General features: G+C 41.5%; 2 protein-coding genes, 1 non-coding gene and 1 pseudogene across 5 annotated transcripts; 3 read left to right on the top strand and 1 right to left on the bottom strand.

The window, feature by feature from the left end:
• Positions 1–16962: 16962 nt before the first annotated feature.
• LOC109561678 (putative adhesion G protein-coupled receptor E4P) lies at positions 16963–54114 on the top strand. 2 transcript variants are annotated; one of them, XM_019964322.2, is made up of 17 exons: positions 16963–17098; positions 18837–18931; positions 22340–22390; positions 23467–23580; positions 26122–26274; positions 28650–28690; positions 29584–29719; positions 31456–31563; positions 36081–36265; positions 36831–36998; positions 39028–39222; positions 41829–42064; positions 43678–43744; positions 44311–44402; positions 45249–45429; positions 48875–48970; positions 53084–54114. In XM_019964322.2, exons 2-17 carry the CDS (start codon positions 18901–18903, stop codon positions 53192–53194), a joined length of 1965 nt encoding a protein of 654 aa, XP_019819881.2. In that variant the 5' UTR covers positions 16963–17098; positions 18837–18900; the 3' UTR covers positions 53195–54114. The 2 variants fall into 2 exon arrangements, with proteins under 2 accessions (XP_019819881.2, XP_070649056.1); XM_070792955.1 differs by lacking the exon at positions 48875–48970.
• Positions 19983–20047, top strand: LOC139184275 (U7 small nuclear RNA). The gene has a single exon (XR_011567865.1). It is a non-coding gene; the product is annotated as a U7 small nuclear RNA (small nuclear RNA).
• A 24590-nt stretch (positions 54115–78704) lies between the features above and the next one.
• LOC109561677 (adhesion G protein-coupled receptor E3-like) lies at positions 78705–206709 on the top strand. 2 transcript variants are annotated; one of them, XM_070792954.1, is made up of 22 exons: positions 78705–78840; positions 81052–81102; positions 84450–84602; positions 88510–88656; positions 89699–89845; positions 90888–91034; positions 92068–92214; positions 94543–94604; positions 96693–96788; positions 98187–98364; positions 102538–102657; positions 103708–103901; positions 106454–106612; positions 108186–108380; positions 111082–111317; positions 113054–113120; positions 116952–117043; positions 118271–118451; positions 191801–191892; positions 193120–193300; positions 195441–195536; positions 205500–206709. In XM_070792954.1, the coding sequence occupies exons 1-22, from the start codon at positions 78807–78809 to the stop codon at positions 205548–205550; spliced, it is 2826 nt and encodes a 941-aa protein (XP_070649055.1). In that variant the 5' UTR covers positions 78705–78806; the 3' UTR covers positions 205551–206709. The 2 variants fall into 2 exon arrangements, with proteins under 2 accessions (XP_070649055.1, XP_019819876.2); XM_019964317.2 differs by lacking the exons at positions 191801–191892; positions 193120–193300; positions 195441–195536; positions 205500–206709 and adding exons at positions 120584–120679; positions 121911–122762.
• LOC139183898 (elongin-B pseudogene) lies at positions 181961–183609 on the bottom strand (annotated as a pseudogene).
• Positions 206710–234052: the final 27343 nt, after the last annotated feature.

Raw genomic sequence — 234052 nt, 5'->3', positions numbered from 1 at the left:
TGTTTCCATGTCTTGGCTATTTTGTAAATAGCGCTGCTATGAACATTAGGGTACATGTACATTTTCAAATTAGACTTTTCATCTTTCCCAGATATATGTCTGGGAGTAGGATTGCTGGATCATACAATCACTCTGTTTCTAGCTTTTTTTTTTTTTTTTTTAAGGAAGCTCCACACTGTTTTCCACTGAACACTACTATTTCTAAAATAACAACAGGTGACTTAAGTCAGGTTCCCTAAAAGCAGAACGTGGGAGGGGTGATTTTGGTGCTCATGATTTATCGACAGAATGCTCTGAAAAGAGAGAAAAAGTGAAGGAAACAGGATGAGGAATAGAAGGAGCCAGGCACGTTTACAGTCTCGACTGGAACTTACTTTTAGCCTGATCCATGAATTATATCTCAGCCTCATCCCATTTTGACACAAGGCAACCAGCCATTAAAAAAAAAAAATCTCTGTCAGTCAATTACTGGCTGTGTGCTGCCCCTATTGTGATGGGAAGATGTTTAGCAGCTCCTGCTTCATGGAGACCAGTTTCCAACAGAGCATTGCAGGGCTGGTGGCTCAGACGGTAACGAATCCTATAGCTAGAACGGGAATGCCTGCAATGCTGAAGACACGGGTTTGATCCCTGGTTGGGAAATCCCCTAGAGAAGGGACTGGCAACCCACTCCAGTATCCTTGCCTGGAGAATCCACGGACAGAGGAGCCTGGCAGGCTACTGTCCATGGGATCTCAAAGAGTCGGACACGACTGACCATTTTCAGAAGGGGGCAGACAACTGACCCAAAAAGGGGGTCAGGGAGACACACCAACAATAATAATGATTCTGCTCATCCTCATGACCAGTAAACAGAAGAACTTGTATGAGCATTTAGATATGTGTTTAGAGCTCATTCTAATGAGATTCTGAATGGCACTAAAAAGATGTTTATTTCAAATGATGTTCCAAACTTCTCAGACATTCTGATAAAACCTTTCCCTTTCTAAAAGATCTTAGAGATTGTTTACCATACCATTTGACTTTTTTAAATGATCTTGTACATTTATTTTTAATTGGAGTATAACTTCTTTACAATGTTGTGTTGATTTCTGCTGTACAACATTGTGAATCAGCTCAATGTATATCGCCTCCCTCTTGAGCCACCCTCCCACCTCCCCCCATCCCACCCTTCTAGATCATCACAGAGCTCTGAGCTGAGCTCCCTGTGCTACAGTAGCTTCTTCCTAGCTATCTATTTTACACATGGCAGTGTATATATGTCAGTGCTCCTCTCTCAATTCATCTCACCCTCTCCTTCCCGCCCTGTGCCCGCAAGCCTGTTCTCTACGAGGGCGTCTTCATTTCTGCCCTGCAAACAGGTTCATCAGTATCATTTTCCATTTGGCTTTATTGAGACTAGAATGCAACTTTTTTTTTTAATTGAAGTATAGTTCATTTAAAATGTGTTACATGAAACTCTGCCCAATGTTATGTGGCCACCTAGGTGGGAGGACAATTTGGGGGAGAATGTATGCTTGTATATGTATGGCTGAGTCCCTTCACTATTCACCTAAAACTATCAGAACGTTGTTAACTGGCTATATCCCAATACAAAATTAAAAGTTTTTAAAATGTGTTAATTTCAGGTATACATCAAATTAATTCATATGTATATATATTCTTTTTCAGATTATCTTCCATTGTAGGTTATTTTGCTGTTGTTCAGTCACTCAGTCATGTCTGCCTCTGTGACCCCGTGGACTGCAGCACTCTAGGCTTCCCTGTCCTCCACCGTTTCCCAGAGTTTGCTCAAACTCTCGTTCATTGAGTCGATGATGCTGTCTGGCCATCTCATCCTCCATCGCCTCCTTCTCCTCCTACCCTCTATTTTCCCCAGCGTCAGGGTCCTTCCCAATGAGATGGCTGGCCAAAGTCTTGGAGCTGTAGCTTCAGCACCAGTCCTTCCAATGAATATTCAATGTTGATTTCCCTTAGGATTGACTGGATTGATTTCCTTGTGTACAAGGGGCTCTCAAGAGTCTTTTCCAGAGCCATAGTTCAAAAGCATCAATTCTTTGGCGCTCAACCTTCTTTATGGTCCAACTCTCACATCCATCCATAGTGAAAGTGAAAGTGAAGTCGCTCAGTCGTGTCCAACTCTTTGAGACCCCATGGACGGTAACCTACCAGGCTCCGCTGTCCATGGGATTTTTCAGGCAAGAATACTGGAGTGGGCTGCCATTTCCTTCTCCAGGGGATCTTTCCAACCCAGGGATCAAACCCGGGTCTCCTGCATTGCAAATAGACGCTTTACAGTCTGAGCCACATCCATCCATGACTACTGGAAAAACCATAGCTTTGATTATACTTGACTCAGACAGTAAAGAATCCACCTGCCAATGCAGGAGACCTAGGTTTGATTCCTGGGTTGGGAAGATCCCCTGGAGAAGGGAATGGATACCCACTCCAGTATTCTTGCCTGGAGAATTCCATGGACAGAGGAGCCTGGCGGGCTATAGTCCACAGGGACTCAAAGAGTTGGACACGCAGATTCAGATACGACTGAGCAACTACCACTTTAAAGGTTGCTGCTGCTGCTACTGCTGCTGCTGCTAAGTCGCTTCAGTCGTGTCCGACTCTGTGCGACCCCATAGATGGCAGCCCTCCCCGTCCCTGGGATTCTCCAGGCAAGAACACTGGAGTGGGTTGCCATTTCCTTCTCCAATGCATGAAAGTGAAAAGTGAAAGTGAAGTCGCTCAGTCGCTCAGTCGTGTCCGACTCTTAGCGATCCCATGGACTGCAGCCTACCAGGCTCCTCCATCCATGGGATTTTCCAGGCAAGAGTACAGGAGTGGGGTGCCATTGCCTTCTCCCTTAAAGGTTGCTACAAGATATTAAATATGTGTTTAGACTGCAGGGCTGTTATACTTCCAAATACATTTTTGATAAAGTGTTTTCATCTTTTTAAAAAAATAGGAAAAGCAGCAGAAGGAGACATTTCTAATGCTTTTCTTGGGAGGGAGCACGTCTTCTCTTTTGCAGTTCTGTAAGGTACGGCATCCACTGCTATTTGTAATTTTTACCCCCAGGTGGCGCTAGTGGTAAAGAAACTACCTGCCAATGCAGGAGACATAAGAGACGTGAGTTCCATCCCTGGGTCGGGAAGATCTCCTGGAGGAGGGAACGGAAACCCACTCCCGTATTCTTGCCTGGAGAATCCCATGGACAGAAGAGCCTGGCGAGCTACAGTCCACAAGGTCACAAAGAGTTGCACACGACTGAAGTGACTTAGCACACATGCATCTCATTTCTTTATAATCAATATTCCATCTTCTGAAACCTTACTTCACGAATCATGCCCAACATGATAAAAAAATAACCCAGTTTTCATGTAATTTGAAACTCTCGAGCTTCACCTGCCTTACTTACAAATATGGGTTGGCTCAGTTTCCATATCTAGGTTTGAACCACAGGATCTCAGATTGTCTTCCTTCCTCTTTCTTAGTTCTCAGAAAAAAAATCCTCCTCAGGAGTTTGTGGGTGTTGCTGAAGTATTATTTGATATCTGCTCAGGGCATGTTTCCAGAGAAGGCAATGGCAACCCACTCCAGTATTCTTGCCTGGAGAATCCCAGGGGCAGAGGAGCATGGTGGGCTGCTGTCTATGGGGTCGCACAGAGACGGACATGACTGACTCAACTTAGCAGCAGGAGCAGGCCGTGTTTCTCTCACTCTTTTCTCTGCTTTGATATTGAAAGTCCTTCATACGCCTCTCCAGGGTATCTTTCCCTGCTCAGCACAGCAATCTCAACCCAAGGCCTGGTCAAGTCTACAGAACGCTGAGATGCAGCTTGACCTGGGCTGTAAGAAGCAGTTCTGTACCCATTGTGGGGGCTGCCATTGTCTCCTGGGCTCCAGAGCTGCTGCACTTAGGCACAGAGTTACTACACTCATGAACACCGCAGCACCATCTCCCAGCCTATCCTTAACTTAAGGGGCCTCCACGTAACCACATAGGTCTTTTCAGTTCCGTTCAGTTGTGTCCGAGGCCTTTTAGGCACACTGATACTCTCCACCCTTCTGACTTCTCTCTTGTCCTTTCAGTGGCAGCTTCTCCAAACCTCCATATCTATCAGCTCACTCGGGTAGGTGTTCTGGAAGCTTTAGAAGGGTGTATCTTAATCATTATACAGGAGTATGGAAATTCCATTTCTGGTTCAGTCCATATGACGGGAAAAAAGGCAAGAAAATCTTTTAGGTATCTGGGAAAACACAGGAGGCTTGGAGATGTTTAAAAATTTCATACTTTGCTGTGTATCTGAAACTAATGTGCATGTGTGCTAAGTCACTTCAGCTGTGTCTGACTCTTTGCAACCCTACGGATTGTAGCCCACCAGGCTCCTCTGTCCATGGGGATTCTCCAGGCAAGAATACTGGAGTGGGCTGGCATGCCCTCCTCCAGGGGATCTTCCCATCCAGGGATCAAATCTGGGTCTCCTGCATTGCAGGCAGATTCTTAACCATCTCAGCCACCAGGCAAGCCCTCTGAAACTAAGCAAACACTGTAAATCAACTATATTTTATTGTTTTAGTTGGAGGATAATTGTTTAACAGTGTTGTGTGGTCTCTGCCTTACATCAATGAAAATCAGTCATAATTTTATATATATATATTCCCTCCCTCTTGAGCGCCCCACCCGCATTTCCGCCCCTCTAGGTCATCACAGAGTGCAAGGCTGGGCTCCCTGTGTTACACAGCAGCTTCCCACTAGTGATCTATGTTACACGTGAGAGTGTATATATGTCAATGCTACTTTCTCAGTTTCTCCTGACATCTCATTCCTCTGCTGTGTCCATAAGTCCGTCCTCTATGTCTGCATTTCCACTTCTTTGTAAATGGGTTCATCAGTACTTTCTTCCAGATTCCATATATATACATTAATATATGCTATTTGTTTTTCATTTCCTGATCTACTTCACTCTGTATAATAGTCTTTAGGTTCATCCACCTCATTAAAACGGACTGAAATGCATTCCTTTTTTATGGTTGAGTGACATTCCGTTGTATATATGTACCACAACTTCTTTATCCACTCTTCTAGGTCAATGGACATATATAGTTAAGTTTTAAAAAAACAAATAGGAAACTTCCCTGGTGTTCTAGTGATTATGACTCCAAGCTTCCATTGCAGGGAATGAGGTTGGATCCCTGGTAGGGGAACTAAGATCTCACCCATGCAGTGCAGTGTGGCCAAAAAAAAATTAAGATTTTAGAAATTTGCAGTGTCATTTATTCATTTTGTAAATATTTACTAAGTATCTATTCTCTAGATATGATAATGAGCAAGAAGTACATTGCCTTTTTTTCCATAGAACATACTTTCTAATGGCGAAGGAGACCCAATAAATATGTGAATGAATATCTAAGTGGGCTGGATGTTGTCTGTTGACCCTCCAAAACCATTGAGTGCTCTGCCTGGAATGACAACACATCTGGAGTATAACTGTGGACTTTCTTGGCCTCTGGTTTTCAGTTGGTTTTGGCCAATGGGAAACACCAACAGAATATCATAAAAATGGAGGAGAGTGAGGTCAGGGTATTTGTTTTCTTAGCTCCTTCCCTACAGATCACCGTGCAAGGGTTTCTGTCCCTTGAATGGACATCAGAGCTCCATGATCTGGTATACCGAGTCTTTTCAATTACAATTTCTTACTCCTTGTCTGTTCTGATATTTTCTCAGTAGCTTGACATGCAATTTCTAAATGTCTTTAAAAAGAAAATGTAGAAAGGAATTGCCTGGTGGTGCAGAAGTTAGGACTCAGCACTTCCACTGCTGTGGGCCTGGGTTTAATCCATGGAGCGGGAATTAAGATCCCGCAAGCCATGAGGTGCAGTCAAAAAGATGTAGAAGGCTTCAGTTATGCAATTTTTGGAATTAATATTCACATTTTTAAGGGCACAAACTACAATAATTTGTTCTCCCCACCAGCATTTTGCATGTTGTAATAACTACACAAAGAAAGTGAAAGTTGCTCAGTCATGTCCGACTCTTTGCAACCACATGGACTATACAGTCCATGGAATTCTCCAGGGCAGAATACCGGAGTGGGTAGCCTTTCCCTTCTCCAGGGGATCTTCCCAACCCAGGGATCAAACCCAGGTCTCCGTATTGCAGGTGGATTCTTTACCAGCTGAGACACCTGGGAAGCCCAAGAATACTGGAGTGGGTTGCCTATTCCTTCTTCAGTGGATCTTCATGACCCAGGAATCAAACTTGGGTCCCCTGCATTGCAGGCGAATTCTTTACCAGCTGAGCTACAAGGGAATCCCAAATAACTACACAAATACCACAGAAAACAAAAGCCAATGTTTTCAGAATTTATGAAAAATAACACCCATCAAAATTCATGGATAAAGGATATAATTTTGCCAAAATCCAAACAGGTCAACCAGATTCCCTGTTTAAATCTGTGTGGGGCCAGAAATTAATTTAGTCTTAATTTTTTAAGAGATCAAAGTCACATAATGTAAAATTTACCATTTAACCCATTTTATAGTGTATATAATTCAGTGTCTCATCAAAGAGTCAAAGTGTGCAACCACATGGTGCCATGATTTTAACCATCTTCTGTTCCAAGCTTAAAATTAAAAGGTGCTGGTTCCTTGAAAGGAAAGCAATGACAAACTTAGAAAGCATATTAAAAAGCAAAGACATCACTTTGCCGACAAAGGACCATATAGTCACAGCTATGGTTTTTCCAGTAGTCATGCATAGATGTGAGAGTTGGACCATCAAGAAGGCTAAGCACTGAAGAATTTGTGCTTTTGAACTGTGGGGTTGGAGAAGACTTTTGACAGTCCCTTGGACAGCAAGGAAAACAAACCAGTCAATCCTAAAGGGATCAACCCTGACTATTCATTGGAAGGGCTGATGCTGAAGCTGAAGCTCTAATACTTTGGCCACCTGATGGGAAGAGCCAACTCATTGGAAAAGACCCTGATGCTGGGAAAGATTGAAGGCGGGAGGAGAAGAGGGTGATGGAGGATGCGATGGTTGGATAGCCAACATGAACTTGTGCAAACTCTGGGAGACAGTGGAAGACAGTGGAGCCTGGTGTGATGCAGTCCATGGGGTCGCAAAGAGTCAGACATGATTTTGTGACTGAAGAACTAAGAGGTTCCAAGCCCACTTGGTACAAAGAGTTTGTTTGAAACAGAAGTGATGGTATACTCTACAATCAAGGTTCAGTTCATGCCCAGTGAGCCAGGCAAAAAAAAAATATGTGTATAAGTCACTAACCAGGACCATTTGGCATCAAATCTAAGCTGCCATTCTAATAGGGCAGAGACACTGGGCTTTACTTTATTCTTGTGTCTTGCAGGATGAGACACCTTCATCATATTTTCAACCAATTCCCACACCAAAACCCACCATTTCAAAGTGTGTGTTGTTCGGTGAGAAACACTTGTTTGTAGATGATGGGCAATAGAGGAAGTAGCATTTATGTTTTGTGCTTTAAGTTCATGTGTTGGTCAAAGGAGAATGTTTCCTTCTTTTCTTGGAATATATCTTCCTCTTCCATGACAGTGGCTAAGAAAGGTTTAGCTTCAGGACTTCCCTGGTAGTCCAGTGGCTAAGAATCTGCCTGCCCATGCAGGGGGACTCAGGTTGGATCCCTGGTCCAGGAACTAAGATCCCACATGGCATGGGACAACTAAGCCCATGTGCCACAACTACTGAGCCCAGGTTCCAGAGCCCATACTCCACAACAAAAGAAGCCCCCACGATGAGAAGCCTAGGTACTGCAACTGGAGAATAGCCCCTACTTTCTCTACAACTAGAGAAAGTCAGCAGCACAGACCCAGCACAGCCCAAAATAAATACATAAGATTTTTAAAAGACTATCTTGAAAAAAAAAAAAGAGAGAGAAGTTTAGCTTCTTGGTAGAATGGTAGATATGCTAGAGTGCCAGGGTGTGTATTAGTTAGTGACTTGGTGAGAAGCAGCTGGACCAATCAAGTGAATTAAACAGAGACTTAATGAAGAGACTTAATAGTGTGGGCAGATAAAAGCAGTTCTGAACCTAGTACCGATGTGTGTGGTTTTCACAAAACCATTCTCTGACACCAGCTGAAAGTCCAACAATTCAACTCAACAGTGATACTCTCTAGCCAGAGGTAGCATTATAAGTTCAGGACTTGGTTCCACAAGACTGCACCCCCTCCCTGCAACTCCCAATTTCAGATGCCAACACAAGTCCAGGTTGTCACCTGTGCTTCTGTCCAACAGATTATAGATCAGAGATTCCCATGACCCCCTCCATGAGTTCCATGAGTTTGCTAGAATGGCTCACAAAATTCAGAAAACATTTTACTTACTAGATTACTGGTTTATTATCAAAGGTATAACTCAAGATTTGTCAAATGGAAGAGATGTATAGGACAAGGTACTAGGAAAGCACACATTATTTCTGTTCCCTCTTCCCAAATCTCTGTGTGTTCTCTAACCCAGAAGCTCTCTGAATCCCAAGCTTTTGAGTTTTTATAGAGCTCATTACACAGGATTCCCTGATGGCTCAGCAGGTAAAGAACCTGCCTGCAATGCAGGAGACACAGGAGACGTGGGTTCAATCCCTGGGTCATGAAGATCTCCTGGAGGAGGAAATGGCAACCCACTCCAGTATTGTTGCCTGGGAAATTCCAAGGACAGAGGAGCCTGTTGAACCACAGCCCAATGGAGTGGCAAAGAGTCAGACACGACTGAGCATGAGCATAGGGCATTACGTAGGAATGACTGATTAGATTATTGCTACTGAGCATGAGCATAGGGCATTACGTAGGAATGACTGATTAGATTATTGCCATTGGTGACTGATTTGACCTCGAGCCCCTTTCCCCTCCCTGGAAATCAGGAGGATGGGACTGAAAGTTCCTACCTTTCATTATGTGGTTGGTTCCACTGGCAACCAGCCCCAACCATTAGGTACTTTCCCAAAGTCACCTCATTAACATAAACACAGTTGTGGTAGAAAGGGGCTTGTTATGAATAATTCATATTCACCTCTAGACAGCATATTAAAAAGCAGAGACATTACTTTGCCAACAAAGTCCATCTAGTCAAAGCTATGGTTTTTCCAGCAGTCATGTATGGTTGTGAGAGTTGGACCATAAAGAAAGCTGAGCCCTGAAGAATTGATGCATTTGACCTGTGGTGTAGAAGAAGACTCTTGAGAGCCCCTTGAACAGCAAGGAGATCAAAGCAGTCAATCCTAAAGTAAACCAACCCTGAATAATCATTGGAAAGACTGATGCTCAAGCTGAAGCTCCAATCCTTTGGCCACCTGATGTGAAGAGTCAACTCATTGGAAAAGACCCTGATGCTGGGAAAGATTGAAGGCAGGAGGAGGAGGGGGTGACAGAGGATGAGATGGTTGTATGGCATCACTGACTCGATGGACATGAGTTTGAGTAAACTCCAGGAGATAGTGAAGGATAAGGAAGCTTGGTGTGCTACAGTCCATGGGGTCACAAAGAGTCAGACACGACTGAGTGACTGAACAACAACAATATATTCACCTCTATGGCTGTAAAGTGGTTTCAGGAATCAAAGACAAGATATTGTAATAAAAGATGTTCCCATTGCTCTCATCACTCAGGAAGTTCCAAGGTTTTTAGAATCTCTATGCCAGAAATAGGATGAAGACCAAATACATATTTCTTATTTTAAAACACAATATCAGACTTCCCTGGTGATCCAGTGGTTAAGAATCCTCCTGCCAATGCAGGGGACACGAGTTTTATCCCTGGTCCGGGAAGATTTCACATGCCATGGGGCAATTAACCCCGTGTACCACAACTACTGAGCCTGTGCTCTAGAGCCTGTGCTCTGCAATAAGAGAAGCCACGTCAATGAGAAGCCTGCACACTGCAACTAGAGAAAGCTTGTGCATAGCAACAAGGATCAAGTGCAGCCAAAAAGAGAAAAGAATTAAATGATTTTTAAAAGCCCACAATACCACAACAGGTTTAAAAGAAACAAAGGAGAGTGGGGCACCCTGGAAGTATAATAGCAGTGAGGGAGGTGGGGTTCTTATAACTTCTTGGCTTAAGGGAGCATCTGGATGGAGCAAGTATAGCAAACTGGAAAGGGTTTTAGCCTGTGACAGAAGAATCCAACCACTGTCCAGATGTGCAGTCCCTGCCAGGAAGAAGGAGTTGGGAAAATAAATATCCTCAACTCTCTTTTTTAAATCCTTCTTCCCTCCTTCAGGTGGCTTTGTTGTTGTTCAGTCGCTCAGTCGTGTCTGACTCTTTGCGACCCCATGGACTGTAGCACACCAAGCTTCCCTATCCTTCACTATCTCATGGAGTTTGCTCAAACTCATGTCCATCGAGTCAGTGATGCCATCTAACCATCTCATCCTCTGTCACCCCCTCCTCCTCCTGCCTTCAATCTTTCCCAACATCAGGGTCTTTTCCAATGAGTTGACTCTTCACATCAGGTGGCCAAAGGATTGGAGCTTCAGCTTCAGCATCAGTCCTTCCAATGAATATTCAGAGTTGATTTCCTTTAGGATTGACTAGTTTGATCTTGCTGTCCCAGGGACTTCAAGAGTCTTTTCCAGCACTGCAATTAGAAAGCATCAATTCTTTGGTACCTAGCCTTCTTTAGGGTCCAACTCTCATATCTGTACATGACTACTGGAAAAACCATAGCTTTGACTATATGACCCTTTGTTGGAGTTTTTCAAGTGGTTTCCACTGACATTTGTCTGTTTCTTTCTCTTCCAAACCCAACTGGAAGAGAGAGCACAAGAAGAGCCTGATTATATGATCCATACAGGACAACTCCAAGTACACAGAGCAGCATCTAAAAGGATGGTAGGATGGAGAGCAGATTCTTCCACAATCATTCAAACTGAACAGTCTCGTGTTTATTAAAGCTTGAGAGGTTGGCCATACCCTACTGAACTGTTCCCTAGATGGAACATTTGCTCCCTTGGTTGGCGAAGGAAAGAACTGGAATCCTGTGATGTGTGACAGGCTACTGCTTGACCAAGGAGGGATGAGGTCATCAGCAGATTCTCCTGTCTGATGATCTCTGCTTTTGTTCTTTTTCAATTTGTTCCTTGATTTATGGGACACTGCATTGTCTGCCTGGATCCCTCTCTAGCGGGCTTTGGATTCAAACTCTCCAAGAGAGACACAACTTGGATAGATTGATCAATCAACATCCAATAGAGAGAACTGCTCTAAGATAGACTTCTCTGCTTGGGATACATCATAGGTTATTGACACCCACAGACCAAACCATGGTCCAATCCTAAAGGATGGGAGGTGGAGTCACATGGTATGATGCCTGGCAACATGTGTGGAAAGAACTCCTTCCAGTCCACTTTGTGAAGTGTATCAGTTAGACTTGGCTGTGCAGCAAACAGTCCCCAAATTTCATTTGCTTAAAATAACAACTGTATTATTCTGTACATGATTTTGTGGGTTGGCAAGTGATTTCTTCTGGTCTAGTCTACCTGGCTGGTCTTGGCTGGTTCTTTCATGCATTTTTGGTCAGTTGGTGGGTCAGCTGTTTGCTGGAAAATCAAACAGCCCACTCCTACATCTGGCAGGTTGGCAATCAGGGTGAAGAATTATTGGCTAGACAACCTTGGTTCTCTTCCACATGGCCTCTCATTCTCTAGCAGGTTAACTTGGGCTCATTTACATGGTGATCTTAGGGTTTCAAGTGCATCAGGGGAGGGAAAGCCCCAATACGTGAGCATTTTCCAAATCTCTGTTTGTATCCTGTTAACTTGCTATTCCACTGGCCAAAGTCAGTTACGTGGCCAAGTGTAGAGCCAGCATGGGTGGACTACACACAAAGATGGGTCATTCTTGCATCTATTCATGCAAATAATCTCTCACTTGCAGACTGATCTTCGAGCACACGGAATGCTCAGAATTTCATGGACTTCTCTTGGATTCAGGCATTTCACTTTAATATTTAGACACTTTTCACTTCACCTCAGCTGACAAAGATAGATCTAAACCTTCTTTAAGTTGCCATGCAAAATAAACTTTTTTCCATATTTTAATAACTGTAATTTTAAAAAATTTTATTGAAGTATGGTTGATTTACAAGGCTGTATTATTTCAAAAGAAACATTTTTTGAGTATCACATGAAGCAAATATTTTGAATACTACCAGAGGGGTTGACTGCCAGCCTACCTATGCAGCCATATCTAGGTATTGTTTGAATATTTTACTGCATTGACTCTAAATAATTTATAACAAGAAACGGGAAACTGAAAGATACTCATTGCAAGGACGTGAAGCTGAATAAAGCAAACGGTATTTAAAATGGAGTTGGGAAAGCCAGAAAGTGGCGCTGTCATGCCTTACCAGTCACTGCCATTTGCAGACCTCAAACAGAAAGAGAGGTACTTTGCATTTTCAACAGGAAGACTACTGCTTTATTAGCCAATGGGAGGGAGGAAGGTTTTCTTCTTACTTGGTGACAGCCCAGCCAATGAGAGATTGTCGCAGGTCAGCCAATGATAAGCCCCTACACTTTCAACTCCCAGATTCCTCCAATGGATCCTTTGTTTACAATAACCCTTCCCAACTGCTTTTCCCCTCTAAAAAGCAGTTTTCTGCTGCTGCTGCTTAGTCGCTTCAGTCGTGTCCAACTCTGTGCGACCCCATAGACGGCAGCCCACCAGGCTCCCCTGTCCCTGGGATTCTCCAGGCAAGAACCCTGGAGTGGGTTGCCATTTCCTTCTCCAATGCATGAAAGTGAAAAGTGAATGTGAAGTCGCTCAGTCGTGTCCGACTCTTAGCGACCCCATGGACTGTGGCCCACCAGGCTCTTCCGTCCATGGGATTTTCCAGGCAAGAGTGCTGGAGTGGGGTGCCATTGTCTTCTCCGAAAAAGCAGTTTTAGTTCCCCTCTAAAAAGCAGTTTTAGTTCCCCTCTAAAAAGCAGTTCCTCTCCTTTGTTTCTCTGGACTTACATATAGTTTTTGCGATAGCATGCTTGTCCTGTATTGCAATTCTCTGCTACTTTCAAAGAAACTCATTTTTCTGGTAAAATAACTAGCTGTTTTATTTTTGTCTTTATTTAAAAAAAATTTTTATTGAAGCATTTACAATGTGACATTAATTGGGCTGTTTTATTTTCAAGGTCAACAGGGATATGTTTCACAACTATAATACAACCAGGGCAAGACATCAATCACTAAATGTATATTTGAACTTGTCAAACTAGGAGATATTTGCAATATTTGTGGTGGATCATACCAAGACTCTTTAAATATGAATGAGAAGACAATTTCAGGACACCGTATTAATGGGACCAGTCATGAATTTTACTAGTCAAGTGGTTGAATTTAATTACATTGGGTGATGGGGCTTCCCCAGTGGCTCAACAGTAGAAGAATCCACCCGTGATGCAGGACATGCAGCAGGAGCCATAGGTTTGATTCCTGGGTCAGGAAGATGCCCCAGAGGAGAAAATGGCAACTTGCTCCAGTATTCATGCCTGGAGAATCCTATGGACAGAGGAGCCTGGTGGGTTACAGTCCATGGTGTCACAAAAAAGTTGGACACAACCTAGTGAGTAAACAGCAACAATAACACACTAGGTGACCCTATCTCTAAGACCAGAGTTACGGGTACTCACTTTGCAGAAGTGGTAAGCTGAGAAATGAAAGGATAACAGGGAACTGGGTAACATAAAGTTTATCACACTCTTCCACACTCTGGACTTCAACCCTCTCATTAAAGAAGGCTTCTCGAAGTTGCATCCATTTTCTTGGCATAGATGGAGATTGGGACCACTCGCCATTACCTGGTTTTCCGCCTTGGCCACCATCATTGTTTCCAAATTCATTTTCTGAAGTATGGTCCATCCTGGTGATGTACTATTTAAATTACTTGGATGAAAAGAGAACTAATGGACCCTTATGCAATGAGAAGTAATGGACCCATCATGCAAGTGCTCCTACTGAAAAGTTGTTATGGAGCCATGAAAAACGCTGGGATTCTTGGCCTCCGGAGGAAAGAAATTCAGTCCAGGGCCAGTGACGAGGCTTGATCACTTGGAGCTTTTGTGTAATAAAGTTTTATTAAAGTATAAAAGAGATAGAGAAAGCTTCTGACATAGACATCAGAATGGGGCAGAATGAGTGCCCCCCTGCTAGTCTCTAGCAGGGAACTATATACCTACTGCTGCTGCTGCTGCTAAGTCGATTCAGTCGTGTCCGACTCTGTGCGACCCCATAGATGGCAGCCCGCCAGGCTCCCCCGTCCCTGGGATTCTCCAGGCAAGAACACTGGAGTGGGTTGCCATTTCCTCCTCCAATGCATGAAAATGAAAAGTGAAAGTGAAGTCGCTCAGTCGTGTCCGACTCTTAGCGACCCCATGGACTGCAGCCTACCAGACTCCTCTGTCCATGGGATTTTCCAGGCAAGGGTACTGGAGTGGGGTGCCATTGCCTTCTCCCTAGCAGGCTGCTAATTAGAGAAAGGAAATGTCTCATAACTCAGAGAGTGGCACCAGGCCCCTCACACACAACATGCATTTTGAGATAACATTGGCACAAGGTGAATCATCTTGGGTGATAAAACGATTGACATGAGTCTTGAAGAAACGCAGATTTCCAAGCAAATACATAGTCTCATTAATACAGCTTAAGAGAACATTTACATGAGTAAAACATACTGGTTTGTTGAGTGAAACATACTGATTTGTCAAGTCGGTTCTGAGTCTTAGACAGAACCAACTTGAAGAAAGAGAGTCTAAGGTAGATACGTAGTTCATTAACATAGCTTAAGGAAAACATTTCCATAAGTAAAATGCATAGGCTAGCTCAAGGTTTGAGAAAAGTTAAGTTTAGGTGTAATCAGGTGTTGTTATGGCAATGCAGAATTTTAAAAGAAACCTCCTTTCAATTTTGTATAGAAAAGGGAAAAAAATCTGATGCTTGTCCTCCTGCTGCTGAGCTCAATTCAGTTCAGTCACTCAGTCGTGTCCGACTCTTTGAGACCCAATAGCCTGCAGCATGCCAGGCCCCCTGTCCATCACCAACTCCTGGAGCTTGCTCAAACTCATGTCCATCAAGTCGGTGATGCCATCCAACTAGCTCACCCTCTGTTGTCCCCTTCTCCTCTGCCTTCAATCTTTCCCAGCATCAGGGTCTTTTCCAAGGAGTCAGTTCTTCACATCAGCTGGCCAAAGTATTGGAGTTTCAGCTTTAGCATCAGTCCTTCCAGTGAATATTCAGGACTGATTACCTTTAGGATGGACTGATTTGATCTCCTTGCAGTCCAAGGAACTCTCAAGAGTTTTGTCCAACACCACAGTTTAAAAACATCCATTCTTCAGCGCTCAGCTTTCTTTATAGTCCAACTCTCACATCCATACATGACTACTGGAAAAGCCATAGCTTTGACTGGATGGACCTTTGTCAGCAAAGTAATGTCTCTACTTTTTAATATGCTGTCTAGGTCTGTCATAGATTTTCTTCCAAGGAGCAAGTGTCTTTTAGTTTCATGGCTGTAGTCACCATCTGCAGTGATTTTGGAGATCAAGAAAATAAAGTCTGTCACTGTTTCCATTGTTTCCCCATCTATATTCCATGAAATGATGGGACCAGATGCCATGATCTTCATTTTTTGAATGTTAATTTTTAAACCAGCTTTTTCACTCTCCTTTTTTACTTTGATCAAGAGGCTCTCTAGTTCTTCTTCACTTTCTGCCATCAGGATAGTGTCATCTGTGTATCTGAGATTATTGATATTTCTCCTGCAATCTTGATTCCAGCTTGTGCTTCATCCAGCCTATCATTTTGCTTGATGTACTCTGCATATAAATTAAATAAGCAGGGTGACAATATACAGCCTTGATGTACTCCTTTCCCAATTTGGAACCAGTTTGTTGTTCCATGTCCAGTATTTCTCAAGAGGCAGGTTAGGTGGTCTGGTATTCCCATCTCTTGAAGAATTTTGTGATCACAGTTTGTTGTGATCTACACAGTCAAGGCGTAATCAATAAAGCAGAAGTAGATGTTTTTCTGGTATTCTCTTGCTTTTTTGATGATCCAACGATGTTGGTAATTTGATCTCTGGTTCCTCAACCTTTTCTAAATCCAGCTTGAACATCTGGAAATTCACAGTTTATGTAGTGTTGGAGCCTGGCTTGGAGAATTTTGGGCATTACTTTACTAGCGTGTGAGATGAGTGCAATTGTGTGGTAGCTGAACATTCTTTGGCATTGCCTTTCTTTGGGATTGAAATGAAAACTGACCTTTTCCAGTCCTGTGGCCACTGCTGAGTTTTCCAGATTTGCTAGCATATTGAGTACAGCACTTTCACAGCATCATCTTTCAGGATTTGAAATAGCTCAACAGGAATTCCATCACCTCCACTAGCTTTGTCCATAGTGATGCTTCCTAAGGCCCACTTGACTTTGCATTCTAGTATGTCTGGCTCTAGGTGAGTGATCACACCATTGTGGTTATCTGGGTCATGAAGATCTTTTTTGTATCTTTCTTTTGTGTATTATTGCCACCTCCTCTTAGTATTTTCTGCTTCTGTTAGGTCCATACCATTTCTGTCCTTTATTGAGCCCATCTTTGCATGAAATGTTCCCTTGCTATCTCTAATTTTCTTGAAGAGATCTCTAGTCTTTCCCATTATATTATTTTCCTCTATTTCTTTGCACTGATCCCTGAGGGAGGTTTTCTTATCTCTCCTTGCTATTCTTTGGAACTCTGCATTCAAATGGGTATATCTTTCCTTTCTCCTTTGCCTTTAGCTTCTCTTCTTTTCTCAGCTATTTGTAAGGCCTCCTCAGACAACCATTTTTGCCTTTTTGCATTTCTGCTACTTAAGAGAAATAAAAAATGTCTGACTCTTGCAGCCTATTTCCTCCATTTGGGGGGCCTTACCCTTCTTGAACGTTACCATCTCGCTACGAATGCCTGCAGTCATCTCACCCAGCCACAAGACTCCTTGAGAAACTAAAGTTCAAGATAAGAAGAGATGAACTTCCTGTTTTGGTTGTTGTTAGCATGAAGAAGCTGCCAGACTGGGTGACCAGTGAGAATTTTCATCTTGTGGGTAAGGAGGAACTGGTTTTGCGTTTTTTCCACTGAAAATACAAAATGCTTTGTTTGTGATCTTGAGTCTTAAAAAAATATACTGGCTCTGGAAAGATTTTAAAGGATAGCTCGTTATATGTCCTGTTGCTTTATTTTTTAATTTAAATTTATTTTAAAATTTATTTTTAATTGGAGAATAATTGCTTTACAACATTGTATTGGTTTCTGCCATGCTTTGTCTCTTGAAAGATGCTCTAGAAACATTATTTCATATTTATTTTCCCATTTCAGTTTAGTATGTATAGGACATACTAAAATGTTTTTCAAATACTCAAAAGAAATCATGAATTGTGTGTTGAGGGGCTTAAGGAGAACTAAAATAAAAGTTTCAATGAACAGAGTCTGAAGCAAATACTCTTTTCTCTCTATCTCTGTGAAATAAAATGTATTTTTTATAATGGGTCTTGTTTAAAAACAAGCAAACAAAATACTCTGTAAATCAATGTTGCTAGATATGTGAAATAAATCAGACCCAAAGAACAAATACAATATGATCTCACTTAGATGTAGAAACTACGGTAGTCAAATGCATAGAAGCATAGACTGATGTTTTCCAGGAATTGGGGAGGGAGGAAGATGGGAGTGGAAGTTCATAGGGTATAAAGTTTTAGTTACACAAGATGAAAAACTCCAGTAATGTATATACAGCTTAGTGTCTATAGCTAATGATACTGTGTTGTATACTTAAAATTTTCTAAGAAGGTAGATCTTATGTTAAGTTTTATTCACATACACACACACACTCAAATCATAAAGAGGGCAGGAGGATATTTTCAGATATGCTGGATATGTTTATGTCCTTAATGGTAGTAACAGTTTCATATGTATATATTTATTCTAAACTTATCAAGTTATATACATAAAATATGTACTTTTGCATGCTTTTTACATGATGACCATCCCTCAGTAAAGTGGTTAAAAAAAAAAAAGAAATCAACATCACTAGAGGTCTCAGCTCTTCTGAAAAATATTATCACCCTTTTCACACAAGATATTCACTTCAGTTAAACTGGTTTCAAAAGAGTCTTTAAAGATAAAGAATAACGACTAACTAGACTGGGTTTCTCTACGTTGAGAGTTTCTATAGTTTATCTTACAGTAGGCTTTTGGAAGGGAAGAGAAATATAAATAAAAAAGGAAATGAATGTTGAGAGAAGGGAAAGGATCAGGAAATAACAAAGGTAAAGTCCATGGTCTCCAGATCTCCAGAGTTCTAATTATTCCCTCCAGATCCCAAGTGGCCTCATTTATTTATATTCCAAGTTTAGACCTAGGAGACAAGGGGGTTTGGGCTTCCCAAGTGGCATTAGTGGTAAAGAACCTCCCTGCTAGTGCAAGAGACTTAAGAAATGCAGGTTTGACCCCTGGGTTGGGAAGACCTCCTGAAGGAAGGCATGGCAACCCGCTCCAGTGTTCTTGCCTGGAGAATCCCATGGACAGAGGAGCCTGGAGGGCTACAGTCCATAGGGTGGCAAAGAGTCGAACAGTACTGAGCGACGACTACTGCTACTACTAACCTTGCTCCTAGGAGCCATTATGCTATAATCATCCTTGCAGAACCTTGCTTATTTCCCGGAATTGGAGTTGTTGAGTCAAAAGACAGGTAGAAATGAAAGGGTTTTGATAAACATCAACCACCTGCCTTCTAAATTTTGTGACCATCCAAAATAAATCCTCATGGGGCTTATTTATCCCAGGAACCCTTGTCACATCCTGCTTGGGAGTGCTTCTAAGGTTGTCATTCCTGGAACCTCGACTGCTATGGGAAGCAGGTGCCTGTTGCTACTCTCTGGTGAGTAGAACAAAGAATTCTCCCCACCCTCCAGTACCCTGGATACCCCAGCTTTGGTTGCTTTCTAGAATTTGGCACTTTCTCCAGAAATTCCTGTGTGTGTGTGCCCTATTCCAAACTCTGATACCGAGTCTCTTAGTTGCTCTCCTCCAAAGCAGAACTGAGACAAAAACTTGGATTTAATTAATTTAGGCTTCCCAGATGGTGCTAGTGGTAAAGAACATGCCTGCCAATGCAGGAGACATAAGAGATCTGGGTTCGATCCCTCGGTGGGGAAGATCCCCTGGAGAAGGGCATGGCAACCACTCCAGTATTTTTGCCTGAAGAACCTCATGGACAGAGGATCCTGGTGGGCTACGGTCCATAGGGTCCCAAAGAGCCGGACACAACTGAAGCAACTGAGCACAAACAGTTTGGGAAGGAATCCCAGGAAGGCTTTAGGATTCTTTGGGAAGGGAAGCCAAAGAGGGAAGAGAGAAGAGTGGTGGTGAGGGGTCAGCACTGTGGGTAACTGGCACTCCAGTCCTGCTGGGTATCCTTTCTAAGGCACAGTATGTAATGTGCCTTAGAAGGGCAAAGAATCTGGACCAGTTCCCCTCCTGTGCTTCTTGATGCCCTTCACGGGTTGCAGAAAAACATCCTTTTACAGAAAGATACGGTAAGTTATCTGCTTACTGTGCAACCCTTCCTGGGTAGGCTTAGGGGACATGGCAAGCATCTAACATGCTGACTGACCACTATGCGGGTCCAAACTTGGAGGATCATTGCTTAGTATATTACTGTAACTGGAACCTACCCACCTGTCTGCTCTGAGCTTTAGGGACTTCAAGATAATAAAAAATACCACTGGGGGAATCAAACACAGTTTAAGGCTAGGCAGTTTGTAAGCAGTTCTTAGAAGCAAGCACGTGATGGCCATTACTTTATGACAGAAATGAACATATTTTTTCTTTTTGTAAAGATCCAGGTAATCATTATTCTCAGCTTTGGGGGCCATTTTGATCCCTGTCTTAATGCCTCAACTCTGCTTGTTGCTTTATAAAAGCAGCCAGAGTGGGACAGATCTTTTGGAATTTGTCTAGTGGGGTTTTCACAAAACTGCACTGGAAAACCTCATCCCCACCCACAAAAAAAGTAAATAAATAAATAAAAGCAGCCACCAACCTTTTGTGAACTGATGGGCACTGCTGTGTTCCAATAAATCTTGATTTATAGACATAGGAATGTGAATTTCAGGTAATTTTCATATTCCATGCATGCACTATATTCTCCTTGATTAAAAAAAAAAAAAAACATTTAAAAACCACTAAAAACTTGGCAACCCACTCTAGTACTCTTGCCTGGAAAATCCCATGGATGGAGGAGCCTGGTGGGCTGCAGTCCATGGGGTCGCTAGGAGTCGGACACGACTGAGCGACGTCACTTTCACTTTCACGCATTGGAGAAGGAAATGGCAACCCACTCCAGTGTTCTTGCCTGGAGAATCCCAGGGACGGGGGTAGCCTGGTGGGCTGCTGTCTATGGAGTTGCACAGAGTTGGACATGACTGAAGCGATTTAGCAGCAGCAGCAAAAACAATTCTTAGCTCATGGGCTGCACAAAACCAGGCGGGGGTCTGCATTTGGCCTAAGGCCATAGTTGGCTGACCTTTGCCCTATGGTCATACTTCTTTATGTGTCAAAAAAGTATTCACAAGGAAAATGCAGAGGCTTGAGGGTATTTTTTAGCTGTGCTGGATCTTCGTTACTGCTTGCAGACTACTTTCTAGTTATGGCGCTCAGGCTTCTCATTGCGGGGGCTTGTCTTGTTGTAGAGTACTGGCTCTAGGGTGCACGGGCTTCAGCACTTGCGACGCACTGGCTTAGTTGCCCCATGGCATGTGGGATGTTCCCAGACCAGAGATCTACCCTATATCCCGCACATTGGCAGGTAGATTCTTGACCACTGAGCCACCTGGGATGCCCAACGAAGTGTCTATAAAAGCCCCCAAATGATGGGATTCCGAGAGCTTCTGGGTTGGTGAACACATGGAGATTTGAGGAAAGTGGTGCCAAGAGGGCGTGGAACCCCCACTCCCTTCCTCATACCTTGCCCAGTGTATGTCTTCCATTTGGCTCTTTCTGAGATATATTCTATGCGTGCATGCCAAATCATGTCAGTCGTGTCCGATTGTGACCCCATGGACATAACCCACTAGACTCTTCTGTCCATGGGATTCTCCAGGCAAGAATACTGGAGTGGGTTTCCTTGCCCTTTCAAGAATCTTTCCAACCCAGGGGAACCCACGTCTCTTATGTCTCCTGCATTGGCAGGCGGGTTCTTTACCACTAGTGCCACCTGGGACGCCCAATATCCTTCTACAATAAACTGGTAATCCAGTAAGTAAATGGTTTCTCTGAGTTCTGTGAGCTGCTCTAGCAAATTAATTGAACCCAAAGGGGGAGTCATTGGAACATCCAATCCATAGCCAGTTGGTCAGAAGCCCAGGGGACAACTTGGAATTGTGATGGGTATCTGAAGTCTTTGGGACTGAGCCCTTAACCTGGGATAGCTGATACTCTTTCTGGGGAGTTAGTGCCAGAACTGAGTTGAGAGGGACACATTCGGAGGTTGGGATTGACATGTACACACTACTCTATATAAAATAGGAATTCCCTATTCCAGTGGTTAGGGCTCTGCACTTCCACTGCAGGAATCACAGGTCTGATCTTTGGTTGGAGAACTTAAGATCCCACATTTCATGCTGCATTACAAAAATAAAAAATAGATAACTAATAAGGACCTATTTTAGGCTTCCCAGGTAGCATTAAAGGTAAAGAATCCACCTTCCAATGCAGGAGACATAAGAGATGTGGGTTTGATTCCTGGGTGGGGAAGATCCTTGGAGGAGGGCAGGGCAACCCACTCCAGTATTCTTGCCTGGAGAATCCCGTGGACAGAGAAGCCATGGTGCAACCATGGTGGATCCATAGGGTTGCAAAGAGTTGGGCACAACTGAAGCAACTTAGCATAGCACAAGGACCTATTTTATAGCACAAGAAACTCTTCTCAATACTCTTGTAATGATCTATATGAGAAAAAAAATCTAAAAAAGAGTTGGGGGGGTGGGGAGAGGAAAAAAGAACTGAGTTTAATTATAGGATACCCAGCTGGTGTCAGAGGATTGCTTATTGTTGTGGGAACTCCCATCGTCCCCCACACACACTGGACTTGGGTGTAGAGTCTCTTAAAGCTGTAATCAGTACTGTGACATTAGTGTTTATAGCCAATCTAGAAGAATCTGCAGTGAAGCTAGCACAAGTATGACTTGACAAGAGGAGACAAAGCCCCCCAGACTGACTCAGGCTTCAGCCAAGCAGAGCCTCAGGGCATCTCCCATCCGCTTTATCTCTGCCCTTATTCTTCTAGGTCTCAGTGTCCTCCTGGCTCTGTCAGGATTGGAAGCAAAGGAGGCTGGAGGTGAGTGTGTTGCTATTGTTCAGTTGCTCAGTCATATCCTACTCTTTGCGATCCTATGGACCTCAGCACACCAGGCTTCTTTGTCCTTCACTATCATTGCAAATACTTCATACTTCAATGAGAAAAAAGACACCTTGGTTTGTTTTTGTAGTTGCATACATGAACCTCACTTTTCTACACTATTCGCTTGTTGGTTATCCTCCTCGTGTTTCCTTTTTTCCAGCCTTCAGTTGTTGTTTTTCAGTCACTAAATCATGTCTGACTCTTTGCAACCCCATGGACTGCAGCACACCAGGTTTTCCTGTCCTTCACCATCTCCCGTAAGTTGCTCAAACTCATGTGCATTGAGTCACTGATGCCATACAGCCATCTCATCCTCTCTCAACACCTTCTCCTCCTGCCCTCAATCTTTCCCAGCATCAGGATCTTTTCTAATGACTCAACTCTTCACATCAGGTGGCCAATGGATTGGAGCTTCCGCTTCAGCATCAGTTCTTCCAGTTAATATTCAGGGTGGATTTCCTTTAGGATTGACTGGTTTGATCTCCTTGCTGTCCCAGGGACTCTCAAGAGTCTTCTCTGGCACCACCAGCCCCCAATACATGTAGCCAAAAAGAGCTTTATTGTTGCAGGGTTTTTTTGTTGTTGTTAATTATTCTGGTTAGCTGATTCATATCTGGAATGAGAAGCTGGTTTATTTTTAATCCACTGACTCAGTCAGTCCATCAGTGTTTGAGGAAACTAGTCCTTGGGGAAGAGGACCTTGAAAACCAGCATGTGCTGTGCAAAAAGGATGCTAGTGGCCAGAGAGAGCCCTCAGTAAGGAAACATAGGTGCTGAAATCTGGAAGTTCTACTGACAAGCAAAATTGGTATTAGTGGCAGAGGTGGGGAATGGGTGGGGCATGGTGAGCATCTATGTTCAGCAGTAGGATGGCTTCCAAAAGGATGCCAATAAGCTATTCCCAAGAGGAGGTTCTTGCGACTGCGGCATCTGGTACATCATAGGTGCTCAATGAATATTTCTTAAATGAAATGAATGAACAAGCGAATGAATGGATTCTATGTTCCTTGCAGTTTCCTGTCCTCCGTGCCCAGAAAATGCTAACTGCCTCAATGGCACCTGCGTTTGCAAAGATGGATTTGAGTCTGTGTCTCTGTGGTACTCGAGGTCCGCTCAGAAATGTGAAGGTAAAGAAGAAGTCCGCATTCATGTTGGCATTTGAAAGGGACCAGGGGCAACCTTCCTAGTCTCAAATACTGTGTCACCTAGTGCTGCTGGTACTGCAATGGTACAATGATATTACAAAGTGGAAAATATTAGGACTGCCTCACTGTCCCCATAGAAGCCCCCAGCCCTTGCCTTCTTTTCACGTGCATCCCAATGCTGGCTTAGTGAGCCCTGATATTGGCTTGGTTTTTCTTCAGAGAAAAGTGGAGTTCTCAGGACCCTGGACTCTTAAAGTCTCAAGCACTGGTGATTGGTTTTTTTTTTGGAGGGGTGTGTTCTAAGGATTCCACAAGGGCGGGGAGAATTTCTTTTGTTTATCACTCAATACATAGGAAAAAGAACAATATCACATGGCAGATGCCCAACAAATAAGTGTTCCCTAAAGGAACAAATGAATAAACTCTCTCATCACTCAGCATCTTTCGTGGTGTGGTCCCAACTTAGCTTTTCAGTTTCACTTTTCACTATTCTCATCAGCTCTGGCCAAATCTCTTTTTCATTTCTACAAATTCTAAAGATCAATCTAAATGCCAAGGGCAATACCACTCCTGAATCCTGATTGCTAGAACTGGTTAACTGTTTGATGGCTTTGTTGTGTCAATTCATTAGGTGAAACAGAAAATAGTAGACTATTTAAGATGTATTTATTCCTTTTTAACTTCATTTTACTGTGGCAAATGTATGAATTACAATTTACCATGTGGCTCAGTTGTGTCCAACTCTTTGAGACCCCATGGACTGTAGCCCACCAGGCTCTTCTGTTCATGGGATTTCCCAGGCAAGAGTATTAGAGTGTGTTGCCATTTCTTCCTCCCGGGGATCTTCCTGATCCAGTGATCAAACCCAGGTCTCCTGTCTCCTGCATACGCAGGCAGATTCTTTACCACTGAGCCACTTGGGAAGCCAGATGTATCTTTCAGTGGTTTTTAATACATTCACATTGTCCTGCAACCTTCTCTACCATCCAACCACAGAACTTTTTCATCATCTCAAATGGAAACTTTGTACCTATTAAATGCTAAATTCCCATTCCTACTCCTCCCCCAGCCCTTGGCAGCCACCATCCTGCTTTCTATCTCTGTTAATTTGACTCCTTTCAGTTCAGTTCAGTTCAGTGGCTCAGTCGCGTCCGACTCTTTGCAACCCCATGAATCGCAGCACGCCAGGCCTCCCTGTCCATCACCATCTCCTGGAGTTCACTCAAACTCACGTCCATCAAGTCGGTGATCCCATCCAGCCATCTCATCCTCTGTCATCCCCTTCTCCTCCTGCCCCCAATCCCTCCCAGCATCAGAGTCTTTTCCAATGAGTCAACTCTTTGCATGAGGTGGCCAAAGTACTGGAGTTTCAGCTTTAGCATCATTCCTTCCAAAGAACACCCAGAGCTGATCTCCTTCAGAATGGACTGGTTGGATCTCCTTGCAGTCCAAGGGACTCTCAAGAGTCTTCTCCAACAGCACAGTTCAAAAGCATCAATTCTTTGGTGCTCAGCTTTCTTGACAGTCCAACTCTCACATCCATACATGACTACTGGAAAAACCATAGCCTTACTAGACCGACCTTTGTTGACTCCTTTAGGGCCCTCCTATAAGTGGAATCATATGATAATGTATTTATTTATTTAAATTGTTTTTTTCAATTATAGTAAAATATGTATAATGCAATTTACCATTTTAATCACTGTTATTCACTGACTACTTTGTTACTGTACTTCACTGTTATTTAGCACATTCATACTGTTGTGCAACCATCGCTGCCTTTTGTCTCCAGAACGTTTTTCATCTTGCAGAACTGAAACTCTTTCCCCGTTAAACACTAACTTCCCTCTTCTCTCCCCCTATCCTCTGGTACCCACCATTCTACATTCTATCTTGGAATCATACAATATTGGATGTATTTTTTTAGATGTTGTATTTTGAAACAGTTTGAGACTTAAAACTGCAAAACAGTGCAATGAATTCTGTAGAGCTTTTACTCAGTTCTCTAAGGTCAGCCAATGATATGACAACCATCATACAGTGAGCAAAATCAGAGGATGAATAATGGGACAATAATATCAACTAGACTAGAGACTTTATACAAGTTTTACCAGTATAAAGTTTTACCCCCTGAAATCCACCCCCTTTTTTTTTTTCTGTTCTAAGAGCCATTTCAGTGTCTCATATTGCATTTAGTCATCTCAGTCCTGCCTCATCTAATCTGTGACAGATTCTTAATCCTTCTTTGTCTTCTGTGATCTTGATCCTTTTGATAGGACATCAGAGAAGGCCTTCTGAACTTTATTTCACTCCACAGTGCATCCTAGAAATTACTTTGGCTTTATAAAGTAACTTCAGGAAAATTGTCATCTCTGTATTGAATCATCTTAACCAAGGAGAGATGTTCTGGGTACATTTATAAGTGATGTTGGGTAGTAGAGATCTCATGGGCAAGGGAAAACAATATGGTTTTATGAGAATAAAAAGTGATATTTTCTAATGATATTTTCTCTTGATTCACAGATATTGATGAGTGTGCGAGAGGGCTGGCAAAGTGCAAGAAGAAAGCATATTGCAGAAATGGAATTGGAAATTACTACTGCAGCTGTGTCCCACATTATCCTCTCTTCAACTGGGTGGCTGGTATATTTACAATTAATCATGCAGAATGTTATGGTAAGAATCTCCAGATACTCCAGTAATCAAATACTCCACTATGAAAAAGGAGGCAGGAGAAGATCCCTTGAGAGTTTCACCAATTTCAGGCTAGGGTAACAAGGTAGAGATCTGTCCTGGTCCTCACCCTTCAATCCATTGTTGTCCTTGGTAACCATTTCCTGGGAGATTTCACTCAAGCCCATGGCAATAGCCACCATCTCCAAGTAGATGCCTTTGTTGTTGTCGTTCAGTCATGTCCAACTCTTTGCGACCCCATGGACTGAAGCACACCAGACTTCCCTGTCCATCACTATATCCCTGAGTTTGCTCAAACTTAGGTCCATCGAGTTGGTGATGCCATCCAACCATCTCCTCCTCTGTCATCTCCTTCTCCTCCTGCATTCAATCTTTCCCAGCATAAGGGTCTTTTCCAATGAGTCAGCATTTCACATCAGGTGGTCAGTGTCACTTAAAATATGATGCTAGGTAGACAACAACTGATCGTTATTATCCCAATTAACACCTGTTTCTTTGGGAAGGGTTTCCCACACCCTAAACATGGTCCTTTTCTGTATACTGCCAAGACGTCTCATCCTATGTATTAATATGCTGGACTCTTATAATCACTCAATTATTTGCTTGGCAACTTTGCCATAGGCTGCAAACTCCACAAGGGAACATATTTTGTCTCTGTTTTTAAAACCCTGAAGTATAGTTGCTTTACAATGGTGTGTTAGTATCTGCTCTACAATGAAGTGACTCAGCTCTGTGTATACACATATCTGCTTCCTCCCATCGCCCTCCATTCCACCCATCCAGGTTATCGTAGAGTGCTGAGCTGAGCTCCCTGCAATACTGCAGGTTCCCACCGGCTATCAGTTTTACACATGGCAGTGTATTTAGGTCAGTCCCAGTCTCCCAGTACATCTTTCCCTCTACCCCTTCAGTGCTCACATGTCTGTTCTCTATTTCTGCCCTGCAAACAGATTCATCCATAAGGTTTTCTAGATTCCACATAAATGTGTTAATATACAGTATTTGTTTTTCTCTTTCTGACTTACTTTACTCTGTATGACAGGCTCTAGGTCTACCCATGTCTCTCCCAATGACCCAGTTTCATTCTTTTTGTTGGTTTGTTTTGTTTCTTCTACTTATTTATTATTATTTAATACTTAAATTTTATATTTCATCTTAAAATGTATTTTATCTTAATTCTTAGTTATTTTTGTTCACTTTAAAGAAATTACTGTTTTCTAGATTCCATTGTTTCTGATGAGAGGTTAGCTATCAGTCTAATTGGTTTTCATTTGAATATAATCTTTTTTTCTCTTTGTCTTTGATTTTCAGCAGGTTTTTTTTTTAGGTTTTTAAAAAATTTATTTTGTTTTAATTGAAGGATAATTGCTTTACAGAATTGTGTTGTTTTCTGTCAAATCTCAGTATGAATCAGCCATAGGTATACATATATCCCCTCCCTTTTGAACCTCCCTCCCGTCTCCCTCCCCACCCTACTCCTCTAGGTTGATACAGAGCCCCTGTTTGAGTTTCCTGAGCCATACAGTAAATTCCTGTTGGCTATCTATTTTATATATGGTAATGTAAGTTTCCATGTTACTCTTCCTATACATCTTCTCCTCTCCTCCTCATTCCCCATATCTGTTCTCTGTGTCTGTTTCTCCATCGTTGCCCTATAAATAAATTCTTTAGTACCATTTTTCTAGATTCCGTATATATGCATTAGAATACGATAATATCTTTCTCTTTCTGACTGACTTCACTCTGTATAATAGGTTCTAGGTTCATCCACCTCATCAGAACTGACTCAAAGGCATTCCTTTTTACGGCCGAGTAATATTCCACTGTGTATATGTACCACAGCTTTTTTATCCATTCATCTGTCAATGGACATCTAGGTTGCTTCCATGTTCTAGCTATTATAAATACAGCTGCAGTGAACATTGGGGTACTTGTGTCTTTTTGAATTATGGTTTTCTTAGGATCTGTGCTCAAGGGCGGGATTGCTGGGTCATATGGTAATTCTATTTTTAGCTTTTTAAAGAACCTCCCATACTGTTCTCCATAGTGGCTATATCAATTCACATTCCCATCAACAGTGAAAGATCATGGCAGCTGTCTCTATTCACCTATAAGATTTAGCCTCCCTCTTAGTAAATGCTCCATGAACACTACTGACTGAATTTTTAAATGAGAAACCCCATCCTAATTCCCTTTGAAAATTCTACCTTAGAAGAGATTTGGGAATTCTTAGAATGAAATTAGGATGGTATTTGAGTGCAGAAGGAAACACTCAACTTGAATGTGATTGGAAGAAAGATCTATGTTAGAGTGTGTTATTTCCCATATTTCATTTGACTGTTACTTTTCTTTCTCAGAGGATGCCAGTGATAAGACACAAGCACCAGGGGACATTTGGGTAAGTAAGGTGTAGCCTAGGTTTGAAAAACAATCAGTCTGACCATACATTTCTCCTGCTCAAATACTACCATGGCTCTCTATGACTTTTGTTGTTGTTATTGTTCAGTCGCCAAGTCGTGTCTGACTCTTTGCAGCTCCATGGACTGCAGCATGCCAGGCTCTCCTGTCCTTCACTAACTCCTGGAGTTTTCTCAAATTCATGTTTGTTGAGTCAGTGATGTTATCTAACCATCTCATCCTCTGTTGCCCCTTCTCCTTTTGCCTTCAATCTTTCCCAGATCAGAGTCTTTTCCAATGAGTTGGCTCTTTGCATCAGGTGGTCTTCCGATGAATATTCAGGGTTGAGTTCCTTTGAGATTGACTGGTTTGATCTCCTTGCTGTCCAAAGGACTCTCAAGCATCTTCTCCAGTATGGAGAAGTTGGAAAGTATCTCACAGTTGGAAAGTTTCTCACAGTTGGAAAGTATCAACTCTTTGGTGCTATGCCTTCTTTATGGTCCAGCTTTCACATCTGTGCATGACTACTGGAAAGCCCATACATAGTCTTGACTATATGGACATTTGTCAGCAAAGTGATATCTTTGCTTTTTAACCTACTGCCTAGGTTTGTCATAGCTTTCCTTCCAAGATGCAATCATCTTCTAATTTCATGGCTGCAGTGACCATAAGCAGTGATTTTAGAACACAAGAAGAGGAAATCTGTTACTTGCCTTTCTGTTTGCCACAAAGTGATGGGACCGGAGGACATGATCTTAGTTTTTTTAATGTTGAGTTTTAAGCCAGCTTTTTCACTCTCATCAAGAGGCTGGCTCACTTAACCACACTTACGTATATTCCTGCTTTTCAAAGTTTCAATAACCATCTACCTAATTAGTTTTATTTCTTTGAAAGGAAATGCTGAGGAACAATGGAAGCAAAAACTACATTGCAAAACAGGCGACCCAACTACTTCAACATGTAGAATTGACCATATGGAATGAGAGTTTTGTTTCTCCAGGAAAGTATGAAAATTCTGACCTTAACATAGGTAAGAAACACTAAGCATTAGTTTTAAGGCCAGAAAATTTTATGAAAGTCATCTTTCATCAGACCTTGTGTTAATATATTCACATATCATGAACAGAGTTCACTTAAGTGATTTTTCCCAAATGCAGAAGACTGCTCCCAGGTGACTATTCCCTTGGAAAATTTTTATTTTTTATTGTTAAATTTTTAAAAATTGAATTATAGTTGATTTATGTTATTGTGTTAGTTTCAGGTATATAGCATAGGAGGGCTTCCCAGGTGGCACTAGTGGTAAAGAATCCACCTGCCAATGCAGGCTTTTTGCCTAGAAAATCCCATGGATGGAGGAGCCTGGTAGGCTGCAGTCCATGGGGTCGTGAAAAGTCGGACACGACTGAACGACTTCACTTTCACTTTTCACTTTCATGCATTGGAGAAGGAAATGGCAACCCACTCCAGTGTTCTTGCCTGGAGAATCCCAGGGACGGGGGAGCCTGGTGGGCTGCTGTCTATGGGGTTGCACAGAGCCGGACACAACTGAAGTGACTTAGCAGCAGCAGCAGCAGCAGCAGTAGCCAATGCAGGAGACATAACAGATGTGGGTTCAATTCCTGAGTTAGGAAGATTCCCTCGAGGAGGGCATGGCTACCCACTCCAGTATTCCTGCCTGGGGAATCCCATGAACAGAGGAGCCTAGCTTCAATCCATGGGGTTGCAAAGTCAGACATGACTGAATTGACTTAGCATGCACACATGCATGTATAGCATAGTGATTCAGTACTTTTGCAGATTACATTCCATTGTAGATTATTATGAGATATTGGGTATAACTTCATGTGCTATTCAGTAAATCTCTGTTGCTTATCCATTTTATACACTGTAGTCTGTACCTGTTAATCCCATAGTCCTAATTTATCCCTCCCCACTGCCTCTCCCCTTTGGAAACCATAAATTTGTTTTTTATGTCTGTGAATCTGTTTCTATTCTGTACATACACTCATTTGTATTATTTTTTAGATTCCACATGTAAGTGTTATCTGTAGCATTCGTCTTTCTATGACATTTTATTAAGTATTATATTCTCTAGATCCATCCGTGTTGCTGCAAATGGCAATATTTCATTCTTTTTAATGGCCAAGTAATATTCCAATATGTACCACATTTTCCTAAGTCAATCATCTGTTGATGGGCACTTAGGTTGCTACCATGTCTTGGCTGTCGTGCACAGTCCTGCTGTGAACACTGGGGCAAGTGTATCTTTTCAAATTAGAGTGTTTGTTTTTTCTGGATCTATGCCCAGGAGTAGAATTCCTGGATCATATGGTAGCTCTGTTTCTAGGTTTTTTTTTTTTTTTTTCATGAAAACTCTATTTCTTGGAAAACTTTTAAATGCTTAGCTTCCCTTGTTTAAAAAAATTAGTTCTCCTTTCCCCAGGCGCCCCATTCATTACACATTGTTTAAAGAAAATTTTTCCCTTTAAAAATTCTATAGTAAAGGTTGAGCTTGCCTGTTTCAGCCAGCTCTGGGAAGCATGACAGTCTTCTCTCTTCCCCTGAGTTGTGTGACCCACATGTGTTGCCTATACTTTCGACATTTCATCTCCACCAGTCAGAAATGTTAGGGGAGGACCACATGGTCTACCTTGCATGCAGTAAGTAAAATGACTAGTAATGGATCTGTCAAAGAAGGGAGTTATTAGCAAGTTTTTTAGGCATGAGAACTGAGCAAAGCAGGACTCACTTTCCTAATGTTTCCAGTTTATGAAACCAAGAAGTGCAATGAGACAAGTGAGAAGACTGTTCTAGAAGCTGGAAACAACACGATGGATATCGACTGCCCAAATGCTTTCAAAGGAACCACAAGAGGTACTGTGTCTAAGATGACCTATACTCTTGACCTATAACTTCTAGGCACTGTTGTCTCATTTCTAGGTGATGAAGCCAAGCTTCCAAAGCATTCAAGGTAAGAAGACTCTTCTGGCAGAATTTAAAGATCTGCCTTGACCACTAACCAGGCAATTTTGAGGACACAGTTTGTATGGACTTTGTGATACACGCGGAGGTTCAAACAGAGATTCCTTGACTTAGTTCCTTAAAAGGGACTGGCTGGTGCCTGCTCAGTTTCATGTGCTGATCCAAAAAGCTTACTCTTTTTAAAAAATTTTATTTTTTAAGTGAAGTCCCTGGTGGCTCAGCTGTTAAGACTCCGCCTGCAATGCGGGAGACCTGGGTTCGATCCCTGGGTTGGGAAGATCCCCTGGAGAAGGGAAAGGCTGCCCACTCCAGTATTCTGGCCTGGAGAATTCCATGGACTCTATAGTCCGTGGGGTCGCAAAGAGTCGGACACAACTGAGTGAGTTTCACTTTCGTAGTTGATTTACAATGTCATGCCAATCTCTGCTATATAGCGAAGTGACTCAGATAATACACTTTCTTTTTTAAATATTCTTTTCCATTATGGTTTATCACAGGATATAGACCATAGCTCCCTGTGTTATAACAATAGAGCCTTGTCGTTTGCCCGTCCTCTATATAACAGTTTGTGCCTCCTCGCTCATCCTACATGCCCAGTCCCTCCCTCCCCCATCCACCTCCCCATGGCAACCTCAAGCCTGTTTGTGTCTGTGAGTCTATTTCCATTTTGTAGGTAGGTTATTTTGTGCCATATTTTAGATCCACATGTAAGTGATATCATATGGCATATTTGTCTCTCTTTCTCACTTACTTCACTTAGTATGATAATCTCTAGGTCCATCTGTGTTACTGCAAATGGCATCATTTCATCCTTTTTTTGGCTGAGTAATATTCCATTGTATATACATACCACATCTTCTTTACCTATTCTTCTGTTGATGGACTTTTAGGTTGTTTCCATGCTTTGATTATTGTGAACACTGCTGCTATGAACGTAGGGGTATATGTACCTGTTTGAATTATAGCTTTAGCAGGAAATATGCCCAAGAGTGGGATTGTTGGATCATGTATTGGTTTTTTGAGGAACCACCACACCATTTTCCATGGTGGCTGCACCAACTTACATTCCCACCAAATGTAGTATAGAAGCATTTCCTCAGAGAAGCTCACTCTTGATGATGGCACATGAGTTGCCTCAAACACTCTTTCCCTTGAGAAGCATTATATAATCTCTCTATTCTGCTAGCCTGCTGCTGCTGCTGCTAAGTTGCTTCAGTCATGTCCGACTCTGTGCGACCCCATAGACGGCAGCCCACCAGGCTCCTCTGTCCATGGAATTCTCCAGGCAAGAACACTGGAGTGGGTTGCCATTTCCTCCTCTAATGCATGAAAGTGAAAAGTCAAAGTGAAGTGCTCAGTCGTGTCCGACTCCTAGCGACCCCATGGACTGCAGCCCACCAGGCTCCTCAGTCCATGGGACTTTTCAGGCAAGAGTTGGCAAACTTTTTCTGTAAGAACACAAGAGGACAAATATTTCTGGTTTTGGGGCCAGATGGTTTTTGTTTTATCTGCTCAACTCTTGACATTGTAGTGTGAAAGCAGCCATTGGTGATATGTAAATGAAGGGACATGGCTGTGTGCCAATAAAACTTTATTTACAAAAACAGGTCGTAGGCTGGATTTGACCCCCAGGCCATAATTTGACACCCTTGCTTTATTCTGTCATTTTATTTAAGTCACTGCATCACATCCACACTATGCGACCCTTTCTAATTTATTTATTTGTTTGTTGTCTATCTCTCCCATGACATCATCTCCCTGATGGCAGGGACTCTGCCCATTTTGTTCCCTGTTGTGTTGTGATGCCTGGAACACTGTCCAGTACACAGTAGATGCTCAGTAAACATGTGACAAATGAATGAATGAATGCATGCATGAAAAGTATTTCAAAGAGAAAGACCCAGTTACCTTGAGAGAGTGAAATACTTGTTCCTATGCTCCTCTGTAAAATTCCTGGCTACTGGTTAATCTTCACTGTTTACTGTGAGCTGTAGAAGAGAGGAGGGAGAGGGGAAAACATCTAAAACTGAGTTGATTTTTATTATTTTTTCAACCATTCACTCCTTTTTAAAATCTATTTTTTAATTGATTTTCGGTTGTGCTGGGTCTCTGTTTCTGCTTGCGGGCTTTCTCTGAGTTGCAGTGCTCAGTATTTCTCATTGTGGCGGCTTTCTCACGCATCCAGCCTCCACAGGATGCATGGGCTTCAGTACTTGTGATTCACAGGCTCTAGAGCACAGGCTCAGTAGCTGTGACTTACTTGCTCTGCGGCATGTGGAATCTTCGAGGACCAGGGATCAAATCCATTTCCTCTGCATTGGCAGTGATTCTTATCCACTGGACCACCAGAGAAGACCAGTTGGTTTTTTTAGATCGAGTGATATAGGTGGTAAGTGGTTTGGGGTAAAACTGGCATGGTGGCACGTGAATGATTGCAGTTTAGGAAACCGTGTCATACTGTGCATTCAACTTCTATGACTTAAATTCTTCTAGCATGAAAAGGGAAAGGGAAGAGGGTGGGAGGGAGACAGAGAGAGAGAAAGAGAAAAAGAGAGAGAGAGAGGCTGAGCGAGAGAGGTAGGAGGAGGGAGTGAGGGAAGGGTGAGAGGATAAATTGAACAGAATGGGCCGTCACGATACTTTTCCATTAAATTAGATACCCAGGAGTCAGCTTGAGGTGGAAGATGGGAATTATTTGGAATACTTTTTAAATTAATTTTTGTTGGAGTATAGTTGCTTTATAATGTTGTGTTAGTTTCTACTATCCAGCAGAGTGACTCAGTCATGTGTATACACATATCCCCTCTTTTTTGGATTTCCTCCCCATGTAGCTCAGCACAGAGCATTGAGCAGAGTTCCCTGGCTATACAGTAGGTTCCCATTAGTTATGCACTTTATACATAGTGTTGATACTGTACAGGGCTTCCCAGGTGCTGCAGTGGTTAAGAATGCACCCGCCAGGGCAGGAGATACAAGAGGTGTGGTTCAGTCCCTGGGTTGGGAAGATACCCTGGAGTAGGAAATGGAAACCCACTCCAGTGTTCTTGCCAGGAAAATTCCATGGACAGAGGGGCCTGGCGGGCTACAGTTCATAGGGCTGCAAAGAGTTGGCCAAGACTGAGCAACTGAGCACACACACATCAGCAGTGATATATGTCAGTCCCAATCTCCCTGTTCATCCAGCGCCCCACTTCCCCACTTGGTGTCCATACATTTGTTATTTAGGTCTGTGTCTCTGTCTCTTTGGCAAATAAGATCATCTGTACCATTTCTCTAGATTCCACATATGCGTGTTAATATATGTTTGTTTTTCTCTTTCTGGCTCAGTTCACTCTGTATGACAGTCTCTAGGTCCGTCTGTGTCCCAACTTTATTTCATTTTATAAATGAGTAGTATTCCATTGTACAGACATACCACATTTTCTCCATCCATTCCTTTGTTGATGGATATCTAGGTTGCCTCCGTCCCTTGGCCACCATAAACAGTGTACAGGAATGAATATGAGGGAGTCATCATCTATTCAGAAATATTTGATTTCTTCATCCCACATGAGTTCCAGGCTTCTCAGGTGGTGCTAGGGGTAAAGAACCTGCCTGCCAATGCAGGAGATGTAAGAGATGGGGGTTTGATCCCTGGGTCGGAAAGATCCCCTGGAGAAGGAAATGGTAACTCACTCCAGTATTCTTGCCTGGAGAATCCCACGGATAGAGGAGCCTGGCGGGTTACAGTCCATGGGGTCGCAGAGAGTTGGACATGACTGAACGGGCACATGCACATGTGCGTGCCCACACAAACACACACACACGCACACCTGAGTTTTACCTTCTGGAGACAAACATCTTGCCTTATGATTCTCCTTTTGATGTCTAATGTTCATATATAAATATTTTACAACACATCGATAGAATATTTTGCACATGCTGCTGCTAAGTCGCTTCAGTCGTGTCCGACTCTGTGCGACCCCAGAGATGGCAGCCCACCAGGCTCCCCCGTCCCTGGGATTCTCCAGGCAAGAACACTGGAGTGGGTTGCCATTTCCTTCTCCAATTCATGAAAGTGAAAAGTGAATGTGAAGTCGCTCAGTCATGTCTGACTCCTAGTGACCCCATGGACTGCAGCCTACCATGCTCCTCCATCCATGGGATTTTCCAGGCAAGAGTACAGGAGTGGGGTGCCATTGCCTTATATCCCTTATAATGTGTGATACATTTGACTATATATTACATATACAGAATAATCCCTAAGCCACATGTAATGTATTGATTGGGCAATGGAAAAGACTTCCAAGTGCAATTATGACTTTATATAACCCTTACAACCCCTTACAACCCTCACACAGAACACTAATGTACCAATTCCCCAACCTCTAGATACCCTAGCAAACGTGACTTTTCTTCCATTTTCTCAGATGCAAGTGCAGTGGCGCTTATCACTTATCGATCTCTTGGGGATATTCTAAATGGATCCTTTTTCAGTGATAGAAGAGGGATAAAGGAAGTCAACCTGAACTCTCAAGTGATAAGTGGCTCCATTGGTGTGAAGGAAAAAGTTGATCTATCTAAACCTGTGTTCCTGACCTTCCAACATACTCAGGTGAGCAAAATCTAGGCTTTACCTTGAACAGGTGAATTATCAGTCCAGGCAGGAAACTGAATTCAACTGTGATCATTCAGAGTTAAGAGAACTAACAAATGTTGAGGCACTCAGAGATGGCAAATGTGAGACAGCTGGTATCACACTTAAGCATAAAAAGGCAATGGGGGAAAAAAAGCACTGGGGGGATGAGCATTGCCCAGTGAAGGCTGCAGGTATACAGGAAGATTGGCAATTGGAGATGGAGACAGTTGGCAGCAGAACAGCAGTACAGAAGAAATACCAGAGCTGCCTCTTCTCCCTCTCATCCATTTCTCTCATTGGTCTTATCAATGACCAACAACCTGGGGAAAGCAGTGCATAACAGTCAGTCCCAGGGAAAACCAGAGATGGGCAGAATAAATGAAGAGCAAATCCCACAGTGAAAGTGGGGTATGCAACACTTCCCCACAAGGGTTTCAGAGTTTTTCCAATCCAGTTTCCAACCCAGTGCACCTCACTTAACCTATAAAGTTGAAATGATAAAAACCAGAAGAAATCCACTTTCATGCTCTTCTCTTTCCAGCCAGGTGGTGGGAGGAGAAAATATTTCTGTGTCTACTGGAAAGGATCAAAGGATGGGGGCAGCTGGTCGACGGAGGGTTGCGCTCATTTGGGCAGCAATGATTCTCACACCCAATGCAAGTGCTCCCACCTTTCCAGCTTTGCTGTCCTCGTGGCTCTTGTTCCCAAGGTACAACAATTTATGGTCCCTTACAGTGAACTTGACTGTGTCCAGGAAGACTCTCCGAGTCTCAGGGAAAATAAAAAAAACAACTCTGAGATAAGGTGTCAAGCAGAATTACTTGAGAGGTAATTCCAGGAAGCATCAGTAAGGGACTGGGAAATGAAATGGGAAAGAGACAGAAGCCAATCAGAGAAGCCAGATGCCAGGTACCACTATGAGTAACTGGGGTTACTTCCCTCTGGGAGATTTTTGGAGTCAGGGTAGAAGACACACCTCAGAGTCATCCTAAATGAATGGCGAGAAAGCTGGGTTATTTATACACCATCTCCCTTCAGTCATTTGTTGAAAGCTACATCATCGACTCAATGGATATGAATTTGAGCAAATTCTGGGAGATAGCAGAGGACAGAAGAGCCTTGCGTGCTGCAGTCTATGGGGCTGCAAAGAGTCAGACGAGACTTAGCGACTGAACAACAACAACATCCAGGGAGTATTCATTCTCTTGACATGTCCATGGGCATGGGCAGAGTGTGCTCAAGCTAGCAGAGAAAGCCCTCAATCATTGAAAAGTCGGTTGTCAGCCCCTACGGTGGAAAGATCCATGGAGACCTGTTACTCTGCGAGAAATAGAGCTAACCCCCATCGCCCAGTCACACCAGAACAAAGGCAACTGACCATCACCCATGTAAAAGCACAGCCCCCTAAACTTCCCAGGTCCCAACCATACCTCAGATAACTCGCATTTAAAGAAATTTACCTAACTTGTTTCCCCACTTATTTTAAACTCCCATTTATTGATCATTGACTGGAAGATAACACCCTATTTCTTACGTAAACGCACAACCTCATTTTGTTCATTTAACAGATTTATATATAAGTAACTTTCTTGTTGTTCAGTCACTAAGTCATGTCTGACTGTTTGAGACCCCATGGACTGCAGCACGTCAGGCTCCTCTGTCCTCCACTGTCTCCTGGAGTTTGCTCAAATTTATGTCCATTTATAACCAGTGATGCTATCTAACCAACTCAATGAACATGAATTTGAGTAAACTACTATATGTCTGATGCCATTCCAGGCATTGTGGATACTACAGAGAACAAAACAGCCTTCATGAGATTATATTTGATTGCCGTCTTGTCCAATAGGATCAGACATATGGTTATTGAACACTTAAAATGTGACTAGTATGACTGAAGAAAAAAATTCTATTCCATTTGAATGTATTGAAATTAAGAAATAGTATAAAATATTTTTCCACTAAATACAACTTTGTTTTTTGGTAGGACGGTGCTTTACTTTCACTCTTTAAAATATAGCATTTGATTGAGATGCTCGGTAAGTGTTAAGTACATACTGGGTTTCAAAGACTGAATATGGAGGGAAAAGAGGACCAACTAGTTCATTAATAACTTTTACACTGAATGTAATTTGAACTGATTATATTTTTGTTATATCATTATATTAATTATATGACATTCAACACATTGAACTGATAGTATTTTGAACATGTGTACATGAGTGCTAAATTGCTTCAGTCGTGTCCGATTCTTTGTGAGTGTAGCCAGTGAACTATAGCCCACCAGGCTCCTCTGACCATGGGATTCTCCAGGCAGGAATACTTGAGTGGGTTGCCATGCCTGTCTCCAGGGGATCTTCCTGACCCAGCGATTGAACCTGCCTGTTACATCTCCTGAATTGGCAGGCAGGTTCTTTACCACTAACACCACCTGGGAAGCCCAGTATTTTGAACATGTACTATTAAATCAATTAGACTTGTTTCTTTTGACATTTTCAAAAATACGGCTACTAGAAAATTTAAAATTATGCACATGGCTCATCTGTTTCTATTTGTCAATGCTGGTCTAGCTCTGTGTGATAAATGCTATAACTACCCATATTTTGAAGAGGGAATCACCAAGTCTTAGAGAGATTAAGTCATTTCTTTGGGAGCTGATCTGGAAAGTCCATCCGATGCTCCATCAGGAACATACCTATAGAGCTGGAATAATATATTCCTCTTTTGGTGTCTTCTAGGAGGATCCTGTGCTGACCATGATCACCTATGTGGGGCTGAGCCTCTCCCTGCTCTGCCTCCTCCTGGCAGCCCTCACCTTCCTCCTGTGTCGATCCATCCAGAACACCAGCACTACTCTCCACCTGCAGCTCTCCATCTGCCTCTTTCTGGCCCACCTCCTCTTCCTCGTGGGGATTGATCAAACTGAACCTGAGGTAGGAGAATTAACATATTATTTATTTCATGGTCCTAATCCAATCTAGCCACTTAGTTTGGAGGAAAGATGGGATGAATGATGATAAACACCAATGATTGTGTAGGGTAAAAAGCAAGAATTCCCATTTTATCTCTCTGTGTAATTTTGAACATGACCCATAATTTCTTTTTTTTAATTTTATTTTTTAAGTATAAATTTATTTATTTTAATTGGAGGGTAATTACAATATTGTATTGGTTTTGCCATACATTGACATGACTCTGCCACGGGTGTACACGTGTTTCCCATCCTGAACCCCCCTCCCACCTCCCTCCCCATCCCATCCCTCTGGGTCATCCCAGTGCACCAGCCCCAAGCATCCTGAATAATGTATCGAACCTGGACTGGTGATCTGTTTCACATATGATAATATACATGTTTCAATGCCATTCTCCCAAATCATCCCACCCTCACCCTCTCCCACAGAGTCTAGAAGACTGTTCTATACATCTGTCTCTTTTGCTGTCTCGCATACAGGGTTATTGTTACCATTTTTCTAAATTCCATATATATGCGTTAGTATACTGAATTGGTGTTTTTCTTTCTGGCTTACTTCACTCTGTATAAAAGGCTCCAGTTTCATCCTCCTCATCAGAACTGATTCAAGTGTATTCTTTTTAATGGCTGAGTAATACTCCATTGTGTATATGTACCACAGCTTTCTTATCCATTCATCTGCTGATGGACATCTAGGTTGCTTCCGTGTCCTGGCTATTATAAATAGTGCTGCAATGAACATTGGAGTACACGAGTCCCTCTCAATTCTGGTTTCTTCAGTGTGCATGCCCAGCAGTGGGATTGCTGGGTCGTATGCCAGTTTTATTTCCAGTTTTTAAAGGAATCTCCACACTGTTCTCCATAGTGGCTGTACTAGTTTGCATTCCCACCAACAGTGTAAGAGGGTTCCCTTTTCTCCACATCCTCTCCAGCATTTATTGCTTGTAGATTTTTGGATAGCTCTACTGACCCACAGGGGAAAATGAACTACTCTTAGGATAAACCACTGATATTTTATAGTTTATTTGTTGCAGTAGCTATTGTAACCCTAACTAACACCATCAGTCTGACACTCAAACATTTTGTTAAATCAGACTGATGGTGTTAGTTAGGGTTACAATAGCTACTACAACAAATAAACTATAAAATATCAGTGGTTTATCCCAAGAGTAGTTCATTTTCCCCTGTGAGTCAGTAGAGGGTGAGTGAACAGGTGTAAAGGGTATCTCTCCTCCAACCTCAGGCCATGGGAGGCTCTCTCATAGCATACACAGCTTCCAAGGTCATCCTGAGATTCTTTCCATTTTGACCAAGTGGAAAGAGAAAGAGGGTGGTGGAGTCCTAGGAGAGGGGTTTATATGGACCTCTCAAATCCCATTGGCTAGAAGCCAGTCACATGGTCAAACTAACTGCAAGGAGTGCTGGGAAATGTAGTCTCTGTTTGGTAAGTTGAGTCCTAGTGACAAACTGAGGGTGGATGGAGGCTTGGCATTTTGGTGGATGTGACTTTGCTGGTTTCTGCCATACATTTCATAAATAAAATTAATTGGAACCATGACCTTTGATGTCTGAGAGCTAGAGAAGATGGATGTCCCAGTTCAAGCAGAGAGAGCAAATTCTCCCTTTCTCCAACTTTCTGTTCTATTTATGCCCTTGACAAATTGGATGATGCCAATCCTCATTGGTGAGGGCCATCTTTGTTACTCAGTTTATTGATTCCAATGCTAATCTCTTCCAGAAACATCCTCACAGGCATGCCCAGAAAAATGTGTTATCAGTTGTCTGGACATGCCCTAGCCCAGTCAAGCTGAAACATAAAATTAACCATCCCATCCCCCCAAATGCCAAAGTCAATGGAGTATTGATTTGCTAACTCTTGTCTATTATGGATTTGAGTGCTGCTCCCACAGTGGCTCAGATTGTAAAGAATCTGCCTGCAATAGAGCAGACCCAGGTTCAATCCTTGGGTTGGAAAGATCTCCTGGAGAAGAACATGGCTACCAATCCAGTATTCTTGCCTGGAGAATTCCATGGACTGAGGAGCTTTGCAGGCTACAGTCAATGAGGTCACAAAGAGCTGGACATGACTGAGTGACTAACACTTTCACTTTTCACCCATGACATTCATTTCTTGGCACTTCTGGCTTGCCCCATGCACAAGATAGGCAGATTTCAATGGTTGGTGAGAGTCCCTAGAAGATGTGTTTCCCCTAAGCAAAATGGCACAGGTGTAAGAATTGAAATTCCAGGCTAGCATGCAGGAAATAATAAGTGTTAAGTATATAATTTGACTTCCCAGGTGGTGCTAGTGATAAAGAACCAATGCAGGAGACATAAGAGATGCAGGTTTGATCCCTGGGCAGGGAAGACCCCCTGGAGGAGGGCATGGCAACCCACTCCAGTATTCTTGCCTGCAGAATCCCATGGACAGGGGAGACTGGTGGGCTACAGTCCATGGGGTTGCAAAGAGTTGGACACGACTGAAGTGACTTGGCATGCACACAGGCAAGGATATAATCGGGTACAGACTACATCAGCTCCATGTTCCTAACTCTACTCTCCCCCCAGGTGCTGTGCAAGGTCATCGCAGGTGTACTGCATTACCTCTACTTGGCCGCCTTCACCTGGATGTTCCTCGAAGGGCTACACCTCTTCCTCACTGTCAGGAACCTCAAGGTGGCCAACTACACCACTGCAGGCAGATTCAAGAAGAGGTTCATGTACCCTGTAGGCTATGGGGTCCCAGCTCTGATTGTGGCTGTATCAGCAACAGTAGGACACAAGAATTATGGAACGTATACTCAGTAAGCATGATGAGTGCATTCATGGTGGAAGTGGTGTCCATTACCAATACAAAATCTGAAACAGTGGGGGTAGGGAGGGGCTGGCAAACTTCCTATAAAAAAAAAAAAAAACAAAAAGAAAAACAACAGATGGTAACTATTATTGTTTTGCAAGCCATATGGTCTTTTTGGAAATTACTCAACGTTGCCCCTGTAGTGTTATAGACAATTTGTAAATTAATGGATGTGATTGTGTTTAAATAAAACTTTATTTACAAAAACAAAGAGAGGACCAGATTTGGCCTATGGGCCATAGTTGTAACCCTTGGAATAGAATCAAGTATGGGAGATTTTCTGCCTACTGAGTATTGGTAATTGCTTACTTTTACCAGTTTCATATTGCCATGTCCTTTTTCAGAATAAATTATATTGATAAATTATACTATTTTTTCAAATATAAGCTATGAAAGAATACAAAGTATTGGACATTAGAGTGCTTGGTACATGAAATATGCTTGATTATTAGTGTTGATAGTTTTTGTAGCTGAAAATTACTACTTTTACTCTCTTATTTTAGCAATCATTATTATTAGAATCCACCTTCAATGTGGGAGACCTGGGTTCAGTCCCTGGGTTGGGAAGATCCGCTGGAGGAGGGCATGGCAACCCACTGCAGTATTCTTGCTTGGAGAATTTCATGGACAGAGGAGCCGGGTGGGCTACAGTCCATGGGGTTGCCAGGAGTCAGTCATGACTGAGCAACTAAGCACAGTACATTATTAGAATACATTTATTGGGATTCCCTGGTAGCTCAGCTGGTAAAGAATCTACCTGCAATGCAGGAGACCTTGGTTCAATTCCTGGGTCAGGAAGATTTGCTGGACAAGGGAATGGCTACCCACTCCAGTATTCTGGCTTGAAGAATTCCATGGACTCTACAGTCCATGGGGTTGCAAAGATGCAGATAAGACTTTCACTTTTCACTTTCACATGGTATTAGAATACATTATTAGCTACAATCATTGGTCTTTAATTCTGTCAGGAAATGTATTAAAAATGCATGAACATTATCTCATTTAATCTTTACTATGAGATCTATATGATGGAAACTTTGATAAAAGAAATCAAAATAAATTCAAATAAATGAAGTGATAGTCCATGTTCATGGACAGGAAGACTCAATATTGTCAAGAAGTCAGTTTTTTCCTACTTGATCTATAGATTGAATGTATTCCCAACCAAAATCCCAGAAAATTATTTTGTGGATATTGACAATCTGGTTCTGATGTTTATAGGGAGTGGCAAATGACCCAGAATAGCTAACACAATATTGAAGGAGAAAAGCAAAGTCAGAGGACTGATAATACTATCTGACTTCAAGACTTGGTATATAGTCACAGTAGTTACTTAAAAGTGTTGAAAACATTTTGGTTGGCCCCACTTTATACTTGGGAAACTGAGGTTCAAAGCATGCAGTTTGCAAGAGATGAGGACCCATGTTTAATTCCACCTAATATTCAGATCTGAACCAAACAGGTATGGACACTGCTCAGATATTGCTACAGTAGCCGGAATTCAAGTCCTTTGCTTTCTCCTAAGAAATCAGCAGCTAATGCTTATCTTTCTCTCAACAGCTGCTGGCTCAAACTTGATAAAGGGTTCATCTGGAGCTTCATGGGGCCAGTAGCACTCATTATCTTGGTAGGTGACCAACCATTGATATTTACTGGTGAAACACCGAGTGTGTTTCTTACCTGTTAAAGTGGAAATGAGATGTGATAAGGAAATACAGCCTAATGTGATCAACCCTTCTTGCTGGAAATATTGTCTTCAGATGTCTTTCTTCAGCTTCCCCCAGCTCCCTGGTTCCTCTGATATAACATAACCCTCTGCTGGGAAGTCTTTTAAAAATCCAGGATTTGTTCATTTGACAAAACTTTAGAAAATATTCACTCTGCATAGAACATTTTCCTGTTTGCCAAGAAATTCCTGGTTACATCCGTCATCCTGGTATAGATGTGAATAGCATTCTTTCACTTTTAAAGTGTCCTGGCTTGAATGATAAATTATATAGTCATGCTAATCAACCATCAGATGCATGGGTTCTATAGTCTGTGTTGTATAAAAGACCAGAGCCTGTGTGCATATCACTACCCTTATAAAGTCTGTATCTTTTGGGAAAAGATTCTTAGGTCTACCTCAAGTTGGGTTGCATTACATAGCTTCAAAAGACAGTTCCAAGTCAATTTTCCATTCTGTTTCCACAGATAAACTTGGTGTTCTACTTCCAAGTTCTGTGGATTTTGAGAAGCAAACTTTCCTCCCTTAATAAAGAAGTTTCCACCATTCAGAACACCAGGTAAGAATGCATACCAGAATTAGTGGTACCCATAGATTTTTTTTTCCTATAGGACCACATTTTCTGGGACCACCCATACAAAAATAGGGTATAAAACTTCCAGGTAAAAGACTTTGCAGAGGAATAATTTTCAAGAGTGAGAAAAAAGCATTATTCTCAGAGGTCATAAACGTTAGGTTTTCCATTGCTCCTGTGCAGAAAGGTTCATCAGTACTATCTTCTTAGACTGCATGTATGCATTAATATGAGATATTTGTTTTTCTCTTTCTGACTTACTTCACTCTGTATAAAAGGGTCTAGGTTCATGGAGACGCAGACACAGAAAATAGACTTGTGGACACAGCAGGGGAAGAAGAGAGTGGGATGAATAGGGAAAGTAGCATTGAAACAGATACATTACCATATGTAAAATAGATAGCCACTGGGAATCTTCTATATGATGGAAGGAGCTCAAATCTGATGCCCTGTGACAACCTAGAGGGGTGGGATGAGGTGGGAGGTCTGAGGGAGGTTGAAGATGGAAGGGGCATACCTATGGCTAAATCACGTTGATGTATGGCAGAAACCAATACAATTATTGTAAAGCAATTATCCTCCTACTAAAAATAAATTTTAAAAACTACTTTTAATTTCAAAAGAAAAAACAAATTGGGTTCTGCCTTCTTCAAGTTGTATGAGTTCGAGGAAGACACTTCGCCACATGAGCTATTCATGAGGTTTAACTAAGGTGATTCATGAGAGGGCTTCCCAGGTGGCACTAGTGGTAAAGAACGTGCTGAAAGCCTTGAGTGCCATGCGCACTATGTAGTGATAAATGAGAGGTATTACTGTTCTTTCCTTTTTCAGAGTCATGACATTTAAAGCCATCTCTCAGCTGTTTATCCTGGGATGTTCTTGGGGTCTTGGTTTTTTCTTGGTTGAAGAAGTTGGGAAGACCACTGGATCGATCATCGCCTACATGTTCACCATCATCAATGTTCTACAGGGGACTTTGCTTTTTGTGGTACACTGTCTTCTTAATCGCCAGGTAAGGCAAATCATTTTGTGTCTCACCAGCTTAATCTGAAAGTCTTGTTGAATTGTTGTTCATATCCTCGCCCTTCTCTGACCGTGTGAAAGTCGCTTAGTCATGACTGACTTTTGGCAACTACTGTCCATGGGATTCTCCAGGCCAGAATACTGGAGCAGGTAGCCATTCCCTTCTCCAGGGGATCTTCCGAACCCAGGGATCAAACTCAGGTTTCCCACATTGCAGGCGGATTCTTTACCATCTGAGCCACCAGGGAAGCCCTGGAGTGGGTAGCCGTTCCCTTCTCCAGGGGATCTTCTCTCTGACCTTGTATATTTATAATTTTGGAGTTGCCTTGATTCTAGGAAGAGGGTTTAGGTGCTTCTTGGGTAAATCATGTGCTCTGAGTCTCATCCATTCATCACTCCAATCTGGACCTGCCATATGGAAAAAAAAAGGATTGTTAGTCTAGTTATTAATAACTTCTTTTTAAGTAAACTTTTTATTTTGGAATAATTTTATAAGTATAAGAAAGTTGCATGTCTTTGTCTGCTGGTGATTGCCATAAAAAATATCACAGACAGAGTGATCTGGTCAATAGAAATTTATCGTCTCACAACTCCGGAGACCAGATGCCTAATATCAGGATGCCACTACGTTTGGGTTCTGAAGAGGACTCTCTTCTTGGTAGATGGCCACTTTCTGAAAGTGTCTTCACATGGGAGTGAGAATGAGAGTTTTCAGGTCTCTTCTTATAAGGATGTTGTTAATCCTATTGAACAGGGACTCGGTGCTTATGACTTCATGCATGCTAAGTTGGTTCAGTCGTATCCAACTCTCTGTGACCTCATGGTCTGTAGCCCGCCAGACTCTTCTGTCCATGGGATTCTCCAGGCAAAAATTGGAGTAGGTTGCCATGCCCTCTTCCAGGGGATCTTCCTGACCCAGGGATTGAACCTGTGTCTCTTGTGTCTCCTGCATTGGCAGGCAGGTTCTATACCGCTAGCACCACCTGGGAGCTTATGACTGCATTTAACCTTAATCACTTCCATCAAGGTCATACCTCCAGATGCAATCACATTGGGAAAGTTAGGGCTTTCATACATGAATTTTCAGGGGACACACTTTAATTCATAGCAGAACACATATCAGTCTGGATAAGGGAGATTCTGCTGTAGTAACAGCTCATCCCCCTCTGATTTCAGTGGCTTACAATGACAAAGGCTTATTTCTTGCTTATGCTACATAGCTGCAGTTTGATATGTATCATCTTCACTCTGTGATGGAGGCTGAAGGGACAGCCCTTATTTATTAGTAGAACATTAGTGTGTTCATGGCAAAGGGAAAGGAGATTATGACAAAGCACAGTTCAACTCTCTTTCATTGGCCAAAGCAGATCCCATGGCCATACCTGAATTTGTCAGAGAGAGGATGAATAATCCTTCTAGTCAGGTGCACTGTATGGAAAAGCACTGGTTTATTGGCATAATTTTATATTACCACAAACCCAGAAAGACCAGCTCTAATCCTGGTATTTCCACTAATTGGGTTGCTGTGTGACTCTGGGAAGGTTTCTTATGCTCTCTGAGCCTTGGTTTTTCTCATCTGCAAATATGGCAATACCAGCCTCACCAGATTGATAATTAAATGAGATAACATAAAACAAATGTCTTAGCAGTTTGTGGCACACATGTTCTCAGTGAGGATCATTATAATTTCACTCTTTATAGGGTAAAAATTGAAAACAACTTTCCTGGCTTTTTCCCCTTTGCTGTTGAGTAGACCTATCAGCAATTAAGATGCTGGCGGTGAAAAGACCATCTTAACAATTTACAAAGTTCTCTTTCATCTTTTAGTGCCTTAATGCTTGGTGCTCCTCACACACAGAAGTAAAATAGAACTTAATGTGAGTTAATGTTGAGTATTAAGAATTTAGATGTCTTTTAAAAAATATGATAATGTGGTTAAAGGAAGGCAATTCATGGAATCACAGTGGGTGGTCTGTGTCAGGGCTCTGAGTAAAAATGACAAGATTTTGCATGCTGGCCATGTGATCTTCAGTTCAGTTCAGTTCAGTTCAGTCGCTCAGTCGTGTCCGACTCTTTTCGACCCCATGAATCGCAGCACACCAGGCCTCCCTGTCCATCACCAACTCCCAGAGTTCACTCAGACTCAAGTCCATCGAGTCAGTGATGCCATCCAGCCATCTCATCCTCTGTCGTCCCCTTCTCCTCCTGCCCCCAATCCCTCCCAGCATCAGAGTCTTTTCCAATGAGTCAACTCTTCACATAAGGTGGCCAAAGTACTGGAGTTTCAGCTTTAGCATCATTCCTTCCAAAGAAATCCCAGAGCTGATCTCCTTCAGAATGGACTGGTTGGATCTCCTTACAGTCCAAGGGACTCTCAAGAGTCTTCTCCAACACCACCCTTCAAAAGCATCAATTCTTCAGCACTTGGCTTTCTTGACAGTCCAACTCTCACATCCATACATGACCACTGGAAAAACCATAGCCTTGACTAGATGAACCTTTGTTGGCAAAGTAATGTCTCTGCTTTTTAATATGCTATCTAGGTTGGTCATAACTTTTCTTCCAAGGAGTAAGTGTCTTTTAATTTCATGGCTGCAGTCACCATCTGCAGTGATTTTGGAGCCCCCCAAAATAAAGTCTGACACTGTTTCCGCTGTTTCCCCATCTATTTCCCATGAAGTGATGGGACCAGATGCCATGATCTTCGTTTTCTGAATGTTGAGTTTTAAGCCAACTTTTTCACTCTCCTCTTTTTAATGTGGTTAAAGGAAGGCAATTCATGGAATCACAGTGGGCGGTCTATGTCAGGGCTCTGAGTAAAAATGACAAGGTTTTGCATGCTGGCCATGTGATCTTAGGCAAGTCAATTTACTTCCAAGAGTCTCAATTTTTTCACATTTAATTGGGGGTAAGAGAAGAATCTTTCTTCTGTTGTTTCTTCTGAATGTTACATTGCATTGGTTAACATATTAACTGATACATTGTCTATAAAGTACATTAAACATTGCTAGTGTTCAATAAATAATGGCCTTCATCTTCGTAATCATCACATCACCATTACCTTCTTTGTCATCATCACCATCACGACCATAATCCTTTTCATCATTATTACTATCATATCATCACCATCACCATCACCACCATCATACCAATATCATCATCATTTTCACCATCACCCTCACCACCAACATCATCATTATTATTATCCTATATAGAATCCTTATGGTGCCTTTAATTTAGTAAATGCCTCTTTAACAACCAAGCAAATCCAGTCTAAATTAAATGAATCAGCATGAACATGGCAATATTATACCAAGAATCAGTATAAGGGTGGCAGAGAATATGTCTTGGCATCCACACCTTTAATTTCCTGTTTTAGGGTCTTTTCTCCCAAACCAAGCTTTGGATGTAACACAAGCCTCTATATTCCTTAGGTGCAGATGGAATTCAAGAAGTGGTTTAGTGGGGTGCGGAAAGGGGTTGAAACTGAAAGCTCTGAGGTATTTCGCTCTGCTACTCAGACCAAAATGGTAAGATGGGCTCTTCTGCAATGCCATGTACTTGTCTGAACTCAGTATCTCCTGCTACTCGGAACTTCCTGGTTGTTTGATCTGAAAAAAAGAGAGAGATTACATTAGATTCCTGCATTAAGCTGTGGAAGTTTCTGGGTTTTGAGACCAAACCCAGAAAATCTCTTTTTTCCCTTTTTATTCCTCTCCCTTACTTCCTTTCTTCCCTTTTCCTATCTTTCTTCCTTCTTTCCTTTCTTTCTTCCTCTTCAGTCCATTAACAAATACCCAATGATATTTAACAGAAATGTTACACGTATTCAACAACATTCTTTTAACAAAAATTAACTGAGTTCCTAGTTTGTGCCAGCCACTGTTTTAGATATTGGGGGGAAATCCTCGCCTTCACAAAGTTGATATTCCAATAGGGAGTAGACAGACAGTAAATACCAAAAGTAGATTATACAGAGTGCTACAAAATGATATATGCTCTAGAAAAAATATAGAGCAAAGGACTCACAGATACAGAGGACAAACTCATGGCTGGACTTGAGGAGAGGCGCTGTAGGGGTGGGGACATGGGGGGGTACGAACAACTGGGTATAAGATGGGCTCAGAGATCTATTGTACAACACAGGGAATATGCCCAATATTTTATAATAACTTCAAATGGAAATTAACCTTTAAAATTATATTAAAATTTTAAAAAGAAAATGAAAAGGGGAAAAATTTAGAAAGCAATCAGGAATGCACCAGGCTGAAAGAGTTTTGTTGTTCTTTAGTGGCTTAGTCGTGTCCAACTCTTTGTGACCCAATGGACTATAGCCTGCCAGGATCCTCCATCCATGGAATTTTTCAGGCAAGAATACTGGAGTGGGTTGCTGTATCCTCCTCCAGGGGATCTTCCCATACAGCGATTAAACCTGCATCTCCTACACTGCGGCTAGATTCTTTACCACTGAATCACCAGGGAAGCTCTGGGGAAGTTTATTTTTAAATAATGTGGCCATAATGAACCTCCCTTCCCAGGTGGCTCTGGTGGTAAAGAACCTGCCTGCCAATACAGGAGACATAAGAGATGCAGGTTTAATCCTTGGGTCGGGAAGATCTCCTGTAGGAGGACCTGGCAACTCACTCCAGTATTCTTGTCTAGAGAACCCCATGGATGGAGGAGCCTGGTGGGTACACTTCATAGAGCCACACAAAGTCAAATACAACTGAAGTGACTTAGCGCACAGCACATTGAACCTCCCTAAGACTCTGGCACTTGAGTCCTCAGTTGTGTCCAGCTATTTGTGACCCCATGGACTGTAGCCCAGCAAGATCCTCTGTCCCTGGAATTCTCTAGGCAAGAATACTGGAGAGGGTTACCATTTCCTTCTCCAGGGGATCTTCCAGACCCAGGGATCAACCTGGGTCTCCTTCATTGCAGGCAGATTCTTTACTGTCTGAGCCACTAGGGAAGCCAAAAAACTTGATGAATATACCTAATTTTTAAAAAATGACCCCTGGGTAATCCTCTGGTGGTCCAGTAATTAGGGCTCTCTGCTTTCACTGCTGAGGGCGTGGAGTCAGTCTCTGATGAGGGAATTAAGATTCCTAATGCTAAGACCCTAATGCTGGGAAAGACTGAAGGCAGGAGGAGAAGGGAGCAGCAGCAGATGAGATGGCTAGATGGTATCACCGACTCAACGGACACGAATTTGAGCAAACTCTGGGAGATAGCGAAGAACAGGGGAGCCTGGCCTGCTGCAATCCACCAGATCGCAGAGTCAGACATGATTTAGCAACTGAACAATAGCAACAAAACAAGAAATTAAGACTCTCAAATCCAGTGAGCAATTTCCACTAGCCAGGCATTGCCCTAGGCAGAAGGAAAACAATAGTGACCAAAGCAATGAAATTTATAGAGAGTAGAGATTGACCAAAACACCTTTAGGGGCAGGACAAATATCATACAGTGAGTATGCAGAGAATTAGAATATAATGATAGGTCATGAGGAAAAGACTATTTTGGAATGAATGATTAGGGAAAAACTGAGGAGGTGACATTTCAACTAACTATATAGAAGAGTCCAGAATAATAATCATAATCCCTTATTTTTTTTAATGTGGATTATTTTTAAAGTCCACATTCTTGCCTGGGAAATCCCATGGATAGAGGAGGCTGACGTGCTACAATCCATGGAGTGTCAAAGAGTCAGTCGCAACTTAGCGACTAAACAACAACAAGATTTTTAGACTTTACTGAATGTGTTACAATATTGCTTGTTTTATATTTTGGTTTTTTGGCCCTGAAGCATATGGGATCTTAACTCCCCAGCCAAGGATTGAACCCACACCCTCTGCATTGAAAGGCAAAGTCTTAACCACTGGACCCCCACAAGAGTCTCATAATCCCTATCTTTGGACAACGTGTTACATTCTAAAAAGCACATAATCAGAGACTTTCCTGGTTGTCCAGTGGTTAGGATTCTGTGCTTCCACTACAGGGGGCATGGATTAGATACCTGGTCCGGAACTAAGATCCCGAATGCTGTGTGGTGGAGCTGCCAATAAATAAATAAGTAGTATATAATCAACCTAACCAAGCTTGCAACCTCCATTAATCCTCTGTAGCGTTTAAGTGATCCATCACTATTGGGTTTCCATAGAGCCCAAGTGTCTGGATTCAGATCCCAGATTCTACCACCTCCAGGCTGTGTGACCTTGCACAAGCCACTTGATATCTCTGAATCTCAGTTTCTTCATCTGTAAAATGGGAATGATAATATCTGTCTCATCATGAGAATTAAATGATATCTTATAGGTTAAGTGCTTCAAACGCTACCTGGCACACAGCGTGTGTTAGTTGCTCAGTCATGTCTGACTACTTGTGACTCCATGGACCGTAGTTCACCAAGCTCCTCTGTCCATGGAATTCTCCCTGCAAGAATACCTGAGTGGTTGCCATTCTTTTCTCCAGTGAAACTTCCTAACCCGGGGGCTAAACCCAGGTTTCCTGCATTGCAGGCAGATTCTTTACCTCTGAGCCCCAAACACGTAATGTTTGTGAAGAAACTAAGTTTTGAAACCCCATCATAGATGGTGTTATGGGGTGTTGAGTAAAAAAAACCCAAAAAACACACAACCTAAAAGTTGAGAATTATGTTTTATTTGTCAGACTTTCCGAAGACTTCAAGAAGAGCTCTGAGGGACTGCTCCAAAGAGGCAAGGTTATATAAGTCAGGTTATATAAGAGGTTTACAACAAAGATCAGGTAGTCAGAACAGCAAAAGATTACTGTTAATTAAGGGAGATTAACTTAAGGGACATCTTAAGGAATTTAGTGCTTTTCTATGTACAGGAAAATGCGAGTCTACATGTTTGCTCTAAGTCCCTTTAGTCGTTCCCACTCTATGCGACCCTATGGACTGAAGCCCTCCAGGCAAGACTACTGGAGTGGGTTGCCATGCCCTCTTGGATCTTGCCCACCCAGGAATAGAGGATCTTCCTGACCCAGGAAGATCTTCCTGACTCAAGTCTCTTAAGTCTCCTGCTTTGCAGATGGGTTCTTTCCCACTAGCACCACCTGGGAAACCCACGAGAGCCTAGGCTCTTTGAAATAATTCCTTTGATAAGCATCTTAGCTATTTACCTCCATATCCCATTCTTTCTCATCCTGAGTCCCCTCAGGGTGCACCTTTGTAGGTGGCTGTACCATCCTTTGTTTACTGATACATCAGGCAACATTAATAGCACCCCACTCCAGTACTCTTGCCTGGAAAATCCCTTGGACTGAGGAGCCTGGTGGGCTGCAGTCCACGGGGTCACTAAGAGTCAGACACGACTGAGTGACTTCACTTTCACTTTTCACTTTCATGCATTGGAGAAGGAAATGCCAACTCACTCCAGTGTTCTTGCCTGGAGAATCCCAGGGACGGGGGAGCCTGGTGGGCTGCCGTCTATGGGGTCGCACAGAGTCGGACATGACTGAAGCGACTTAGCAGCAGCAGCAGCAGCTTCGGATTTACTGAGCTTTGAACCTTAGGGCAATTCTAGCTTGTCACTTCCAAGCACGCTTAGAAGTTTTAGTTAATTTCTGAGGTGTTCATTTCCCTTCAGCTTTTTCTCCACATTGTTTCCCCCAAATAGGAGAAACTGGAGAAGTCATCGGAATTCTTTTGCAAAAAAGACTCTGCGTCTATCCAGCCACCGCCTGGGCCTCAACTTGTTAGTGTTTCTTGGCTCAAAACAGGCAACTGAGCTGCGTGTGGACTGCGCCCCCTCGTGGTCATGTATGGATGGGACCAATGCCACTGTTGACCTTACCTGTGAAAATGAGTCCTAACTGATTTCCTCATCTTGGTTTCTCTCTCCATAGAAGGAAAGGGACACCTGGGGGAGTTCTTAGATTCAGAATCCAGTATTGTGTGTCAGGCGCAATCAAATGGTTAAGAAATCCTTTTTAATGATGAGAGAAATAAGTGGATTTTCCTCTGCTAGACATTACCAACTTGCCTATGACTGACTAACATCTGGATCCAGCTTACAGATTCTCCTCTGGCTTCTCCGCTGCATTTTATGCTCCCCAAGATTTTGCATTTCTGGACACCTGCATAATTCAATAATTCTCATATGAATTAATATGAAAAGAGGGTTGCATGCTTGGCAATGCAAAAATGGGACACCACCAGTCCCACTTAGGAGTGAATTGTCTTCAGGAAGAAGTTTGCAGTCAGAACACCAGCACTTTTCCGTTTTCTTTGCCTGAAGATTTTTTTGAACCTACCCTACTCTCTGATTAAATATAATTTTGTTTTTTTAGTTTCATCTCTGAAGGAAAGTTACAGGGCTCAAAATAGCCTGGCGTTAAAGTTCCCCTCCAGGTCCTCCCCACCATTCTATGCAAAACAAAGAACTCTCTCACCCCAAGAAAAAATGGACATTAAGGTTGATTATGCCCAGCTCCCAGCCGGTCCAGCCTCTGGCCGATCTCCAAAATTCCTTGCCCCAGCCGTTTAAGAGATAACTACTCTGAACAACCTTGAAGAACAGGCCCCCTTAAGACAACAGCTTTCCACATACATGCCTATATGTACTTACTCTTTTCTTGGGTAAGTGCAGCAGCTCGATAATCTGACTGTTGCCCCTTCTCGCCTCATTAAAGGTGATCTGTTCCTATAGAGTGCTGGTCTCGTTATTTTTCTGAACCTCGCCTTCTTTAACTCCCTTACCCTACATTTTTGGTGTCGAAACCCCAGGAGGTTGACGGTTCCTTCTCCTTCTCCACGGCCAGCTCTTCGCAGCGTGGAAGCCTGCCAAGCTCTTTCCCGCTGGGGTTTTCAAGACCTCCTCAAGAGGACGCCCTATGCCTTCGTGAGCGGTACAAGTCCTGTGTAAGGGCTTTATTGGTTTTCTATGTAACCCGAGGAATATTGGCCTCTCTCTCTCTCTTCCTCTTTTCTCTACACTTTTCTTTTCCACGAGACCGACCAACTCCAGGACAGAGGCCTTTTGCCATTCGATCCCTTTACATGCAACACTCCACTCAAGCCGGCCCCTAAATTAAGGTAAGATCCGGACGCTGTTCTAGAGGCTCCCTAGAACCCAGTTCTCTCTGATCCCGGGACCCCCGGCCTAGGACCACTCTGTAGGCGATGGTGGGGGACCCTCCACCTCGACACAGAGCTCTCTTCTCGTAACTCCTATTGCGACTACGGGTGACAACTCGAGCTCCCAATAAGAGCCTTTGCTTGCCTTTCAATTATGGGGTCTGGCCAATCTGTCCCAAAAGATTCCTCTCTAGCTTGTGTTCTCAAAAATCTCAGACCACTCACTCACTGAACTCAAAGCTAACTGCTTAAAACAACTCTGTATACAGATCTGGCCTCAATACCAATTAGACAATCAAAATTAGACAATCAAAATCCTGGCCTGAGATCGGGACTTTCGATTTCAATATTTTATCAGATCTCACTAACTTCCTCAAATGGAATGGCAAATGGTCAAAGGACCCCTATATTCAAGCCTTCTGAGACCTTAGAAGCCATCCTTCTCTCTGCAAAGACTGTTCATCAAATCCTCCTCTGCTGTCTCTCCCTGTCCATTACAAAAGAATCCAAATCTAAAGCCCCTAAAAGGCCCCCTAAACCCTCAGCCCCCGATTTTGACCCAGCAGATGAGCCTCCTTCCTACCGCCCCGGAGAAAAAGCTTCCGGAGACGAGACCCCATCCTCTAGCCCTTCCTCCTCCGAAACAGAAGGCGATGACTCCAGAACCCCCAGAGATTTCCAGCCCCCTCCATCGGCCAGGACCCGAAGCAAACACATTTCCTCTCAGAGAGGCAGTGGGACCAGAGGGCCCCACACGGGTTCATGCACCTTTCTCAATTTCTGATATGAGCCAAACTGAAGAAAAATTGGAATCCTTTTCAGAAAATCCTACTAGATACATAAAAAAATTCCTCCGCCTTACACAAGCATATCATTTAACCTAAAATGATCTTTATTACATCCTAAATGCCACTTTAACCCCTGATGGAAAGAAATGGATATGACAGGCAGCCTGGACTCCTGCTGATCAGCTCCATAACCAAGATAGGACAAATCTGGTGATTGATGATGCAGTCCCTTTAACTGAACCACTGTGGACATATCAAGCAGGCAATGCCAACATCTGGTACCTACATCATATGATCATTTGTTTACTAGAAGCAATGCTAAAAAGCTCTCACATTCACATTAATAATTACAATAAGATTAGGGAAGTGACTCAAGAAAAAGATAAAAATACTGCCCTTTTTCTTTCATGGCTTACTGAGGCAGTCCAAAAATACACTAATCTAGATATTTCCACCCCCGCCGGACTTCTGTACCTACATGTCCAGTTCATAAGCCAGTTAGCCCCCAATATTCGCTGAAAACTATGCCAGTTAGAAAAGGGCCCTAAATCCCCTCAGTGAGATCTCCTAAAATTAGCCTTTAAAGTTTTCAACAATAGGAAGGAAGAAGCAAAAAAAGAAAAAGAAAAAAAAAAAAAGGCCACATATGCTTTATTCGCTGCAGCTATCCAAGGGAAAAATTCAACCCCTTTGGCCCATCAACCTCAGCCCACCCATAGGAGACTACTCTCCAGGTCCCTGCTTCAGATGTAACCAAACAGGACACTGGGCTAAGTCCTGCCAAAACCCCTGCTGCTGCTGCTGCTGCTAAGTTGCTTCAGTCGTGTCTGACTCTTTGCGACCCCATAGACAGCAGCCCACCAGGCTCCCCCGTCCCTGGGGTTCTCCAGGCAAGAACACTGGAGTGGGTTGCCATTTCCTTCACCCACCAAACCCTGCCCCACCTGCAAACAACGGGTCGACTGGAAAATAGATTGTTCTCAGACACTACCCACCAAATCTTGGGGTCCACCCCAGGCCCAACAACAATGGGCCAGGAACCAGACTCAGGGAGGCCCTGGCACCCCAGACCATGGTTCCTCGAATTAGGTGAGACATGATCTAATCATGCCTGGGTTATTCCAGTGATGGAGCTCAAGCTCCAGACCCCAAGTCCGCCCCATACAGATAGACTCAAAGCTTCAGGTAATTGGCATGGTGGCCAGACACAAAGTCTCATTTGTAACACTGGAGTGGCCTTTTCACTTTTAACCTCCTTTAAGGGCCCTCTCCAACCTTCAAAAGTGGCCATCATATGGGTCTCAGACATCCCTTTCTATCCCAAAATAACCCCTCCTCTCCTTTATTCCTTTGGCAAAACAACACTAACACATTCTTTTATAATAGTTCCTCAATACCCAGTGACAGTGATCGGATGTGATCTTCTGGCTAAGCTAAAACTTCCCATTTTTAGATCCCATATCACTTCTTTGCATTCAAATGGCACCTGAACCCCTGGCCAGCCCTCACTCCCAAAACCTGCCCCCTGACCTTTCCCCGATAGATCCTCAGGTCTGGGGCACCGAAGCCCCATCAGTAGCCAGACACCATTCCCTATGCAGGTCTTTCTTAAAAATCCCTCTCAAATAATAACCCAAACTCAATATACCCTGATCACAGAATCCCAACAAGGACTTAAACCAATAATCTCCCGACTGCTCAAAACCAGCCTTTTGCAGCCTATCTGTTCTCCTCATAATACTCCTATACTGGCAGTCAAAAAGGGACCCCACTCATGGTGTCTAGTCCAAGATCTTCACAAGGTCAATGAGGCCATAATACCTGTACACTCCGTGGTCACTAACCCTACACCCTTCTCTCACGTATTCCCCCTGACACACTCTATTTCATGGTTTTAGACCTCAAAGATGATTTCTTTACTATACCCTACACCACTCCTCACAGCCCCTATTTGCCTTCACCTAGACAGCTCCAGGGATGGGGGAGCCTGGTGGGCTGCCATCTATGGGGTTGCACAGAGTTGGACACGACTGAAGCAACTTAGCAGCAGCAGCAGCAGCAGACAGATCCAGATACATATCAATCTCAACAGTTAACTTAGACCGTTTTACAGGAGTTTAGAGATAGCCCTCATTTTTTCGGTCAAGCCCTCCAAAGAGACCTACAAACTTTAGACCTAGGTTCTACTACCTGACTCCAATATGTACATGATTTATTGTTCCTCTCGCCATAACTGCCTGGTCCACACTGCGACAGTATTAAATGCCCTAGGCGACTGGGGCTACAGAGTCTCACTCTCCAAAGCACGAATTACTTCCACCACTGCCGATCACATGGGATTACTTCTCACTCCCACATCCAAAATAATCCCAACTCAGAGATTTTGAGCCTTGGCACAGACCCCCAGGCCCCAAATCAAGAGAAAACTTCTTTCTCTGTTAGGTCTATTAAACTTCTTCCAAATATGGGTCCCAAATTTTGCCCTCCACACAAAACCTCTCTACCAAGCTACTCGAAATGACTTGAATGAACCCTTATTGGCCCCCACCTCTCTCCACACCCCAATACAGACTCTTATCAAACATTTACTACAGGCCCCTTCTCTTTACTTACCTGATTACACCAAGCCTTTCTTCCTTTTTGTACATTTTCGACAAGGACATGCCTTAGAGATTCTGGGCCAAAAAAAGGGGAGACTTACGGGGCCCCTAGCTTATCTAAACAACTTATCTAAACAACTCGATCTCATCACGCTCGGATGGCCACCTTGTCTCCAGGCCTTAGCTGCAACCACCCTCTTAATACCTGAAGCCCAAAAACTAACCCGAAATGCTCCTCTAACTGTATGCTCACCTCATTCCTTCAAAGATTTACTCTCTCATCGGGCTTTCCTTTCTCTGCCCCCTGCTCAATTACAAATCCTCACCCACACCTCCTTGGCCCATCCCTTTCTTTTATGCCTTGTAAACCTCTCAATCCTGCTAGCTTACTCCCTACACCAGATCCAGAAGCAGAACACCTATTTCATGACTGTGTTCAGACTTTAGATGTGACACTTAATCCCTTTGAACATATAACTGATCAGCCCCTTACTGACTCCAAAGTCCCATCGTAGTTCATAGATGGCACTGCCCAAAAACAAGCCCCATTTGGGGCTCGATACACTATAGTTCAGGGACAGCCTGACAAAGTTATCCCCGCTAGCCTCATCAAGTCAGCCACACTCCCAACTCACACGTCCTCACAACAGGCTGAACTGATAGCTCTTACACAAGCTTTGACCCTAGCCAAAGACCAAAAGATAAACATTTACACTGACTCCAAATACGTCTATAACATATTACATTCTAACATTATAATCTGGAGAGAAAAGAGATTCCTCTCTCAGAAAGACACACCCATTCTCAATGCTTCTTTTATTTCTGAACTCCTTCATGCAGCTCAGCTCCCAAAACAAGCTGCTGTAATACACTGCCAGAGACATCAGCGATACAGTCCTATCTCCTTTTATGTGAAGTCGCTCAGTCGTGGCGACTCTTTGCCACCTGTGGAGTCTAGCCCACCAGACTCCTCTGTCCATGGGATTTTTCAGGCAAGAATATTGGAGTGGGTTGCCATTTCAACAACAGGCCGCCTCTGTTAGTCCTGCCTTTACTATCGCCCAAATTGGGGAACCTAACACCCACACATTACTTTCATATTTACATTCCTTTTTCCACCCCTCTGCAAAAGTACTTAAGGCTTTCCTTCAGAACTTTATTAAACTGACTAAGGATGATGTGACTTATTTAAATAATCTGACCCAAACTTGTGCCATTTCTCAGTAGACAAATCCTAACATTTGACTCCCTCCTTTCCCCACCCACCAAATTCGTGGACATCTTCCTGCACAAGACTGACAGATAGATTTCACCCACATGCCACCCGTAAAAAGGGTTAAGTTTCTCCTAGTCCTCGTAGATACATTTTCTGGATGGATTGAAGCTTTCCTGACTACTAACAAATGAGCCCCTACTGTGGCTCAGCTTATTCTTACTGAAATCCTCCCAAGGTTTGGAATACCTTCCTCCTTCCAGTCTGACAACAGGCCCGAGTTCACATCCCAAATCACCCAAAATATTGCATGAGCCCTTCTAGTTCCTTGGAGGCTTCACATTCCTTATCATTCCCGGTCTTCTGATAAGGTTGAGAGAGCCAACCAAGTTCTAAAAGAAACTCTGACCAAATTAACAATCAAACTTCATCAAGACCGATCTAAACTCCTCCCTTTACCCCTCTTAAAGGTCCGGGCCTTACCAAAAAAAACCAAAAAACCCTTAAATATCAGTCCATTTGAGGCCATGTATGGGAGGCCCATAATACCTTTGGGTCTACCCCCTTCCCAGGACAGTCCCAAACTGCCTTCCCACCTTCCTTTTCCTTTAGTTGCCCAGATACGAAATGCCCTTTGGCAACATATGGATAACTTACTCCCTCGACCACACCCCAGTCTTCCATACCCATCCCTTCAAATAGGAGACAAAGTCTATATGACAGTTCAGTCCCACTCAGATGTAACCCCAAAATGACAAGGACCCTACATAGTAATTCTGCTGACCCCTACCACTACAAAATTAAAAAAAAAAAAATCACCCCTTGGGTATACATCACCCTGTTTAAAAAAAAAAAAAAAAGGTTATGCAGCCCAATGATGAAAATGCTTGCCAGACTAATACTTATCTAGTTTCTCACACAGACCCTACAACTCTAAAATTCTCACAGCTTCCACCAGCCCCAACTGGCAACAGATGAGCCTGTCTGTTTCACGGCTACAATTATTCCTGGAACAACTTCTGGCAGATATCTGGGTCATGAGTCCTCAAGGATCCACACTCAAACACACTGAAGATTACATCTCCGCCCTGTGGCTACAGGAAACCTTTTATAACTTGTACCCCTTCTCAGACCATTCATTTTTATCATCCTCCTACTCACCTTTGGGCCTTATTTGTTTAATCTTTTCCAGAAATTCCTCCAAGGCCGAATCTGAGCCATTTCCCAAGACCAAGTCAAGATTGTTCTTTTGTTTGAGACCCTGATGGCTAGAATAAAAATCAACACTACGGGCCTTAGACTTCCTTCCTCCCAGACCACAAACCCCTGATCCTCATTTATCAGCATGAAGAAGCCCTAAACATTAACTGCGTCCATCTCTCTTTCTCTTTTTATATATATTCCTTAGGGCCTGGAATGAAGAAAAGTTACGTGGCTCAAAATAGTCTGGAATTAAAATTCCCCTCCAGGTCCTCCCCACCATTCTACGCAAAACAAAGAACTCTCTCACCCCGAGAAAAAATGGACATTAAGGTTGATTATGCCCAGCTCCCAGCCGGTCCAGCCTCTGGCCGATCTCCAAAATTCCTTGCCCCAGCCGTTTAAGAGATAACTACTCTGAACAACCTTGGAGAAGAACAGGCCCCCTTAAGACAACAGCTTTCCACATACATGCCTATATGTACTTACTCTTTTCTTGGGTAAGTGCAGCAGCTCGATAATCTGACTGCTGCCCCTTCTCGCCTCATTAAAGGTGATCTGTTCCTATAGAGTGCTGGTCTCATTCTTTTTCTGAGCCTCGCCTTCTCTAACTCCTTTACCCTACAATCTCCATGTCCTGGTATAAATGCTCCCAAACTAAAACCGTGAGGCATATCACATCAGTAATTTGATCTGATTTATTCTGTTCTACTGTTTCTAAATTCATTTCCAAACATGTTGGGTTTTAGGTGTGTGTTTCAACATTAGAATTATTAAGTGCATGGATAACTTTGTGACCAGACAATGTTTCCAAAACAATTTTAAATTGTAATGACAGTACAATTATGATTCATTAAAAAAGAAAGTGTAGAACATACTGTAAAGTTAAGCATATAGTCAAATTCAGAATACCCCAATACTGTAATTATGACAGGCTTCCCAGGGGCACTAGTGGTAAAGAACCCGCCTGCCAATGCAAGAGAAATAAGAAACTCAGGTTCGATCCCTGGGTTGGGAAGATCCCCTGGAGAAGGAAATGGCAACCCCCTCCAGTATTCTTGACTGGGAAATCCCATGGACAGAGGAACCTGGTGGGCTACAGTCCATGGGGTCACAGAGTCAGACAAGACTGAGCATACACCATACATAATGCTATAATATGGCGGTGTGTTAACAACTTAGTCTTAGTAAAGGTTAAAGGATGAGATATTAAAAATAACTGTAGCTACCTTAATTTGTTAACAAATAAAAAATATAAAAAGAGATTGTAATTGTCATATCAAAGACAAAAAAGGAGAGAAGAGTGTAGTTTTATGTGTGATTGGGGTTAGTGAAAATAGAAGTCACTCAGTTCCTTTGCAACCCCATGGACTATACAGTCCATGGAATTCTCCAGGCCAGAATACTGGAATGGGCAGCCTTTCCCTTCTCCAGGAAATCTTCCCAACCCAGGGATTCCCCACATTGCAGGTGGATTCTTTACCAGCTGTGCCACAAGAGAAGCCCAAGAATACTGGAATGGGTAGCCTATCCTTTCTCCAGTGGATCTTCCCGACCCAAGAATCAAACCAGGGTCTTCGGCATTGCAGGCGGATTCTTTACCAACTGAGTATCAGGGAAGCCCCGGGGTTAAGTTGCTATCAACTTAAAATGGATGATTTTAGCTGTAAGATGTTTTATGGAAGCCTTGGGGTAACCACAAAAGCAAAAACGTATAGTAGATTCACACACACACAAAAAATGGAATCACTGTATACCACCTTGGAAAATCATCTATTCATAAAGGTAGGCAGAGAGGAAAAAGGGAACAGTGGAGCTACAAAAAAATTGCCAGGTAATAATTAGTGAAATGACATTAGTGTGTCATTAACTAATAAGGACCTACTGTACAGCTCAGGGAACTCTATTCAATACTCTGTAATAGCCCACATGGGGAAAGAATCTTAAAAAATAGCAAATATATGTATACATATAAATGATTCACTTTACTGTACAGTAGAAGCGAACACGACATTGTAAATCAACTGTATTCCAGTTAAAAAAACAAAACCAACATTTATACAATGGAATATTACTCAGCTGTTAAAAAGAATGAAATAATGCCATTTGTAGCAACATGGATGGACCTCTAGATCGCCATACTGAGTGAAGTAAGTCAGGCAGAGAAAGAGAAATATCTTTATTATGACATCTCTTATATGTGGAATCTAAAAAGAACTGATACAAATTAACTTACTTACAAAAAAGAAACAGATTTACAGACTTCAGTTCAGTTCAGTCGCTCAGTCCCGTCCGACTCTTTGTGAACCCATGAATTGCAGCACGCCAGGCCTCCCTGTCCATCACCAACTCCCAGAGTTCACCCAAACTCATGTCCATTGAGTCGGTGATGCCATCCAGCCATCTCATCCTCTGTCGTCCCCTTTTTCTCCTGCCCCCAATCCCTCCCAGCATCAGAGTCTTTTCCAATGAGTCAACTCTTCGCATGAGGTGGCCAAAGTACTGGAGTTTCAGCTTTAGCATCAGTCTTTCCAAAAACACTCAGGACTGATTTCCTTCAGAATGGACTGGTTGGATCTCCTTGCAGTCCAAGGGACTCTCAGGAGTCTTCTCCAACACCACAGTTCAAAAGCATCAATTCTTCGACACTCAGCTTTCTTCACAGTCCAACTCTCACATCCATACATGACCACTGGAAAAACCATAGCCTTGACTAGACGGACCTTTGTTGGCAAAGTAACGTCTCTGCTTTTCAATATGCTATCTAGGTTGGTCATAACTTTCCTTCCAAGGAGTAAGCGTCTTTTAATTTCATGGCTGCAATCACCATCTGCAGTGATTTTGGAGCCCCCCAAAATAAAGTCTGACACTGTTTCCACTGTTTCCCCATCTATTTCCCATGAAGTGATGGGACCAGATGCCATGATCTTCGTTTTCTGAATGTTGAGCTTTAAGCCAATTTTTTCACTCTCCTCTTCCACTTTCATCAAGAGGCTTTTTAGTTCCTCTTCACTTTCTGCCATAAGGGTGGTGTCATCTGCATATCTGAGGTTATTGATATTTCTCCTAGCAATCTTGATTCCAGCATATGCTTCTTCCAGCCCAGCGTTTCTCCTGATGTACTCTGCATATAAGTTAAATAAGCAGGGTGACAATATACAGCCTTGACGTACTCCTTTTCCTATTTGGAACCAGTCTGTTGTTCTATGTCCAGTTCTAACTGTTGCTTCCTGACCTGCATACAGATTTCTCAAGAGGCACGTCAGGTGGTCTAGTATTCCCATCTCTTGAAGAATTTTCCACAGTTTATTGTGATCCACACAGTCAAAGGCTTTGGTATAATCAATAAAGCAGAAATAGATGTTTTTTCTGGAGCTCTCTTGCTTTTTCGATGATCCAGCGGATGTTGGCAATTTGATCTTTGGTTGCTCTGCCTTTTCTAAAACCAGCTTGAACTTATGGTTGCGCATGCATGCTAAGTCTTCTCAGTTGTGTCCGCTCTTTGCTACCCTATGAATTGTAGTCCGCCAAGCTCCTCTGTCCATAGGAATTCTCCAGGCAAGAATACCAGAGTGGTTTGCCATGCCCTCCTCCAAGGGATCTTCCCAACCCAGGGATTGAACTTGTGTCTCCTGTGGTTCCTGCATTGCAGGCAGATTCTTAACTGCTGAGCCACGGGGGAAGACCATGGTTGCCCGTACATACTGCTGTATTTTAAATGGATGACCAATAAGGACCTACTGTATAGCACACAGGACTCTGCTCAATGTTATGTGTCAGCATGGATGGGAAGGAAGTTTGGGAGAGAATGGACACATGTACATGTATGGCTGAGTCCCTTTGCTGTTTGCCTGAAGCTATTGCAATGTTGTTAATTTGTTAAAATCCTATACCAAATAAAAAGTTAAAAAAAATTAAAGCTTTACTGAGAAATAAAATGGACTTTTACATAAATATAATTTTAAAATAATTTTAAAACTAAACAAAAATTGTAACAATAGTAAATGTTAAAATAGCAGCCAAGAGTCACCATAATTCATTTGAAGAGATTTTGTGTGCATTTTTAAGGTCATAGACAAAGGACTGTATCCCTTTTCTACTTAGGGGGCTCAAATATCTCCTCCATGTGGTAGCAATATAACCAGAGTATACAAATCACTTCCTCTCCCAGCTTTGAAATTATGTAATTTCTCTTGAAAAGCTGGCTTCTCCTATGGCTCAGTGGATAAAGAATCTGCCTGCAAAGCAGAAGACATAAGAGATGCGGGTTAGATCCCCGGGTTGGGAAGATCCCCTGGAGAAGGAAATGGCAAGCCACTCCGATATTGTTGCCTGGAGAATCCTATGGATAGAGGAGCCTGGTGGGCTACAGTCCATGGGGTCACAAAGAGTCGGACACAACTGAAAGACTAAACACTTTCACACTTTCTCTTCCTTGAAAAGTTAAAATTTAGGGAAATTCACATGGTTTCAAAATGTGTACACATAGAGTGATTTGTTTATATTATGCAATTTCAAATTTACATAGATGGAACTTGCATAAAACAAAATATTTTTCAGGAGGACAATTTGGCACTAACTCTCCAGATTTAATCATTAAATAATCCTTCCATTTAAAAACTTCCTTGATAGGAAACTATCCAGGGGCTATTGTGATAAGCATAATTTATAACTACAGGGATGTAGGATATATAAATTCAGGTCAATGATGTTGAATTTAAAAAAATGTCCAGCCTAAAATTTGAGAGAGTCGGGCTTCCCTGGTGGCCCAGTGGTTAAGAATCTGCCTGCCAGGGCAGGGGACATGGGTTTGATCCCTGATCCAGGAAGATTTCACATGCCGTAGGGCAACTAAGCTTGTGCACCGCAACTACTGAGCATGGGTGCCTAGAGCCTGTGCTCTGCAACAAAAGAAACCACTGCTTTGAGAAGCCTGTGCACCGCAACTAGAGAGTAGCCCCCGCTTGCCACAACTAGAGAAAACTCAGGAAGCAATGGAGACCCAGTGCAACCAAAAATAAATACACATTTTTTTTTAAATGAAAGTTGAGAGTTAAGTTTTATTTGGTGGATGCAAGGGCAGGATCCAAGATACATAGGAGTTTTTGCAATAAAAACCAGGTAGTTGGAACATCAAAAGTGACTTAAAGTGAAAGTCGCTCAGTCGTGTCCAACTCTTTGCAATCCCATGGAGTTCTCCAGGCCAGAATACTGGAGTGGGTAGCTTTTCTCTTCTCCAGGGCATCTTCCCAACCCAGGGATCAAACCCAGGTCTCCCACACTGCAGGCAGATTTTTACCAGCTGAGCCACAAGGGAAGCCCAAGAATACTGGAGTGAATAGCCTTTCCCTTCTCCAGCGGATTTTCCTGACCCAGGAATCGAATTGGAGTCTCCTACATTGCAGGTGGACTTTTTACCAACTGAGCTATCAGGGAAGCCTTGGAACATCAAAAGGTTACTGTTAATTAAAGAAAACCAGATATCTCAAGTTAAGAAATTTAGCGCTTTTCTAGGTATGGGAAGATGCAAGAGTCTGGGCTCATGGAAATCATTCCTTTGACAGGCACCTCGGCTTACCTGTGCTTTCTCTTCCCGAGTTTCCTCTTAGAGGTTGTCTGCAGTGGCTGAGGGCTTGATGCCGGGCATCCTGTCTTTTTTTACCCTGAGTTCCATCAGGGCTCACCATCTGGATGGCTGCCATATCCTTTGTTTACTGAAGTGGCAGGCAATATTTTTCATTCACAATGTGATTTGTTCTATCACCCTGAATTATTTGCTGTGATGTATCAGATGGAGGAAAAAGGAACACTTTGTACAGAAAATGTTGCCTTAAACTTGTACATACAGTTACAAAATTACTAAGCTACCATGCTCAAAGATAGCCCAGGCTAGCATGGCTTAACTTTTGTTGTTGTTCAGTCGCTAAGTCGTGTTCTCTTGTCAGACTCTTTGGGACCCCTTGGACTGCAGCACACCAGGTTTCCCTGTCCTTCACCATCTCCCAGAGTTTGCCCAAACTCATGTCCATTGAATCAGTGATGCCATCCAACCATCTCATCCTCTGTCGTCCCCTTATCCTCCTGCTTTCAATCTTTCTCAGCATCATGGTCTTTTCCAACGAGTTGGCTCCTTGCATCAGGTGGCCAGAGAGTTGGAGCTTCAGCTTCAGCATCAGTCCTTCCAATGAATATTCAGGGTTGATTTCCTTTAGGATTGACTTGTTTGATCTTCTTGCAGTCCAAGAGACTCTCAAGAGTCTCCTCCAGCATCACAGTTCAAAAGCATTAGTTCTTAAGTGCTCAGTTTTCTTTATGGTCCAACTCTCAGCTTTGCCTATACGGACCTTTGTTGGCAAAGTGATGTCTCTGCTTTTTAATATGCTGTTTAAGGCTTGTCATAGCTTTTCTTCCAAGAAGCATGCATCTTTTAATTTCACAGCCACAGTCACCATCTGCAGTGACTTTGGAACTCAAGAAAAAAGTCTGTCACTGTTTCCACCGTTTGCCCATTTATTTGCCATAAAGTGATGGGACCAGATGCCATGATCTTAGTTTTTTGAATGTTGAGGTTTAAGTCAGATTTTTCACTTTCACCTTCATCAAGACACACATACACATATACATATATCAGATGAATGCATATATATGGTATGTCATTTAAGTTTTGAAATGAACTTTCCCTATTATTCAAAACAATGCAGGTTTAAAAAAATATAATAAAGACTTATCATGGGAACTGGATGACTTACAAATTTTCTCTCATGACAAAAAATGTAGTCCTGACCTGCCCTCATGTTCTTAGCTCAATTTACAATCTAAATATGTGTTCTGTTATCAAAGCCTCACAGAATTGGGGGTGGGGTGGTGTATGATTGTGTGTATGCCAGTGTAAACTTGCCTGTCTTTACAGTGCTAAAAAGTTTAATACCAGTTTTGGAAAATCATCTTGCAAGTCATCATCATAGCCAGGATGATACTACTACTATATATATTAGTATATGATATGTATATGTATATTGGTAAATACCAAAATTGGTACCAAGACTACGTCTCCCACATTGGCAGGTGAATTCTTTACCCTAGAACCACCAGAGAAGCCCCACTTCTATCTATCTATCTATCTATCTATCTATCTATATAATGACAAAGTTTGGCGTGATGTGTGTGAGTATGTGTCTTCAAGCAAAATTGATGAGGTTCGTTGTTTCACTCGCTCATTACGAAAAGAAAGAAAAGAAAAAAGAAAAACCTGAGTTTTTTATGCTCACCTGTTTCCCCACATGCGATGTTTTTACCACATACAATGTTTAGGAGAATGAACAGGATAGGTAATCAAAGTGTACCTAGCTGGAAAAGTCAGTGTATTATTTCTACCATTCTGTAGATATAGGTGACTTCTAAAGAAAATATTGGTTTTTTTAGAGCAGTTCTAGGTTCACAGAAAAACCAAGCGATGGGTATAGAGAATTCCCTGCCACCTGCACACAGGCAGAGGCTCCCTGACTGGCCCACCCACAGCGGTACATTTGTTAAAACTGATGAATCTGCATCAATACATCATGGTCACCCCAAATCCATAGTTCACCAGTTAGGGTTCACTCTGGGTGTTGTGCATTCCAAGGGTTTAGATAATTGTGTAATAATCTGTGTCCATCATTATAGTCTCACACAGAGCATATTCACTCATGAGCCCTAAAACTCATCCACCTATTCATCATCTTACTGCTAATGCCACATTTGGGGGGTTTTTTATAGCTAATATCGCATTGTATGCTTTTAAAGACTTATTTATTTATTGGCTGTGGTAGATCTCTGTGGCTGCACATGGGCTTTCTCTAGTTGCCTCCAGCGGGGGCTTCTCTTTGATGTGGTGCTCGTGCGTCTCATTGTGGCGGCTTCTCTTCTCGCTGAGCACAGGCTCTGAGGTGCACGGGCTTCAGTAGTTAGAGCACACTGGCTTAGTTGCTCTGCAGCATGTGGGATCAAACCCGACCAGGGATCAAACCCGTGTCCCTTGCATTGCAAGGCTTAACCACTGGATTCTTAACCACTGGACCATCAGTGAAGTCCAGCTTATTGTATATTCCATTATGTATATATATATAATATGTAATATATATAAATATATCACATCTTTTTTCAATTTAATTACACTTGATTTACAATGTTATGTTAGTTTCAGGTGTACAGCAAAGTGATTTGGTTATATATATCTATAATCTATATATATATATATATATATATATAATCCCCACCCCCCTTGGGCTTCCCAGATAGTGCTAGTAGTAAAGAACCTACCTGCCAATGCAGGAGACATAAGAGATGCAGGTTAGATCCCTGGGTCAGAAAGATCCCATGCAGAAGGAAAAGGCAACCCACTTCAGTATTCTTGCTGGGAAATCCCATGAACAGGGGAGCCTGGGAGTCTACAGTCCATAGAGTTGCAAAGAGTTGGACACAACTGAAGCGACTTAGCCTGCATGCATGCATATTCTTTTTTCAGGTTTTTTTTCCCATATAGGTTATTACAAAATATTGAATACGGTTCTCTGGGCTGTACAGTAGGTCCTTTTTTTAATCTATTTTATATATAGTAGTCTGTATATGCTGACCCCAAACTCCCAATTTATCCCTCCTTCCTGCCTTTCCTTTTTGGTAACCATAAGTTTAGTAGTCTGTATATGCTGACCCCAAACTCCCAATTTATTCCTCCTTCCTGCCTTTCCCTTTTGGTAACCATAAGTTTGTTTTTGATGTGTGTGAGCCGGTACCCTCTTTTCAGAGAATGCAATGGCACCCCACTCCAGTACTCTTGCCTGGAAAATCCCATGGATGGAGGAGCCTGGTGGGCTGCAGTCCATGGGGTCGCTAAGAGTTGGACAGGACTGAGCGACTTCACTTTCACTTTTCACTTTTCACTTTCATGCATTGGAGAAGGCAATGGCAACCCACTCCAGTTTCTTGCCTGGAGAATCCCAGGGACGGCGGAGCCTGGTGGGCTGCCGTCTATGGGGTCACACAGAGTCGGACACGACTGAAGTGACTTAGCAGCAGCAGCAGTACCCTCTTTTAAGATTCCACATGTAAATGGTATCATATGATATTTGCCTTTCTCTGTCTGGCTTACTTCACTTAGTATGATAGTCTCTGGGTCTATTCACATTGCTACAAATGGCATTATTTTATTCACTTTTATGGCTAATATTCCATTATATAAGTATACTACATCTTCTTTATCCATTTATCTGTTGATGGGCATTTTCATTGCTTCCATATCTTGGTATTGTTAAATGGTGCTGCTACAGACATTGGGGTACATGTATCTTTCCAAATTAGCATTTAAATTTTTTTAGATATATACCCAGGAGTGAAATTGCTGGGTCAGATGGTAGTTCCCAAATTGAAGATTTTTTTTTTTTAATTTCAAAAGTTATTCAGGTGACCTTGACATAATACAATATCACATACAAGCAGTCCTTTTGACCTCTCCTCCACCCCCACACCAAGGTCAGACAAAGACAGTACAGAGCGAGAGGAAGTCATGGAGGAAGTTAGAACATAAGACATTCTCAGGACTCTTGTCCACTCTCTCCCGCCCAGGTGGTGGAGCATTTGTGGAGCAATCTATATAATTTGGCAGGTGCAGAAGCAGAAGGAATCTCTTTCAGAATGAACTGTCAGATACCGTCCCAAACAGGGTCCCCAATAATGCAGATTGACAAAAGAACAAAAAGATGCTTCTGAAATATCCAGAGCAGTGTCAGTGATGTAACATCAGCCAGAAGCCAGAATTAGAAGAGAAAGGGAGTAGAGACCATGAATGACTTTTTTCCAGCTTCATTGCAGTGCAATTGACATATAATATTGTCTAAGCTTAAGTTTACTTACATGTTGTGTAAGTAAATCGTGTGATAATTTGACACATATACAACTGCAAAATGTTTACCATCAGATTATTTAACACATCCTTCACTTCACATAATTAACATAATTTTAAAAGAACTGTTTCAGAAGGTGCTCCTCATTGCTAATTATTAGAGAAGTACAAAGCAAAACTATAATGAGGTATTACCTCATCATTCTAATGATGGTCAGAATGGCCATCATTAAAAAGTCTACAAATAACAAATGCTGGAGAGGGTGTGGAGAAAAAGGAACCTTCTAACACTATTCATAAGAATATCAGTTGGTGTAGTCACTATGGAGAACAATATGGAAGTTCTTTTTAAAAATTAACAACAGACCTACCATACGACCCAACAATCCTACTCTTGTCAGTGTCACCACTGACATTGCTCTGGATGTTTCAGAACCATCTTTTTGTTCTTTTGTCAATCTGCCTTACTGGGGACCCTATTTGGGATGGTATCTGCCAGTTCATTCTGAAAGAGATTCCTTCTGTTTCTGCACCTGACAAATTATATAGATTGCTCGGCACCTGCTCCACCAGCCGGGTGGGAGGGAGTGGACGAGAGTCCTGAGAATGTCTCATGTTCTAACTTCCTCCATGACTTCCTCTCGCTCTGTAGCGAGAGGATCCATGCACTGTAATGTTCATCAGTTGAGCTCAGTTCAGTCGCTCAATCGTGTCCGACTCTTTGCGACCCCATGAATCGCAGCACGCCAGGCCTCCCTGTCCATCACCAACACCCGGAGTTCACTGAGACTCACGTCCATCGAGTCGGTGTTACCATCCAGCCAGCTCATCCTCTGTCGTCCCCTTCTCCTCCTGCCCCCAATCCCTCCCAGCATCAGAGTCTTTTCCAGTGAGTCAACTCTTTGCACGAGGTGGCCAAAGTACTGGAGTTTCAGCTTTAGCATCATTCCTTCCAAAGAAATCCCATAGCAGCACTATTTACAACAGTCAAAATATGGAAGCAACCTAAATATCCATCCACAGGTGAATGGATATCAAAGATGTAATACATGTAGACAGTGGACCATTAGCCATAAAAAAGAATGAAATAATGCCATTTGTAGCAACATGGATGGACCTATAGATTCTCATATTAAGTGAAGTAAGTCAAACAAAGATAAATATCATATGACATTGTCTCTATGTGGAATCTATAAAAAAACGATACAAGTGAATTTATTTACAAAACAGAAACAGATTCACAGACACTGAAAACAAACTTATGGTTACCAAGTGGGAAAGGGGAGGGTGGAGGAATAAATTAAGTGTTTGGGATTAATAGGTACATACTATTATATATAAAATGAACATCAAGAACCTATTGTACAGCACAGGGAGCTATATTCAGTATCTTGTAACAACCTATAATGGAAAAGAATCTGCAAAAGGATAGATATATACACCAGAAACTAACACAACATTGTACATCAACTATACTTCAGTAAAAGAGAACAGTTTCAGATTTATAGAAATGTGATGATAGTACCGATGTAGCCAGCACCCACGTACCCCCAGGAGTAACATCTCCGTAGACACCGAGCGTCTCCTTCACTTCTCTCTCCTGTGTAATGCCTTAGAAACAGGAATAGCATTCGTATTCCCAAGGCAAATTAACAGATTAGTTGGAGCTCAATAAATATTTGAGAAATGAAGGAACAGAGAGCCAAAGGAGGAAAGAAAGAACCACTTAATTCGGATTCATGAAATCTCAATCTTTAGTCTCTTGCTAACCCACAACCAAATTCTCATCTTTTTCTTGAAAAAAAAAAATCGTTTTTTTTTTAAAGAAAAAATTAAAACCAAAGAATTACTATGTATTATATCAAACACTTATATACCCATCACCTAGAAAGGACAATTAGTAACATTTTATTGTGCTTCCCTGGTGGCTTGGTGGTAAGGAATCCACCTGCCAATGCAGGAGACCCAAGTTCAATCCCTTGGTTGAGAAGATCCCCTGGAGGAGGAAATGGCAACCCACTCCAGTATTGTTGCCTAGAGAATCCTATGGACAGAGAAGCCTGGCGGGCTATACAGTTCATGGGGTTGCAAAAGAGTCAAACACTACTTAGCAACTAAGCAGCAACAACAGCAGCATTTTATTATATTCAATTTGGGTCTTAATTAGCAACATTTTATTATATTCATTTTGGGATTTTAAACAAAGAAAATAACTTTTGACAGATCCAATGACTCCCTTTGACTCTCCAACCCTAGGTTCTGTTTTTCTTCCCATTCCCCCAAGGCGGCAAATAGTATTTATTTAGCATATATCCTTCCTTTCTGATTTTCACACATATGTTTATTATATGCATCCAAATACATATGCATCTCAACATATATTCATGCATAAAACACCCATATCAGTGAACAATGTCTAGCATTGCTTTGTGCATTTCCATTTTAATCTATATTTGCCTAAATACATAATAAATACTTACAGTTCATCTTATATTTTTAAGTTCAACTGGTCTATAAAGATGATGTCTGTGAAACTGGAATGTCATACTGCATGTTATATTAGCAAGCAAACACACATTCATCATTCGTTTGCACCCTGAGCTCTGCTAGTTACCACAGGAAGAAAATGGGGGAAGTGGGTTTTTGCAGCAACATGCATCAGGGTGCCACCTTTACAGAGCTAAATAATCTAGTCTGAGAAAAAATACCCATCAGTATCTAGGAAGTGAGTATGGCAACCAGACAGCACATAATTAAAGCACCCCATTTCTCAGTGCATGTTATTTTTTAAATGTGGGGAAAACACTAAATGCTGGTATAAAAACTTTGGAACATTATTTGTCCATATCTACTGCATCTCTGTGATCTTTATTCCTATCTATTGTTATCTGTATATACTTTTTGCTGTGTGTGTGTGATTTCACTCCTAGGCATATTCCCAAAAGAAATGAGTACCCATGTACACCAACAGATATGTATGGATAAGTAGATTGGGACATATTCATGGAATGGAATCCCATATACCAATGAAAAAGGACAAAGCACAGCTACATGCCCCAACATGGATAAATCTAATAGACAATAATTAACAAAAGAAGAGCAATTGAAGAGACAACAGATGGTAAGAGTCTACTTATATAAAGTTCAAGAACAGACAAAAATAATCTGTGGTGGTGGAAATGGGTTAATTCCAGGGTTGGGAGGATGGTACTGACCAGAAGGGGACATTGGAGAATATTCTGAGGGACTAAAAAGGTTTCCATGTCTTGATTACCCTCCCTCTGAAGAGAGGAGAACACTTCCTGAGACACTAGCTTGCTGTACTCCCTCTTTGCCTGACAAAGAATAAATCTGCTCTTTCTTTCTCCTTCGAAACTCTGTCTCCGTATCTCATATCAGCATTGTGTACAGAGAACCAATATTTTGGCGTCAGTAATGGTCGTCTGAGTTTGTACGAATCTACAAACTCGTTGAGTTGCACATATTCATTATGCACAGCTTTTTTTTTGTATGTAAAAAATTACTTAATTAAAAGAAAAGAAAATAGAAATAGCCTTCTATGAATGAAAGGCATCAATCTGGTCTCTGATGGAAGGAAGTAAGATTCAGGTGGAGAATATAGCATGATCAAGTTGTTGTTGGGCATATGTTGGGGCCGAGAGGCGAATGCAGAGAGAAAGGCCATGGTGGGACATTCAGCATCTCACAAACGTGGGCCTCCATCTGGAAGAGATCAGCTCAGTGATTTGATAACTTCATCTTTGTAGGACTTGATCAAAAAGCAGCTTATAAGTAATAGCTAATGTGAAGACATCTATAGCTAAGATATTTCTTTAAAAAGCAGAAGAAAAGAGACTTCCTTCTTCTGATCCCTTCCCCTGCTCCCCGCAAATTTGCAAGTTTATTTTGGTCAGAAATAGCAAATCAGAATGGAAACTAACACCTTGGCCCTCTTGGCCCTGTTCGGACTTTGCACTTCCAGCCTGGCTGGGTTGTTGGTCCATGAACTAAATTCTGAATATTGGCCCTAATGCCCACTTATTCTGGAACTCATCATTCTCCTTCATGTGTCAAGGCTTATTTAATCTCTCCAGCATCATCTGAAATCACATATCCTTCAAGAAACCATTTATTGTGGATTATCAAAAACACTAATTTGAAAGGATACATGCATCCCAAAGTTCATAGAAGCATTATTGACAATTGCTAACATATAGAAGTAACCTGAGTGTCCATCAACAGATGAATGGAAAAAAGATGTGGTATACACACACCCTGGAATACTTCTAAGCCATAAAAAGGGATGAAAATTTGCCATTTGCAGCAACATGTATGAACATGGAGGGCATTATGCTAAGTGAAGTAAGTCAGGCAGAGAAAGATAAAAACTGTATGATATCACTTAGAGGTGGGATCTGAAAAATACAAAAAAAAACTGGTAAACATATAATAAAAGAGAAGCGGACTCACAGATGTAGAGCACAAGTTACCAGTGGGGAGGAGGGGCAATGTGAGGATGGGGAAGTGGGAGGTGCGACAGTGTTTTCATTGTCACATCTGGGGGGTGGTACTGCTAGCCTCTAGTGGGTGGGGCCTACAACAGGCTCCCACAGCAAAGAATAATCCAACTCCAATGTCAATAATCCCAAGATACAGAAAAAATATGTAGAGCATAATTAAAAATTTTCTAACATTAGTAGGAGCTCTGAGCATAGAGCTTAGATGTAAGTTTTATTCTCTTCTATTTCAAATCCATGTTTCTAAGATTTCTATAAGAAAGGTACTTTAAGATTTTTAAACATCATTTTATTATGAAAACTTGCCAAGCTGCAAGAATTGTACAGTGAATGTCCATGTACCTGAGAGAGGCTGGGACCTGGGACCCTTCATTGCAGTGGTTCCACCTGGACAAACATCTCCCTGAACAACAAAAGGCAAAATGGGACTAATAACTTCACATATGCACAGATGGGGGCAAATTATGAACAATAAGATACAAAAATGCCACAAGCCAGTTGCCATTTCTGAGGGGTGGGAGCAAAATCAGGTCCTGCACACGAACCTGGAATCTTCAGTGAACATTTTACTTGTGTTTTTACAATGTATCTCCATGTCTGCATTGCCCTCTCACTTCATTCGTTCATCTTACTTTTAAAAATTAATTCATTTTTTTATTGGAGGATAGTAGCTTTACAGAATTTTTTTGTTTTCTGTCAAACCTCAACATGAATCAGCCACAGGTATACATACATCCTTTCCCTTTTGAACCTCCCTTGCATCTCCCTTACCATCCCACCCCTCTATGTTGATACAGAGCCCCTGTTTGAGTTTCCTGAGCCATACAGCAAATTCCCATTGGCTATCTATTTTGCATATGGTAATGTAAGTTTCCCTGTTACTCTTTCCATACATCTCACTCTCTCCTCCTCTCTCCCCATGTCCATAAATCTATTCTCTATGTCTGTTTCTCCACTGTTGCCCTGTAAATAAATTCTTCAGTGCCGTTTTTCTAGATTACATATATATGCATTGCTGCTGCTGCTGCTAAGTTGCTTCAGTCGTGTCCGACTCTGTGCGACCCCATAGATGGCTCTTCTGTCCCTGGGATTCTCCAGGCAAGAATGCTGGAGTGGGTTGCCATTTCCTTCTCCAATGCATGCATGCATGCTAAGTTGCTTCAGTCATGTCTGACTCTGTGTGACCCCATGGACAGCAGCCCACTAGGCTCCTCTGTCTACAGAGTTCTCTAGGCAAGAAGACTGGAGTGGGTTGCCATTTCCTTCTCTCATATATGCATTAGAATATGATATTTATCTTTCTCTTCCTGACTCACTTCACTCTGTATAATAGGTTCTAGGTTCACCCACCTCATTAGAACTGACTCAAATACGTTCCTTTTTAGGGCTGAATAATATTCCACTGTGTATATGTACCACAGCTTCTTTATCCGTTCATCTGCCGATGGACATCTACATTGCTTCCATGTTCTAGCTATTGTAAATAGTGCTGCAATGAACAATGGGATACATGTGTCTTTTTCAATTTTGGTTTCCTCAGGGTATATGCCTAGGAGTGGGATTGCTGGATCATATGGTGGTTTTATTCCTAGTTTTTAAGGAATCTCCATACCGTCTTTCATAGTGCCTGTATCAATCTACATTCCCACCAACAGTGCAAGAGCATTCCCTTTTCTCCACACCCTCTCCAGCATTTATTGTTTGTAGACTTTTTGGTGATGGCCATTCTGACTGATGTGAGGTGATATCTAATTGTAGTTTTTTTTTTTTTTTTTTTAATTTTATTTTACTTTTAAACTTTACATAATTGTATTAGTTTTGCCAAATATCAAAATGAATCCACCACAGGTATACATGTGTTCCCCATCCTGAACCCTCCTCCCTCCTCCCTCCCCATACCATCCCTCTGGGTCGTCCCAGTGCACTAGCCCCAAGCATCCAGTATCGTGCATCGAACCTGGACTGGCAACTTGTTTCTTACATGATATTTTACATGTTACAATGTCATTCTCCCAAATCTTCCCACCCTCTCCCTCTCCCAAAGACAGAAATATTGATCAATGGAATAAAATAGAAAGCCCAGAGATAAATCCACGCACATATGGACACCTTATCTTCGACAAAGGAGGCAAGAATATACAATGGATTAAAGACAATCTCTTTAACAAGTGGTGCTGGGAAATCTGGTCAACCACTTGTAAAAGAATGAAACTGGACCACTTTCTAACACCATACACAAAAATAAACTCAAAATGGATTAAAGATCTAAACATAAGACCAGAAACTATAAAACTCCTAGAGGAGAACATAGGCAAAACACTCTCCGACATACATCACAGCAGGATCCTCTATGACCCACCTCCCAGAATATTGGAAATAAAAACAAAAATAAACAAATGGGACCTAATTAACCTTAAAAGCTTCTGCACATCAAAGGAAACTATTAGCAAGGTGAAAAGACAGCCTTCAGAATGGGAGAAAATAATAGCAAATGAAGCAACCGACAAACAACTAATCTCAAAAATATACAAGCAACTCCTACAGCTCAACTCCAGAAAAATAAACGACCCAATCAAAAAATGGGCCAAAGAACTAAATAGACATTTCTCCAAAAAAGACATACAGATGGCTAACAAACACATGAAAAGATGCTCAACATCACTAATTGTAGTTTTGATTTGCATTTCTCTAATAATGAGCGATGTTGAGCATCTTTTCATGTGTTTGTTAGCCATCTGTATGTCTTCTTCAGAGAAATGTCTGTTTAAATCTGTTTCCCACTTTTTGATTGGGTTGTTTGTTTTTCTGGTATTGAGTTGTATGAGTCGCTTGTATATTTTGGAAATTAATCCTTTGTCAGTTGTTTCATTTGCTATTATTTTCTCCCATTCTTAGGGTTGTCTTTTCACCTTGCTTATAGTTTCCTTTGCTGTGCAAAAGGTTTTAAGTTTAATCAGGTCCCACTTGTTTACTTTTGTTTCTATTTCCATTACTCTAGAAGGTGGGTCATAGAGGATCTTGCTTTGATTCATGTCATCGAGTGTTCTGCCTATGTTTTCCTCTAAGAGTTTTATAGCTTCTGGTTTTACATTTAGGTCTTTAATCCATTTTGAGTTTATCTTTGTGTATGGTGTTAGGAAGTGTTCTAACTTCATTTTTTTACATGTAGCTGTCCAGTTTTCCCAGCACCATTTATTGAAGAGGCTGTCTTTACACCATTGTATATTCTTGCCTCCTTTGTCAAAAATGAGGTACCCATAGGTGCATGGGTTTATTTCTGGGATTTCTATCTTGTTTCATTGGTCTATATTTCTGTTTCTGTGCCAGTACCATATGATCTTGATGACTGTAGCTTAGTAATATAATCTGAAGTCAGGAAGGTTGATTCCTCCAGCTCCATTCTTCTTTCTCAAGACTGCTTTGGCTATTTGGGGTCTTTTGTGTTTCCATAAGAATTGTGTAATTTTTTATTCTAGTTCTGTGAAAAAAATTCATTTGGAATTTGATAGGAATCACACAAAATCTGTAGATTGCATTTGGTAGTATAGTCATTTTCACAATATTGATTCTTCCTACCCAGGAAAATGGAATATCTCTCCATCTGCTTGTGTCGTCTTTGATTCTTTCATTAGTGTCTTATAACTTTCTGTGTAACAGTTCTTTTGTTTCCTTAGGTAAATTTATTCCTAGATATTTAATTCTTTTTGTTGCAATAGTGAATGGGATTGATTCCTCAATTTCTCTTTCCAATTTTTCATTGTTAGCATATAGAAATGCAAGTGATTTCTGTGTATTGATTTTGTATCCTGCAACTTAAATTCACTGATTAGCTCTAGGAGTTTTGTGACATTCATCTTATTTTTTAAAATGCATTTCAGAGTAAGTTGCAGCCTTAAGTTGACTGTCTCAGTTTCTGTATTTAAAAAAAAAAAAAAGTGCTGTTCTCTTTAGTTTCTCATTAGAATACTAGAAGATGGTCCCACAGTAGCGGTTACAAAATCCCCAATTCTCCTTGAGAAATACCAGAGATAAAGACATATAAGTTCCTATTTCTGTTCTCATTTTGTCATGATGGCTCGAAGTCTCTTTTTGCCTTTGAGTGGTAAGTCGTTAAAATATTTTATTCTCTCTTAACAAAAACTGATATTGTATATTAATGCATATATGTGGAATCTATAAAAAAGGTACTGATGAATCTATTTGCATGGCAGGAATAGACACAGGCACAGAAGATGGATTTGTGGACGCAGGGGAAGGTGGGGGGCAGGGAGGCAAGAAGTAGGTGAGACAAATTGAGAAATAGCATTGAAACATACACTTTATCATGTGTAAAATAGATAGCTAGTGGGGAGATGCTGTATAACACAGAAAGTGCAACTCAGTGCTCTGTGACAACTTTGAGGGGTAGACTGGGGTGGGGGGCAGTGGGGGTGAAGTTCAATAGACAGGTGACATATGTATACTTAGGGCTGACTCACGTTATTGTATGGTAGAAGCCAACACAACATTATAAAGCAATTATCCTCCAATTAAAAATAACTTAAAAAAACAATAAAAAATTAAAAATATATATGTTATTCTCTTTAAATAGAAATAGCAAGGACACTTCAACTCTCATACTCTGTCTTGTTTTCAACACTGTGGCTTGGGCAGGGGGCATCCACCTGGTTTGTTCTTTTAAACCATGGCTGAGGTATGTCTCCTATGGAAATACCTGGAGGAATTAAGATAGGGCACTTCAAAATGATTTCATCAGGCAATGGGGCTCTTCAAAGCTTGCAATCTCTTATACTCCGTCATACAAGGGGTGGTTGTTGTTGTGCTGTGCTCAGTCGTGTCCTACTCTTTGCAACCCCATGGACAGAGGAGCCTGGCAGGCTACAGTCCACTGGATTTTCCAGGCAAGAATTTTGGAGCGAGTTGTCATTTTCTTCTCCAGGAGATCTTTGCCACCTTGTCTCCTGCAACTCCTACATTGGCAGGCAGATTCTTTACTACTGAGCCAGCTGGAAAGCCCTTGCAAAACATGAATCTCATGTAAGAATGGATTATTTCGTGTCAGGGCCAGGTTTTTGGCATGGAAAGCTGTCCCGTGCTCATTGTTCTTCCTGAAACTGAGTTTGATTCTTCCGGATCTATTTGCTTAGTGAGCCAGAATTTCCATACTTGGGTCCTCTAAGTCTCTGAGCTGACGACTCAGAGCATGCAAATTGCTTGTAAATTTACTGAGCGTGCAGATTGCTTGTAAAATTGCAATGTTGCTCTTTCTGTATGAACGTACCTTGATGGGAACTAAAAATTGATGAGTATCTTTCTTGTTTCAGAGAAATCACGTTTGCTTCCTGCTCCTGATTTTGGAAGCCCCAACATGTATTTTATAAAACATATTGAAATTGCTCCTCATTCCATGCTATGTGTTTTTGTTTTTGTTTTACTAAAAATACAAAGAGGACTTCTAGAATTATACTTTTTAATTTACTTGCCCATGATAAACTCGTTCAATTGTCCAAGTCCTGTGACTTTCTCTTTTGGCCACACTGGATCTTACTTCCCGGACCAGGAATCCAATCCAGCCCCTCAGTAACGAAAACACAGAATCCTAACCACTGAACGACCAGGGAATTCCCCAACTCTTTTGACTTTTATGAAACACTTGTCCAGTGAGAAAACCTAACTTCTGCATTATTTTCAAATAAAATAAAGTGCTAATGAATGTTAAATTCAACAATTGACGAAGCCACATTTTGCTACCTATGTAACTATATAGGGGCTTCCTTGGTGGCTCAGACAGTAAAGAATCTGCCTGCAATTCAATTCAGGCAGCCCAGGTTTGATCCCTGTGTCATGACAATCCCCTGGAGAAGGAAATGACAATCCTTTTCAGTATTCTTGCCTGGAAAATCCCATGGACAGAAAAACCTGGTGGGCTATAGTCCATGAGGTCGCAAAGACTGAGCAACTAACACTTTCACTTTGCTTTTTTTCATAGACTTATAAAAGGCATTAAAGTAAATAATTATTTGTCAGTATTATTCAGCTTTCTAAATTTTCCCCTGTTTCATCCATTTTTATCCTTGACATCTCAAAAATATTTTTATCAATCTGTGAATGTTTGTTGATTATGATCAACTGACTTTTAGCTCTCAAGGACCAAACAGTCTCTAGGGGGCCAAAATTGTGTTGAATGTGCTCCATGTGTTTAGAGAAAGTATTCAAGAGCTATTTGGGGGAGGAAAGTAAAGTCAGCCTCAACAGATTCAGGCCACCAGAAAGTATTTAAAAAATTAAACTCCCCTTTTGTTTTCTCCCCCAGGACTTTCCTGCTTAATTTTCTCTCTGAATATTCCTAACACATCACTTCAAGGTATGTGGGTGATGGGCAGAATGAATCTGGAATAGTTTGTGTAGCCTGTGTTTCTACAGATGTTGGGTTTTTTTTTTTTTTGGACCGCAATCAGAGGCATGTGGGACCCTAGTTCCCTGACCAGGGATCAAACCCATAGCCCCTGCACTGGAAGGTGGAATCTTAACCACTGGACTGCTAGGAGAGTCCCTGTAGATGTTTCTTTACAAAGCAGTTTGAGGATAAGCAGAACAACTTTCTCTTTCCCCAAATTCAGAGTTAAAAAGAGAAACATGGAAATGGTAAGCATTTGCTCAAACTCATGTGACTCTTCAAGTAATTCTAGCCTTCACAGTTTTTCCTACCATGCTACATTTATGACACTTAAAAAGAAATAGCTTTATTGGCTCATTCTTACTGTGTAACTGAGGCTATTTACACAAAGAATCCACAAAAGTCAGAAGAACAATTATATAGAAATAATAAAGAGAAAACTATTCTTTTTATTATGTGTGCATGCTAAGTCTCTTCAGTTGTGTCTGACTCTTTGCAAAACCCTATAGATTGTAAGCTGCCAGGCTCCTCTGTCCATGGGATTCTCCTACATATATATACACACCTATTTATGGGCTTCCCTGATGGCTCAGTGGTAAAGAATCTGCCTGCAGTGCAGGAGACACAGGCTTGACCCTTGGGTCAGGAAGACCCCCTGGAGTAGGAAATGGCACCCCACTCCAGTGTTCTTGCCTGGAGAATCCCATGGGCAGGGTAGCCTAGTGGGCTACAGTCCATGGGGTTGCAAAGAGTTAGACATGGCTGAGTGACTGAGAATGTCGTACCTATTGACTTATTTATATAGTTATTTAAAAAGTATATATTAATATAAATATAGACAAATAGGTGTATATTTAAATATATATACATACATAACTATAGACATTTTAAAATATATATTATATATATAATTAAGTAAATATGTGTATATTTAAACACATGAGTCACAGTAAAAAGAGTGATCATCTTTTATTATTTCCATATAATTTTTGTGGGTTCTTTGTACAAATAGCCTATGTATGTTAAATAGTATGTACGTAAATATAAACATGCATTTACATACATAAGTAGGTAAATAGATATAGATACAGACCAAAATTTGATAAATGCAGATATGACTATGTATGTATTATTTACAAATGCAGTCACCGTTTATGCATTTTACAATATCTTTTTATTTCACCTAATACATCCTGAATATCTCTTGTCAATCAGACAGCATTCCATTTTGTTAATATACCACAGTTTATTGATCCATTTTCCTGTTGATGGACTCCTGATTTTCTGATTTTCTGATGGTTGACTATGATGAAGAGGGCTGCTGTGAAGCCTATTGAACAAAGTCTTTCTGTGGACATATGCTCTCATTTTTCTTGAGGAATTTCTCTAAGAAGAATCACTGGATCATAGGATGACCAAATATGTAGAATTATTTTCATCTTGTAAATGATAAAATGAAAGCAAAAAATTAAGAAAATGCAATCTAGCCTGGGAAATTAAAAATCATGAGACTTGCCTGGTGGTCCAATGGTTATAACTCTATGTTTTCACTGCAAGGGGCATGGGTTTGATCCCTATTCTGGGAACTAAGGTCCCTCATGCTGTGCCTCCTGGCCAATAAAAATAAATAGTTAGGAAGTATTATCTTCATGAATATTTACTGGGAGATTGCCTTGGGACATTAACTTTTAAGATTATATTTTTAAAATTTTCTTTTTGGCTATCCTGGGTCTTTGATGTTGCACAGGCTTTTCTCTAGTTTTGGAGAGTAGAGGCAACTCTCTAGCTGTGGTGCAGCTTCTCACTGTGGTGTCCTCTCTTGTCATCGAGCATGGATTCTAGGATACTTAGGCTTCAGTACTTGCAGCGCATGGGCTCTGTAGTTGTGGCAAATGGGCTCAGTTGCTCCAAGACGTGTGGGATCTTCCTGGACCAGGAATCGAATCCACGTCTCCTGAACTGGCAGGTGGATTCTTTACCACTGAGCCACCAGGGAAGCCCCTAAGATTACATTTTGAACTCAGGGATGATCAGTCTGTCTTCCTGTTCACTCTTGTCCACCATTCCACACCAAGATGGTCTCCATCTCATGGCTGTCCCACTGCTCAAGAAAACTTCTGCTAGAGACTTCCCTGGCTGTCCAGTGGTTAAGACTCCACACTTTCAACACAAAAGACCCAGGTTCAATCTCTGGTTGGGGAACTAAGATCCCACATGCCATGTGGCAGGGCCAAAAAAGAAAAAAAAAAAAAAAAACATCTTCTGCTAGATTTTCTCATACTTAGTCATCTCGGCTTGCCCTGATGACACTTGCCCTGGTCATCCTACAGAATTTCTCTTCCTGACCCTCTCTTAGCTTCTGGCTTCTTTTTTTCAAGTTTATTTTTAATTGGAAGGATAATTGCCTTATGGTATTGTGTCGGTTTCTGCCGTACATCAATATGAATCAGCTATCAGTTCAGTTCAGTCGCTCAGTGTCCAATTCTTTGAGACCCCATGGACTGCAACGTGCCAAGCTTCCCTGTTCATCACCAACTCCTGGAGCTTGCTCACACTCATGGCTGTACATATGTCCCCTCCCTCTTGAACCTCCCTCCCACCTCCCACCCCATCCCACCCCTTTAGGTTGTTACAGAGCACTGGGTTTGAGCTTCATGCTTCATACAGTAAAATTTTCACTGGCTATCTAATTTTACATATGGTAATGTATGTTTCAATGTTACTTTCTCAATTCATCCCACCTCGGCCTTCTTCCTGTGGTTATTCAGTCATTAAGTCATGTCTGACTCTTTGTGGCCCCATGGACTGCAGCACACCAGACTTCCCTGTCCTTCACCATCTCCTGGAGTTTGCTCAAACTTATGTCCATTGTGGAGAAGGAAATGGCAACCCACTCCAGTACTCTTGCCTGGAGAATCCCAGGGACAGGGGAGCCTGGTGGGCTGCTGTCTATGGGATCGCACAGAGTCGGATACGACTGAAGTGACTTAGCAGCAGCAGCATGTCCACTGAGTTGGTGATGTCATCCAACCATCTCATTCTCTGTCACCCCCTTCTCTGTCACCTTCTCCTTTTGCCCTCAATGTGGCTTCTTACATCTATTTGCAATCCTTTCCATATGGGATTCCCTTGCCCCCTCATTAAAATATAAGCTCTGTGGAACCAGGACCTGGAGTGCTTTCATTAACTGGTGGGTAAGAGAATGGTAAACCAAGTGCTGAACCTAAGGAACACTCTGTAGTGGACTGAACACCTGCCTGATAGGATAGTGACATGGACTGAACTCACTCGTTTGACGTTTGATGGATCCTTAGTCACAGATGTGAATGAATGCATGGATACCCGGGCCTGCCCTTCGAAAGCCACCTGCACGAACACTGTGGGAAGCTACTTCTGCACCTGTAAATCTGGATATGAATCAAGCAATGGGAAGAGACAGTTTAATGATCCTGGAGTGACGTGCATAGGTGAGTGTTATTCCAGTAAGCACATTCTAGAAAAAAAGTAGGTCTACTCATCCCTCCTATTGAGAGATTGGACCTAAATTTTGATAATAACTGATCAAATCAATGGCTTTGATAGTGGAGACCTACATGCTAGGCATGAAAAACAATCTTTTTTTGTTGAATAGCATTAAAGAGCCCTTAAATTCTTTAGCTCAAGGATCTTTTTGTTTAGACTGCATAGTCTTTGGATCTAAGTGCTAAGTAAGAAGGAATGTTACCAGGGATGTATAAAAGGCGTCTGTCCTCAATTTGGAATATTTTAAAGTCCATATTAATAAGGGGTTGGCAGATATGTATAGCCTAATGAGTTTTTCTCATTTGGAAACGTTGTTGTTCAGTTGCTAAGTCATGTCATACTCTTTGCAACCCCATGGACTGCAGCATGCCAGGCTTCCCTATCCTTCACTACCTCCCAGAGTTTGCTCAAATTCTTGTGCATTGAGTTGGTAATGCTATCTAACTGTCTTATTCCTCTGCTACCCTCTTCTTCCTTTGCCTTCAACCTTTCCCAGCATCAGGGTCTTTCTCAATGAGATAGCTCTTCACTTCAGGTGGCCAAAGTATTGGAGCTTCAGCTTTAGCATCAGTCCTTCCAATGAATATCCAGGACTGATCTCCTTTAGAATTGATTGATTTGATCTCCTTGCTGTCCAAGGGACTCTCAAGAGTCTTCTCCAGCGTCACAATTTGAAGGCATCAATTCTTTGGTGCATGGCCTTCTTCATGGTCCAACTCTCACATCCGCATACGACTACTGGAAAAACCACAGCTTTGACTATACAGACCTTTGTTGGCATTGGCAAAATGATGTCTCTGCTTTTTAATATGCTGTCTAGATTTGTCATAGCTTTCCTTCCAAGGAGCAAGTTTCCTAATATACTAAAAAAAAAAAATAGAGTTCACACAAAATTTTATTACTACTATTTTGGGGTTTCAAAAAACTGTAAGCACTTACATTTGTGTTTATAGCAAAAAATTAATGAAAAGGTTATAAAGATTTGTGCATGGGAATTTGTTTTCATTATATGTTCTAACACGTTATTGCTTTGGTTTAGAAAGTAGTTTTTAGAAAGTGTTTTATAAGAACTTAACTTCTAAAACACATTAGTGGTTTTTCAAATGTTGTTTCTGATTTTTTCAAATGGAGAAATCAACTCATTTTAAAAAGTTGTTTATATATTTATTTTTTAGGTAGAAATTTTCTCAGGAGTAGGATTATGGAATCACATGATAACTCTATTCTTATTTTTTTAAGCACTCCACACTGTTCTCCATAGTGGCTGTATCAATTTACATTCCTACCAACAATGTAGGAGCATTCCCTTCTCTCCACACCCTCTTCAGAGTGTATTGCTTGTAGACTCTGAACATAAGAATACCAACTGTGCCCAAGACACAGAAAACGTGAGCTCGTCGTAAAGTCGTCTTAGTTCTTCCGTTGTTTTCTACACAGATGAGTTCCGTGTATGCTCAGTCACTCAGTCACAGCCTGACCCCAGAGACTATAGCCCGCCAGGCTCCTCTTGTCCATGAAACTTTCCAGGCAAGACTACTGAAGTGGATTACCATTTTCCTGACCTGGGGATCAAACCCACATCTCTTGTGTCTCCTGCCTTGGCAGGTGGATTCTTTACCACTAGCACCACCTGGGAAAGCCCAGTGAATTCCATTCTGTTTTCTAAATCTTACCCCACTGTTTCCTTTGGGGATTTCTTGTATGGTGTTTCCATATTCTCTTACACTTTGTCACTTCCTCTGAGACATATTTTCTAAACTCATACTTTAAAAATGGGACCTAATTAAACTTAAAAGCTTCTGCACAACTAAGGAAACTATTAGCAAGGTGAAAAGGCAGGCTTCAGAATGGGAGAAAATAATAGCAAATGAAGCAACGGACAAACAACTAATCTCAAAAATATACAACCAACTCCTACAGCTCAACTCCAGAAAAATAAATGACCCAATCAAAAAATGGGCCAAAGAACTAAATAGACATTTCTCCAAAGAAGACATACAGATGGCTAACAAACACATGAAAAGATGCTCAACATCACTCATTATCAGAGAAATGCAAATCAAAACCACTATGAGGTACCATTTCATGCCAGTCAGAATGGCTGCAATCCATAAGTCTACAAGCAATAAATGCTGGAGAGGGTGTGGAGAAAAGGGAACTCTCTTACACTGTTGGTGGGAATGCAAACTAGTACAGCCACTATGGAGAACAGTGTGGAGATTCCTTAAAAAACTGGAAATAGAACTGCCATACGACCCAGCAATCCCACTGCTGGGCATACACGCTGAGGAAACCAGAAGGGAAAGAGACACGTGTACCCCAATGTTCATCGCAGCACTGTTTATAATAGCCAGGACATGGAAGCAACCTAGATGTCCATCAGCAGATGAATGGATAAGAAAGCTGTGGTACGTATACACAATGGAGTATTACTCAGCCATTAAAAAGAATACATTTGAATCAGTTCTAATGAGGTGGATGAAACTGGAGCCTTTTATACAGAGTGAAGTAAGCCAGAAGGAAAAACACCAATACAGTATACTAACGCATATATATGGAATTTAGAAAGATGGTAACAATAACCCTGTGTACGAGACAGCAAAAGAGACACTGATGTATAGAGCAGTCTTATGGACTCTGTGGGAGAGGGAGAGGGTGGGAAGATTTGGGAGAATGGCATTGAAACATGTAAAATATCATGTATGAAACGAGATGCCAGTCCAGGTTCGATGCACGGTACTGGATGCTTGGGGCTGGTGCACTGGGACGACCCAGAGGGAGGGTAGGGGAGGGAGGAGGGAGGAGGGTTCAGGATGGGGAACGTGGGTATACCTGTGGCAGATTCATTTCAATATTTGGCAAAACTAATACAATATTGTAAAGTTTAAAAATAAAATAAAATTTAAAAAAAAATCTACTCACCACTCTCTGTTTCTTCTACTGTTTTTTAAACAATAAATAAATATGTATGTTAGTTAGTATTAGTCGTTCATTCATGTCCAACTCTGAAACGCCTAGCCCACCAAGCTCCTCTATCCATGGGACTTCCCAGGCAAGAATACTAGAATGGGTTGACATTTCCTTCTCCAAGGCATATTCCTGACACAGAGATTGAGCCTGGGTCTTCTACATTGCAGGCAGATTCACTATAGTCTGAGTCACCAGGGAAGCCCATATTAAACTATTTTTTTTAAGTAATATGTATTCAACTATTTTTTCATGTAAAAAAAAATGTCTGATGTATTTATTGTTGTTTTTCAGTCGCTAAGTTGTGTCCAACTCTTTGCAACCCCATGGACTGCAGCATGCCAGGCTTTCCTGTCTTTAACTATCTCCCAGAGTTTGCTCAGATTCATGTCCATTGAGTCAGTGAAGCTATCTAACCATGTCATCTAACTGATTATTCTACTCTTATTTTCCTTGCTTGTAGTTACCCTTCATTAACATGGTATTAGGGCTTCCCTGGTGACTCAGACAGTAAAGAATATACCTTCCTGTCATCATCCTCATGGATGGGCTCCAACACTAGGGAAAAAAATGTTTTATATACTCCAATAAAAATTGATTTAAAGAAAGGAAAATAAATATGAGTAATCCTGTTCACTGCTCTGGCACTGGCTGACCATCTCGGTTGGGTTGGCACTTAGTGGTTTTCTAGAGGCAAAACTTTCAGCTTTATATTGAGACAGGCTTGAGCAAACCAAGGTGAGTGCCTTGAAATGCACAGACTGTGACCTGTGTGTGGCGGACATGCCACAGACGTGGCATGAAAAGGTGAACTCATGGAGCCCTGAGTGACCCCATGGAGCCCTGTCACTGACTGATTCACTTTTCATCCTTTTCCTGCCACAGATAAGAATGAATGCCTGAACAGCACAGCGTGCCCACTGACAGCCACGTGTACTAACACCTGGGGAAGCTACTTATGTGTCTGCAATCCTGGGTTTGAGACACCTGCTGGGAGAGCTCACTTTACTGGCTCCAGAGGAACTTGCATAGGTAAGCAGATTCTCTGACGCCTTCCGGTGAAAATTTCCTCAGAGAAAGAGTTGAGGAAAACAAACAATGCATCAGTACAGGTCTTACTTCAATATGCTATAACCTTTCAATTCCTCAGTATCTAAACACTGTCACTTGATACAGCTGTTTATTGTGCATAACATGTATGCATGTGCGTCAGTCGCTTCAGCTGGTTCAGTTCTTTGCGATCCCATGGACCGTAGCCCGCCAGGCTGCTCTGTCCATGGGATTCTCCAGGCAAGAATACTGCAGTGGGTTACCATTTCCTTCTCCAAGGGATATTCCCGACCCAAAGATCAAACCCTGGTCTCCCACATTGCAGGCAGATTCATTACAGTCTGAGCCACCAGGGAAGCCCAAATATGTTTTAAATTAGTTTTTTAATTTTTAATTAAAAAAATTTTACTCAAGTATTTATTGCTGTTGTTCAGTCACTTAGTTGTATCCAACTCTTGCAACCCCATGGACTGCAGCATGCCAGGCTTCCCTGTCTTTAACTGTCTCCCAGAGTTTGCTCAGATTCATGTCCACTGAGTCAGTGAAGCTATCTTACCATGTCATCTGACTGATTAGTCTACTCTTATTTTCCTTGCTTGTAGTTACCCTTCATTAGCATGGTATTAGGGCTTCCCTGGTGACTCAGACAGTAAAGAATATACCTTCCTGTCATCATCCTCATGGATGGGCTCCAACACTAGGGAAAAAAATGTTTTATATACTCCAATAAAAATTGATTTAAAGAAAGGAAAATAAATATGAGTAATCCTGTTCACTGCTCTGGCACTGGCTGACCATCTCGGTTGGGTTGGCACTTAGTGGTTTTCTAGAGGCAAAACTTTCAGCTTTATATTGAGACAGGCTTGAGCAAACCAAGGTGAGTGCCTTGAAATGCACAGACTGTGACCTGTGTGTGGCGGACATGCCACAGACGTGGCATGAAAAGGTGAACTCATGGAGCCCTGAGTGACCCCATGGAGCCCTGTCACTGACTGATTCACTTTTCATCCTTTTCCTGCCACAGATAAGAATGAATGCCTGAACAGCACAGCGTGCCCACTGACAGCCACGTGTAATAACACCCAGGGAAGCTACTTATGTGTCTGCAATCCTGGGTTTGAGACACCTGCTGGGAGAGCTCACTTTACTGGCTCCAGAGGAACTTGCATAGGTAAGCAGATTCTCTGACGCCTTCCGGTGAAAATTTCCTCAGAGAAAGAGTTGAGGAAAACAAACAATGCATCAGTACAGGTCTTACTTCAATATGCTATAACCTTTCAATTCCTCAGTATCTAAACACTGTCACTTGATACAGCTGTTTATTGTGCATAACATGTGTGCGTGTGCGTCAGTCGCTTCAGCTGGTTCAGTTCTTTGCGATCCCATGGACCGTAGCCCGCCAGGCTGCTCTGTCCATGGGATTCTCCAGGCAAGAATACTGCAGTGGGTTACCATTTCCTTCTCCAAGGGATATTCCCGACCCAAAGATCAAACCCTGGTCTCCCACATTGCAGGCAGATTCATTACAGTCTGAGCCACCAGGGAAGCCCAAATATGTTTTAAATTAGTTTTTTAATTTTTAATTAAAAAAATTTTACTCAAGTATTTATTGCTGTTGTTCAGTCACTTAGTTGTATCCAACTCTTGCAACCCCATGGACTGCAGCATGCCAGGCTTCCCTGTCTTTAACTGTCTCCCAGAGTTTGCTCAGATTCATGTCCACTGAGTCAGTGAAGCTATCTTACCATGTCATCTGACTGATTAGTCTACTCTTATTTTCCTTGCTTGTAGTTACCCTTCATTAGCATGGTATTAGGGCTTCCCTGGTGACTCAGACAGTAAAGAATATACCTTCCTGTCATCATCCTCATGGATGGGCTCCAACACTAGGGAAAAAAATGTTTTATATACTCCAATAAAAATTGATTTAAAGAAAGGAAAATAAATATGAGTAATCCTGTTCACTGCTCTGGCACTGGCTGACCATCTCGGTTGGGTTGGCACTTAGTGGTTTTCTAGAGGCAAAACTTTCAGCTTTATATTGAGACAGGCTTGAGCAAACCAAGGTGAGTGCCTTGAAATGCACAGACTGTGACCTGTGTGTGGCGGACATGCCACAGACGTGGCATGAAAAGGTGAACTCATGGAGCCCTGAGTGACCCCATGGAGCCCTGTCACTGACTGATTCACTTTTCATCCTTTTCCTGCCACAGATAAGAATGAATGCCTGAACAGCACAGCGTGCCCACTGACAGCCACGTGTACTAACACCTGGGGAAGCTACTTATGTGTCTGCAATCCTGGGTTTGAGACACCTGCTGGGAGAGCTCACTTTACTGGCTCCAGAGGAACTTGCATAGGTAAGCAGATTCTCTGACGCCTTCCGGTGAAAATTTCCTCAGAGAAAGAGTTGAGGAAAACAAACAATGCATCAGTACAGATCTGACTTCAGTATGCTAATAACCTTTCAATTCCTCAGTATCTAAACACTGTCACTTGATACAGCTGTTTATACATGTGCATAACATGTGTGCGTGTGCGTCAGTCGCTTCAGCTGGTTCAGTTCTTTGCGATCCCATGGACCGTAGCCCGCCAGGCTGCTCTGTCCATGGGATTCTCCAGGCAAGAATACTGCAGTGGGTTACCATTTCCTTCTCCAGGGATATTCCCGACCCAAAGATCAAACCCTGGTCTCTCACATTGCAGGCAGATTCATTATAGTCTGAGCCACCAGGGAAGCCCAAATATGTTTTAAACTATTTTTTATTTTTAATTAAAAAAATTTTTATTGTGGTATTTATTGTTGTTGTTCAGTCGCTTAGTTGTATCCAACTTTTTGCAACCCCATGGACTGCAGCATGCCAGGTTTCCCTATCTTTAACTGTCTCCCAGAGTTTGCTCAGATTCATGTCCACTGAGTCAGTGATGCTATCTAACCATCTCATCTGATGATTCTACTCTTTAGTTTCCCTTGCTGGTAGTTACCCTTCATTAACATGGTATTAGGGCTTCCCTGATGACTCAGACAGTAAAGAATCTACTTTCCTGTCATCATCCTCATGGATGGGCTTCAACATTAGAAAAAAATGTTTTTTATTCTCCCATAAAAGTTAATTTAAAAAATGGAAAGTAAATACAAGTAATCCTGTTCACTGCTCTGACACTGGCTGACCATCTCGGTTGGGTTGGTGCTTAGTGGTTTTCCAGAGGCAAAACTTTCAGTTTTATATTGAGACAGCCTTGAAGACACCAAGGTGAGTACCTTGAAATGCACAGACTGTGACCTGTGTGTGGCGGACATGCCACAGACGTGGCATGAAAAGGTGAACTCATGGAGCCCTGAGTGACCCCATGTCACTGACTGATTCACTTTTCATCCTTTTCCTGCCACAGATAAGAATGAATGCCTGGACCCCGCACTGTGCTCACCGACAGCCAAGTGTAAGAACACCCGGGGAAGCTACTTATGTGTCTGTAATCCTGGGTTTGAGACACCTGATGGGAGAACTCACTTTACTGGCTCCGGAGGAACTTGCATAAGTAAGCAGATTCTCTGATGCCTTCGGGTGAAAATTTTCTGAGAGAAAGAGTTGAGGTAAACAAGTGAAGGAAAACAATGCATCAGTATGGATCTGACTTCAGTATGCTAATAACCTTTCAATTCCTCAGTATCTAAATACTATCCTTTGATATGGCTGTTTATGTGTGCTTAACATGTATGTGTGCACACATGTTTATGAGTGCTCAGTCGCTTCAATCATGTTCTATTCTTTGCGACCCCATGGACTATAGCCCACCAGTCTCCTCTGTCCATGGGATTCTCCAGGCAAGAATACTGGAGAGGATTAGTATGACCTCCTCTAGGGGATCTTCCTGATCCAGGGTTCGAATCCAGGTCTCCTGCGTCTCCTGCTTTGGCAGGCAATTCTTTACTACTGAGCAGAGATGCATTCCAAATGTGCAGCTCCTGTTAAGGTAACACATTAAGACTCCCCCTAGTGGTTGCCAATTTATTCTTATTTTAACTTGTCTTTCTGACTTATATTGAAATATTGAAGCTTAGGGCAACTCAATTAAAAAACGAAAAGACAAATTATTTTATAAAAGAATAGAGACATATATATATATATGTGTGTGTGTGTGTGTAACTAAAGCACTTTGCTGTACTCCTGAAACTAATACAACATTGTTAATCAGCTATACTTTGATATAAAATAAAAAGTTAAAAAAAATGAAAAGATAACCCACATAATAGGAGAAAATATTTACAAATGATAAGATGGACTAGGGATTAGTATTCCTCAGCAAAAGACTTGAATAGACATTTTTTCCAAAGAATAAATACAGATGGCCAACAGGCACATGAAAAGATGTTTAACATTGCTGATCATCAGAGCAATGCAATCAAAACCACAATGAAGTAACACCTCACACCTGTCAGAATGGCTATCATCAGAAAGTCTACAGATAAATGTTGGAGAGGATGTGGAGTACAGGAAACCCTTGTACATTGTTGGTGGCATTTGTATAGTCACTATGGAAAACAGGGATTCCCTGGTGGCTCAGAGGGTAAAGAATCTGCCTGCAGTGTGGGAGACCTGAGTTCGATCCCTGTGTTGGGCATATCCCCTGGAGAAGAAAATGGCAGCTCACTCCAGTATTCTTCCCTGGAAAATCCCATGGACAGAGGAGAAGGCTGGCAGGCTACAGACCACAGGGTCGCAAAGAGGCGGACATCACTGAGTGACTTCACTTTCACTTTATGGAAAACAATATGGAGTTTCCTCAAAATACTAAACATAGGACTGCGATATGATCCAGCAATTCCACTCCTGGGTATATATCTGAAGAAAACAAAAATATTAATTTGAAAAGATACATTCATCCCAATGTTCATAGCAGTAGTATTTACAAGAGCCAAGATGCAGAAGCAATCTGTGTCCATCAACAGATAAATGGATAAAGAAGATGTGAGATATAGAGACAGACATAGATATACACAGAATGGAATACTACTCAGCCATAAAAAAGAATGTAATTCTGACATTTGCAACAATATGGACTAGAGAGTATTATGCTTAGTGAAATAAGTCAGACAAAGACAAATACAAGTAAGTATGATATTACTTACATGTGGACTCTAAGAAATAAAACAAATAGATATATAACAAAACAGAAACAGACTCACAGATATAGAGAACAAACTAGTGGCTACCAGTGGGGAGAAGAAGGGGGAGGGGCAAGATAGGGGTATAGAATTAAGAGGTACAGACAAGTATGTATAAAATAAATAAGCAACAAAGACATATTATATAGCAGAGGGAGATATACCCATTACTTTGTGATCATTTTAAATGGGGTATAATCTATACAAAAATATTGAATCACTATGTTATATACCTGAAACTAATACAGTATTATAAATAAACTATACTTCAATTTTGGGCTTCCCTGATTGCTCAAACAATCCGTTTGCAATGCAGGAGACCCAGGTTTGATCCCTGGGGAAGATACCCTGGAGAAGGGAACGGCAATCCAGTATTCTTCCCTGGAGAATTCTATGGACGGAGGAGTCTGGTGGGCTACAGTCCACGGGGGCACAAAGACTCAGATATGAATGAGTGACTAACACACACACAAACACACACATATACACACAAACACACACATATACACACAAACACTTCAATTGGCTAGCAGGCATGACAACCAGCAGGCATGACTGAGAAGCAGAAATCCCATAATAAAAGAAAGCTGGGAGCAAGTTGGAAAAAGGAAAAGTTGGGGAGGGAAATTTTCCGAATTTCAGACTGGGAAGAAACATTTCTGTTTTTCTTTTCTTTTTTTTAATTATCATTCTATTTCTAGGAATCAACCCTAGGTCCCCTACCCCAACCCAAGTTACATTTTCGGAAGACTATAAACAACAGGTATGTTTCCATCTTTGTAAATCTGTGTTTGGTGCCCACCACCAATATGTGGAAATAAACAGTAATTACAAATAAAATATTCTCTAGAGGGAATATCCTTAAATATAACATATAAAACAAGGGTTCAAATCAACCTCCCCACACCTGCCAGGGCACATATACTTAATGGTCTTTGGGGATAAAAAGGTGTTTCTTGATATTAATATTTTTGCATCTTCTCCTATTTCTTCCATATTTTGTTTTATCGATTGCTTTCTTTCTGAGCAACAATGTATTGTTTGGAGAATACATGGCAGCCATGAAGTGTTCTCAGTCAACACTAGTTCTGTACGGAATTAATTATAAAAAACACACCATCTGGGACTTCCCTGGTGGTCCAGTGGTTAAGATTCTGTGCCTCCAATCCCTGGTCACAGAACTAAGATTTCGCATGCTAAATGGCATGGCCAAATTATTAAAAAAAAAAAACAAACAGTAAGCACCCACACCCCCTCAATTTAATCATCATTATGGTTGATATAATTTCACTGTTGCAAATGTTATGTGTTATTGCAAAGAAATCTTTCAAAAGTGATTTACAAAACAAACGTATGTTACATTGAGACAATATGGAAATCAATATTACACCCAAAAGATGAATTTTCAAAATTCAGTCCTTTGTTTCATTAAAAGTTATTTGCAGCTTGACGGAGAAGGCAATGGCACCCCACTCCAGTACTCTTGCCTGGAGAATCCCAGGGACAGGGGAGCCTGGTGGACTGCCGTCTATGTGGTCGCACAGAGTTGGACATGACTGAAGTGACTTAGCAGCTAAATTGTCCAGTGTCATATAGAACTTACAGGACTTAAAAAACATGCCTTCTAGACCATTTAGGTTAAAGTGCACTTTTGGAAAACAGACTCTCTCTAGTCACAGTCAAGAATAAAGGTAAATGGAATATTACTTAGCTATAAAAAAGAACACATTTGAGTCAATTCAATGAGGTGGATGAAACTGGAGCCTATTATACAGAGTGAAGTAAGTCAAAAAGAGAAACACAAATACAGTATATTAACACATATATATGGAATTTAGAAAGATGGTAATGACGACCCTATATGCAAGACAGCAAAAGAGACACATGTAAGAACAGACTTTTGGACTATGTGGGAGAAGGTGAGGGTGGGATGATTTGAGACAATAGCATTGAAACATGTATATTACCATATGTAAAATAGATGAACAGTGCAAGTTCAATGGATGAAGCAGGGCACTCAAAGCCGGTGCTCTGGGACAATGCAGAAGGATGGGGTGGGGAGGGAAGTGGGAGGGGGGATTCAGGATTGGGGGACACATGTACACCCATGGCTGATTCATGTTGATGTATGGCAAAACCCCCGCAATATTGTGTACTCCAATTAAAATAAATAAATTAATTTTTAAAAAAATAAATTACACACACACAAACCAGAAAAAACAGTAGAGTAGGAGGAGAATAAATAAAGCTGGGAAAAAAAGAATAAAGGTAAATATGTTATACAGATTGTTTTTATTAAAATGGAGAGTGGAAAGACATGTCTACATCATTATCTGTTATACACAAAGGTTATATAGAAATAAAGACTTTATATAAAATATATAAAAATAGAAATACATTTTAATATTTTGACTATTATGAATGGCATTTGGTTGTTTCACTTCCATCCCCCAAAGTTGATATATTTGAATTGCCCCTCCTACAATTTTAATTTTCTCAGTGGGGGAAAAAAGATATTAACTTAATAGTTGGGAATATTTAGGCATTTTTGACAGGTAAGCTCTCTAGAAACTACTTTTGAGAATAATGGGGTGGGTGTTGAACTGATTCATTCTTTTCAAATGGATACCCATTAGTCCCAAAACAATGTATTGAACTTTATTTACATTGTGTGTGTGTGCTACACTCCAACAAGTGTGTTTAATTTTGCAGTCTTGCATTCACAGATATGTCAGAGTATTTCTCTGCCAGAGCCAACTGTTTTAATAAAGCTTCTGAGAACTTGAGAACAACCTCTGGATGCTTCTAACTGAATGAAAGCCAATGATATGTTTCTATTCTCTCCTTTTAGGTCACCACCCAGGACCCAAATAACACAAGTATTAGCTCTGTTACCATGATGACAAAAGGAGTACCAGAAGATAACAATGTCACACTTAAGTTACAGGTTTGAAATCATTCCCTGTTTCTGTGAATGTTTTCTCACAGTAGATAATTCTCCATCTTTTTCTTCCTCCAGTATGCCGGAAGGAATTAATTATAAGTTAGGTGGGACGAGTTCTTTTTCCTTTCTGGGTCTCCACATCACAGGAGAAATTCAAACCGCACGTGTAGATTTTTAACCTTATTTCAAGAGGTCTCTTCCTTCCTACTTTTCTGGAAATAAACATTTTCCCATATTGGATGACAATTGACTGTTTCTTCAGGGGTATACTAAAAAGCCATAAGAGAAAGCACAAAGGCAGGGGAATTCAGCAGAAAAGCAAAGGTGAGACCAGGCAGCATGGGCACGTTCTCAGTCGCTCAGTCGTGTCCGACTCTTGGCAACCCCACGGACTATAGCCCACCAGGCTCCTCTGTCCATGGGATTTTCCAGGCAGGAATACTGGAGTGGGTTGCATTCCTTCCTCCAGGGGATCGTCTCCACCCAGGAAACCAGGTAGAAGGGGATGCAAAATCTAGGATCAGTGAATTAAAAACATTCAATTACTTCACAATGGAATGAAGTAAAAGTGTAAGGTCTGAGTTTCTTCCTGCTTTGTTTAAACATTCGCGTCTTTTCCCTACAAACTGTTCCCTTCTGCTATTGAGCAATGGGAATAATCCCAGAGAAAGCTCATAGTTGTGGAAGCTTCGAGAAAGGTCTGGAAAATAAAATCTGTAGTCTTAGTTTCCTTTTATGATTTCCTCCTAGACAATAGTCATTTTCACATCCACTACTTTTTTGTTTATTCATATTTCATTCTTTTAAAAAAATTTTTATTGTTGAATCACACTCTGTTTTTTGTTTATTCCTAAGTATTCTATTCTTGTTTAAAAATTTTATTGGAGTATAGTTTATTGACAATGTTGTTAGTTTCAGGGGTATAGCAAAGACATTCGGTTATATGTATATATAAATATGATTGAATGAATATATTCATTCTTCTACAGCTTCTTTTCCCATATAGGTATTGTAGAATGTGGAGTATAGGTCCCTGTGCTGTACAGAAGGCCATGTTTTATATCCTGTGTATGTTCATCCCAGTTTCCTAATTTGTCCCTCCCTGCATCCTGTGTTTCCCCTTTGGTAATCATTAGTTTGTTTTAGAAATCTGTGAGTCTGTTTCTATTTTATAAACGCACTCACAATTTTTAAATTTATTTTTTTCCGTTGTGGTTTATCACAGGATAGTGAATGTAGCTCCCTGTGCTCTACAGTGGGACCTTGTTTTTTATCCATCCTTCGTATCATAGTTTGCATCTGTTAATCCCAAACTCCCAGTCCATCCCTCTCCCAACCCTCTCCCTCTCGGCAACTACATATCTGCTCTCTACGTCTGCAAACTCACTGTTTGTATGGCAGGAAATAGCAGATTCTTTTGGCAACTTCAGCAACATCACCACCAAGCCATCTCAGGAACACAAGGAAGAAACTGCCCGTTTAGCAACACAGTATCTTCACAGAGTGCAGTCGGCAGCCTATGAAGCTGCCCTCAATCGACCCACAGGAGGAACGCTGAGGAAAGAGTCACAATTTATGGGTAAGCTGCGGTCATAGATACTCAGGCAGACTCTCAAACTTAATTGGGTTCAGGAAATGCTGGTTGAGCTACAATTTCACTGGCAGAAAACACCCTTCTCTTTCTTTACACTGGAAAAATCTGTGTATGAACTTGACATGAAATATCTTATTTCTCTTCAGAACCCTAAATTTGCATTGAATGAGGCTTGAAAGTTCATTTAACTGGACCATCCATTCATCTTTCAAGTCTAACCTATTTTTTTTGCATTTTATTTATTTTTTAGTATAAATGTATTTATTTTAATCGGAGGCTAATTACTTTACAATATTGTATTGGTTTTGCCATACATCAACATGAATCCGCCACGGGTGTACACATGTTCCCCATCCTGAACTCCCCTCCCACCTCCCTTCCGATACCATCCCTCTGGGTCATCCCAGTGCACTAGCCCTGAGCATCCTGTATCGTGCATCGAACCTGGACTGGCGACTCGTTTCATCTATGATATTATACATGTTTCAATGCCATTCTCCCAAATCATCCCACCCTCACCCTCTCCCACAGAGTCCAAAAGACTGTTCTATACATCTGTGTCTCTTTTGCTGTCTCACGTACAGGGTTATTGTTACCATCTTTCTAAATTCCATATATATGCATTAGTATACTGTATTGGTGTTTTTCTTTCTGGCTTACTTCACTCTGTATAATAGGCTCCAGTTTTATCCACCTCATTAGAACTGATTCAAATGTATTCTTTTTAATGGCTGAGTAATACTCCACTGTGTATATGTACCACAGCTTTCTTATCCATTCATCTGCTGATGGACATCTAGGTTGCTTCCATGTCCTGGCTATTATAAACAGTGCTGCGATGAACACTGGGGCACATGTGTCTCTTTCAATTCTGGTTTCCTCGATGTGTATGTCCAGCAGTGGGATTGCTGGGTCGTATGGCAGTTCTATTTCCAGTTTTTTAAGGAATCTCCACACTGTTCTCCATAGTGGCTGTACTAGTTTGCATTCCCACCAACTAACCTATTTTCATAGTGAATCTTTTGTGGCTGCATATACTGTCACTTTTAATCCAAGAGTCACCCTAGGGTTCTTAGGTACAAATCTTTATCAAGGATACACTGAAGGATAAAGCAGTCTTTACTCTTAGAATTAACAAGGCTTCCATGGGCATAAAGAGCACCTGGTAAAGTGTCTGATACCTAAAAGGATTTGTGCTGTGTACTTAGCCACTCAGTCATGTCAGACTCTTTGTGACTGTATGGACTGTAGCCTGCTAGGCTCCTCTGTCCATGAAATTCCCCAGGCAAGAATACTGGAGTGGGGTGCCATTTCCTCCTCCAGAGGATCTTCCTGACTCATTGAACCCAAATTTCCTGTGTCTCCTGCATTGCAGGTGAGTTCTTTACCTGATGAGCCATCAGAGAAGCACCCTAGAAGGATTTACTAATTGTCAAATAAATGAATGAATATATGAACAGAAAAGCTGTGGTGTTGTCATCAATTAGAGGATAAAATTCCACTTTAAAAAATTATTTTGTTGAAGTATAGTTATCCCCCTCACAACCTCTAAGTTTTCAGGCTCTTCTTTCCTGCTGACATCATGCATAAGCAATGATATCTCACTATAGTTTTATCTGCATGTCACTGATTACTGGTGGATTAGATGTCTCTATTTTATGCTGGCCATTAGGTTTCTTTTTTGTGATTATTCTGATTTATATTTTTTGTCCATTTCCCCTTATCCTTTTGCTCTTTGTCCATTGTGTTTTTGGTTTTTGTCTTATTGATATTTGGGAGCTCTTTACATATGATGGACCTCATTTATGTCTCTAAATATCTTCTGCCAATCTGTAGTTTGTTGAAAGGATATTTGAGTGGAGATGTTTTCACTTTTGATTTAATCAGATTTGTCTGTCTTAAAGAGGAGGTGAGGGACATAGCAAATGTCAGGGAGGCAGTTTGTGATGCTAATTAGAGTGAATAGAGTGGGCTTGGAGAGAAGGCAAGATTTGTGAGAAGACTTGAAGAAGAAGGAGTGAGCTGTGTGCATATCTGGGGGAGAATGATACTGGTCAGAGGGCTTGAGGTGAGCATTCCTGGTGTGTTGGAGGTACTTGCAGAGTGACTGAAGGTGACTGGACAAGGAACTGATACAAGGCAAGATCAAGCAGGGTCTTCCTGGGAATTGTAACAACACTGACTTTTATTCAGGGAGACCCTATCTGATTCACATTTTGAAAGGATCCCACTGGCTGCTCTGGGGGAACAATGAATGCAGTTAGATGACTGGGATGAGCCAGGAGACATCTCCTGGTGGGCCAGATGAAGTCAGTGCCCCAAATCAGACTCACACCAAGGTTGGTGTCTTTTCAGCAAAAGGTCTGGATTTGCTGCCAGGGTGCATGTGGAGTTTGAGAGAAAGAGAGAGTTTGGTGCTGAAGTTGATTAGTTTATTCAAAACAAAAGAGGCTGAAGAGTGAGTATGGAGAGATGAAGGGAAGAAAGATGTCTTATGATTCTTTTTTTAATTAATTTTTTTTGGAGTATGGTTGCTGTACAGTGTTGTATTAGTTTCAGCTATACAGCAAGGTGAATCAGCTACATATCCTCTTTTTTTTTCTATTTGCTTCCCATTTAGGTCACCACAGAGCACTGAGTAGAGTCCCCTGTGCTAGAAAGTAGCTTCTCATTAGTTATCTATTTTATTTGTTGTTAGTTTTTAGTTGCAACATCGCATTCAACCCTTTGAGACCCCATGGACTGTAGCCTGCTAGGTTCCTCTGTCCATGGGATTTCCCAGGCAAGAATACTAGAGTGGGTTGCCATTTCCTCACCAAGGGATCTTCCTGACCCAGGGACGGAATTTGCATCTCTGGCATCTCCTGCATTGGCAGGCAGATTCTTTACCACTGAGCCACCTGGGAAGCCCATAGTATCAATAGTAATTGACATATTGTTGTTGTTCAGTCACTCAGTCATGTCCAACTCTTTGTGACCCCATGGACTGCAGCAGCCAGGCTTCCTTGTCCTTCACTATCTCCTGAAGCTTGCTCAAACTCATGTCCACTGAGTCGGTGATGCCATCCAACCATCTCACCCTCTGTTGCCCCCTTCTCCTGCCACCTTGGATCTTTCCCAGCATCAGGGCCTTTTCTAATGAGTTGGTTCTTCACATCAGGTGGCCAAAGGATTGGAGCTTCAGCTTCAGCATCAGTCCTTCCAATGAATATTCAGGACTGATTTCCTTTAGGATTGACTGATTTGATCTCCTTGCAGTCCAAGGGACTCTCAAGAGTCTTCTCCAACACCACAGTTCAAGAGCATCAGTTCTTCAGTGCTCAGCCTTCTTTATGGTCCAGCTCTCACATCCATACATGACTACTGGAAAAACCATAGCTTTGAGTATATGGAAATTTGTTGCAAAGTAATGTCTCTGCTCAATATGCTGTTTAGCTTTGTCATAGCTTTTCTTCCAAGGAGCAAGCATCTTTTAATTTCATGACAGCAGTCACTGTCCACAGTGATTTTGAAGCCCAAGAGAGTAAAGTCCATCACTGTTTCCACTGTTTCCCCATCTGTCTGCATGAAGTGATGGGACCAGATGCCAGGATCTTAGTTTTTTGAATGTTGAGTTTTAAGCCAATTTTTTCACTCTCCTCTTTCACCTTCTTCAAGAAGCTCTTTCGTTCCTCTTTGCTTTCTGCTGTAAGAATGGTGTGATCTGCATAAGTAAGTAAGTTCAGTCACTCCTTCGTGTCCAGCTCTGCGACCCCATTTACTGCAGCATGCCAGGTTTCCCTGCATATCCGAGGTTATTTATATATTGAATTTTTCCCTCCAATGAGAGACTCGGTACCCAAATAAAGCCAATAGCTTCTATGTGTCCACTCAAACTCCATCACCCAAATTCCAGTTTTCATCTGAAGCTCCTACAGTTGTCATTTTTTAAATTTAATTTTTATTTATTTTTCTGCCACACCATGCAGCATGTGGGATCTTGGTTCCCTGACCAGGGATCAAACCCACGCCCCTCGCATTGGGAGCATGGATTCCTAACCACTGGGCACCAGGGAAGTCCTTGTCATTGTTTTTTAATGAGATGGACAAGGAGATTATGTTTTAAAATAAGTGTTTATAAGGATTTCCAACATTCATGCATATTTTCTGTTTTTTTAGTTATTGAAGCGCTGACCATCAAGAATGGTTGCAAAACAGAAAATGAGATAGTTAAATTACAGATTGAAAAGGAGACAATGGACATCGATTGCAGTGTTGTCACTGGAGGAGGAACTGGAGGTAACAGAAATTACCTAAATTATCTCAACATCTCTAGAATTGGGGGCAGGGGAAATTTACTCTTATTTTTTATTGAGTTATACTAACAATTAATACACAATATTATACTAATTTCATGCATGCATGCATGCTAAGTCGCTTCAGTCGTGTCCAACTTTTTGCCACCCTATGGACTATAGCCCACCAGGCTCCTCTGTCCATGGGGATTTCATGCCCTCCCCCAAGGGATCTTCCCGACCCAGGGATCAAACGCATGTCACCTGTGGCTTCTGCACTGCAGGAAAATTCTTTACCACTGAGCAGTACTTCTTTACCAGGGAAGCTCAATTTCAGGCATACAACAGGCTGATTTGATGCTTTTATACATTATGAATGATCACCTCACTATACAAAATTGTTACAATATCCTTGACTATATTCTCTGTCTGTAATTACATCTTTGTGACATATATTTTGCAGTTGAAGTTGGTACCTCTTAATCCTCATCACCCTTCTTCTCTCCATGTCCCCTGCATATTTTCTCCTATTGAAACCACCACTTTGTTCTCTGTGTCCATGAATCTGTTTCTCTTTTGTCTCGTGTTTTAGATTCCACATAGAAGTGAAAGCATGTGGGATTTGTTTTTCTCTGTCTGACTTATTTTACTAACATAACATTATAGCCTCAAGGTTCACCCATGTTGCTGCAAATGGAAAGATTTCGTTCTTTTTACGGTTGTGTAATATTCCATTGTGTATATATACCACTTCTTTATCCATTCATCTATGGGAGGACACTTAGCTTGCTTCCATATCTTGACTATTGTAAAGTGCTGCTAGGGACAGAGGGGATATCTCTACTAGAATCCAGACATAGCCTTAACATCCTGCAAGTGGAAAGATTTTGGAATCTCCCCCATCTATTTTTCAAGGATGTATGGTCTAATAAATTAGGATTCTGAGTCCTACATTCCATATCTGACTCCTAAGAAACTGGCCAGATAACTCCTTAACTGGCAACACATTCTCCAGTCTCCTCCTCAGGTTCATTGGTTCTTTGCTTCCTTTCAGGTGCTGTGGTCTTTATTTCTTACAAGTCTTTCGGGTCCATCTTAGATGGCTCCTTTGTGTCTAAGGAAAACCTAACTCTTGATGAAAAGCTGGATCACTTTCAACTGAATTCCAAGGTGATAAGTGGCACCACAGGATGCAAGAAGAATTGTTCCCTGGCCAAACCCGTGAACTTCACGTTTCACCATATACAGGTGGGCAAAGTATCCACTTGTTTGAGCACCTAGAGATTTCTACTGATCATACCTATAAACCTAGTAGTGAAAAAGTATGGCTTTTACAGTCAGTTCTTTCTGCCCAGGCTGATTTATCAGGAATTGCTGATGGAGATTTGAAATTCAACCCAGTCCTTGGTTAAGAGTTACTCCAAAAATTACATGATGGGAATTATTCCTTCAACGGACTAAAAAGTGATTTAAAAAAAACTGTAGCCTTATTTACTGTTGGGAAATGAACAAATAAACGTGACTCTTTACAATCCCATGGACCAGATCCAGCCAGGCTCCTCCATCCATGGAATTTTCCAGCAAGAATATTGAAGTGGGTTGGCATTTTCTCCTTCAGGGGATTCCTCCCAACCCAGAGATCGAGCCAGTGTCTCCTGCACTGCCAGGCAGATTCTTTACCACTGAGCCACCAGGGAAGCCCAAGATGTTCACAGTAAGATCTTTAAAGTAAAATCATCAAGTCATGTACTTTAAGTATGTACAGTTATATTTGTCAAGTATTCCTCAATAAAGCTGGAAAAAATAAACGACTCAACTTAAAAAATTAAAATACAGATGAGAGCTTCCCTGGTGGCTCCTTGGCAAATAATTCACCTGCCAATACAGGAGACGTGGGTTTGAACCCTGGTCTGGGAAGATCCCACGTGCCTCAGGGTAACTAAGCTTGTGTGCCACGACTATTCTGCGCTCTAGAGCCCTCGAGCTGCAATGATGAGCCATGTGTCGCAACGGCTGAAGCCCACGTGCCCTGGAGCCCATGCTCAGCAACAAGAGAAGCCAGCCATCACAGTGAGAAGCCTGTGCACCACAGCTAGCCAGCAGGCCCTGCTCTCTGAAACTAGAGAAAACACTGCCCAGCAACGAAGACCCAGCACAGCCAAAAATAAAGAAAAAAACTTTTTTTAAGTCAGATGAAAGTTTTTTTTTTAATATTAGGATTTCATTTCTGACCCCAGAATTGAAACTTGAGCCTCTAATTAATTGAAGAAGGATTTGAAAATACATTCTCTGGTCTTCCAGTTCTAAGTAAAAGATACTTTGTATAACAAAGCCCATAGTACATATGGTATCACGCCCTTCAAATTTTGTTAAGAGGGTAGATCTCATAGTCAGTGTTCTTACCACAAAAAGCAGAAACAAAGGGACGCAGGAAACTTCAGGAAGTGTTGGATTTGTTTTGTTGCTTTGATGGTGGTGATGGTGTCACAGGTGTACATATATCCCAATTCGTCACGTTTCAGGTAGTATGCTGTGTTCAGTCGTGTCTGACTCTTACGGCCCCATGGACTGTAGCCCGCCAGGCTCCTCTGTCCATGGGATTGTCCAGGCAAGAACACTGGATTGGGTTGCCATTTTCTACCCCCAGGGAGTCTTCCCAACCCAGGGATTGAATCCCTGTCTCTTGCATCTCCTGCATTAGCAGGCGGATTTTTTACCTTTGTGTATCAATTATACCTCAGTAAAACCATACAAAAGGAAAAACTGAATTCCATGATTTTTAAAACACATTAAAAATTGTCCTCACAAGATATTTAATATACTTCCCCATGCTATATAGTAGGACCTTGTTGTTTCTACATTGTAAATGTATAGTTTGAATCTACAAATGCCAAACTCCCAGTCCATCCCTCTCCCTCCCCACCCGCTCCACCCCCGGCAACCACAAGTATGTTCTCTATGTCTATGAGTCTGTTTCTGTGTAAACAAAATTTTGCGATTATTGTAAATGGAAAGTAACATTTAAATTATATCAAAAATTAAAAACCAAAAACTTTAACATAACAAACTTTATTGGAGTATAGTTGATTTAGAATGCTGTGTTGGTTTCAAGTATACAATATAGTGGGCTTCCCAGGTGACTCAGTGGTAAAAAATCTGCCTGCGAGTGCAGAAGACAAAGGAGGCTCGGGTTTGATCCCTGGGTCGGGAAGATTCCCTGGGGGAGGAAAAGGTAACTCATTCCAGTATTCTTGCCCAGAAAATTCCATGGACAGAGGATCCTGGTTGGACACAACTAACCATGCACGCATTCATACAATATGGTAATTCAGTATTTTTGCATATTATATTCCATTATAGGTTATTACAAAATAATAGGGATAGTTTCCTCTGCTATATAGTAAATTGTAGGTGCTTATCTCTTTTATTGATACGAGTTTGTATCTGTTAATCCCATAGTCCTAATTTGTCTCTCCCCTCTTCCTTATCCCCTTTGGTCATCATAAGTTTGTTTTTTATGTCTGTGAGTTTGTTTCTGTTTTCTGTATTCCATTCATTTTATTTTTTAGATTCCACATATAGGAAATAATATAAGTATTTGTCTTTATCTACCTGACATTTTGCCAAGCATAATATCCTTTCGGCCTATCTGTGTTGCAAATGGCATCATTTCATTTTTTATGGTTGAATAGTATTTCGTTGTGTGTAAGCATGCATGCATGTGTGTGTGTGTGCATGTATGTGTGGAAAGCTTCAGATTTTAAATGATAGTGTCTCATGAAGAGCAATTTTCTTTCCAGATGGTAGGGGAAAGCAGAAAGTCTCTTTGTGTCTACTGGGACGAGCTGGTCTGGTCTAATGAAGGGTGCCACGTGATCTTGTCCGACGGAACTCGAACTGTATGCAGTTGCAGCCATCTGTCCACCTTTGCCGTCCTCATGGCCTCGGTCGAGCTGAAGGTACGTGTGTAAACACACATGCCGCTGAAAGTCAGCTCTGCTGCAGGGTGGTGCTGGTGGGAGGCAGGGATCTTCAGAAAGAAGATGAAAAAACATTAGCAGAGGAACAGCTATGTATCTTCCTCTTTTTCATTTTTTAGAATTCAAGGATAATGCTTTACAATGCTGTGTTAGTTTCTGCCGTACACCAACATTCCCTTCTCTTTTGAGTCTCCCTCTTACCTAACCCCCATCCCACCCAACCCCCATCCCACCCTGTTAGGTCATCACAGAGTACCAAGCGGAACTCCCTGTGCTATTGAGCATCTTCCAGCTAGCTTTTCTTTCACACATGGTAGTGCACTTGTTTCAGTGCTACCTGAGAAGCCGCAGTGCATATGCTCCAGTGCTGCTCTCTCACCTGCCCTGCCCTCTCCTTTCCCCTCTGTGAACACAAGTCATTTCTCTATATCTGAGTCTCTATTCCCACACTGCAAATAGGTTCATCAGTACTGTTTTTCAGGAAGATTCCTCTGGAGAAGGAAATGGCAACCCACTCCAGTATTCTTGCCTGGAGAAGCCCTTGGACAGAAGAGCCTGGCCAGCTATGGTCCATGGGGTCGCAAAGAGGTGGACATGACTGAGTGACTAACCCTTTCTATACATGCATTAATATAAATTTCTCTTTTTCATGTTAAAAATATACAACCCTTTTAGGAGGTGTATAGTGGTATCTCATTGTGGCTTTAATGTATACAGACCTGATGACTAGTGGCATGGAGCCTTTTTTCATGTTTTCATGGGGTAGAACTTGTGAGTGAAACAACACTTATATCTGGGAAACCTAGTCATCCAAAACCACTGCATTCAGCCTTTAGGAATTTCTGGTGGATTTCTTCACATGCAGTCCTGTAGCAACCATGTGTTCCTTCTGTGCTCTGTCAAAATTGAAATCGTTCTGTCTCATCTCTTTTGGGAAGAACTTGAGTTAATGTTGCCTCTTTGCTGTGCAAACTTGGCTCTCCAATGAGATCAAGAAAAGTTACAATTTTGTCAATTATCATTTTCTTATTGTTGGGGTGAGAGTCATGTTTCATTGTGATTGTCTAATCTTTTTAAAAATTAATTATTTACATTCAGCCGCCTGGGTCTTCATTGCTGCACGTGGGCTTTCTCTATTTGTGGCAAGCCAGGGCTACTCTCTAGTTGCGGTGCCCAGGCTTCTCATTGTGGCGGCTTCTCTTGCAGAGGAGCCCAGCAATGGGCTCTAGGGCACATGGGCTCCACTAGTTGCAGCACACAGGCTCAGGAGTTGCAGCAGGTGGGCTCAGTACTTGTGGCACACGGGCTTAGCTGCCCCACAGCATGTGGGACCTTCTCAGACCAGGCATGGAACACTTGTCCCCTGCACTGGTAGGCCAATTCTTCACCAATGGACTACGAGGGAAGTTCGGCTTGGCCACTATTGATCTGTTCAGTTTCTCACGAGGATTAATTAACACCATGCATTGAGGGTTCTAAGACCCGGGTTATTGGGAACCACAGTGTCCAAAACAAAAACCAATTGGGATCTATTTTCTCCTGCTGCGTCTAGGAGGACCCCGTGCTGACCGTGATCACCTACGTGGGGCTGAGCCTCTCTCTGCTCTGCCTCTTCCTGGCGGCCCTCACCTTCCTCCTGTGTCGATCCATCCAGAACGTCAGCACCTCCCTCCACCTGCAGCTCTCCATCTGCCTCTTCCTGGCCTACCTCCTCTTCCTCACAGGCATCAAACGGACAGAGCCCGAGGTAGGAGAATTAGCCAAAACCCTTTCTTATTTTTTATTTTGGCCAGGCTACATGACTTGTAGGATGTTAGTTCCCCAACAAAAGATTGAACCTAAGCCCACAACAGTGAAAGTGCCAATTCCTAAACTGGACTGCCAGGGAATTCCCTTCTTTTTTTTTAAACAGCTTTTTCTTTAATTTTTATTGGAGTATGGTTGCTTTACAAGGTAGTGCTAGTTCCTGCTGTACAGCAAAATGAGTCAGTCACACACATACACATATCTCCCTCCCCTTTGGGGCTTCCTTCTCATTCAGGTCACCAGAGTGCATTAAGGAGAGTTCCCTGTGATGTACAGTAGGCTCTCATTAGTTACCTATTTTATACATAGTATCAATAGCATAATTCATACATATGTAGTTTGCCCTTTTAAAATGTACATGTCAGTGGCTTTCAGTATATTCATGGAACTGTGTATTCCCTTGGGTAATTTATTACTTATTACACATTCATATCCACAAATTACATCAGCCTTATCATCCCACCCCCTACCTCTGTCTCCTGGCAATCAGGTTTTCACTTTTTTCTTTTTTCATGAGTCTGAGATTTTTCAATTCCATGAATAAAAGATTATACAGTACTTGTCTCTGTCTGACAATCTCCTGAGCATAGCTCAAGGTTCACCCATGTTGTTCCAGAAGGCAGGAATCCTCCTTTCTCATGGATAGATAGTACATTAGATATGTTGTTGGGAAATTCCATAGACAGAGGAACTTGGTATTACTTATGTCTATAATAGATATAGATATGTTGTTGTTTAGTCACTAAGTTGTGTCTGACACTTCTGCAAGCCCATGAACCATAGTCTGCCAGGCTCTTCTGTCCATGGGATTTCCCAGGCAAAAATACTGGAGTAGGTTGCCATTTCCTCCTCCAGGGGATCTTCCCGACACAGGGATCACACCCACATCTCCTGCATTGGCAGGTGGGTTCTTTACCTCTGAGCCACCAAGGAAGCCCAGATATAAAGACAGAGATATAAAACCGTCACCCTGATCAAGATCTAGAACATGCCCAAAACTCAGAGTTTTCTTCATGTCCCTTCCCCCAGTTAACAGTCAATTTAAAAACTTACAGACTGAATGAACGATGCACAGTGGAGCTGGGTCTTGAGGGTCACTGATTTATGATTCCAAGCTAGCAGGTTTGATATCAAACATGTGTTTCATGCAACAGCATCTCCAAGGAGTGAGAGGTAGAAACCAGGAAGTGAATGAAGTTTTGCAAAGATTGAGAGGTTGCTAGAAAGACTCAGGACATGATTCGTAAGAAAAGAGGGTTTTATTCATCATGAAAAGAGAGTCAATGGTCCAGGAGAGATCATAAGCGGTGTCGAGGAAACCCAGTTCCCCTCAGACAATGGACAGCGGTCACTGTTCTCTTCAAATGTGTGGGAAGCAGTGTCCTCAAATAAAAGCCAGGTTATACTTTAATCAAAGACATGGGGTGGGGGCAATCATTTCCCTGGTGGCCCAGTGGTTAAACTCCACACTTCCAATGCAGGGAGCGTGGGTTTGATCCCTGGTCAAGTAACTAAGATTCCACATGCTGCATTGTGCAACCTAAAGAGAGGGAAAAAGTTGACTTTTTCAAGTTCCAGTGGTCCTAAAGACATGGAGGGAACATTCAGTGAATATGAAGAAGGAGGGCGGAGGGTTTACTTACTACGGAAAAGGTCATTCAGAGCAGATGCTTTCATAGTGGAGGAAACCAGGAGCTGTTGGCTCAAAAGAGAAAATTATGGGGCTTTATGCGGATAAGCATATTGGAGGAGTCACTCATTCACTCACTCATTCATGTACCCAACATATATGCCACACAGACCAGAGTGACTTCAGTTCTGGGTAGTAATCAAGATGGAAGAGACAGTGATCACGGCAGGACAAGCTGGCCATAAGCTTTCCACGAGGATTAATTTCATCCTCAGAAGGGGAAAGGGGGCAGGGAGGTGGTTAAGGGTTCTTGGGATGGAGACAGCCCTGGCCAGGACCAGCTTCATCCGACTCAGAGAAGTCTAGCATCCATTAGCCAACAGGCAAAGGGCTATCTGCAGTCCTTAACACACTTTGAATATTGTCTTCCTCCATTTTAAGATGGACAAAGATCTCTTTGAACTTTAATTAGCTAGTTAGCTATTTTTGGCTGCGCTGGGTCTTCACTGCTGCGAGCTTTCACTAGGTGCAGTGAGTGGGGGCTACTCCTTGCAGTACACGGACTTCTCACTGTGATTGCGTCTCTTGTTTCAGAGCATGCGCTTTGACCGCTTTGACTGAGAGCAGGGCTCTCGGTCTTCCGTAGTTGTGGTGTTTGGGCTTAGTTGCCCCATGGCATGTGGAATCTTGCCAGACAAGAGATCAAACCTGTGTCCCCTGCATTGGCAGATGGATTTTAAGCCCTGGACCACAAGGGAAGTCCCCCATTCAACTTTAAACATGATACATTTTCAGTTTTTCTTGGGTGGCCCAAGTGACACCCTGCCAAGGCATGGGAATAGACAAGGGGGACCATCCATCCGTTTGGAGACATGGCTCTAAAGAGAAGAAGGACATGTGAAGAAGGCTAAGGAGCATCTCTCACCAAAGTTACCCGGAGACAACCCTGGTGAAGAGCAGATGGTGAGGTCATTGCACCCAGGACCACTCCAGTGGCCCCCTCTCCCCCCAGGTGCTGTGCAAGGTCGTCGCCGGTGGACTGCATTACCTCTACTTGGCCGCCTTCACCTGGATGTTCCTCGAAGGGCTGCACCTCTTCCTCACTGTCAGGAACCTCAGGGTGGCCAACTACACCAGTGCAGGCAGATTCAAGAAGAGGTTCATGTACCCTGTAGGCTACGGGGTCCCAGCGGTGATTGTGGCTGTGTCTGCAGCGATCAACCCCCAAGGATATGGCACCACTAAGCAGTGAGTCCGGTGCTGAAAATGTGCTGTCGGGGACGTGGGTACACACCTGTCTTGGGAAACTGAGGGTGGAAGGAAGGGTTGAGTAGGTCACGACTCAGGCTGAGAACAAAGATGCTGAACATTTATTTCTCCAGCCCCTGAGGCGAAGTGTTTCATATACACCATTTCTCATGTCTATCAAAACATCCCTAGAGGAAAGTGCTCCAATTGTTCCCATTTTGTATACTAAGCAAACTGAGGTTCAGAGAAAAAGGTGAACGACTAGTGTAAAGTAACACAGACAGTAAACTGGAAAGAGCATGAATTTTTATTTTTTATACAAATGTCTATATTTATAAATGTCACATGTTTATAGATCTTTAATACTTCTATTACTGACAGTAATAACTGGTTTTATAAAAAATAATATTCTAATAAAGAACCTCTGTAATACCACTAAGCCCAGTATGTGTTAGTCATTCAGTCACATCTGACTCTGCAACCGCATGGACTGTGGCCCACTAGGCTCCTCTGTCCATGGAATTTTCCAGGCAAGAATACTGGAGTGGATTGCCATTTGCTACTCCAAAGTATCTTCCCGACCTAGAGTTTGAACCCATGTCTCCAGTGACTCCTACTTTGGCAGGTGGATTCTTTACCAACTGTACCACTTGAGAAGCCCCTTAAATATATATACATATAAATATATACTTTTATAAAAATGGGATCATGATAAAGATACTGCATGTAATTTGTTTATTCCCTTAATACTCTCCAGACCAGAATACTGGAGTGGGTAGCCTTTCCCTTCTCCAGGGGATCTTCCCAACTCAGGGATCAAACCTAGACCTCCCACATTGCAGGCAGATTCTTTACCAGCTGAACCACAAGGGAAGCCCAAGAACACTTGAGTGGGTGGCCTATTCCTTCTCCAGGGGATCGTCCTGGCTCAGGAATCAGGAACCAGGGTCTCTTGCATTGCAGGTAGATTCTTTACCAACTGAGCTATCAGGGAAGCCCAATATATATATAATATACATGTAAATGTATTTTTTTTATAAAAAACGGGATCATGATAAAGGTACTGCATGTAATTTGTTTATTCCCTTAATAATATATAGTGGACTTTTTCCACATTACTACAGATACACATCATCATTCAATGTATTACATTGTATATTCTTACCATCTTTATAAAATTAATCTCTAAGTGATAGACATCTGAAATTCTTTACAAATTTTTGGTGTCATAACCAAATGCTTCCATAAACTTGAAGGAGCATGAATTCTAGACTTGATTACCTGATTCCAGTTTTCAAGTTTCCTCACTTACTAGCCTGGTGACTCTGGAGACAGTTAAATTCTTTCCTAGGTTTTCTCACCTGTAAAATAAAGAGAGTAATACTATCTACTTCCAAGTATTAGAATGGTACCTGACACATGTAAATGCTATATGCATGCTCAGTCGCTTCAGTTGTATCCAACTCTTTGTGACCCTATGGACTGTAGCCCACAGGCTCCTCTGTCCATGGGTTTCTCTAGAATACTGGAGTGGGTTGCCATACCCTTCTCCAGGGCCTCTTCCCCGCCCAGGGATCAAACCGAAGTCTCTTTCATCTCCTGCATTGCATGTGGATTCTTTACCAGTGAGCCACTGGGAAGCCCAAGAAGTCCTATATAAATATTCTCTATTGCAGATCATGTGTTGTATTCCATTACCTTTCAAAATGCTGCCACTGTTGCTTTCTGTTTTTCAGTTGCTGGATCAACATAGAGAAAGGGTTTATCTTGAGTTTCTTAGGACCCATATCAGCCGTCATCTTGGTAGGTTTGTAGTGTGCGTGTGTCTGCCTCAGGTGCCATGTGTGTATAGAGTATGTGTGTGTGGTATGTAGTATTCAACTTAATTTGAAGGTCAAAAGAGGTACTATTTTTTATTTTTTATTGCAATACAGCTGATTTACAATGTTGTGTTAGTTTCAGGAGTACAGTGAAGAGATTCAGCCATATATATAATGGAAAGTAAAAGGAAAAAGTATATTATATATATATATATGTACACACACACACACACACACATATATATATATATATATTTTTCAGATTCTTTTTCATTATAGCTTACTACAAGGTATTCAATATAGTTCCCTATGCTATACAGTAGGTCGGTATTGTTTATCTGTTCATATACAGTAATGTACATATGTTAATTCCGACCAACTAATTTATCCTTCTCTCCACTTCCCCTTTGGTAATGATAGTTTGTTTTCTGTTTGTCGGTCTATTTCTCTTTTCTATTTAAATTCATTTGTGTATTGTTTTTAGATCCCACATATAAGCAAGAACATAATATATTTATCTTTCTCTGACTTAACTTCACTTAGTATGATAATCTCTAGTTGTAACCATGTTGCTGCAAATGGCATTATTTCATTCTTTTTATGACTGAATAATATTACATTGTATTTATGTACCACATCTTCTTTATCCATGCCTCTGCTGATGGACATTTAGGTTGCTTCCATGTCTTGCATACTATAAATAGAGCTGCAGTGAACACTGGGGAACATGTATCTTTTCGAAGTATGGCTTTCTCTGGGTACATGCTCAGGAGTGGGACTGCTGAATCATATAGTAGTTCTAGTTTTACTTTTTTAAAGAATCTCCATACTGATCTCCATCCCGGTTTTACCAGTTTACATTCCTACCAACAGTGTAGGAGGGCAATCTAAGTACTATTTTAACATTCATTTGTTTCCTTTTAATAGTAGATGTTTGAGCATATGTCTTTATTTAAAATTTTTTGAGCATATTTTTGCCATCAAAAAGTCTACAAACAATAAATGCTGGAGAGGGTGTGGAGAAAAGAGAACCCTTTTATACTGTTGGTGGGAATGCAAACTAGCACAGCCACTGTGGAGTATAGTGTGAAGATTCCTCAAAAAAAACTGGAAATAGAACTGCCATACAACTCAGCAATCCCACTGCTGGGCATACACACCAAGGAAACCAGAGTCAAAAGAGACACATGTACCCCAGTGTTCATTGCAGCACTGTTTACAGTAGCTCAGACATGGAAGCAACCTAGATATCCATTGGCAGACAAACGGATAAGGAAGTTGTGGTACATATACACAATGGAATATTACTCAGCTATAAAAAATAATGCATTTGAGTCAGTTCTAACAAGTGGATGAAACTGGAGCCTATCATAGAGTGAAGTAAGTCAGAAAGAAAAGCAGCAATACAGTATATTAACGCATATATATGGAATTTAGAAAACAGTAATGACAACCCTATATGCAAGGGAGCAAAAGAGACACAGTTGTAAAAAACAGATGTTTGGACTATGTGGGAGAAGGCAAGAGGGGGATGATTTGAGAGAATAGCATTGAAACATGTATATTACCACATGTAAAATAGATGACCAGTGCAAGCGTGATGCAAGAAGCAGGGGACTCAAAACCGGTGCTCTGAAACAGTCCAGAAGGGATGGCGTGGGGAGGGAGCTGGGAGGGGGCTTCAGGATGGGGGTACATATGTGCACCCATGGCTGATTCATGTTGATATATGGCAAAAACCACCACAATATTGTACAGTAATTAGCCTCCAATTAAAATAAATTAATAATTTTTAAATAATAAAATTTAAAAAATTTTTAAGGAAAAAATTTTTGAGCACATTTAAATGCTGATGAATAGAGAAGAAATCATCCTTGTATCTCTAATATCTAGCATACCATACATACTTAATATATATTTGTTGAATAAACAAATGAGTGGGTGTATAAAAATATAATTGTGAATATGATAGAATTATGTGATTTGGAAGTGATTTCACCAAGTGTTCTTAAATCTTCTTCAGTTTTTATGTTTGTTCAACTCAGGATATAGTCTGATGATTAGTCAGTTTAGGCTACAGTGTGGTACAGTGACAAAGAAGTCCCAACATCTCAGTGGCTTGGCAGAGCAAATACGTTTTTGTGTGCTATTTTTGCAAAGTCCAGTGTGGATCAAGAGGCTCCTCCCCATGAGAGATTCAGCTTTACTTTTTCTATGACTGTGCTGGGTCTTCGTTGCTTTGTGCAGGCTTTCTCTAGTCGTGGTGAGTGGGGGCTACTCTTTCTTGGGCGCTCACGTTTCTCATGGAGGTGGCTTCTCTTGTCGTGGAGCACAGGCTCTAGGCATGAGGGCTTCAGAAGTCGCAGCACATGGACTCACTAGTTCTGGCACATGAAGTTAGTTGCTCCAAGGCATGTGGGATCTTCCCAGACCAGGGATTGAACTCGTATCTCCTGCATTGGCAGGCAGGTTGTTAGCCCCTGTGGCACCAGGGAAGTCCTCAGCTTCTCTTTTATGATTCAATTATTTTGACATATGACCTTGTTGGTTGTTGCTGGAGGGGAAGAGAGTTGAAGACTGTGTAGGATTCAGGCATATGTCACTGCGACCAACATCTCATCCGCTAGAATTCAGCCACATGCCCCAGACTATCTGAAATGAGCCTGGAAAATACCTGTCCATGGCCCATGTGTGCAAGGAAAGGCGTTGGTGGAGACACCACATTGCACTGCGTGTGTGCCACCTGACCACCCATGCATGTTCTTTTGTGGCCTTTCAGGAGCTCCTTGGTGGTATTGTACAAGTATCCCCAGTCTGCTCCAAAGGAATTTCAACATATATATTTTTTAACTTTTTGGCTGTGCTATGAGGCATGTGGGATCCTAGTTCCTGACCAGGGATGGAACCTGCATCCCCTGTATTGGAAGCATGGAGTCTTAACCACTGGACCGCCAGGGAAGTCCCCAAGTTTCAACATATTCTAACTATAAAATCTCATACCTTTTCCCATGATCTTCAGTGCTTTCTAGTTTGACTCTCTATTTCTTTCTTAGGGAATAGTTGCCTTGCAGTGTTGCACAACAAAGTGCATTAGCTACAGCATGTAGCATGTTAGTCACTCAGCCATGTCCAACTCTTTGCGACTCCATGGGCCATAGCCCACTAGGCTCTTCTGTCCATGGTATTCTCCAGGCAAGGTTACTGGAGTGAGTTGGCATTCCCTTCTCCAAGGGATCTTCCTGACCCAGGGATTGAACCCTGGTTTCCCACACTACAGGCAGATTCTTTACTTTCTGAGCCATCACATATATCCCCTCTCTTCTTCCCACCCTCCTTCCCACCCACCCCCATCTCACCCCTCTAGGTCATCACAGAACACCCAGCTAAGCTCCCTGCCCTCTACAGCAGGTTCTCACTAGCTATCTGTAGCTCTCTACACATGGTATCTTCACACATGGCAGTACACATACATGAGATGAAACGACAGCCATCAGAATGGGAGAAAATATTGGCAAACAAAGCAATTTACAAGGAATGAATCTCTAAAATTTACAAACAGCTCATGAAACTCAATATGAGAAGAAACACACCCAATCAAAAAGTGGGCAGAAGACCTAGGTAGACATTTCTCCAAAGAAGACACACAGATGGCCAAGAGACACATGAAAAGATGCTCAACATCATGAACTATTAGAGAAATGCAGATCAAAACTACAATGAGTAGTTTACCTCACACGGGTCAGAATGGCCATCATAAAAAAAACCTGACTCTGTATATTGGTCCTCAATTAGCATCTTATTTTTTTTCTTTCAGATAAACTTAATCTTTTATTCGATAACCCTGTGGATTTTGAGAGATCGACTTTCTTCCCTCAATAAAGATGTGTCCAAGATACAAAACACAAGGTAAAACGGGTTTAGACAGTTTAATGGGCTTAGCATAGGTTGTAGTCCTAAAGGATTGCTTTTTCAAGCATGCATGTATGCTCAGTTACTAAGTGGTGCCCAACGCTTTGCAACCTCATGGACAGTAGCCCACCAGGCTCCTCTATCCATGGGATTTCCCAGACAAGAATACTGGAGTGGGTTGCTATTTCCTCCTCCAGGGAATCTTCCCAACCCAGGGATCAAATCCACATCTCCTGCATCAGCAGGCAGATTGTTTACCTACTGAGTCTCCTGGGAAGCCCCTAAACAGTCATCTGTAGAGAGTTGCCTACCACATTAGGAACCACTGTCAAATGAGAATCACCCTTAAAATCATATGCATTTGAAACCTTGAAATTAATGAGAAGATTCATAGAAACAGAAAGTAGAATTGATGTTGCCAAGAGATGAGAGTATGAAGAAATGGGTACTTATTGTTTAATGGATACAGTTTCAGTTTTTCAGGGTGAAAAAAAAGCTCAGTAGAAAGATAGTGTTGCTCGTAGTACAACAATGTGAATGTATTTAATGCCTATGAACTGTATGTTTATAGTTGTAGTAAATTTTGTGTTATGTGTATTCTGCTGCATCAAAATAAGTAGTGGTAAAATACCACACTTGCCTGGGAAATCCCATGGACACAGGAGCCTGGCGGGCTACAGTCCATTGGGTCACAAGAGTTGGACACGACTTAGCGACTAACAACCACCACCACCACAAATTATCATTCCAGTTATAAACATTCATATTAGAGGAAAACACCCATGGAATAAACTCATGTTCATCTATTAAAGTTTTTACAATGAAAATGATAGCATTACTTCCAAATATTGCATCACAACCACAGTTTCTCCAAGTCCATCTTGGCTTGAGAAAATTTCACCAGTAACTGGAGAGAATAGGCTTCCCAGGTGGCTCAGTGGTAAAGAATCTTCCTGCCAATACAGGAGATCTAGGCTCAATCCCTGGGTTGGGAAGATTCCCTGGAGAAGGAAATGGCAACCCACTCCAGTATTCTTGCCTGGAAAATCCCATAGACAGAGGAGCCTGGAGGCTACAGTCCATGGGGTTTCAAAGAGTCAGATATGACTTAGCAACTAAATAACAATAACTGGAGAGGAAGGCAGATGGGGCCTGAAGACAGGACAATATACTATTCAAGAGAGAAGGTGGTGAGTTGGTGACTCTCCTTCTTGGTGTTAACAGGATGCTGACGTTTAAGGCCATTGCTCAGCTCTTCCTCTTGGGCTGTTCCTGGTGCCTTGGCTTCTTTCTCACTGAACTGATAAAGGAACCCATCAGATCCATCATCGCCTATGCGTTCACCATCACCAACGTCCTGCAGGGAGTCTACATCTTCCTGGTCCACTGCGTCCTCAACCAGCAGGTAATAGGACCCATCCTGTCTTCTTCCCAGCTCCCAGCTGGGGTCCTCTCATGCGTTTACCTGGCTAGCCCTATTCTCCCACATGATGCCCTCCTGCCTGATGGTGTGTTCCCATTTCCCCCAAGCCTACCATTCTCCACTGAGTCTGGGAGTTCAAGCCCCTGTTTGTAGAAACATTTTTTATGTATCTGTAGGATGAGGTGAGTTCCACATCCTACCACTCTGCCATCTTGATTCTCCTTTGGGCATTCAAGTCTCCGTTTTCCAATTTTCCAGTTCCCCAACTCATGAATCTGTAATGAGTATTGGATGGTAGTGGCCCCATTCTTCTCAGATCATGAATATGGGGTCTAACAGCAGCAAAACTAAAGTTTGGGGGACAGTGGTTTCCATTTCTTACTATTCATATTGTATGTTAATGATTATTACTTGCTTGGCTCTGGGGGATCCAGGGGCTGCTTTCTGAACAGTGAAGAAATCAGAAATGGGAAACAACATAATTAGACATGAATAACCAACTGTGATTTTCACCTTGGGGAAAATTGTTAGGGAGATATTAAACTACCAGGTAGGGCTTCTTTAGACTTGACGGTGAGGGGCTTAAGGTGGGTAGGAGACAACCAGCCAAAGAAGGGCAGTAAAGCTGATGTGGAAACCCTTGCCAGTCCCAGAACCCAAAGATGTGTAGTGAGGGCAGTGCTCTGAGTGTAGGAGAATAGGGTGGTAGTGATGATCCAGGTGCCAGCATTGGCTGGACCACATAAACTTTTTTTTAAATTTAAATTTATTTATTTTAATTGGAGGCTAATTACTTTACAATATTGTATTGGTTTTGCCATACATCAACATGAATCCGCCACGGGTGTACACGTGCTCCCCATCCTGAACCCCCCTCCCGCCTCTCTCCCCGTACCATCCCTCTGGGTCATCCCAGCGCACCAGCCCCGAGCATCCTGTATCCTGCATCAAACCTGGTAACGATAACCTTGTATGTGAGACAGCAAAAGAGACACAGATGTATAGAACAGTCTTTTGGACTCTGTGGGAGAGGGAGAGGGTGGGATGATTTGGGAGAATGGCATTGAAACATGTATAATACCACATAAACTTTTTAAGCAGTGATTTTGCACTGCATTCTGACTTGATAAATAGATGGATATTGCTAGATTTCACTCCAGTGGGGTTGTATGGATCTCAGAGAGACATGTAGTCAGGTATAAATGTAAGAGTTGAACCATAAAGAAGGCTGAGCGCTGAAGAATTGACACTTCAAACTGTGGTGCTGGAGAAGACTCTTCAGAGTCCCTTGGACAGCAAGGAGATCAAAGCAGTTCATTCTAAAGGAAATCAACCCTGAACATACATTGGAACTGATATACATTGGACTGATGCTGAAGCTGAAGCTCCAATACTTTGGCACCTGACGCAAAGAGCGAACTCATTGGAAGACCGTGATACTGGGAAAGACTGAGGACAGGGGGAGAAAGGGACAACAGAGGGTGTGATAGTTGGATGGCATCATCGACTCAGTGGATGTAAGTTTGAGCAAATCCCAGGAGATACTGAAGGACAGGGAAACCTGGTGTGCTGCAGTCCATGGGGTCTCAAAGAGTGGGATAAGACTTAGCAATTGAACATCAACAACAACATTGAGAGGAGGAAGCAGTTCTCAGTGGTTACAGAAAACTGCTCATGCTCTTGGATAATATAAATGTTGTGTTAGCATTAGCATAAAGATGCATAGGCTGATCCACAAATAATATCTCTGTAATCACTCATAGGGGCCTCCCTGGCGGATCAGATGATAAAGAATCTGCCAGCAATGCAGGAGACCTGGGGTTGATCCCTGTGCTGGGAAGACCCCCCCTGGAGAAGGGCATGGCAATCCCTCCGGTATTCTTGCCTGAAGAATTCCATGGGCAGAGGAACCTGGTGGGCTACAGTACATGGGGTCACAAAGAGCTGGACATGACTGAGCGACGAACACACAGTCACTCATAGATCAATCTATCTGATATGGCCTCCGTGGACCATCTGGAAATAAAAATGGGGGAAAGTACTATTTTCGGTAGCATTGTGCATATAGCCAGAAAGCATTAAAACGCAAGATTTTTGTTTACCATCTTTTTCAGGTGAGAGATGAGTACGTAAAGTGGCTTAGGAGGATGAATAAAAAGACAGAGTCTGACAGCTACATCCTTTCCAGCTCTACCAGCCAAACCCACATGGTAAGATGATTTCCTCTCCTAGTCCATGCTGTTTCCTAATTTGAATTATTCTCTTCAAACTGGTCGGCAGTTCGGTCTGCCCCTCCCCCAATAGTGTGACTGGACCACACATTGACTCTTGGCACAGGAACCTGTTAGCATCTCTGTCTCAGCTTACTGTGCAATATCTGACACTGAGCATCTCTAGGGTAGGGTAATAGCATACTTACCCACACATAATCTGCACAGTGAAAGATTTTGTTTTTCTGGGATTATTGGTTTCTAAGTGCAAGGGCTTCCCCGGTGGCTCAGTGGTAAAGAACCTGCCTGTCAATGCAGGAGATGCGGATTAGATCCCTGGCTCAGGAAGATCCCCTGGAGAAGGAAATGGCAAACCACTCCAGTGTCCTCACCTGGGAAATCCCATGGACATAGGAGCCTGGCAGGCTATATAGTCCATGGGGTCCCAAAAGAATTGGACACAATTTAGCCACTAAATAACAACAGCAATCTGAGTCCAAACCTTGGAGTTACAAAAACATGAATAAAACTCTTTCTTATTTATGTTATACTGTAACTAAGATATCCTTGTTCATGAGTTCCACAAGTTGCCAAACAGGTTTCACTGCTGGTAGGCTCTGAGCCTTAACCAGGCCTGTACTTTGTAAACCTTCAGAGAGGCCACAGAATCGGGACTTGCCAAACATCTTTAGCCAGGATTTTTTTTTTCCAGCAGAAAATGTCTTTACATTTTGTAGAACACTGGTGTTTTTTAAAAAAAGAAGACATAATTTAAGGACTGTTGGCATAGGCAAAATAGTACTTGAAGAAAGTGATAGACATCATGAAACACTTTTCTTCTTTTACTTGATAATGATGAAGGAAAATGAACGGAGGGATAAATAAGACGAGTTTAGGTGAGATGTAAGAGCATGAGAGCTTGGTTTTAGACCTACTTCCAAAATTAATTTGGATGTGAATTTGAGGTCAGTCTCCTCATGGGTGAGTTAAGGGGACCAGACTTCATCAACTTATGCTTACTTTCATATCTTCAACTTTCTGAGATACAAAAAACAAAGTTAAGTACATTAAGCCTGGAAGAAAAACACTCAGACTTGCCCTGGGATCCATGCTTCAATATCAATCTCATCTTTTTGTCAGGAAATTCCCATCAAATGATTTCAAAAATTACTTTCAGGAATATTTCAGCATTAATTATATTTCTGTCTCTCCCACAAATTCACACATGGAGGTGGAGAAATCATCCGACTTCCCGGGGAAAAGAAGCAATACTTCAGTCTGAATGTGACAAGTTCTTCCATATCATCCTCCCAATCACCCTGGAGAAAGAATTAGCCATATGACTCAACCATCCATGAGAACTGATTTATCCTACAGGAGAACTGTTGGCAGAATGTATGCTTAGGTTGAATAATATTTTGTGTAGTGTTGCAGTGTTATTTGCAAATAATTAAGAATAGTGTTTTCAACTATTTTACGCAGAGACCTGTAGATCTTAAATCTGGTGAGTTTCCAAATGTATATACGTGTATTTGTTGTTGTCGTCTAGTTTCTAAGTTGTGTCCAACTCTTTGCAACCCTATGGACTGTAGCCCACAGGCTCCTCCATCCATGGAATTTGCCAGGCAAGAATAATAGAGTGGATTGCCATTTCCTTTCCCAGGGAATCTTCCCAACCCAGTTTTGAACCCAAATCTCCTGCTTGTATATCTATCAACTGTATCAATCAAATCAAGATATGGAGTATTTGCATTATTCCTGGAAGTTCCCACGTAATCCTTTCAATCATGTATCCCCAGTCTTCCACCCCAGAAACAATTATTCTGATTTCTATAGCAACAGATTAATTCTGTCAGTTCTTAAAGCCCCTATACATGGAATAATACACTGTGTCTGCCTGGTGTCTGCCATTTAGAATTCATCCACTTCATGCATATGTTGCTAGTCTGTGCCTTTTTATTGCTAAGTACCATTTCACACTATTGTATATCACAATTTGTTTATCCATGTTCCTATTGATGTCTATTTGAATTATTTCCATTTTTCTACCATGAATAAAGATGCTATGATCATTCTAATATAATATTTGTGTTTGTGTGTGTGTGTGGCCGCATGTCTCATTTTTCTTGGGTAAATACCTTGGGTGTAATTGCTAGGTCATATGTTAATGATCCACTTTCAAAGAAACTGACAAAACTCTAAAATGTTTGCAATAGTTTACAATAACCCAGGAATATTGAAGAGTTTCACTTCCTCCACTTCCTGAGCACCACTTGATATTATCAGTACTTTGACTTTTATCCATTTGTATGGGGGAAAGAGGGATTTCATTGTGGTTTTTAAAATGAGCACCTTTCCTTGTGTTTCTTTTTCATTTGCATGTCACCCCTCATTAAACATTCAAGAGTTGTTTGCAGGAATTGAGCATGTATGATGCATATGAGTCTTTGTCAGGTACATGCATTGATCATTTTCATTTTCTTAACTTCAGTAGAGTTGATTTTGTTGTTGTTGTTATAGTCGCTCAGTCCTTTCTGACTCTGTGACCCCATGGACTGTAGTCTGCCAGGCTCCTCTGTCCATGGGGTTTCCCAGGCGAGAAACTGGAGTAGATTGCCATTTCCTTCTCCAGGGGATCTTCCCCACCCAGGGATCAAACCTATGTCTCCTGAATTGGCAGGCAGATTCTTTACCGCTAAGCCACCAGGGAATCCCCACTGTATAGCAAAGTGAGTATTTTTCCTAGACTGTGGATGGTGTCATCCCCTAGGTAGTGTCTGCTCTGTTTTTAGCTCTCTCTGCAACGTGGATCTGGTCCTAACGAGACAGCAGAGCTATTGTCTTTGCAAACGTTATAATGCAGTATCTCCTTGCTGTCCAAGGGACTCTCAAGCATCTTCTCCAGTACCACAATTCAAAAGCATCAGACAGTTAGGATGACGATTTCATGGAGTCTAGGAAAAGCCCCCTGGCTCTGAGTCTAACTCCTCTGAATCTAGCCCAACCTCCCATTGAGGCAGCAGCTGCCAGTGTACCAGGGGGAAGATCCACTCCAAGCTCACTTTAGAACCATTCCCAACTAAAGCAAATGGGCTCACATAGACAGTATACAGACACTCCCAACAAGGACTTGCCTTCAGGACTGGGAAAGGTTACTGTTTCAACCAATTTCATAGGGGCAAAGAGAGAAAGTGAAACACAATGAGAAGGCTGAGGAGTATGTTTCGAATGAAAGAACAAGATGGAACCTCTGGGGCTATCTTAGGATCCTGTAATCCCACTCCTGGACATGATCAGAAAGGATCCTTGAACCCCAGGGTTCATCGAAGGTCTGTTTACAATAGCCAAGACATGTTGTTGTTCAGTTGCTTGGTCATGTCCGACTCTTTGCTACCCCATGAACTGCAGACATGGAAGCCAAGACATGGAAGCAACCTAAATGTCCATCAACAGAAGGGTGAATAAAGAAGATGGGGTACATATATATAATGGAATATTACTCACCCAGTAAAAATAATGAAGTCATGCATTTGCAGCAAACAGGATGGGTCTAGAGATTGTCATACTGAGTGAAGTAAGTCAGACAGAGAAGGAGAAATATCATATGATATCCCTTATTTGTGGAATTGAGAGGGTAACAGGAAGGAAGGCCAGAGGTCCCCAAGCGGCAGGAGGAAATAAACTGCAAGTGGCAGACTTTTTCCCCTTCTCTGTTGACAAAATCAGTTCTGCTTAAGACTAACCTTTTGTTTTCTCAAAACTTGGGCTTCTAATGGCTCAACAAACCAAAGTTCATGTCAATTGTTTTATGGCCGGGGATGACATCATGCCATCCTATCTCAAAAATGCATATTGTGGGAGAAGAACCTGCTGAAAGTCTCTCAGCCTGGAGGTGTTTCTTTTATCTGATTAGAAAGAATCCCAGGGATGGCGGAGCTTGGTGGGCTGCCGTCTATGGGGTCGCACAGAGTCAGACACAACTGAAGCGACTTAGCAGCAGCAGCAGCAGAAACTCGCTAATAGACATAAAATGCCTTGCTTAAAACTAGCAAGGGGACACTCTTTCCATCTCCTTCTGGTGTCTATGTCAGAAGCTTTCTCTATCTATATTATACTTTAATAAAATTTTGCTACACAAAAAGCTCCAAGTAGTCAAGCCTTGTCTCTGACTCGGATTGAAATCCTCTCCTCTGGAGGTCACAAATCCTGGTATAATACACGGCTTGGAGCAGCAACCGTTCATCTTGGGGGCTCCTCTCGGATCTTCAAGACAAGATAAGGATGCTTGGAGTTCTAGTTCTCGATTCTCCTAGTAAACACACTTTCCACAGCACTTTACTAACTCTATGGTGTGCCTGTGTGCGTGAAAGCACCGTGAATAAGATGTGAAATTGGCCACGGAGCCATCACTGAGCCCTGTTCTGCGGTTTTGTGGCGCCTCATGATGACCAAAGGCAGCCCCAAGGGAAGCCTTGTTGGAGGTTTATACCGACCTGCCAAGGCCAAGAGGCACCCAAAGTTCCTGCAAGGGGAGAGGCCAGAAATGGGTGAAGTGTGTGGACCAAACTTTCTTCAGTCACCTTTGCTGGTCTCTTTGACCATTTCACTACTGCCTGAGGAATTAGAAATACTAACCAAACATGTCAGAACATAGACTTTCAAAAGACTTGGAATCCATGCTGTTGGTTGTTTTATCATGCACTACAGACAGATGGTGACTGCAGCCATGAAATTAAAAGACGCTTACTCCTTGGAAGGAAAGTTATGACCAACCTAGATAGCATATTCAAAAGCAGAGACATTACTTTGCCAACAAAGGTCCATCTAGTCAAGGCTCTGGTTTTTCCTGTGGTCATGTATGGATGTGAGAGTTGGACCATCAAGAAAGCTGAGAGCCAAAGAATTGATGCTTTTGAACTGTGGTGTTGGAGAAGAGTCTTGAGAGTCCCTTGGACTGCAAGGAGATCCAACCAGTCCATTCTAAAGGAGATCAGCCCTGGGATTTCTTTGGAAGGAATGATGCTAAAGCTGAAACTCCAGTACTCTGGCCACCTCATGTGAAGAGTTGACTCATTGGAAAAGACTCTGATGTTGGGAGGGATTGGGGGGCAGGAGGAGAAGGGGATGACAGAGGATGAGCTGGCTGGATGGCATCACTGACTCGATGGACGTGAGTCTGAGTGAACTCCGGGAGTTGGTGATGGACAGGGAGGCCTGGCATGCTGAGATTCATGGGGTCGCAAAGTGTCGGACACGACTGAGCAACTGAACTGAACTGAACTGAACTGACAGACAAAAGCACGTTCGGTAGCTAGGTGGAGCTCTAGCTCCTGTCTCCAACCCCCACCTAGAGCAGGGAGGGACATCGCTGGTAGAAAAGGCCGCTGGATGCTGCTTTTTCTCTCTTACAGATGGGAGCTGACAGTTCCAGCCTCGCTCCTTTGAACTGCATCCTGAAAAACTGGGATAGATTCGACCCCCAGGGCTTAAAAAGACTCACCTGATCTTCCTATGTGATACTGCATGGCCATGGTATCCATTGGAGGAAGGGAAACAGTGGCCGGTTGGAGCATCTTTAATTATAATATTGTCTTACAATTAGACCAGATCTGTAGAAAACAAGGGGAATGGGTAGAAGTAGCATATGTGTTGCCTCTTTTTCTCTCTGAGAGACATGCCAAACTTACGTCCTCGGGGTATAGATTTGGGTGTGAAACCTTCAGCTCCCTCCTGTCCTCCTACTTTGCCCCCATATTGGGGGCTTCCAGCTGAGCAAACTGAAAGTCAGGGCACCCCTCAGGGGCAGGTTGCCTCTGTCTTGGTAGAAACTCAAACTGAATTTCAAACTGCTCCAGTCTCAGTAGCAGTTCAAACTGCTGTCTCAATATAACCTCAGACTACTCTGGTTTCAACTGAAACTCAGACAATCAAAGTAAAAGAAGCTCAGATAGCTAAAACTAAGAGTGACATACAGGATGAGATGGAGGACAGGAGACAAAGAGATAAGGAAAAACAGGTTTCTCCAATCTATCCTTGGGATCAAAAGTGAAGGGCAGCCAAAGAGGCTGCTGCTGCTGCTGCTAAGTCGCTTGAGTTGTGTCCAACTCTTTGCAACACCATAGATGGCAGCCCACCAGGCTGAGGAACAGCCAAACAAGATGTTGCCTCTCCATGGAGCACCCACCAGGAAAAATAATCAATCTGTGAGAGTTTCAAATGAGCCCTTTTCTTATCAAGAAATACAAAGAATCAAAGAAGACCTGGGAGACTATTTAGAGGACCCAGAAAAATATATTAGAGACTTTAAGGGTGTTATTCTGCTTTATGACCTTACTTGAAGGATGTGATGTATATCCTGGGGCAGATGCTAACTCCTGACTCAAAAACTTGAGCTTCGGAGAAAGCTATTGAGTTATGGAGTTATGGAGATGAATGGCTTGGTAATGAATTAGCAGAAAAGAGGTAAGACAAGATAGCCACCCTCCCTACTGGAAATCAGGTGGCCCCAACTATAGAACCAGACTGGCTGCCATACGACCCAGCAATCCCACTGCTGGGCATACACACCGAGGAAACCAGAATTGAAAGAGACACATGTACCCTAATGTTCATCGCAACACTGTTTATAATAGCCAGGACATGGAAGCAACCTAGATGTCCATCAGCAGATGAATGGATAAGAAAGCTGTGGTACATATACACAATGGAGTATTACTCAGCCATTAAAAAGAATACATTTGAATCAGTTCTAATGAAGTGGATGAAACTGGAGCCTATTATACAGAGTGAAGTAAGCCAGAAAGAAAAACACCAATACAGTATACTAATGCATATATATGGAATTTAGAATGACAGTAACAATAACCCTGTATGTGAGACAGGAAAAGAGACACAGATGTATAGAACAGTCTTTTGGACTCTGTGGGAGAGGGAGAGGGTGGGATGATTTGGGAGAATGGCATTGAAACATGTATATTACTATATGTTAAACGGATCGCCAGTCCAGGTTCGATGCATGATACAGGATGTTCGGGGCTGGTGCATTGGGATGACCCAGAGGGATGGTATGGAGAGGGAGGTGGGAGGGGGGTTCAGGATGGGGAACACGAATACACCTGTGGCAGATTCATGTCGATGTATTGCAAAACCAATACAATATTGTAAAGTAATTAGCTTCCAATTAAAATAAATAAATTTATATTTAAAAAAAAGAATCACAGTCCAGTACTTTTGCCTGGAAAATCCCATGGACGGAGGAGCCTGGTAGGCTGCAGTCCATGGGGTCGCTAGAGTCGGACACGACTGAGCGACTTCACTTTCACTTTTCACTTTCATGCATTGGAGAAGGAAATGGCAACCCACTCCAGTGTTCTTGCCTGGAGAATCCCAGGGACGGGGAAGCCTGGTGGGCTGCCGTCTATGGGGTCGCACAGAGTTGGACACGACTGAAGCGACTTAAAAAAAAAAAAGAATCAGACTGGGACTATAGCACAGCTAAAGGGCGATGGGGTCAGAGTCATTTTGTCAGGTGTACTCTTGAAGGACTCAGACAAGCATATGCTAAGACTTTAAACTATGCCAAATTGGCAAACATAGAACAGGAAGAGAAGGAAACACCTGGTAAATTCCTAGACAGACTGTGAGAAGGCCTTCACAGCTTCCCTGAGATTGATCCTGAAAGTGAAGAGGGAAGAGTGATCTGAAAGGACAGATTTCTCACTCAGTTGGCTCCAGATATCTGCCATAAGCTACTGAAACAAGTGTATGTATCAAATCAGTCTTTAGATAATTTGTTGCAACTGACTCAGACAGTTTATTATGGAGGGGAATATGAGAAGAGTAAAGAAAGGCAGAGAAAGACCAAGGAACTGACTGAAGCCCTAATAATGACAGTCAGAACCATTCTGAGACAGACTGAAAAAAGTGCCCAGAGGGACCCTGGTGGAAAGGGATGGATTTGTTATTACTGTGGAAAGGAGGGGCACCTCAAGTGGGATTGCCCTCAGGCTTCTAAGCCACCCCGGGGTGCATGTCCTATCTTCAAAGGACCGCACAGAAGAGACTGCCCCCAGAGACATAGGCCCCTGAGAGGTCAGACTCTCAGGACAATCAAGACTGAAGGTACCCACACAAGCTCCCATTCTAAATACACCTGAGGAATCCCAGATATTAATAACTGGTGTGTGTGTGGCGGGGGGGCAATCTGTTTTCTTCCTTTTGGACACCAGGGCAACTTACTCTGTGCTTACTGAAGTCCCTGGCCCACTTTCCCCCAATCCACTACTGTAATGGGACTGTCTGGATGAGCCAAATGTTATTATTTCAGTTGTCCTCTAAGCTGCAATTGGGACTCTGTGCGGTTTTCACACAAGTTTCTGATCGTGCCAGAGTCTCCCTCACCCCTTTTGGGGAGGGATATGCTGAGCAAGGTCCATGCCTCTGTTTTCATGAATATGAAGCCCTCTATTTCTTTCCCATTAACTGAACAAAATGTAAATCCTAGAGTGTGAGATGATGGAAAAACTGTGGGCCAAGCCCAAAATGCTATTCCTGTCACTGTCAAGCTCAAAGACCCTCACATATTTCCACATCAAAAGCAGTATCCTCTAAAGCCCGAGGTTAAAGAAGGGTTAAAACCTGTCATTGAACATTTAAAGGAGCAGAGGCTATTAATTCCCTGCAACAGTCCATGCAACACTCCTATTTTGGGTGTGAAAAAGTCAAATGATAAATAGAGATTAGTTCAAGATTTACAAATAATAAATGAGACTGTGGTTCCTTTACACCCCATGGTGCCTAATTCTTACACTTTATTGTCTGAAATTCCTGAATCAGCCAAATATTGTTCAGTCATTGATTTGAAGGCCTAATCATACCCAAAGGGATGAGAGCCATAGGCCCAAGAGAACTAAGCCTATACTAAATTATCCCCTACCTATTACTTTAAGACAATCGAGAGGATTTGGGGTCATCACAGGTACTGCAGCATTTGGATTCCGGGTTATGGGAAACTTGTCCAGCCTTTATATAAACTTATAACTGAAACTCAACAAGCCCAAAGCAACAAGATGATTTGGTCTCCAGATACTCAAATGACTTTTAAGGCTCTTCAAGCTGATCTCCTGCATTTCCTGCTTTGAGCTTGCCCACGGGATCAGAGTTTAATATGTTTGTCACTGAAAGAAAAGGTATGGCCTAGGGAGTTGTGACACAACCTCGAGGACCTCACCAGCAACCTTTAGGATACCTGAGTAGAGAATTAGATGTAGTGGCATGTCGGTGGCCAAGTGACTAAGAGTAATTGCTACTATTGCTTTAATAGTACCTGAAGCTCTTAAGTTTTAATGGGAGAATTCTTACTGTACTGACTCCCATGATGTCAGTGAAATCTTAAGCTCTAAAGTTAATATCTGGATGACAGACTGTTGGATTCTTACATATCAGTCATTGTTGTTAGAAGGACCAATAATTAAGCTTAAAGTTTGTGAAAACTTAAATCCTGCCACTTTCCTTCCTGAGAAAAAAATGAAACACCCGATCACGATTGTTCCCTATTTCTAACCTTAAACTATACAGCTCGGGAAGATCTAATGGGCACCCTATCAGATCATTCTGACATGAAATTATTTACAGATGACAGTTCTGTTGTTTGGGATGGGAAGCAGAAAACAGATTATGCTGTGGTGGTGGCTGGACAGGTTTTAAAACCAGAGTCTCTCTCCCCAGGAATTCCAGGAAGGGACTCCTGACTCAGCCTCTGAGTCAAGCAAGCCACTGTTTGAGCCAGGAACTGAGGTCCTGATAAAGACATTGGGACCTGGGGGTGGGGGCAATCTCTCAAGCCCCTCTGGGAAGGCCCTTAACAGGTTACTCTTTCTTCTCTCACGGCTGTCAAGGTGCCAAGAACTGATTCATGGGTATACCACACTTGAGTTAAAAAGTGGCATACTGACCCCTCAGACTAAGTGATGTCATTTTAATGTCTTTATTCTCTATGATTTTACTTTTCACTTCTTATATGGGCCCAATAATCTCTGTGGCCCTGCATCTGCTGACTCCAAAAATCCTGACTCTGCTGTTTGACTCTCAAGACACCACCTTCCTGTCCTGGGCTCATTCCTAAGCCACATTCCACAACAGGTCTAATTGCTGGGTCTGCGGAGTGCTCCCCTCCTCATCGGTGGAAGGCTTCCCAGGGTGGGCATCTCCACGTCAGGGAAAGGACTTTCTCCAAGTCTGCAACTACCTTCGACAGCAACAATCATATGTGATCCCTCTTCTTAATCTGATGACATCTAACAATCCTAAAATGGACTAGTGTAACATTTTGTACCTTAACTATGGACATAAGGTGACTTTTAACTTTGCTGATTGTTCTGTTTTTGCTCTTTGTTCCATGCATCTGTAACTGTGTAGTTGGATTTGTTTCTAGCCACATGAAGGCTTTTAAGTTACAAACAGTTGGCCAAACTCCTACGAGTGCCACAGCTTCCTCCAACTACTACCTGGGGCCTCTAGATCAGAGACCCTTAAAACGAGGATTAGGAGAATATGTTGCCTCACGAATGTAGGGACAACACCCCTTATCAGTGGAAGCAGTTATGGGATGAGAATGCCACCCCATTCCCTAGGCAACATAATTCTCCTAAAAGAAAAGGGGGAAATGAGAGGGTAATAGGTAGGAGGCCAGAGGTCCCCAGGCATCAGGAAAAAATAAAGTGCAAGTGACAGATGTATTTTTTCCCCTTTTTTTGTTGACAAAACCAGTTCTGCCTAAGACTAACCATTTTTTTCCTTTCTCAAACCTTGGGCTGATAATGGCTCCACAAACCAGTGTTCGTATAAATTGTTTTAGGCTGGGGCATGACACCTCATGCCATTCTATCTCAAAAATGCATACTGTGAGAGAGGGGCCTGGTGAAACTCCCTCAGCCTTGAGGTGTCTCATTTATCTGATTAGCAGCTCACCAGCAGACATAAAACACCTTGCTAAAAACTAGCAAGCAGGCTCTCTTTCTGTTTCCTTCTGATGTCTGTGTCAGAAGCTTTCTCCATCTCTGTTATATTTTGATAAAACTTTGCTGCACAAAAATCTCCAAGTATTCAAACCTTGTCGCTGACCCTGGATTGAAATTCTCTCCTCCAGAGGTCACAGATCCTAGTGTAACACATGGCTCACAGCTGCAACCCTTCAAGAGCAAGACCCAGATTCCCCCACAGCCAGTCCCTCCCTTCAGGAAGCTTCCACAAGCCTCTTATCCTTATCCATCAAAGGACAGACAGAATGAAAGCCACAATGACTGAAAACTAACCAAACTGATCACATGGATCACAGTCCTGTCGAACTCAATGAACCATGAGCCATGCTGTGTAGGGCCACCCAAGACAGATGGGTCATGGTGGAGAGTTCTGACAAAACGTGGTCCATTGGAGAAGGGAATAGCAAGCCACTTCAGTATTCTTGCCTTGAGAACCCCATGAATTGTATGAACAGTATGAAAAGATATGACACTGAAAGATGAACTCCCCAGATGACTAGGTGCCCAATATGCTACTAGAGAATAGCAGAGAAATAACTCCATAAAGAATGAAGAGGCTGAACCAAAGTGAAAAAATGCCCAGTTGTGGATGTGACTGGTGAGGGAAATAAAGTTCAGTGCTGTAAAGAACACTCCTGGTAGGACCATCAATTGGTGCATCCACTATGTAGAGCAATATGGAAGTTCTTTTAAAAAACTAAAAATATTTTCTGGAATTGAGCTGTAGGAGTTGCTTATATATTTTTGAGATTAGTTGTTTGTCAGTTGCTTCATTTGCTATTATTTTCTCCCATTCTGAAGGCTGTCTTTTCACCTTGCTTATAGTTTCCTTTGTTGTGCAGAAGCTTTTACGTTTAATTAGGTCCCATTTGTTTATTTTTGCTTTTATTTCCAATATTCTGGGAGGTGGGTCATAGAGGATCCTGCTGTGATGTATGTCGGAGAGTGTTTTGCCTATGTTCACCTCTAGGAGTTTTATAGTTTCTGGTCTTACGTTTAGATCTTTAATCCATTTTGAGTTTGTTTTTGTGTATGGTGTTAGAAAGTGTTCTAGTTTCATTCTTTTACAAGTGGTTGACCAGTTTTCCCAGCACCACTTGTTAAAGAGATTGTCTTTAATCCATTGTATATTCTTGCCTCCTTTGTCAAAGATAATGTGTCCATATGTGCGTGAATTTATCTCTGGGCTTTCTATTTTGTTCCATTGATCTATATTTCTGTCTTTGTGCCAGTACCATACTGTCTTGATGTCTGTGGCTTTGTAGTAGAGCCTGAAGTCAGGCAGGTTGATTCCTCCAGTTCCATTCTTCTTTCTCAAGATCGCTTTGGCTATTCGAGGTTTTTTGTATTTCCATACAAATTGTGAAATTATTTGTTCTAGCTCTGTGAAGAATACCGTTGGTAGCTTGATAGGGATTGCATTGAATCTATAAATTGCTTTGGGTAGTATACTCATTTTCACTATATTGATTCTTCCAATCCATGAACATGGTATATTTCTCCATCTATTAGTGTCCTCTTTGATTTCTTTCACCAGTGTTTTATAGTTTTCTATATATAGGTCTTTAGTTTCTTTAGATAGATATATTCCTAAGTATTTTATTCTTTTCATTGCAATGGTGAATGGAATTGTTTCCTTAATTTCTCTTTCTATTTTCTCATTATTAGTGTATAGGAATGCAAGGGATTTCTGTGGGCATACACACTGAGGAAACCAGAATTGAAAGAGACACGTGTAAGCCAATGTTCATCGCAGCACTATTTATAATAGCCAGGACATGGAAGCAACCTAGATGTCCATCAGCAGATGAATGGATAAGAAAGCTGTGGTACATATACACAGTGGAGTATTACTCATCCATTAAAAAGAATACATTTGAATCAGTTCTAATGAGGTGGATGAAACTGGAGCCTATTATACAGAGTGAAGTAAGCCAGAAAGAAAAACACCAATCCAGTATACTAACGCATATATATGGAATTTAGAAAGATGGTAACAATAACCCTGTGTACAAGACAGCAAAAGAGACACTGATGTATAGAACAGTCTTTTGGACTCTGTGGGAGAGGGAGAGGGTGGGATGATTTGGGAGAATGGCATTGAAATATGTATAATATCATATATGAAACGAGTCGCCAGTCCAGGTTCGATGCATGATACTGGATGCTTGGGGCTGGTGTACTGGGACGACCCAGAGGAATGGTATGGGGAGGGAAAAGGGAGGAGGGCTCAGGATGGGGAACACATGTATACCTGTGGCAGATTCATTTTGATATATGACAAAACCAATACAATATTGTAAAGTTAAATAAAATAAAATTAAGAGAAAAAATAAATAAATAAAATAAATAAATGTACTTACGGTTCATCTTATATTTTTAAGTTCAACTTGTCTTTAAAGATGATGTCTGTGAAATGGGAATGTCATACTGCATATTACAATTAATAACCGAACACAAGAGAACAATATGGCGGAGGAGTAGGTGGACGTGGAGTACATCTCTCTCCAGGGATATATCTCCAGGGATATATCAGGAATAGACCTTCAGACACAGAAGTGCATGCAGGACGCCAGCTGAGAGCAGACAGGAGTACCAGACCAGTGGAAAAGAGTATATAGAACCACGCAAAACTCGGTAGGATGAAGGAACTAGGGAAAAAAACAGGAGTGTTGGTAGGACTGGACCTGCCCTCAGTGGGTGGGGAAACTGAAGCGGGGGTCCAATCCCCACATCAGGGCAATTGTCTTGAGTCAGAGGAGAAACATTTAAAGGCTGAGACTGAAACAGCTGATCTGTGGCAGCCTAAATGGAATGAGAATCAGACAGTCCTTGCCACAGCCATACATACCCTGGACAGGAACACTGGCCCCCAGGAAGGTGCAGCGTCTGGGAGCTGGAGCTTATCGATTGTGGAGCAATCCCAGGGCAAGAGCCTCTGTTGACTGCGGAGAGACGGGTTGAGGGGATGTGAGAGAGGAGATCGTGGTGGGAAATGAGGGTGAAGGAAAGCCAGGCAGCCATGGAAGCATGGTGATACTGCTGAGTCACGTGTAGGGGGTGGAACAATCCCCATAGCTTCTCTCCCCCTACATGTCAGCATTTGCAGCTGAACAATAGAGAGGCTGGCTCATCAAACACCTGGCAGGGGGGCGGGGGGGAGCGGGTTGGAGGGGGAAGGTTTAGGGGTGGGAGGGGCGGGGAGGGTGCTATGTGCCTGATACACCACACAACAGAGAAGGACCCCAGGCAAGGAAGCCCTCTAAGTGCCTGAACAGGTGGAGCTAAGGAGAAAGAGTGGCCAAAGAGACTTTCTGATCGCCAGCTACAAGAGACTCGAAAAAAGACTCTGATAGGACCATAACTCCTGTGGCAGAGGCAGTCCATGTCCCTACACACTTGGTGCCGGCAGGGTCCCCGCAAGCCAAGCAGCTGCGCCACCTTCACACTCAACTCTCACTGGGGCAGAGCGGCCACAGGCAAAACAAAAGTCTTGCTTCTATGCATGTAGGGTTGCTTCTGTAGTGTTTGACTCTTTAAGACCCAGTAGACTGTGGCCGGCCAGGCTTCTCTGTCAGAGAGGGGGTTCTCCAGGCAAGAATACTGGAATGTTTTCTTTATGGGTGTATATGTGTATGTATATATTCAGTCACACTTTCTATTGTTGTTATAAACGTCTGCCTCTACATTGGGCTTTTGCACTTCTGTGGAGTTTTCCTTTTTTTTTTCTTTCTTCATCCACTTTTTTCTTCTCTTTTTTTATAGTTTTAATTTTTAACTTTTTAAAACCTATTATATTTTTTCTACATTTATTCCTTTGTTTGTTTTTCCTACTTTTCTTTGCCCCTTGTAGTTAATCTTTAATGTATATAAATCTTTTTCAACTACGTCTATTTAACTTTGCATGTCTATTCTTTCTTTCTTTCTTTCTTTCCTTACCTCGCAACATATTTGTTAGTTTTGTTTTCATTGCTTTATTCCCCACTTGGCACCTTGCTTTAGTTTTGTTTTCTAGTTTGTGCTTTAGTTAGTTTTGTTCTTAACTGATCAATATAATCTTTGATTTCCTTTGTTCACCAGGTCAGTCTACTGTACTTTATTTTTGTTGGACTGTTTTCACTTTGCTCATGGGTATATATGTATAAGTGTATATTCCATTATTTTAATTATTATTTGCCTGATTTTATAACTGTCAGTTGTCTGGGACTCATCTTTGGTTTCTCTTTTCTTGATATTTGTTTTAATCCCACTTAATGCCATAACAAACTATTTGTGGAATGTTTATTCTTGACCAGAGATCAAGCCCTGAGCCTTTGGAGTGGGAGCACTGACTCCAAGACCCTAGACCCTAAGTATCAAATAGTGAGAACTCACACAAAGGAAACCACCTGAATACAAGACCCAGCATCACCCAGCCACCAACAGCACCCTGTGCAGGAACCCTCATCTAAACAACAAACAAAACAAAAATACAAACCCAATCAGCAGCAGACAGGGTTACCACCTCACTCAGCCTTGCCCATTAGAGGAAAAACAAACAAACAAAAAACTCAGCACAAACCTCACCCTATCTTAGTTCCCCAACCAGGGATGGAACCCATATCCCTTGCAGTGGAAGCCTGGAAATCTGACAGCTGGACTGCCAGTTAAGTCCCCTCTCATAGCTCTTTAGTTTTTTAAATCATTTTACTTGAAAAGAGAAAACATAAATAGAGAAAACCAGGGTAATGATCAACCAAATGTATATAGCAAGGAGCCAGAGCATGTGGGCACATCCACAGATATTTGTTGATTGATGAAGAGAGGAAAAACTACTGGTAGACTTCAGGCCAGGGTTCCAAGCTTCCCAGATGTAGAGAGACTGAGGGGTCAGCTAACTCCACATTCTGCAGAAGAGGAAGCAGTGGACCAGAAAGATAAATGAGTGTGCTCAAACTTGTAAGGCTAGTTGCTCATAAGAGCCAGCCAGGGTCCTGGATTTCAGGGTTGGACACATCATACAAACCACTAGACCAACATTAGGAGGGCAGAACCCAAAGGGAAGAAACAGTTCAACCTTCTTCAAGGAAAGAATTCAACTTTCCTTGAAGCCTGGGAAAGGAGACCTCAACAAAATAAGTTAAAAAAATAAAAATAAAATAAAATAAGAGAAATACTGCACAAATGAAGCAACAAACTAGAAACACACAAGTCCAAATAAGTGAAGAGGAAATAGGCAAACTATCTGAAAAAGAATTCAGAATAATGATAGTAAAGATGATTAAAAAAAAACAAAAAAAAAACCTTGAAAACAAAATGGAGGAAATGCAAGAATCAATTAACAAAGACCTAGAAGAATGAAAGAATAAGCATTCAGACACAAACAGCACAATTACTGAAATTAAAAATACTACTGAAGGAATCAATAGCAGAATATCTGAAGCAGAAGAACGAATCAGTGAGCTGGAAGATAAAATGGTGGAAATGACTTCTGAAAGGCAGAATAAAGTAAAAAAAATGAAAAGAACTGAGGACAGTCTCAGAGACCTCTGGGATCATATCAAACACACCAACATTTGAATTAAAGGGGTCCCAGAAGAAGATAAAAAGAAAGGATAAGAGAAAATTTTTCAAGAGATTATAGTTGAAAATTTCCCCAGCGTGGAAAAGGAAATAGTCACTCAAGTCCAAGAGGCACAAAGAGTGCCATACAGGACAACCCAAGGAGAAACACACCAAGACACATACTAATCAAACTAACAAAGACTAAACACAAAGAAAGAATATTAAAAGCAGCAAGGGAAAAGCAACAAGTAACATGCAAGGGAAACCCCATATGCTTAACAGCTGATCTTTCACCAGAAACTCTGTAGGCCAGAAAGGAATGGCAGGATATATTTAAAGTACTAAAAGGGAAAAAGCTACAACCAAGATTACTGTACCTACCAAGGATCGCATTCAAAATTGATGGAGAAATAAAAGGCTTTTCAGACAAGCAAAAGTCAAGAGAATTCAGTACCACCAAACCAGCTTTACAACAAATGTTAAAGGGACTTATATAGTCAAGAAATACAAGAGAAGAAAAAAGATCTACAAAATCAACCCCAAACAATTAAGAAAATGGCAATAGGAACATATATATCAATAATTATTTTAAATGTAAATGGATTAAATGCTCCAACCAAAAGACACAAACTAGCTGAATGGATACAAAAACAAGACCCATATATATGCTGTCTACAAGGAACCCACTTCAGACCTCAAGACACATATAGAATGAAAGTGAGAGGATGGAAAAATACATTCCATGCAAATGGGAAGCAAAAGAAAGCTGGAGTAGCAATCCTCGTATCAGACAAAATAGACATTAAAATAGATTACAAGAGATAAGGAAGCTCACTACGTAATGATCAAGGGATCAATCCAAGAGGAAGACATAACAATTGGAAATATTTATGCACCCAACATAGGAGCACCTCAATACATAAGACAAACACTAACAGACATAAAAGGAGAAATTGACAGTAACACAATAATAGGAGGAGACTTTACTCCACTCATCAATAGACAGATCATCAAAACAAAATTAATATGGAAACACAAGTCTTAAATGATACATTAGATGAGCTGGATCTCATTGATATCTTCAGGACATTCCATCCAAATGCAGAAGAATACACCTTCTTCTCAAGTGCACATGGAATATTCTCCAGGAGAGACCATATCATGGGTCGCCAATCAAGCCTCAGTAAATTTAAGAAAATTGAAATCATATCAAGCATCTTCTCTGACCACAATGCTATGAGACTAGATATCAATTACAAGGAAAAAAAGCTGTAAGAAATACAAACACATGGAGATTAAACAACACGCTTCTAAATAGCCAACAGGTTACTGAAGAAATCAAACGGAAATCAAAAAAATTTCTAGAAACAAATGACAATGAAAACACAACAACTCAAAACCTATGGGATGCTGCAAAAGCAGTCCTAAGAGGCAAGTTTATAGCAATACAATCCTACCTCAAGAAACAAGAAAAACTTCGAATAGACAACCTAACTTTACACCTAAAACAACTGGAAAAACAAGAAGGAGAACAACAACAACAACAACAAAAATACCACCAAAATTAGTAGAAGGAAAGAAATCATAAAGATCCAAGCAGAAATAAATGAAAAAGAGATGAAGGAAACAATGGTAAAGATTAATAAAACTAAAAGATGGTTATTTGAGAAGATAAACAAAATTGACAGACCTTTAGCCAGACTCATCAAGAAAAAAAGAGAGAAGAATCAAGTCAACAAAATTAGAAATGAAACAGGAGAGGTTACAACAGGCAATGCAGAAATACAAAGGATTATAAGAGACAATTATGAACAACTGTATGGCCATAAAATAGATAACCTGGAAGAAATAGACAGATCCTTAGAAAAGTTCAATCTTCCAAGACTGAACCAGGAAGAAATAGAAATTATGAACAACCCAATTACAAGCACTGAAATTGAAGCTGTGATCAAAAATCTCCCCAAAAACAAAGAAGCAGGACCAGATGGCTTCACAGGAGAATTCTATCAAACATTTAGAGAAGAGATAATGCCCATCCTCCTAAAACTCTCAAAAAATTGCAGAGGAAGGAACACTTCCAAACTCATTCCACGAGGCCACCATCACCCTGATACCAAAACCAGACAAAGACAGCACAAAAAAAGAAAACTACAGGCCAATTTCACTGATGAACATGGATGCAAAAATCATCAACAAAATTTTGGCAAACAGAATTCAACAACACATCAAAAAGCTCATACACCATGATCTGCTGGTACTGGTAAGTCGCTTCAGTCGTGTCTGATTCTGTGCGATCCCAGAGACAGCAGCCCACCAGGCTCCCCTGTCCCTGGGATTCTCCAGGCAAGAACACTGGAGTGGGTTGCCATTTCCTTCTCCAATGCACAAAAGTGAAAAGTGAAAGTGAAGTCACTCAGTCGTGTCCGACTCCTAGCGACCCCATGGACTGCAGCCTACCAGGCTCCTCAGTCCATGGGATTTGCCAGGCAAGAGTACTGGAGTGGGGTGCCATTGCCTTCTCCTACACCATGATCAAGTTGGGTTTATTCCAGGAATGCAAGGATTCTTCAATATACACAAATAAATCAATGTCATATGCCATATTAGCAAATTGAAAAATAAAAACCATATGATACTCTCAATAGATGCCAGAAAAGCCTTTGAAACTTATGATTAAAACTCTTCAAAAAATGGGCGTAGAAGGAACCTACCTCAACATAGCAAAGGCCATATATGATAAGCCTTCAGCAAACATTATTCTCATTGGTGAAAAACTGAAAGCATTCCCCCAAGATCAGAAACAAAACGAGGGTGTCCACTTTTACCACTATAACTCAACATAGTTCTGGAAGTCCTAGCTACAACCATCAGAGAAGAAAAAGAAATAAATGAATCCAGATCGGAAAAGATGAAGTAAAGCTCTCACTGTTTGCAGATGAGATGATTGAGTTGTGTCCAACTCTGTGTGACCCCAGAGATGGCAGCCCACCAGGCTCTGCCATCCTGGGATTCTCCAGGCAAGAACACTGGAGTGGGTTGCCATTTCCTTCTCCAAGGCATGAAAGTGAAAAGTGAAAGTGAAAAGTGAAAGTGAAGCCGCTCAGTTGTGTCAGACTCTTCGAGACCCCATGGACTGCAGCCTACCAGGCTCCTCCATCTATGGGATTCTCCAGGCAAGAGCACTGGAGTGGGGTGCCATTGCCTTCTCCGGATACTATACTTAGAAAACCCTAAAGATAGTATCAGAAACTTACTAGAGCTAATCAGTGAATTTAGCAAAGTTGCAGGAGAAAGAAATGGCAACCCACTGCAGTATTCTTGCCTAGAGAATCCTGTGGATGCAGGAGCCTGGTGGGCTGCTGTCCATAGGGTCACACAGAGTCGGACACGACTGAAGTGACTTAGCATCAAGGATATCCAACCAGTCCATTCTGAAGGAGATCAGCCCTGAGATTTCTTTGGAAGGAATGATGCTAAAGCTGGAACTCCAGTACTTTGGCCACTTCATGTGAAGAGTTGACTCCTTGGAAAAGACTCTGATGCTGGGAGGGATTGGGGGCAAGAAGAGAAGGGGACGACAGAGTATGAGATGGCTGGATGGTATCACTGACTCGATGGACGCGAGTCTGAGTGAACTCCGGGAGTTGGTGATGGACAGGGAGGCCTTGCGTGCTGCAATTCATGGGGTCGCAAAGAGTCGGACACAACTGAGCGACTGATCTGATCTGATCTGAAGGAAATAAAAGAACTGTACACAGAAAATTATAAGACACTAATGAAAGAAATCAAAGATGACATAAACAGATGGAGAGATATTCCATGTTCCTGGGTAGGAAGAATCAATGTTGTGAGAATGACTATGCTACCAAATGCAATCTACAGATTCAATGTGATCCCTTTTCAAATTACCAATGGCATTTTTCATAGAACTAGAACAAAAAAATTCACAATTCATATGGAAACACAAAAGACCCTGAATAGCCAAAGCAGTCTTGACAAAGAAGAATGGAGCTGGAGGAATCAACCTTCCTAACTTCAAATTATACTACAAAGCTACAGTCATCAAGACAGTATGGTACTGGCACAAAAATAGACATATAGACCAATGGGACAAGATAGAAAGCCCAGAAATAAACTCATACACCTATAAGTACCTTATTTTTGACAAAGGAGGCAAGAATATACAATGGGGCAAAGACAGCCTCTTCAATAAATTGTACTGGGAAAACTGGACAGCTACGTGTAAAAGAATAAAATTAGAATACTTCCTAACACCATATGCAAAGATAAACTCAAAATGGGTTAAAGACCTAAATGTAAGACCAGAAACTATAAAATTCTTAGAGGAAAACATAGGCAGAACACTCAATGACATAAATCAAAGCAAGATCCTCCTAGAGTAACAGAAATAAAAAAAGTAAACAAGTGGGACCTGATTCAAAATAAAGTTTTTGAACAGCAGAGGAAACTATAAGCAAGGTGAAAAGACAACCCTCAGAATGGAAGAAAGTAACAGCAAATGAAACAACAAAGGATTAATTTCCAAAATATACAAGCAGCTCATACAACTCAATATCAGAAAAACAAACAACCCAATCAAAAGGTGGGGAAAAGACCTAAACAGACATTTCTCCAAAGACATATGGATGGCTAACAAACACATGAAAAGATGCCCAACATCGCTCATTATTAGAGAAATGCAAATCAAAACTACAATGAGATATCACCTCATACCGGTCAGAATGGCCATCACCAAAAAGTCTACAAACAATAAATGCTGGAGAGGGTGTGGAGAAAAGGGAACACTCTTGCACTGTTGGTGCAAATGTAAATTGATACAGGCAATATGGAAGCCGGTATGGAGATTCCTTAAAAAACTAGGAATAAAACCACCATATGACCCAGCAGTCCCACTCCTAGGCACATACCCTGAGGAAACAAAAATTAAAAGAGACACATGTATCCCATTGTTCATTGAAGCACTGTTTACACTAGCTAGAACATGGAAGCAACCTCGATGTCCATCAACAGATGAATGTACAAAGAAGTTGTGGTACATATAAACAGTGGAATATTACTCAGCCATAGAAAGGAACTCATTGGAGTCAGTTCTAATGAGATGAGTGAAGCTAGAACCTATTATACAGAGTGAAGTGAGTCAGAAAGAGAAAGATAAGTATCATATTCTAATGTGTATATATATGTAATCTAGAAAAATGGTACTGAAGAATTTATTTACAGGGCAAAAATGGAGAAACAGACATAGAGAATAGACTTATGGACATGGGGAGAGAGGAGGAGAGAGTGAGATGTATGGAACGAGTAACAGGGAAACTTACATTCAGTTCAGTCACCCAGTCGTGTCCAACCCTTTGCACACCAGGCCTCTCTGTCCATCACCAACTCCCGGAGTTCACTCAAACTCATGTCCATCGAGTCACTGAGGCCATCCAGCCATCTCATCCTCTGTCTTCCCCTTCTCTTCCTGCCCCCAATCCCTCTCAGCATCAGGGTCTTTTCCAATGAGTCAACTCTTCACATGAAGTGGCCAAAGTATTGGAGTTCAGCTTCAGCATCAGTCCTTCCAAAGAACACCCAGGACTGATCTCCTTTAGGATGGACTGGTTGGATCTCCTTGCAGTCCAAGCATACCTGTGGCAGATTCATGTTGATATATGCAAAACCAATACAACATTGTAAAGTTAAATAATAAAATAAAATGTTAAAAAAATGTAAAAAAATGGATATATTATGATTAAGTACAGCAAAAAAAAAAAAAAAAAAGACTCTTCTCCAACACCACAGTTCAAAAGCATCAATTCTTCAGTGCTCAGCTTTCTTCACAGTCCAACTCTCACATCCATACATGACCACTGAAAAAACCATAGCCTTGACTAGATGGACCTTTGTTGGCAAAGTAATGTCTCTGCTTTTCAATATGCTATCTAGGTTGGTCATAACTTTCCTTCCAAGGAGTAAGCATCTTTTAATTTCATGGCTGCAGTCACCATCTGCAGTGATTTTGGAGCCCCAAAAAATAAAGTCTGACACTGTTTCCCATATGTAAAATAGATAGCCAAAGGGAATTTGCTCTTTGTCTCAGGGAACTCAAACAGGTGCTCCGTATCAACCTATAGGAGTGGGATGGGGAGGGAGGTGGGAGGGAGGTTCAAAAGGGAAGGAATATATGTACACCTGTGGCTGATTCATGCTGAGGTTTGACAGAAAACAGCAAAACTCTGTAAAGCAATCATCCTTCAATAAAAGATAAATTGATTTAAAAAAATAACCAAACACACATTCATACTTTGTGTGCACCCTGAGTTCTGCTAGTACCACAGGAAGAAAATGAGGGAAGTGGGTTTTTGCAGCAACATGCATCAGGGTGCCACCCTTAGAGAGCTAAACAACCTAGTCTGGCAAAAAATACTCGTCAGTATCTAGGAAGCAAGTATAGCAACCAGATAGCTCATAGTTAAAGCACCCCATTTCTCAGTGCAGGCCATTTAAGAAATGTGGGAGAAACAATAAATGCTGGTATAGGAACTTTGGAAAATTATTTTGCCACATCTACTGTATCTCTGTAATCTTTATCCCTATCTATAGTTATCTATATATACTTTCTGCTATGTGTGTGTGTGTGTGTGTGTGTGTGTGTAATTCCACTCCTAGGCATATTCCCAAGAGACATGAGTACCTATATACACCAATTGATATGTATGGATAAATAGATTAGGGTATATTCATGGAATGGAATCCCATATACCAGTGAAAAAGGACAAAACACAGCTATATGCCCCAACATGGATAAATCTAAAAGACAACAATTAACAACAGAAGAGCAATTGAAGAGACAACAGATGGTAAGAGTCTATTTATATAAAGTTCAAGAACAGACAAAAATAATCTGTGGTGGCGGAAATCAGGAGATTGGGTTAATTCCAGGGTTGGGAGGATGGTACTGACCAGAAGGGGACATTGGAGAATATTCTGAGGGACTGAAAAGATTTCCATGTCTCAATTGGCCTCCCCCTGGAGAGGGGAAACACTTCCTGAGACACTAGCTTGCTATACTCCCTCTTTGCCTGACAAAGAATAAATCTGCTCTTTCTCCTTCAAAACTCTGTCACCATATCTCATTTCAGCATTGTGTACAGAGGACCAATATTTTGGCATCAGTGATGATCTTGTGAGCGTGTACTCATCTACAAACTCATCGAGTTGCATATATTCATTATGCAAGGCATTTTTGTATGTAAAAAAATTAACTAAAAGAAAAGAAAATAGAAATAGCCTTCTATGAATGAAAGGCATCGATCTGGTCTCTGATGGAAGGAAGTAAGATTCAGGTGGAGAATATAGCATGATCAAGTTGTTGTTGGGCATATGTTGGGGCCGAGAGGTGAATGCAGAGAGAAAGGCCATGGTGGGTCATTCAGCATCTCACAAACTTGGGCCTCCATCTGGAAGAGATCAGCTCAGTGATTTGATAACTTCATCTTTGTAGGGCTTGACTGAAAAGCAGCCTCTAAGTAAAAGCTAGTCTGCAGACATCATATTTCTTAGAAAAGCAGAAAAAAAGAGACTTCCTTCTTCTGATTCCTCCCCACCCATCCCCTCAAATTTGCAAGTTTATTTTGGTCAGAAATATCAGATTGGAATGGGAACTAACACCCTGATATTCCTGGCCCTGTTTGGACTTCGAAAATTCTGAATATTAGCCCTGATGCCCACTTATGTGTCATAAGTGGAGCCCATCATGCTCCTTTATGTATCAAGACTTAATTAATCTCTCCAGCATCATCTGAAATCACATATCCTTCAAGAAACCACTTATTGTGGATTATCAAAAACACTTAATTGAAAAGATACACCCTAAAGGTGCTATGCACCCTAAAGTTCATAGCATTACTGACTATATGGAAGTAACCTGAGTGTCCATCAACAGAGGAATGGAAAAAGACATGGTGTGTATATGTGTGTGTGTGTATATATATATATATTTGTGGTGGTTGTTCAGTTGCTCAGTCTTGTCTCACTCTTTGCGACCCCATGGACTGCAGCATACCAGGTTTCCCTGGCCATCACCATCTCCCAAAGCTTGCTCAGACTCATGTCCATTGAGTCGGTGATGCCATCCGACCATCTCATCCATTGTCATCCCCTTCTCCTGCCCTTAATCTTTCCCAGCATCAGGGCCGTTTTCAATGAGTCCATTCTTCACATCAGGTGGTAAAGTATTGGAGCATCAGCCTCAGCATCAGTCCTTCCAATGAATATTTAGGAATGCCTTCCTTTACAATTGACTGGTTTGATCTCCTTGTTGTCCAAGAGACTCTCAAGAGTCTTCTCCAACATCACAATTAAAAAGCATCAATTATTCAGCACTCAGCCTTCTTTATGGTCCAACTCTCACATCCATTCATGACTACTGGAAAAAACATAGCTTTGAATATATGGACCTTGACCAGCAAAGTAATGTCTCTGATTTTTAATATTCTATCTGGGTCTGTCATAGCTTTTCTTCCAAGGAACAAGTGTCTTTTAATTTCATGACTGCAGTCAACATCTGCAGTAATTTTGGAGACCAAACAAATAAAGTCTGTCATTGTTTCCCCATCTATTTGTCATGAAGTGATGGGACCGGATGCCATGATCTTCCATTTTTTGAATGTTGAGTTTTAAACCAGCTTTTTCACTCTCCTGTTTCACTTTTATCAAGAGGTTCTTTAGTTCCTCTTCACTTTCTGCCATAAGGGTGGTGTCATCTGCATATCTGAGGTTAGTGATATTTCTCCTGGCAATCTGGATTCCAGTTTGTGCTTCATCCAGCCCAGCGTTTCTCATGATGTACACTGCATATAAGTTAAATAAGCAGGGTGACATTATACAGCCTTGACGTACTCCTTTTCCTATTTGGAACCAGTCTGTTGTTCCATGTCCAGTTCTAACTGTTGTTTCCTGACCTGCATACAGGTTTCTCAAGAGGCAGGTCAGGTGGTCTGGTATTCCCATCTCTTTCAGAATTTTCCACAGTTTATTGTGATCCACACAGTCAAAGGCTTTGGCATAGTCAATAAAGCAGAAGTAGATGTTTTTCTGGAATTCTCTTGCTTTTTCTATGATCCAACAGATGCTAGCAATTTGATCTCTGGTTCCTCTGCCTTTTCTAAATCCAGCTGGACCATCTGGAATTTCTCAGTTCATGTACTGTTGAAGCCTAGCTTGGAGAACTTTGACAACGACTTTACTAGCTTGTGAGATGACTGCAATTGTGCAGTAGTTTGAGCATTCTTTGATGTTCCCAAAAGGAATGAAAACTGACCTTTCCCAGTCCTGTGGCCACTGTTGAGTTTTCCAAATTTTCTGGCATACTGAGTGCTGGATTTTAGCAGCATCATCTTTTAGGATTTGAAATAGCTCAGCTGGAATTCCATCACCTCCACTAGCTTTGTTCATAGTGATGCTTCCTAAGGCCCACTAGACTTTGCTCCACGATGTCCAGCTCTAGGGGAGTCATCACACCATCATTGTCATCTGGGTCATGAAGATCTTTTTTGTACAATTCTTCTGTGTATTCTTGCCACCTCTTCTTAATAGCTTCTGCTTCTCTTAGGTCCGTACCATTTCTGTCCTTTATTGAGCCCATCTTTGCATGAAATGTTCCCTTGGTATCTTTAATTTTCTTGAAGAGATCTCTAGTCTTTCCCATTCTATTGTTGTCCTCTATTTCTTTGCATTGATCACTTAGGAAGTCTTTCTTATCTCCCCTGCATGGATATCTTTCCTTTTCTCGCTTACCTTTCACGTCTCTTCTTTTCTCAGCTATTTGTAAGGCTCTTCAGACAACCATTTTGCCTTTTGCGTTTCTTTGTCTTGGGGAAGGTTTAGATCACCACCTCCTGTACAATGTTACAAGCCTCCATCTATAGTTCCTGAGGCACTCTATCAGATCTCATTCCTTGAATCTATTTATCACTTCCACTGTATAATCATAAGGGATTTGATTTAGGTGATAGCTGAATGACCTAGTGGTTTTCCCCTTTTTTCTTCAATTTGGCAATAAGGAGTTCATGATCTGGGCCACAGTCAGCTCCCAGTCTTTTTTTTTTTTTTTTTCTGATTGTATAGAGCTTCTCCACCTTTGGCTGCAAAGAATATAATCAATCTGATTTTGGTATTGACCATCTGGTGATGTCCATGTGTAGAGTTGTTCCTTGTGTTGTTGGAGGGTGTGTATATACACAAACACAGTGGAATGCTACTAAACCGTAGAAAAGAATGAAAATTTGCCATTTGCAGCAACATGGATGTACGTGGAGGGCATTAGGCTAAGTGAAGTAAGTCAGACAGAGAAAGACAAAAACTATCTGATATCACTTAGAGGTGGGATCTAAGAAACATGAGAAATAGGGTGACTATATATAACAAAAAAGAAGCTGACTCACAGATGTAGCATATAAATGAGTGGTTACCGGTGGGAGGAGGAGAACGGTAGGATGGGGGAGTGGGAGGTGAGACAGAGTTTTGGCTATCACATCTGGGGGGTGGTACTTCTAGCACCTAGTGGGTGGAGTTTACAGCTGACTCCTACAGCAAAGAATAATCCAACTCCAACGTCAATAATCCCAAGATATAGAAAAAATATGCAGTGTTTAATTACAATTTTCTAACATTAGTAGGAGCTCTGAGCATAGAGATTAGATGTAGCTTTTATTTTCTTCTTTTTTAAATCCAAGTTTTCTAAGACTTCTATAAGAAATGTACTTTAAGATTTTTAAACATCACTTTATTAGGAAAACTTGGCAAGCTGCAAGAATTGTACAGTGAACACCCACGTACCTGAGAGAGGCTGGGACCTGGGACTGTTTGTTGCAGTGGTTCCACCTGGACAAACACCTTCCTGAATAACAAGATGCAAAGAAACTATAGGGGACTAAAATAACTTCACAGTTTCGCAGCTGGGGGCAAATTATAAACCAATTGCCATTTCTGGTGTGGGAGCAGACTGAGGGTCCTGCACATGGACCTGCAATCTTCAGTGAAAGTTTTACTTGTGTTTTCAGTGTATCTCCATGTCTGCATTGCCCTCTCCCTTCATGGGCTACGGTCCATGGGGTCGCAAACAGCTGGACATGACTGAACCACTAACTCATTCACATTCATTCGTTCATCTTATTTTTTTAATGCATTTCAGAGTAAGTTGAAGCCTTCAGTAAACTGTCTCTGTTTCTGTATTTAAAAAGAAAAAAAATTGCTATTCTCTTCATTTGCACAATACTAGAAGACCGTCCCATAGCAGCTGTTACAAAACCCCCAATTCTCCCTGAGAAACACCAGAGAAAGATAAAAGACAATGTAAGTTCCTATTTTTGCTTTCATTTTGTCGTGATGGCTCGAAGTCTGTTTTTGCCTTGGAGTGGTAAGTCTTTAAAATATTTTATTCTCTTTTAAGAAATGCAAATATTGTGTATTGATACATATATATGGGATCTAGAAAAAAAGGTACCGATGAACCTATTTGCAGGGCAGGAATAGAGACACAGACATAGAGAATGGATTTGTGGACACAGCAGAGGGAGGCGGGGGCAAGAGGAAGGTGTGATGAATTGAGAGAGTAGCATTGAAACATACATTATCATGTGTAAAATAAATAGCTAGTGTGGAGTTGTTATATAACACAGAGAGTGCAACTCAGTGCTCTGTGACAACTTTGAGGGGTGGACTGGGGTGGGGGGCAGTGGGGGTGAGGTTCAAGAGACAGGTGACATATGTATACTTTTGGCTGACTCACCTTGTTATATGCCCACAACCAACCCAACGTCATAAAGCAATTATCTTAAACAGACATAGAGAACAGACATACGGACACGGGGAGAAGGGAGGAGAGGGTGAGATGTATGGAAAGAGTAACATGGAAACTTACATTACCATATGTAAAATAGATAGCCAACAGGAATTTGCCGTATGGCTCTGGAAACTTGAACAGCGGCTCTGTATCAACCTAGAGGGGGTAGGATTGGGAGGGGGTTTCAGAAGGAAGGGGATGTATGTATGCCTATGACTGATTCATGTTGAGGTTTGACAGAAAACAACAAAATTCTGTAAAGCAATTATCCTTCAATTAAAAAAGTATTTTATTTTAAAAAAACAAGTATCCTCCAATTAAAAATAAATTTTAAATTAAATAATAAAAAATGTTTAATATTTTATTCTCTTTAAGTAGAAATAGCAAGGACACTTCAGCTCTCATACTCTATCTCGTTTTTAACACTGTGGCTTGGGCAGGGGGCATCCACTTAGTTTGCTCTTTTAAAACCATTTTATTCCATGGTCTCCTATGGAAATACCTGGAGGAATTAAGATGGGGCACTTTCAACATGATTTCATCAGGCAGTGGGGCTCTTCAAAGCTTGCTCTTATATTCCGTCGTACAAGGATAGGATCAAAGTGAGCTTCTGGGGTGGTTGTTGCGCTGTGGTCAGTCGTGTCCTACTCTTTGCGACTCCACGGAGAGGGGAACCTGGCGAGCTACAGTCCACCGGAATTTTCAGGCACGAATCCTGGAGCGGGTTGCCGTTTCCTTCTCTAGGAGATCTTTGCCGCCTCGTCTCCTGCAGCTCCTGCATTAGCAGGCGGAATCTTTACCACTGAGCCAACTGGGAAGCCTTGCAAAACATGAATCTCTTGTAAGAATGGATTTTTTTCGTGTCAAGGCCAGACTTTTGACATGGAAAGCTGTCCCGTGCTCATTTTTCTTCCTGAAACTGAGTTGAATTCTCCCGGATCCATTTGCTTTAGCGAGTCAAAATTCCGCCCGGGTCTCACCTTGGTGTTTCTTGGCTCAGAACAGACAGCTGAGCTGCGTGTGGACGGCGCCCCCTGGTGGTCACATGTGGATGGGACAAAGCATGCAAAGTCCTCGTAACACCGAAACGTTTCTCTTTCAATCTGAATGTCCCATGACAGGAACTGAAAATTGATAAGGACCCTTCCTCTGTTGCAGAGAGATCACATTTGCTTCCTACTCCTAATTTTGGAAGCCCCAACCTGTATTATATAAAACATTAAAATTGTTCCTCATTCCATATTACGTGGGTTTTGTTTTGTTTTATGGGGTTTTGTTTGTTTGTTTGTTTTTGCTAAAATTACCAAGAGCATTTCTAGAATTATTGCCCAGGATAAACTCATTTAATTGTCCAAGCCTTATGATTTTTTCGTTTTTGGGGGGAGCATGGGGCAGCTTGCAGGATCTTAGTTTCTGGATCAGGGTTCAAACTGAGCCCCCCGGCAGTGAAAGCGTGGGATCCTAACCACTGTTCAGTTCAGTCGCTCAGTCGTGTCCGACTCTTTGTGACCCCATGAACCCGCAGCACGCCAGGCCTCCCTGTCCATCACCAACTCCCGGAGTTCACTCAAACTCATGTCCATCGAGTCGGTGATGCCATCCAGCCATCTCATCCTCTGTCGTCCCCTTCTCCTCCTGCCCCCAATCCCTCCCAGCATTAGGGTCTTTTCCAATGAGTCAGCTCTCTGCATCAGGTGGCCAAAGTATTGGAGTTTCAGCTTCAACATCAGTCCTTCCAATAAACACCCAGGACTGATCTCCTTGAGGATGGACTGGTTGGATCTCCTTGCTGTCCAAGGGACTCTCAAGAGTCTTCTCCAACACCACAGTTCAAAAGCATTAAATCTTCGGCGCTCAGCTTTCTCTATAGTCCAACTCTCATCCATACATGACCACTGGAAAAACCATAGCCTTGACTAGATGGACCTTTGTTGAAAAAGTAATGTCTCTGCTTTTTAATATGCTGTCTAGGTTGGCCATAACTTTCCTTCCAAGAAGTAAGCATCTTTTAATTTCATGGCTGCAATCACCATCTGCAGTGATTTTGGAGCCCAGAAAAAGAAAGTCTGACACTGTTTCCACTGTTTCCCCATCTATTTGCCATGAAGTGATGGGACCAGATGCCATGATATTATTTTTCTGAATGTTGAGCGTTAAGCCAACTTTTTCATTTTCCTCTTTCACTTTCATCAGGGTGGTGTCATCTGCATATTCTGAGGTTATTGATATTTCTCCCAGCAATCTTGATTCCAGCGTGTGTTTCTTCCAGCCCAGCATTTCTCATGATGTACTCTGCATAGAAGTTAAATAAGCAGGGTGACAATATACAGCCTTGACATACTCCTTTTCCTATTTGGAACCAGTCTGTTGTTCCACGTCCAGTTCTAACTGTTGCTTCCTGACCTGCATACAGGTTTCTCAAGAGGCAGGTCAGGTGGTCTGGTAGTCCCATCTCTTTCAGAATTTTCCACAGTTTATTGTGATCCACACAGTCAAAGTCTTTGGCATAGTCAATAAAGCAGAAGTAGATGTTTTTCTGGAACCCTCTTACTTTTTCAATGATCCAGTGGATGTTGGCAATTTGACCTCTGGTTCTTCTGCCCTTTCTAAAACCAGCTTGAACATCTGGAAGTTCATGGTTCATGTATTGCTGAAGCCTGTCTTGGAGAATTTTAAGCATCACTTTACTAGCGTATGAGATGAGTGCAATTGTGCAGTAGTTTGAGAATTCTTCGGCATTGCCTTTCTTTGGGATTGGAATGAAAACTGACTTTTTCCAGTCCTGTGCCCACTGCTGAGTTTTCCAAATTTGCTGGCATATTGAGTGCAGCACTTTCACAGCATCATCTTTCCCGATTTGAAATAGCTCCACTGGAATTCCATCACCTCCACTAGCTCATAGCTCATAGCTTGTTCATAATGATGCTTCCTAAGGCCCACTTGACTTCACATTCCAGGATGTCTGGCTCTAGGTGAGTGATCATATCATCATAATTATCTGGGTTGTAAAGATCTTTTTGTACAGTTCTTCTGTGTATTCTTGCCACCTCTTCTTAATATCTTCTGCTTCTGTTAGATCCCTACCATTCCTGTACTTTATTGAGCCCATCTTTGCATGAAATGTTCCCTTGGTATCTCTAATGTTCTGTGAAGAAATCTCTAGTCTTTCCCATTCTATTGTTTTCCTCTATTTCTTTGCATTGATCGCTGAGGAAGGCTTTCTTATCTCTCCTTGCTATTCTTAACCACTGTACTGCCAGAGAATTCCCCAGCTCCTATGACTTTTATGAAACACTTGTCGAGTGAGAAACCTAACTTATGTATTATTTTCAAGTAGAATAGACTGCTAATTAATGTCAAATTCAAGAAGTGAAGAAGTCATATAATTCTACCTATATACCTGCAAAAGGCATTAAAGTGAACATTTATTCATCAGTATGACTCATCTTTCTAAGTTTTCCCCTATTTTATCCATTTTTTCCTTGAAGTCTCAAAAATATTTTCATGGATCTGTGAACATTTGTTTACCCTGATCAACATACTTTTAACTCTCAATGATCACTAGTGAGCCAAAATTATGTTGGGTGTGCCCAATGTGTTTGGGGAAACTAAGTATACAAGAGCTATCTGGGGAAAAAGGCAGAGTCAGCCTCAATAGATTCAGGTCACCAAAGTATTTTAAAAATTAAACTCCCCTTTTGTTTTCTCCCCCAGGACTTTCTTGCTTAATTTTCCTCCTGAATATTCCTAACTCATCATTCCAAGGTATGTGGGTGATGGGCAGTGAATCTGGAATAGTTTGTGTAGTTTGTGTTTCTGTAGATGGTTCTAGTTTGTTGGGTTTTTTTTTGACTGCACCCCGAGGCATGTGGGACCCTAGTTCCCTGACCAAGAATCAAACCCACATCCCCTGGACTGGAAGGTGGAATCTTAACCACTGCACCACCAGGGAAGTCCCTATAGATGTTTCTTTACAAAGCAGTTTGGGGATAAGCAGAACAAGTTTTGCTCTCCCCAAATTCGACTTAAAAAGAGAAATATGGAAATGGTAAGCATTTCCTCAAATTCATGTAACTCTCCAAGTAATTCTAGCCCTTACCGTTTTCCCCACCACACTAAACTTATGACACTTAAAAACAAAATAGCTTGGGGCTTCCATGGTGGCTCAGATGGTAAAAAGAAATAGCTTTATTGTCTTATTCTTACTGTGTAACTGAGGTTATTTACACAAAGAATCCACAAAAATCAGGAGAACAATTATATAGAAATAATAAAGAGAAAACCATTCTTTTTATTATGGTACTTATATATATGCTCTTTTACCTACATATATATGTATATATATATTCATATACCTAGGTCTCCTACATGGCAGGCAGATTCTTTACCACTGAGCCACCACGGAAGCCCTCAAGACATAAGAGCCACAGTAAAAAGGGTCATCCTCTTTTATTATTTCCATATAACTTTTGTGGGTTCTTTGTGTAGATAGCCTGTGTATTTTAAATAGTTTGTATATAAATATTAATGTGTATTTACACACATAAAGAGATACAGATATAGACTGAGATTTGATAAATACAGATGTGACTTTGTATGTATTATTTTACCAAATATGGTCACAGTTTATAGTGTTTTACAATATGCTTTTATTTGACCTAGTATATCCTGAATATCTCCTCTTGTCAATCAGACATAGCATTTCGTTTTGTTAATATACCGCAGTTTATTGGTCCATTATCCTGTTGGTGGACTCCTGACTCTCCGATGCTTGACTACGATGAATAGGGCTGCTGTGAACATTCTTGTACAAGTCTTTCTGTGGATGTATGTTTTCATCTTGGGAGGGGATTTTCTTGGGGAAATTCCTCTAAGAGTAATCACTAGGTCATAGGATGACCAAATAAGTAGAATTATTTTCTTCATCTTGAAAATGATAAAAATGAAAGCAGAAAAAGCAATCCAGCCTGGGGAACTGCAAGTTAAAAATCACAATGAGATTTGCCTCTTGGTCCAATGGTTAAAACTCTAAGCTTCCACTGAAGGGGTTATAGATTCGATCCCTGGTCAGGAAACTAAGATCCCACATACCTCAAGGTGTGGCCAAAAAAATTAATGCAATAAATCACAATGAGATAATTGTTATTAACCTGGCAGGGTGGCTAAAATTAAGAAGCAGACACTACCAAATGTTGGCAGGGATGTGTAGCAACCAGAAGTCTCATAGATTGTTGTTGGTGTTTAGTTGCTAAGTCATGTCTGACTCTTTGTGACCCCATGGACTACAGCACATCAGGCTTCCTGTCCTTCACTGTCTCCCAGAGTTTGCTCAAACTCATGTCCACTGAGTCAGTGGTGCCATCCAATCATCTCATCATCTGTTGCCCTCTTCTCCTCCTGCCTTCAATCTTTCCCAGCATCAGGGTCTTTCCAGTGAATCAGCTCTTGGCATTAGGTGGCCAAAGGACTGGAGCTTCAGCTTCAGCATCAGTCCTTCCAATGAATATTCTTTCTTTAGGATTAACTGGTTTGATCTCCTTGCTGTCCACAGGACTCTCAAGGGTCTTCTCCAGCACATAGATTGTTACTGAAGGGTAAAATAGTACAGCACCTCTATGGATAAAGTGGTTAGGATTCCCCGCTTCCTCCGCACAGAGCACAGGTTCAATTCCTGTTCTCGGAACTAAGATCCCATACACTGTGCCTTGTGGCCATTAAAAAGAGTAGTAAGGAGTTCATATTTAGTAGGAGATTGCCCTGAGATGTTCATATTTATTCATATTCATATTTAGTAGGAGATTGCAAACACCCTCTTCCAACAACACAAGAGAAGACTCTACACATGGACATCACCAGATGGTCAACACCGAAATCAGATTGATTATATTCTTTGCAGCCAGAGATGGAGAAGCTCTATACAGTCAACAAAAACAAGTCCAGGAGCTGACTATGGCTCAGCTCATGAACTGCTTATTGCCAAATTCAGACTTAAATTGAAGAAAGTAGGGAAAACCACTAGACCATTCACATATGACCTAAATCAAATCCCTTAGGATTATACAGTGAAAGTAAGAAATAGATTTAAGGGCCTAGATCTGATACAGTGCGTGATGAACTATGGACTGAGGTTTGTGACATTGTACAGGAGACAGGGATCAAGACCATCCCCATGGAAAAGAAATGCAAAAAAGCAAAATGGCTGTCCGGGGAGGCCTTACAAATAGCTGTGAAAAGAAGAGAAGCGAAAAGCAAAGGAGAAAAGGAAAGATATAAGCATCTGAATGCAGAGTTCCAAAGGATAGCAAGAAGAGATAAGAAAGCCTTCCTCAGCGATCAATGCAAAGAAATAGAGGAAAACAACAGAATGGGAAAGACTAGAGATCTCTTCAAGAAAATTAGAGATACCAAGGGAACATTTCACATAAAGATGGGCTTGATAAAGAACAGAAATGGCATGGACCTAACAGAAGCAGAAGATATTAAGAAGAGGTGGCAAGAATACACAGAAGAACTGTACAAAAAAGATCTTCATGACCCAGATAATCACGATGGTGTGATCACTCACCTAGAGCCAGACATCCTGGAATGTGAAGTCAAGTGGGCCTTAGAAAGCATCACTATGAACAAAGCTAGTGGAGGTGATGGAATTCCAGTGGAGCTATTTCAAATCCTGAAAAATGATGCTGTGAAAGTGCTGCACTCAATATGCCAGCAAATTTGGAAAACTCAGCAGTGGCCACAGGACTGGAAAGGGTCACTTTTCATTCCAATCCCAAAGAAAGGCAATGCCAAAGAATGCTCACACTACTGCACAATTGCACTCATCTCACACGCTAGTAAACTAATGCTCAAAATTCTCCAAGCCAGGCTTCAGCAATATGTGAACCATAAACTTCCAGATGTTCAAGCTGGTTTTAGAAAAGGCAGAGGAACCAGAGGTCAAATTGCCAACATCCACTGGATCATCAAAAAAGCAAGAGAGTTCCAGAAAAACATCTACTTCTGCTTTATTGACTATGCCAAAGCCTTTGACTGTGTGGATCACAATAAACTGTGGAAAATTCTGAAAGAGATGGGACTACCAGACCACCTGACCTGCCTCTTGAGAAACCTGTATGCAGGTCAGGAAGCAACAGTTAGAACTGGACATGGAACAACAGACTGGTTCCAATTAGGAAAAGGAGTATGTCAAGGCTGTATATTGTCACCCTGCTTATTTAACTTCTATGCAGAGTACATCATGAGAAACGCTGGGCTGGAAGAAACACACGCTGGAATCAAGATTGCTGGGAGAAATATCAATAACCTCAGATATGCAGATGACACCACCTTTATGGCAGAAAGTGAAGAGGAACTCAAAAGCCTCTTGATGAAAGTGAAAGTGGAGAGTGAAAAAGTGGGCTTAAAGCTCAACATTCAGAAAACAAAGATCATGGCATCTGGCCCCATCACTTCATGGCAAATAGATGGGGAAACAGTGGAAACAGTGTCAGACTTTATTTGGGGGGGGCTCCAAAATCACTGCAGATGGTGACTGCAGCCATGAAATTAAAAGATGCTTACTCCTTGGAAGGAAAGTTATGACCAACCTAGATAACATATTCAAAAGCAGAGACATTACTTTGCCAACAAAGGTCCATCTAGTCAAGGTTATGGTTTTTCCAGTGGTCATGGATGGATGTGAGAGTTGGACTGTGAAGAAAGCTGAGCGTCAAAGAATTGATGCTTTTGAACTGTGGTGTTGGAGAAGACTCTTGAGAGTCCCTTGGACAGCAAGGAGATCCAACCAGTCCATTCTAAAGGAGATCAGCCCTGGGATTTCTTTGGAAGGAATGATGCAAGAGCTGAAACTCCAATACTTTGGCCACCTCATGCGAAGAGTTGACTCATTAGAAAAGACTCTGGTGCTGGGAGGGATTGGGGGCAGGAGGAGAAGGGGACGACAGAGGATGAGCTGGCTGGATGGCATCACTGACTCGATGGATGTGAGTCTGAGTGAACTCCGGGAGTTGGTGATGGACTGGGAGGCCTGGCGTGCTGCGATTCATGGGGTGGCAAAGAGTCAGACACAACTGAGTGACTGAACTGAACTGCCCTGAGATGTTAACCATTTAAGATGACATTTTTTATTATTTATTTATTTTGGGTGTCCTGGGTCTTCATTGCTGCGCAGGCGTTTCTCTAGTTGTGGCGAGTGGGGGCTACTCTCTAGCTGCGTGTTCAGGCTTCTCACTGCTGTGCCTTCTCTTGTTGTGGGGCATGCAGGCTTTAGCAGTTGCAGCACATGTGGCAAATGGGCTCAGTTGCTCCAAGGCATGTGCAGTCTTCCTGGACTGGGGATCAAACCTACATCTACTGCACTGGCAGGCGGATTCTTTACCACTGAGTCAACAGGAGAGCCCTTGAAATTACATTTTGAACTCAGGGATGATCATTCTATCTCCCTGTTCATTCCTGTCTAGCCTTCCACACCAAGATGGTCTCCATCTCATGACTTGTCCCACTGCTCAAGAAAACCTTCTGCTAGAGACTTCCCTGGCTGTCCAGTGATTAAGACTCCATGCCTCCAACCCAAAGGACCCAGGTTCGTTCCCTGGTTGGGAACTAAGATCCCACATGCCATGTGGCAGGGCCAGAAAAGAAAAAAAAAAGCCCACCTTCTGCTAGATTTTCTCATACTTAGTCGTCTCAGCCACACTTGCCCTGGTCATCCAACAGAATTTCTCTTCCTGACCTCCTCTTAGCCTCTGGCTTCTTTTTTATTTATTTATTTATTTTTAATTGGAGGATAATTGCTTTATGGCACTGTGTTTCTTTCTGCCATACATCAATATGAATCAGCTATCAGTTCAATTCAGTCGCTCAGTGTCCAGCTGTTTGTGGCTCCATGGACTGCAACACATCAGGTTTCCCTGTCCGTCACCAACTCCCGGCGCTTGCTCACACTCATGGGTATACATATGTTCCCTGCCTCTTGAACCTCCCTCCCACCTCCCATCCCATCCCACCCCTCTAGGTTGTCACAGAGCACCAGATTTGAGCTCCCTGCATCATACAGTAAAATTTTCACTGGCATTCTAATTTTACATATGGTAACGTGTATGTTTCAATGCTACTTTCTCAGTTCATCCCGCCTCTGGCTTCTTGTTGTGGTTCTTCAGTTGCTCAGTCGTGTCCAACTCTTTGAGATCCCATGGACTGCAGCATGTTAGGCTTCCCTTCCCTGTCCTTCACTAACTCCCTGAGTTTGCTCAAACTCATGTGTTTGAGTCGGTGATGCCACCCAACCATTTCATCCTATGTCACCCCCTTCTCTGTCACCCCCTTCTCCTCTTGCCCTCAATCTGGCTTCTTATATTACATCTATTTGCAATCCTTTCCATATGGGATAATTTGTTCCCTTGTCTCCCCATAAAAATATAATTCTGTGGAATCAGGACCTGGAATGCTCTCATGAACTGGTGGGCAAGAGAATGATAAACCAAGTGCCAGGAACCTAGGAAGTACCCCATGGCAGACCAAATGTCTGCCTGACAGGAGGGCAACATGGATTGAACTCACTCGTTTGACCTTTGATGGATCCTTAATCACAGATGTGAATGAATGCCTGAATACCCAGGCCTGCCCTTCGAAAGCCATCTGCACAGACGCTGTGGGAGGCTACTTCTGCACCTGTAAATCCGGATTTGAATCAAGCAATGGGAAGACATATTTTAATGGTTCTGGAGTGAAGTGCATAGGTGAGTGTTATTTAGGTAAGAACATTCTAGACAAAAGTAGGTCTACTTATCCCTCATATTGAGATATTGGACCTAAAGTTGGAGAATAACTGATCAAGTCAATGGCTTTGATAGTAGAGACCTACGTGTTAGGCATGGAAAGCATTTTTTGTTGAATGTCATAAAGAGCCGTTAAATTCTTTAGCTCAAGGGTCTTTTTGTTTAGATTGCAGAGTTTTGGGATCTAAATACTAAATAAAAGGACCTTCCCTGGTAGCTCAGCAGGTAAAGAATCTGCCTGCAATGCAGGAGACCCTGGGTTCAATTTGATTCCTGGGTTTGGAAGTTCCTCTGGAGAAGGGATAGGCTACCCACTCCAGTATTCTTGGGCTACCCTGGTGGCACAGACGGTAAAGAATCTGCCTGCAATGCAGGAGACCTGGGTTCAATCCCTGGGGAGGGAAGATCCCCTGGAGTGGGGCATGACCACTCACTTCAGTATTCTTGCCTAGGGAATCACCATGGATGGAAGAGCCTGGCAGGCCACAGTCCATGAGGTCAAAAAGAGTCAGACATGACCGAGCGACTAAGCACAGCACAGCACTAAATAAGAAGGAATGTTAGCCAGGGATGTATAAAAGGGGTTTGTCCTCAATCTGGAATATTTTTAAGTCCATATTAATAAGGGGTTGGCATGCATGTATAGCATATTAATTTCCCACTTGAAATGTTGTTTTATTTCAGTCACTAAGTGGTGTCTGACACTTTGTGACCCCGTGGACATACCAGGCTCCATTGTCCTTCACTATGTCCTAGAGTTTGCTCAAACTCATGTCCATTGAGTTGGTGATGCTATCTAACCATCTCATCCTCTGCTCCCCTCTTCTCCTTTTGCCTTCAATCTTTCCCAGCATCAGAGTCTTTTCCAATGAGTCAGCTCTGCCCAAAGGATTAGAGTTTCAGCTTCAGCATCAGTCCTTTCAATGAATAGTCAGGGTTGATTTCCTTTAGGATTGACTGGCTTGATCTCCTTTTTGTCCATGGGACTCTCAGGAGTCTTCACCAACACCACAGTATGAAGGCATCAATTCTTCAGCACTCAGTGTTTTTATGGTCCAACTCTACATCTGTACTTGACTACTGGAAAAACCATAGATTTGACCTTTCTCAGCAAAGTGGTATTTCTGCTTTTTAATACACTGTCTAGGTTTGTCATAGACTTCCTTCTAAGGAGAATGTTTCCTAATACATTAAAAATATATAGTTCACATAAAATTCTATTCCTACCATTTTGCATTTGGGGATTTCAAAAAACTTTTATCACTTAAGTTTATATTTATAGCAAAAAAAAACTTCAAGATTTGTGCATGGGAATTTGTTTTCATTGTATATTCTATCATGTTATTTCAGAGCTTTAGAATGTAGTTTTTAGAAAGTGTTTTAAAAGAACTCAACTCCTGAAACACACTAGTGAGTTTTCAGATGTTGCTGCCGAGTTTTTCACATGGAGAAATCAACTCATATAAAAAGAGTTGTTTATGTATTTATTTTGGGGGTAGAGAGAAATTTTCTCAGGAACGGGACTGCTGGATCATATGGCAATTCTATTGTTAGTTTTTTGAGGAATTCCCATACTATTCTCCATAATGGCTATATGAATTTATATTCCCACCAACAATATATGAGGGTTCCCTTCTCTCCACACCCTCTCCAGCATATATTGTTTGTAGACTCTGAATATAAGAATGCCACCTGTGCTCAAGACACAGAAAATGTGGACTCGTCATAAAGTCGTCTTAGTTCTTCCATTGTTTTCTACACAGATGAGTTCTATGCGTGCTCAGTCACTCGATCACACCCTGACCCCTTGGACTATAGCCCACCAGGCTCCTCTTGTCCATGAAACTCTCCAGGCAAGAATGTTGTGGTGGATTGCCATTTTCCTCCTCCAGGGCATCTTCCTGACCCAGGGATCAAACCCACATCTCCTGTGTCTTCTGCATGGGCAGGCAGATTCTTTACCACTGCACCACTGCCGCCACCTGGGAAACCCAATGAGTCCCATTCTCTTTCTAAATCTTACCTCACTGTTTGTTGGGGTTTTTTTTTTGAGGGGGGGGAAGGAATTTCTTGTATGGTGTTTTCATATTCTCTTATATTTTGTCACTTCCTCCGAGACATGTTTTCTAGACTCACACTTTAAAAATCTCTGTTCATCACTTCCTGTTCCTTCTACTGTTTTTTTTAAATAAATAAACATGTATGTTAGTTAATGTTAGTCACTCATTCATGTCAGACTCTGCAACCCCGTGGACTGTAGGAGGTTGTAGCCCACCAGTCTCCTCTGCCCATGGGATTTCCCAAGAATACTGTAATTTCCTTCTCCCAGGGATCTTCCTGATTCCTGAACTGAGGTCTCCTACATCTGAGCCACTAGGGAAGCCCAAATAGGTATTAAGTCTCTTTTTTAATTTTTTAGTTAAAAAGTGTTTTTATTGAAGTATTTATTGCTGTTGTTCAGTTCACTCAAGGTGAGTGCCTTGAAATACACAGACTGTTCACTGCTCTGATGCTGGCTAATACTGTGACTCGTGTGTAGTGGACACGCACAAGCATGGGATGAAGAAGTGAACTCACGGAACCCTGAGTGACCCCATGGAGCTGTGTCACTGAATGATTCATTTTTCATCCCTTTCCTTTTCTGCCACAGATAAGAATGAATGCCTGAACAGCACAGCGTGCCCACTGACAGCCACATGTAAGAACATCCCGGGAAGCTACCTCTGTGTCTGCAATCCTGGGTTTGAGACGCCTGAGGGGAGAACTCAATTTATTGGCTCCAGAGGAACTTGTGTAGGTAAGCAGATTCTCTGACACCTTCAGGTGAAAACTTTCTAAAAGAAAGATTTGACCAAAACAAATGATGAAAAACAAACAAATAATCAATATGGATCTGACTTCAATATGTTAATAACCTTTAAATTCCTCAGTATCTAAACATTGTCATTTGATATAGCTGTTTATGTGTGTTTATGTATGCATAACATGTATGTGTGTGTGCTCAGTCGCTCAGCCGTGTTTGACTCTTTGTGACCCCATGGACTGTAGCCTGCCAGGCTCCATGGGCTTCTGCAGGCAAGAATACTGGAGGCAGTTGTTATGGCTGCTTCCTCCAGGAGATCTTCCAGACCCAGTGATAGAACCTGTGTCTCCTGTATCTCCTGAACTGGCAGACGGGTTCTTTACCACTGAGCAGAGATGCCTTCCAAATGCACAGCTTCTGTTAAAGTAACCACAAAGGCTCTCCCTAGTGGCTGTCAATTTATTGATATTTTAACTTGTCATCCTTACTTCTATTGAAAAAAATCCAAAGATAGAGCAATTCAATTAAAAAACAGAAAGACAAATTCTTTTTCAAAAGAATAGCTGCATATACACGTATAACTTGGAGAAGGAAATGGCAACCCACTCCAGTATTCTTGCCTGGAAAACTGTATGGACAGAGGAGCCTAGGAGGCTACAGTCCATGGAGTTGCAAAAGAGTCGGACATGACTGAGCACGCATGCACATGTATAACTGAACCAATTTGCTGTATACCTGAAACTAACACAATATTGTTAATCAACTATACTCCAATACAAAATTAAAAAAAAATTTTTTAAAGGACAAACTGCTGAATTGGAGAAAATATTTACAAATTATATGATGGATAAGGGATTAATTTCCAAAATATCTAACAGCACATACAACATCAAAAATTTTTTTAATTGATTAAAAATGGACAGAAGATCTGTATAGACATGTTTTCAAAGACATACAGCTGGCCAACAGGCACATGAAAAGATACTCAACACTGCTGATCATCAGAGAAATGCAAATCAAAAGCACAATGAAATACAACTTCACATATATCAGAATGGCTATCATGGAAAAGTCTGCAAACAACAAATGTTGGAGAGGATGTGGGAATGTAAATTGGTGCAGCCGCTATGGAAAACAGTATGGAGGTTCCTCAAAAAAACTAAAACTAGAGTTACCATATGATCCAGCAATTCCATTCCTGGATATATATCTGAAGAAAGCAAAGACATTAATTTGAAAATAGCAATAGTATTTACAATAGCCAAGATACAGAAGCAACTTAAGTGTCCATTGACAGGTGAATGGATAAAGAAGATATGAGATATATAAAGATACAGACAGATAGGTATAGATATATATACATGCAATGAAATACTACTCAGCAACAAAAAGAATGAAATTCTGACATTTACAACAATACGGACTAGAGAGTATTATACTTAGCGAAATAAATCAGACAAAGACAGACAAATGCTGTATGGTATTACTTACATGTGGACCCTAAGAAATAAAACAAACAGATGTATATAACAAAACAGAAACAGATTCACAGATATAGAGAACAAGCTAGTGGCTACCAGTGGGGAGAAGAAAGGGGGAGTGGCAAGACAGGGGTATAGAATTAAAAGGCACAAACAAGTATGTATAAAATAAATAAGCAACAAGGATATATTGCCCAGCACAGGGAAATATACCCACTACTTTGTGATAAGTTTAAATGAGGTATATAATCTATAAAAATATAGACTCACTATATTATACACCTGAAACTAACACAATATTATTAAAAAAAAAAAAACTATACTTCAATTTTGGGCTTCCCTGGCGACTCATATGGTAATGAATCTGTCTGCAATGCCAGAGACCCAGGTTGGATCCCTGGGTTGGGAAGATGCCCTGGAGAAGGGAATGGCAACCCACTCCACTATTCTTGCCTGGAGGATTCTATGGACAGAGGAGCCTGGCGGGCTACAGTCCATGGGGTCACAAAGACTTGGACACTAATGAGCAACTAACACACACACTCACATACTTCAATTGGCCAGCAGGCATGACAACCAGCAGGCATGACTGAGAGGCAGAAATCCCATTTGGAAAGAAAGCTGGGAGAAAAGTTGGGAGGGAAATTTCTCCAAATTCAGACTGTGAACAAACATTTCATTTCATTTCTTTTTTTTTTTTTTTTGAACTCTCATTCTATTTCTAGGAATCAACCATAGTTCCCCTACCCCAACCCAAGTTACATTTTCAGAAGACCGTAAACAACAGGTATGTTCCCATCTTTGTAAATCTGTTTGGTGCCCACCACCAGTATGTGGAAATAAGCAATAATTACAAACAAAATACTCTCTAGGGGGAATATGCTAAAATATAAAACAAGGGTTCAAATCAACCCCACCAGCGCATACACACATAATGGTCTCTGGGGATAAAAAGGTGTTTCTTGATATTAATATTTTTAGATCCTCTCCTATTTCTTCCATATTTTATGCTTTATCTATTGCTTTCATTTTGAGCAACAAAGTATTGTTTGGGGAAAACATGGCAGCCATGAAGTGTTCTCAGTCAACACTAGCTTTGTACAGAATTAATTATAAAAAAAAAAAAAAGAGGCACCCTGGGACTTCCCTGGCAGTCCAGTGGGTTAAGACTTCATGCTTCCAATGTAGGAGGCATGGGGTCCATCGCTGGTCAGGGAATTAAGATCCCTGGCCAAATGGCATGATCAAATTATTTTTTAAAAAAGAAGCACCCTTACCCCCTCAATTTAATCATTATTACGATTGATATAATTTCATTGCTGCAAGTACTGTGTGTTATTGTAAATAAATCTTTTAAGGGTGACCTACAAAACAAATATATGTTACATTAAGACAATAAGGAAACCAGTATGTACACCCATAAGATGAATTTTCAAAATCCAGTCCTTTGTTTCATTAAACGTTATTTGTAGTTTGGTCTAAGTTGTCCAGTGTCATATAGACCTTAAAGGAATTAAAAATCCTGACTTCTAAACCATTTAGGTGAAAGTGTACTTTTGGAAAATAGACTGTCTCTAATCACAGTCAAGAAGAAAGGTAAATATGCTATGAAGATTGTTTTTATTAAAAGAGAGAGTGGAAGAACCTGTCTACATTATTATATATTATATAAGAAGGTTATGTATAAATAATATGTTATACAGGAACACAAATATTTTATATAAAATATACAAAAACAGAAATAAATTTTAATATTTTGACTATTATGAATGGTTCTTGGTTATTATTATGTCTCCATCCCCTAAAGTTAATATATTTGAATTGCCTCTTCTCCAATTTTATTTTGATTTTGTCAGTGGGAAAAAAGGGATTAGCTTGAGAGTTTAGATTTTATTATATTTAGGCATTTTTAACATTTTGGTTCTCTAGAAATTATTTTTGAGGATAATGAGGTGGGTGTTGAACTGATTCACTCTTTTCAAATGGATGCCCACTAGTCCCAAAACAATGTATTGAACTTTATTTACATTGTGTGTGTGTGTTAAGCTCCAACAAGTGTGTTTAATTTTGCAGTCTTGCATTCACAGATATGTCAGAGTATTTCTCTGCCAGGACCAACTGTTTTAATAAAGCTTCTGAGAACTTGAGAACAACCTCTGGATGCTTCTAACTGAATGAAAGCCAATGATATGTTTCTATTCTTTCCTTTTAGGACACCACCCAGGACCCAAATAACAACAGGATTAGCTCTGTTACCATGGTGACAAAAGGAGTACCAGAAGATAACAATGTCACACTTGTGTTACAGGTTTGAAATCATTCTCAGTTTCTGTGAATGTTCTCTCACAATAGATAATTCTCCATCTTTTTCTTCCTCCAGTATGCCAGAAGGAATTAATTATAAATTAGGTGGGACAAGTTCTTTGTCCTTTCTGTCTCCACATCACAGGAGGAACGCAAACCCCACAATAGATTTTTACCTTAATTCTACTGGCTACAGAGGTCTCTCCCTTCCTAATTTTCTGAAAATAAGCATTTTCCCATATTAGATGACAACTGATCACTTCTGTAGGGGTATACTAAAAAGCTCTAAAAGAAAGCACAAATGCAGGGGAATTAAGAAGAAAAGCAAAGGTGAGACCAGGCAGCATGGGCACGTTCTCAGTCGCTCAGTCGTGTCCGACTCTTGGCAATCCCACGGACTATAGCCCACCAGGCTCCTCTGTCCATGGGATTTTCCAGGCAGGAATACTGGAGTGGGTTGCCATTTCCTCCTCCAGGGGATCGTCCCCACCCAGGAAACCAGGTAGAAGGTGATGCAAAATCTAGGACCAGTGAATTAAAAACATTCAATTACTTCACAATGAAATGAAGTGACAGTGTAAGGTCTGAGTTTCTTCCAGCTTTGTTTAAACATTCACACCTTTTCCCTACACTGTTCCCTTCTTCTGCTATTGAGCAATGGGAATAATCCCAGAGAAAGCTCATAGTTGTGGAAGCTTCGAGAAAGGTCTGGAAAATAAAATCTGTAGTCTTAGTTTCCTTTTATGATTTCCTACTAGACAATAGTCATTTTCACATCCATTATTTTTTGTTTATTCCTCAATATTTCATTATTTAAAAAAAATTTTAGTGGCATATCACACTATTTTGTTTATTCCTAGGTATTTTATTCTTTTTTTTAAATTTTATTGAGGTATAGTTGATTGACAGTGTTGTGTTAGTTTCTGGTGTATAGCAGAGATTCATATATATATTCATTCTTTTTCGGATTCTTTTACCATATAGATTATTACAGAATATTGAGTATAGTTCCCTGTGCTATACAGTAGGCCCCTATTGCTTACCTGTTTGGGTAAACAACAGGTGTGTGTATGTTAATCCCAAATTCCTAAATTGTCTGTGAGTCTGTTTCTATTTTGTGAGGACACTCACAATTTTTAAATTTATTTTTTTATGTTATGGTTTATCACAGGATAGTGAATGTAGGTCCCTGTGCTCTACAGTAGGACCTCATTTTTTATCCATCCTTTGTATCATAGTTTGCATCTGTTAATCCCAAACTCCCAGTCCATCCCTCTCCCAACCCCTCTCCCTCTCGGCAACCACAAGTCTGCTCTCTGTGTCTGCACACTCACTGTTTGTATGGCAGGAAATAGTCAATTCTTTTGGCAACTTCAGCAAGACCATCAGCGAGTCATCTCAGAGACGCAAGGAAGAAACTGCCCGTTTAGCGACACAGTATCTTCACAGAGTGCAGTCGGCAGCCTATGAAGCTGCCCTCAATCGACCCACAGGAGGAACGCTGAGGAAAGAGTCACAATTTATGGGTAAGCTGCGGTCATAGATACTCAGGCAGACTCTCAAACTTAATTGGGTTCAGGAAATGCTGGTTGAGCTACAATTCCATTGCCAGAAAACAGCCTTCTCTTTCTTTACACTGGCAAAATCTGTGTATGTACTTGACATGAAATATCTTATTTCTCTTCAGAACCCTAAGTTTGCATTGGATGAGGCTTGAACGTTCATTTGACTGGACCATCCATTCATCATTCAGGTCTAACCTATTTTCAAAGTGAATCTTTTGTGGCTGTGTGTATTGTCACTTTTAATCCAAGAGTCACCCTAGAGTTACGTACAAATCTTTATCAAGGATACACTGAAGGATAAAGCAGCCTCTAGTCTTAGAATCAGTAAAAGTTGGGAGCATAAGCAGCACCTAGTAAAGTGTCTGGTACTTCAAAGCATTTACTAATCATCAAACGAATGACTGAATATACGGACAGAAAAAAAAATGTGGCGCTGTCATCAATTAGAGGATAAGATTCCACTTTTTTAGAAAAAATTATTTTATTGAAATATAGTTTCCCCCCTCCATATCCTTAAGTTTTCAGACATTTTTCCCCTGATGACATTATGAGTAAGCAATGGTTTCTTGCTGTAGTTTTATGTGCATCTCACTGATTACTAATGGACTAGAAGTCTTCATTTTATGCTGGCCATTGGATTTCATTTCTGTAATTATTCTGATCTATATTCTTTGTTCATTTTCCCTTATCCAGTTGTTCTTTGTCCATTATACTTTTGGTTTTTATCTTACTGAATTTTAGGGCCTCTTTACATATGATGGACTTCATTTATGTTTCTAAATATCTTCTGCCAATCTGTGGTTTCTTGAAAGGACTCTTGGGTGAAGATGTTTCCACTTTTGATGTAATCACATCTTTCTGTCTTAGAGATGTGGGGAGGGAGATAGCAAATACCAGGGAAGCAGTTTGTGATGCTAATTAGACTGATCAGAGTAGGCTTGGAGAGGAGGTGAGATTTGTAAGAAGACTTGAAGGAAAAGAAGGAGTGAGCTACGTGCATATCTCACGGAGAATGATCCTGGGCAGAGGGGTTGGGGTGAGCATTCCTGGTGTGCTGGAGGTACTTGCAGAGTGTCTGGAAGTGACTGGTCAAGGAACTGATGTAAGGCAAGATCAGACAGGGTCTCCTGGGAATTGTAACAACACTGGCTTTTATTCAGGGAGACCCTATCTGATTCACATTTTGAAAGGATCTGATTGGCTGCTCTGGAGGAACAGTGAATGCAGTTATGTGACTGGGATCAGCCAGGATAGATCTACTGGCGGTCTAGATGAAGTCAGTGCTCCCAATCAGATTCACACCAACATTGGTGTCTTTTCAGCAAAAAGGTGAATTTGCTGCCAGGTTTGAGAGAAAGAGAAAGGTTGGTGCTAAAGTTGATTAATGTGTAGGTGATTAAAATATTTGGCTTGTTCAAAACAAAAGAGACAAAAGAGTGAGTATGGAGAGATGGAGGGAAGGAATAAGATGCCTTGTGATTCTTTTTTAAATTAACTTTTATTGGAATATGGTACTTTACACTGTTGTGTTAGTTTCTACCATACAGCAAGATGAGTCAGCTACATATCCTCTTTTTTTGGATTTCCTTCCCATTTAGGTCACCACAGAGCACTGAGTAGAGTTCCCTGTGCTGTAGATTTTATGTGCATATGTACAGTAGATTCTCATCAGTTATCTATTTTATTTGTTGTTATTGCTTAGTCACTAAGTCGTGTCCAACTCTTTTGAGACCCCATGGACGGTAGCCTGCTAGGCTCCTCTATCCATGGGATTTCCCAGGCAAGAACACTAGATGGGTTGCCATTTCCTCACCAAGGGATCTTCCTGACCCAGAGATTGAACTCGCATCTCTGGCATCTCCTGCATTGGCAGGTGGATTCTTTACCACTGAGCCACCTGGGAAGCCCATAGTATCAATAGTAACTGACTTATATGCCTTGTTATTTTTCAGCATGTATCAAACTAAGTGAAAAAGTATATGATTAGTAAATAATGGCCTCTTAAACTCTTTAATTAAGACCTTCTCTTGAATGGTAGTGTGGTCAAAAGGAAAGATATCAGTCTCAAGATTAGAAGAGATGAGACAGTCTCATGCCAGCCTCACTCAACTCTACCATATTGAATCTGTTCCCTCCAATAAGAGACTGGGTGCCCAAATAAAGCCAACAGCTTCTATGTGTCCACTCCAACTCCAGCACCCAAGCTCCAGTTTTCATTTGAAGCTCCCACAGTTGTCAAGGGCTTCCCTGATAGCTCAGCTGGTAAAGAAGCCACCTGCAATGCAGGAGACCCCAGCTCAATTCCTGGGTTGGGAAGATCCACTAGAGAAGGGATAGGCTTCCCACTCCAGTATTCTTGGGCTTCCCTGTGGCTCAGCTGGTAAAGAATCTGCCTGTAATGTGGGAGACCTGGGTTCAATCCCTGGGTTGGGAAGATCCCATGGGGAAATTCCTACGGAAATTTCTACCCACTCCAATATTCTTACCTGAAGAATTCCATAGACTGTATGGTCTATTGGGTCACAAAGTGTCAGACACTCCTACAGTCGTCATTTATTTTAATTTAATTTTTATTTATTTTTTTGCCACACCACGCTGCATGTGGAATCTTTTTTTTTTCTTCTTGTTTTTATTTTATTTATTTATTTTTTAAATTTTATTTTATTTTTAAACTTTACATAATTATATTAGTTTTGCCAAATATCAAAATGAATCCGCCACAGGTATACATGTGTTCCCCATCCTGAACCCTCCTCCCTCCTCCCTCCCCATACCATCCCTCTGGGTCGTCCCAGTGCACTAGCCCCAAGCATCCAGTATCATGCATCGAACCTGGACTGGCATCTCGTTTCATACATGATATTTTACATGTTTCAATGCCATTCTCCCAAATCCTCCCACCCTCTCCCTCTCCCTCTCCCACAGAGTCCATAAGACTGTTCTATACATCAGTGTCTCTGTTGCTGTCTCGTACACAGGATTATTGCTACCATCTTTCTAAATTCCATATATATGCATTAGTATACTGGATTGGTGTTTTTCTTTCTGGCTTACTTCACTCTGTATAATAGGCTCCAGTTTCATCCACCTCATTAGAACTGATTCAAATGTATTCTTTTTAATGGCTGAGTAATACTCCATTGTGTATATGTACCACTGCTTTCTTATTCATTCATCTGCTGATGGACATCTAGGTTGCTTCCATGTCCTGGCTATTATAAACAGTGCTGCGATGAACACTGGGGTACATGTGTCTCTTTCCCTTCTGGTTTCCTCAGTGTATATGCCCAGCAGTGGGATTGCTGGATCATAAGGCAGTTCTATTTCCAGTTTTTTAAGGAATCTCCACACTGTTCTCCATAGTGGCTGTACTAGTTTGCATTCCCACCAACAGTGTAAGAGGGCTCCCTTTTCTCCACACCCTCTCCAGCATTTATTATTTGTAGATTTTTGGATCGCAGCCATTCTGACTGGTGTGAAATGGTACCTCATAGTGGTTTTGATTTGCATTTCTCTGATAATGAGTGATGTTGAGCATCTTTTCATGTGTTTGTTAGCCATCTGTATGTCTTCTTTGGAGAAATGTCTATTTAGTTCTTTGGCCCATTTTTTGATTGGGTCATTTATTTTTCTGGAGTTGAGCTGTAGGAGTTGCTTGTATATTTTTGAGATTAGTTGTTTGTCAGTTGCTTCATTTGCTATTATTTTCTCCCATTCTGAAGGCTGTCTTTTCACCTTGCTAATAGTTTCCTTTGATGTGCAGAAGCTTTTAAGGTTAATTAGGTCCCATTTGTTTATTTTTGCTTTTATTTCCAATATTCTAGGAGGTAGGTCATAGAGGATCCTGCTGTGATGTATGTTGGAGAGTGTTTTGCCTATGTTCTCCTCTAGGAGTTTTATAGTTTCTGGTCTTACGTTGAGATCTTTAATCCATTTTGAGTTTCTTTTTGTGTATGGTGTTAGAAAGTGTTCTAGTTTCATTCTTTTAGAAGTGGTTGACCAGATTTCCCAGCACCACTTATTAAAGAGATTGTCTTTAATCCATTGTATATTCTTGCCTCCTTTGTCAAAGATAAGGTGTACATATGTGCGTGGATTTATCTCTGGGCTTTCTATTTTGTTCCATTGATCTATATTTCTGTCTTTGTGCCAGTACCATACTGTCTTGATAACTGTGGCTTTGTAGTAGAGCCTGAAGTCAGGTAGGTTGATTCCTCCAGTTCCATTCTTCTTTCTCAAGATAGCTTTGGCTATTTGAGGTTTTTTGTATTTCCATACAAATTGTGAAATTATTTGTTCTAGCTCTGTGAAGAATACCGTTGGTAGCTTGATAGGGATTGCATTGAATCTATAAATTGCTTTGGGTAGTATACTCATTTTCACTATATTGATTCTTCCAATCCATGAACATGGTATATTTCTCCATCTATTAGTGTCCTCTTTGATTTCTTTCACCAGTGTTTTATAGTTTTCTATATATAGGTCTTTAGTTTCTTTAGGTAGATATATCCCTAAATATTTTATTCTTTCCGTTGCAATGGTGAATGGAATTGTTTCCTTAATTTCTCTTTCTGTTTTCTTATTCTTAGTGTATAGGAATGCAAGGGATTTCTGTGTGTTGATTTTATATCCTGCAACTTTACTATAGTCATTGATTAGCTCTAGTAATTTTCTGGTGGAGTCTTTAGGGTTTTCTATGTAGAGGATCATGTCATCTGCAAATAGTGAGAGTTTTACTTCTTCTTTAACAATTTGGATTCCTTTTATTTCTTTTTCTGCTCTGATTGCTGTGGCCAAAACTTCCAAAACTATGTTGAATAGTAATGGTGAAAGTGGGCACCCTTGTCTTGTTCCTGTCTTTAGAGGAAATGCTTTCAATTTTTTACCACTGAGGATAATGTTTGCTGTGGGTTTGTCATATATAGCTTTTATTATGTTGAGGTATGTTCCTTCTATTCCTGCTTTCTGGAGAGTTTTTATCATAAATGGGTGTTGAATTTTGTCAAAGGCTTTCTCTGCATCTATTGAGATAATCATATGGTTTTTATTTTTCAATTTGTTAATGTGGTATATTACATTGATTGATTTGCAGATATTGAAGAATCCTTGCATGCCTGGGATAAAGCCCACTTGGTCATGGTGTATGATCTTTTTAAGATCATACATGGTGTTGTTGGATTCTGCATGTGGAATCTTAGTTCCCTGACCAGGGATCAAACCCGTGCACCTTGCATTGGGAGCATGAAGTCTTAAATACTGGGCCACCAGAGAAGTCCTTGTCATTTTTTGAAATGAGATGGACAAGGAGATTATAATTTAAAACAAGTGTTTATAAAGATTTCCAATATTCACACAGATTTTTTTGTTTTTTTAGTTATTGAAGTGCTGACTATCAAGAACAGCTGCAAAACAGAAAATGAGATAGTTAAATTACAGACTGAAAAGGAGTCAATGGACATCGATTGCAGTGTTGTCACTGGAGGAGGAACTGGAGGTAACAGAAATTACCTAGATTATCTCAACATCTCTAGAATTGGGGGGAGGGGAAATTTACTTTTATTTTTTATTGAATTATATTAATAATTAATACACAATACTATACTAATTTCGGCTATACAACAGGCTGATTTGATACTTTTATACATTATGAATGATCAACTCACTGTGCAAAATTGTTGCAATATTACTGACTATATTCTCTGGTATAATTATATCTTTGTGACATATATAATTCCAATCACCCATCTTCTCCCCATGCCCCCTTCACATTCTTTCCTCTGGAAAACACCACTTTGTTCTCTATGTCCATGAGTCTGTTTCTCTTTTGTCTTGTGTTTTAGATTCCACATAGATGTGAAATCATGTGGGATTTGTCTTTCTCTGACTCATTTCACTCAACATAACATCATACCCTCCAGGTTCATCCATATTGCTGCAAATGGCAAGACTTCTTTCTTTTTTGTGGGTCCATCTAGACAAGGCTATGGTTTTTCCAGTAGTCATGTATGGATGTGAGGGCTGAACTATAAAGAAAGCTGAGCGCCAAAGAACTGATGCTTTTGAACTGTGGTGTTGGAGAAGACTCTTGAGAGTCCCTTGGACTGCAAGGAGATCCAACCAGTCCATCCTAAAGGAGATCAGTCCTGGGTGTTCTTTGGAAGGAATGATGCTAAAGCTGAAACTCCAGTACTTTGGACACCTCATGCGAAGAGCTGACTCATTGGAAAACACCCTGATGCTGGGAGGGATTGGGGGCAGGAGGAGAAGGGGATGACAGAGGATGAGATGGCTGGATGACATCACCGACTCGATGGACATGAGTTTGAGTGAACTCTGGGAGTTGGTGATGGACAGGGAGACCTGGCGAGCTGCAGTCCATTGGGTCGCAAAGAGTCAGACATGACTGAGCAACTGAACTGAATATTCCATTGTGTATATATACCACATCTTTATCCATTCATCTATGGAGGACACTGAGGCTGCTTCCATATCTTGACTATTGTAAACTGCTGCAAGGGACACAGAGGGTATCTTTTCTAGAATCCAGACATAGCCTTATCATCCTGCAAGTGGAAAGGCTTTGAAATCTCCCCATCTCTTTTTCATGGATGTATGATCTAACAAAGTAGGATTTAGGATTCTACATTCCGTATTTGACTTCTTAGAGACTTGCCAGATAAATTCTTAACTTTGGCTACACATTCCCCCATCTCCTCCTCAGGTTGATCATATCCTTGCTTCCTTTCAGGTGCTGTGGTTTTCATTTCTTACAAGTCTTTCGGGTCCATCTTAGATGGCTCCTTTGTGTCTAAGGAAAACCTAACTCTTGATGAAAAGCTGGATCACTTTCAACTGAATTCCAAGATGATAAGTGGTACCACAGGATGCAAGAAGAATTGTTCCCTGGCCAAACCTGTGAACTTCACATTTCACCATATACAGGTGGGCAAGTTATCAACTTGTTTGAGCACCTAGAGATTTCTACCAATCACACCTGTAAACCCAGTAGTGAAAAGGTATGGTTTTTGTAGTCAATTCTTTCTCCCCAAGCTGGTTTATCAGGAATTGCCAATGGAGATTGGAAATTCAGCCCAGTGCTTGGTTACTAGCTACTCCAAAAATTACGTGATGGGAATTATTCCCTCAACAGACTAAGAAGTGATAAAAACTGTAGCCTTATTTACTGTTGGGAAATGAACAGATAAAGCCGACTCTGCAATCCCATGGACTATAGCCTGCCAGGCTCCTCTGTCCATGGGATTTTCCAGGCAAGAATACTGGAGTGGGTTGGCATTTTCTCCTCCAGGGGATCCTCCTGACCCAGGGATCAAACCCGTGTCTCCTGCACTGGCAGGCAGATTCTTTAGCACTGAGCCACCTGGGAAGCCCAAGATGTTCACAGTAAGGTCTCTTAAAGTGAAATCATCAAGTCACGTACTTTAAGTATGTACAGTTATATTTGTCGAGTATTCCTCGATAAAGCTGGAAAAAATAAAAGACTCAAAAAATTAAAAGTCAGATGAGAGCTTCCCTGGTAGCTCAATGGTAAAGAATCCACCTGCCAATGCAGGACACGTGGGTTCGATCCCTGGTCCAGAAAGATCCCAAATGCCTCAGGGCAACAAAGCCCCTGTGTCACAACTACTAAGCCTGAGCTCTAGAGTCCTCAGGCTGCAAATACTGAGCCCACGTGTCACAAGTACTGAAGCCCATGCACCCCAGAGCCCATGCTCAGCAACAAGAGAAGCCAGCCATCACAGTGAGAAGCCCATGCACTGCAACTTGAGAGTAGACCCTGCTCTCTGAAACTAGAGAAAGTCCTGCACAAAACGAAGACCCAGCACAGCCAAAAGTAAACAAGCAAATTTTGAAGTCAGATGAAAGAGGTTTTTTTTTTTAACATTTGGAAAAATTTCATTTCTGACCCAAGAATTGAAACTTGAGCCTCTAATTAATTGAAGAAGAATTTGAAAATACATTATCTGGTCTTCTAGTTCTAAGTAGAAGATACTTTATATAACAAAGTCTATATTGAATATGGTATCTTGCACTTCAAAATTTGTTGAGTGTAGATCTTATAGTGTTCTTACCACAAAAACAAACAAAAAGCTGAAACAAAGGGACACAAGAAACTTTAGGAAGTGTTGGGTAGGTTTTGTTATTTTGATGGTGGTGCTGGCATCACAGGTGTTTGCATATGTCCAAATTCATCACATTTTATGTAGTGTGTGCTGTGCGCTCAGTCGTGTCTGACTCTTATGACTGTAACCCACCGTGCTCCTCTTTCCATGGGATTCTCCAGGCAAGAATACTGCAGTGGGTTGCCATTTTCTACCGCAGGGGATCTTCCCAACCTAAGGATTGAATTCACGTTTCCTGTGTCTCCTGCATTGGCAGGCAGATTCTTTACCTTTGTAAATATAATTATAATAATTATACCTCGGTATAGCCATAAAAAAAACTGAATCCCATTACTTTTAAAACACATTAAAAATTGTCCTCACAAGATATTCAATGTAGGCCCCTGTGCTATATGTTAGAACCTTGCTGTCTATTGATTCTAAATGTATAGTTTGCATCTACGAACACCAAACTCCCAGTCCATCTCTCCCCCTTCCCCCTCCCCCCGGCAACCACAAGTCTGTTCTCTACGTCTGTGAGTCTGTTTCTGTGTAAACACAATTTTGCAATAATTATAAATGGAAAGTAACATTTAAATTGCATAAAAAAATTTAAAAACAAAAACCTTAGTATAAAAAATTTTATTGGCGTATAGTTGATTTGGAATCGGTGAATTTAACTCAGATGCTCATTATATCTACTATTGTGGACAAGAATATCTCAGAAGAAATGGAGTAGCCATCATAGTCAACAAGAGTCCCAAATGCAGTACTTGGATGCAATCTCAAAAACGACAGAATGGTCTCTCTTTGTTTCCAGGGCAAACCATTCAATATCACAGTAATCCAAGTCTATGCCCCAACCAGTAATGCTGAAGAAACTGAACAGTTCTACGAAGACCTATAAGACCTTCTAGAACTAACACGCAAAAAAGATGTCCTTTTCATGATAGGGGACTGGAATGCAAAAGTAGGAAGTCAAGAAATACCTGGTAAGTGCGCTCTGCGGCTCCGTGAATCTGTCTCTTGCTTCAACAGTGCTTTGATGGAACAGACCCAGGGACGCCCCTTGCTCCAGCCTCTGACCACCCTCCAACCTTTTTTCCAGTCGCAGCCTCAGGAGTCAGCCACTCAGCTGTCCGCGATCATCAGGACCAGCCACCTGATGAGCTATATATAGTCCATTTTTAAACTCCTTATTACCGACCAATCACGAGCTCCCAGATTCGTTAGAATTATTCTACCGAAGTGGAGGCCGCAGTCAACCGCCCGGTTAACATGCAACTGTGGGCCTCCTGCACCTACCTCTCTCTGGGCTTCTATTTCGACGGCGAAGATGTGGCCCTGGAGGGTGTGGGTCACTTTTTTCGCGAATAGGCCAAGGAGAAGCACGAGGGCGCAGAGCGTCTCTTGAAACTGCAAAACCAGCGTGGCGGCTGCGCCCTCTTCCGGACGTGCAGAAGCCATCTCAAGACGAGTGGGGTAAAACCCAGGACGCTATGGAAGCTGCCCTTCTCCTAGAGAAGAACCTGAATCAAGCCCTGTTGGATCTGCACGGCCTGGCTTCTGCCCGCAGAGACCCCCACATCTGTGACTTCCTAGAGAACCACTTCCTAAATGAGGAAGTGAAACTCATCCAGAAGATGGGTGACCACCTGACCAACCTCTGCAGGCTGGCTGGTCCCCAGGCTGGGTTGGGCGAGTATCTCTTCGAAAGGCTCACCCTCAAGCGCGACTAGGAGCTTCTGTAGACCAGTGGGCTTTGAAGAACCCGCCTAACATCAGGGCTGCCTGAAGCCTCTCTCTGCAGCTATTAGGCAGCTTTTTAACACCCTAGAGCCCACTCTCAAGCCTTGGACCAAATGGAAACAATAAAGCTTTTTGCAGCATTAAAAAAAACAAAAACAAAAAAAGAATTACCTGGAGTAACAGGCAAATTTGCCCTTGGAGTACAGAATGAAGCAGGGCAAAGGCTAATAGAGTTTTGCCTAGAGAACACACTGGTCATAGCAAACATCCTCTTCCAACAACACAAGAGAAGACTCTACACATGGACATCACCAGATGATCAGTACTGAAATCAGATTGATTATATTCTTTGCAGCCAAAGATGGAGAAGCTCATTCAGCAAAAACAAACCGGGAGCTGACTGTGGCTCAGATCATGAACTCCTTATTGCCAAATTCAGACATAAATTGAAGAAAGTAGGGGAAACCACTAGACCATTCAGGTATGACCTAAATCAAATCCCTTACCATTGTACAGTGGAAGTGACAAATAGATTCAAGGGATCAGATCTAATAGAGTGCCTGAAGAACTATGGACAGAGGTTCATGACATTGTACAGGAGGCAGTGATCAAGACCATCCCCAAGAAAAAGAAATGCAATAAGGCAAAATGGTTGTCTGAGGCGTCCTTACAAATAACTGTGAAAAGAAGAGAAGTGAAAGGTAAAGGAGAAAAAGAAAGATAGACCCATTTGAATGTAGAGTTCCAAAGAATAGCAAGGAGAGATAAGAAACCTTCCTCAGCGATCAATGCAAAGAAATAGAGGGAAACAATAGAATGGGAAAGTCTAGAGATCTCTTCAAGAAAATTAGAGATACTAAGGTAACATGGAACATTTCATGCAAAGACGGGCTCGATAAAGGACAGAAATGGTATGGACCTAACAGAAGCAGAAGATATTAAGAAGAGGTGGCAAGAATATACACAAAAAAGATCTTCATGACCCAGATATTCAACATGGTGTGATCACTCACTTTGAGCCAGACATCCTGGAATGCGAAGTCATGTGGGCCTTAGGAAGTGTCACTACAATCAAAACTAGTGGAAGTGATGGAATTCCAGCTGAGCTATTTCAAATCCTAAAGATGATGTTGTAAAAGTGCTGCACTCAATATGCCAGCAAATTTGGAAAACTCAGCAGTGGCCACAGGACTGGAAAAGGTCAGTTTTCATTCCAATCCCAAAGAAAGGCAATGCCAAAGAATGCTCAAACTACTGCACAATTGCACTCATCTCACACGCTGGCAAAGTAATGCTCAAAATTCTCCAAGCCAGGCTTCAACAGTATGTGAACTGTGAATTTCCATATGCTCAAGCTGGAGTTGGAAAAGGCAGAGGAACCAGAGATCAAATTGCCAACATCTGTTAGATCATCAAAAAAGCAGAGTTCCAGAAAAACATCTACTTCAGCTTTAATGACTATGCCAAAGCCTTTGACTGTGTGGGTCACAATAAACTGTGGAAAATTCGGAAAGAGATGGGAATACCAGACCACCTGACCTGCCTCCTGAGAAATCTGTATGCAGGTCAAGAAGCAACAGTTAGAACTGGATATGGAACAACAAACTGGTTCCAAATATGGAAAGGAGTACATCAAGGCTGTATATTGTCACCCTGCTTATTTAACTTATATGCAGAGTACATCATGAGAAATGCTGGGCTGGATGAAGCACAAACTGAAATCAAGATTGCCAGGAGAAATATCAATAACCTCAGAATGTGCAGATGACACCACCCTTACGGCAGAAAGCAAAGAAGACCTAAAGAGCCTCTAGATGAAAGTGAAAGAGGAGATTGAAAAAGTTGGGTTAAAACTCAACATTCAGAAAACTGAGATCATGGCATCTGGTCCCATCACTTCATGGCAAATAGATAGGGAAACAATGGAAACAGTGACAGGGGGGCTCCTAAATCACAGCAGATGGTGACTGCAGCCATGAAATTAAAAGATGCTTGCTCCTTGGAAGAAAAGTTATGACCAACCTAGACAGAATATTAAAAAGCAGAGACATTACTTTGCCAACAAAAGTCCATCTAGTCAAAGCTATGGTTTTTCCAGTAGTCATGTATGGATGTGAGGGCTGAACTATAAAGAAAGCTGAGTGCTGCAGAATTGATGCTTTTAAACTGCAGGGTTGGAGAAGACTCTTGAGAGTCTTGGACAGCAAGGAGATCAAACCAGTCCATCCTAAAGGAAATCAGTCCTGATATTCATTGGAAGGACATGCTGAAGCTGAAACTCCAATACTTTGGCCACCTGATGCAAAAAGCTGTCTCATTTGAAAAGACCCTGATGCTGGAAAAGACTGAAGGCAGGAGGAGAAGGGGAGGACAGTTGGATGGCATCACTGACTCAATGGACATGAGTTTGAGTAAACTCCGGGAGTTGATGATGGGACAGGGAGGTCCATGGGGTTGCAAAGAGTCGGATGTGACTGAGTGACTGAACTGAACTGATTTAGAATGTCATACTGGCTTCAAGTATACAATATAGTGGGCTTCCCAGGTGGCTCAGTGGTAAGAATCCGCCTGCAACTTCAGGAGAGGAAGGAGATATGGGTTTGATCCCTGGGTTGGGAAGATGCCTGGGAGGAGGAAATGGTAATTCACTCTAGTATTCTTGCCTGGAAAATTTCATGGACAAAGGATTCTGGTTGGACACAACTAAGAATGCACGCGTGCATACAATATGGTAATCCAGTACTTTTGCAGATTATATTCCATTAAAGGTTATTACAAAATAATGGGTAGAGTTTCCTGTGCTATATAGTAAATCATTGTTGCTTATCTATTTAATAGATAGTATTTTGTATCTATTAATCCCATAGTCCTAATTTGTCTGTCCCCATCCTTAATAAGCACAAGTCTATTTTCTATGTCTGTGAGTTTGTTTCTGTTTTTTATATTCCATTCATTTGTTTTTTTAGATTCCACATATAGGAGATAATATAGAGTATTTGTCTTTATCTGCCTGACATTTTACTAAGCATAATACCCTTTAGGTCAATCTGTATTGTTGCAAATAATTTCTTATTATTTCTTTCTTTTCTATGGTTGAATAGTATTTCGTTGCATGTGTGTGTGCGTGCATGTATATGTGGGAAGCTTCAGATTTTAAATGATAGTGTCTCATGAAGAGCAATTTTCTTTCCAGATGGTAGGGGAAAGCAGAAAGTCTCTTTGTGTCTACTGGGATGAGCTGGTCTGGTCTAATGAAGGGTGCCACGTGATCTTTTCCGACGGAACTCGAACTGTATGCAGTTGCAGCCATCTGTCCACCTTTGCCGTCCTCATGGCCTCGGTCGAGCTGAAGGTACGTGTGTAAACACACATGACGCTGAAAATCAGCTCTGCTGCAGGGTGGTGCTGGGGTGGAAGGCAGGGATCTTCAAAAAGAAGATGAAAAAATATTAGCAGAGGAACAGCTATGTATCTTCCTCTCTTCTTCCTTTTTTCATTTTTTTTAAATCCAAGGATAATGCTTTACAATGCTGTCTTAGTTTCTGCCATACACCAACATGAATATGTACACCAACATTCCCTTCCCTTTTGAGTTTCCCTCTTACTGAAACTGCATCCCATCCTATTAGGTCATCACAGAGTACCAAGCTGAACTCCCTGTGCTATTCAGCATCTTCCAGCTAGCTTTTATTTTACACATGGTAGTGTACTTGTTTCAATGCTACCTGAGAAGCCACAGTGTATATGCTCCAATGCAACTCTCTCAACTGGTCCCACCCTCTCCTTCCCCTGCTGTGAACACAAGTCCATTCTCTATGTCTGAGTCTCTATTCCTGCTCTGCAAGTACATTCATTCATCAATACCATTTTTTCTAGATTCCATACGCATGCATTAATATAAATTTCTCTTTTATCCTGTTAAAAAAATACTACTCTTTTAGGAGGTATGTAGTGGCATCTCATTGTGGTTTTAATTTATATGACCCTGATGACTAATGGTGTGGAACCTCTTTTCATATGTTCTCGTGGGATAGAACTTGTGAGTGAAACATCCCTTCTATCTGGGAAACTAGTTGTCCAAAACCACTGCATTCAGCCTTTAGGAATTTGGTGAACTTCTGATGGATTTCTTCACACCCACTCCTGTAACAACTACCTGTTCCTTCTGTGCTCTGTTAAAACTGAAATAGTTCCCATGTCTCATCTCCCTTGGGAAGAATTTGAGTTAACGTCTCCTCTTTGCTGTGCAAACTCATCTCTGCAATGAGATCGAGAAAAGTTACTATTTTATTGGCTATCATTATTTTATTGTTTGGACGAGAGTCATGTTTCATTGCAATATTCTACATCTTTTTAGAAAATTATTTATTTTTGGCTGCCTGGCTCTTCATTGCTGCACATGTGCTCTCTCTAGTTGCTGTGCCCAGGCTTCTCACTGTGATGGCTTCTCTTGTTGCAGAGGAGCCCAGCAGTGGGCTCTAGAGCACGTGGGCTTCACTAGTTGCAGCAGGTGGGCTCAGTACTTGTGGCACACGGGCTTAGTTGCCCCACAGCATGTGGGACCCTCCCAGACCAGGGATGGAACCCATGTCCCCTGCAATGACGGGTTGATTCTTCACCAGTGGACTACGAGAGAAGTCCAGTCTGGCCCCTATTGGTCTGCTCAGTTTCTCACGAGGAAATTACCACTGTGGGTTGAGAGTTCTTATTGGGAACCACAATTGGCTTATTGGCTTATTGGGAACCACAGCATCCAAAACAAAAACCAGTTGGGATCTCTTTTCTCCTGCTGCATCTAGGAGGATCCCGTGCTGACCATGATCACCTACGTGGGGCTGAGCCTCTCTCTGCTCTGCCTCTTCCTGGCGGCCCTCACCTTCCTCCTGTGTCAATCCATCCAGAACACCAGCACCTCCCTCCACCTGCAGCTCTCCATCTGCCTCTTCCTGGCCTACCTCCTCTTCCTCACAGGCATCAAACGGACAGAGCCTGAGGTAGGAGAATTAGCCAAAACCCTTTCTTACTTGTTTTTTATTTTGGCCAGGCTACATGACTTGTAGGATGTTAGTTCCCCCACATAAGATTGAATCTAAGGCCACAACAGTGGGAGTGTCAATTCCTAAACTGGACTGCCAGGGAATTCCCTTCTTCTTTTTTTATTTTTAATTTTTTTTTTGAACACCCAAATCTTTTATTGAGGGGGGACATTTCCGGGAGGCCTCCCACTGCACAGCCTGTTCCTTGGCGCTGCTTCCTGAGTCCTGTGGCTTCGTCACATCCGGCAGCTCAGGCGGGCTGGGCCTCGAATGCCTCACCTGCCCTGAAGGCTAGCCCCACAGTGGCAGGGGCCTGAGGCCGTGCTGTCTGGCTGGTGAAGCCTCACTCTCCCAACGTCTTGCCGTCGTCGTCCAGAAGCTGGTCGTCCTTGTACAGCCGCTGCTTATCCGGAGGCCGCTTGAGGATACCCTCGACGATGCGCTTCTGCTCGAACACGGTGCTCGACTCCTTGGCATCCATGAAGACGGTGGTCTTGTGGCGCCCGATCATGAGGAACAAACACATCTTGGCGGCGGCGGGCCGGCCTGAGCGCGGAGCCGGGGTCCCCCGCACGGCCCGGCGCCCCCGCCGCCCCCAGCCCCAGCCCGGCCCCGGCCCAGCACCCCTCCCCGCAGGCCCCTCTTCTTTTTTTTTAACCAGCTTTTTCTTTAATTTTTATTGGAGTATGTTGCTTTACAAGGTAGTGCTAGTTCCTGCTGTACAGCAAAATGAGTCAGTCACACATATACATATATCCCTCCCCTTTGGGGCTTCCTTCTCATTCAGGTCACCAGAGTGCTTTAAGGAGAGCTCCCTGTGATATACAGTAGGCTCTCATTAGTTATCTATTTTATACACAGTATCAACTGTATAATTCATCCATCTGTAATTTGTCCTTTTTAAATGTACACCTCAGTGGCTTTCAGTGTATTCGTGGAACTGTGTATTCCCATGGGTTACTTATTACTCATTACATGTTCATACCCTCAAATTACATCAACCGTATCCTCCCAACCTCTGTCTCCTGGCAATCAGGTCTTTACTCATTTTTTTCTTTTAACAAAGAAATTTTTAGATTTCTGAGATTTTTTAGATTCCATTTTTATTTTTAGAAAACAGATTGTACAGTATTTGTCTTTGTCTGACAATCTCCTGAGCATAAGCACTCAAGGTTCATCTGTGTTGTTGCAGAAGGCAGGAATCCTCCTTTCTCATGGCTAAATAGTATATTAGATATGTTGCTGGAAAATTCCACAGGCAGAGGAACTTGGCATTATCTATGTCTATAATCGGAGAAGGCGATGGCACCCCACTCCAGTACTCTTGCCTGGAAAATCCCATGGACAGAGGAGCCTGGTGGGCTGCAGTCTGTAGGGTCGCTAAGAGTCGGACACGACTGAGCGACTTCATTTTCATTTTTCACTTTCATGCATTGGAGAAGGAAATGGCAACCCACTCCAGTGTTCTTGCTTGGAGAATCCCAGGGACGGGGAGCCTGGTGGGCTGCTGTCTATGGAGTCGCACAGAGTCGGACACGACTGAAGAGGCTTAGCAGCAGCAGCAGCATGTCTATAATAGACACAGATATGTTGTTGTTTAGTCACTAAGTTGTGTCCAACTCTTTTGCAACCCCTTGGACCACAGCCTGCCAGGCTCCTCTGTCCTTGGGATATCCCAGGCAAGACTACTGAAGTGGGTTGCTATTTCCTGCTCCAGGGGATCTTCCTGACCCAGGGATCAAACCCACATCTCCTGCATTGGCAGTCGGGTTATATACCCACCTGAGCCACCAGGGAAGCCCAGATATAGAGACAGAGATATAAAACCGTCACCCTGATCAAGATATGGAACATGCCCAGAATGCACAGAGTTTTCTTCATGTCCTTTCACCAGTTAATTGTCAATTTAAAAACTTGTACTTTGCTTTACAATAATTAGCCTCCAACTAAAATAAAGAAATGTTTTAAAAAAGAATAACACTGAAGAGGCTTAGATGCCTTAGGTATCTTCATAATATGCTGAAAGGCAAATTATGGGATAAAATATGTCCATACTTGTTAAAACTGCTTATAGATGGATCATGAAAAATTGTAAATATATAGGAAATAAATGTCTGAGGTGGTTCTTATGTTAAAAAAAAAAAAAAAAAAACTTGTACAGACTGAATGAACGATGCACAGTGGAGATGGGTCCTGAGGGTCACTGATTTATAATTCCAAGCTAGCAGGTTTGATATCAAGCATTGTTTCATGCAACAGCATCTCCAAGGAGTGAGGGGGAAAAACCAGGAAATGAATGGAGTTTTACAAGGAATGAGAGATTGCTGGAAAGACTCAGGACATGATTCCAAACAGAGGAGGGTTTTATTCATTGTGAAAAGAGAGTCAATGGTCCAGAAGAGATCATGAGAGGTGTAGAAGAAACCCATTACCCTCGGACAATGGACAGTGGCCACTGTTCTCTTGAAATGTGTGGAAAGCAGTGTCCTCAAACAAAAGTCAGGTTATACTTTTATCAAAGACATGGAGTGGGAGGTGGAGGGGTGGGCGTCATTTCCCTGGTGGTCCAGTGGTTAAACTGCACACTTCCAGTGCAGGGAGCATGGGTTCAATCCCTAGTCAAGTAACTTAAGATTCCACATGCTGCACTGTACAACCTAAAGAGAGGGGGAAATGACTTGTTCAAGTTCCAGTGTTCCTAAAGACATGGAGGGAACATTCAGTGAATATGAAGAAGGGTGGGGGAGGGTTTGCTTACTACAGAAAATGTCATTCAGAGCAGATGCTTTCATAGTGGAGGAAACCACAAGCTATTGGCTCAAAAGAGAAAACTATGGGGCTTTATGGGGATAAGAATATTGGGGGAGTCACTCACTCATTCATTCATTCATGTACCCAACATATATGCCACACAGACCAGAGTGACTTCAGTTCTGGGCAGTGACCAAGATGGAAGAGATGGTGATCATGGCAGGACAAGCAGGCCATAAGCTTTCTACGAGGATTAATTTCATCCTCAGAAGGGCAAAGGGGGCAGGGAGGTGGTTAAGGGTTCCTGGAATGGAGACAGCCCTGGCCAGCACTAGCTTCATCCGACTCAGAGAAGTCTAGCATCCATTAGCCAACAGGCAAAGGTCTATCTGATTTCTGCAGTCCTTAACACACTTTGAATATTGTCTTCCTCCATTTTAAGATGGACAAAGATCTCTTTGAACTTTAGTTAGCTAGTTAGCTTTTTTGGCTGCGCTGGGTCTTCGTAGCTATGAGCTTTCTCTAGTTGCAGCATCTTCCTTGCAGTACATGGATTTCTCACTGCAATGGCTTCTCTTGTTTCAGAGCATGGTGTTTGGGCTTAGTTGCCCCATGGCATGTGGAATCTTGCCAGACAAGAGATCAAACCTGTGTCCCCTGCATTGGCAGATGGATTTTAAGCCCTGGACCACCAGGGAAGTCCCCCATTCAACTTTAAACATGATACATTTTCAGTTTTTCTTGGGTGGCCCAAGTGACACCCTGCCAAGGCATGGGAATAGACAAGGGTGACCATCCATCTGTTTGGAGACATGACTCTAAAGAGAAGAAGGACATGTGAAGAAGGCTAAGGAGCATCTCTCACCAAAGTTACCCAGAGACAACCCTGGTGAAAAGCAGATGGTGAGGTCATTGCACCCAGGACTACTCCAGTGCCCCCTCTCCCCCCAGGTGCTGTGCAAGGTCATCGCCGGTGGACTGCATTACCTCTACTTGGCCGCCTTCACCTGGATGTTCCTCGAAGGGCTGCACCTCTTCCTCACTGTCAGGAACCTCAGGGTGGCCAACTACACCAGCGCAGGCAGATTCAAGAAGAGGTTCATGTACCCTGTAGGCTACGGGGTCCCAGCGGTGATTGTGGCTGTGTCTGCAGCGATCAACCCCCAAGGATACGGCACCACTAAGCAGTGAGTCCGGTGCTGAAAATGTGCTGTTGGGGACGTGGGTACACACGTGTCTCCCTGGGAAACTGAGGGTGGAAGGAAGGGTGGAGTAGGTCACGACTCAGGCTGAGAACAAAGATGCTGAACATTTATTTCTCCAGCCCCTGGGGCGAAGTGTTTCATATACACCATTTCTCATGTCTATCAAAACATCCCTAGAGGAAAGTGGTCCAATTGTTCCCATTTTGTATACTAAGCAAACTGAGGTTCAGAGAAAAAGGTGAACGACTAGTGTAAAGTAACACGGACAGTAAACTGGAAGGAGCATGAATTTTTATTTTTTATACAAATGTCTATATTTATAAATGTCACATGTTTATAGATCTTTAATACTTCTATTACTGAAAGTAATAACTAGTTTTATAAAAAATAATATTCTAATAAAGAACCTCTGTAATACCACTAAGCCCAGTATGTGTTAGTCATTCAGTCACATCTGACTCTGCACCCCATGGACTGTGGCCCACTAGGCTCCTCTGTCCATGGAATTTTCCAGGCAAGAATACTGGAGTGGATTGCCATTTGCTACTCCAAGGTATCTTCCTGACCTAGAGTTCTAACCCATGTCTCCAGTGTTTCCTGCTTTGGCAGGTGGATTCTTTACCAACTGTACCACTTGAGAAGCCCCTTAAATATATATACATATAAATATATACTTTTATAAAAATGGGGTCATGATAAAGATACTGCATGTAATTTGTTTATTCCCTTAATACTCTCCAGACCAGAATACTGGAGTGGGTAGCCTTTCCCTTCTCCAGGGGATCTTCCCAACCCAGGGATCAAACCCAGGCCTCCCACACTACAGGCAGATTCTTTACCAGCTGAACCACAGGGAAGCCCAAGAACACTTGAGTGGGTGGCCTATTCCTTCTCCAGGGGATCGTCCTGACTCAGGAATCCAACCAGGGTCTCTTGCATTGCAGGCAGATTCTTTACCAACTGAGCTATCAGGGAAGCCCAATATATATATAATATAGATGTAAATGTATATTTTTTTATAAAAAAATGGGATCATGATAAAGGTATTGCATGTAATTTGTTTATTCCCTTAATAATATATAGTGGACTTTTTCCACATTAGTACAGATACACATCATCATTCAATGTATTATGTTGTATATTCTTACCATCTTTATAAAATTAATCTCTAAGCGATAGACATCTGAAATTCTTTACAAATTTTTGCTGTCATAACCAAATGCTTCCATAAACTTGAAGGAGCATGAATTCTAGACTTGATTGCTGCTAAGTCGCTTCAGTCGTGTTCGACTCGGTGCGACCCCATAGACGGAAGCCCATCAGGCTCCACCACACCTGGGATTCTCCAGGCAAGAACACTGGAGTGGGTTGCCTTTTCCTTCTCCAATGCATGAAAGTGAAAAGTGAAAGTGAAGTTGCTCAGTCATGTCCAACTCTTAGTGACCCCATGGGCTGTAGCCTACCAGGCTCCTCCGTCCACGGGATTTTCCAGGCAAGAGTACTGGAGTGGGGTGCCATTGCCTTCTCCGCTAGACTTGATTACCTGGTTCCAAATTCAAGGTTCCTCACTTACTAGCCTAGTGACTCTGAGGACAGTTAAATTCTTTCCTAGGTTTTCTCATTTGTAAAATAGAGTAATACTATCTACTTCCAAGTATTAGAATGGTACCTGACACATGTAAATGCTATATGCATGCTCAGTCGCTTCAGTTGTATCCAACTCTTTGTGACCCTATGGACTGTAGCCCACAGGCTCCTCTGTCCATGGGTTTCTCTAGAATACTGGAGTGGGTTGCCATGCTCTTCTCCAGGGGCTCTTCCCCGCCCAGGGATCAAACCCATGTCTCCTTCATCTCCTGCATAGCATGTGGATTCTTTACCAGTGAGCCACCTGGGAAGCCCAAAAAGTCCTATATAAATATTCTCTATTGCAGATTATGTATTGTATTCCATTACCTTTGTAAAATGCTGCTACTGTTGCTTTCTGTTTTTCAGTTGCTGGATCAACGTAGAGAAAGGGTTTATCTTGAGTTTCTTAGGACCCGTATCAGCCGTCATCTTGGTAGGTTTGTAGTGTGCGTGTGTCTGCCTCAGGTGCCATGTGTGTATAGAGTATGTGTGCGTGCTATGTAGTATTCAACTTAATTTGAAGATCAAAAGAGGTACTATTTTTTATTTTTTATTGCAGTACAGCTGATTTATAATATTGTGTTAGTTTCAGGTGTACAGTGAAGAGATTCAGCTATATATATAATGGAAAGTAAATGGAAAAAGTATATTATATATATATATATGTACACACACACACACACACATATATATATACTTTTCAGATTCTTTTTGATTATAGCTTATTACAAGGTATTGAATATACTTCCCTATGCTATACAGTAGGTTGTTATTGTTTATCTGTTCATATATAGTAATGTGCATATGTTAATTCCAACCAGCTACTTTATCCTTCTCTCCACTTCCCCTTTGGTAACGATAGTTTGTTTTCTGTTTGTCGGTCTATTTCTCTTTTGTATTTAAATTCATTTGTGTATTGTTTTTAGATCCCACATATAAGCAAGAACATAATATATTTATCTTTCTCTGACTTGACTTCACTTAGTATGATAATCTCTAGTTGCAACCATGTTGCTGCAAATGGCATTATTTCATTCTTTTTATGACTGAATAATATTCCATTGTATATATGTAGCACATCTTCTTTATCCATGCCTCTGCTGATGGACATTTAGGTTGCTTCCATGTCTTGCATACTATAAATAGAGCTGCAGTGAACATTGGGGAACATGTATCTTCTCAAAGTATGGCTTTCTCTGGATACATGCTCAGGAGTGGGATTGCTGAATCATATAGTAGTTCTAGTTTTACTTTTTTAAAGAATCTCCATACTGATCTCCATCCCGGTTTTACCAGTTTACATTCCTACCAACAGTGTAGGAGGGCAATCTAAGTACTATTTTAACATTCATTTGTTTCCTTTTAATAGTAGATGTTTGAGCATATGTCTTTATTTAAATTTTTTGAGCATATTTTTGCCATCAAAAAGTCTACAAACAATAAATGCTGGAGAGGGTGTGGAGAAAAGGAAACCCTCTTAAACTGTTGGTGGGAATGCAAACTAGCACAGCCACTGTGGAGAACAGTGTAGAGATTCCTTAAAAAAACTGGAAATAGAACTGCCATACAACTCAGCAATCCCACTGCTGGGCATACACACCAAGGAAACCACAGTCAAAAGACACATGTACCCCAATGTTCATTGCAGCACTGTTTACAGTAGCTCAGACATGGAAGCAACCTAGATATCCATCAGCAGACAAATGGATAAGGAAGTTGTGGTACATATACACAATGGAATATTACTCAGCTATAAAAAGAATGTATTTGAGTCAGTTCCAACAAGTGGATGAAACTGGAGCCTATCATACAGAGTGAAGTAAGTCAGAAAGAAAAGCACCAATACAGTATATTAACGCATATATATGGAATTTAGAAAACAGTAATGACAACCCTATATGCAAGGGAGCAAAAGAGACACAGTTGTAAAAAACAGATGTTTGGACTATGTGGGAGAAGGCAAGAGGGGGATGATTTGAGAGAATAGCATTGAAACATGTATATTACCACATGTAAAATAGATGACCAGTGCAAGCGTGATGCAAGAAGCAGGGGACTCAAAACCAGTGCTCTGAAACAGTCCAGAAGGGATGGCGTGGGGAGGGAGCTGGGAGGGGGCTTCAGGATGGGGGTACATATGTGCACCCATGGCTGATTCATGTTGATATATGGCAAAAACCACCACAATATTGTACAGTAATTAGCCTCCAATGAAAATAAATTAATAATTTTTAAATAATAAAAGTAAAAAAATTTTTAAGGAAAAAATTTTTGAGCACATTTAAATGCTGATGAATAGAGAAGAAATCATCCTTGTATCTCTAATATCTAGCATGCCATATATACTTAATATATATTTGTTGAATAAACAAATAAGTGGATGTGTAAAAATATAATTGTGACTATGATAAAATTATGTGATTTGGAAGTGATTTCACCAAGTGTTCTTAAATCTTCTTCAGTTTTTATGTTTGTTCGACTCAGGATATAGTCTGATGATTAGTCAGTTTAGGCTACAGTGTGGTACAGTGACAAAGAAGTCCCAACATCTCAGTGGCTTGGCAGAGCAAATACGTTTTTGTGTGCTATTTTTGCAAAGTCCAGTGTGGATCAAGACGCTCCTCCCCATGTGAGATTCAGCTTTACTTTTTTATGACTGTGCTGGGTCTTCGTTGCTTTGTGCAGGCTTTCTCTAGTCGTGGTGAGTGGGGGCTACTCTTTCTTGGGCGCTCAGGTTTCTCATGGAGGTGGCTTCTCTTGTCGTGGAGCACAGGCTCTAGGCATGAGGGCTTCAGAAGTCGCAGCACATGGACTCACTAGTTCTGGCACATGAAGTTAGTTGCTCCAAGGCATGTGGGATCTTCCCAGACCAGGGACTGAACTCGTATCTCCTGCATTGGCAGGCAGATCGTTAGCCCCTGTGGCACCAGGGAAGTCCTCAGTTTTTCTTTTATGATTCTATTATTTTGACATGTGACCTCCTTGGTTGTTGCTAGAGGGGAAGAGTTGAAGACTGTAGGATTCAGGCATATATCACTGCGACCAACATCTCATCCACTAGAATTCAGCCATATGCCCCAGACTATCTGAAATGAGCCTGGAAAATACCTGCCCATGGCCCGTGTGTGCAAGGAAAGGCGTTGGTGGAGACACCACATTGCACTGTGTGCCACCTGACCACCCACGCATGTTCTTTTGTGGCCTTTCAGGAGCTCCTTGGTGGTATTGTACAAGTATCCCCAGTCTGCTCCAAAGGAATTTCAATATATTCTCTTTTTTTAACTTTTTGGCTGTGCTATGAGGCATGTGGGATCCTAGTTCCTGACCAGGGATGGAACCTGCATCCCCTGTATTGCAAGCATGGAGTCTTAACCACTGGACCACCAGGGAAGTCCCCAAGTTGCAACATATTCTAACTATAAAATCTCATACCTTTTCCCATGATCTTCAGTGCTTTCTAGTTTGACTCTCTATTTCTTTCTTAGGGAATAGTTACCCTGCAATGTTGCACAACAAAGTGCATTAGCTAGAGCATGTAGCATGTTAGTCACTCAGCCATGTCCAACTCTTTGAGACTCCATGGGCCATAGCCCACTAGGCCCTTCTGTCCATGGAATTCTCCAGGCAAGATTACTGGAGTGGGTTGGCACTCCCTTCTCCAAGGGATCTTCCTGACCCAGGAATTGAACCCTGGTTTCCCGCACTGCAGGCAGATTCTTTACTTTCTGAGCCATCACATATATCCCCTCTCTCATGGCCCTCCTTCCCACCCACCCCCATCTCACCCCTCTAGGTCATCACAGAACACCCAGCTAAGCTCCCTGCCTTCTACAGCAGGTTCTCACTGGCTATCTGTAGCTCTCTACACATGGTATCTTCACACACGGCAGTACACATATGTCAGGGAAAACCATAAAGAGATGAAACAACAACCCTCAGAATGGGAGAAAATAATGGCAAACAGAGCAACTTACAAGGAATGAATCTCCAAAATACACAAACAGCTCATGAAAACTCAATATGAGAAGAAACACACCCAATCAAAAAATGGGCAGAAGACCTATGTAGACATTTCTCCAAAGAAGACACACAGATGGCCAAGAGACACATGAAAAGATGCTCAACATCATGAACTATCAGAGAAATGCAGATCAAAACTACAAAGAGTAGTTCACCTCACACGGGTCAGAATGGCCATCATAAAAAAAAAAAAAAAAATGACTCTGTATGTTGGTCCACAATTAGTATCTTATTTTTTTTTCTTTCAGATAAACTTAATCTTTTATTTGATAACCCTGTGGATTTTGAGAGATCGACTTTCTTCCCTCAATAAAGATGTGTCCAAGATACAAAACACAAGGTAAAATGGGTTTAGACAGTTTTATGGGCTTAGCATAGGTTGTAGCCCTAAAGGATTGCTTTTTCAAGCATGCATGCATGCTCGGTTACCAAGTGGTGCCCAATGCTTTGCAACCTCATGGACAGTAGCCCACCAGGCTCCTCTATCCATGGGATTTCCCAGACAAGAATACTGAAGTGGGTTGCTATTTCCTCCTCCAGGGAATCTTCCCAACCCAGGGATCAAATCCATATCTCCTGCATCAGTAGGCAGATTGTTTACCTACTGAGTCTCCGGGAAGCCCCTAAACAGTCATCTGTAGAGAGTTGCCTACCCTGTTAGGAACCACTGTCAAATGAGAATCACCCTTAAAATCATATGCATTTGAAACCTTGAAATTAATGAGAAGATTCACAGAAACAGAAAGTAGAATTGATGTTGCCAAGAGATGAGAGTATGAAGAAATGGGTACTTATTGTTTAATGGATACAGTTTCAGTTTTTCAGGGTGAAATAAAAGCTCAGTAGAAAGATAGTGTTGCTGGTAGTACAACAATGTGAATGTATTTAATGCCTATGAACTGTATGTTTAAATATAGTTGCAGTAAATTTTGTGTTATGTGTATTCTGCTGCATCAAAATAAGTAGTGGTAAAATACCACACTTGCCTGGGAAATCCCATGGACACAGGAGCCTGGCGGGCTACAGTCCATTGGGTCACAAGAGTTGGACACGACTTAGCGACTAACAACCACCACCACCACAAAATATCATTCCAGTTATAAACATTCACATTAGAGGAAAACACCCATGGAATAAACTCATGTTCATCTATTAAAGTTTTTACAATGAAAATAATAGCATTACTTCCAAATATTGCATCACAACCACAGTTTCTCCAAGTCCATCTTGGCTTGAGAAAATTTCACCAGTAACTGGAGAGAATAGGCTTCCCAGGTGGCTCAGTGGTAAAGAATCTTCCTGCCAATACAGGAGATCTAGGCTCAATCCCTGGGTTGGGAAGATCCCCTGGAGAAGGAAATGGCAACCCACTCCAGTATTCTTGCCTGGAAAATCCCATAGACGGAGGAGCCTGGAGGCTACAGTCCATGGGGTTGCAAACAGTCAGGTATGACTTAGCAACTAAAGAACAACTGGAGAGGAAGGCAGATGGGGCCTGAAGACAGGACAATATACTATTCAAGAGAGAAGGTGGTGAGTTGGTGACTCTCCTTCTTGGTGTTAACAGGATGCTGACGTTTAAAGCCATTGCTCAGCTCTTCCTCTTGGGCTGTTCCTGGTGCCTTGGCTTCTTTCTCGCTGAACTGATAAAGGAACCCATCAGATCCATCATCGCCTATGCGTTTACCATCACCAACGTCCTGCAGGGAGTCTACATCTTCCTGGTCCACTGCGTCCTCAACCAGCAGGTAATAGGACCCATCCTGTCTTCTTCCCAGCTCCCAGCTGGGGTCCTCTCATGCGTTTACCTGGCTAGCCCTTCTCTCCCACATGATGCCCTTCTGCCTGATGGTGTGTTCCCGTTTTCCCCAAGCCTACCATTCTCCACTGAGTCTGGGAGTTCAAGCCCCTGTTTGTAGAAACATTTTTTATGTATCTGTAGGATGAGGTGAGTTCCACATCCTACCACTCTGCCATCTTGATTCTCCTTTGGGCATTCAAGTCTCCGTTTTCCAGTTTTCCAGTTTCCCAACTCATGAATCTGTAATGAGTATTGGATGGTAGTGGCCCCATTCTTCTCAGATCATGAATATGGGGTCTAACAGCAGCAAAACTAAAGTTTGGGGGACAGTGGTTTCCATTTCTTACTATTCATATTATATGTTAATGATTATTACTTGCTTGGCTCTGGGGGATCCAGGGGCTGCTTTCTGAACAGTGAAGAAATCAGAAATGGGAAACAACATAATTAGACATGAATAACCAACTGTGATTTTCACCTTGGGGAAAATTGTTAGGGAGATATTAAACTACTAGGTAGGGCTTCTTTAGACTTGACGGTGAGGGGCTTAAGGTGGGTAGGAGACAACCAGCCAAAGAAGGGCAGTAAAGCTGATGTGGAAACCCTTGCCAGTCCCAGAACCCAAAGATGTGTAGTGAGGGCAGTGCTCTGAGTGTAGGAGAATAGGGTGGTAGTGATGATCCAGGTGCCAGCATTGGCTGGACCACATAAACTTTTTTTTTTAATTTAAATGTATTTATTTTAATTGGAGGCTAATTACTTTACAATATTGTATTGGTTTTGCCATACATCGACATGAATCCGCCACGGGTGTACACGTGCTCCCCATCCTGAACCCCCCTCCCGCCTCTCTCCCCGTACCATCCCTCTGGGTCATCCCAGCGCACCAGCCCCAAGCATCCTGTATCCTGCATCGAACCTGGTAACGATAACCTTGTATGTGAGACAGCAAAAGAGACACAGATGTATAGAACAGTCTTTTGGACTCTGTGGGAGAGGGAGAGGGTGGGATGATTTGGGAGAATGGCATTGAAACATGTATCATACCACATAAACTTTTTAAGCAGTGATTTTGCACTGCATTCTGACTTGATAAATAGATGGATTTTGCTAGGTTTCCCTCCAGTGGGGTTGTATGGATCTCAGAGAGACGTGTAGTCAGGTATAAATGTAAGAGTTGAACCATAAAGAAGGCTGAGCGCTGAAGAATTGACACTTCAAACTGTGGTGCTGGAGAAGACTCTTCAGAGTCCCTTGGACAGCAAGGAGATCAAACCAGTTAATTCTAAAGGAAATCAACCGTGAACATACATTGGAACTGATATACATTGGACTGATGCTGAAGCTGAAGCTGAAGCTCCAATATTTTGGCACCTGACGCTAAGAGCCAACTCATTGGAAGACCGTGACACTGGGAAAGACTGAGGGCAGGGGGAGAAAGGGGCAACAGAGGATGTGACAGTTGGATGGCATCATCGACTCAATGGATGTAAGTTTGAGCAAATCCCAGGAGATACTGAAGGACAGGGAAACCTGGTGTGCTGCAGTCCATGGGGTCTCAAAGAGTGGGATAAGACTTAGCAACTGAACATCAACAACAACATTGAGAGGAGGAAGCAGTTCTCAGTGGTTACAGAAAACTGCTCATGTTCTTAAGGATAATATAAATGTTGAGTTATCATTAGCATAAAGGTGCATAGGCTGATCCACAAATAATATCTCTGTAATCACTCATAGGGGCCTCCCTGGCGGATCAGATGATAAAGAATCTGCCAGCAATGCAGGAGACCTGGGGTTGATCCCTGTGCTGGGAAGACCCCCCTGGAGAAGGGCATGGCAATCCCTCCGGTATTCTTGCCTGAAGAATTCCATGGGCAGAGGAACCTGGTGGGCTACAGTACATGGGGTCACAAAGAGCTGGACATGACTGAGCGACGAACACAAAATCACTCATAGATCAATCTATCTGATATGGCCTCCGCGGACCATCTGCAAATAAAAATGGGGGAAAGTACTATTTTCGGTAGCATTGTGCATATAGCCAGAAAGCATTAAAACGCAAGATTTTTGTTTACCATCTTTTTCAGGTGAGAGATGAGTACATAAAGTGGCTTAGGAGGATGAATAAAAAGACAGAGTCTGACAGCTACATCCTTTCCAGCTCTACCAGCCAAACCCACATGGTAAGATGATTTCCTCTCCTAGTCCATGCTGTTTCCTAATTTGAATTATTCTCTTCAAACCGGTCGGCAGTTCGGTCTGCCCCTCCCCCAATAGTCTGACTGGACCACACATTGACTCTTGGCACAGGAACCTGTTAGCATCTCTGTCTCAGCTTACTGTGCAATATCTGACATTGAGCATCTCTAGGGTAGGGTAATAGCATACTTACCCACACATAATCTGCACAGTGAAAGATTTTGTTTTTCTGGGATTATTGGTTTCTAAGTGCAAGGGCTTCCCCGGTGGCTCAGTGGTAAAGAACCTGCCTGTCAATGCAGGAGATGCGGATTAGATCCCTGGCTCAGGAAGATCCCCTGGAGAAGGAAATGGCAAACCACTCCAGTGTCCTCACCTGGGAAATCCCATGGACATAGGAGCCTGGCAGGCTATATAGTCCATGGGGTCCCAAAAGAGTTGGACACAATTTAGCAACTAAATAACAACAGCAATCTGAGTCCAAACCTTGGAGTTACAAAAACGTGAATAAAACTCTTTCTAATTTATATTATACTGTAACTAAGATATCCTTGTTCATGAGTTCCACAAGTTGCCAAACAGGTTTCACTGCTGGTAGGCTCTGAGCCTTAACCAGGCCTGTGCTTTGTAAACCTTCAGAGAGGCCACAGAACTTGGGACTTGCCAAACATGTTTAGCCAGGATTTTTTTTTCCAGCAGAAAATGTCTTTACATTTTGTAGAACACTGGTGTTTTTGTTTGTTTGTTTGTTTGTTTTCTTTTTTTTCCTAATTTTATTTTATTTTTAAACTTTACATAATTGTGTTAGTTTTGCCAAATATCAAAATGAATCCGCCACAGGTATACATGTGTTCCCCATCCCGAACCCTCCTCCCTCCTCCCTCCCCATACCATCCCTCTGGGCCGTCCCAGTGCACCAGCCCCAAGCATCCAGCATCGTGCATCGAACCTGGACTGGCAACTCGTTTCCTACATGATATTTTACATGTTTCATTGCCATTCTCCCAAATCTTCCCACCCTCTCCCTCTCCCACAGAGTCCATAAGACTGTTCTATACATCAGTGTCTCTTTTGCTGTCTCGTACACAGGGTTATTGCTACCATCTTTCTAAATTCCATATATATGCGTTAGTATACTGTATTTATGTTTTTCCTTCTGGCTCACTTCACTCTGTATAATAGGCTCCAGTTTCATCCACCTCATTAGAACTGATTCAAATGTATTCTTTTTAATGGTTGAGTAATACTCCATTGTGTATATGTACCATAGCTTTCTTATCCATTCATCTGCTGATGGACATCTAGGTTGCTTCCATGTCTTGGCTATTATAAACAGTGCTGCGATGAACATTGGGGTACACATGTCTCTTTCCCTTCTGGTTTCCTCAGTGTGTATGCCCAGCAGTGGGGTTGCTGGATCATAAGGCAGTTCTATTTCCAGTTTTTTAAGGAATCTCCACACTGTTCTCCATAGTGGCTGTACTAGTTTGCATTCCCACCAACAGTGTAAGAGGGTTCCCTTTTCTCCACACCCTCTCCAGCATTTATTATTTGTAGACTTTTGGATCGCAGCCATTCTGACTGGTGTGAAATGGTACCTCATAGTGGTTTTGATTTGCATTTCTCTGATAATGAGTGATGTTGAGCATCTTTTCATGTGTTTGTTAGCCATCTGTATGTCTTCTTTGGAGAAATGTCTATTTAGTTCTTTGGCCCATTTTTTGATTGGGTCATTTATTTTTCTGGAGTTGAGCTGTAGGAGTTGCTTGTATATTTTTGAGATTAGTTGTTTGTCGGTTGCTTCATTTGCTATTATTTTCTCCCATTCTGAAGGCTGTCTTTTCACCTTGCTAATAGTTTCCTTTGATGTGCAGAAGCTTTTAAGGTTAATTAGGTCCCATTTGTTTATTTTTGCTTTTATTTCCAATATTCTGGGAGGTGGGTCATAGAGGATCCTGCTGTGATGTATGTTGGAGAGTGTTTTGCCTATGTTCTCCTCTAGGAGTTTTATAGTTTCTGGTCTTACATTGAGATCTTTAATCCATTTTGAGTTTATTTTTGTGTATGGTGTTAGAAAGTGGTCCAGTTTCATTCTTTTACAAGTGGTTGACCAGATTTCCCAGCACCACTTGTTAAAGAGATTGTCTTTAATCCATTGTATATTCTTGCCTCCTTTGTCAAAGATAAGGTGTCCATATGTGCGTGGATTTATCTCTGGGCTTTCTATTTTATTCCATTGATCAATATTTCTGCCTTTGTGCCAGTACCATACTGTCTTGATAACTGTGGCTTTGTAGTAGAGCCTGAAGTCAGGTAGGTTGATTCCTCCAGTTCCATTCTTCTTTCTCAAGATCGCTTTGGCTATTCAAGGTTTTTTGTATTTCCATACAAATTGTGAAATTATTTGTTCTAGCTCTGTGAAGAATACTGTTGGTAGCTTGATAGGGATTGCGTTGAATCTATAAATTGCTTTGGGTAGTATACTCATTTTCACTATATTGATTCTTCCAATCCATGAACATGGTATATTTCTCCATCTATTAGTGTCCTCTTTGATTTCTTTCACCAGTGTTTTATAGTTTTCTATATATAGGTCTTTAGTTTCTTTAGGTAGATATATTCCTAAGTATTTTATTCTTTCCATTGCAATGGTGAATGGAATTGTTTCCTTAATTTCTCTTTCTGTTTTCTCATTATTAGTGTATAGGAATGCAAGGGATTTCTGTGTGTTGATTTTATATCCTGCAACTTTACTATAGTCATTGATTATTTCTAGTAATTTTCTGGTGGAATCTTTAGGGTTTTCTATGTAGAGGATCATGTCATCTGCAAATAGTGAGAGTTTTACTTCTTCTTTAACAATTTGGATTCCTTTTATTTCTTTTTCTGCTCTGATTGCTGTGGCCAAAACTTCCAAAACTATGTTGAATAGTAATGGTGAAAGTGGGCACCCTTGTCTTGTTCCTGACTTTAGAGGAAATGCTTTCAATTTTTTACCATTGAGGATAATGTTTGCTGTGGGTTTGTCATATATAGCTTTTATTATGTTGAGGTATGTTCCTTCTATTCCTGCTTTCTGGAGAGTTTTTATCATAAATGGATGTTGAATTTTGTCAAAGGCTTTCTCTGCATCTATTGAGATAATCATATGGTTTTTATTTTTCAATTTGTTAATGTGCTGTATTACATTGATTGATTTGCAGATATTGAAGAATCCTTGCATCCCTGGGATAAAGCCCACTTGATCATGGTGTATGATCTTTTTAATGTGTTGTTGGATTCTGATTGCTAGAATTTTGCTAAGGATTTTTGCATCTATGTTCATCAGTGATATTGGCCTGTAGTTTTCTTTTTTTGTGGCATCTTTGTCAGGTTTTGGTATTAGGGTGATGGTGGCCTCATAGAATGAGTTTGGAAGTTTACCTTCCTCTGCAATTTTCTGGAAGAGTTTGAGCAGGATAGGTGTTAGCTCTTCTCTAAATTTTTGGTAGAATTCAGCTGTGAAGCCGTCTGGACCGGGGCTTTTGTTTGCTGGAAGATTTTTGATTACAGTTTCAATTTCCATGCTTGTGATGGGTCTGTTAAGATTTTCTATTTCTTCCTGGTCCAGTTTTGGAAAGTTGTACTTTTCTAAGAATTTGTCCATTTCTTCCACGTTGTCCATTTTATTGGCATATAATTGTTTATAGTAGTCTCTTATGATCCTTTGTATTTCTGTGTTGTCTGTTGTGATCTCTCCATTTTCGTTTCTAATTTTTGTTGACTTGATTTTTCTCCCTTTGTTTCTTGATGAGTCTGGCTAATGGTTTGTCAATTTTATTTATCCTTTCAAAGAACCAGCTTTTGGTTTTGTTGATTTTTGCTATGGTCTCTTTTGTTTCTTTTGCATTTATTTCTGCTCTAATTTTTAAGATTTCTTTCCTTCTACTAACCCTGGGGTTCTTCATTTCTTCCTTTTCTAGTTGCTTTAGGTGTAGAGTTAGGTTATTTATTTGACTTTTTTCTTGTTTCTTGAGGTGTGCCTGTATTGCTATGAACTTTCCCCTTAGGACTGCTTTTACCGTGTCCCACAGGTTTTGGGTTGTTGTGTTTTCATTTTCATTCGTTTCTATGCAAATTTTGATTTCTTTTTTGATTTCTTCTGTGATTTGTTGGTTATTCAGCAGTGTGTTGTTCAGCCTCCATATGCTGGAATTTTTAATAGTTTTTCTCCTGTAATTGAGATCTAATCTTACTGCATTGTGGTCAGAAAAAATGCTTGGAATGATTTCTATTTTTTTTTAATTTACCAAGGCTAGCTTTATGGCCCAGGATGTGATCTATCCTGGAGAAGGTTCCATGTGCGCTTGAGAAAAAAGTGAAATTCATTGTTTTGGGATGAAATGTCCTATAGATATCAATTAGGTCTAACTGGTCTATTGTATCATTTAAAGTTTGTGTTTCCTTGTTAATTTTCTGTTTAGTTGATCTATCCATAGGTGTAAGTGGGGTATTAAAGTCTCCCACTATTATTGTGTTATTGTTAATTTCTCCTTTCATACTTGTTAGCATTTGTCTTACGTACTGTGATGCTCCCATGTTGGGTGCATATATATTTATAATTGTTATATCTTCTTCTTGGATTGATCCTTTGATCATTATGTAGTGACCTTCTTTGTCTCTTTTCACAGCCTTTGTTTTAAAGTCTATTTTATCTGATATGAGTATTGCTACTCCTGCTTTCTTTTGGTCCCTATTTGCATGGAAAATCTTTTTCCAGCCCTTCACTTTCAGTCTGTATGTGTCCCCTGTTTTGAGGTGGGTCTCTTGTAGACAACATATGTAGGGGTCTTGTTTTTGTATCCATTCAGCCAGTCTTTGTCTTTTGGTTGGGGCATTCAACCCATTTACGTTTAAGGTAATTACTGATAAGTATGATCCCGTTGCCATTTACTTTATTGTTTTGGGTTCGAGTTTATACACCGTTTTTGTGTTTCCTGTCTAGAGAATATCCTTTAGTATTTGTTGGAGAGCTGGTTTGGTGGTGCAGAATTCTCTCAGCTTTTGCTTGTCTGAAAAGCTTTTGATTTCTCCTTCATACTTGAATGAGATCCTTGCTGGGTACAATAATCTGGGCTGTAGGTTATTTTCTTTCATCATTTTAAGTATGTCTTGCCATTCCCTCCTGGCTTGAAGAGTTTCTATTGAAAGATCAGCTGTTATCCTTATGGGAATTCCCTTGTGTGTTATTTGTTGTTTTTCCCTTGCTGCTTTTAATATTTGTTCTTTGTGTTTGATCTTTGTTAATTTGATTAATATGTGTCTTGGGGTGTTTCTCCTTGGGTTTATCCTGTTTGGGACTCTCTGGGTTTCTTGGACTTGGGTGATTATTTCCTTCCCCATTTTAGGGAAGTTTTCCACTATTATCTCCTCAAGTATTTTCTCATGGTCTTTCTTTTTGTCTTCTTCTTCTGGAACCCCTATGATTCAAATGTTGTAGCGTTTAATATTGTCCTGGAGGTCTCTGAGATTGTCCTCATTTCTTTTAATTCGTTTTTCTTTTATCCTCTCTGATTCATTTATTTCTACCATTCTATCTTCTAATTCACTAATCCTGTCTTCTGCCTCTGTTATTCTACTATTTGTTGCCTCCAGAGTATTTTTAATTTCACTTATTGCATTATTCATTATATATTGACTCTTTTTTATTTCTTCTAGGTCCTTGTTAAACCTTTATTGCATCTTCTCAATCCTTGTCTCCAGGCTATTTATCTGTGATTCCATTTTAGTTTCAAGATTTTGGATCAGTTTCACTATCATTATTCGGAATTCTTTATCAGGTAGATTCCCTATCTCCTCCTCTTTTGTTTGGTTTGGTGGGCATTTATCCTGTTCCTTTATCTGCTGAGTATTCCTCTGTCTCTTCATCTTGTTTAAATTGCTGAGTTTGGGGTGTCCTTTCTGTATTCTGGCAGTTTGTGGAGTTCTCTTTATTGTGGCGTTTCCTCACTGTGTGTGGGTTTGTACAGGTGGCTTGTCAAGGATTCCTGGTTAGGGAAGCTTGTGTCGGTGTTCTGGTGGGTGGAGCTGTATTTCTTCTCTCTGGAGTGCAATGAAATGTCCAGTAATGAGTTATGAGATGTCTATAGTTTTGGGGTGACTTTGGGCAGCCTGTATCTTGAAGCTCAGGGCTGTGTTCCTTTGTTGCTGGAGAATTTGCTTGGTGTGTCTTGCCCTGGAACTTATTGGCCCTTGTGTGGTGCTTGGTTTCAGTGTCGGTATGGAGGCATTTGATGAGCTCCTGTCAATTAATGTTCCTTGGAGTCAGGAGTTCCCTGGAGTCAGGGTTTGGACTTAAGTCTCCTGCTTCCGGTTATCGGTCTTATTTTTACAGTAGTTTCAAAACTTCTCCTTCTATACAGCACCATTGATAAAACATCTACATTAAAGATGAAAAGTTTCTCTACAGTGAGGGTCACTCAGAGAGGTTCACAGGGTTACATGGAGAAGAGAAGAGGGAGGAGGGAGTTAGAGGTGACCCAAATGAGATGAGGTGAATCAATAGTGGAGAGAGTGGGCTAGCCGGTAGTCACTTCCTTATGTGCACTCCACAACTGGACCACTCAGAGATGTTCACGAGGTTATACAGAGAAGAGAAGAAGGAGGAAGGTAACAGAGGTGGCCAGAAGGATAAAAGGGGGGAATGAAAAGGAGGGAGACAGATCCAGCCAGTAATCAGTTCCCTAAGTGTTCTCCACCGTCTGGAACACACAGAAATTCACAGAGTTGGGTAGAGTAGAGAGGGGTTAGGGAGGAGACACAGGCGACCTGGTGGAGAAAAAGGAGAGTCCAAAGGGAGAGAGAGGAGTCAAGCCAGTAATCTCACTCCCTAGTGAAAAATGGGTCCTGAAGATTGGGTCCTTAAAGGTACAAAATTGGTAACAAATACATAAAAGCAAAAATTAAAAATCTAGAGTAGAGTTTGGAATTTCAAAAATACGATGTTAAAGAAAAGAAGAAGGAAAAGAAAGAGAGAAAAAATGAACAAACAAAAACAAACAAGGTCACGAAAATTATAAAGAAAGTACAGGTACAAAATTGATAACTAATACCAGAAAGCAAAAATTAAAAATCTAGACTAGAGTTTGGAATTTCAAAAATATGATGTTAAAGAAAAGAAGAAGGAAAAGAAAGAGAGAAAAAACAAACAAAAACAAACAAGGTCGCGAAAATTATAAAGAAAGTACAGGTACAAAATTGATAACTAATACCAGAAAGCAAAAATTAAAAATCTAGAGTAGAGTTTGGAATTTCAAAAATACGATGTTAAAGAAAAGAAGAAGGAAAAGAAAGAGAGAAAAAACGAACAAACAAGAACAAACAAGGTCGCGAAAATTATAAAGAAAGTACAGGTACAAAATTGATAATACCAGAAAGCAAAAATTAAAAATCTAGAGTAGAGTTTGGAATTTCAAAAGTACAATGTTAAAAAAAAAAAGAAGAAGAAGAAGAAGAAGAAAAATAAAGAGAGAAAACAAAAAAACAAATACGAACAATGTCACAAAAATTATAAAGAAAATACAGGTACAAAATTGATATCAAATACCAAAAAGCATAAATTAAAAATCTAGAGTAAAGTTTGGAATTTCAGATATACAATGTTATATAAAAGAAGAAGAGAAAGAAACAGAGAAGAAGAAGAAAAAAAAAAAAGTCACAGAAATTATATAAAAAAAAACTATAGGTACAAAATTGATAACATATACCAAAAAGCGAAAATTAAAAATCTAGAGTAGAGTTTGGAATTTCAAAAATATAATGTTAAAGAAATGAAGAAAACAAACAAACAAAACAAACAAAAACAAGGTCAAAAAATTATAAAATATATATATATGAAGTTTGCTGAAGAAGAAAAAAATAGGGTCTTTTTTTTTTTTTTGCAAAGTAATAGGTTATAAAAGTGAAAATTAAAGGAACAATAGAGGACTTAAAATTTTTTTTAATTAAAAAAAAAGAAACAATGATCGTAAAAATAATAAAAATATATCTAGGACTTTTTTTTTTTTTTTTTTGTGGGTGTTGTGGATTCAGTTCATTTTTGGCTAGTTCCTTGGTCAGATTTATATTTCTCAAGATCTATAGGCCCCTTCCTATGTAGTCCGTAGTAACCACAGGGTTTTGATCTATTGCCTGTAGCTTCCAAGGCGTTTCCCTCTGTTATATCTTCTTCTGTTTGCTAGTCTCTTCAGTATCTGGTTTCCGCCCTGACACAAAGGGCACGGCAGAGGACACTTTTTTTTTTTTTTTTTTAGGCTTACTTGTTCAGTCGCGCTGTGGGGAGGGAGGGAGGGATGCTGCAAACAAATAACACTGGCGTGGGCTCGCAGTGCCTCAGCCACCCTGGGTCTGCCCCCGCTCACGGCGCATGTAGCCACCCTGTCCACACTGCTCGGACTCTAGGTTGTTCCGCCGGGAACAATCCGAGGCTGGCCCTGGGCTGCATGCACCTCCCAGGTCCAAGCCGCTCAGGTTCAGGCACTCGGGTAGTCCTCAGAGGCGCAGACTCAGTTGGGCCTGCGTTTTGTGCTCTTCCCAGGTCCAAGCAGCTCAGGTGATGAGGTGTTTGGCGAGCGCCAATGCTGCGACTTATCGCCTCCCCGCCACTCGGTTATCTGGGTGTAAAACCGGCGCACCTTCTCAGGCAGATGTTGACCATCCAGACCCCCAAGAAGTTTTAGTTAGCAAAGAAGCCTGCTTACAGTTTTATAGATAATGTCTCTCTGGGGCTGCGATTGCCCCCTTCCGGCTCTGGCTGCCTGTCACCGGAGGGGGATGATCTGCAGCCGGCTATCTCTGTTCAGTCCTTTGTTCCGTGCGCGGGCCTGGCGGTCTTAGGTTAGGGCTGGCTTTTCGCGTGGTAGATATCCCACAGTCTGGTTTGCTAGCCCAAATTATTTTGCTCAGATAGCGCTCAGGGTATTCAGGCCAGATTCTTACTCTCAGCGATGCAGCCCACGCCGCGCCTCCCTGCCCAGCCCTGGCTTGCTAATGGCGGATGCAGGCGTCTGCCCTGCTTCTCCGCTAAGGGAGTTACAGTAGGGCTCGCAATCTGCGAGTTTTAATTGCTTATTTATTTTTTCTCCCTGTTATGTTGCCCTCTGTGCTCCAAAGCTCGGCACAGATTCGGCAGTGAGAAGGTTTCCTGGTGTTTGGAAACTTCTCTCTTTTTAAGATTCCCTTCCCGGGACGGAACTCCGTCCCTCCCTCTTTTGTCTCTTTTTTTTTTTGTTTTTAATATTTTTTCCTACCTCCTTTCGAAGAGTTGGGTTGCTTTTCTGGGTTCCTGATGTCCTCTGCCAGCATTCAGAAGTTGTTTTGTGGAATTTACTCGACGTTTAAATGCTCTTTTGATGAATTTGTGGGGGAGAAAGTGTTCTCCCCGTCCTACTCCTCCGCCATCTTGGCTCCTCCCCCAACACTGGTGTTTTTTAAAAAAAGAAGACATAATTTAAGGACTGTTGGCATAGGCAAAATAGTACTTGAAGAAAGTAATAGACATCACAAAACACTTTTCTTCTTTTACTTGATAATGATGAAGGAAAAGGAACGGAGGGATAAATAAGACGAGTTTAGGTGAGATGTAAGAGCATGAGAGCTTGGTTTTAGACCTACTTCCAAAATTAATTTGGATGTGAATTTGAGGTCAGTCTCCTCATGGGTGAGTTAAGGGGACCAGACTTCATCAACTTATGCTTACTTTCATATCTTCAACTTTCTGAGATACAAAAAACAAAGTTAAGTACATTAAGCCTGGAAGAAAAACACTCAGACTTGCCCTGGGATCCATGCTTCAATATCAATCTCATCTTTTTGTCAGGAAATTCCCATCAAATGATTTCAAAACTTACTTTCAGGAATATTTCAGCATTAATTATATTTCTGTCTCTCCCACAAATTCACACATGGAGGTGGAAAAATCATCCGACTTCCCGGGGAAAAGAAGCAATACTTCAGTCTGAATGTGACAAGTTCTTCCATATCATCCTCCCAATCACCCTGGAGAAAGAATTAGCCATATGACTCAACCATCCATGAGAACTGATTTATCCTACAGGAGAACTGTTGGCACAATGTATGCTTAGGTTGAATAATATTTTGTGTAGTGTTGCAGTGTTATTTGCAAATAATTAAGAATAGTGTTTTCAAGTATTTTACGCAGAGACATGTAGGTCTTAAATCTGGTGAGTTTCCAAATGTATATACGTGTATTTGTTGTTGTCGTCTAGTTTCTAAGTTGTGTCCAACTCTTTGTAATCCCATGGACTGTAGCCCACAGGCTTCTCCATCCATGGAATTTGCCAGGCAAGAATAATACAGTGGATTGCCATTTCCTTTCCCAGGGAATCTTCCCAACCCAGTTTTGAACCCAAATCTCCTGCTTGTATATCTATCAACTGTATCAATCAAATCAAGATATGGAGTATTTGCATTATTTCTGAAAGTTCCCACGTAATCCTTTCAATCATGTATCCCCAGTCTTCCACCCCAGAAACAATTATTCTGATTTCTATAGCAACAGATTAATTCTGTCAGTTCTTAAAGCCCCTATACATGGAATAATACACTGTGTCTGCCTGGTGTCTGCCATGTTTCTCTCATCATGATTTTAGAATTCATCCACTTCATGCATATGTTGCTAGTCTGTGCCTTTTAATCGCTAAGTACCATTTCACACTATTGTATATCACAATTTGTTTATCCATGTTCCTATTGATGTCTATTTGAATTATTTCCATTTTTCTACCATGAATAAAGATGCTATGATCATTCTAATACAATATTTGTGTTTGTGTGTGTGTGTGGCCGCATGTCTCATTTTTCTTGGGTAAATACCTTGGGTGTAATTGCTAGGTCATATGTTAATGATCCACTTTCAAAGAAACTGACAAAACTCTAAAATGTTTGCAATAGTTTACAATAACCCAGGAATATTGAAGAGTTTCACTTCCTCCTCTTCCTGAGCACCACTTGGTATTATCAGTACTTTGACTTTTATCCATTTGCATGGGGGACAGAGGTATTTCATTGTGGTTTTTAAAATGCTGAGCACCTTTTCTTGTGTTTCTTTTTCATTTGCATGTCACCCCTCATTAAACATTCAAGGGTTGTTTGCAGGAATTGAGCATGTATGATGCATATGAGTCTTTGTCAGGTACATGCATTCAGATCATTTCATTTTCTTAACTTCAGTACAGTTGATTTTGTTGTTGTTGTTATAGTCGCTCAGTCCTTTCTGACTCTGTGACCCCATGGACTGCAGTCTGCCAGGCTCCTCTGTCCATGGGGTTTCCCAGGCGAGAAACTGGAGTAGATTGCCATTTCCTTCTCCAGGGGATCTTCCCCACCCAGGGATCAAACCTATGTCTCCTGAATTGGCAGGCAGATTCTTTACTGCTAAGCCACCAGGGAATCCCCACTGTATAGCAAAGTGAGTATTTTTCCTAGACTGTGGATGGTGTCATCCCCTAGGTAGTGTCTGCTCTGTTTTTAGCTCTCTCTGCAACGTGGATCTGGTCCTAACGAGACAGCAGAGCTATTGTCTTTGCAAACGTTATAATGCAGTATCTCCTTGCTGTCCAAGGGACTCTCAAGCATCTTCTCCAGTACCACAATTCAAAAGCATCAGACAGTTAGGATGATGATTTCATGGAGTCTAGGAAAAGCCCCAGCTCACATCTGGCTCTGAGTCTAACTCCTCTGAATCTAGCTCAACCTCCCATTGAGGCAGCAGCTGCCAGTGTACCAGGGGGAAGATCCACTCCAAGCTCACTTTAGAACCATTCCCAACTAAAGCAAATGGGCTCACATAGACAGTATACAGACACTCCCAACAAGGACTTGCCTTCAGGACTGGGAAAGGTTACTGTTTCAACCAATTTCAAAATGGCAAAGGGAGAAAGTGAAACACAATGAGAAGGCCGAGGAGTATGTTTTGAATGAAAGAACAAGATGGAACCTCTGGGGCTATCTTAGGATCCTGTAATCCCACTCCTGGACATGATCAGAAAGGATCCTTGAACCCCAGGGTTCATCGAAGGTCTGTTTACAATAGCCAAGACATGTTGTTGTTCAGTTGCTTAGTTGTGTCCGACTCTTTGCTACCCCATGAACTGCAGACATGGAAGCCAAGACATGGAAGCAACCTAAATGTCCATCAACAGAGGGGTGAATAAAGAAGATGTGGTACATATATATAATGGAATATTACTCACCCAGTAAAAATAATGAAGTCATGCATTTGCAGCAAACTGGATGGGTCTAGAGATTGTCATACTGAGTGAAATAAGTCAGACAGAGAAGGAGAAATATCATATGATATCCCTTATTTGTGGAATTGAGAGGGTAACAGGAAGGAAGGCCAGAGGTCCCCAAGCGGCAGGAGGAAATAAAAAAATGGCAGACTTTTTCCCCTTCTCTGTTGACAAAATCAGTTCTGCTTAAGACTAACCTTTTGTTTTCTCAAAACTTGGGCTTCTAATGGCTCAACAAACCAAAGTTCATGTCAATTGTTTTATGGCCGGGGATGACATCGTGCCATCCTATCTCAAAAATGCATATTGTGGGAGAAGAACCTGGTGAAAGTCTCTCAGCCTGGAGGTGTTTCTTTTATCTGATTAGAAAGAATCCCAGGGATGGCGGGGCTTGGTGGGCTGCCGTCTATGGGGTCGCACAGAGTCAGACACAACTGAAGCGACTTAGCAGCAGCAGCAGCAGAAGCTCGCTAATAGACATAAAATGCCTTGCTTAAAACTAGAAAGGGGACACTCTTTCCAGACTCTTCTGGTGTCTATGTCAGAAGCTTTCTCTATCTATATTATACTTTAATAAAATTTTGCTACACAAAAAGCTCCAAGTAGTCAAGCCTTGTCTCTGACCCCGGATTGAAATCCTCTCCTCTGGAGGTCACAAATCCTGGTATAATACACGGCTTGGAGCAGCAACCGTTCATCTTGGGGGCTCCTCTGGGATCTTCAAGACAAGGTAAGGATGCTTGGAGTTCCAGTTCTCTGTTCTCCTAGTAAACACACTTTCCACAGTACTTTACTAACTCTATGGTGTGCCTGTGTGTGTGAAAGCAGCATGAATAAGATGTGAAATTGGCCACGGAGCCATCATTGAGCCCTGTTCTGCGGTTTTGTGGTGCCTCATGATGACCAAAGGCAGCCCCAAGGGAAGCCTTGTTGGAGGTTTATACCGACCTGCCAAGGCCAAGAGGCACCCAAAGTTCCTGCAAGGGGAGAGGCCAGAAATGGGTGAAGTGTGTGGACCAAACTTTCTTTCTTCAGTCACCTTTGCTGGTCTCTTTGACCATTTCACTACTGCCTGAGGAATTAGAAATACTAACCAAACATGTCAGAATTTAGACTTTCAAAGGACTTGGAATCCATGCTGTTGGTTGTTTTATCATGCACTACAGACAGACGGTGACTGCAGCCATGAAATTAAAAGACACTCACTCCTTGGAAGGAAAGTGATGACCAACCTAGATAGCATATTCAAAAGCAGAGACATTACTTTGCCAACAAAGGTCCGTCTAGTCAAGGCTATGGGTTTTCCTGTGGTCATGTATGGACGTGAGAGTTGGACCATCAAGAAAGCTGAGAGCCAAAGAATTGATGCTTTTGAACTGTGGTGTTGGAGAAGAGTCTTGAGAGTCCCTTGGACTGCAAGGAGATCCAACCAGTCCATTCTAAGGAGATCAGCCCTGGGATTTCTTTGGAAGGAATGATGCTAAAGCTGAAACTCCAGTACTCTGGCCACCTCATGTGAAGAGTTGACTCATTGGAAAAGACTCTGATGTTGGGAGGGATTGGGGGGCAGGAGGAGAAGGGGATGACAGAGGATGAGCTGTCTGGATGGCATCACTGACTCGATGGACGTGAGTCTGAGTGAACTCCGGGAGTTGGTGATGGACAGGGAGGCCTGGCATGCTGAGATTCATGGGGTCGCAAAGTGTCGGACACGACTGAGCAACTGAACTGAACTGAACTGAACTGACAGACAAAAGCACGTTCGGTAGCTAGGTGGAGCTCTAGCTCCTGTCTCCAACCCCCACCTAGAGCAGGGAGGGACATCGCTGGTAGAAAAGGCCGCTGGATGCTGCTTTTTCTCTCTTACAGATGGGAGCTGACAGTTCCAGCCTCGCTCCTTTGAACTGCATCCTGAAAAACTGGGATAGATTCGACCCCCAGGGCTTAAAAAGACTCACCTGATCTTCCTATGTGATACTGCATGGCCATGGTATCCATTGGAGGAAGGGAAACAGTGGCCGGTTGGAGCATCTTTAATTATAATATTGTCTTACAATTAGACCAGATCTGTAGAAAACAAGGGGAATGGGTAGAAGTAGCATATGTGTTGCCTCTTTTTCTCTCTGAGAGACATGCCAAACTTACGTCCTCGGGGTATAGATTTGGGTGTGAAACCTTCAGCTCCCTCCTGTCCTCCTACTTTGCCCCCATATTGGGGGCTTCCAGCTGAGCAAACTGAAAGTCAGGGCACCCCTCAGGGGCAGGTTGCCTCTGTCTTGGTAGAAACTCAAACTGAATTTCAAACTGCTCCAGTCTCAGTAGCAGTTCAAACTGCTGTCTCAATATAACCTCGGACTACTCTGGTTTCAACTGAAACTCAGACAATCAAAGTGAAAGAGGCTCAGACAGCTAAAACTAAGAGTGACATACAGGATGAGATGGAGGACAGGAGACAAAGAGATAAGGAAAAACAGGTTTCTCCAATCTATCCTTGGGATCAAAAGTGAAGGGCAGCCAAAGAGGCTGCTGCTACTGCTGCTAAGTCGCTTGAGTTGTGTCCAACTCTTTGCAACACCATAGATGGCAGCCCACCAGGCTGAGGAACAGCCAAACAAGATGTTGCCTCTCCATAAAGCACCCACCAGGAAAAATAATCAATCTGTGAGAGTTAATGAGCCCTTTTCTTATCAAGAAATACAAAGAATCAAAGAAGACCTGGGAGACTATTTAGAGGACCCAGAAAAATATATTAGAGACTTTAAGGGTGTTATTCTGCTTTATGACCTTACTTGAAAGGATGTGATGTATATCCTGGGGCAGATGCTAACTCCTGACTCAAAAACTTGAGCTTTGGAGAAAGCTATTGAGTTATGGAGTTATGGAGATGAATGGCTTGGTAATGAATTAGCAGAAAAGAGGTAAGACAAGATAGCCACCCTCCCTACTGGAAATCAGGTGGTCCCAACTATAGAACCAGACTGGCTGCCATACGACCCAGCAATCCCACTGATGGGCATACACACCGAGGAAACCAGAATTGAAAGAGACACATGTACCCTAATGTTCATCGCAACACTGTTTATAATAGACAGGACATGGAAGCAACCTAGATGTCCATCAGCAGATGAATGGATAAGAAAGCTGTGGTACATATACACAATGGAGTATTACTCAGCCATTAAAAAGAATACATTTGAATCAGTTCTAATGAAGTGGATGAAACTGGAGCCTATTATACAGAGTGAAGTAAGCCAGAAAGAAAAACACCAATACAGTATACTAATGCATATATATGGAATTTAGAATGATAGTAACAATAACCCTGTATGTGAGACAGGAAAAGAGACACAGATGTATAGAACAGTCTTTTGGACTCTGTGGGAGAGGGAGAGGGTGGGATGATTTGGGAGAATGGCATTGAAACTTGTATATTACCATATGTTAAATGGATCGCCAGTCCAGGTTCGATGCATGATACAGGATGTTCGAGGCTGGTGCATTGGGATGACCCAGAGGGATGGTATGGAGAGGGAGGTGGGAGGGGGGTTCAGGATGGGGAACACGAGTACACCTGTGGCAGATTCATGTCGATGTATTGCAAAACCAATACAATATTGTAAAGTAATTAGCTTCCAATTAAAATAAATAAATTTATATTTTAAAAAAAGAATCACAGTCCAGTACTTTTGCCTGGAAAATCCCATGGATGGAGGAGCCTGGTAGGCTGCAGTCCATGGGGTCGATAGAGTCGGACACGACTGAGCGACTTCACTTTCACTTTTCACTTTCATGCATTGGAGAAGGAAATGGCAACCCACTCCAGTGTTCTTGCCTCGAGAATCCCAGGGACGGGGAAGCCTGGTGGGCTGCCGTCTATGGGGTCGCACAGAGTTGGACACGACTGAAGCGACTTAAAAAAAAAAAAGAATCAGACTGGGACTATAGCACAGCTAAAGGGCGATGGGGTCAGAGTCATTTTGTCAGGTGTACTCTTGAAGGACTCAGGCAAGCATATGCTAAGACTTTAAACTATGCCAAATTGGCAAACATAGAACAGGAAGAGAAGGAAACACCTGGTAAATTCCTAGACAGACTGTGAGAAGCCCTTCACAGCTTTCCTGAGATTGATCCTGAAAGTGAAGAGGAAGAGTGATCTGAAAGGACAGATTTCTCACTCAGTTGGCTCCAGATATCTGCTATAAGCTACTGAAACAAGTGTATGTATCAAATCAGTCTTTAGATAATTTGTTGCAACTGACTCAGACAGTTTATTATGGAGGGGAATATGAGAAGAGGAAAGAAAGGCAGAGAAAGACCAAGGAACAGACTGAAGCCCTAATAATGACGGTCAGAACCATTCTGAGACAGACTGAAAAAAGTGCCCAGAGGGACCCTGGTGGAAAGGGATGGATTTGTTATTACTGTGGAAAGGAGGGGCACCTCAAGTGGGATTGCCCTCAGGCTTCTTCTTTTTTTTTTTTTTTCCTTTTTTTTTTTAAATTTTATTTTATTTTTAAACTTTACATAATTGTATTAGTTTTGCCAAATATCAAAATGAATCCACCACAGGTATACATGTGTTCCCCATCCTGAACCCTCCTCCCTCCTCCCTCCCCATACCATCCCTCTGGGTCGTCCCAGTGCACTAGCCCCAAGCATCCAGTATCGTGCATCGAACCTGGACTGGCAACTCGTTTCTTACATGATATTTTACATGTTACAATGTCATTCTCCCAAATCTTCCCACCCTCTCCCTCTCCCACAGAGTCCATAAGACTGTTCTATACATCAGTGTCTCTTTTGCTGTCTCGTACACAGGGTTATTGTTACCATCTTTCTAAATTCCATATATATGCGTTAGAATACTGTATTTATGTTTTTCCTTCTGGCTTACTTCACTCTGTATAATAGGCTCCAGTTTCATCCACCTCATTAGAACTGATTCAAATGTATTCTTTTTAATGGCTGAGTAATACTCCATTGTGTATATGTACCACTGCTTTCTTATCCATTCATCTGCTGATGGACATCTAGGTTGCTTCCATGTCTTGGCTATTATAAACAGTGCTGCGATGAACATTGGGGTACACGTGTCTCTTTCCCTTCTGGTTTCCTCAGTGTGTATGCCCAGCAGTGGGGTTGCTGGATCATAAGGCAGTTCTATTTCCAGTTTTTTAAGGAATCTCCACACTGTTCTCCATAGTGGCTGTACTAGTTTGCATTCCCACCAACAGTGTAAGAGGGTTCCCTTTTCTCCACACCCTCTCCAGCATTTATTATTTGTAGACTTTTGGATCGCAGCCATTCTGACTGGTGTGAAATGGTACCTCATAGTGGTTTTGATTTGCATTTCTCTGATAATGAGTGATGTTGAGCATCTTTTCATGTGTTTGTTAGCCATCTGTATGTCTTTTTTGGAGAAATGTCTATTTAGTTCTTTGGCCCATTTTTTGATTGGGTCGTTTATTTTTCTGGACTTGAGCTGTAGGAGTTGCTTGTATATTTTTGAGATTAGTTGTTTGTCAGTTGCTTCATTTGCTATTATTTTCTCCCATTCTGAAGGCTGTCTTTTCACCTTGCTAATAGTTTCCTTTGATGTGCAGAAGCTTTTAAGGTTAATTAGGTCCCATTTGTTTATTTTTGTTTTTATTTCCAATATTCTGGGAGGTGGGTCATAGAGGATCCTGCTGTGATGTATGTCGGAGAGTGTTTTGCCTATGTTCTCCTCTAGGAGTTTTATAGTTTCTGGTCTTACGTTTAGATCTTTAATCCATTTTGAGTTTATTTTTGTGTATGGTGTTAGAAAGTGGTCCAGTTTCATTCTTTTACAAGTGGATGACCAGATTTCCCAGCACCACTTGTTAAAGAGATTGTCTTTAATCCATTGAATATTCTTGCCTCCTTTGTCGAAGATAATGTGTCCATATGTGGGTGGATTTATCTCTGGGCTTTCTATTTTATTCCATTGATCAATATTTCTGTCTTTGTGCCAGTACCATACTGTCTTGATAACTGTGGCTTTGTGGTAGAGCCTGAAGTCAGGTAGGTTGATTCCTCCAGTTCCACTCTTCTTTCTCAAGATCGCTTTGGCTATTCGAGGTTTTTTGTATTTCCATACAAATTGTGAAATTATTTGTTCTAGCTCTGTGAAGAATACCGTTGGTAGCTTGATAGGGATTGCGTTGAATCTATAAATTGCTTTGGGTAGTATACTCATTTTCACTATATTGATTCTTCCAATCCATGAACATGGTATATTTCTCCATCTATTAGTGTCCTCTTTGATTTCTTTCACCAGTGTTTTATAGTTTTCTATATATAGGTCTTTAGTTTCTTTAGGTAGATATATTCCTAAGTATTTTATTCTTTCTGTTGCAATGGTGAATGGAATTGTTTCCTTAATTTCTCTTTCTGTTTTCTCATTATTAGTGTATAGGAATGCAAGGGATTTCTGTGTGTTGATTTTATATCCTGCAACTTTACTGTAGTCATTGATTATTTCTAGTAATTTTCTGGTGGACTCTTTAGGGTTTTCTATGTAGAGGATCATGTCATCTGCAAATAGTGAGAGTTTTACTTCTTCTTTTCCAATTTGGATTCCTTTTATTTCTTTTTCTGCTCTGATTGCTGTGGCCAAAACTTCCAAAACTATGTTGAATAGTAATGGTGAAAGTGGGCACCCTTGTCTTGTTCCTGACTTTAGAGGAAATGCTTTCAATTTTTCACCATTGAGGATAATGTTTGCAGTGGGTTTGTCATATATAGCTTTTATTATGTTGAGGTATGTTCCTTCTATTCCTGCTTTCTGGAGAGTTTTTATCATAAATGGATGTTGAATTTTGTCAAAGGCTTTCTCTGCATCTATTGAGATAATCATATGGTTTTTATTTTTCAATTTGTTAATGTGGTGTATTACATTGATTGATTTGCAGATATTGAAGAATCCTTGCATCCCTGGGATAAAGCCCACTTGGTCATGGTGTATGATCCTTTTAATGTGTTGTTGGATTCTGATTGCTAGAATTTTGTTAAGGATTTTTGCATCTATGTTCATCAGTGATATTGGCCTGTAGTTTTCTTTTTTTGTGGGATCTTTGTCAGGTTTTGGTATTAGGGTGATGGTGGCCTCATAGAATGAGTTTGGAAGTTTACCTTCCTCTGCAATTTTCTGGAAGAGTTTGAGCAGGATAGGTGTTAGCTCTTCTCTAAATTTTTGGTAGAATTCAGCTGTGAAGCCATCTGGACCGGGGCTTTTGTTTGCTGGAAGATTTTTGATTACAGTTTCAATTTCCATGCTTGTGATGGGTCTGTTAAGATTTTCTATTTCTTCCTGGTCCAGTTTTGGAAAGTTGTACTTTTCTAAGAATTTGTCCATTTCTTCCACGTTGTCCATTTTATTGGCATATAATTGTTGATAGTAGTCTCTTATGATCCTTTGTATTTCTGTGTTGTCTGTTGTGATCTCTCCATTTTCGTTTCTAATTTTGTTGATTTGATTTTTCTCCCTTTGTTTCTTGATGAGTCTGGCTAATGGTTTGTCAATTTTATTTATCCTTTCAAAGAACCAGCTTTTGGTTTTGTTGATTTTTGCTATGGTCTCTTTTGTTTCTTTTGCATTTATTTCTGCTCTAATTTTTAAGATTTCTTTCCTTCTACTAACCCTGGGGTTCTTCATTTCTTCCTTTTCTAGTTGCTTTAGGTGTAGAGTTAGGTTATTTATTTGACTTTTTTCTTGTTTCTTGAGGTGTGCCTGTATTGCTATGAACTTTCCCCTTAGGACTGCTTTTACCATGTCCCACAGGTTTTGGGTTGTTGTGTTTTCATTTTCATTCGTTTCTATGCAAATTTTGATTTCTTTTTTGATTTCTTCTGTGATTTGTTGGTTATTCAGCAGCGTGTTGTTCAGCCTCCATATGTTGGAATTTTTAATAGTTTTTCTCCTGTAATTGAGATCTAATCTTACTGCATTGTGGTCAGAAAAAATGCTTGGAATGATTTCTATCTTTTTGAATTTACCAAGGCTAGCTTTATGGCCCAGGATGTGATCTATCCTGGAGAAGGTTCCATGTGCGCTTGAGAAAAAGGTGAAATTCATTGTTTTGGGATGAAATGACCTATAGATATCAATTAGGTCTAACTGGTCTATTGTATCGTTTAAAGTTTGTGTTTCCTTGTTAATTTTCTGTTTAGTTGATCTATCCATAGGTGTAAGTGGGGTATTAAAGTCTCCCACTATTATTGTGTTATTGTTAATTTCTCCTTTCATACTTGTTAGCATTTGTCTTACGTACTGTGGTGCTCCCGTGTTGGGTGCATATATATTTATAATTGTTATATCTTCTTCTTGGATTGATCCTTTGATCATTATGTAGTGACCTTCTTTGTCTCTTTTCACAGCCTTTGTTTTAAAGTCTATTTTATCTGATATGAGTATTGCTACTCCTGCTTTCTTTGGTCCCTATTTGCATGGAAAATCTTTTTCCAGCCCTTCACTTTCAGTCTGTATGTGTCCCCTGTTTTGAGGTGGGTCACCTGTAGACAACATATGTAGGGGTCTTGTTTTTGTATCCATTCAGCCAGTATTTGTCTTTTGGTTCGGGCATTCAACCCATTTACGTTTAAGGTAATTACTGATAAGTATGTTCCCGTTGCCATTTACTTTATTGTTTTGGGTTCGAGTTTATACACCGTTTTTGTGTTTCCTGTCTAGAGAATATCCTTTAGTATTTGTTGGAGAGCTGGTTTGGTGGTGCAGAATTCTCTCAGCTTTTGCTTGTCTGAAAAGCTTTTGATTTCTCCTTCATACTTGAATGAGATCCTTGCTGGGTACAATAATCTGGGCTGTAGGTTATTTTCTTTCATCACTTTAAGTATGTCTTGTCATTCCCTCCTGGCTTGAAGAGTTTCTATTGAAAGATCAGCTGTTATCCTTATGGGAATTCCCTTGTGTGTTATTTGTTGTTTTTCCCTTGCTGCTTTTAATATTTGTTCTTTGTGTTTGATCTTTGTTAATTTGATTAATATGTGTCTTGGGGTGTTTCTCCTTGGGTTTATCCTGTTTGGGACTCTCTGGGTTTCTTGGACTTGGGTGATTATTTCCTTCCCCATTTTAGGGAAGTTTTCCACTATTATCTCCTCAAGTATTTTCTCATGGTCTTTCTTTTTGTCTTCTTCTTCTGGAACCCCTATGATTCGAATGTTGTAGCGTTTAATATTGTCCTGGAGGTCTCTGAGATTGTCCTCATTTCTTTTAATTCGTTTTTCTTTAATCCTCTCTGATTCACTTATTTCTACCATTCTATCTTCTAATTCACTAATCCTGTCTTCTGCCTCTGTTATTCTACTATTTGTTGCCTCCAGAGTGTTTTTAATTTCACTTATTGCATTATTCATTATATATTGACTCTTTTTTATTTCTTCTAGGTCCTTGTTAAACCTTTCTTGCATCTTCTCAATCCTTGTCTCCAGGCTATTTATCTGTGATTCCATTTTAGTTTCAAGATTTTGGATCAATTTCACTATCATTATTCGGAATTCTTTATCAGGTAGATTCCCTATCTCTTCCTCTTTTGTTTGGTTTGGTGGGCATTTATCCTGTTCCTTTATCTGCTGAGTATTCCTCTGTCTCTTCATCTTGTTTAAAATGCTGAGTTTGGGGTGTCCTTTCTGTATTCTGGCAGTTTGTGGAGTTCTCTTTATTGTGGTGTTTCCTCGCTGTGTGTGGGTTTGTACAGGTGGCTTGTCAAGGTTTCCTGGTTAGGGAAGCTTGTGTCGGTGTTCTGGTGGGTGGAGCTGTATTTCTTCTCTCTGGAGTGCAATGAAATGTCCAGTAATGAGTTATGAGATGTCTATAGTTTTGGGGTGACTTTGGGCAGCCTGTATCTTGAAGCTCAGGGCTGTGTTCCTTTGTTGCTGGAGAATTTGCTTGGTATGTCTTGCCCTGGAACTTATTGGCCCTTGTGTGGTGCTTGGTTTCAGTGTCGGTATGGAGGCATTTGATGAGCTCCTGTGAATGAATGTTCCTTGGAGTCAGGAGTTCCCTGGAGTCAGGGTTTGGACTTAAGTCTCCTGCTTCCGATTATCGGTCTTATTTTTACAGTAGTTTCAAAACTTCTCCTTCTATACAGCACCATTGATAAAACATCTACATTAAAGATGATAAGTTTCTCTACAGTGAGGGTCACTCAGAGAGGTTCACAGGGTTACATGGAGAAGAGAAGAGGGAGGAGGGAGTTAGAGGTGACCCAAATGAGATGAGGTGAATCAATAGTGGAGAGAGTGGGCTAGCCAGTAGTCACTTCCTTATGTGCACTCCACAACTGGACCTCTCAGAGATGTTCACGGGGTTATACAGAGAAGAGAAGAAGGAGGAAGGTAACAGAGGTGGCCAGAAGGATAAAAGGGGGGAATGAAAAGGAGGGAGACAGATCCAGCCAGTAATCAGTTCCCTAAGTGTTCTCCACCGTCTGGAACACACAGAAATTCACAGAGTTGGGTAGAGTAGAGAGGGGTTAGGGAGGAGACACAGGCGACCTGGTGGAGAAAAAGGAGGGTCCAAAGGGAGAGAGAGCAGTCAAGCCAGTAATCTCACTCCCTAGTGAAAAATGGGTCCTGAAGATTGGGTCCTTAAAGGTACAAAATTGGTAACAAATACATAAAAGCAAAAATTAAAAATCTAGAGTAGAGTTTGAAATTTCAAAAATACGATGTTAAAGAAAAGAAGAAGGAAAAGAAAGAGAGAAAGAACGAACAAACGAAAACAAACAAGGTTGCGAAAATTATAAAGAAAGTACAGGTACAAAATTGATAACTAATACCAGAAAGCGAAAATTAAAAATCTAGAGTAGAGTTTGGAATTTCAAAAATACGATGTTAAAGAAAAGAAGAAGGAAAAGAAAGAGAGAAAAAACGAACAAACAAAAACAAACAAGGTCGCGAAAATTATAAAGAAAGTACAGGTACAAAATTGATAACTAATACCAGAAAGCAAAAATTAAAAATCTAGAGTAGAGTTTGGAATTTCAAAAATACAATGTTTAAAAAAAAAAAAAGAAGAAGAAGAAGAAAAATAAAGAGAGAAAACAAACAAACAAATACAAACAATGTCACAAAAATTATAAAGAAAATACAGGTACAAAATTGATATCAAATACCAAAAAGCATAAATTAAAAATCTAGAGTAAAGTTTGGAATTTCAGATATACAATGTTATATAAAAGAAGAAGAGAAAGAAACAGAGAAGAAGAAAAAAAAAAAAAGTCACAGAAATTATATAAAAAAAAACTATAGGTACAAAATTGATAACATATACCAAAAAGCGAAAATTAAAAATCTAGAGTAGAGTTTGGAATTTCAAAAATACAATGTTAAAGAAAAGAAGAAAAAAACAAAAACAAACAAACAAAAAAAACAAGGTCAAAAAATTATAAAATATATATATATGAAGTTTGCTGAAGAAGAAAAAAAAATAGGGTCTTTTTTTTTTTTTTTTTTTGCAAAGTAATAGGTTATAAAAGTGAAAATTAAAGGAACAATAGAGGACTTAAAAAAATTTTTTTAATTAAAAAAAGAAAGAAAGAATGATCGTAAAAATAATAAAAATATATCTAGGACTTTTTTATTTTTGTTTTTGTTTTGTTTTTTTTGGGTGTTGTGGGTTCAGTTCATTTTTGGCTAGTTCCTTGGTCAGATTTATATTTCTCAAGATCTATAGGCCCCTTCCTATGTAGTCCGTAGTAACCACAGGGTTTTGATCTATTGCCTGTAGCTTCCAAGGCGTTTCCCTCTGTTATATCTTCTTCTGTTTGCTAGTCTCTTCAGTATCTGGTTTCCGCCCTGACTCAAAGGGCACGGTGGAGGACACTTTTTTTTTTTTTTTTTTTTAGGCTTACTTGTTCAGTCGCGCTGTGGGGAGGGAGGGAGGGATGCTGCAAACAAATAACACTGGCGTGGGCTCGCAGTGCCTCAGACACCCTGGGTCTGCCCCTGCTCACGGCACGTGTAGCCTCCCTGTCCACACTGCTCGGACTCTAGGTTGTTCCGCCGGGAACAATCCGAGGCTGGCCCTGGGCTGCATGCACCTCCCAGGTCCAAGCCGCTCAGGTTCAGGCACTCGGGTAGTCCTCAGAGGCGCAGACTCAGTTGGGGCTGCGTTTTGTGCTCTTCCCAGGTCCGAGCGCCAATTTGCTCTTCCCAGGCGAGCGCCAGTGCTGCGACTTATCGCCTCCCCACCACTCGGTTATCTGGATGTAAAACCGGCGCACCTTCTCAGGCAGATGTTGACCGTCCAGACCCCCAAGAAGTTTTAGTTAGCAAAGAAGCCTGCTTACAATTTTATAGATAATGTCTCTCTGGGGCTGCGATTGCCCCCTTCCGGCTCTGGCTGCCTGTCACCGGAGGGGGAAGATCTGCAGCCGGCTATCTCTGTTCAGTCCTTTGTTCCGTGCGCGGGCCTGGCGGTCTTAGGTTAGGGCTGGCTTTTCGCGTGGTAGGTATCCCACAGTCTGGTTTGCCAGCCCAAATTATTTCGCTCAGATAGCGCTCAGGGTATTCAGGCCAGATTCTTACTCTCAGCGATGCAGCCCACGCCGCGCCTCCCTGCCCAGCCCCGGTTTGCTAATGGCGGATGCAGGCATCTGCGCTGCTTCTCTGCTGGGGGAGTTACCGTAGGGCTCGCAATCTGCGAGTTTTAAATTGTTTATTTATTTTTTCTCCCTGTTATGTTGCCCTCTGTGCTTCCAAAGCTCGGCACAGATTGGGCAGTGAGAAGGTTTCCTGATGTTTGGAAACTTCTCTCTTTTTAAGATTCCCTTCCCGGGACGGAACTCCGTCCCTCCCTCTTTTGTCTCTTTTTTTTTGTTTTTAATATTTTTTCCTACCTCCTTACGAAGAGTTGGGTTGCTTTTCTGGGTGCCTGATGTCCTCTGCCGGCATTCAGAAGTTGTTTTGTGGAATTTACTCGACGTTTAAATGCTCTTTTGATGAATTTGTGGGGGAGAAAGTGTTCTCCCCGTCCTACTCCTCCGCCATCTTGGCTCCTCCCCCCTGCCCTCAGGCTTCTAAGCCACCCCTGGGTGCATGTCCTGTCTTCAAAGGACCGCACAGGAGAGACTGCCCCCAGAGACATAGGCCCCAGAGGTCAGACTCTCAGGACAATCAAGACTGAAGGTACCCACACAAGCTCCCATTCTAAATACACCTGAGGAATCCCAGATATTAATACCGGGTGTGTGTGTGGCGGGGGGGCAATCTGTTTTCTTCCTTTTGGACACCAGGGCAACTTACTCTGTGCTTACTGAAGCCCCTGGCCCACTTTCCCCCAATCCACTACTGTAATGGGACTGTCTGGATGAGCCAAATGTTATTATTTCAGTTGTCCTCTAAGCTGCAACTGGGACTCTGTGCTGTTTTCACACGAGTTTCTGATCGTGCCAGAGTCTCCCTCACCCCTTTTGGGGAGGGATATGCTGAGCAAGGTCCATGCCTCTGTTTTCATGAATATGAAGCCCTCTATTTCTTTCCCATTAATTGAACAAAATGTAAATCCTAGAGTGTGGGATGATGGAAAAACTGTGGGCCAAGCCCAAAATGCTATTCCTGTCACTGTCAAGCTCAAAGACCCTCACATATTTCCACATCTAAAGCAGTATCCTCTAAAGCCCGAGGTTAAAGAAGGGTTAAAACCTGTCATTGAACATTTAAAGGAGCAGAGGCTATTAATTCCCTGCAACAGTCCATGCAACACTCCTATTTTGGGTGTGAAAAAGTCAAATGATAAATGGAGATTAGTTCAAGATTTACAAATAATAAATGAGACTGTGGTTCCTTTACACCCATTGGTGCCTAATTGTTACACTTTATTGTCTGAAATTCCTGAATCAGCCAAATATTGTTCAGTCATTGATTTGAAGGCCTAATCATACCCAAAGGGATGAGAGCCATAGGCCCAAGAGAATTAAGCCTATACTAAATTATCCCCTACCTATTACTTTAAGACAGTCGAGAGGATTTGGGGTCATCACAGGTACTGCAGCATTTGGATTCCGGGTTATGGGAAACTTGTCCAGCCTTTATATAAACTTATAACTGAAACTCAACAAGCCCAAACCAACAAGATGATTTGGTCTCCAGATACTCAAAGGACTTTTAAGGCTCTTCAAGCTGATCTCCTGCATTTCCTGCTTTGAGCTTGCCCCCGGGATCAGAGTTTAATATGTTTGTCACTGAAAGAAAAGGTATGGCCTAGGGAGTTGTGACACAACCTTGAGGACCTCACCAGCAACCTTTAGGATACCTGAGTAGAGAATTAGATGTAGTGGCATGTCAGTGGCCACGTGTCTAAGAGTAATTGCTACTATTGCTTTAATAGTACCTGAAGCTCTTAAGTTTTAATGGGCGAATTCTTACTGTACTGACTCCCATGATGTCAGTGAAATCTTAAGCTCTAAAGTTAATATCTGGATGACAGACAGTTGGATTCTTACAAATCAGTCATTGTTGTTAGAAGGACCAATAATTAAGCTTAAAGTTTGTGAAAACTTAAATCCTGCCACTTTCCTTCCTGAGAAAAAAATGAAACACCCGATCACGATTGTTCCCTATTTCTAACCTTAAACTGTACAGCTCGGGAAGATCTAATGGGCATCCTATCAGATCATTCTGACATGAAATTATTTACAGATGACAGTTCTGTTGTTTGGGATGGGGAGCAGAAAACAGATTATGCTGTGGTGGTGGCTGGACAGGTTTTAAAACCAAAGTCTCTCTCCCCAGGAATTCCAGGAAGGGACTCCTGACTCAGCCTCTGAGTCAAGCAAGCCACTGTTTGAGCCAGGAACTGAGGTCCTGATAAAGACATTGGGCCCTGGGGGTGGGGGCAATCTCTCAAGCCCCTCTGGGAAGGCCCTTAACAGGTTACTCTTTCTTCTCTCACGGCTGTCAAGGTGCCAAGAACTGATTCATGGGTATACCACACTTGAGTTAAAAAGTGGCATACTGACCCCTCAGACTAAGTGATGTCATTTTAATGTCTTTATTCTCTATGATTTTACTTTTCACTTCTTATATGGGCCCAATAATCTCTGTGGCCCTGCATCTGCTGACTCCAAAAATCCTGACTCTGCTGTTGGACTCTCAAGATACCACCTTCCTGTCCTGGGCTCATTCCTAAGCCACATTCCACAACAGGTCTAATTGCTGGGTCTGCGGAGTGCCCCCCTCCTCATCGGTGGAAGGCTTCCCAGGGTGGGCATCTCCACATCAGGGAAAGGACTTTCTCCAAGTCTGCAACTACCTTCGACAGCAACAATCATATGTGATCCCTCTTCTTAATCTGATGACATCTAACAATCCTAAAATGGACTACTGTAACATTTTGTACCTTAACTATGGACGTAAGGTGACTTTTAACTTTGCTGATTGTTCTGTTTTTGCTCTTTGTTCCATGCATCTGTAACTGTGTAGTTGGATTTGTTTCTAGCCACATGAAGGCTTTTAAGTTACAAACAGTTGGCCAAACTCCTACGAGTGCCACAGCTTCCTCCAACTACTACCTGGGGCCTCTAGATCAGAGACCCTTAAAACGAGGATTAGGAGAATATGTTGCCTCACGAATTTAGGGACAACACCCCTTATCAGTGGAAGCAGTTATGGGATGAGAATGCCACCCCATTCCCTAGGCAACATAATTCTCCTAAAAGAAAAGGGGGAAATGAGAGGGTAATAGGTAGGAGGCCAGAGGTCCCCAGGCATCAGGAAAAAATAAAGTGCAAGTGACAGATGTATTTTTTCCCCTTTTTTTGTTGACAAAACCAGTTCTGCCTAAGACTAACCATTTTTTTCTTTTCTCAAACCTTGGGCTGATAATGGCTCCACAAACCAGTGTTCGTATCAATTGTTTTAGGCTGGGGCATGACACCTCATGCCATTCTATCTCAAAAATGCATACTGTGAGAGAGGGGCCTGGTGAAACTCCCTCAGCCTTGAGGTGTCTCATTTATCTGATTAACAGCTCACCAGCAGACATAAAACACCTTGCTAAAAACTAGCAAGCGGGCTCTCTTTCTGTTTCCTTCTGATGACTGTGTCAGAAGCTTTCTCCATCTCTGTTATATTTTGATAAAACTTTGCTGCACAAAAATCTCCAAGTATTCAAACCTTGTCGCTGACCCTGGATTGAAATTCTCTCCTCCAGAGGTCACAGATCCTAATGTAACACATGGCTCACAGCTGCAACCCTTCAAGAGCAAGACCCAGATTCCCCCACAGCCAGTCCCTCCCTTCAGGAAGCTTCCACAAGCCTCTTATCCTTATCCATCAAAGGACAGACAGAATGAAAGCCACAATGACTGAAAACTAACCAAACTGATCACATGGATCACAGTCCTGTCGAACTCAATGAACCATGAGCCATGCTGTGTAGGGCCACCCAAGACAGATGGGTCATGGTGGAGAGTTCTGACAAAACGTGGTCCATTGGAGAAGGGAATAGCAAGCCACTTCAGTATTCTTGCCTTGAGAACCCCATGAATTGTATGAACAGTATGAAAAGATATGACACTGAAAGATGAACTCCCCAGATGACTAGGTGCCCAATATGCTACTAGAGAATAGCAGAGAAATAACTCCATAAAGAATGAAGAGGCTGAACCAAAGTGAAAAAATGCCCAGTTGTGGATGTGACTGGTGAGGGAAATAAAGTTCAGTGCTGTAAAGAACACCCCTGGTAGGACCGTCATTTGGTGCATCCACTATGTAGAGCAATATGGAAGTTCTTTTAAAAAACTAAAAATATTTTCTGGAATTGAGCTGTAGGAGTTGCTTGTATATTTTTGAGATTAGTTGTTTGTCAGTTGCTTCATTTGCTATTATTTTCTCCCATTCTGAAGGCTGTCTTTTCACCTTGCTTATAGTTTCCTTTGTTGTGCAGAAGCTTTTACGTTTAATTAGGTCCCACTTGTTTATTTTTGCTTTTATTTCCAATATTCTGGGAGGTGGGTCATAGAGGATCCTGCTGTGATGTATGTCGGAGAGTGTTTTGCCTATGTTTTCCTCTGGGAGTTTTATAGTTTCTGGTCTTACGTTTAGATCTTTAATCCATTTTGAGTTTGTTTTTGTGTATGGTGTTAGAAAGTGTTCTAGTTTCATTCTTTTACAAGTGGTTGACCAGTTTTCCCAGCACCACTTGTTAAAGAGATTGTCTTTAATCTATTGTATATTCTTGCCTCCTTTGTCAAAGATAATGTGTCCATATGTGCGTGAATTTATCTCTGGGCTTTCTATTTTGTTCCATTGATCTATATTTCTGTCTTTGTGCCAGTACCATACTGTCTTGATGACTGTGGCTTTGTAGTAGAGCCTGAAGTCAGGCAGGTTGATTTCTCCAGTTCCATTCTTCTTTATCAAGATCGCTTTGGCTATTCGAGGTTTTTTGTATTTCCATACAAATTGTGAAATTATTTGTTCTAGCTCTGTGAAGAATACCGTTGGTAGCTTGATAGGGATTGCATTGAATCTATAAATTGCTTTGGGTAGTATACTCATTTTCACTATATTGATTCTTCCAATCCATGAACATGGTATATTTCTCCATCTATTAGTGTCCTCTTTGATTTCTTTCACCAGTGTTTTACAGTTTTCTATATATAGGTCTTTAGTTTCTTTAGATAGATATATTCCTAAGTATTTTATTCTTTTCATTGCAATGGTGAATGGAATTGTTTCCTTAATTTCTCTTTCTATTTCTATTATTAGTGTATAGGAATGCAAGGGATTTCTGCGGGCATACACACTGAGGAAACCAGAATTGAAAGAGAACATTGTAAGCCAATGTTCATCGCAGCACTATTTATAATAGCCAGGACATGGAAGCAACCTAGATGTCCATCAGCAGATGAATGGATAAGAAAGCTGTGGTACATATACATAATGGAGTATTACTCAGACATTAAAAAGAATACATATGAATCAGTTCTAATGAGGTGGATGAAACTGGAGCCTATTATACAGAGTGAAGTAAGCCAGAAAGAAAAACACCAATCCAGTATACTAACGCATATATATGGAATTTAGAAAGATGGTAACAATAACCCTGTGTACGAGACAGCAAAAGAGACACTGATGTATAGAACAGTCTTTTGGACTCTGTGGGAGAGGGACAGGGTGGGATGATTTGGGAGAATGGCATTGAAATATGTATAATATCATATATGAAACGAGTCGCCAGTCCAGGTTCGATGCATGATACTGGATGCTTGGGGCTGGTGTACTGGGACGACCCAGAGGAATGGTATGGGGAGGGAGAAGGGAGGAGGGCTCAGGATAGGGAACACATGTATACCTGTGGCAGATTCATTTTGATATATGACAAAACCAATACAATATTGTAAAGTTAAATAAAATAAAATTAAGAGAAAAAATAAATAAAATTAAAAAATGTACTTACGGTTCATCTTATATTTTTAAGTTCAACTTGTCTTTAAAGATGATGTCTGTGAAATGGGAATGTCATACTGCATATTACAATTAATAACCGAACACAAGAGAACAATATGGTGGAGGAGTAGGTGGACGTGGAGTACATCTCTCTCCAGGGATATATCAGGAATAGACCTTCAGACACAGAAGTGCATGCAGAACGCCAGCTGAGAGCAGACAGGAGTACCAGACCAGTGGAAAAGAGTATATAGAACCACGCAAAACTCGGTAGGATGAAGGAACTAGGGAAAAAAACAGGAGTGTTGGTAGGACTGGACCTGCCCTCAGTGGGTGGGGAAGCTGAAGCAGGGGTCCAATCCCCACATCAGGGCAATTGTCTTGAGTCAGAGGAGAAATATTTAAAGGCTGAGACTGAAACAGCTGATCTGTGGCAGCCTAAATGGAATGAGAATCAGACAGTCCTTGCCACAGCCATACATACCCTGGACAGGAACACTGGCCCCCAGGAAGGTGCAGCGTCTGGGAGCTGGAGCTTATCGATTGTGGAGCAATCCCAGGGCAAGAGCCTCTGTTGACTGCGGAGAGACGGGTTGAGGGGATGTGAGAGGGGAGATCGTGGTGGGAAATGAGGGTGAAGGAAAGCCAGGCAGCCATGGAAGCATGGTGATACTGCTGAGTCACGTGTAGGGGGTGGAACAATCCCCATAGCTTCTCTCCCCCTACATGTCAGCATTTGCAGCTGAACAATAGAGAGGCTGGCTCATCAAACACCTGGCAGGGGGGCGGGGCGGGGGGGGGGGAGCGGGTTGGAGGGGGAGGGGTTAGGGGTGGGAGGGGCGGGGAGGGCGCTATGTGCCTGATACACCACACAACAGAGAAGGACCCCAGGCAAGGAAGCCCTCTAAGTGCCTGAACAGGTGGAGCTAAGGAGAAAGAGTGGCCAAAGAGACTTTCTGATCGCCAGCTACAAGAGACTCGGAAAAAGACTCTGATAGGACCATAACTCCTGTGGCAGAGGCAGTCCATGTCCCTACACACTTGGTGCCGGCAGGGTCCCCGCAAGCCAAGCAGCTGTGCCACCTTCACACTCAACTCTCACTGGGGCAGAGAGGCCACAGGCAAAACAAAAGTCTTGCTTCTATGCGTGTAGGGTTGCTTCGGTAGTGTTTGACTCTTTAAGACCCAGTAGACTGTGGCTGGCCAGGCTTCTCTGTCAGAGAGGGGGTTCTCCAGGCAAGAATACTGGAATGTTTTCTTTATGGGTGTATATGTGTATGTATATATTCAGTCACACTTTCTATTGCTGTTATAAACGTCTGCCTCTACATTGGGCTTTTGCACTTCTGTGGAGTTTTCCTTTTTTTTTTTCTTTCTTCTTCCACTTTTTTCTTCTCTTTTTTATAGTTTTAATTTTTAACTTTTTAAAACCTATTATATTTTTTCTACATTTATTCCTTTGTTTGCTTTTCCTACTTTTCTTTGCCCCTTGTAGTTAATCTTTAATGTATATAAATCTTTTTCAACTACCTCTATTTAACTTTGCATGTCTATTCTTTCTTTCTTTCTTTCCTTTCCTCACAACATATTTGTTAGTTTTGTTTTCATTGCTTTATTCCCCACTTGGCACCTTGCTTTAGTTTTGTTTTCTAGTTTGTGCTTTAGTTAGTTTTGTTCTTAACTGATCAATATCATCTTTGATTTCCTTTGTTCACCAGGTCAGTCTACTGTACTTTATTTTTGTTGGACTGTTTTCACTTTGCTCATGGGTATATATGTATAAGTGTATATTCCATTATTTTAATTATTATTTGCCTGATTTTATAACTGTCAGTTGTCTGGGACTCATCTTTGGTTTCTCTTTTCTTGATATTTGTTTTAATCCCACTTAATGCCATAACAAACTATTTGTGGAATGTTTATTCTTGACCAGAGATCAAGCCCTGAGCCTTTGGAGTGGGAGCACTGACTCCAAGACCCTAGACCCTAAGTATCAAATAGTGAGAACTCACACAAAGGAAACCACCTGAATACAAGACCCAGCATCACCCAGCCACCAACAGCACCCTGTGCAGGAACCCTCATCTAAACAACAAACAAAACAAAAATACAAACCCAATCAGCAGCAGACAGGGTTACCACCTCACTCAGCCTTGCCCATTAGAGGAAAAACAAACAAACAAAAAACTCAGCACAAACCTCACCCTATGTTAGTTCCCCAACCAGGGATGGAACCCATATCCCTTGCAGTGGAAGCCTGGAAATCTGACAGCTGGACTGCCAGTTAAGTCCCCTCTCATAGCTCTTTAGTTTTTTAAATCATTTTACTTGAAAAGAGAAAACATAAATAGAGAAAACCAGGGTAATGATCAACCAAATGTATATAGCAAGGAGCCAGAGCATGTGGGCACATCCACAGATATTTGTTGATTGATGAAGAGAGGAAAAACTACTGGTAGACTTCAGGCCAAGGTTCCAAGCTTCCCAGATGTAGAGAGACTGAGGGGTCAGCTAACTCCACATTCTGCAGAAGAGGAAGCAGTGGACCAGAAAGATAAATGAGTGTGCTCAAACTTGCAAGGCTAGTTGCTCATAAGAGCCAGCCAGGGTCCTGGATTTCAGGGTTGGACACATCATACAAACCACTAGACCAACATTAGGAGGGCAGAACCCAAAGGGAAAAAACAGTTCAACCTTCTTCAAGGAAAGAATTCAACTTTCCTTGAAGCCTGGGAAAGGAGACCTCAACAAAATAAGTTAAAAAAATTAAAATAAAATAAAATAAGAGAAATACTGCACAAATGAAGGAACAAACTAGAAACACACAAGTCCAAATAAGTGAAGAGGAAATAGGCAAACTACCTGAAAAAGAATTCAGAATAATGATAGTAAAGATGATTATAAAAACAACAACAACAACAAAAAAAAAACCTTGAAAACAAAATGGAGAAAACACAAGAATCAATTAACAAAGACCTGGAAGAATGAAAGAATAAGCATTCAGAGACAAACAGCACAATTACTGAAATTAAAAATACTACTGAAGGAATCAATAGCAGAATATCTGAAGCAGAAGAACGAATCAGTGAGCTGGAAGATAAAATGGTGGAAATGACTTCTGAAAAGCAGAATAAAGTAAAAAAAAATGAAAAGAACTGAGGACAGTCTCAGAGACCTCTGGGATCATATCAAACACACCAACATTTGAATTAAAGGGGTCCCAGAAGAAGATAAAAAGAAAGGATAAGAGAAAATATTTTTCAAGAGATTATAGTTGAAAATTTCCCCAACGTGGAAAAGGAAATAGTCACTCAAGTCCAAGAGGCACAAAGAGTGCCATACAGGACAACCCAAGGAGAAACACACCAAGACACATACTAATCAAACTAACAAAGACTAAACACAAAGAAAGAATATTAAAAGCAGCAAGGGAGAAGCAACAAGTAACATGCAAGGGAAACCCCATATGCTTAACAGCTGATCTTTCACCAGAAACTCTGCAGGCCAGAAAGGAATGGCAGGATATATTTAAAGTACTAAAAGGGGAAAAGCTACAACCAAGATTACTGTACCTACCAAGGATCGCATTCAAAATTGATGGAGAAATAAAAGGCTTTTCAGACAAGCAAAAGTCAAGAGAATTCAGTACCACCAAACCAGCTTTACAACAAATGTTAAAGGGACTTATATAGTCAAGAAATACAAGAGAAGAAAAAAGATCTACAAAATCAACCCCAAACAATTAAGGAAATGGCAATAGGAACATATATATCAATAATTATTTTAAATGTAAATGGATTAAATGCTCCAACCAAAAGACACAAACTAGCTGAATGGATACAAAAACAAGACCCATATATATGCTGTCTACAAGGAACCCACTTCAGACCTCAAGACACATATAGACTGAAAGTGAGAGGATGGAAAAATACATTCCATGCAAATGGGAAGCAAAAGAAAGCTGGAGTAGCAATCCTCGTATCAGACAAAATAGACATTAAAATAAAGAAGATTACAAGAGATAAGGAAGCTCACTATGTAATGATCAAGGGATCAATCCAAGAAGAAGACATAACAATTGGAAATATTTATGCACCCAACATAGGAGCACCTCAATACATAAGACAAACACTAACAGACATAAAAGGAGAAATTGACAGTAACACAATAATAGGAGGAGACTTTACTCCACTCATCAATAGACAGATCATCAAAACAAAATTAATATGGAAACACAAGTCTTAAATGATACATTAGATGAGCTGGATCTCATTGATATCTTCAGGACATTCCATCCAAATGCAGAAGAATACACCTTCTTCTCAAGTGCACATGGAATATTCTCCAGGAGAGAATATATCATGGGTCGCCAATCAAGCCTCAGTAAATTTAAGAAAATTGAAATCATATCAAGCATCTTCTCTGACCACAATGCTATGAGACTAGATATCAATTACAAGGGAAAAAAGTGTAAGAAATACAAACACATGGAGATTAAACAACACGTTTCTAAATAGCCAACAGGTTACTGAAGAAATCAAATGGAAATCAAAAAAATTTCTAGAAACAAATGACAATGAAAACACAACAACTCAAAACCTATGGGATGCTGCAAAAGCAGTCCTAAGAGGCAAGTTTATAGCAATACAATCCTACCTCAAGAAACAAGAAAAACTTCAAATAGACAACCTAACTTTACACCTAAAACAACTGGAAAAACAAGAAGGAGAACAACAACAACAACAACAACAACAACAAAAATACCACCAAAATTAGTAGAAGGAAAGAAATCATAAAGATCCAAGCAGAAATAAGTGAAAAAGAGATGAAGGAAACAATGGTAAAGATTAATAAAACTAAAACCTGGTTATTTGAGAAGATAAACAAAATTGACAGACCTTTAGCCAGACTCATCAAGAAAAAAAGAGAGAAGAATCAAGTCAACAAAATTAGACATGAAACAGGAGAGGTTACAACAGGCAATGCAGAAATACAAAGGATTATAAGAGACAATTATGAACAACTCTATGGCCATAAAATAGATAACCTGGAAGAAATAGACAGATCCTTAGAAAAGTTCAATCTTCCAAGACTGAACCAGGAAGAAATAGAAATTATGAACAACCCAATTACAAGCACTGAAATTGAAGCTGTGATCAAAAATCTCCCCAAAAACAAAGAAGCAGGACCAGATGGCTTCACAGGAGAATTCTATCAAACATTTAGAGAAGAGATAATGCCCATCCTCCTAAAACTCTCAAAAAATTGCAGAGGAAGGAACACTTCCAAACTCATTCCACGAGGCCACCATCACCCTGATACCAAAACCAGACAAAGACAGCACAAAAAAAGAAAACTACAGGCCAATATCACTGATGAACATGGATGCAAAAATCATCAACAAAATTTTGGCAAACAGAATTCAACAACACATCAAAAAGCTCATACACCATGATCTGCTGGTACTGGTAAGTCGCTTCAGTCGTGTCTGATTCTGTGCGATCCCAGAGACAGCAGCCCACCAGGCTCCCCTGTCCCTGGGATTCTCCAGGCAAGAACACTGGAGTGGGTTGCCATTTCCTTCTCCAATGCACAAAAGTGAAAAGTGAAAGTGAAGTCACTCAGTCGTGTCCAACTCCTAGCGACCCCATGGACTGCAGCCTACCAGGCTCCTCAGTCCATGGGATTTGCCAGGCAAGAGTACTGGAGTGGGGTGCCATTGCCTTCTCCTACACCATGATCAAGTTGGGTTTATTCCAGGAATGCAAGGATTCTTCAATATACACAAATAAATCAATGTCATATGCCATATTAGCAAATTGAAAAATAAAAACCATATGATAATCTCAATAGATGCCAGAAAAGCCTTTGACACTTATGATTAAAACTCTTCAAAAAATGGGCGTAGAAGGAACCTACCTCAACATAGCAAAGGCCATATATGATAAGCCTTCAGCAAACATTATTCTCATTGGTGAAAAACTGAAAGCATTCCCCCAAGATCAGAAACAAAACGAGGGTGTCCACTTTTACCACTATAACTCAACATAGTTCTGGAAGTCCTAGCTACAACCATCAGAGAAGAAAAAGAAATAAAAGGAATCCAGATCGGAAAAGATGAAGTAAAGCTCTCACTGTTTGCAGATGAGATGATTGAGTTGTGTCCAACTCTGTGTGACCCCAGAGATGGCAGCCCACCAGGCTCTGCCATCCTGGGATTCTCCAGGCAAGAACACTGGAGTGGGTTGCCATTTCCTTCTCCAAGGCATGAAAGTGAAAAGTGAAAGTGAAAAGTGAAAGTGAAGCCGCTCAGTTGTGTCAGACTCTTCGAGACCCCATGGACTGCAGCCTACCAGGTTCCTCCATCTATGGGATTCTCCAGGCAAGAGCACTGGAGTGGGGTGCCATTGCCTTCTCCGGATACGATACTTAGAAAACCCTAAAGACAGTATCAGAAACTTACTAGAGCTAATCAGTGAATTTAGCAAAGTTGCAGGAGAAAGAAATGGCAACCCACTGCAGTATTCTTGCCTAGAGAATCCTGTGGATGGAGGAGCCTGGTGGGCTGCTGTCCATAGGGTCACACAGAGTCGGACACGACTGAAGTGACTTAGCAACAAGGATATCCAACCAGTCCATTCTGAAGGAGATCAGCCCTGAGATTTCTTTGGAAGGAATGATGCTAAAGCTGAAACTCCAGTACTTTGGCCACTTCATGTGAAGAGTTGACTCCTTGGAAAAGACTCTGATGCTGGGAGGGATTGGGGGCAAGAAGAGAAGGGGACGACAGAGTATGAGATGGCTGGATGGCATCACTGACTTGATGGACGCGAGTCTGAGTGAACTCCGGGAGTTGGTGATGGACAGGGAGGCCTTGCGTGCTGCAATTCATGGGGTCACAAAGAGTCGGACACAACTGAGTGACTGATCTGATCTGATCTGAAGGAAATAAAAGAACTGTACACAGAAAATTATAAGACACTAATGAAAGAAATCAAAGATGACATAAAGAGATGGAGAGATATTCCATGTTCCTGGGTAGGAAGAATCAATGTTGTGAGAATGACTATGCTACCAAATGCAATCTACAGATTCAATGTGATCCCTTTTCAAATTACCAATGGCATTTTTCATAGAACTAGAACAAAAAATTCACAATTCATATGGAAACACAAAAGACCCTGAATAGCCAAAGCAGTCTTGACAAAGAAGAATGGAGCTGGAGGAATCAACCTTCCTAACTTCAAATTATACTACAAAGCTACAGTCATCAAGACAGTATGGTACTGGCACAAAAATAGAAATATAGACCAATGGGACAAGATAGAAAGCCCAGAAATAAACTCATACACCTATAAGTACCTTATTTTTGACAAAGGAGGCAAGAATATACAATGGGGCAAAGATAGCCTCTTCAATAAATTGTACTGGGAAAACTGGACAGCTACGTGTAAAAGAATAAAATTAGAATACTTCCTAACACCATATGCAAAGATAAACTCAAAATGGGTTAAAGACCTAAATGTAAGACCAGAAACTATAAAATTCTTAGAGGAAAACATAGGCAGAACACTCAAAGACATAAATCAAAGCAAGATCCTCCTAGAGTAACAGAAATAAAAAAAGTAAACAAGTGGGACCTGATTCAAAATAAAGTTTTTGAACAGCAGAGGAAACTATAATCAAGGTGAAAAGACAACCCGCAGAATGGAAGAAAGTAACAGCAAATGAAACAACTAACAAAGGATTAATTTCCAAAATATACAAGCAGCTCATAG

The sequence above is a fragment of the Bos indicus genome, chromosome 7, assembly GCF_029378745.1.
Source record: "Bos indicus isolate NIAB-ARS_2022 breed Sahiwal x Tharparkar chromosome 7, NIAB-ARS_B.indTharparkar_mat_pri_1.0, whole genome shotgun sequence".
In the NCBI taxonomy this organism is placed as follows: Eukaryota; Metazoa; Chordata; class Mammalia; order Artiodactyla; family Bovidae; genus Bos; species Bos indicus.
This window is presented reverse-complemented; position numbering and strand designations above follow the sequence as displayed.

What these genes read in the sequence shown, in the direction of transcription:
- LOC109561678 (XM_019964322.2), top strand. Translation starts at nt 18,901, where the DNA reads ATGGGAAGCAGGTGCCTGTTGCTACTCTCTG. An exon ending in AAATTCTGACCTTAACATAG is followed by an intron (nt 29,720 to 31,455) that starts GTAAGAAACACT and finishes TAATGTTTCCAG; the next exon opens with TTTATGAAACCAAGAAGTGC. An exon ending in CTGCTACTCAGACCAAAATG is followed by an intron (nt 48,971 to 53,083) that starts GTAAGATGGGCT and finishes TCCCCCAAATAG; the next exon opens with GAGAAACTGGAGAAGTCATC.
- LOC109561677 (XM_070792954.1), top strand. Translation starts at nt 78,807, where the DNA reads ATGATGGCTCGAAGTCTCTTTTTGCCTTTGAGTG. An exon ending in TCCTGGAGTGACGTGCATAG is followed by an intron (nt 84,603 to 88,509) that starts GTGAGTGTTATT and finishes TTCCTGCCACAG; the next exon opens with ATAAGAATGAATGCCTGAAC. An exon ending in ACTGCGTCCTCAACCAGCAG is followed by an intron (nt 118,452 to 191,800) that starts GTAATAGGACCC and finishes TTTTTCTTTCAG; the next exon opens with ATAAACTTAATCTTTTATTT.